Source organism: Vidua macroura, chromosome 3 (genome assembly GCF_024509145.1).
Source record: "Vidua macroura isolate BioBank_ID:100142 chromosome 3, ASM2450914v1, whole genome shotgun sequence".
Lineage (NCBI taxonomy): Eukaryota > Metazoa > Chordata > Aves > Passeriformes > Viduidae > Vidua > Vidua macroura.
The window spans coordinates 10,172,933-10,461,290 of NC_071573.1; the positions used below are offsets into that span (position 1 = coordinate 10,172,933).

Genomic DNA, 288,358 nt, shown 5'->3' on the forward strand with positions numbered 1-288,358 from the left:
CGCGGGCCGGGGACGCCCCGCCACCCGACGGCTGCCGCCGGGCGAGGGGAGGCGACGGCCGGGCACCGCAGCCCCCGCCCAGGTGAGCGCCGCCGCTTCGGGGTGAGGGCAGGGGCGCCAAGCAAGGGCTGCACCGGCTGCCCGGGTGATGAACGATGATGGCCGGTTCCCGGCGCTGACAGTGCCGGGGTCACGGCTGTCCCGGGAGGGGAGCTCGGCGGCGGGGTGTCCGCAGCCCTGGGGCCCCGCTCCTGCCGACGGGCGGTGCGGAGCATCGGCTCTACGACGGCCGCGGTCCCGCTCGGCCCGGTCCGACGGGAGCGCCCGGCAGGGTCCAGGGGAGCCCCCATAGCAAATTGGCGATGCTGGCCACCCTTTCCTGCTGCTGGAGATAAATCCCGGTGGGCTCGGACCCCTCCTCCCGCTTCTCGGCAACTGACGACCAGAGGAGAGAGAATTTAGGGCGAAAACGAAATACAAGCGGCGGGGGCTTTGAGCGCTGTCATCGGCCCCGCTCCAATCCGAGCCCGCCTTTGGGCTTCCCTTGGCCGGGCGTTCGGCCGGCGGCTGCCCCGCTGAGGGCCGCCGTAGCGCGGACCGCCGAGGCACCGGGACGGGCAGGCTGCGGCCAGGATGGCGGGGTGAGGCGGCGGGGAGGGGCCCCGAATGCCCAGGGACCGAACGCAGGGTCGAGGTGGCGGCTGGCCAGCGCGACAGGCTCCACTGGCGAGAGACGGTGCCTGTGCTTGCGGAGCAAGGCCAGTGGCAGCCCCGGGGCCACACTGCACCTGAGAGCAGGATCTGAGGCAGCCTCCGGGGAGCCGGAGGGCTGGGGTTGAGGGGTGGGTGGCCGTCAGTGTGCCAAGTGGTTGGAAAGACAGGCGAGAGCCAAAGCAAACACATGTGATGCTGAGCGTCGGGGAGGGTCTGCGCATCTCCGCGTGGAAATGGTGTTGGATGCCCCACAGAAATGGAGGGGCAGCTCTCTGGTGTCTCCAGCCCAGGAATAGCAGGACGTCTGCCTTTTGATCTCAGCAGCTGGAAATGTATGTTTAAAATAATGACACCGCATAGGGAGGATCTTTTCCTTGTGTTTCTCCCCCCTTTCCCTTTAGGTAACCGCTGTGCTGTAGCTCCCGTGTGCGCGCCTAGCAGTGAGAGGAAGGGAGGGAGGGAGCCTGGGAAGCGCTGGCTCCGCCAGTGGGCGTTTTCTGGCGGCCGGGGCTGGTGTGGAAGCGGCACTGCAGTGACTTGTATCTGCCTCTTTGCAGGCGAGCGCGCACATATACGGGGCAATATTTGCCTCGCTCGAAGAAAATACAGATTGTTGCCTTTTTCTTGCTGTGAATGCGAGGTGGGAGCATGGGGAAAAGCGGACTTTAAAGGGGATTGAAACCGCTTGGCGGACAGTAGCGCCCTGTCCCCTCTGGCCTAAAGGGGGAACGGAAATGTGAGGATTTTATGAGGGCGGGGAGCCGGGGTGCGGAGGAAATACTGCCCGGGAGTTGCCGGAGGAACCTGAGGACCGATCCGCGGTTGCCCCTTGTTTGGCTCCGTCCTTTTTCGGCGTCCCTTTTCGCTTTACTCCCGTATCTCTGCTAGACGTCCTGCCTTAAACTACCGCGAAAGGGAGGGAAGAGCGGAAGCATGTCCAACCCGGAGAAGCGGATCTTATCCCGCCCCTCGGCCCCCCTAGCTGCAGCACCCGGGGAAAAGCCCGGCTCCGGCAGCCGCCCGCTCCACTCCCATGGCCAGCGCGGTGGAGGTGGAGGCAGCGGCGGGTCTCCTCCTCCCCCCCCCGCTCCTGGAGGCGACTCGGCTGCCTGCAGCTCCCTCTCTCTCCTCCTAACAACCACCGCCAGCAGCAGAAGCCGCGCTACAGGCACAGCCTCCTCCGCCGTCTCCGCCAGCATCGTCTCTAGAGCGGCAGCGGCTCCTTTCCTCGTTCCAATCCCCTCCTTCTCTTACGCTTCTCCATCTTCTTTTTATTTCTTGCCGCCGCCTCCTCGTTTCCCCTCCTCATTTTCCTTTAACCTCACAAGTCTCCAAGGGAGGGAAGGAGGAGGAGAGGCAGCGAGAGCGGCAGGAGGAGGAGGTGGAGGAGGAGGAGGAAGAAGAGATGTTGGCGGAGCAGCAGCAGCAGCAGCTCACTTGATCGCCCATCCAGGCGGCAGCGGCAGGAGGAGACTCTTCTGTTCTTCCTCCATCCAGGGCTTGCTGCTCCGTTCCGCAGCCGGCGGCCCCCGGCAGCACCACTCCCGGCTCCTCCTCTCCCCAGCCGCCTCTCGCCCGTGGTCCTGTAATTCCCTCGGTGCTGCAGCAGCAGCAGCAGCCCGCGGCGACGGGATCCGAGGAGGCGACGGCCCCGGCGGGAGCAGGACTCCTAGGCGGCAGCAGCGGCAGAGAGGCGCCTTCTTCTCCTTCTCGTCTCCCCTGCTCCTAGGGCCAGACATGGAAGATGGATCTAATTCTGCAAGCTGCTTTAGGAGGTTTACGGACTGTTTCTTGAATACAAGTAGGTACCGGAGCGCTGTGCCCGGCGGCGGGTCGCGCGTGTCTCGGGGGAAGGCGAAGGGCTGTGTCCGAGGCTTGGGTGCATGCCTTGTGTAAAGGGCATTTCTTTGTGAGTGGAGGGGAGGCGAGGACACAAAGGGGCCGTATACGTGGGGCGTGCTTGGACGCATGGAGGAGCGGCCGGGTGTGTATTGAGGATGCACGGACAAAGGGGATGCTGGATGTAATTGAGTGCTCTTTGTGGGAGCTGGCTGTTAACGCCTCGAGGATTTCGGCATCATTCCGGTATCAGACAACTCTACGGGTATGTGTGTCAGCCTTTTGCTTGGTACATGCTTAATTCGCTCAGGAATGACACGTAGAGGAATGGAGACTGTCCCCCCTACTTACTTGAACAGGCAATAAGGAAGCATTATGGTATCGGCAATTGACAGAAAAGCGGCAGCGGAGGACCGAAAAGGGTGAAATGGATTGCTTCTTTCTGCATCCCCCGTCAGATCTGCCACGCGCGTTCACATTCCATATTTCTGATTCGGCTTCGGTACCGGGTGCCGCCTTCCCCTGGCCGTGGCTCGTTGTAAGGCGGGCCAGGAGCCCGAGAGGAAACATGTGCTCCTTGCTACGAGGGGCTGGCTCTGGAACGGGGATAGTGACCGGCTGGCGGGCGAGGAGGGCGGAATAAAGAGGGGATTGAGGCGCTCCACAAAGGGCTCCCCGCAGCCAGCCGCTCCCAAAGCCTTGCCGGCTCCCACCGAGCCCGAACGCGGGGGAAGGGCGCGGGGCCGTGATCGCCCCGTGCCGGCAGGCAGGAGAGGGGCCGGAGCTCGGCCTCCTCTCCCTGCTGGGCTCGGCTAGTGCCCTCCCCGTGCTGGCCGGGGGAGCCCGGCGGGAGCGGGCCGAGCCCTGCGGCGGGGTGTGGGAGCGGGGAGGAGGCTTCGCACGGCGCGAACTCCCCGTTCGCAGGGACGTGCGGCCCGGCTGTCCCTCGGGTGTCTCGCCCTCCCGCCTCCGAGGCGCTTCCCCGGCACGCCGCGCCCCGCCGAGTGCGCGCCCCGGGGCTGGGGTGGCCCCGGAACGGCCGGGGCTTCGGGCCGAAACCTCCGGGGTCTGCCTGCTCCTGTCCCCCCGCCAGCCCTCAGTTCCAGCACCCCGCTGGGCTTCGGTGTGGTCACGGGACTAAAGAATTTACAAACGGAGCGTATATCAGGGCTGAAATAATATATATACATGTCGATATATATATATGTATATATATATTTTTTTTTTTTTAATAGGGAACTTTTTTTTTTTTGCTTGTCTAGTATTTTGACGCTTAGGATGACTTCTATCAGCTGTGGCTATATTTTCTTCTTGTGACAGCTCCTTAGTTTGTGGATCTATGCCTTAAGGCATCCCTAGACTTGAATTTTAGTCTTTTAGTATACTTCGTTATAGGTGGCTTTTTGGATACAGGTGAACCATGTATGGTTCAATGGGGAGATGTGAGATAAACTACAGAGATGTCCACTGAAACCTCATTATCTGTTTTATTACTTACAGCTATCTTAAGAACAAGAGCCTGAAAGTGTGGTCGTACTTGTGTTCCAGAGTAGTGGTAAATAAAGATGATTATTGTATTTGCTGCCCTGTCTTTTTTCAACTTTATTCAATAGTTGATTATGGCACAGAGCCACATACTTGTTTAGTCTTGAGACCTGAAGGGAATCTGAAATTCTTCCAGTTTTAATTCTGTGTTTGAGAGGGGTAGAATGATGCCATGCGTGTGGTACAATGCTGATGTTTTAAAATAAGTGGTCTTGAGAGGAAGGAACTGAACGAGGGAATGTGTATCATGTAGGGCAATTCACTCCTATGCTAGACCAGGAAAAAGATGATGTGGAAAACATCAGGTTTGTTCAAAACAGCTTTGGAAGCAGTAGTGAATTCTACTTAAGCTACTTTATGAACTCTTGAACACAAGAAATTTGGTTGTCTTTCACTGATTGTGACCTCTGACTGAAGATTTTCCGGCAGGCAGGAAAGGAGCTGAACTATTCTTTCCCCTGTGAGTTTACTGACGTCTAAGAAGACATGCAGCCTCTCTCTGTGGAAACACTTTTCCATACTTCGCAGCCCGTGCTCATGAAACTTTCAAGAACTTAAAAGTCTGATATTCTCTGCTCCCCTTTTGAATGTGATTGAAACTGACCAATGGGCCCAAAAGGTATTAGTGAGGTTAGGTAGACTGACGGACGGACATTCGCATGCAGTGTGTATGTACGTATATGTACCCTTTCCTCCCTCCCCGAGTGATTGCAGAAATCTGATTTCCTTAGGAAACCAGGCTGAAAAAAGGAGTGGAGGGAAGTCAAACAAGATACCATTCAGTTCCAGTGCAGCTACTGCAAAGAGCACTTGTCCAACTGTTCGGAGTGCTGTGTGCAGTCCTGGTTATAGTGCAGCCGGAAGGCTATCATTGTTTTGAAGAGGATGAGATCATGTAAAATAATGAAGATAATGTGCTGTGTCTCATAGCTTTTGTTTCCTGAATTACATTTTAAATTCCAAATCATATCTGTGTGCATATATATGCTCTTTGACTTTAAAGACAAAAAAAAGAGCCTAAGTATTTTTGCAGGGACCCTGAGGAGTTCTGTAGGGAAGAGAACTGAGATGAGTCCTTCTGGAGAGAAGATTTAAAAGTGGCATAACAGAATCCTCAAGAGTGGAAAACAGTGAAATTGCTAGAGATGTAGTCCCTCTTTCATCTCAGCTCTTCTGACTTGCATGCTCTCCAGTCAGGATTTTGTTAAAAGGTTACTGTTATTAAAATGTTAGATTCTGCAATACTCATTTTTTTGCCATATTTGGCTATTTCTCTTATTAAAATTCCTAATGAAGCACTGGACTGAAGAAGCTTATATGAACTTTGTGTGGTGTATGTTGTTTTTCTTAACTGTTTAAAGTCTTGGTGCATAACACAGTGTTTTAAGAAACTTTTAGTATTGAACATCCTGGATCAACAGTCCAGTGGAGTTCTGTCATATTTAGAATACTGCAAGTTGCCAGGTATTTCAGTATTTCAGGTTTCCAGTAAATGTCTTGCCTTTAGGGGAGCATCCCATCTTCCTTCCACATTCCAGATCTTCTCTCATGGTGCAGGTGTAGCATATGTCATCTGTGTGCCTTGAGTCTACTGGCAGGTATGAGTTCTTTACACTATGTGGGCTTTCTGCTGGTCAGAGAATTATCAGCATATTTTTATTATACACAGTTACCTTTTTTTGGCTGTTTTAGTCCATACTTTCACATGCCACATGCTAAGACTTTCTGATTAAGCAGCACTCTAAGAAAGAATATGTAAGGTATGTTGTTCAGGAAGAAAATAGCAATTAAAATTTAAATAATGTCAGAAGTATTCCTGGTACTTGATCTAATGGAAAAGTTAATCTTGTCTTGACTCTTGTTTTTCCTGATCTGTGTTTTTTTGTTTTTTTTTTTTTTAGTCAGGGTGTTGTAAGTTAAATGCTGATCTTCAGCGATGAATCCCTTGTGTGAAGGTGGACAGAATTTGGTTTTCCAATTAAATCATGCTTAAAAGTTAGAATATGTAAGAAATTGTCTCTGGTTCTCACCCCATAGATTCTGACTCCAGGTTAATTGAAAGCAAAATTATCACTAAAGTAGGATATAGTTATGATAAGTGATGTCATTCAACAGCTCCCATCACAACTGGTGTTTCACATTTTGCATTAATGTATAGGAACACCACGTGTCCTGGTCTGCAGCACTGCCTTTCTATTTAGTGGGATAACAGAAAAATACATAGGGCAGACAGCAAGGAATGGCATGGAAAGGTGATGAAAACCATGCAAGCACAAGCAATTAAGAGTGGAGAAAGCCTTGCTTTTTCCAAGTCAGGTATTTTTACAAATGGTTGTCTGTAAAACATGCAGTTTACATTTGGAATATCTGATGTTCTGTCCCTTTGACTCCTCAGCTCTGCTGCCTGTGCCTGATGGTTTGGGAGTACCTAGCGCTCCTATGCCTTGAGAGAGGAGGTAATGTTAAGTCAGTAACCTTCTCCCCCCGTGAGATGAGCTGTGGAAGGTGTGATTATGCCCAGTGGGATAGTTTAGATGAGTTGGGAGATGGTTTCTTTTTGCCACATGTGTAAGGAGGATGGCAGCTTATTTAATATTCTAATACAAGGCTGGTAGCTTCATTCACCCCATTTGTGTCCTTTTCCTTTTTGCTCATGTTTAAGCCACCCTCATCAGCTGGACATGGTGAAAACCTGAAGTGTAAAGGTGTGTTTTTATTCAACATGTATGTGACTTAGTGACTTGATTTTGAAACAGTCATGTGAGTTCTTACTTGCACTAATGATCTAGGGCATATACCTGGCTGTCTTGCTCTTACATCATCCATTGTACAGATCAGTGCAACAGTAACTTCTGTTCAGTTTTAAGATTCTGTGCCATTTTCTAATACAAATAGATTATAACCAACATTCTCTCAATATTATGGAATAGTGGACTTAGTTTTAGATTCAGAAAGTTAAGAATGAGAGTCTGAGTGAGTGGATTTTAAACTTATGGCTTATGAAGCTTGTTGATGTTAACCTTGCTTGTGTTTAAAATTGTATTTCAGACTGAGTTTACTATCAACTCATTTTTGAATGCTACTTTAAAAAGTATTTGAGTTTCAAGTAATTCTGTTTAATATTTGAGCATTCGATTTTTGTTTGTTTTATAATATTACAATGTTTGAACTGTTGGCATTATTATTGTATTCTAAAAGAGAGCTAAATCATAAGTAAAAAATATATGTAAAGAAAAAAGGCTGTTTGAGGGTTTTAAAATTGTTTTTATACTCCCTCTGCTGGCTGTTTAAATTACAAGTACCTGTACTTGAACATTGTAACTAAATCTGCTTTTTCTTTTACTGTTTTATTAAATAAGTAGTAAAGGGTATTGATTTAAATCTGTGGGTTTTTTTCTTTCTTTTTTTTTTTTTTTTTTTTTTTTTTTAAGTATTGTTAAATGAAGAAACATGATTTGCAGGAATGGGAAGTCTGACACTTTTTTTTTTTTATGGAACAGTATTTCTATTTTGGTTATACCTTGTATTGATTTTAACTCCTGTCCTAAAAACAGTTGAATCTTTGGGTGTGTTGGTCCCATCTTCACTAGTAAATTTCACAGAAAGAACAATTCATATATTGTTCCAAACTATTTGTTTACCTGTTTCATTTGTTGTAACAAATTTATTGTCCAGCTTTGAAGAACAACTGTGATAAAACATAAATAGTTATGCTATGTTTTGTTAAATGAAAAAAAAGATAAAATTCAGTCATGAGTTTGACTTCCTTCTTCATAATTATCTACAATGCTGCACTCAAAGTGTTCTGCAGATATAAGGGATAATTTCTAAAGGTTCTGATTTTGTTAGTGTAGAATAGTGTTCATCCAAAATCTTTATAGCACCCAAAAATTGTAATTTCTAGAAACCTCAGAAATTATATACAAGGGTCACTTTATATATTATAGAAATGAAGCCATTGCATTTCCCATGGGCATCAGTTATGGCTAAACCAGTTCAGTATTTCTTGTTGGTATTTTTGCTAAAGTTCCAGGCTGCTCGGTAGTGTGTCCTCGCTTGTGCTGGTGGTTGGCTTCCCCCGGTCGGAGTTTGAAGAGTGCCACCTACTGATTGACAGCTCCGAGAGCGCTGCTGCCTTTGCTTTCTGGAGGCTCCCGCAGCTCAGCCTCGCTTGGCTTGGGGATGTGACAAGTCGATGCACTTGAGCTTGGCAACTGTGTGGAATCAAATCTCAGCTTTGAGCTCTGCTGTTAAATTATGCTTTTTTTTCTCCCTAATTTGTTTCAAGGTTAGGACACAGGATTTTCATCCTGGCAGGTGGGCTTCCCTTGCCATCTTTGTCCCCTTTTAAAAGCTTGTGAGGAAGTGTCAAATTTCTGTGGTTTCTTCATCACTTCTTGTCAAGCTGTCATAATTAGTGTGGGAGGAACCAGCCTGGCTGGTGTTTATTGAAGACTTTGGCTCCTGCTATGCCAGACAATGAAATGGCATGTTGCACACTCAAATGAGGCTGTTCAAAAGGCAGGTAACAGACTCGCCACAATGGCTTTGCTAACAGATGAACATTCCACAATGCTCATGATGTGTTTATTTTTGCAGAAGAGAAGGACAATTTGATTAACAAGTTCTAAATTTTTACAGGAAAGTCACGCATTAATCTTTAGTTTAGTGCATTTTAAGAATGCTTTATTTCAACATTCAAGTATGCTAATTATGTCTTAAAAAACAAACTTGGCAAGAATATGAATTAGTTTAAAAAATATACCGTTTACATACTTTAAAAAAATTAAAGAATTCCTTTGTTTCAAAATTCTTTTAATATACATTTTCACAGTGATTTGTTGCCACAGGAAGCTTTCTTAATTCCAGCTCCTAAGCATCTTGTCACAGGCGGCATTAAGAACAAAAAATATTGGTTTTACAAATTTAATATTCTTTTGGAAAACACACTGGTAGCAAGGTTTAGTCTGAGTGGGATTTTTAACAATAAAATGTCACATCATTAAGAGATGCCAAATCTTGTGGCTCAAAAGGAGTACAGCTGTGGTCAGTGTATCACTTGAAGACTTTCTTAAGTAGTTCTGGCTCAAGAATACTAAAATAGAAGGCTTTTGAATATTATTCACTGCCTTCAGGAAATCCATAGTAATGTTATTGATATCTAATGAAAAAAAAAAACAAAAACAAACTTCAATGTAGAAGCAGCAGTAGTAATCTCGCCTTCTTTGGTGCCGAGACCCAAAGAAGAGATTGTCAGCATCTGAGACCACTTAATCCAGCTTCTGTCTGAAAACTTTTAATGTTTTCATTAGCACTTATTGATCTGATTTCTTGTTTCTGCATTATCAGCCAACTCCCATGTACCAGAGCTGTATTTCTCTTAACAAAGTTTATTCAGCTGATAATAATTTCAGCATTCTTCCTTTCTCTCTCCTTCCACTTGCATCAAAAAGAAATCCCCTAATGTCAAGCCACAAACACTTCCTAAAGAAAAGAAAACTTTAGCATCTGAAATTCTAATAACTTTGTACAGAAACCTCACAACTTTAATTCTTCTGACCCATGCATACACAAAATAGCAGGTATTTGTAGCTGCTGACAAGCACTGAGTAATACTGCTTGCTTTGCTTCACTCTGTGGGGAAATTTCCACACTGGCAGGAAAGAAGCCACTTTCATTGTCATGTATATTTTAGTAGCATTTTTGCAACATTGTGGTTCAGAGAATAAGATGTTTAGCCTGAATTGTGGTGGCTAAAGGTGCATCCTTTTTATTCTTTTGTAGTCTTCCTCACTGCCTAGTTTCTATATCTCCACTGTATTCTTCTATAGTGTCTTATTTTATTTGCTTCCAAACTGGGTAAAGCTACTTCCCTTTCTTCTAAAGGTCTTTGACTTAGTCTTAAAAAAAAAAAAAGAAAGTGTCTCAGTATTTCACTAATGATTTTTTTCGCCAACACAGAGCAGTTGAGTTTATGATAACTCATTCTTTTACTTACACTGTTTTTTTTGTGTTTATATTTTGGTTTTCTTTCATGCATATACAGATACCTTGGCAGCTTCTCTAGAGCGAATTCTTTTTTGGAACATAGCTCTGTCAGCTGTCCTTTCTTTGCATGCCTGTCTTTTAGTTATATTGTAATTTCAGTTTTATATTACTTTCCCCTTGTCCACCCATAAACTTATTTTAGCTGATGTTTCCTTCTTGACTGCTGAGCTGTACTGATTTTGTTTCTTCCTGCAGTGGTCTGGTATTTTATACTGTCCTTTTTACAGTGTTTTTATTTTCCTCAACTACTTCTGTTGTGTGAAGGTGCTATGGTGCTATTCTTCTTCTGGTATAGTTCACTTAAACAGTATTGTCTGGATTTTTTTTTTTGGTGAGCAGAAATTTTGCATGGTAGTTTTAAAATGCTCACGATGTGTTCTGTGTTTGCGGTGACTCATTGTATTTCCTAATCCGCCACTGTCTGCCTAGCCCTAAATGTGATGTCAGTATTTTTACTTCTTGCCTTTTTTTGAGCACACGTAGGACTGATGAAAGTTACTGTTTGATGTAACAGGAAACTGAACTCATCTGTTCTTAAAACAGGCACTGCCTTAGCTAATATACTCAAGTTTCGTTGTGCCAGGCTTCCGTGTCTCGTTCTTGAGAGCAAATTGCTTTTGTGTGGATGTGTCCCAATGTTCCTGTTTCTTCAGACTTCAGTTTTCACCAGTACAGACTCCTGAGACAACTGCTGTTGTCAAGCTGCTTTTTTTCATGGATCTTAAGTGTTTAATGTAGTTTTGTGGCCTTCAGCTGATGATCAAGAATGCAAGAAGGTCTTGGGATTAGAGGTGTCATTTTGAGAAGTGCTTTGAGACATCAGAGGGAATGGCTGACCTGCAGTCTCCAATGTTTATAGAACAGTACAGTTTCTGGCTTAGCTCTTGTGATGGTAGAGAGAACAGAATCATTTGGCATGTTGCAAGAACTTTCATAGACTTTTTGTGGGTAGGAATGTGTTTGTAGATTGCATGTTTCTTTCAGACCTTTTTTGGACTTTTGTTGGAGCTATATGCAATACTCATGCTTTTTTGAACTAAGCACAGAGGATGTGGGCTCAAGGGTTAGTCCTGTCTATTCTGCTTAAGTTTTAGTGAGCTCCTTGATCCAGTTTAGACTGATGCCTAATTGCATGTGTGTTGGGAGTAAGCAAATGCAGACTGTTCCCAAAAAGTGCTGGGAATTATACTTCGATCTTAACCTTATGAAAGGATAAGATTTTAGCTTTGCAGACAGAAGGTGTATCATGCCCCTGTACTTTGTGGTTAAAGATCAGGCTCTGGGTTGTTTTAATTGCTTGTTTAGGGACGTAGTTCTACAGAGCAGTAGAGGAACCAAACAATCTAAACTATTTGTGGCAGTAGGCAGACCTTGTTTTTTCACACCAAGTTCTCCTAGGGAATGATCCGCAGGTTCTGCAAAGTCCTGAATGAAAGATGCATGCCATGAATAAGGGACCATATTGGAGTACATGGCTTGCTGCCTGAGTAAGCAGAATTATTTATATTTTCTGTCTTTGTTTCCTGGACTTGCTGCTTTGGAAGGATCTTTGGAAGTTGTGACTAAAATGTGTAAATGAGTGTTCATAGGAGAACAAGAGACACGAAATTGGTCAGTTGACAAGGATGAATGAAGTGTGTGTGGTGATATTATGTATCTGAAGTTAATGAAAGATGGTGGAGACTTGTCCATCTAGGACAGCAGTGTTGAAGGGACAAAAATCAGGAATAGAACAGGGAGAAGACTGGAATGGTAAGAGGAGTTTAACATTTTTATTGCTCAAAGGAATGCAATTACAGCAGAAGAAAATGTTCATCCTTATAGGGAAAGCTATTTATAAACTTTGAGAGGTTTCTTTTGGGGTAGATGAAAGGCTTGATATGTAAATATCTCCCAGCCAATTATCAAATTTCAAGGGAATCTCTTCAATGAAGTATAAGATTTGACTGAAGTAAAAGATTACTGTTTTTCAAGTGTGAGTGTTATTTTTCTTTTTAATGTCACAAATGCTTTCTTTCTGCTTAACTATTAGCTTTTTCCTCCTTAGTAACAACATAAGTGTGCATGGTGAATCTTATATTCTTTGTGAATGTGCTGACAGATAATATTTTAATTTATTTCTTTATTTTTTTCAGCTTAATATTATCTTCATGAATAGCCAGTTGCTATTTGACAATCTTTTGTTTATGCCAGCTGAGAATGTCCTTTACCATTGTTTTTTATGGTCGCTCTGAAAGTTTTACTGTTCTACCCCATGTGGTTTTTATTTCCTTTCTTTGTTTTTCTTTTTTTTTTTTTTTAATGCTTTAATTGTAGTTTAATAACTGATCCACCTTGTTCCTGGTTTTTATTTTTTTCCAACAGTTTATTGAAGTGTAATGCTGGCTACACGTAGAGCACATGCCCTTCTCTGTCTCTTAACAGGAATGGCCTTGGGTGGCTCTGGCTGTGGATATGCTGTGAGTATAGCTAACATCACTGTGGCTGGCTGCTTTGATGCTGGTGACCTCGTACTTGTCCATGACAAGCCTTGGTTTTTGTTTAAAAGATGATGTTGCAGGTGTTACCTTCTGATTTGACTGCAAGGCTAATTTTTTGTTTGTTTTTCTTCATTCAGCTGTCTGTACTTCTTTAAAAATTATGTTGAACTACTCTCTTAGCACTTTGCAACATCTTGTTTTAACAACTTGTGTTTGAATCAAAGCAACTAGCCATTCTGCTGTGCCAAGAAACACTTCTTCCCAAGCACTTCTAAAAAGGAGGTTTTTGTTTCTCTTGTTTCACAATTCTTTTGCTGTTTATGGAGCTGAAGGGAGGAATGGGCAAGGAAGTTGAAATTTGCTATATATATCAAAATTGAAAAGAGAACATGAAAACAATTGCACAGTTATATTAAGCAATACTGGAGTTTTTGAATTCTTTTGCCAGAACAGAAATTGTTTAAGTTTGTTTAAATATAGTTCTGTTCTGAACTTTGGAAATTAAACTTCAGTTGACAAACTGATTTTAAATCCTCTATAAAGACTTTAATATTGGCTTAAACCCATATGATTTTTGGTATGTTTTGATGTCAGAGATGAGCTCTGGCAGGTCTACTAGTGGCAACTGAGATACTTAAGCTGTGCTTCTTTGCTTGAAGTCACTAACAGCTCAGCAGAGGTAGCAGGAAGAAGGCTCAAGCACATTGTTTGGCTTCCTAACCTGTGATACATGCAGAGGTGAAGGTCTGCTGACTTACTGAGATGTAGGCTGCTGTGATGGATGAAGAACTGCAAAGGTGACCTTGAGTCCTACTCATGTGCTGGTAATCTCCAGAAGCAGATTGCAAAAGGCAACGAGGAGCAATGAGAGCATAAGCTGTTAGGAGCAATGAGGGCAAAAACTGTTACCCTGTCTGGCTTCATTCCCCTTTCTGTCTGTTAATTCTGGAACATGTCTGATCCCAAAGGAGGCTGTTTCAGAGGGCTGAGATATGTTAGGTGCTTGTTGACTCTCTCTGGTGTAAAATAAGTTTTCTAATAGTTCACTTCCTGAATAAGTTCAGGAAGTTTAATTTGTGAGTCAAAGGGTCACTGGTGCTGATGGGAAGCCTGGTGACACGTCAGCCTGTTGCTGGGAGCTGATGACAGGATAACCCCTTTCATCAGGAGCTCATCTTAGATCAGCTTGGCTGGGCTTGGTACACTTATGCTGTAGTTTCATGGTCACTTGAAGTTCACATAAACTAACCCCCCTGTTTAAAAAAATGGCCTAATTCTTCCTCCTTAAGGCTGCTCTTTCTATACATGAGAACTCCTCCCCTTGTGCAGGCACGTTTATGGGTTGGAAGTGTATGTTTAAAATACGTTATTTAACATGGAAGATGAGGATACAGCATGATCTATTTAATGTAAACTTTGCCATCTTGGAAGTTATCTCTATGAAGGCTTCTGCTTGTAAGCTCAGGTGGGTTTTTTTTGGTTTGGTGTTATTTTTTTTTTTTCCTCACAAGACTTTTGTTTCTTTGACAAAGTACTTTCCCCAGCACAGAATATGCATGATGTTGATAGGAAACGTTACTTGGTATCTTCTTTTTTTTTTTTTTTCTTAGCAACCCCCAAATCCTTCTAATTCTACTATGAAGACATTTTACAGAGATGGAATTGCTAGTTTTCTTTTGGGCATTTCTACTGGTGGTATTGTGGGCATGAAATATTTTTTTTTTTCATAAAATCATAGAATATCCTGAATTGCAAAGAACCTGCAAGACCATTGAGTCTGACTCCTGATCCTGCACAGAACAACCCCAAGAGTCACGTAACGAGCCTGAGAGCACTGTCTATGTGCCTGACAACATTGTCCAAACACTTCTTGAGCTCTGTCAGGTTGTGCTGAGACCGTTTCCCTGGGGAGCTGTTCCAGAGCCCAACCACCCTCTGGGTGAAAAACCTTTTCCTAACATCCAGCCTAAGCCTCCCCTGACACAACTTCAGGCCGTTACCTCAGGTCCTGTCACCGGCCACCACTGAGATCAGTGCCTGCCTCTCCTCTCCCCCTCATGGGGAAGTTGTAGCTGCAATGAGGTCTCCCCTCAGTCTCCTCTTCTTGAGGCTGAACAGACCAAGTGTCCTCAGCTGCTCATCATACAGCCTCCCTTCAAGGCCCTTCACCATCTTTGTTACTCTCCTTTGGATGCTCTCTAATAGCTTTATATCCTTTTTTGTGCTATGGGGCAGTAATAAACTCTTGTCACTTGCATATTACTGAAGAATGGAAAAGGATTAGGTAGAAGTACAAGAATATTCATTAGTTTTCTTACTCAGTTAATGGTTGGAGATAAACTGAAATAATTACATCCACCACCCTTACCCAGCCCCTGCCCCAAGCACTGAATGAACACAGACTGGTTCTCACAACAAACCTGGAAGTTTGCAAAACCAGGAAGTTGCAATGAGCAACATTGTCATCTTTCCAAGTAGCCGGGGAAACCTTACCAAAGTACATGAGTGGCTACAAAGTAGAAAAATGACAGAGCCACAATGGCTTCTAATCTGGGGATACTTCTGTCAGACCACATTGTTTTAATGATCCAAGCAGATTTTTGCTATAGCGTCCTGTGACTTAATTTATGTTTGTGTCTGTCTTTTTCTGTAAACAGCTCCCAGATGCTGGGGATCTGGGAGCTTTGGATGAAAAACATAATTCTCTTCATGGGCAACAGTGAAATCACTTTAAATGTGCTTGCATTAAAAACATGAAGTGTGAGGTAATTATTAGTTTTGATTAGATCTATTTCTGCTACTGCCACTTTTCTAAGTTACATTTTAATTGAGGAAAGAATTAGTGTTTTAGCAGATAGCATTATATATAATATATAGTGAGAAATTGTAAAAACAATAAAGATGACAAAATTACCTCACCATCACCAAAAAGACTGGGAGAGAAAAAAATGAAAGGGAAGACAAAACATGTTAAAGAGAAGAGAAACTAGAATATATTATTTAGTTGCTTCTTGACTGTATTTGCAATTCATAGTTTGCTGAGCACTTCCCATTTTTTGCCTCATTTATTGATCCTGAGCATTAGAACTTGAGGCAGTTCATCTTTTGTCATGAATTTGCTCTGAGTTTTAGAACATACTTTCTTCCTCCTATATATTTACTGGTATGGTCTGGCCACAACTGAGTGTGCTACAGTCAGTGCTGTTGCTTCAAAAGTGAAAGATTAAGCCTACTGAGGAAGAACTTCAGTTGGTAATGTAATGTTTTCTGTAATTGTTTTCATAACTCAAACCTGCATCCTTGCATCTGTAGGGAAATCTTTCTGAAGCTATTCCAGAGCTCTTGAACTTCAGGATAATTATTGGGTTTTGGGAGGAGTATCAGTAAAGGGTGTAAATAAGGAGAAATAGGTAAGTACATTTAAAATTGTACAGTGACTGTAAAGTAATATATCATCAGTCTAAATGATGGTTACTGATACTTTCCTATGCTGCTACTCAGTGTGCGCTTTGTCATTTACATGCAGAAGCAGTCACTTCCTGTCCTGTACTGCTGAGGTTAAATGCTTACTTTACTTACTGGTGTCTTTTATATTGTTTGGCTGTCAAAATCTGCCTGTGAATGTTTAGTCCTTCAGTTTTATCAACTGATCACCTGATGTGCAGTTCAGTGAAACTTTTGAAGTAAGGCTTGGGATTTATTTAGTTAGTTTTTAGCAGTCTATCTCAGACTTGTTTGGAAATAATCTTGTTCTGAGAAAAACCCCAAAACTTATTTATGAATTTTTTGGTAAAATGCTGTAATACAAATATTGTCATCTTACTGACATAATGCTTTCTTTTTTTAGAGCAGTGTATAACTTGGGTACCACCCAAACTGCTGCTCTCCTATTTTGTATGTCTTCATATTTTAGCAACTTTGCTTGCTTGGTTTTTCTGCTGAAACACCATGAATCTGCTCAACTTTGCACTTGTTCAATTCAAATTTAGTAAGACAAAGACCAGTAATCCCTAAACCCCAATCAATTCAGTAGTTATTACATCTGAAGTCTGGATATTCCTGATGCTTTTTCTTTTTTCCTTCCTTCTCCACCACTTCCTTGCTGCCTGGAATGTCTGCTATCTCATAAGATGGGTGGAGTTTCTGTGGACACTTGCTCATGCTGCTGGGGTCTTCCCAGCTGCTGATTTTCATGAACTCATCTGACACATGTATGGTACGGTCAAATTTGATAACAGTTAATCACTAGGTCAAAATCTATTTGTATGGGCAAATTTTGTAGCTGACAAGCCAGTAAGGCAATTGCATGTTTTGCTACTTTTGACTTTTTAAGGATCTGTTGGGTTTTTCTTGTTGAATCTTCTCTGGATAGCATTGAGGTTCTATTAATGATGGCTCTAATTTCTTTGTAGTCCTAAGGTTTTTAGTGCTTCATGCACAAGGCAGAGATACATAACTGCTGCAGGAGAGGTCAATGATGTTTTCAGTAGCTTTTTCCTTCTCAAGTGTCATTTACCAAGGGACTCTGCAATCAAGTCATCGTGATGGGAAGTGCATCTCGACTGATGTAATGCATTTGTGTTTCCTGGAAACAGAACAAAAATCAGAACTCTGCTTCGTTTAATGTGAGATTTGTCATTGATTTCTGTTGCCATGTGTCGTGGTTTTAAGCCCAGCTGGAGATGAACCACCACTATTTATTTATCATATTTACTCCTATAATTTGATATTTTTGTTGTAATGGATTGTTCGTGCTTTATGAATCCGATTTCCTGACATTAGACCCTCAAAGAAGTATTGAAAGTTTTTATTCATGAAGAGTATTTTTACAAAATATTTTGAAATATGATGTAACTAAATCGGATTTCAACAAAACTTCTGGTCTTTTTCTCTGCAGACTGTGCTAAAACAGGAGATCCAACATAATTAATCTGGCAAGAGGGGCTAGATGCATAAAGCTGGATGGCTTTGATAAATTCTTCAAATAGACTAAATATTTATCTAATGCATTTTACTCCTGTCAAGATCTATCTAGTGTGTATTTCTCCTGTCAGGAATATATTTTCTGATGAAGATGCATTCTTTCTTCTGAGTCTGTCCTGGAAACTAAAATGCATTAAGTTGAAACAGTATCACTTTGTTCCTGTTGGCTGCAACTGTATATGTTTAAGCCAAATCACTTTTCTGTCTGATATGTTATTTTGCTTAAAATCTGATTTAATCTGAAGTGGAAACACATTACATTTCATCGCTAGAGAGTATTCAGTGTCTCCTACTGAATACTGTGTTTTGACCTGTGGAACACAGTGACTTGTCTTGCTGTTTTTTTGACATGGATTCCTCTGCTTGACTTCAGAAAAAGTTATGGCAATGTATGGAAGAACACGAGCTCGGTGAAGTACAGGTGGTTGGTTGGAATGCTTGGGGTGCCCAATTGTTTTTATCTGATCACAGTTAGAAAACAGCATGCAGAGATTTACCTTAGTGGTAACTTGTAGAGTGAATAACTATGTGTATCAAATTTGTAACCAGAGAAATCTTCAAAACTGCTCCAAAGGAAAAAGCATTCCGTTATTTATTCTTATATAGCCTTGGTTTTGGTGGGGAGAGGATTAGAGAAGAGGTTTGATGTTTAGTAACTTTAGCTGTTTTTTGCTGTATTTCAGGCAATGGTCATATAGGAGTTCAGAAAGCATACAACCAATTAAAAAAAAATAAAGCAAAAAAGTCCCTCCTGTGTACAGACAAGATTTTTTTTAGACTTCAGCCAGACTGTGGAATATTGTGATGCTGTTGTAAAAAGTTCTGTAGAACTTTTTAGTCACTCTTAACCATTGCTTATGCATGCAGATGTGGAAGAAAAACTGACTACTTCCAAAAGTTCCCTTCTGTCTTGGTCATAATGGTACTCTGATGGCTCTATATTATTAAAAATAATAGTAATTGTGTTATGGGTAATTCCCAGTTCTAGCCCATGATCTCAAGGAAGCTTGAAAGGTATGGGCTGAACCTCATGTTTGGTTTGACAGGAAGGCAATGGCAGCTAGACAGACAGTTGTTCTTTCTGTATACTGTAGCACAGAAGACTCAGTGGTTGTTTATTTGCTTAATTGCATAAATCTCACTGAAGAAAACTTCTGCAAGTAGTTTAAAAACAGTTGGATAAAATGATTTTGTAAAGTAAAGCAAAGTATGTTTTTCTAACAGCTGGCAGATACTTACTCTGTTTATGGTTGTTCCTTTTGCCAGGCCAAAGATGAATTTGCAACTCAAACAGCAATAAAACTCTAAACAAGAGCTGGATCCACAGTTGAAAACTGCACTTAGATTTTTTTTTTTCAATTTTTTTTCCAAATAGACCTTTATTATTTTAAGTGGAGTGATGTGTCTCTAAACTCATTTGTGAATTAAATAAAAATTGGTTTAGCTTCAGGTTTCAGGAAAATTAACTTGGAAGGACACTCTCAGATGATCTGAACTAATGAGTAAGGTATATTCAACTCGTGAAAGTTTTCCTTTTTAAAATGTTAGTGCACTCAGTTCCTACTAAAGAGCAAACTCACTTGAAACAACTAACATCTTATTTTATTTCTTTCATCATTTACTTCATATTGAACCACTCAGTTATGCACATGGCCTTTCTGTAAAATCATATATTGGCAGAAGCTCAAGGGCATGACCTGCATTTTTTGTATAAAAAAAATAGAAATCAAGGGAAAGGAGGGAATTGCAAGCCATTATGTACTTTTCTAATGAAACTTCTTCGCAGCTTTGCTGCTGGTTTCTCCTTATTTGTATGGCTGACAGAAAATGAAAAGCAGCTTTCTTTAACTCCCTCATAATAAAAAATAGGGTTTTTTCTCTGCTGGTCTGAAAATGGGAGTGGAGATGGCTGCTTGTGTTTTACTTCTGAAAGGATTGTGATATTTTTGTGGAGCTTTTTAAGAAAACAGAACATTAAATAGCTATTGTACTAAGGGACACCAGCTGTGAAATACACTGAAGGTGTATTTCTGAATTGTAACTTGCATTTTGGACTTGAAACAGACTTTTCATTCCCACAGTGTTTGTGACAAGTATTAAAAGTGAATTGGTGAGGATAATGTTAGGCCTGTAGCAGCTGGAATTTTAGAGCAAGGAGATGGTTCTCCTGATCGGATGCTGCAGACAGGCAACTCCCTGCTTTGTCCTCCAGCCAGTTATGCAATATTCAGGGCTGAAAATCTGTCAACATAATTTTTTTTTTTTTTTTTTTTTTTTTTTTTTTTTTTTTTTTTTTTTGGGACACTTGTGGAAGCAGACCATCAAAGCTGTGTAACAAACACACTTAAAAGCTGCTGGAATAATGATTTGGATAAGAATAATTAATTCAATTAACTTAATTCCAGGTTTTGAAGAGTACAGTGGAACTGCCTGAACAAGAATATTTGACATCCAATTATGTTTTAGTTTGTTATATTTAACAAAGTTATTCTCCATTGAAAGTGGAGAACAAGAAGTTTCTGTTTCAGGAGATTATTATCTGGTTTACAGCATATTTAAATTCCCTTTACCCTTTTATCTGAGCTCACAGAAGTACTTCATTCACTTGCTACCTTTGGCTTGAATTCAGCTTAATCTTCTGGACTTGTTTTTTTAAGTTTTAAAGACATCCCTTTCTTTGACTCAACAGATGGGCTTGTGACATATTTGAAAAGCAGGAGGCTTTATGAAAATACATGGTAGTTGCTGTTTCTGAGGCTGTGGTGAGGAAACAGTGCTGTTGGTAATGGGGGAAAGGCTGGAGTCCAAACTATATATGTAAGCTAGTTTTCCATTCTACAGCTTTTCTTTTGGTATTCACATAATTACATGTAGACAGAAGTTGTTTTTCAGTGATGTAGCATTTTGAAGTGGACTACTGTGCTGGAGGGATGAAATAACGCTTCATCTCATGTAGTAGACAAAAGGAGGAAGGGAAATAATGCTTTTAGATGCTGTTGTTAAATGGCAAACCGTTAGAATTGTTGCAGTTTCACTTAGTAACCTGCTCCCTTCCCTTGATGATTTTAAGTTTTGCATGGTTTAAATTTAGATTTATGGTGAATATATTCTTCTTGACAAAGGTACAATTTACATCAGTAAAATTCCCATGTATTATACATGTAGAAGATGCGCAGCTAGGGAAGGAAATAGAGTACTACCAAGTGCTCGTAGCAGTATTTTTAACATAAACTAATCTGTTCATATCTTCCTAAAATACAGAGGTGGCACTCCTGGTGCCTCCCCTATTAGGGCTACCTGTTGAAAGGGTGATAGTGCTTTCAGTGGTCTTTCCTCCTTCCAAAACTTGTCATTGTTAATTGATTCCTACCACCTCCTGATGCAGTATCATCAGGAAGAGGTTTTTTTGTGGGGTTATTTATTATCCAATCACAACTTCATTTCAGAAGATACTTTCCTCAGAAAAACCAAACACCTGCCCCCATGCTGACAACTTTACCAAGGGAGAACAGCTGTCAAATGAATGAGACTAGTAGTTTTATAGATACCCATAATCTTCTTGAGAAGTATTAGGAATGGATACACAGCAGCTACAATTCTGTGACTGCTTTAAGTGGCCATCTTTTAGCTATTTGTTGCCTTGACTAATTCTGGCAGCATAAAGAGCTGCACGGTTCCATTGTGAAACATACTTCGAAAGATTAACGTGCGCAGGATGTCTTCGTAGGAGGAAAACGGAAAAGAACAAGAAAGCATATTAAAAAAAAAACCCCAAGATAGAATTTTGTAGTTTCCTTGCCAATCAGAAAATAAACATAGCTGAAAAGACAATTGGGACACCAAGAAGTGGAAGGGGCAATAAGGAATTTTCTGGCAGAAGATTTAAAAAATACCAACAAAACATAAATAGATTATGACACATCAGTTCATATTTTTCCATTGAGAAAATACAGTCCCACCTACTCAAGTTTCTGAAAGAAATATGCCAGCTTCTGAGGAGCTGAAATACCAGCTTTTGGTCATATTTCTTTTGATACATTCTTTATATCTTAAAGTCACCACATAGGGACTGTGGTGATTTGTTATCATTTAAATAAGGCACATTCTTCATTGCAAATAGTAGCTAGTTTTCTGGTAGATGCCTTTTATGGTGCACTTGGGTTTTAATATTTCCTCAATAATTTCCTTTCTTGCAGCTTAAAAAGGCAAAGAATGGCTTGCCTCTAAGTTTCTAGGTAGTGGACTTGACTCCGTGAGAGGGGTTTCTTTGCAGGGTTTCCATTGTTCAAGGAGGATGAAATTTCTTGGCCATTTAGAAAATCTTTAATTCTGTGGGCCTTGAACTTATTTTTCAGATCTGTTCAGAATATAGATTCCTCACAGGTATGGGTTTTTTCCTTACTAGTGACTTCAACTGCAAATTGTGCATGGAGAGGTGAATGAACTTTACAGGCCCCTGAGTATCAGAGAGTAAAGTGTTTCATATCCATAGTGTTCTTCAGGCTGTAGGTTTATGTAGAACTGCATTTAAACATAAAGAATGGCAAGAAGATAGCTGAGACTTTATTAAAAACACAGGGATTTTGCTTTTTTCCTGTTTCTGCTTTTTCAATGTCACAGAATTTATTGATGTGTGATATTTATTTTATTTTAAATTTTCCTATTACTTTTCTTCTTCCCTCTGCCAAGCCCTCGGGAACAGGGCTGTCTGCCCTGTAACTTTTGCTGTCATCGTTAGCGCTCTGTTATCTCCCGTGGCTGTGTGAGGACTTTAATCTTCCATGTAATTGATGGTGGCGATTGCTGCTAAAGCTGTAAAGGAAAAGCATCCGTTCACCTTCGTGTGAAAATGGATGATTAACGAACTCAAGAATGTTTCCTCTCGGCTCTGAACTGAGTAAGTAAGGCAGAGTACCTCAGGCAGTCTAATTTCCTGGCTTGATAATAGACTGGGAAAAGAGCCATTTGTTGTCTTCAGGGTTGTCCATATATGGACAAATCTTTGCTGGGCTGAGTGAAAACAGTCATCTTTCCTGAAAGAATAAAATGTTATAGGATTTTAGGAAGCAAAGGTTTTATAAGCAGAGATCTAGCTTACAATAACGGAAGATAGTTTGCTTCAACGCACTTGAGACCAGCACAGGCTCAGGTTTGTATCCTGGAAGTGTTTCAGAGCATGGCAGCTCTACATGTTAAGCTTACTGCAGTTGTTTGGCAGCCTTTGTGTTGAGAAGGACTGATGGTAATGTTGGTGCAGGTCACCTGCAGACTTTCACTGCCTTTTTATTTAGATATGGATTAGAGACTAAGACGACATTTAAGGTGAAGTTAAATACAAGAAAGATTGAGTCTTTCACCACCTGTGGCTCAGTTGTATGCTTGTTTATCATTGTATGAAGACCTTTAAGAGTTTCCCTTGATGATTTGGAGAGTCAAGCTGATCATTATCACTTAAGAGATCCAAGAATAGCTGAATAATTCTTGGGTTGACTGCAGAATTATGGTGTTTATTCCTACTCACTCAAAACAGGGATTTATGTGGGGTCCCCCATGTTTTTATTATGAAATACAGACTGTGTGTGTAAGCAGTGATTATCTCTGCATTTTGTCATATGACAGACTTGAAGACAGGAAGCAGGTGGGAGAGGAATACATCAAACTCATGGTTGAAGGATTCTGTTTTAGCTACTAATTTAGTTTCTACGGCTAACAAAATTTTACATGTAATATCTTTGTTCCAGGTGTAGTTGAAGTGACAATGATTTCTAAAGAATAGGGACTGTAGAAAGAGTCCTAGATTTCTAGTAAGGGACTTTGTTTAAGACTTGTCCCAGTGATTGTATTATCAAGACCACAGGCACTTTGTTTAGGACACTGGTTTACTTCTGACCAAAGGGACATTCCACATATTACAGGATAGCAAATTTTGTTACATTGATCTGGAGATTCTTTTAGAGTTGTCAGCCGTCTTGAAGACGATTACATTTTGGCTCATTGTAGTTCAGAGCAGCTTTAACTTTTTTCTTCCTACCTGTTGTACTTGTAAGGAGAAGTTATGTAAGAGAAAGAAGGCAAGATTTTTTTTTTAAAAAGAGTAGTGGGGAAAAAAAAACAGTTTATGTGCTTTAGGCGTTACTGAAAGTTTCAGCTGAACTTCTTACACAGAAATAGAATATTGTACAGTAGATTGCTTAGATTTGACAGATGCTTGAAATGGAATAATTCTCTCTTTGACAGTAGGGAAATGTCCTTAAATATTTTTTATTGTCTTAGGGATTAGGTCAAAAAAGGTTATGAAAATATCTTTGGCTACTGAAAGTATTAAGGTTACAAAAGGGGGAGGAAGGGATAGCAAGACAGCAACAATCATCCTGTCTTTGAGACTAGGGTGTGTTAAGTGTTATCAAGAAACAGTATCTGGATTGACTGTGTTACTGGGCAGGACATCAAATAATGTAATGCAGTTTCCATAATATTGCTGTAAATGTATGGGATTCTGTAACTTAATGCTCTTCAATCAACAGTAGGTTGATGTGGCTTCACCAGCCTAAATTTTTAACCTTACATTTTTTCCATGCTGTAGTGAAAGTACTCCACTTTTTTATATGCTTATTCTGAAAAAGGATTTTTAATTTGTATTGTGTGATTTTTTTTTTTTAATTGGAGAGGAAAAAAAAAAGTTTTGCTTCTCTTTGCCTTTTAAACTTAGCAGTGAATGCTTCAGTTTCACAATAATCTTACAGTGCTTTCCTTTTACAGAGCCGACTTAGAACCTTTGCACAGATCTTCAGCTATGAAAACTATTACTGCATTTTCTTGTCTTTCTTATTAAGCTGGGCTAGTTTAAGCCTTTTCCTGTTCTTACTATTACAGTTTTTGCTGAAAGTGAAAGACAGTGCTGCAAAGTAGTTTCTTATTACTACCGCCTGCTTTCAGAAATACCAATCGAAAGCAAGATCCCAGTCTGGATCTATAGCAAACACTGGACCATTTTTTCACTAGGTGGAAGGTTTGAGTTAGGTTAGGTTCAGCTAAGAGAAATGGACTGAGCCAGATAAAATGAAATTGTTTTCTTTACTCATTCTTTAAACAATTTTGTTAGATGTGAAGTTTACAATAATAACTTAATTTTTCAAGGACAACAAATATGAAAACATACATGAATAAAAGTAAAAAAATGTGTAAGTTGATTTTATTTTTTGCATTTCACTTATGTTTATGCTTTTCTTCAGAAACTGCACTAATACTTGGCTTGCATTAGTTAGGTCAATTAAATGGTGTATTTACCAATACTGAACAGTTGCTCGTCTTCATTCCACCCCTAGCTTGAGCTTTGCAATGAAAAGCATGCTTTGAAATAAAAGTATGCTTTTATTTAGCATGGAATATAAGATTTCATGGCATGTTAATGAGAACATGTCCAAGGGTAGCATAATAAGATTTAAATTTTTTTTTTCTGATAAAAAAGTAGCCATATTAATTATCTGCATCTGTCGTATATATAGTTTTTTTCACTTTTTCTTATATTTCTGCACTGTATGTAGTACTTTCTAAGATCCATTTTTATTCTGTTTCTGGTAAATTTACTCTCTGTAATCCCTCTCCCCTTTTATTTTATAAGATTGCTTTTTGACTGTCTTCTTTCTGATTATCTCCCCACTGAAGTGTATTTTATTCCCTGGCTGTTGAACTTGTAAGAGGTTTTTTTTTAATTCAGATAGCTTGAGAACTTTTTCCTTTCCACAGGATGACTCCTCCTCTTCTTCATCTGTTTTTTTTGGCATCATTGCTGCACTTCATGGCTCTGTGTGCAAGTCTGCTGGAGCCTCAATCTTGGTTTGAAAAAATGAGAGTTAGATGATGGTGCGGATTGCCTGCATGACAGATTACTCCAAATGTTTACTCACAGCTAGTTTAAGGAGAAAAGGATCAAAGTCATAGGGAGGTTGCTCAGAAAGAGTGTTTCAGATGGTGGGCTGAGTGAGAATTGGGTCATTGAGGAAGTGGTTTCAGTCTAGGTCTAATAGTATGATCAAGTGGAGAGAAAGGAAAGCATTTGGGGAAGATGTATTTGGTCAGGTTACAAAGAGCCACTGACAATTTTCTCCTATTAGAGGCTCTGTTCTATCTGATTTATGTTGATGGGGTACTAGATTGCCCATTGCTGAAATTTCTATCTGCTGGATTGTTCTTCCATGGCTGAGATAGAAATTTATCATAAAGTGAAGTACTGTGACTGGGACCATGTCCACATTAGTATGTTTAGGTCAGAAAGGTGATTTTAAGGTGACTGCCCTAGTTGTTCTCATTTGTTCTTGGATCACATCAGAGGATGGTCCAACAGAGCATCCATCCCTTAACTGGATTATTTCAGACTAAACAAAACTGGGATGTGTACTACAGAATGTGCTTTTAAGAAAGAGGTTTGGTGTATAGAACCAGATTAGATAGAGATTGAAATAAAATTAACCTAAACATTAAAAGTGTGAATGCTGTAATCACCTACTTTGGTGTGGAAATCCACTCCTAGACAAGCTGTGCTAATGTAGGCACACACCTGATTTGCAGCTCATGCTTTGAAAATTCGGCAGTACCATGGGAATCCTTTACAGTGGTTGTAGTGGTAGCAAAATGGGGAACCCAAGATGTATGTCAGGCATTGAGAGATGTTTTGCTTGCATCTAAGTGTCTGAAAAATTACTTTGAAAACTGGGGTCTGCTGAACAGCTTTGTCAAAACATCATGGAAGTACTGTGGAATATTGATGTACGAATATTTTGTGACCCATTGAAAGGAACTTGGATGAATGCAGATGGAGAATTCTTTTACAGTGGGGCTTTTCAATCTGTTAATGATTAATGTGTTTGTAAAACATAGTTAAGGCTTATATATTGCACTGTTTTGATATACTATCTTGGGTTTTGGTGATTTATTGAGGTTATGAATTTGATTCTGCTGAATTGGTCCATCTTGCAAAGAAAATCAGAATTTTTATTCTGCTGAGAAACAGCATTATGTACTGTGTCGGATTTAGTTATGGAAAGTGCGAGTAAGTGTGGTTATAAAAAAGTCCAATCTACTTACAAAACACAAATGACAAGAGAGGAAAATTGCATTCTTCCCCACACTTGAATGCTAGTGTGCCACCATCCTAGTTTATAACTCATTTTGTAGACTAATCCTTTGGTTTTGGTTCTTTTGGTATTTATGTCAACACTGAATCTGACAGAAGAGACCTAATTTAAACCATATAATATGATTTTTTTGACAAAATTTGCAAATGTTGGTTTTTTCTCCTTTGTTCTCCTGTATCTGGTCAAGTGCATATTTTCCTAGCCTCATAATAGCTAATGGACAGACCTATGTCTGTTTTCCTGCTTATCTAACCTTGTTAAAATAGCCTTAGTCAGAAAGAACTGAAGGACTGTACTTTGTGAACTGTGTGTTCCCAATCCTGTCCTCCTCACATAGAGTGCAATTCCAGTGGTATGTTTTAATTGTGACTAGATCTTTTCTGTTATCTTGGGACTGTCTTTCGTGGTTCACTTTGCTTTCTCTCTTGTTTTTTAGTGTTTCTGGCTAGGTAAGCTAATTGAGAATTATTCAATGTTTGTCTGGTTTTTAAACTGGCTACTCTAAGAGAGTGAATGTGGTGTAGAAAAGCAAGAGGCCAATTTGGAGCTTCAAACATCCTCTTAGCAGTGCACATTGTCACTCACAGGTCATAGGAACATCCATATTTGCAAAAATAAAGGAAACTGAACAATGCACCCTCTGTTGAGGTCTATGCTGATACCAGTTTAGTTAGGCTTCTATTTATTCTATCTGATTTGATATCTTATGCTTCTGATCCATGTAACATTTGTTAAGTCTATCAAGAAAGTGTGTGTTTCAGCAATGGAGCACAAAAAATGGTATTACGAAAAGCATGAGCTGAACCTTTCTCTCACTGAAGTTTGTAATGAAGGCTTCCCTGACTCTCAGGAGCTGGGATGAATACTTTGGTGGCTACTTCCAGGTCTGATGCAATGGGGTCCTTTTTACATGTCTGCCTGACATGGGGAGATAGATGTTCATAGGATGGTGCTTGCTTGGAATTTAATAATTTGTGTTTTGATGAGTAGCCTTTTTTTTATTTTTGTTGGAAAGTCAAATAAGACAAAATAACAAATAAATAAAATATGCATGTGTTGTAGTTGACTTATTCCTAAATACAGTTTTTCTTTTCCCCTTCTTAGTAAATTACTAGTTTTACCTTCAACAGGTGCAGCATGTTCTCCTAATGCTGTTTTATGTAGCCATGGTCTCAGTTATTTGCAAGTGTTTTATTGAATGATAACAAGTCACTTTTCTGTCTTGCAGTTTTGTATATTTCATTGCTAACACTATAATAATCTCAAGCACTAACACTGCACTGACAGAAACATATTAAAGTGTGGTGTTATCTCACTTTTTCTTGGTGTAATTCTGGGAGTATCATGAACACTGACATTTGTATTGTGTTTGGTAGCTTTATGAAGTAAGTGTGTGTTGTGGGTTTTGTTGTTTTGTTCTTTTAAGCCAAGCAATTCTGCTGTAGCAACATTAGTGGTTTGTTAGTTGGTTTTGGTATCCAGAGATTCTGATATGAAGTTGCTTTAAAAAGTAAACTGTGCAAACACTTATGTGATAAAAGCTGTACCTATCCTGGTGTCAGCAAAGTTATCCAAGGCTGCCTTTGACTCCAACAATATAAGCTAAGTAGCTAGGAATTTTTGAATTTTAGTGGTGCCATGTAGCTCATATAGAGGACACTGGCAACAATGTTTTTAACCACAGATAAGGTGATTTTATTAATTGATATTTTGCCCAATATTTCTTACAATGGTACTATGTTGGTACTTTTTAACTAGAGTGCTGTCTTGGCTGTTTGCATACATTGAAAGCATGTTGAAAATACAGATAAGGAATTGTCGTGGATGTGGTTTATTGTACAAGGTTCTGGGCCATTAGCTGGAAAAATGACAGAGTGGAATTCATGTGAAACAACTAATGTTATACAAGACTGTCCATGAACATACATGTGCACATAACAGACATAAACCACACCAACATGTAGGATTTGTGCTATTGATCTTGTTTAACATACATTTCTCTAGAGCTCATGTTTTATTCTTAAGCCATTCCTGAGGCAACACCATTCTTGCTGTCAACTGCAGAATATAGAGCTGCTAGGCTGCACTTGACCATTTTCATGAAAATACATGTAAGCACAAAATATATGTTGTTTTTTCTCCGTGAGCTATTATAGAAGCAATAGCAACTGAAATATTAGGTTGTTATTTAAGCCTCTACCCTATAAAACTGATTTTAACTGAGAGGCTGGGGTGTTGGGAAGGAGGCAGGAGGGAGGTTGAGTTACCTGAAGATGACAGATACTTATTTCAGGCTGACTTCAGGTCTTGTGTGCTTTGCACATGCTGATTTCCAAGCAGATTGATTATTGTAAGGAGTTTGCAGGAATGATGCCGGAATAAATGCATACATAAATCATTACAGGATAATGATGTTTAACTTGTAATGTAGTCTTGAGGCTTTATATATTTTGGTGATTTATATACTTTGTGTGCTTTCTAATTCTGGAAGCTGTTTTGCGCTAATTCTGGAAGCTCAGTTTTGTGCTCTTCTGACAAGATCTGAAAGCTCCACCTGGGACAGCATTTTATGATGGTGTTTCCAGTAGAAATTTGGAAGCATACAGCTATAAATTTATCATCTAGAAGGAAGACTGCTGTTTTTAATAGTGACCTATATAACATCAATTATACATTTAGAGAAAATAATTTAAAAAGACAGTAGAATACGTGGTTATAACACTTAACTGATTTGCATTTATGTGGAAATCTTAATTTTGTTTTCTTTAAATGTAGTTAAAAAGAAAGTATGACTTAATACATCTCTTGCATAGTTTAACTGTTGCATGGCAGGTTCACAGTTCCATAGAGATTAGTAGGTGTGCACTGCTGTTTCTTTCCACATGAAAAGTGTACTTTATGGGCTGGCTAAGACAGTCCTTAGGATTGTGTAGTACATGGTCACATTACCAGTAATGACACCATGTTGGCTCAGGAAAGGCTTGAATGATGAGACTGACTCAGTTTACTCCAACTTCTAAACTCTGGCATTTCTCAAATGAGAAATGGTGACATAAGATTGCAGCTTTTTTTTCTTAAATTTCCCTTAAAAAATAAAACTGAAAAAAAATGAACAGGCAAAATTTAATTATTTTCCCATTGTAAAAAATAATCAGCTATCCAGCTTGTAAAATGGGGCTTCTTAAATTAACAGCATGTGGCATTGTTTGTGAAGTGAAGCTTCAGCCCAAGCAAAAGTGAGGGGAAGCTGAGCAGAATGTTATAAAGTGAGGATTTTAAAAAGATCTTGTTCTACCACCCTTTGAGGCTAAATAACATGCTTATAAAATGGAGAGTTACCAATTTTACTGTTATTTCTGTGGAACTGAATGTTTTTCCTGAGACTAACCATACTTTGAGAACATATTTAATGCAGGTGGAACATGAAGGTTCTGGGACAAATGTTCTGAGCATAGTCAATTAAGAATGTCCATTGGTTACTGTTTAACCATATTTGGGGAAGCCTTCTTGCATAGCTGGGTATCACTCTCATTTATGTTGTGATCATTCTTTCTATTTTTAACTCCACGAGACACTAGAGCTAATTAGAGAAATGTGCAAATGAGTAGAATTTACTGAATGTGGGTCAATCTATACAATTTTTACTACTGCTTTCCTGAATGAATTCTTTGCTGGTTTTGTGTTCAATCTAAGTTCCACTCAATTAAAGTAAGTCACAGAAAACTTTTATTTAAACTTTGTGATTTATGAAGTGATGATTTTAAAGAATAGTGTTGTGCAGTCTTAAGACAGACACTGTTATCCAGTTATCCATTTTGCAAAAATTATTAACCGTAGATTTTATTTTACTTTGATAAATCACCTAATGATTTAGCAGTAATTATAGTAGTAATAATTACATGTGATGCTTGCTTGTTTTCATTAAGCTCTGTGAGGGCAAATATCAAAAAGAAAAGAAAAGAAAAAAGCTAGACAGCAGTTGGAGCACTGAGACCTTGTTGTTTTAAGGCATGCTGAGAAATACTCCAAGCTAGCATGTGCCAACATGGCTGCTGAAAGACTTGGTGCTGATGTTTCTGAGATCTTCTGCCTGCTAGCTCAAGGGAAGGCAAGGGAAAACATTTCCCAAAGGAGGGAATGTGTTGATGTGCCTAGGAACTACAGGGAAGACTTCGTGGGGAACGAAGGGAAGAGTAGAGAGAAGAGGAAGGGATGTGCCAGAGATGCCGATTTGTGTCAGATCACATTATCTATTGAGCTGGCCTCAGGCTGGGCAAAGTTAGGGTTGGTTGGATCCTGAATGAGACAACAAGTGATTAATTAGCCCCATGAGACTGAGTGGTGGGACTGATAAAGGTTTTTTACCACTCTGGTTTTGTCTGGTGGCTGGTCCCCCTCTATAGATGCCTTTATAGTTTAAAGGATTTAGCCAATGTTGCAGCCATTTTCTCGATGGAGGCACAGATATACCCTCTTTTTAACTAAGATGTTTTAGAGTGGTCTCAGATGTGTTAGCCCCCCTGAAAGAGATGAATATTTTTGTTGCAAATGGACAGAACTTTAAATATTTTTCACATTCATGTGCACATTTGCATCTATATTTTCCTTATCAAATTTGCTCATTTATTTTGGAAATCATGCAAAACCAGCGTTGTTTCACATGGATTACATGTTCTGAACTTAGTATCTCTAGAGGTACCTCTTCCCCACTGTAATGGTTTTGGCCTGTGTCCCCAAATGCTTTTTCTCCCATGGGCCTCAGCAGCCATGTGGAGAAGATGTGACGTGACTGATGGTGTGGGTTGAGTGGCTGCCAGTGTGCTGATTGATTAAATCCTGGGCACGCAAGAGAAAATCTGAAGCTCTTTTAACCATGGGCATGCCAGTTTACCCAGTTGCCAGTGGTCATAAAACTTTCAGAAATGCAATTATTTTTGGATAAGTCATGCCCAGTGTTGGTTTTAGTTGAAATTTGCTTGTAAGTCCAGAAATTGTTATGGGAAAAAAAGCAGAGAGGCTGTTGATCTGGCCAGTCAGGACTGAAGGTGTGAACACTGTGGAGCCTGGATGTTTTCTCCTTTAGTCTCCTGCAGTGGTTCTGACTTGTACAGGCTGTTTCCTGACTGGCCTAAGTCTAATGGGGTGAATTCAAAGTTCATTCTTTCTTCTTGTCTCTGTTTTGCACTCCCATGTTTTGGCATTCAAATCCCTGATCTCGAGTTAAAGGCACAATGTAGTTACTGCCTTCCTGCCTGGGAAGGTACCGTGGCAAACTGCAGGTCAGCAGACTGCCTGACTTCCCGTGGTGCTGTGTGGATGTGAGTGTGATGCAGCATAACTGGTCAAAAATGCACTTATCCTTTGTGGTGTGCAACCCAGTGTACTGAGAGGGGTGCCAGCACGTGACTTTCTGAGGACTTGTATAGCACGTGAGGAAATGAACTGGATTTTTGTTAGCTTGAGGGGTAAGTCTGCAATCCTGTTCTCATTCACACTGTTGTTTCAGTGCATTTTGTGTTAGTGAAAAAGTGCTCTTCCAGGCAAAACCTACTGGTGATGTGCAAGGTTTACTAATATATTGATGACAAAGGAGAATCACAGTGCACACAACTAATGGAACGAGGTGCCTGGGAGTCTAACCCCTAACCCTTTTCAGGATGCAATGCAATGATGACCACAGAAATGGGGCAGTGGAAGGGAAATGCGTTGCAGGGAAGGAGATGGGGAAAAAAAGATGAAAGCAAAGTGGATTTGTAGGGGAAAAGAGTTTTGTGCTAAGGATTCAACATTGATCCTATGCATTCTAGTGAGGTTTATTTCAGCGTGAATCTACTTCAATTCTGTGCATTATAATACCCTTGGACTCCTGGGAGTGCATCTTCTGATGTAGCTCAGCCTGCAGGGAAGCCTCCATGCATGTGCTCTGAGTCTGTTCAACCATAGGGACCAAGGTGCCATGACTGGGGTACATGGGGAGAGTCACTTTGGAAGCAAACTTCTGAACCATTTATGTATGAATAGCCAGCTAGTGTGATGCTACCATGGGTATACCCCCCATAGGGTGACTCTGGCAGTGCTGCTAAGATGCTTAAAGAGCACTTTGAATCCTTTTATAAAAGAAGTATAATTTTTTTTTTTTTTAATGTTCCAAATTTTGGTAGCTGTGAGGAAACCAAAGATGAGTGTCAGTGGTGGGTAGCCCTCAGCAGCAAAGTTGGTCCCAAACTATAAGCACGGCAACCAAATGACATGTCTTGGCAGACAGCTACAACTGGCAGAAGGGGAAAAAAAAAAAAAAAAAAGGCAGGACAAAGTGAGGTGTAAGGGGCAAAATGCTATTAAAAAGGAAAGGAAAAAACCACAGAGCCAGAAAGGTCTTTACTGGATGGAAAAGTCAGTCTTCTGTATGAGGAAAAAAGAGCTGTTGCTGAGTTGCTCCATTCATAGCCGTGGTCTCTCCTAGAGAGAGATTAGATAGCTCTGTGTGAAGAGCAAGGTGTTAGCTCCTTTTGGAAGGAAAAGGGTAGAGCTGGTCAGCTGAATGGTATGAATTATCTGCTTTTCTAGGATTAAAAATGTTGGCATTGCTTGTAGTGACTGTGGGATTTAAAGTGAGAAAACTTTGTTAATAAGAAAGCCTCACTGACTCATTTGTGACTGACAGGTTTTTTTTTTTTTTTTTTTTTTTTGCCTGAAGAGGGTTCAGTTCTTGAGTTCTTGCTGTTTGCAGGAGAAATTCAATGGCTTTGGAATTTATAAATTTTTCTCTTTCAGTTTTTACAAGGTCAGTGAAAGGTGTATTTCAAAATTTGCTGTTCAAGGTTTGCTTCTTGCATGTTTTTCTACTTCAAAAAAAAAAAAAAAAAAGAAAAAAAAAAAAGGAATGATAAAGTTAGCAAATGGCCTTGAAACTTTTTAACTCCAAAAGAGATTTCTGTCCTTGCACACTTTTCTTCCTCCTGCTTGTAAACAAAAGGAAGCTTTGCCTACTCACTTGACTGACCTGTCACTTCCATCACTGTCAGTTCTCTACTTTTATGTGGAGATTAATGAATAATTTGTTATTTCTTCTGTAAAACTTGAAAGCCTTGGAAGTGCAAAGAACACTCTAAGCTCATAGTCATGTAGCTTTTGAACATGGAAACCCTTGTAATGCTTATGAGAAGATCTCCAACTGAGGTGGTTGGATCTGGTTTGGCCATTGCATGGCTTGCTTTCTCTTGTGCCTCTAAGAGAGCAAAATAGCCTAGCATAATATCAGAGGCAAGTGTGCTGTTGAATATTGAAGTGGCTAGGATGAAAACTGAGGGCTCAGTCCATCAGTGTTACTTTGCTTGCACTCTTCTAGCCCTGTGCTCAGTAACCTTCGTCTGTGGGAACTCTCCCTCACTCCTCTGCAGGAAATTGGCTCCAGTTGTTGGGCGCTCTCTAGCCTGTACTATGTGCAATTCATGTATACTCAAGTACCTCAAGAGCCACGGAGAAAGTACCTGTTTGTGCTGTCTCTGGGGTTAAAACACTTCTGTGTTCAGTGAGTGTGGAAAAGCTACGTCAACTTCTCCAGTTGCTCATGAGTAAGTGGTTCTGCTTTGCCAGGAGAGTTTACTGTGCTGTACAATGCAGAAACAGTACAAAACTGCAAGGAGAGGGAGTGGTATTCTGGAAAGCCAGAATGACAGGAAAGAAATTCTGGAGGAGAAAGGAGAAGCAGTAGAAGGCTGCAAAGCTCAGGGAGCAGGACAGCTTGATTGTGTTTTTGGAGAGAAACTTGTTGAAAGGAGAGGAAGAAATCAGGATGTTTGATGTCGGCAATCTAAACAGAAGGAATTAATAAGAGTTGGAGAAATGGACAATTAGCGTTTTTTTGGCAAGGATTCCCATTGGAAATTAATATATGGGAGTAAAACCGATGGTAAATACCAATGAAATGTTAAACCTTAAATAGTCATTTCCCATATGTTCTGGGGCTCTGTTGAAGGTGCTTCATGTGACAATGTTTGCTAAACAAAAATAATTCCAGTTTGGGATGTTTAAATCAGGCAGCACTTCAGCTGTTTGCGCATCAAAATGCAGCATTTTCTAATGTTTATGGTTACACCTGTTACATGCAGCAGCTGGCAGATACATTGTGTAGAAACTGTTTCTCAATTGTTTAAAGAAAAGGTATTTGAAAAAAATAATACTTTATGGCTTCTGTTTTTTTTTTTTTTTTTTTTTTTTTTTTTTTTTTTTTTTTTTTTGCAGAGATAAGATGATAGACAGGAGCAGTAATTTAGTGAATGTCTTAAGTTATAATTCATAGTCTTATATTTCAAAGGCTAATTACTGCAGAGTGTCCAGGAAGAGTAGGCTTTGCCATGTTGGATCCATGTTTGGTGAGAATCATGAATAAAGTTTTAGAAATTGAATAAGAAATATTATTTTTCTGAAGATAGGGGGAAAAAAAAAGCCTTAAATTTGTATGTTTCAAATCTCAGGCAGGCCTGACCCTGCCTTTTGGCCAAAGAAGTCTGATCAGGGCAGGACCAGATGAGTAATGTTTGTGGTGGTGCAAATCCCTGGTGACCCATTCTGAGCAGCTGCAGTTCCTAGTTATTGGAAAACTCAGGTTTTGACCAAGACAACAGCTGGGGTCTGGCAGGTTAGTAATAATACAACAAATTAGCATCATCAGCTTGACAATGGCAACAGCTTTAAATGTTGACGAAGAAATTTTAAATTCTTTATTCCAGTTTTGCTTGTTGGCTAAAGGCAGAAAAAGTTTGCAGTAAAATAAATCCTCTGAATACAATTCACTGTTCAGTGTATGTTGCTCAGGAGTAGCACAGTAGAATTAATTGGTACTATTCGTATTTTAGTGATGAAGCAACTGTTTCTTTTTTCTCCCTAGATTTGTCCAGGCCAGGGAATTTTGTTCCTTTTGTAAGTTTTTCTCCCAGAGTAACATGATATGCTTTATAGAGATGCCTCCGTGGGGATTTTACTGCACTCCCGAGATAGATGATAAAATATAAGGCAAATCCAGCTGTGAAAATAAGCCCCCTAGCCTATTATTTTAAAACTGATCTACTCCAAAATGTTTAATAATTGAGGGGATTGTGCAACATTATTTTTTACCAATTTATTGATTTCAGATATTCTCCTGGTCAAATGTGAATGCTTCTGGTGTTTCAGTTTAAAATACTATATTTCATAAACTTACAGCAATGGTATCAAATAGAAAAAAAGTGATGGATATGAGAAAGTATGTAGACAAGATGGTATTTTTCAGGCCAGATGAAAAATAAATTTCCATACTTTGGATATTATGCCTGAGGTTTCATAATATTTTCATTTGGTCACCTTCTGTGTGTACAGATACAAAAGCAAGATAGAAATTTTATTTAAAAAATAAGTTTGGTTTTTTTTAAGGTCATATTTTATATTTCATGGTTTGTTTTTTTTTTTCTTTTCCCAACCATGGTCATATTTTCCTTTTTGTTGAGCTATCACAAGTGATCTGAGTGCTATGAGCAGTGTAATGACTCCACCACTACTTCTACAGCAACAGTTACACTAATGTTCTTGAAAGGATAACATGCATCACATAGCTGTGAGAGGAAAAGATGATCTACTGTGCATTGACAAACAGAACCAAGAAGAGTGTAGCCTGCACCACTTTAAAATAAGAGGTAGAGGATAGATGGGGGATGCAGAAGATAGATGCCTTTCATATATGTTTTTAGTTTTTCTGGTTATTCTGTGATAACTGAATAAATGCTTCTAGACGTTGCCACTAAGATGATACATCAAATTACATGCTCAGTGGCAGTTTGCCACTGCCAGGGGCACTACTGAATATCTAATCTGATGCAGGGTTAGAGGCAGTATTTTCTTTACTAACAGATGCATCTATAGAAGTTCTCTAAATTTTAGTATTATGCATTTTGCAGTTGGTAACAAAAAATAGTACTGCTACTACACAGAAACAATGTTGAACAATGTTTTGCTCGGCCTTACTAACAAGAGTATTAATACATGTTTTTTGTAATGTTATGTTTTACTTGGACTGCATCTTGTGCAATTGAATCTACAACTGGAGCAGGGGAACTATAAATATTTGTAATTGGTCTCCTTTGGCTACCCAGAGTTACTGTACTAGATGTACATATTAAATTCCTCTTTGTTTTCTTTTCCTTGTGTTAGTTCTATGCTAATCCATCCTTTTGTGATATTTTGGAGAGATTTTTAACCACTTTTCACAGATAACTACTTTAAAGCTTAAATGATATGTGCACCTGTGCAAACTAAATCATCATACTTCATTTAGAGCTAGTTCAAGAGGAGGACAAATCTACTAGTCAGTGCCTCAGCTTCTTCTCTGTTGCTAGAACTTGTCTACAATTTCTCAGGATTCCCAGCCTGATTTGTCAGTGTGCTCCAGAACTATCTTGAAACAAGCTTCAGAAATCCCATGACACTTTATGTGGGATATGTTTATGCTGATAATTGCACAGTAACAACTGTATGAATGTGTATGAAGTTATTTTTATTTTCCTTCAGATTTTCAGCCTCTCTTCAGTGATACTTCTGTGAAAACAGTTCAGTGATGCCACCATTCACTCCCACAGCATTGCATTGCATTGCATTGCATCATTAAATTAATTACAGTTGACCACGGACTAAATACTGCTCAGAACTGAACAGCCCTGCATAGGCAGGTCTTGAAATCCCAGAGAGCCAAAATTAACTCTGAATCTGTACTTGGATCATTCATAGGCAGCTCGTTGCAAGATCAGTCATAAATTGTGCCTGAGTGACACTTTCAGTAGTTACAGCATTTGAACAAAAGCAGGGAATGTTGTTTACATACTGAAACTGAGATATACTGCTGCTTTCACTCAAACCTGCTGAATATGTCAATATTTTATGTGTTGTGTGTAGCAGTGTGTACTGGTAAGATTAATAGTAAGGAAAACAGTAATCCTGGAATAGAGTAGTTTCTGTTCTTAAGGAGTATTAGTTAGGCCAAAGAAATTTAAGTAAAATATAAAACCTGTTGGTTACTCTTCGCAGTTAAACATTGATCTCAAGTACATAACAGATGTGTTGTATTTGAAAAATGTTACTTCTTTTAGTGTACAGACTAGCAGATTAGTGACAAGCTTTGATACTCATGTGCTGAAAAAGGAAAAACAAAGGCAAAACTTATAGCCAGACAATTACAGATTAAGTAGGTGCTTAAAATAAAATTTATACCAATTTATGAATTCTGTAAGCCATGTAAGTAGTGAAGAGAGAAAACACTTTCCATGTTTTAATGACATTTTTATGTTAAGTGCTTTTAAATAATTTTTTTTGGAATTTGGGTAGTTCTGATTCCTTGTCTTTTATTATTGCTAACTATATTTATTATTGCTAACTATATTTATTAAATGCTTGAGTCTAGTTAGCTTTTAATAACTATATGAGGAGATAATCTTGAGGTAATAATATGTATTTTAAAAGTTTTTATTTGGTATCTTAGAGGAGTCTGAATCAAGCATGCAGCTTTTTTGACAGAAATAATCTGTTCTGTAAGACAGTAGCAGTTGGTCATTGCCTACTTATAAAAATATTCTAATTTTAAAAGGCTAATTGTTAAAAAAAAAAAAAAAAAGCAGCGAAATCCTGGTAATAAAATAATTCACCTGGCTTTAGCCTTCTACATATGATAGAGGTTTTTGCATCCTGATACATTAATGACTTATTTGATCAATCTGACTGAAATAACTGAGAATGTCTGATTTGCTTTTATATTCTTCCTTTCTTCATTGAATTGTGGAATTTTTCACCATAGATTCATCACAATATTCAACAGCCACTTCATGTGACAGACTTCCAAGAAAAGAAAAACAAACAACAAACCCAAAAAAACATAAAAATAAGTGAATGGCAGTAAAGATAATAACTCTCTTCATTTGTTACACAAATTTTTCTGATCTACTACTATTGTCTTTTAACACAAAGGCCATTTTACAGGTGGAAAATGGAGGCATTTAAATCCACATTGTGAAATGTAGCCACAAATGTCACATTTCTCTGTGCTAGGATGTCTCTCCTCAGAATTCTATTTTTAATTTTTTTTAATTGCTTTCATAGCACAAAATGAACCTAAATGGAAAACAAACTGTCCCTCCTGACAGTGGGCCTGAAGAAGTCTCTGATGGGTACCAGAATGGGACATGTGGAATTGCTGGTTCCTACTGAGTGGTTTGGCCTTTAGAACTTCCTCAAGAGCTCATGGAAAAATGATGTCAGAAGGGGAAATGGAATTTTTTTTTTCTCCAGAACAAATCTATTTTTATTAACAAAAATGTAATTGAGGCTTCATCATGGTTTCCACTCAGAGTTTCTGGTTTAAATGTTCATTACCCCGTAAAGGCTTAGTGCTCTTTAGGTAAGCAATTCCCAGGCTTTTCTAATGCCTGAGAATGGCTATTTTGGTATTTGAATTAATGCAGTTTTCTGAGGGAGAGGGAACACAGGGAAGGAAGACAGTGACCTTTTAATATTTTTTTTTTTTTAATTTAAGCAAAACTTTATGTCAAATGTTGAAGCTTGAACTTAGTAAGGATATGCTGCTGAAGTGTTTCAGGTCTGACCATTACACAAACTTTGAAAAGTGCTTAATGTGCAGGATTCCCTTTGAAGAATTATTAGGTGTATCAAGTGAGTAGCTAGAGAGGGTCTGCTGCTTACATGTTTCAATAACCTTGTGTTTTCCTGTATCACATCTCATGATCAGTCATTAAAGAAGGATAACATTATGCTAGCACGGTCTACAATTGCATTACCTTTTTGATTAGTTATTTGAGGTCTTACAGAAAAAAAGTTGTGTACATGTAAATATTCTGGGGTTTTTTTTAAACCAATTTGACTAAATGCAGATGAGATTCTCTCTAGTGGAGCTCTGTCTGGAAATTAAAACTCTTGCTAATCATTCATTTGAATATTTGAGGTACTGTTAAGTTTGACAGTATTGGCAGTTGTTGTGATGGTTTGTTTTTTTGGGTGTCTGCTCCCTCCTCCCCTTCTTCCAAAGGCAAGTGTACTTGATTTTACCATTTCTGAAACAAATTGAGCTATTTATCTGTAAATCTGGTCTTTGGAGTTTGCAAATGTTTTGATAAACTTGTCTTGAACAGTGCAACTTGCAATTAACAGAAAAAGGCTTTTTCTGACCCAAGTAATCTTCTAAATTGTCAGTTGGGAATCTAATTTCAAGTTAATGAGTTGAAAATAATTTCATGTCTCCCAAAAGACTTGAAAATACTGGATCCTCCTGCTGACTGTAGAGTTTGTTTTTCATTCACTGTGTTTTAAGTGCTTCTGCCCTCTCTGTGCAAGGCCTCTGACTACTTCAAGGAGAGGATTTTTTACAAACTATAGCTGGAGTGGAGCCAAATAGCTACATTATTTTAATTAAATAATGTTGCAGCTTTTAATTTTAAATGCTAATTGAAAGGCTTTTTCCTTACTTGAGCAAAGCCTGAAAGGGTTATTGCTTTCCTCTAACAGCTGCTCACATCACTGCTACCTAGAAGATGGACAATTGCATTCCTTTTGCTGATTTAAATTTTTCCAATGCTGCCAGTTGCAGCAGAGTGACCCAACTGTGAATATTGACAGCATGTGACATCAGAAATTACTATGTTCATTTTAATTAATTTCTTTGTAATGTAGTTTTTCTTTTTCCTTAAATGAGGAAACTTCACTTGAGCTCTTGTTTTACATTTTGAATAATTATTTAAAAAGCATTCCTTCTCAGTTTCTTGTATTCTATTGGCAATATTTTCCAAGAAGTGTGGGCCAGTTGTGTTTCTGTATGGTACTGTGGATTAAAACATCATGATTTAAATCTGTGGATCAGAGCAGAAAATTTTTTGGTATTTAAAATGTATGATTTTGGGCTTTGGGGACTGAACATTGGGGTAAAGGTAAAAATATGATATGACTAAGTGGGGAACATGTGAGTTTGAGGCTGTAATTATCTATTACACAAAAATATGAGTAAAAGAAATTGTGGCCTCAAGAATGTGGCTTCTGTGGTTGTGTTGCTACACTGTGATTTATTTCAGACACTGGAACAGCACTGCTGTCAAAGTGGACTCCAACTTTGTATTTACCAAAGCTAAATTTGTTTAATTATCCTGTTAATGACAAAACATCCACAAATGCACATCCACAAAATAGTAATATATAGAAACTATTTTTTTTACTCTTTTATGCTGATAGTGATTTTAATTTCTATACCTTATTCGTTTTTGCAAGCATTATCAGTAATGGGCCATAGAATTGATTAATAGAAGACCTTAAGAATGCAAACTGAAGCATGACTGGTGGCAAATACAGACTAGGTAAAAGTATAACTTTATGCACATTTCTCTTAATTATTAAAATGCATAAAAACACCCACAATTTTATTTAGATATAATCTTTGTTTCTTAATATATGCTGCAGGTGATATTTTTTTGTATGCAAGTGGGAACATTTGTGTAGGAGAAGGTTGATTAAAAGGAGTCTAAAAAGACTCTAAGTGTAGCTAAGCACATATGTTAGTACTTAATAAACTTAGATATGTGTAACAAGCAGCTTTCCATTCCTTGCTGGGGGCTAGAGTCAGCCTTGACTCGGAATTGAAAGTTATTACTGATCCTCAGTTATTATTGATAAGCTCAAACTGAGCTATTTTGAATAAAGCACAGAGTTTGCAGTACCTGTGTTACATTAACTTTTTAGGCCTGGGAAGGACAGAGTTTACAGCTTGGCTGAAGGTAAAAGCTGTTTGTGCATTCTAAGGATCTGGCCTTTGCTCGTACTACATCAGTTAAATCTGCTTGCCTCTTAAAATTCTTCTATTGTCTGTTCTCTGTTGTATTGATAGAACTCTGAAGGCAGGATTCAGAGATGGTTTTTCTGTGGCTCCTTAAATCATTTCATGAGGATGATGAGCCCTTTCAAAGGAGTGAATTTTTAGAATTTGGCAGAAAATACGCTGTATGATATTTGAGCTGTATTTACAAACAGTTATCTTTGGTGTGTTTGATTTGATTCACCATTATATGTGTAAAAATGCCTGCACACAGTAGAAATACAGCTATCTCTCTTAGTTCCTCAGTGTTCCAGACATTGAAATCCATGCCAACCCATGGCTAAACCCACATGGAGCTACTAAGTTGTATGTTTGCTTTACCCCCTTTTACCAGCTTCTTCTGTTGTCAGTTTTCCCACTTTTTCCTGAGTACCCAAGCTCTGTTTGCCCCTTATAATAGGCAGAAAAAGATCTATCTGTAAAGGGCTGTGTCTTGATGGATGAATGAGTTGGCATGTGAAGACCAGCTTGAAGCACCATTAAATGTTTATAGAAACTTTTGGGGGCTCCTTGGGTCTTGCCACCTGCATGACTGTGGACCCTTAGAGGGAGAGGCCAAAGCAATTACTGGCATCTCTCTCCCATATTGACTCCATGCACGTTTGTCCTCACCAGACCTGCAATCTGAGTAGTTACATGCTACTTTCTCAGGGCTGGCAACACATTTGAAAGGATCATCTAGCCACTCTTCAAATGTTCCCAGCTACAGATGCTTGTGGCTTGCCTTGAAATCCTTTTGGATAAACCACAGACATTTGAGCCTGGGGTTACTACTTGGAACATGCATGACAAATCTGTTGATTTCTTCTACCTAATTGTCATTCAACTTAAACAAACAACCCACAAACCAAAGGCAAACCACCAGAATGTCATGTCTGAAAGGCTAGGGTTATTTAGTTTTATTGTGGCTGGAAGATTGACACCTCTCAAAGCAGGCAAAGCCCTACTTACTGTCTGTCTGGAGAAGCAGAGTGGCAGTGCTGCAGTGCAAGGGGACCCATACTGTTCAGAGAAAAATCCTTGCAGTCATCCTTTTGGATTACCTGTCCCTGCCTGATTCACGAGGAAGGGCCTGAATAAGAAACAAAAACAGAGGGAATCCGAGTGTTTACTCTAAAGGCCAGGCTGCTTTTGAAACAAAAAATCCCTGGTATTACTGCAGAACTACAGTGTTGCACTTTTGTGGCTAGCTTCACTAGGCACAGTTCTTAAATTTCCTATTTAAAAATACTTTTAAAAGCTTGCAAGATTTCTTATTTTAAAGCTTGTAGATGAAGACTCATCTTTGCACAACAATATTGATCCCTTTCACTATTTCAGTGCTGCTGTAGACATTTGTGTGTGGGAGTAACTTAAAATTTCTAAAGTATGCGAATATGCCTACTGAAGTCAGTAGTACTTAAAATTGGACATGTTTGCAGGTTTTGACTTCTAGGCTTCAGCACAGAAAATATTTTCTGAGCAAAAATTTTATTCTGTAAGCATAATCTCGTATGTTGCTCCACTCAAAAATTGGAGTCTACTGGAAAATTTGCTGACAGGTTTATGAACAAATCAAAGCCTTTTCTGGTGTACTAGGTCCGGGAATGTTCATGTACCTGTGTCAGTGAGACGCAGAGGTGAGTGTTCTAGTGTTCTGGGTAAATCTTAAACTCTCAGTCCAGAGAGCACTATGAGCAGTATAATCCCTGCGTGTTTTTCAGAAAAGTTAAATGAGTGAATTTTAACATTGCACTTTGCCTCTGAAGTGAGCAGCCCAGTCTTTTTAATTATGATGGTGTTATCACCTGTGTGCATCCAGTAAGGTATTGGGTGATGTGCTGTAGTTGTACTGGGGCTTCAGGACAAAGGCTTATAAATAAAACTGGCAAAAAAACCCCAAGCAAACAAACAAAAAAAAAACATGGAGAACTCCAAGGAATCAGGTAGAACAAATGTTCCTGCATAATTAAAATAATTGATAAAATTAGTAGAGGACCAATAATAGAGTTGCTTTACTAATGCTAAATAGTTTGTTATTCTCTCTCTGCATAGGGAATGTTTATGTCTAGAGACTTCTCTTTGAGAGTTCATTGTTTTCTCTGTCATTGTATTTTATATATCTAGGAAAGAAATGAGATGAAAAAGTAACAAGTTGAAACAGAACTTTGTGGCCTTTGACTGCAAATGGCTACAGTTCTCAGGGAGGATATAAGCATCTTTTTCAGTGTGCTGCATCAGCTTTGGTTGTCCTGGCAGTTTTCCCTGAAGGGGAATGTTGGCTGGCAGCATGTGAGACAAAGTGCCAACAAACAAGGCCAGATCTCATCAGCTGTGCTGAGCTGAGGTTGTGAACACTGCCCAGGCAAAGGAAGCAGGCTGGGAATGCTCTGGTTGAGCACTCTGGTTGCTAGCCAGAGTCTACTTGATTCTGCTCCTTGCACCCTCCCCCCACAGCATTTTAGTATGCACAAGGTCTAAATTTCCAGAAAAATTTAATTTTGACATGCATTATAAAATCAGATAATATAGCGTCTATATCTGGAATTGCTTCTGTTACTTGACAGTGGTGAAGTAATGCCAACATTGTTTGTTTTAGAAGAGATTTCATTTAGGTGAAAAAAAAGTTACCAGAAGGCTAAACAGCTAATGATTTTGGTATGAGTGCTCTTTGAGTCATTTGTCTTGAAGCAAGATATTTAGTTTGGATTTTTAACTTTATAAGCTGTATTTCTCTTGAGAAAATAAGAACGGGTGTTAAAATAATCTGCAATTTCATTTCAATTAGAACTAAAAATACTAGTCAAAATTATGAATGTGTCTATGATGTTTTCTTGAAGGTAACCTGTTCAGGTAATTATACTGAATTCAGTGAAGAAATGACCATTTTGTCTGAATAGTGATGAACAGATGATCACATAATCAAGATGTACATTATAGCATGCTTAATTCCCTATACTAATGTCCTGTGGGACAGTCTTACTAGTTTGATGAAGATCAAAACACATAATTATATAGATACTACTGAGTCTACATAAAAGACTTTCTTTTATTTAAAGATTTGAGATTTGGTTGTGTTCTTTTTTTTCCCGTGGGCATTCATGCTGTCAGAGTTGTTAACATACTAGCACAGTAGACTCTTTTCTGCTACTTCTGTAGTAGTGCCCATGATGGAATGAAAGAAGAGTAAAACACTCAGTAATTCTATATCTTAGATGTTCTTACATAACTGGTATTTAAAATCAACATAAATTTTTTTAAAGTACAACTTGGTCATAATAGACTCAAATGTCCTTCTATACACAAATAATTTTGTCGTTCTTTTTTGTTCACTCCTAAAGCTGTTTGATTTGCCAAAGCTAACCAAAATCTCTTCAGGTAAAAATGAAGACCTAGAAGACCCCAAATCTACATCAGTTTTAAAGAGAACATGTGCTTATATTTCATTATCTTTATAAATTTTAAACATATTCTATGGATTTTTGAGATTTTATTTGCCCAAGTGCATACCTTTTGTGCTATGATCTTTTGAGGGACTTCATGCCAAGGAGTATTTAGAGAAATTTCATATGGTTAAGGAAACAATTTCCTCCTTCAGTCTGTGCTGAATCATTTTTCTAGCTGTGGACATGTCTTATCTCTGGATAAGATAACAATTTGTGCTATATGGGATTGTTAACTCTCTTGTGGCACTTCATTAGCTGTGATGTTAATCCTTTGGTTTTGCAATTTTAGCTCTCTTAATTCTTTTACTTCTGACTTACATAGTATGTGCAATTTTGGTTTCCAAATGTTTTCCTACATAAAGTTGTTGAACAGAATCGCATCAGAATGTCGAAAGAAGCAGCGTTGCCTTAATGTCTGGTGGGGTTTCTCTATCAAGACAGGAGAGTTTGGGGATCGCTTTATCCATTTCACGTGGAATTTGGAAGTGTTAATTTCAAATTTCACCAGTTGTTTGCGCAGGAGATTGAAAACTGGAGAAAATGGTCAGGGAAAGTAAAGGAATGAATAGAAGTATGGCAAGGTAGATTTTTTAATTTGAGCATTTTTAGTGGACACAGTTGAGATCAAAGCGACACTTATAAACAGGATGTTCAACGTGCACAGGGTACCAACAAATGTCCTTCCTTTTGCTAATCACAAATGTGATTATCTTTAGGCATGTGAAAAGCTCCTATTGGCTTCATTGTACTAAATATTTTAGTAGAAATAGCATGTATAAAAAATTGAACAAGATTGTGCAAGGAGCACCAGGTGGTTCATTCTTAAAGGCCTGTGTTGGTTCCACAGGACGTGATCGGTGGGGGAGAGTCTTAAGGGAACATGAAAATGGTAATTGAATTAATTTGGTGTAGCTTTGTACTTTTGTTATAAGACAAACAAATCACGTTTGTTATTTGAAGAAAGACATACTGGAATAGTACACAGTGTATATACTCTCTGTGTAGGGCCTGTGACCTAATTTAATTATGCAAAAAAATTTACTTAATTGTTTAAAGAAACAGCTGACAAAGCATTGTCATGTAACTGAGATGTAAGCACCTAAATTGACTTGTATAAAATTACTAGGTATTGTATATTTGCACTGAGATTTTAACACTTGTCTGTTCCAAAAAAACGAAAAAAGAAACAAACAAAAAAAAAACAACAAAAAAAAAAAGGCGGAAGTAGAGAGGGAAAATGAAGAGGCAAATGAAGATACAAAAGAGGCAAAATGAAGATACAAAGTAGACCTTTTTTTGCACTCAAGCAAATGTAATGGGAATGATAGTGTCTTCAGAGATGATGCACATTATTTTTTCATCTGTGTGTGTCTGTTTTTCTTGGCTAATGAAGCATCACATCCAGTGTTTATGTTTTTGTGTCATAGATCTGAAGCTACACTTACAATTCATTTGTCAGTTGTGTTTTCAAATTAAAGTAGAAAGAGTCAAAAATCACACACTCTGAGAAACGTAACTTCTATAAGCCATGGGCCTCATGTGATCCCACATGGAGTGATCTTTGATAACTACCAATAGCTTCTATATTTATCATTTGACTCAAGGGGGACCAGTATACTCTTCAAGACACCAATTCAGTATCCCAGTCACTATGCACAGGCCTTTGAGATGAGTGCAATGGTGGCTTCCAACTGAGAAATTCATCCATAAAAGTTAGGATGCAGAACAGTGTCTGCAGATGATGCTTCTCTTCAGACTTCTCATTTATTTTTCTCTTTCTCTGTCTCCTAAGTCTGATAAAGCAACACTCTGTCTGACCAAAATAAAGTAACAGATAAGAAAATAAAAATATGAACAAAAAATTATATTGTGGCAATTTTGTAGATTTTCATAGCAAAGCAGTGGTTATGTGTTTAACTCTATAGACAATTTTTTAAATGATAGGACCCTTGGTCATAAATTTTTGTTGTGTTTTATATAGGAATACATTATTGGTATTTTCCTAAAAAGTAGATTGTATTTGGAGAAGAAAGGGTATTAGTACCAGAACTGTCCCTTCAGATAGTGATTGTCCCACTGACTACACAGTACTAAGGTTCACTAAGTTGACACAACATGAGAAATGAAACTTGAATTATGGCTGGATGCAGCAAAATGTTGCAATTTTTGATGATGCAGTTTATGAAAACAGTGTTTTGAAGTAATGAGATAGAACTTTCATTAGAGTGAGCAGACAGCCTGCCCAGTCCTGGTTCTCAGCCACTAGGTCTTCCCAGAGCTCTGCTGAATCCTTAGCAAGCAAGGTTTCTGTGCAAGCACTGAGCCTTTTTTTTTTTTCTCCTCTACTGATGTTAGTCTGGTCACTGCAGTATAAGACAAAATGTTTTTGTATGAAAATACCTGGAAATAATTATAAAGATTGCTCAAGGGTGCAAACCTACTAATTTCCACAGATACTTTAACAGCTTTTTGTGTTCTCCTGTAATTTATATCTTGTGATGCATCTTTAGAGGTAGAATAGGTTAAGGAAATTAATCTGAAGGAGGTGACTTTTTCTTTTGCTGTCTGATTCATACACATTGTGTAGGAAGCATAGGGTAAGACAAATAATATTTTTCTGAGTAATTATATTAATTTTTCAGTTGGAATCAACCTTGGAAAGCAGATGCTTTACTTGAGGATTATCTTCTGTAGTGAATGTTTTTCTAAATACTAAATACAAAGGATCATTTGTGCAATCAAGTTTTAAGCTTGGAGTTGTGCTGTGCCATAAGGCTCATTTGGTCCTGAGAATAATTTGCTATAATAAATAGCAAAAGCAGTTAAGTCCTGCTGAAGCTGTGCATTTGGGGAAATAATCTGGGCTCTTTAAATCTTGTTTGCAATAAGAAACTGCACCTGTTCATAGGTTTTCTGGAGGACATGCTTACCTTGATTAGCTTTTTCAGGAGTATATCGTATTCCTCATTTCTCTGGCAGCCCTTCTATCAGCTGTATGTGAAAGGGAGCATTGTCCCTCCAACACACACATTATTCTGCCTTTTCTGAACCTGGATCAGAAGAAGTTCCTTTCTTCTGCGAGTGTGTGGGGAAAGCAGGAGAAATTTCTGTTGGGATTTTCTGCAACCATACACAGCGCAGTAGGCCAGAGTATAATCAAGGCTCTGTCCTGCAGTCCAGCCTGGCTCACCAGTCTTGTTTGACATCCTCCCTCCCAGTTATACACACCTTCCTTCCTTCCTTCCCCTTTTTTTTTTTCTCTTTTCTTTTCATGCTGCAGAGGTTGAAGTGCCAGACCCTGCAAACTGATAAGATAAGAACCACATGGTGTGTGCCATAAGCCGAGGGTCCCTACTGGGCCCACTGACGCACGCAGTCCTCCCCTGATGTCAAACAGCTGATAAGTAGCACCTTGGCTCCAATCCCAAACCTCTGTGCCAAGAGAGGAAAAAAAAAGCCCTTTGTCTGGAAAAGGCAGCTCTGCTGAGATATTTTTTTAACATCTTGCTGCTTTTCTTGAATTCAGGCCAGAGTTCTGTCTGTTTAAACTATTCAGTTTTATTCCTGAATTGTTTGGCAAGAATAGATGTCCGCTCAAAAAAGTGTGTTTAATTCATCATGCACGATGCATATTTGACTGTACTTGCAGCGTCAGACGCACAATACAGCGTGCAGTTTTATAGAGTGTGATAACCAAGCCCATTCTACAGTACTGCTTAAAGCTATACAAAGCTTACTTTTCAAGAATCTAGTATCAGATCATGAAGCAGAGCAACAGCAGAAAATTACAAATGTAAGACTACATTAATGATTAAAAATAAAGGGGTTGGTTGTCAGTATGCTTCCATAATAAGCATAAAACAGTAGTCTTTGAAGTCCTTGAACTTCTATTGGTTTTGTTCATCTCTATAGTTCTTATTGCTTGATTTTCTGTGTTAAACTGTAGGTTTAGTACTTCAGATTTTGAAAAATATGCCCCTGCTTTAGAAGAATTTAATTTTCTCCTGTTAATTTTCTTAACAAAATAACTTCGTGCCGAATACTGCAGGATGTTAAAACCTTTAGAAATAATATGAGGTCATGAGCTTACATGACTTCAAAGCTTATGTGTAATATTTTTAAGATAGGAAATTGTGTTTCATAGTCATATGCTTAGTTATGTATATTTATTCAAGCCTGTTGTTTGTTCATCTATATAGATGTTTCAAAATTTGTGTTGCTATTTGGAATTTCTAGATGTGTGTCCAATTTTTCTACACTTCAGTGTTCTTGCAGATGTATTTATAGGAATATACAGTCATGGTTTTATTTCACACTGCGGTAAAGCTAAATCCAAAACAGACATGCCAAGATAACCCAATTAATCACAGGTCTGAAGGACCTGAGTAGCCACTGCAGCAGCTACTGTTGTTGGAGCCCCCCTGAGGCTGCTAGCCTTTGAAGTGTTGCAGCTGTCATGAAGCGGTGGCAGGATGGCACTAACATGGTTATCCTGGGCTAATAATTCCAATCCTTATCCAAAGCTTTTTTTGGAAAGCTACTTGGTTTTAGGAAATACCTCATAACTCTTTTGGAGGTCTACTTTTAATGTTACCTGAACCAAAGGAGATATATCTGTGTGTTATGAAGCACAAGGATGATGCTAAGTTTAATGCATCGTTTTTAGTGACGATAAAGTGAACATCAGTGTATGTGTTGTATTTGCCTTCTTACAAGTATTATTAAAATATTTAGACTTACTTTGGGCTACTTTGTGCATAAAGCCATATATCTTACTTGTCATCCATTTGCAGAATTTTATCTATTTATCATAGGAGCAAAAGTTAGTTTGTGTGTGTGTGTCTGTAAGTGTTTAAAATGCCAAACATGAAGGTCCACTGAAAAGCAGCTTTTCACAGTCACATAGGATTATGCTAATGCTCAGTGCTGCTCAAAGTACTGTTTTGAGTATCTGAAAGCGTAATTTTTCTTGGGACTGACACTCTGCTGGCTATATAGCCATTGCTTGCAAAATTCAGCTGGATTTCCAGTCAGGAAGAGCTTGCAGGATTTGTGCTGGAGTGGCTCTGAGTTGGATTGGATGCACAGCATCAAGTGTACAGGGCCAGGCTGGATGGGACTTTGAGCAAACTGCTCTGGTGGAAGGTATTCCCATGGCAGAGGAGTTGGAACTCAATGGTCTTTAATCTCCCTTCTAACCCAAACCATTCTATGATTGTAAAAGACTGTATTGCTTCTCAAGCATGTAGTTGTTTTAAGAGCTACCTAAATCATCCTGAAATTATCCATTATGTACTTTTTGACTGCATACGAAGTCAGAATGAATGGAGTGTGGTTTAAATGAAGTACAACTGACATTTCAGGGAATTATTACTAGAAACAAATGATGCGGTGAATTTCATTAATGCACCATACTTTTCTACCATATGATAGTGTTTTGTTTTCTGATTGTATGCAAGGGTTTCCCTTGGCTCTCTTCCATTTCTTAGTCTGGTTATTGCATACTTAATTCTCAAGATAAAATCTACAAAATGTGCTTTGTGAATCTTCATGGAAAAGAAAGGAGAGGTATTCCCATCATTCTCTACTGCTGGCTTCTAGAGACCATATTCACTCTCGAATGCTTTTAAATAGAATATATTATGTTCAGTAACCATTAACAACAAAAATACAATAAAAAGAGATCCAGATATTGTACACATACCTGTATGGTTTCAAAATCATTACATTTATAAAAAGCTTTTCTCTGAAAAATCTTTGCTTACACTTTGCAAGAGAAACTGCAGATAGATACTGTAATAATAAAGACCAAATTTCATCAGCTGACTTCAGCAGGATGATGTTTCACCCTAGGGATTCAAGAATAATTTTCCTGAGATAATTTTAGAAAGAATTGCAATTATTATTTTGAAGTCAAAAACATTTCACAAATCCTCAGTGGAAGCTATCATACATAGTATTAATTTCCTATGTAATGTGACTCTAAATAGTTTATATTCATGAAATGTTAATGTTTATAAAATACAAAATAGCTTAAATTATAATTTTATCAGTTAGCATCATTTTAATAATGGCATGAAAAGATAATTGTGTTTTAATGTAATTGTATAATTTTTGTCCTTTAGCAATTTGGAGGCTGAAATGGATTTCATTATTCTCAGCAGCATGATCTCACTGTCTTTAAGGAAAGCACCAGGCTATGTATGCTTCTTTGCTTTTGCTACAACGGTTTTTGAATTACTTATATTAGTTAAAATTAATGAAATAATTTTCTTCTGAGTAAAATTAAAAGAGATCCTGAATCTTAGTGATCAAATCCCCTTTACAATAACTCAGTTTTTTTTTTATTTTAAGACAGGTTTTTTTTTTGTGAAGAGTAGTCTAGCTATATATTTGTGCCATTCTAGATGTTTTAAAATCTGTATGCAGGACATACAACATGACATGAGAGGAGGAGGATGAAAGTTATGTAATGCAGAGTAACTGAAAAAAACGTACCACTTAATAAAATAATCAGAAATGGTGAGATGTAAAATGAGTTCTAGCTTGTGTAAAACAGCCCCCAAGATGTTCCTTAAAAAAAGCCTAGCTATTTGAGCCACAGGGAAGTTGTAAATGAAGTTGAAATGTGAGCTTAAGGCTGATCTAATGACTGTAAGATGGTAAGCTATGACTGAAGACTTAACACAGTTATATTTAAAGTTGTGAGTATGAAAATTTCTGGAAGTTAGTTACAGCCTAAGCAGCAGTATTTGATGAATTTTTTCTTGAATTCTTTGTTCAAGGCTTTAGTTCTCTGGGGCTGTCCTCTCCCTCCCAGCCAGTATGGTATTTGGGCTGCCTGCTGCTGCTTCTTTCTCCCAGACCCAGCAGGCATGCTTGCACCCATGCCTGGCTGTGCTGTATTGCTGTCCTGGGCAGAGAAGAGCTGCTTTCTGTGAGGCAATGAGTTTGCAGTGTGGTAACATTGCTTGGGAACAAGATGTGCATTTTCCCTCTGTGCCCTTCTGTGCTTCCTCTGTGTCTCTGAGAGCCTCTCCCAAGTTCTCATCTTTGATGATTCAGAAGGGATACCAATAATAGGAATCCATCATTACTGTGTCTTGTATGTAGTAGTGGTTTCTAATGATAAACTGAATATTTCTCATGCTTTTTTTATCTCCTCCTTCCTTCTCTTGTACTACTTCAGGCTTTTCTGCTTCTTGGTTAGGGAGCTGCTGTAGTGAGCTATAGAACTCTATCTCAACTTTAATGCTGTTCTGTGCATTAGCACAGATAAAACAGGGAGATCTCACTGAAATAATGCTGAGTTTACAAAGTGAACCATGTTACTCAAAGAATAATTTTCTCTTGAACTTAACGGCACATACAAACCTCCTCTTGGGCTGCATTTATCTCACATCTTTCATGGAAGATGGTGTCAAACATGACTGTCCATGTAAATGTCAAATCAGAAATAGGTAGATATAAATAATGCAGAATCAGATATGGGGATAGTAGTGGGTAGCAAAATGAGTAAGTCAAAATATGGCACAAGTCTTAATAACAGAAATACTACAGTTGAAATGCGGAAAAGCAATTTCCATCTCTTCAGCACTGGTGAGGCTGTAGCCAAAATAACACATATGTTGAAAGACAAATCTCTGTGGTAAGAATGAATTAGAATTCAGAGGAAAGCAACAGACTTGTAGGCGACTAAGGAAACACAGTAAATTTTGATCCATCTAAAATAGAGAAGATGGATTGAACAGAGCAATGTAGAACATAGGCATCAGTTTGAGAGAACTTAGTACATGAAGCAAGACAGTTGTTTTCTGTAGGACATCATGGTATCCCAAGAGAAAACCTCAGGGAGATATTAAGGAATAAGAAATACTTTGACAGTTACCCAATATAAGCTGGGAAGCTTTCTACCACAGACTTTTAAGAACAGCTTTCAAATAATATCTAAGAAGGGGTGCACTTAAAAAGACTTGATCTTGTTTCAAGATCAAAGAAAAGAAAGAAAGAAACTTAAAGATTCTCTCATATTCTGGGTTTCTGTGCTTTTTATTGTGTAATTGGGTCTTTTTTTTTTAATAACCTCTATCATGTAAATTTGAATGTATAAATATAAGGATTTAAATCCAGAAGCTTGTAACAGTGAAAATTACACTTTGTTTATGCTAATTAAAAAAAAAAAAAAGATAACAGACAATTAGTGAGTGACTTGCATTTAAGCCCTTTAGTCTTTCCCCTGAATCTTGGCAACAATTAGGAAAATGCAAGATTTATGAGATTTTAGAAATCTCCTTCTTTTTCTTTCACAAAGAACAATAGTTTAAAGCTGTCTTTCGCAGCTCTTTTATTCCTTCCAAAACATAATTTGGTATGAGAACACTAGCTGTTAAAGTCATATAATTAAGCAGTTTTGTTTGCTTTTACTTTCTGCTCTTTATAAAGTGTCTTCCAAAATCCATTAGAAGGCACCTATAATCTAGGAGAGGGCAAGAATTTGCGCAGTATTTGCTTAAATGTTACCTCAGATAGAGACCTATTGTTTAGAGAAGGGACAAAATATTCCTGATGTGTACATAGTCTAAAGGCAACTGAAAGGTCAGTATCTCTGTCCCCAGCTGTAGAAAAATGCAAGATGAAGACAGCAAGGAACCAGGACAGAAGAAGCAAAGTTTTGGACAAAGAGATTTGGTGAATATTTGAGTTTCTGAATATGAGAGAATTTGATTATGGCAAGCCTGGAAACCAACATGTAGTTTCCAAACTGTTACCCTGACAGTGGCTGTAGGAAGTCTGTGCTGGAGGTGACAGAGGAGGGGTGGGGGTGGAGGGAGAAGAGAGGTGATAAAAGCTTAAATAGTTTGGCAGCAAAATATAGCCACAGTGTTCAAGCTTTGTGAAAAATCTGTGCATTTAATGCAGCATATGGGGAATTACAGAAGTCTGGACAGGAAATAATTTAGGTGTGAGTAAAGGTGTACTGAGGAAGCCTGACATAAGGGATACTGTAATGTGCATTTGTGGTGCATTATTGTTTCTATTCTAATACAAAATGATGGCTGTAAATGTAAAAGACAAGCTTTAGAGAGAACAGGTATGTTTTGGATATGATCTTGGTGAAAATGGCAGATAGGCCACCACTGCTTATAATGCAACTGTTCAAGATAATATTCAACAATTTAGCAAAAGGGTTGATGTTTTCAGATGGTCAGTGTTTCATGGAGAGCTTAGGCTAAGTTGCAGCAGATGAATCACAAAGTCCCAGAATACGATGAGTTGGAAGGGACTCACAAGGATTATCAAGTCCTATTCCTGGCCCTTCACAGGACCATCCCCAGAAGTTACACTGTTTCCCAGAGTATTGTCCAAATGTTACTTGATCTCTCAGGCTTGGTGCTGTGACCACTTCAGTGGGGAGCCTGAACCAGTGCCCAACCTCCCTGTGGTTGAAGAATCTTTGCTCATTATCCAAACTAAACTTCTGCTGACACAACTTCAGGCCATTACCTCAGGTCCTGTCACTGGTCACCACAGAGCAGAGATCAGTGCCTGCCCCTCCTCTTCCCCTCATGAGGAAGTTGTAGCTATAATGAGGTCTCCCCTCAGTCTCCTCCAGGCTGAACAGACCAAGTGACATCACCCCCTCCTCATATGGATTCTTCTTGAGGCCCTTGATCATCCTTGTTGCCCTCCTTCGGACACTCTCTAACAGTTCAATGTCTTTTTTTACATCGTGTCACCCGACACTGCCCCCAGCACTCGAGGTGAGGCTGCCCCAGCTCAGAGCAGAGCAGGACAATCCCTTCCCTTGCCTGGCTGGTGATGCTGTGCCTGATGCCCCCCAGGACAGGGTTGGCCCTCCTGGCTGCCAGGACACTGCTGACTCTTGTTCAACTCGCCATCAACCAGGACCCCAGGTCCCTTTCTGTGGCACTGCTCTCCAGCATCTCATTCCCCAGCCTGTCCATACATCAGCGTTGTCCCATCCCAGATACAGAATCTGTCACTTTCCCTTTTTGAACTTCATACAGTTGGTGATTGCCCAACTCTCTGATTTGTTGAGGTCTCTCTGCAGGGTCTCCCTGCCCTCAAGTGACTCAACAGCTCCTCCCAGTTCTGTATCCTCTGTGAACTTGCTCTGTATCCCTTCCAGTTCTGTGTCCAAGTCATTTATAAAGATACTGAAGAGCACAGGGCTGAGAATGGAGCCCAGTGGAACCCCCCTAGTGACAGGTTCCCAGCCTGATGTCACCCCTTTCACTGTAACCCTTTGTGCCTGGCCTGTGAGCCAGTTTCACACACATCCCATGACATGTTTGTCCAGCTGTGGGCTTGAAATTTTGTCCAGGAGGATATTGAGAGACAATATCAAAACCTTTACTGAAATCCAAAAAGATTACATGAGCTGGCTTCCCCTGACCACCTATGTGGTCTATCTTGTCATAAAAGGAGATCAGGAGATAAGGAAGATTTTCTACTCATGAAGATGTGCTGAATGTGCAGTTCTATCCTGGCTGTTTTTGTTTTTTTTTTCCAGTGCCTGGCAAAATATGTTCTTTCTTCCTAAGTATTGGAGAAAATACCTTAAAAGAAAAAGGAGTAATAGGAGGTTTCAGTTCAAAAGATGGGCTCTTACAATTAAAAGCAGGCAGGCTAAAACTTCATGGACTGAAGGAATGCAGCATGTGGATTAGAAGAAAGCATTGATGGGACAGTTGTTGCCTAGAGCCTCTAGCTGTTGTTTTGCACTGCCTGCACATCAAACAAAAGTTTCAGACACCCTTGATTTATATTCATTTAAACTGACAATTTTCCTTGTATCACTTGAAAGCCACAATGTTATTACAACATTTTATTTTAACTTGGTTTGAATTATCCAAATATGCAAATTCTTTCTTTCCACTAAGTGGTAGGATTTACAAAAGAACTGAAGCATATTGGGTAACTGTCATAGAAATGAATGCTGCTATGGCTTCTACAGCAGCACTATATCTCATTTTAAAAGCTTAGTAATCCACCTGCCAGCTTTTTGTGAGGATATACTCTCTGCACATTTGACTTGTTGTCCTTTTGAATGTTTTCAAGTTCCAAATTAAATTCCTGTTATTGCTGTGCTACCTATGTTTGTGAAAAGCATTGGGATACTTTCTAGTGATTATGACATCTGTGAGAAGAACTCCTTTTTTGTAGAAGCAGTGACATTTCCCTCTAGTATAAGTTATTTGAATAATATTCCTTTATCTCATCAAAGAGGCTCTTTCACTAAGAATGTATACCTTCTGCAGGTATACAATTTAATAGGATTTCTGAATAAATTCCTGAATTTAGAAATAATTAGGATTTTTTCCGTGTCTATTTAATACAATACAGTTTTAGAAATATCCACAGAATCATTGCAGTATTTCAAATTGCATTGATTTGGCTAGCCTTATGTCTGCTTTTTAGGGTGAACTGGAAAGTATGAAAACTTGTTGCTGTTCTCAGAGTTTATAGTTGATCTGAAAAATCATTGGGGTCTCAGTATTTCAATTGCTCTGTTTTTTTGATAAGTATAACTGAAAAAGGTGGCTGTAGATTCAGGATATGGCAACATTACAATTAACTTCCACTGAATTCAACAGAAGTTAATGGCAAAGCTTTGCACTTCTGAAAATAAGATTAATTAGATGAAGGTCTTAAAATGTAAGGCCCTTCACAAACCATTTAAACCTATATTCCTTTAGTGAGAGATACTTATTTTCATGTAACTGTATTATTGAGATTTTTTTGTCCATACTGATAATTTGATCAGTATTGAGCCCTCAGGATAGATTGCTCTGTGTATAGTAATATGGTAAGGAGAAGAAAATGACCAACAGAAACTGTTCCTCTCTCTGTTGTCAGCAGCAGCATCTTTAAATGGATGGAGATAGGTGCTTACAAGCAGCCAACATTTTAACTATACAAATAGTTATACAAATAGTCTTCTGTGGAAGACAGACAGTACTTCAGATGATTAAAAGGACCTGACAAAAATCGCATTTGAAAATGTTTATGCAGGGTAGGTACTGCAAAGTCATTGTGCACACAAGTATTAACACTGTTAGATCTTTTCGTAGGAGTTGTAAATAACATACAAGGTTTTCAGTAAGAGACATCAATTATTTTTTATTTTGAAATATTTATTTTGTATGTGTTTATAGCTATAACATTAAGACTAAAATACTGACCTGAGTTAATCTTTAAGTGTCAGGAATACTATGAGATATTAAAGCTCTTTGAATTTATAACATATAATGAGGTAGTAATTTAGACTCCTCCAAACTTAGAGGAAAAAAAGTACAAAAAATCATATAACTTCTCTTTTTCTTTTAAATGATCATAAAATTGATATTCTTGAGTGTCTGTGGGTTTAATTAATTAATGTTTTTAGTACCTGGGGTGATATTTCAATAGAAAGCAATTTGCTATGTAAACATAACAAAAACTGTATTTATTTATGTTAAAGACAGGTCTTTGCTTTGTTTTCAAATAACAAGGGCTCTTTTCAAATAACTGTGGGCTCTAAAATACAAGTTTACCCAGTGTTATTTACAGCTTAATAGAGTTCAATTATAAGAAATTTGGGAGGACAAAATTTTAAGAACTAGTTATTTTTTATGGCAAGATCCATGTTGTTTAAGAACTAGTGACATTAAAGAGCATACCAACCTCTGCATCACTGTTTTTTCCTATCTTCAGAGGCAATCTGTTTTTTGCAAATAAAAGCTGAGGGTGTTTTGAAGATTCTATTTCTAATAATCCAGCCATTACACTGCTATTAATTTCAGTATCATTGTTCTGAACTAGAAGACAACTTCCAGCATCAAGGCACCATGACATTGGCTTGTTTTCTTGTGAGTGCATGTGGTGCATCTTTAATTTTTTCTTTTAATTAATCAGTGCATTTTTTCTAATTTCATGATGCTACTTTAAAGAAACCAAGACATATGAAAACAAGATAAAATCAGTGTTATATTGGGCATAAGAGTAGTGTGTATCTTTTGGTGCAGTTCCTTCACTGTTCTAGTTGGGTGGAAAGAAGAATTTCACTTTTTGTGACACAACAGAAGTGCTGCTATTTGGGTGAGGTTTCTCCTCTGAGCAAAACAGTCAGAGCCACGTTTTAGTACAATGAATTCAGCTGTTCATCTGCTTCCTGATGCTCCCCAAGGCAAGTTGTGTATGTGCCTACTATCTCATCTCAAACAGTTCTCTGAGTTGGGAACTCTTCCAATTGTTCATTCACTTGCCATTATTTAACCATCACACTGACTACAATATTTCCATTCCTTTGTTCATCTTCAACTGACCGTACAAGTATGTGCTGTGCTTATGTACTACATTATAACCGTAGCTGTAATATTTCAGCTAATATTTTTGCTTAATAATGCAGATGTAATAACCTTTATGCATTTTTATAGAATAAACACATAAATCTATAAAATTCTTAAATGCTATATTAGTTTGGCAAGTGTAATTATGTATCCTTAGTAGTAGGGAGAAGTTATGGTAGATTTCTATCAATTTAATTAAAGCTCCATCAAGGGAATAGTTGTTCTAGCATGTATATGGAATGATTGCACACTAGATCTTTGTACAGAAACTTTTTGAAGTAGTGCCCTTCTACAGTGGATTTCTCTTTTTGTGGGTGGTGAAGGGGATCCCTGGATCCTGATAACAAAGTAGTAATATTTTATCTCTGGCTTTGCAATCTTTACCAGTGTAACTGCGGAACATCTTTCCAGCATGGCCATTATATTTCTCTTAGGGAAGTGGAAGGCATAAGTCCTTAACTGATACAACAGTTTAGTAGCATTTGCTTCTACATGTTAAAAACAAAGCCCAATTAAAAAAATGTGCATGTGAATGGATGTGAGTTGTTCTAGGAGATGTACTTAAACCAAAGCAAACCACCCCCTTAATGTTATCACTCACTGTATAGTAAAATTTCACTGTGCTGGAACCAGAAGTAGTTTTTTGAGAACAAACTTGGATCAGGGTCTACCCCTGCTGCCAGCTGAGTGCTGTGGTCTCTGTGCTGGAATACTGTTGATCATTCTGCTTCTGGCTTCATCACTTCTCAGTATCTGTAACACCTGTGACCTGCTGCAGAAGCTTCCCTCCCTCCTTCGCCTGCCTCCATCCAGAGCTCCTTGCTGCCTGCTGGCTAAGGCACTCTGCAGGGATTAAAAAGTTGTTGGTTCAAAGAACTTTGGCCATGGAGGGTAAAGTAACACACATTTTCCCTTCTTTGCAGGTGTTCCTGCTGCTGGGCAGTTGTATAAAATATCGTGTTTGGTGGTTCCTTTTGGCCTGTGTTAGCAATATACTGATCACATCCAGAGTTACAGACTCTCTTGGGTGTTTAGGCACCCCTTTGCACCCCTCTGGTCACAGAAGCAATGACAGTGTACCTTGAGGTTTTTCGTGCTGTGTTTCTTTGATTTAGAGGAAATTAAGAAAGTTCAGAATATGTTGTAGATGAATGCTCTGAGCATGAAGGAAAATGAAGCCCATATATGTTTTTCCTGAATACTAGAGGAGAAAATGTTTTTCTCAGTTTGAATAGCAGGAGATATGCTCATCCCATCTATATACATTCCCAGATAAATCTAAAGAAGTCTCTTAGCAGTTGATCTGTCACCAAGGTGTGGTATTTTCTTTATCTGTTGTGTTTGGTTTTTTTTTTTTTTTTAATGAAGGTAATCATGCAGCAGAAGCTCATTGAGTTGCTATGTTGTATGTATGACAACTTGAAATAATGAACTATTGGCCATTATTGTTTTAAATTATTTTTTAAAGTCAAATACATCACACATCATGTCAGGAGGAAGCAGAATATCACTCTGATAGCTTAGGTTTATAGCTTTTGCTTAACTAAAACTTTTCTTATGGAGATACTTAAATTCCAGATGATTTTTTTGGATTTTGTCACTCTGTAAAAGGTGTGTGCTATATATATATATTATATATATATATTTTATGAACATTTAGAACATAGTTCCTCTGGGACAAAGAAAATGCTGATTAATACAATAGATTTTTAGGACAGCATTTTGAGCCCTTATTATCTTCTAAAAAAACCCCAAAAAGTCAAATTCCCCCTACCCCCCAAAACTCCACCAAGCTCCAGATATTTCATTCACCTTTTGTAGCAATTGTAAGTCTAGAAAGTATCCTCTACATGCTTCATAGTTGATATGAGGTTGATACTCATTGTCAGAGGCCTTTAATGTCAAAATGGATTTAATGTTAACTGGAGAGCTCCAACAAATAAAATGTACTAATTTCTTTAACTGTTTCAAAAGATATCCTGTGCTTTTCCACTTCTATGCTTAACAGCAAAATTAAATCAACTAAGAATTAATGTTACTTAGCAAGTATTGAACTGTATGGAAAATTATATTCTTCTTTAAATTCTTTATACAAGAAAATTATTTTTTACACCAGTAAACCCATAGATTTCTTATATGTTGCATGTGATATTTGGGATTTAGTCTTCCAAAAAAGTTCTTCTTATAGGCAGGTTTGGAGGGTTTTTTTGATGTTATACTGTTTTTTTTCTGAAGAAAAGCTGCAAATATGAATCCAGTTTTCTAATATTTTATTTTTAAATTATGTTTTTTACAAATGTATTGACTATAGCTTTAAAAGATCCTAATTAAACACATAAATGCTCAATGAGGGATGGTTATGCAAAAAAAAAAAAAAGGTTTTGAATAGCTGTTTTGACTCCACTTTGTCTGTCTCTCTTTGGTGGTATTTCAGATTGATTAGGTAGCCTTCTTGGGTTGAAAAGCACTGCTTGATTTCACTGTATTTTTTCTTTGCCTTACTCTAAGGAAGCTCATGTTACTTGTAAAGTATTTTGCTCAGTGGTTTTTCAAATAAATCAATTAGCAAGGTTTAGCTCATTCCCGTGCTCCTAGTAAGGAAAGTTAAAGAAAGAAGCACATGTCTGCATATTGCATAATAGAGGAATTTTGAGTGGCATGGAGATATGGGCTCTCATCACGCACTTGTACGTTCTGGAAAATGCAGCTTTGTTGAAATGAAAGTACAAACATGTTAATTCTAATAGAAAGATTATGAGAAAATCAGTTTACATTTTTCAGAATTCTAAAGAAAAAAAAAGTTCAAAGTAGTTAAATGAAAACCAAACAAAAATGTTCCCAATTTTCATACTCCTATAAAGTTATCTTTTTAATATTTGTTACAAATAAAACCAAATTTCAGAATATTAGAATACTTATGTTTCTTGGGAAATTCTACTTTTCAACTTCTTCCAATAAACTAATTGATTAGATTTGGATATTTTAAAAAAGTACTTGTTTATTGAATCTGAAAGGCGTGCTAGCTGATATTTTCTAGACATTATGCACTAGCAAAGTAGTGTAGCCACCTGGCCTCTCGAATGGCATGCATTCATTCTTCCACATTTTAGGCTGTAATCCCCAATCACTGTAGACCAGAGGAGATTATCAATTTTGCTGTGTGAAGAGATCTGCCTTCCCTCAGCCTGGACTGCCTAATCCTATCCTCATACTCGTCACTCTTTGCTACAACATGAAGGTTCATACAGGTAGACAGGGTAACTTGATTTTGGTAAAATATGTCAATTTGTGTTTTGGATTGGTTTATTTTTTGTTTCTTTGGTTGGTTTTGTTTTGTTTTATTTGTTTGTTTGTTTTTTCTAGTTAATTTTGTACTAGTTTGGTTAGTCGTTCCTTTACGTCTTGAATAGTCTCTGTACTCTCTGATCCATGTTCATCCTCATGCCATTAAAGTTTTCTTCTGTGTTTTCTTTGTGCTTCTTCAAGATTTCTCTGTCCATTTATCCATGGTGAAAATGTAGCCAGCTATGTAGCCCTGTGACTTTATCCTGCTGATAATATATCCAGTATTTTTTGAGCCTTTGTATCACATGAGAAGACGACTGTGCCTAAAGAATTTGTGTTGATGAATTTTTAATTACCTTTTGCTTCCCTCTTTGTCTCACCCCCCACCTCTCCCCCAATTTAAAATTCATACATAGTAAAATTTCCCCAAAAATTGAGTGTGCTCAACTTATGAAAATATTTGGTGTCTATTGACTTTGAAATGCTTGGATTTCTTGCAAGAAAGTTAGAGTATATGTGTCACAGTCACTTAAACAGAAACATTGTAGGATTGCTTGTTTGCTGGAAAGATGTGCCAGGGACTTGGATGAATTTCACTATCAGGTACATTTTTTAGCTTGTGTAGTAACATGAACAGCGCCAGCACTATTAAGTCCTCAGAAGTGCTATTCACAAAATTACTAAGCCATTAATCTGTAAAGTAATGTGACAGTGGTAGTAAAGGAGAAAGAGTAATGTACTGGTATTTATGACTGCTTTTTGTCATTGATACCATATCCTTGACAGACCTCCTGCTGCCATTTTTCTTGCAGTACAACATGGAGTAATTTTTTAGTTATCTTGGGTGCCCTGGATTTTCTCCAGATCTTTCATGTCACTGTCAGTTAAATTGAATAGCATTAACATTTATATTCTCCAGCCCACAGAAGTTGCAGTCTTGGAGGCTTTCCCAGAGTAAATCTGAAGGACTTTAATAGCTATATTGATAGCTACCTATTTGTTAAATCTCTTTATTTCATCTAATTTAAAATTTTTGAAGTCCTTGTGTGTTCTTCTATTGGATATTTTATGCTACATATTGGATATTTAGCTAACTGGCTAACTGGCTAGTAGCTGGTTAACTGGCTAGTTTTGGCAGTGGATCAGTCTATTCATGTGCTATCTACATGATTTTTTAGGCATGGCTTTGGTATTTTTTTTGGTCATTGTATGATATTGTAAGGAATCTGTCATGGGCTCATGAGAACTATTGGATTGGTCACTGAGCTGGACTGAAATCAGAATCTCAGCTGTCAGTACTGTAATTTTCACATGAAAGTGAAAATTTATGACCAGCCTTGTGGAAATGTGCCTCAATTTCATGTGTTACAATGTTTGTCTTATATGAATGTATTTATAGTTTTAAAGTGTTTTTCTGAATGAAGTCAATGGCCAAGTTCAAACAGGCTTTAGCAAACCAGGCTGTTACAAAGCAATTAGAAGTGATTCTACCAGAATTTTTCTCATTGAGTACTTTATCATCTTTGCCTGTGAAAAGTTTGTATAAATTGTTATAGTGAAGGCACAATGCAGGATATGCATCCTGTGAATGTGAGAGTTTTTTAAAACATTTCCTGAGTCCTGTACAAATACAAGCCCTCAGTTTTCATCTCTCCTGTTTTCCTTTCACATCTGCTCTTTCCAACTCTTCTTCCCTCTTCCCTGTTCCTTTCTCTTTTAGGGATGCTTTTTGGAGGTGAACACGTGTTTGTGAGCTACACTGTCTCCAAAACAAACAAAAGAGGGTGGGGAGATGATGAAGGGGAGGAGGACAGGGAAAAGATGCAGCTGCTCATTTTTAATTTCTGAAACTAGCCTTGAATTCTTGGCATTTGCTTAAGCTTTATAATAAAAACTAGGGGCATGACTGAAACACTGTGTCTTTGTTCTACTGTGGTTGCCAAAAAGAAATTCTTAAAATAGTAACAAATAGATTATTTGAATTCTTGTCTAAAATAGTATTGATGGAAGATGTTTTGCCAGATGAGATTGCATGCGTAGAGCATTGTCACAGCAGTGGAAGCTTTTGGAAAATCAGCCAACACCATATGTTGTTTTTTATTCTGTGCTGCCAACATCCAAGTCATTAGAAGATATTTTCATTTATTTCACCTGCCAGGAAGTAGAAATCCCTGTAGCATTTCTTCCTATAAATCTATTGAACCTGCTCAAGCTGTGTGCCCTCAAAGCAAAGAAGGCCAGCAGCCTCCCAGCAGGTCGAAGGGTGATCCTGCCCATCTACCCAGCCCTGGTGAGACACATCTTGAGTACTGAGCCCACTTTTGTACTCCCCAGTGCAAGAGACATGTGGACATAGTAGAGTGAGTCCAGCAAAGGGCCATAAAGATGACTGGGACTGCACTCTTTAGCCTGAAGAAAGACTTGAGGGGGGATCTTATCTGTTTGTATAAGTATATTATGCAGGGGGAAGTAAAACAGGTGGAGCCAGTTCAGGTTCCTCTTGGCTGTTCCCAGCAAGAGGACAAAATGCATTGGGTGCAAACTGAAACACAGGGGTTTCTACCTGAATGCAGAAAAAATAGGGGTTTGTACCTGAACAGTGGTACAGACTGCACAGGGAAGGTGTGGAGTCCCTTTCCATCCTTGGAGATACTCAAAGCTGGCAGACCAGGACCCTGAGAAACCCACTGCAGCTTGAGCAGAGGGTGGCTTTGGTGGCAGTGTCTAGAGGTGCCTGCCATCCTCAGTGAATCTGTAATTCTTGTGTGCCTCTGCTTTGGTGTCCAACTGAAAAACTGGAGTGTGTCAGATACCACTAAACAAGTTGTATGCTCTCACATATTTTTCTGAGTGGTAATATTAGTGAAATAATATTATTAATACTATTAGAGAAAAACTTGTGGTTGAGGAACAAAGCTTGAAACAATGTGTGGAATGAGACTTGTCTGGGGCTTTGTTGCACAACCTTTCACATGTTAGTGAGCTCTTGCCCACATAAGTAGTCTCGCTGACGTCAATAGGACTACTCCTGTAAGTGTTCACCAGTGCAAAAAAAGGGTTGCACAATGTAACACAGTATTTAATTATCACTTCAAACCTCCTTTACTTCAGTAGCATATTCTTTTAAATATCTCAAATTATACTGCTTTTCCTAGGCTTTACTTTTCTGACATAGAGATATCATTATATCCGTCACTATACAATTGAGCAGAGATAGCATCTCTGAAAATCATCTTTCCTTCTGTTCATTTATACAGCTGAAAAAAAAGAGCTGACAGAAAAAAAGAAAATAATTCTTTCCTTGATAGTGTTTTAAATAAATTGGAGTTTCTAACTTTTTTCTGACAGTTTGATGGAGTCAGTGCTTTACTTTCAGTGCTTAATTAGTCTGATGGTATGCTTTCTTTCCCCACAAAAGAATTAAATAGGTTGGGGTTTTTTTATTTTAAATGTCAGTCAAAGTTCAGTTTTGTATAAAGAGGCACCTTGTATCTATATTTTACAGTAATACAAAAAGTAGAGTAAAAAGTAGTTTCAAAGATCAATTATGTGATGCCATCTTTTTGTATTTCAACTGTATTGCTAAAATGTCTGCTGTGTATCTCTTTTGGTGGTGTTGAGGGAAGGCTATGATGTACCCTCTAACATTCAATTGATAAAGCTGGAGTCTCTGTCATGAAAACTTGATTTTTGGATGGTTTTTAGAAGCTTTTATATTTTAGAAATTCTTTTCTTGTTTTAGCTATTAAAATTTTTGTCAAGGTGCTTGAATTAGGTTAGAGAGTTTTCTGGAACTACTGTAGTAATAGTTGAATATTTGCATATGGATAGTTGGAGTTAAATCTCTTTGGAATTGTGAAATTTTGTAAGAATACAGTGTTATAATTTAGAAAAATGAGCCTGTTCCACTGTGTAAAGAAGATAGATGTTATTCATTCAGACTAGCAGTATCTTTACAAAGAGTTAATTTGTAATGCTGAAAACTCTTTCAAGATAATCGTTAAAGTAGAAAAGAAAAAAAATTAATTGGAAGGTAAAATAAGAAAAATTGATACTGCAATTAGAATGGGATTTTAATTAATTAATTAATTAATTAATTTAATAGGTACACCCATTTCATACCTATTAGTAACCTGAATATACTAATTGGAAACTGGACTAAACTCTTTTACAGCTTAGTCTTTTATTTAAAATCAGATGTCTTTTTTTTTTTAAAGAATATGTGCACCTGCTCAGCCTTCAATTTGTTAGGCTTCATGTACATCTAGCAGACGACACCCTTTGTGTTAATCAGTAGGTCAGGATCTTGGCAGCACTTTCTATCTGTCTTTAAACAAATGAACCTGTAAATATCATGGCCAATCTGTAGATCAAATAAGAATAGCACCTTGCAGCCTGCTTCTTGCATCAGTTCTGAAGTTTTCCATTCAACAACTCATCACGTTTGCGCATAGTTATCTTTTTAGACTTCAGCAAAGCTTTTGATTTTGTCTCTCACAGGTTCCTCCTGGACAAAATGTCCAGCACACAGTTGGATAACAGTGTTAGGTGAAGGATGAGCAACTGGCTCACAGATGAGGCACAAAGGATTAGAGAGAATGGGGTGACATCAGACTGGGGACCTGTCACTAATGGGGTTCCACAGGGTGTCATCCTTGGGTCTGTACTCTTCAACATCTTCATAAATGAACTGGATGCAGGACTAGAAGAAATATTATTCAAAGAATATGTGAAATTCAGCATTTAGACTAATTTGTATATTTTTCTAAATGTTTTATTTTATACATGATGTCTAGAAAAGTGCTGGGCTAGCATGGTTTGTTTTTGAAGAGCTTCCTTCCTATGAACCAGATCAAACCTTTCTGGGTGTGGTTGTGTTATATTTCTTCTATTAGTACTTTTTAGTGACCAGTTTCTCTGGGTTTTGTACCTTCTCATTTTGTGAATGATGTTAACTGTGTTTCTCTTTAAGCATCCTAAGACTTTAAGTTTGGAGGGGATTTAAAAAGAATGACAATCCTGGTCTGTGGTGCTGCAGATAGGGTCCTAGTATCACCAAAGCAGAGACTCTCAGGTGTCCAGTCTTGTTGCTAAGTAACATGTTATTTGAATGTGTGTAGGTGTTATTTCAGAAGAGTCCTGTGCTCTGAGAAACTGTCCTAACATGCCTACTAATCTAAGTGTTAAGATGAAGTGAGGTGCTCCTTTCAGAAGGAAGAACATTCTCTGTCTCCAGTTTAGTGAAATGACAGAATGAGACTTGGAACAGGCATATAGTATCCATCAAAGGTTTCATCATAGTGGATCTTGTTTGTGGAATAAGTTAAGGTGCAGTTTATAAATAGGAGTGCACATTTGTATTGCTAAGTATATTATAAAGCATTTACAGAACTTTATTCACAAAAGTTTATTTCAAGTAATAAATCAACAGTAAAACACTGGTAATAAAGGGAATGGGACTACTTTTAAGACAGAAGAGTTCTCTCAAAAAGGGAGCTACTCCAGGATTAGGTGTCAGGTGGGAGGGAGACATTACATCATCCAGAAGGTGTTACTAGAGAAGACATAAATCAAGAGCTTGGTCCCAACACCTTCTCTCAAGGGAAGAGTGAACTTCCCTTGAGAACTTCTAACCTTGCTTAATCATTAGATTTTAAGTAGTTTAATCTGAAGCGCTATACTCTCTTTTAAGAGATTAATTATGTGCAATTTCTGAGGGACTTTACATATTTCATAATGAGTTATTAATGTATCTTAGTATTTATTTAGTCTTTATTAAGATATGCATTACTCTTCAGGTATATTTTGGGCAGGAGCAAAGTACCCTGTCTCTGTGTGTTACACAAGAGAAAGAAAAAGGCAAATAATTATGCTAAGATGTTCTTTATGCATCTATGAATACATTTTAACCTACTTCAGTATAATGCTTTACTTATAATATGTTAATAATTATTTTTATCAGTAACCTTAAGATGATACATAACTCTCTCAAGCTAATGCTTGAAATTATTTGATTATAATTTGCAAGTCCTAGAGTTCGTCTGTAGTCCTTTTGTTAGCTTTTTGCAGAGTGTTAATTAAATTTCCAAATTTGGTTCCATCATGCACCTGGAAGCAGAATAAAGCTTTTTACAGACCCCTCGGAGTTACTCCAATGTGCTAATGAGAACTGGAGAAAAGCTACTCTCAAACCAGGAAAGTAAGACAGAGTTTTAAAAGAGCTTTTAAAAAGCCCCATGCATCAACTAATGGATAACATTACAGCATAACAGCATACATACAGGATTATGCCATTCAGACAACTTGAAGTGTGTTTTGAAACCCCATGAAAAATGAATATTCAAATTGAGAATATGTTAACTCCATTAGGCATACATATAATTCCTATGGAAGGATTATAGGCCTTTTAGCTCTAGCTAATGAAAACTGATTTCATCAGGAGTTTTATATATTTTTTTGCTTTTTAAGTTAATACTGAAGCAGGGCTCAGTGCTGCCAGTACTGTGCAGTTTTTGAGTGTTAGATTTGGGGAGATATAAGCAGCTGAATATCTACAGATGTCTAGGACTCAGACTTGCAAGATGCTGATAATATCAGAAAAACCACCATGAAAGCTGGTGGAAACTTAAGGCCTTTTGTCCATGCATTGCTTAGCATCTGCCATGTTCAAGTGCATCCATGGCTTTTCATCAGGAATATGTGATTTGAATAACAGGATGGGATGTGGTGGTTGTGGATATTTCTGTATGAGCACATTCCAGTTCTGTTTAGCTGAGCTGGTCTTTATTTTCTCTCTCTAAAACTTCAGCAGTGCTGCTGGCATCCTGGCTGAGATGTCACATGGCTACTGCTGTCATTTACCTGTATACAGATCCTGCAGGTTTACACAGTTACTGGAGGCTCATGTAATTAAGCATTCACCTTTGAATGAAGATTTGAAACGGTTAATAGTAAAATGTATTATCTGTGAAACAAACATAAACCCTTTTAAATATAAAAACGTAAACCCTTTTAAAGTACCTTTAAAAAGACCTAAATCTGTGAAACAAACATAAACCCTTTTAAAATACCTAAATCAGCAGTGAGGTGTTTTCAGGTACTATATTATTGGTTTTCACTGATGATATGCCGGGGCCATGTATTGGGCTTTTTTTAGCAATGCAGGAGGAGGGCAAAAAAGATGACTTTAGCTGCTCACAGACAAGCTTGTGAATTGATTTTTCAAGAAAAGAGCAATCAAAAAGGTTTGACCATTCTGATTGCTTCTTGTTAGTGATTATACTTTTTGCCAGACCAGTAATGTCAGGTTTCAGAGGGTTTGGGCACTTGGTCACATTACATTCCTGTGTACTTAAATGGATTAAGATAAAAAGTCTGACTTGAAAAGGATATTTCAAAACTGACTGTGCCTGTGGTTTTGAATCCTGATGCTTTGAACAAAGAAGGGATTGATTTAATGGGATTAATGCTTAATCCAAATGAAGCAATGTACACACATGCCTTGAATGCTTTTGAGAATAACTACAAATATCACTCATAAAGTTCTGTAGAAAAATACAGAGATCAGACCTTTGTGTAAGTAAGAGATGGGACAAGACTGCTTTAGATAAAGGAGTACACAGGCAAAGCTGTGTTCACATTAGGTCTTCTGGATGACTTTTGCATATTTCAAGTCTTTTTTCGTACAAGTACGATATTTATTTTCAAATGCTGAAGTGTGAGGAAGTGTGACACTTCACTTTTCATAATTTTCTTATTTCAGATAAGAAAAAATATTTTCAAATTAGGCATTTTTAGCTACTCGGAGAAATTAAGACTGCCTGTATTTGCTGTGACTCTGCAGCCCCTCTAATTTCAGGGAAGAATTGCTTATTAAACCAAACAAGTTAATTAGTGTATTTTTTTTTTGTTTGAATTACTTTGCTGTTGTTGTTGGTAATATATGCAATATTGACAGCATTTATAGTTATTTCCTTTCATGTTTATTAGTAAAAGCCTTCTTGATATGCAAAATCCACCTGACTTCTTACAATGACCAGTGTACATCCTCACAATGTGTTTTCAAATAATCAGATCCTGTCTAAATGGGAAAAAGGATTTGGAGGGAAGCAATGACTGCAGTTTTTCAGAGATTAGCTGCTCGAGGATAAAATGCTGACCTTTGGTAAGTATTAGGCTAGCTCATCAGTTTTTACCCATTCTTTCCTCACTCCCCATGTGCCCCCCAAACTGGGAACCAGACTGGTTCACTGGTTTCACTTTAGGTAAAAATTAAAATTCTTGCCTAATCATGAGGTTTGATTAAGTTAGTGGTTTTAGAAAAAAGACCAAATATCACAACGCTAATGAAAAAATTGCAAGAATTGCTAATGACGTGTGTGACTCATGTTGCTAAATGGAGCAGATTTTTAAACATAGCTCTAGGCTTCAATTCTTTCAGCTCATTCACAGTCAGTTCTGCTTTATACTGAGCTCAGTGAAGCTATTCTCAGAGGACAGTGCAGTGTGACATGGATTAAAAGTCAGAGAGCAGAGCCATTAATCAATTCAGTACTACACAGGTTATCTAATATCTAAGAAATTTTTAAAATATTTTAGGCAGCATAAAAAGCTGAAAGCAAAAATACGACTGTATAGTGATTTTTTACTTTAAATTTTTTTTTTTTCTCTAAAGGGAGGCTGTTGAAGACTGGCTGAAAGGCAAGGAATAATTACTGATAATTGAAGGTTTTAGTTTTTTGTTTTATTTTTAAACCCAACTCTGCTATATCTGAGTTAGTAAACAGTGTGAAGGAGCATTATGTATTAGAATTGGATTTCTGTCTAGAGTGGTTCTTGGCATTGCATTTTCCAAGCCTGCTAGTGATGTCCTGGGCAGGTCTCGAATGTTGCTCTGGAGTAGGGTCAGGTCAGGGATGCTTCCCAGCAGGCAATCAACCTCAGCTGTGGCAATTTCCCCTCAGCTTCATTGTTGGAGATCATCAAGGATGAAGGAGTTATAAACCAGATGGTATGGCCAAAGAGAACATTTTAAACTGAGATCTACACAACATAGCTGGGTATGCTGGTCAGGAAGTGAGTGCTGGGCTGCCCCAAGTGGTGGGCAGCTGGAGCTGTCTCTTTGCCTATGGCTTGTTCAGAGGGGAATGAAAAGAGGAAGAGCTTATCTGATATGTGTGTGTCCTTCATTTTTTAATCACAAATTCCAAACAAATAGTTAATGTGTGCATACAACATGACAACATCAAGTTGTGTCAGATAGCAGCACTGAAATGCGAGTTGATTATTTTAAAATACGAATACAAGAGAGAAAGCTGTTTTGGTGTATGTATTTTTAATTAAACAGGATATAGGTATGGAGAGTAAGCTCCACTGCATAAATGGAATGAATGGACATCCAAATCAAATGCCAGATTCCTCCTTTAATTCCCAGAGCAATTATTCCAGTCTTTCTGGCCTGCTGAGTGGCCAGAGTTCAGCCCTCCTGAATGATGGTCCCTTTTGGTAACTGTCACAGCTCTGTCAGATGACAAATGTGTTCCAAATACAAGATGTGATGCTTTCTGGGGGTGCATGAAATGAAGTGAGGGGAGCTTTTGTTTGGGCTGCTTGGGAGGAAGTGTATAGACCAACACAGTTAAGAATGTGTGTACTGCTGCCTTTTCCTTTGCTAGGTGCTGTTGATGTATATACTTGATGCTCCACACAAGAAATTATGAACAAGAATGGGAGAAGTCCTTGCATTACTGGAAGTCATGGGAAGTAGTAGTGAGGGGAGAAGTAGTAGAGGAGAAATATTTCTAATGTGAATGAATGTAGAAAAGTTTGCTGCCCCTAATATTTAGGACCAATATGTTAACAAAAAAAAATAATAACCAGCATTGGCTTGTGTTATGTTTGTTGATAATTCTGTAAATGGCACCTGATTGGCATGATAAACTTTAGTTTCCTGAGTGTGGGTGTATTATTGTCCTGTTTATTTAAATGTTAGTAATCATTGCCTCTAAATATTCAAATAGGGTTTTTTGCATTTTTCAGAATTAAGGGATTACAATGCTTCAATCAAGAGGTCAAATAGAGAGGTCAATAATATTTAACATTACTAGAACTAATACATTACTAGAAAAATACATTACTAGAAGTTTTCAGGAGCATGTGAATGTTCAAGAGGGCGAGTGTGTGCATGTTGTTATGCAATAACTTTATTCTAACATGCATCTGACAATCAAGAAGGCTTTCCATATACCATAAAATAATTGCTTCTGTACAGCTGTAAAATGCTCTTACATTCAGGCATCTTTGCAACACTTTTTAGGCTTAATGTACATAAAACACAAACCATTAAAATTTCTTTGAAAAGGCGTGTATTTCTACATTTTGTGAAGTTACAATGTGTTATTGTTAGTCTTGGTTGTGGAGTTTGTGTCTATGTTTGCAGGGTGTGTTTTTTGATGCAGCAGGCTAACAATTGGGAGCTGATCAATAAGTTGGCCTTAATCTATGTAGAAAATAGGTTTAAATCACTCCTTTTTAACTCTGCAAACGTAGTTGTAAATCTTGTTCTTCTTGCTCCCATCTACAAATCCCACATTGAGAAAGAACATCTGCGCAGATACCTTTAGTGAAATAAAAATGGGTAATTTAAATACTGTTTAGGAATTCTTATATCAACTCTATTAATTACTTTTCTGTATAAGGTTAAAGCAGAGTTTTTAGCTTTAGGTTACTGAAGTTGCATAATATCTGGATATTAAACTTAAGACCTGTAGACTGAAGTCTTATTTCAAATTGACATTTTATTGAATTCTGATGTGTGTTTTACAAAACCCATAACATATAAAGGTTTGGATCAAGAAAGAAAGGTTATTTTCACTGAAGAAACAAATCAAACCTTTCAGAATTCCAGTTGCTAATTTTACAATCTTTTCAGGTCATAGTTTTTTACTAGAAGCAAAAAAGTGTTTCTTTGCAGTCTAGAGACAACTTGAAAATAGCAGACATTTTATCACAAGTCTGTTTTGATCATTTTTCATGTAGAACTTAAAGGGCAGATAAATTTTGATGACATTTTGATGGCTAAATCTTTAAAATGGGGTACTCTTTTGAATGATTCTTAAAACATGTTTCCTTTTCAAATTTTCTCACTGTGCAATTAGAAATACTTTTTCAAGGGTTTACATTTTTCTCATTTGAACAAATTACAGAATTATATTAATGAGTTTGATTTTTTTAGAACATGAAGCAATCCCTGAACTGGCTTTAAAATTATCTTGTTCATTTCGCACTTGTATTTCTTTATAGCTACATTATGATCTAACTCTACAAGCTTTCACCTAAGGTTAAACAATCAACATAGGGGAGATTTGCTTGTTTCCACCCCACCTGCTGATTATCTACTTGTCTTACTGTTTTATGATATACCTTTTCTTCCTCACTAATGAAAATCAGGATGCTCAATAAGCTCTTATTCAAGTGATTCATATATGGGGAATTGCCTTAAGTAGTAATGTTGTTCTTTGAGGTTATGATATCCAGCAGGAACTGCCACCTCTGGATTAAAAGGAGGGGTAGTTTAAACCAGTTTTGAGCTGTTGGGGGCTGATGTGGGTGAGTGATGTGGTGCAGGTGGTTGATGTTCTGCAGAGAGCTGTTGGTTTTTCTTCTGGTATTGCTTCCTGAAGACTTTCACAGTAAACATTTGTAAGAGATCTTAAATATTACCAACATTGACTAGCATTCAAATTGCACTGTGCCTCTGTTCATCACGTTCTGATACTGTGCAAACCATAAAATAGGAGAATTGATCTCATTTTGTACCACAAATACTTTCTGAAAGAGGTCACTGTGTTCAGAGGGGAGTTTCTTTTCTGCTAAACCTGGCTGCTTTCTGTGGAGAATTTACTATTACATTTAAATATGCAAAACAGAAGAGAATATGGCATATTTAGAGTCATTACAGTAGTTGCTGCCCTTCTTCCCCTCATATCTTATTAGTCATTACAGTTGTTGTTACTTCTCTTCCCCTCATATGCCATTAAGGCTTTTGCACTGGGGTGCCTGTTCCCTCTATGAGCAAGTCCCTCAGGACAGGCTCTTTTTATTGCTTCCCCTTTTGGACAGCCTCAGCACTGCTGGGTTCACCAGCCTGTGGCCAGTCATTTTGTTTGGGGGATTTGCAAAGTGTATAATCAGATTATAATTTTGTGAATTTGAAAATTTATTTATGAATGTCAACGATCTGAGATTCTGAATATTTCTTCTTTTTCTAAAATGTTACTGAATCTTTCTGTTGCAGATATTGTAAATACTTTTTATCTGCAATTATTTTGATTTTGATAACTAAGTTATTAAAGCAATGGAAGCATGCCTGTGAAAACAGTTTATACATCCAATGTAACTTAAATAATTCCAGTATTTGAAAATTGTGTGTGATTTTGGTGTTCCACAATAGTTTGTGTTGATTTTGCTGCCATTTGCATTGAGAACACTGAATTTGGTGCTCTGTGAGACATCCCAGTTCGCCTTCTTCTATCTCCTTCTAACCATTTTCTTTATCAATATATCATCCTGCATAGCTTAGAAATAATTTTATAGTCACAATCATAGTCATGAATTCCTACCTCGCTATTTCTCCTGGGTAATGTTTATATGTATGCCTTCAGGGGACTTTTTGTATCTTGTAACTTCTACTATTTTCTACATTACAGCTCATTTTTTTTGTCAGGATATTGCTCTTTCTGTTCTATTTAAATAGTCATGTATTCAATAAATGTATTAAACAAAGGGATATTGATTCTTGCTGGTCTCCAAGTATTTTCTTCATGTGAGGGAGTTCATACCAATAATGTAATCAATTAATTTTCTCTCTTTCAGGCTTAACAGATGAAAAAGTGAAGGCGTATCTTTCTCTTCACCCCCAGGTACTGGATGAGTTTGTGTCAGAAAGTGTAAGTGCAGAAACTGTGGAAAAATGGCTAAAAAGGAAAAATAACAGACAAGAAGGTAAGTGCTTTTTATTTGTGATTAATATTTAGCTTTAAGCAGCTCAGTTATTTTCAGATTTAAAAAGGAAATATGGTTTTGGTATAACTTGAATATTACAATTTTTGTATTTAGGTTCTATCATTTTTTCAAAAGCACAATAGGCTAACAGTTTTTTCAATATTTTGAGCCTTTTGGTATTTTTATTTTGAAATATACTGGTATTAATATTGGAAGTTTAGTTTACCCATTTTGAATTGAAAATACTATCCATCAACCTGTAGTGTCTTTTTTGAGAACATAACTTGGTTTTCTTGGATCAAAAATTGGTAAGTTTTGAATGAAAATTATTCATATGCCTCAATAAATTACTGAATATACCATCTCAAAAGTTCCTACTTGAAACATGTAATAAGTCAATTTTAGATAAGAATGTTGACATAGATATTATAACTGAGTGTGTTAAATTCTGGAGATATATCTGTTGTGTTTCTTTAGGTGAAATACCTTGCTAAATAGACCCAGAAAACTTTGTTTTGAGCCGGTTTGGGTTGACAGTGATCATAAATTTTGTAATGATCTTAAATTTTGTGAGATTGTCTGCAAACATAAGATTCAGGCAATTCTAACAATGATTTGTAATGTACCAGATAAAATGCAAAGGCAGAAATTACCAAGAAGGTTAGGGAAGAAACACTGGTTTTGCTTTGTGGCTGATTTCTAAGGTGTTTAGGGTTTTAAGTTCTAATGATAATTCTTATTTTAAAAGAGGGGCTATTGTTACTTCCTAGAAGATAGTGTTTTCTGGAGAATTATTAAAAAAAAAATGGTGGACAAGGAATGGAAAAGGCTATGTTGAGCCAGATTTTTGGTGGTAATGACTACATATCATCCTGAGGTGGCAATAAATTTTTGTTGGCTTAAATAGATTACCTAGCAGCAGAATAGAAGTATATAGCAACAGACTGTTTATTACTTTCCTTGTAGTTTGCAAACTACAGCCCAGCAGGAGGCCTATTGTTATAATCCACAACAACGATCAGAAAAGCAGTGTTATGAATCAGGGGAAAAGGTTGTGACAATGCTTTTTGTAAACAGATGAAGAAAAATACTTTCATGTTACCAGAAATGAATACTTGCTTTTTTGAGCTGTGTGCATTTAAAAAGAATAACTTTATCTAAGGCGCTTGAAATCATTGTAAGAAATCACTATGTGTTTGAAGCACACTTTATCGTATGGGTTAAGGATCTTTATGCTAAAACCAAATAAATGCTCTGGAAAATTTTTAGCTTCAAGAATCATATTTTACTAAGTGGAATTATTTATTTATTTATAAAGTGTTTCCAATTTTTGGGGAGAAGGCTATAAATGAAAGATAAATTTTTGCGGAAGTCCTCATAAAACTTTTTGTAGCAACTGCTAAAGTAAAATGACTACTGACCATTATCCTAATGAAGTTTTAATGTGAACAGGTACTACAGTGGGATTTTTCTGGTTTGTTCGTACACTTTAAAAATTCTATATTATGGCTAATTTTCCCCAAACTTGTATTAAAAGTGCCAAGCAATAGTTATGCTACCATTAGCATTTAGCTTCATTCTGTTATCATCCTACATGTCTTTCTGCCTTCTCTGCTACTTCCCTTTTGCTGACAGTGATCTTTAAGGTGGCCGTAGTTATTACACTAAAGGCAGTCATGCAGATGGGCTTCTTTAGTGCTGGATTTTAGATAAAAATAAGCAGAACCAGATTTAAAACTGCACTTGCCAAGAAAAATAGATTAATTTGAATGAATTTTGTTTATAGAATGAAATGGATACTGATGAGTGTTGTCTGTGATTTTCTTGTAGAAAGATAAAGTCTATAGTCATATAAAATATTTCTGATAACAACATATCCCAATCTTTCAGAAAGCAATATTTTCAGGAAAGAAATTTGCTAGATTATATACTCATTTCATGCTATGTATGTACAAATTGTACTGCCTGAGTTATGGTGGCGTTGAGAAACAAGGGGGAGAGGATGGAACTGATGCTTTTGGTGTCAGCACGGATCTGTGGTGACTTGAAGTGACTGTGTAGCCTAAGTCACTTTACATCAGTAGGGGTATAATTTTCCCTCTATCCCTTTCGCTTCAGTCTAGTCTACTTTACAAATGCTCACATCATGTAATGTGATACAGCCGGAAAAGTAAGCGTTGTTTTTATGAGGAAGTTGCCAGGCAGGAAAAAGGCTGTTCTGAGGTCTCTGGCTTAGTCTCTGTACTCTTACACGTTGGTGACGCAGAACAGTCATTAACCTATATGCAGAAATTGTGTCCTGCCTGATTTACAGACATCCAGCTGTGCGTACTCTTCAGCCAGAAGTCAATGGGCCTGCAGCCAGGGTAGTTTATCTGAATTTCATTAGCATGAACTGAAATGTCTGATTTGGACTTAAATGAACCAAATTTTATCTGTGACTGAGATTCACTGGATTAATTACTGTAAATGGTTTGGGTTTTTAAAACCTAAATTAATATAAAGGGAGGAAATCACTAAATATTGCAGTGTTTAAAGTATAATATATCCCAAAATCTAATGAGTTGAGTCCTCAGTGTGTTAGATCTTGTATCTATCATAGTAAAATGATAGATTGAAATTTGCTCCTGACAGGTTGATGGGGATGGTGATCTATCTGGGATTATAAGACATTTTTTTCTTTAAATTGTTTTTTTTCCTTTTCCTGGTATATTGGAGAAAACCTACAAAGGTAGCATTGGAAAGGAATGCTGCCTATGCTGATATTTGGGTATTCACTGCCACTTTTTGAACTGTGACTATTTTCTACCAATAAATTACATGTTCAGAACAAACCTGGGTCTTGCATTGCTGCACACAGAATTTCCAAACAACTCTATTTTTTGTATATTTGTAATACACAAACATTTGAGTTTTAAATTTTTGCTATCCAGATCATGGCAGAGTTAATCAGCCAGGAGGAGATCTTTTCTTTTCCAGATGCCTGGATATAGTACTCACAGAACTCATGAAACTTCTTCCATTGTCCTCTTTCATATCATTCAAGCAAAAGTGGCAGATGATTGTAGCCAGAACTATAATATTTGGAAAGGTTTAGACTCTGCTGCTGGATAGATCCTCATCTCCTAGCAAATTTCTCAGAAAAATATTTATAAATTCCAAACTTAATTATATTATTTGAAACTTCACTGCCATAGCAATAAGAGGATAAGCACATTGATTACAAGCCAGATGTGCATCTTTTACACTGTTGATACTGAATTTTGTAGATGTCTTTCCTAATCTTTTTAATTACCCCTTATATAATAATAAGAAAGGACAAACTGTACTGACACAGAATTTCTACATGGAAAGCTGCCTATATCACTTAAGAAACTCATCACTTCCCATGGCCCTCACATTCATCACAGTGCATGACTCTGTGCTTAATTACTGCTGAATTTGGAAACGTTAACAGCTTTGTAAATAATTTTTTTTCCAGCCAAATTTGCCAAAAACATGTAAAGCTATGTATAGTGGGAACTTAAGGTGCTTTGTCATTGTTAATACAAATGTTGTTAAGTAATTAATAAAGACAATTAAAAAAAATTAAATGGAAAGTAGTACATTCAGTACACAATATGACACTGATTATACCCAGAACTTATAATCTTTTAAGTGCAATTGACTTACTGCATTTCCAGGAACCTGATATTTCATAACTTAGCTGCTAAAAAAATGCAGTAATTAGAAATTAGTTGCTTAATATAAGTATGGCATTGCTGTAATATTTGAACTGTACTAGGCTGCATCATTGACACATAAATAATAAAGTTTCACATAAAGAATAAAAGTACAAAAAGTGATTTCTGTTGCTGAATTTTCAGGTTTTTAGATATCAGCATGGTAGGCTTTAAAGTTGGCTACCATCATGTAAGAGACAAAGTAGTGAGTTTTTGAGAGGTGTTGATGTGTGACTATTTAGGGAGCAAGTCTGTACTTAGATTTTTATTGTTAAGGAATACCCAAGTACATATTTCTGCATTAGCTCATAGTTATTCCATTATTTGCTCTATCAATTATGTTATTTATTTCTGCTTTTAAAAGGTGGTGTATAGAGGCCTGTTATTTGCACTTTGCCTAAGGTTATTAAATAGGTGAAAGGATGGCTAACATGCATTTCCATAAGCAGGAATAGTGTATATAAAAAGATACATGTAAGGAGGATATGTGCCAGTATGTATATGCTAAAGAGATGTCAGCTTGCTGCCAGAATTATAAAGAAACAAATGGAGCCTATTCTTGATTTGTTAATTTTTGAGGACTGTGCCTTTTTGCACCGACTGAGCAGAGATACCTGTTCTGAAGCACAGGATAGTAGCTGTAGAACTGTAGGTGAAGGATACTCAGAATCTGGAGAGTGTCACTGCTGTGATGCTCCACAGCTTGTTGCAATTCTGACTTCTCCCCAACCTAGGCAAGAGGACTGATATGGGAACATGTTAACAACCTCCTTGATTTATAATTAGGGTGGCTTAATATTTCATTGATGCTGCAGACATGCTGTTTTATTCTGATGCACCCCTGCTGTGCTTATGTGTGTGACATCCAAGCAGGGCTTCTTATTACCAGACTATACTATTTACATATTTTGATGCCTTTCTTGGATTTTTTTTCCATTTTTCTCAAAATAAGACAGAAAGGTTGTATCTTCCAATGCCAACTGGAATAATTGCTTGCTATGCTCTTGCTCTTCATTCAGTGCTTGCCAATGGCCAGTTAGATACAAGATGTTGGTCTAAGTGGTCTTGTTCATCTGAACCAAGGTAACTTATGATACTGACAAGTGTGACTTTCCTGGGATAATATCCAGACTGACAAAACTTGTCTCTATTGGGAATGTTTTTATCAGAAAAGTTGCAATAATATCTGGGGGCTTGGCTGTGTAGAACCTGTTTCTCTGTGTATTTGGCACAGTCCTCACTTCCATGGAGATAAAACTCATTGGTAGACTTTTGTATGGCATAGTTTGCAGGTTGCCATTTTTCATGTGTCTAGAAAGTCTATGTTAATATCAGTATTTCAGAGGCAGACAGGTGAAGGCACTTCCCAGTTCTGTGGTGGAGCTCTACATAGGAATGCCGTTTAAGTCCAGATAATGAAAATGGAATACATGTGTCAGAGGTACAGAAGAATTTTGGAGTAGCTATCTGGGGAGACTGTTGTATTGCACCATTGCTTTTAAAAATGTTTTTTATTGCTGCATGATTTCCTGAAAGAGTCAGTATAATTGTCAGAGGTGAAATGGTTTCTTTCCTGTGTGATCAGTTCAATTTTTTTTTAATTTATTGTTTTCTCTTAATTAATCAGAAGAGAATTATAAGTGGGCTCACTTTGGCTGTGAAAATATAGAGAAGGAGTTAATGAAGAAGTTCTCCCTGTTGTGTTCTCAGTCTGTTTTTTTTTTTTTTTTTTGGACAAAAAGGGTTAATGGAAAGGATATTTAGGTTAGATAGAATAGGATTTTTTTAAAGGATTGATAGTACAGAAATACTGAGCAGTGGCCTCTTGGTAGATAATACTGTGTAGATAACACATCAGATAATACTGATGATGAAGTCTTTTGTTCAGTGTGTGGGTCAATGTTGTAGCAGTTCCTTATTTTATTCTTTGTTATTTGAATGGCTATCACTAGTGAACTCCAAACAATCCAAAAAATGGCATGGTACTTTTTTTTTTTTTTTTAATTTGCTGAACAGTGTGAGAGTTTATTGTCTGATTGTTTTTGGGGTTTTTTTGAGTGAGTCAGGTGAAGGACGTGATTTTTCTGTTTTTCTGGAGTTCTGCATATTTAGAATTGTTTAGATGGTTAGAGATTTGCAGAATGTAATCCTTTAATGACGATATGTTTGGTCTTAGGAAGTAGACGTCACTGCTTGGTCTGAGTTCCCTCTTGAACTAATTATGTTAATCACATTATATCTAGAGTAATTATTCTCAACATGTACTTATACTAATGTTTGTTGTGTCTTTGTTAAGCTTGAATTAGGAGTGTTTATGTTTTTTCTGTCTACTCAAAACCACTGTTCCTCCTTACTTCTAAACCTGGCTTCACAGAATCATTTTCTGTGCAGTACTGCTTGTTAGAGTAGAAAATAAACAGACGCTAATTTTTGTCATTTCTCAATCTTTCAGTGAATTAGGACATGGAGCTTCTTTTTCTATCATACTGAGAAACAGGTTTTTCACTTTTCTTACTATTTCTCTTCAGTTTACATTTTGAACATTTCCAGATGATCAATATCTTTCTAAGGAGTGGGCAGTATAAGAGAGATAGTATTTAAATAATGGGTTAATTAACATTATATGCAATACAAAACCATTTCTCTCCTGTGCGAGACAGTTCTCCTGAATCTTGTCTGGCCCTGCTGTTTTTTGTTTTCAGATTGTTTCTCTTCTGTACACTGATCTTTATTTTTAGAGTAAAAATCAAGTAAACAAAAGAAAAAAATCTCAATAATTGGTGGAGAAGATCCATTCTGCTGATGTATGTGGAGACTGTATACCCATGTAGCAAACACTTTTTAATGATGATTATTTATGTCAGTGTCAGCTAACCTGTTTTACCTGGATTGAAATGGAGTAGGAATGTTCTCATGGTCTGTAAGCTGAGAAAGAAAGAAAGAAATAACAAGAGAATAGTCATTAACTTTTATGGGACTTTCAAATCCAAGTTTAGAAGTATTAATATGATTAATGTTGGCTAGACAAAGCCTGTAATCAAAGATTGACCAATAAGGATAAAAAGCAGAATGTAAAATAATTACAGATGTTAGCATTGCTTGTTCTGTCCATTAAATGAGACCTGCATCTTTGAGGAAAGAGAAGTATGCAGTCACACAGTGTGATAGTCTGTTACACCATGTGCACAAATAAAGGATATTTATTCATGGACGTTCTGTATGCGAGTAGTGAAAACTCAGTTCAGCAAAGTTCTCAATGTCTTATCCGTATATTATATATGTATAGAAATTCTGCAGCTCTTTTGTATCACAGGAAGTACAGGAAGCCCTGAGGAGGAATGAAAATTCATCTTTTACAGGAGATGTCTAGTTGGATATAAATGCTAATTCCATGCTCTAAATGGATGATTTTATATTTCTGTGGGCAGAAGCAAGTAATGATATTTGACTTAACCTCATATTGGCTATTAGTGAAGATTTTCAGCAGAAATTTTACTTTTGAAACTCCTCTGATATCTTAAGACTTTGAAATGAGATTTTATACACAGAACAGTAAATCACAGACATAGTATTGGCTTATTGAAGACCAAAAAAGTGTGTGATTCTGCAGTGATTTAGCTAATTGTGGTGATTCAGTTACTTTATCCTTTAAAATATCTGTGATTAGATGGAATTTTAAGTTAGTTGTCCTGTGTTTGTTTATCAGATCAGATTTAGTGTTGCTAATTTAAAGTGTGTACTTTTCATGGTGAGTCATAGATACTCCCTTTATTAGTCCTAGTGGCTAGTGGTAGATCAAGTTCTTTGTCAAAAAATTACTTCTTCATACTCTTCATCCTGGCATGAAATAAATCCTGTCAAATATCTTTTAACTGGACTATCATAAACTGCTTTTGTTTTGTTTTGGTATTTTTTTTGCATGTTTTATGAATGAAAGTTAAATTATATTCCCATGTCATTCAGCAAGAGAAAGGCCTAAGCATGACTTCATTCCCATTGATTTACTTCTATATATTCCCTAATTACTCCTTCAGGAGATTATACCCATTTAAATATGTTGTAGGAGGAATACTTGTATTGCACAGAAATGAGCACTGTTGCCTCTGCTTAGCTGACATAGAGTTTTGTTTGTGTCACAAATATTATTCAAATACTTTGAAGATGTTATTAGGTGTGTAGATAGAAATTATTTGTTTCAAAACATGTACTCATATTTCAGACAATAAAAAATCCAACAACAAACCCACAAAATTTTGAGATGAACCCTTTTCAATGACCTTCAAAGATACAAATATTGAACAGAAAATCCAGGTATTGGAGAAAAAGTCCTCTTGAAGATTATTGAGGTTCTAAGTACTTGTAAGTAAACTGTGGAATTCCTGGACAATTTTCACTACAGAGGTTAAAGACAATTTTCAGTATTCTGAGAGAAATTTTTATTTTCATAAGCTCTCTGAAAAAATGGATGCATACTAGGATAATAAGACTTCATTTGTATTGAAAACTAAATCCAGATACATAGAAACCTAAAGAATCTCATAAAGTGTCTGATAAAAATAAGGTTTGGTTGATCTTTGCCTCTGAGGCCTAGTTGCATGGCATGTGACATCTCGAGGCTAAACTGCTTTTCCTTCACACCCAAATATGATTTTGCATCCAAACTACCATCTGGACTAGTCCTGGGCAGGGTTACTCCTCTCATCTGATCCCAAATATTGTTTTGGGGAAGTGCAGATTGGCAAGATCCAAGCCATGCTTTGGGTGCAAAGTTAATCAAGTCCTGGTGATATTCAAGCCCAGTCTACAACCCTAATTCCTCCATTACTTTAGGCCTAGATTGAATTAGCTGTTGCAGCTCAAGGAGGGATGCTAGGAATACAGTGGAAAAATCAGCCATTAGAGCTTGGGAACGGATAGAGAGCTTAGCCAAATGCAAGCAAACAGGAAGCATCATTAAGTCACTGTGGAAATTCGAGGTTAATTTGAAGTTCAGATGTTCTGTACAGGTAATACCATCTCCTCATGATACATAGAAGAACAAAATTAACCAGATGTCTAGATGTCTCTAATCTGTATTTCTGGAAGTCCAAAACACAAGCAAGAAAGGAAGTAATTTTTTTTTTACATGGATCTCTTTGTTGATACAATATATGTGACAAGCTACATTTCCATCAGCACAGCAGAGGGGGACAATGAACTATTTGACTAGCAGCATGTGAGGCTTGGAGGAACTACTTCACCTGACTTTATCAATGGCAAATAAAATGGATAACAGTCCACTGAGTTTAATTATGTTTAATTTTTTTTTAATTCTTTAGACAGTTTGAGCAAAATGTCTGACTGTCAATTGTGGAAGTGGAGGAGATTGTGTATAGTCATTTTCTCTAGGTCTGAGGGGAATGGATCTTTTTTCTCCCTGTGGAAGTCTTAAAGCTCAGGTGTAAGGAGGTTTGGCAGGAAATTATAATGGACTATAAAACCAGTGTCAGTTGATGTTGAGCCAATGATAAGTATGAATTTTACTTAAAGGATTTGTCTTGTTTAAGCATAAGGACAAAAAAGCTAAAAAAGAATTAATTGCCTAATTAGGTTAAGGAATAATTTCTTCTCAAAATAATTATTGTTTCTGTTTTTTATAAATTCTGTGAAGACATTTTCATCTACTTATCTAATTATATGGCATTTGAGGATGCTCAGTTACTATCCATACATCTTGTGTTCTTTTGTGGGTTTGTTGATTTTGTGGAGGGAAGTTAGCAAGGTCTGAATTTCTTGCACCAGTTCAATTCAGCCAGTAAAAGACCTCCAATTCTTATAGTGTTACTAACTCATTGTAAAGCCTTTCTTCCTTATTATCTTTACACTATTATGACTACCAAACAGAAAGGGATTCTTTATTCTGCAAAAGACCTGAACTGTAGCAGAAGTTTTATGATTGTCACGAAGCAGACAGTTGACAGATTTACCTTTTCCATAACAGAAGAATGGAGGGCACCCTGCAAAACAAATTGACTACAGATTTGAAACAACAGGATGTCCTTCTTCACACAACCCATGCCTAAATTATGAACCCATTAGCATAATATATTTGAGATGTTAAAAATGTAAATGGGTTCAAAAAGTGATTAGACACATTCCAAAGAAGAAATACTTCATCAAGAGCTGTTACATACTATGATCCTGATGCAGCCTCCAGCTGAGAAAATTCATAAGCATCTGATTGCTCTGAGGACATACTGGAGTAAGTATACTCTGTACATCTGTAGTCTGTGTTTTCTCTCCTTTTCATACAGTGTAAATTCTTCATACTCTTTTCCTATTTCATTTCTAAATGAGCTGTTACTAGCCTTTGTCATAGGCTACAAACTCGAGTAGATGGACTTTTAGTTCAGCAGAATAGGGTCGCTATTCTCTGTCGTTATGCTTCTCTGGCCTTTCTGGGATTTATGTACCACCCGTTGTTAGAATTGTGAGTCAGATTGTCTTAACTCATTTGAATATGCTGGAAAAGAAACTGGATTTTTATACTATAACACATTGTTTATGGATCTTCTTAGATAAGCTGCAAGAGATCTCTTCAGTTATAACAATAAGGCATCTTTGAAACTCTTTGGAGACAGCACCTTATTCAGACTTATGTTAGCTGCCGTACTGAGCTAAATTGTTTTATTCTTTCTTTCAACCTGCAGTATGCAGAGATACCCATAAGTGATGATCTTTGGCTACAGAAAAAAAAGGTTTTCTAGTTGAAATTCCTGAGTAACAGTGATTAAGATACTTTCTCATATTTATTTTTTAATGTAAAGGTAGAATGTTTTGTGTGTTTTATTGTTTGTTCAGGTAGCAGAAGGGAGCTCTTTTACAGGGTGCTTGGTCCTCATCCTAACATGCTGGTTTCATTTCATCTGTCATTAAGTATGGGGAGTGAAATGGAAAGAGAAAACGGATGATGGTGTTGATGAGCAACAAAGATTAGAAAATTAATAAAACATGATTCAATAATGGATGTGGGAGGAGGAATGCTTGTGAGTTTTTTGAAGGGTTTATAGCAATTGGGTGTAACTGACATCAGGTTTTGGTGACTGGAGCAGGGAAATGGCAACAAACTTGTTACATTTATACTAATTCAGTCCAAGAGGGTTCATTGTAAACACTTGGAAATGTCTTGAGAAGTGCATAAGGTATTTGTATAGCAATAAAGAGATGTTTATTCTAGGGGACTTGCTGGGCAGTGATTTTGGATTTACAGTAAACACTTGGGGAGACTTGTCAAAACAACTTTTTAATCTAGTAACTACACAGTGACCCTTCTTTTTAAATCAGAGTTGTCATGATCCACACAGTGAATGCCCTTCTGGAAGAGGAGGTTATTTCAAATGAAGTTTTAAATTACCAGAATGTGCTCTTTTTGCATTGTAATACCTAGGAAACCATGTCATTGTGACACCTGCTGGTTTGTCATCATATATTTCGTGGTCAATCATGAATGTGCTTAAAGAATAATCTGAGTTCTCCCTATTGTCTGTTACTTTTCTTAAACAAAATTTTAGTTTTACAGATAATTGTTTTTACAAATGTGTACTATTACCAGGTTATGTTTTACAACTGTTCTCTGGCCAAAACAATTTTTGGAGAAAATAACTGTCATCTCCCCATCTACCAATATGATTGTATTCAAAACATTTTTTTTTTTCTGAGGAGTAAACAATGGCCATAAATCTCTGATACATTTCAGTGTTTGAGGTACCTATTGTAGCAGCCAACTGTATACACCAAGTGCAGTGAATATATAGATATATATCCAAGTACAGAGAAAATGGTACCATATAATAGAGAAAAATGGTATTTGCAAGTATTTTTTCATGTTCTGAGAGGGTTTTTTTCTTCATCGTAAACTCTTTGTTGCACTGATCAATAACAGTTACCAAGTTTTGAATAAGCGCAGTTTGAACAGGTATAGAAACAATTTTGTCTCTTCAAAATTCAGGGTAGGTGTCACAGAACAATATTGTAGAGTGACAGAGGAAATCTCAGAAATACTGTTGTTTGCCATGGTCCAGTCCAGCATTTTTAGTGACCCTTTTTAGATCTAAACACTGATGAATGAACTACTTGTCCATGTTGACAGTTTTGTATTTCACAAATTAGTCTTTATGATTGGAGAATGCACAGGCTCAAATTCTGGAATAAATACTACAACTGTATGTTTCTACACTTGTTTATTTAATCACGGCTGAGATTGGCCCTTTTACACAGGGACATAAACAAGATTCTTTTAAACACACTTTAAAGAAACTCACCAAAACTAAGCTGATTTTCGGGATGGTATAGGTGATTTGAATGTTTTCTTTGCAGTGTGACAATGGCAATGCAGTTTCTGTTCACAAATGTGGATGACTTGTTATTATTTGGAATTCAGCATTTTTTAGTTTATGTAGCTGTCCATCAGCTACATTTGGAGATGCTTCTGGAGCACTTCTATGAAAAAAGTACTGAGAGAATCTAGCAATATTTCTGGGGGCAGCTTAAAAAATTAATTGTGTGGGTTTCTGATTGTTAACAGTGCCAAAATAATTATTTTAATAGAAACAATGAAAGGAGAAAAGCTATATACACAGAATCCTCAGGAATAAATGTCAAGTTGAAGTTCAGCTTGTTTCTTTTCTTTTTTCTTCTTGTAAATCTAGTTAAAGGGAGAGCATATTTGATTTAGATTTTCTTCATTCTTAATAAATGTGCATAAAATCTTGGATAGTACTGGAGTTACAATAATTGTTTTTCTTTACTTTTATGACACATCTTAAAGTAAAAGCTTATTTCAAATAATACTATATTTTCTCTGGAAGTTTTCTCAGCTCCACAATTAATTAGTTGAGTTTTTGAAGAGCTCTCTCTTCTACAGGCCTAAGAAATTATTGACATTTTCTAAGTGATTGTCTTTATGTGGATCTTCAGGCATTGAAATCAACACCAGCTTAGCTCAGTGTCATCTAATTAATATGTGTAGTTTATTTTCCTTTAATAAATAGGCAGAACAAAACCTGGTGCTACTAAATTTTCTCTACCTCTCTAGGCTTATCATTTTTAAAATACATATTAATATATTTCTTTTTATACTTCTTCAATTCTAGGATTGTTAGGAATGACACAATTTTTCCTAGTTTTCATTCCAAGATCTGCCATTTCTTTTTACGTTACAGTAATGGAATGATTTTCCTTGGTCTCAAGGTTCTCTCTGTCTCATATGTCTCAATCCCTCAGATATGGTTATTTTTCACTACTCTTTCTGAAGACGGATTTTCTTAAAGAGTGCAGAAACAGAAGCATTTTTTGTATAGTAATTAGAGGAGATTTGTGTCAGAGACAGGCAGTCAGGAGCTTTCTGACTTCATAAAACTTTGGTGAATTCTGATTCCACCTTTACCTCTTAGAAAAAATTATTTAATAAGAGCTCATGCCCTGACTGTTTTCATATCCTTGAGGCTTCATTTCTGCATCTCAAAAGGTTAATGAAAACCTTTGCTGTGGTAAGTGACAAGCTCACACATTTTAATAAGGAGAATAAAGTAAAAGAAGGACAGGTATTTTTTTCATTCTTATCAGAACCTCTTTTTGGACATTTGCATCAGATATCACCTTTGGTTTTGAAAAGGTTTTTAAAACATGTCCAAGATACAAGCCTAGGGGAGGAATCAGAGGAAACTGGCTTGGTATCTCTTGTGTTTCCTCGAGGAAACATATTAGAAATCCAGAGAAAGTATTGAATTTCTGTTCTGACTTCTCAGTAATCCTGATATCTCAGTTTGACCTTTGCTTTGAAAGTACCTCAGATTAGTTGCAAGAGATTGTATTTTGTTAAATGTTTTTCATTTGGCGTATTTAATCTTTGCAAATTTTCCTTTTAGTGGTTGCACAAAGTTTATGTTGAGTTCCAGATGCCAGCATCTATATACACAGGAAAAAAAACCACAAAGCTCCAGTTCATTTTGTTAATTTTAATAGAAAGGCTTGGGTTAATGCAAAAGCAGAATGTATTTTTTCCATAGAAAAGGTATGTGGAATTCCTTATGAATTCCTTATGACCAGTTGAAAGCTGCAGAAAAATACATGTGAAACTGTTTGGTGACTTAATCTCACTCCTGCAGTTAGTTTTCAAAACAAGTGGCCTGATGTCTAGAGATGGTCAGGTCCCCTAGTAGTGAAACAGTGGTGCCTTTCTTTGAGTTGATGATACAACGTGCTTGTTTTGCTGCTAAAACACATCTGAAGATGAAGTCTCAGTGACTGTCTAAAAAGTTACTCTATTGTAACAAAAAAAATTGTCAGTACCTGAGTATTTGCTCCTGCCTTTCATACTGAACTCATATCAGAAGAACCCTCTGAACTTGCTTACAAATCCTCATCTTATTGAGTACTTGAACAAATTCAGAACCTTACAGATTTTCTTACTACTAGTTTCAGCATTTACTAGAAAATTACTGCTCTGAACATTAGTATTTCAAAGATACTGTGGCATAATACATGAAAAACTGAGCTGCTCTGTCAGTAGAGAAGCTTAGAAAACAGCTTACCTGTTTATCCCATTACATCTTACTCATGCTTTTTGTAAACATCCTTAACTACATTCCCAGTAAAGATAGGGATATGACGAGGCTTTACCAAGTGGTTTCCTTCTTTCCCTTATGTACTGAAATAAGAATTCTTTGGGGAAGCATAGGACAGACGAGAAAAGGACAAAAGCAGGACTAGATGCATGTAGTCTATGAAAAGGAGTGAATTGTGTAATCTATTTGTGATGGCAGGCTGAGACACTCACCCTTTTCAACTAATTAGCATTCCATAGATGCAAACAAATATATAGTATTTTTTCTATTTCTTTTTCTTGCTGGTTTTCGTTCCGATGATGCTGCAGAGCCTGGGTTTCTTTGGGCTTAAAGAAAACCTAATTTCCAGGATATAACAAGTTGCATTTTAAGTAATAAGTCCTGTTTAGATTAATATTAACTGTCAACTTAAACCAACATGCTAGAGTGGGTTTCTAAAAAAATGCATGCAGTTATATACTTGTTTTATGTCTGTGGGAAATCCTTTTATACATCAAATTAAAGGACACTTGCTAAATTATGTATGGAAAAAGAAGTAAGTTTAGTGACTGGTAATATTTTAAATGAGAACTTTTAAAATACTTAACAAGGATTTTTTTCTTGTTTTCATAATTACGAAGTGATGTTAAGTAGGAGAACCAGGATTCTATCACTAATATTTCTGATATTTATTTCTGAATATTTATTTTGCTGTGCTTTCTGTGGATCAAATTATGTACAATATGATTATAACTAGCATTGATCAACTGATAGACTAAACTGAAAGACTGTTTTCCTTATTTTTTGCACTCTAAACTACCTCCCAATATGTTGCCAAAGAAAATGTGTCTTTGGGGACAGAACCCAGTCTGCACCACACAGCTGACTTCCAAGCCTTTCCACTGGAAAGCCAGCCATTATTTTCTACTCTCTACTGCATAGTAGGGTGCATCCACCCATTTACAGCACTGAGCCATACCTTTTTATTTTATGGTAATCTTTTGTATTTGGTATTCATAGGAATAAATTTTCTCTAGCCTTGTAGGTCATATTTCTCCCAAGACAAAACTGAAATATAATAGGTGCTTTTTTTTTTAAAGTGTTTTTGAAAAAGTTGTAGTCTCTAGCAATGGGTTTTTCTTGGAACCAAACACATTTTTACCCTGTCATTGATATTGTAGGCACACCTTATCCAATTTCATTGCCATACTACAGTCGGCATGCAAAAAAACCAAAAAGTAAATTAGGGAGTAGGTTCGGATTCTTCCAGTATATCTGAAATTATAATGGAAAGAGAAAGTATTAAAGGCACTAATACAGTGTAAATCAGTTACTGGAATCACAGGCATCTTTTAGAACAAGATTAGGAAATCTGTCACTGTGCTGTCAAAGCACGTTTCTCTCCATGCTTGTTTTCTACTTGAGATTTGGCTAAATAATTCAAAACTAGGAGGCTGAAGATAATTTTCGATCTTAATGCCCCTCCTCTTTAACTATTCCTAAACTATTATCATCTAAATAATCAATCCTAAATAATTTAGATGCAGAATAGACCAAAAGAAAGAGTATACTCAGAGGTATGATTTAGCAATGTTTGTCTTGATTGTTAAGAAGTATTTCAAGATTTGAAGGGAATAGTGTGAATTCTTACATAAACTTTTCTCTGTCTGGTCTACAGGTACCTAAAATATATTAAAGCTTCTTATTCATTCCAGTCCTATGCTAAAGGAAACTAATAAATAGAAATGAATGTTGATGTGATCATCATGTTCTTTGAATGGAAGAACCCATTAAATCTGGACATCTCTGCAACTGCTACATATTACTAAAAAGAATGTGTCCGTGTCTCCAGCCAGAAGGAAGCCATATTTGCATTTTGTTTTATTAAATATTAGGCTACTACATATGAATGAACTTGTCATGTTAAAAAAAATAAGTAGCAATCATCTTAGCAGAGAATTTTCAATACCTCCTTGAAAGTCTTTGGAATCTCAGGCTCCTTTAGTTGGCCTTGAATAGCCCAGTCATTAGGAAACTGAGATGCCAATGAATCCTGTCAGCTCAAATGTTGTTCGCTTGGGCTAGAACCTTCTTGTTCCCAGGAAATAACTCTGTGGTTGATTTAAGCCTGCACTACCCGCCCTCAGCTTCCATCCCTGGGTGTGTATATCCAGCCTTTCCCATGCACTGGTCGTTTTGCCAATGTAATTGTAGATTATATCTATGGCTCCCTGCTGCAGCTGTAAACTGCCCCAAGGCAGTGGGGAGAGCAGAGAGGTGGCAGTTCAGGCTCAAATTGGTTTCTGCTGGTGCGGACCTACACCTTGACATTCCTTTCTAGATAGTTTAATCTCTTCAGGAAAAGAGAGTTTCAAATATTCTGATCTGAGACGGCATCAGTTGGATCTGATTAAGTAATAGACAAACATTAACAAAACGCTGGATACGGTTTAGGTAATAGAATCACAGAATGGTTTGGTTTGGAAAGAACCTTAAAGATCATGTTCCAAGCCCCCTGCTGTGGGTAGGGACACCTTTCACTAGAGCAGGTTGCTCAGACCTCCATCTAGCCTGGTCTTGAATACTTCCAATGATGGCACACCCTGAACTTATTTTATGCCTCCTCACCCTCTTAGTAAAGAATTTCTTTATAATGTCAGATTTAAACCAACTCTCATTTCAAATCCATTCCCCCTTGTCCTGTCACCATGTGCTCTTGTAAATAGTCTCTTTCCATCTTTCTTGTAGGCTCTCTTCAGGTACTGGAAGGCTGCAATTACATAACCCCAAAGTCTTTTTTCCAGGTGGAAAAAATTGCCAATTCTCTAAACCTTTCCTTATACACAAGGTGCTCCATCCCTCCACTCAACTTGGTGGTCCTCCTCTGGACTCACTCCAACAGATCAATGTTCTCCATGGTAATGGATCCCTCAAAAGAAAAAGTGCCATGCAATTCTTTAAAAAGATTCATGCTTTGAAATTGTACATATCCCTCTTTGAGTCATTTCTCATGTAGGTATCAAAGCAAGGACTCTCCAAGAATGATGTGTTAGACTGAGTAAAATATGCACAGAGAGGACAGGGTGCTTAAAGGAGTTAAACATTAACACAGATTGTACTAATAAAAGTTGCAGAGAGAAGTGGTGTGCATTTGAATAAATCTGCACATATGGCAACTGGTATATATTAATTTGGAGTGAAAGCTGAATTTTCAGTTTGTTAGCTATCTCTTTTTATAGTAAATCCATTTTGGCACATTTTGAAGGTGACAGGAATTTGCATCTTATTCAAGTTAATTAGAATCCTAACAGACACCACTTTACCAAGTCAAGACATTGCTATGGCTGGAGGAAAGACAATAGAAAATAAGGCAATCTTTGGAATCACAAATCAGTGATTCCAAAGTGAATTCAGTGTAGGCTAGTAATTCAAAATGGTGAAGAGAAGAGCAGATAAAGCTCCTCAGGTATCAAATAAGCCAGTGTGGCACAGCATTTAAAAGCACTGACCCATGTGCCAGATGAATTTGGCTGGCCTTTTGTTTATTTCCTAAGAATATCACCTCAGAGAATAAGACTTACATTTATGTGTGTATTATTTCTGGAGCAATTTCATTCTTACTTATTGTATATCATAGTATAAATTTTATATATACATTTAAAGAAAAGAAAATGTAATAGGCTTTTTCCCTTTCAATTGTCTTAGAGACTGTCAAACTTGAAGTCCTTTTATAGAATTCAGGCTCAGAATGCATGGAGTAACTTGGAAGAAACCCTGGAAAATAAATTACTGTTTTATAGAGCTTTTTCTACATTTATTTTGTGCTTTTGTTTTATTTGGCATATTTGTTTTTGTATACTAACTCATAAATGTGATTTTATAACCCTTATTTGTACTTTTATGCTATTTTGAATCCAGCAGCTTTATTTGCAATATTGCTGTCTTTTTTTTTGTATAGTTAGTGCTGTCTAATGAACTTATAAATACTTCATTCTACTAGAATTTTAATAATGCCATCTGTTCACTTGATGGAAAATGGCAAAGCACACTGAAGAAACTATTTTTTTTTTCTTCTTGACAGCTGTATTTTTAAAGCTTATGATTTAAGTTTCCAGCATTCTTTTTTTTTGTTAACAGTAGCAATGATTAATATTGGAAACAAAAGGATTTTTTTTTTTGTACAAATCTTACCTTGTTTCTTTAGATGCAGTTTGAGTTTTTTTGATCTGTGTAAACAGTATTTTTTTTTTTACTGGATCTTGTTTTCCACCATGGCAGAAAGTAAAATAATCCTAGAGAGGTCAGTAAAGTACATCACTGTTGGTAGCATCTGACGTCTTTGTCCAAGCTGCTTCCTCATCCTGGCATCTTTGTCCCTCTCTCCCTGCACGTCCTCCTTTTGAAACTGTTTTGAAAGTCTTTTGCTCTTCTTTGTGCTTTCAGTCTTTCTTTATTTAATTATGTTAATGTTTGTGCTTTGAACCACCAGTGTATTATGTAGTTATTAGGCTGTTCTCTTTGGTGTACTGTTTGGTGACTTAATCTCACTCCTGCAGTTAGTTTTCAAAACAAGTGGCCTGATGTCTAGAAATGGTCAGGTCCCCTAGTAGCTCCTGAGGGAATTAGTGCTGCATGTGAAAATTGGATAGCCTGAGTAGATGTCAGACCCAAATGGGTTACTTAACACAGGTGTTTCTGAACTAGGTAGATGTAGTATATGAAGAAGTGTCTAAGTAGCAGTTGTGTCACGGGGTTGTTTTTTCAAATTCCTTATCCAAGTAGTTGTGTGATGCTTGCTTACGTAAGAAACTCGTGTTGGTGTTGACAGAACTCAGTGGCAGGCCTGATGAAGGAAGTTGGGAAGAATGATGCTGTGACTGACAAATTATGAGATTCCTCAATCATGACTTTCAAAACTATTTTGAAGGCATGGTGAGAAGGGACTTAGATTATGAATTACCCTTTTCATACTTGCAGGAATAGATTTCTCGCTTGGTTGCTGGCTCTCAGTGTGTGATCATTAGTAGTTCTCTTAGATTGACAGTTTGGGAGATAGACACAGCTCCTTATCCCAGCAGGTGGCAACTACAGCCGTGCTGAAGAGGTGCAGTTTGCTCTGGTTCCCTTTATTCCATCGACAGTAGTGGTACTTCCACTTTCTCTTACTGCTGTTTTAGATATAGTTTATTAGCTATCCAGCTGATTTCTTTATGTATTTCCTGATTTCTTATTAAGTATTTCAATTAATTTACCATCTCCATTGGATTTTGTTAGTTAAATAAAAAATGCACATGAAAGTAACTTTGTCTTGCATGAACACATGCAGTTCTTGATTTACTCTAAGCTTGTAGATCTGAATTTGCAGTTTTCCTTTGATGTTTCCTTTCTTTTTTTCTTTTTTTTTTTTCCCTTCTGAATTCTGTCTGAAATTTCTGGTTTAATCTCTTCTCTGTGTGAGTGTGTGTCTGAGGGACATTTGCCTTGCAACCCCTAAGGATGGGATGATTTCTGTAAACAAGTCTTTCTCATGTTCCTAATTGCAGAGATACTGTGATTTACCTCCCTTTCTTGTGGTTTAATGATTCAAGGAACTAGATTCTTATGATGGGGACCGTCATCAGTGCCTGGTAGTACAGCCAGCCCTCAGTTTGAAACCTGTGTCAAAGTTTCTGTACTGAAAGCTGGTATGCAGTAGATTTGTTGGCATAGTGGAGCATGCAGGTGTGCTGGTGGGCATACTCAGAAATCATTAGTCCACTGAGGACTGGATTCTACCTGTAAACTTTTGTGGAACCTCTTGGAGAACCAGTCTGGGTCAAAGGATAATCTGGATGCTGATGTGCCAAAGCATTTAATGACCATATCTCCTGACACATGTGGACCACTGGGTGCCAGGACTTTGTGATGTGTTCTGATGTTGGAGTGTCTGATGTTGGCTGTTACAGCATGTCCTCGAGGTTACACAAGACCAGTCAGAGCTATATAAACAGGGCTTCATTGGGAGCATTCTTGTTTTCAGCCAGGGACAACTGGTATTCATCACATTTTTATCTTGTCTTTTAGTAAGCTCACTGTTCAATAGCCTTCCTCAATTACTTCACATAACCTTAATATCTTAGGGTTTCACAAGTGGCTGAGTCTCTACAACTTAGTGAATGATCATTGTCACGTGAGCAGTGAGAATCAGCAGAGTAAATCGACACACCTACTCATCATTGGGGTATTTAACTTTCTTTCATTTCAAGGAATTGGGTACCAGACTGCTTTGGAGATTTTTTTCTTGAAATCATAGTGCATGTATCCCTGCCTAAATCTGGCCTAGCATGTAATACTGCATGTAATACTGCACCTGGTATTAGAGAGAGTTAAAATTTTGCATTTGTTCAAATGTCAGTAGAAGAATACTGAAATCCACAATATCTTGGATTTTTTTGTTGTTGTTGTAGAGCAGCCAAAAAGATAATTTAAATTTTTTTTTCTTGTATCATTCCTGTGAATTATAATTATCTGTCATTATCTTTTTAGAATAAAACTGACTACTTCAGGAATTCATAAGGTGCAGTCATTATCTTTCACAGAGACCTGTCTATAATTTTGTAGTTATATATTCTGTTCCTTTCCACACACTGAAGTTATAATTTTATATATTTTTTATCAGTCTTCTCATTGCAAACAAAATGTTTTACTCACAATGGTGGTACTGATAACTAGTAAATAGTTCAATCTTCTCTTGGGTTCAATCTGTTCATTATGTTAGTGTAACATGCCATTTTTCAAAGACTCCAAAGTCATGAATTATCTGCACATCATTATTCTGTAATATTCAACTCAGTCACTGAGAGCTTGATTATGATTACTAACAAATCAGCTGAAATATCCTGAAAGCAAAAAGGTTTAATTTGTAAATTTTAATCTGTCTTTTTCATCTTCAGGTTTTTTTCCTGATTAATTTAAACATTTTTTCAGTTTCTTGGTTTTCAGTCTCCAGAGTAAAGTAAATAAAATACATCACTAATACAAACGTACCTATGTTGTAGTTACAGTATGGTTTCTTCAGAGGGATTGAAATGATTCCCCTGACATAAATATGTTTCACACTGGATCACTGCACCCTCTCACGTGGTAACCTATCATCTCAAGCTCTAATGATCCCTTACCCTTGTTGACGTTAGCAAACTTTTCCTCTGGGGCATTTTCTTTTGTTTCTTTTGTCAGCTTTCTAAAGAGAAGAAAACTACTCAGTCTTGATTTTTCTGCAAATTCTGAGGATTTTACTGGAAAGTTCAGTAACGTGACAGTTGTTTTCAACGTAGTCAGAGGTGCAGAAAGACAAAAATCAGGCAGGCTGCAGAGCTTCTTGTTCCACTTTTGATTCTCTATAGCGATAAACACTGGAATCTGAAAATTTTAAACAACTTCTTAAGAGTTCAATAGCTTACAGTTTTATTACATGGACACGATTTTCCCTAAAAACCAATCTTTTATGTTCCTAAACTGATGGAGATGAGAATACAGTGATCAAAAAGGTAGGGATGAGAACAAAATAGAAATAATTAAAGGCAAAGTGTTTACTAAAAATGTTAGTATCATATTCTCTGTTTCCCCAGGGTAAGTGAAAGATTACATTCTTCCTAACATATGTAAGATTATTATGTTCTCTTGCTGTCACTGAGCCATATGCAGTATTTCCTGCTCCAGAAGCTGACAATTTACTGAAATTTCTTGGTCTTCTTGGGCCAAAAATATTGAAAGCCTCACTCCATTCCAGGGATGGGAACCTCATGGCACTGAACCGTGTGCCATGAGGCAATCCCTTGCCTCTTTGGGCTCAGAGTGGAGTGTGGGCTGTATATAGATGTTGGGAAAGGAGGAGGAAGTGCCTTTCCTTAAAGTTCTCCAGGCATCTTATCAGTTGGGAAGAGATATTAATGATCTAGGAATAAACAAGCCAAAATCCAGAGGCCCAGCAGGGTCCAAAAGGTATGCATGTTTTTAAAATATCCAAATTTCTTGCATTGGACAAGATCCAGTGAGGTTTTCTCAGGTTGCTGGATCTATGTAGGACCTGCTTCAAGCAGTGTTCTCTTTTAATCATCTCTTTCAGCCCTGAATCACTATACATTACAGAAATGCCATGACATTTAATACAAAAAAGCATTTCTGTTTTTCAATGCATGCTGAAGTAGTTCTATTGATTTTAATGCAATTGCTTAAGGTATATATCTGAGTAGTATTTGAGTCAACAGCAATGTAATATTTTCCTTCTCTTTTATTGCTGAACACAATAAAACTTTCATTTAGAAGTTTGAATTTGGTATTTGAAAAATGTTCAAGAGTGAAGGGACAGCTCTTTTCAGAAGTGAGAGGAGAGATTAGTAGTGATGATGCTGTTTCTTAGATACATTGATCGTGGTAACCTCTAAGGATACCTTATACTTGGCAACCAGGGCTTCTGGAACAAAAACAACAACAACAAAAAAAAAGGCAAAAACCAAATTTGATTTAAAAAGAGTCATTCTGAAATTGTGTTGCTACTGGATGAGAGTCTTCCTTCACCAAACATGCTAACATGACATATAATCAGTTTCAACAGTGCAGCTAGTGGAGTGAAAGCCAGGCAGAATTGTGTGTCTGACAAGAAAAGCAGTAGATATGGGCATAAAGATATAGCTGTGAACTGGTAGGTAAGAAACAATGATAAACTGTTTTACACGCTCTTCAGCCATTGTCTTGTGTCTGCATTCCGGTCATAAACAATGGTGATTGCACCTCGCTGACTGATAATATAGATGAGCTAACCAGTTTAACGCTCTTGTCATTCAACAGCCCTGTTGAATAGGATATGAAGTCATTGGCTAATTACCATAAAACACAATCGTACACTTTCTTGGTAAAGCATATTTGCTGCTGGAAACTATTAAGTTTCTTCCTGATGTTCAGAGCCCAGGTTCCAACATGATTTTTGCTGAGGTATATTAAACTTGAGAGACTTCTATAGCATTTTATGGAGCTTTTAGCAGATGTGGAAATGCCCTCCTTAGATTAGTTTAAATTGCCACATACATTTTACAGTTGAGGATTTTTATGATCATGGATGTGTATGTGTGGAGCATCCATCAGTATGTTTTGTAGTACTAAGCAATTTTGGAAACAGAAGAAAACCCTGGATCTTCCTCATGCTTTTCTGTTCTCACAAGGACTGGTGATACTTTCAGAAGGTGCCTTTTAGAAGTTTTCTGGACAGAATAAGCCATCCTGCAAAATTTACCAGATTTAGGTATGTCTAATGGAGTCAAATGCACAGTCTCCTGTATTCTATTGTGTAGTGCCCTGTTTGCTTATATGCGAAGGAGTGACTTAAAATTTTAGGACACCTGGCAGACAATATGTTTTTCTGCTTACCATCTGCAGTAAAGTCTTGGTTCAGGCCTTATTTATTGTCTGATGCATCATACTTAAGAAGAGGAAAAACTGAACATCCTTTTTCAGGAACTTAAAAATAACAGTGTTGATCTTATTGTTCACGTAAAATAGCTAGAATTCATGTTTTGTCCTGCTTCAGGGAAAGAAACACGGTGTGCCACCAGTGATCAATCTTATGAATATTCCCTTTCAATATCTAGGTCTGTGTTTAAACAAACTAAATTAGTTTTCTGTGAAGTGCTTCTGAATTGTGAGGTGAATCCAGACTGTTGAAAATCAGGAGGGGTGTTCAGGTACCCCTAATGAGATTGTGCATTAAGAAGCAAGAATGTTTTTGTGTGATGACTTGAAATTTCTGTTATGTATGTGTGATAGTTACTGCTTTAGAAAACCCACTCTCAGCTGAGGTATCTTTGAAAGATCCTACAAATGCAGTGGAGACAGAATCTGCCAGATTCAAGATGTCTAAAATAAAGATGCAAATTGCAATTAAAATAGACTGACCAGTTTCATCTGACTGATGCCATTCTACCACAGAGATTAAGTAAACCTGGTAAACTTTATTTCAAGGTGGTGAGATCAGTCTTTAAACAATGTACAGAAATTGATGTGGAATTTCTACTGATCTATAGATGTATGACACTTTTCAAGGTAAAAAAAATCAGCAAATATATCTCTGCTGGTCTAATTGCATTACAAACAACTTGTGTCTTATTATCTGAAGCCTAAAGCAAATTTTGAAAAGAAAAATTATTAGGTCAATCTGACATCTGCTGTGTGGGAAAACATTCCTTAGGAAACTGTGACTGTAGAGCTATCTGGGATCTCAAACAGAATTAATCCTAAGCATTTGTTTGCTGTCATCAACAACATTAGTGTACCAGCAGCAGTATTTAACTACACAGAAAAAAAAAAAAAAAAGAGTGTATGACCAGGGAGAAAGTCGATGTTTTTGCAGAAGAGTTCCTGTGATAAAACTAACTGGGCATTAGAATCATTGCTTCCATGTCTCAAAATGTCATGTCTGAAATGGTGAAAACTTTCTTTGTATTAAAGTTTTCTTTGTGACTGCTCTGGCTTAGCATTTTGCGATTGTCAAAAACTTACTGGTCTTTGTTTTGTTTTTTAAAATGCATGCATAGAAATCCAAATATGAAATGGGATTTTATCTTTTTTTTCATGTGCAAAATGAAATCTGAATTTTTCATATTAAATGAACAGTTACTCAATTTAACACCTCTTCACACACACCCCAACAGAAAGAACCCCAAGCCAAACTAAACCTAGTCTCATTTATCCTGTGCCAAACAAAAAAACTTCGGTGGATTTTTGTTTTCTATCAGTTCTTTTCTTATTTTTTGCTTCTTCCTATCTTTTGTCACTTTTATCACTAGTATGATTTACCCATTTTTCAGTATATATATCATGACTTGGGTAAGAGGATGCAGGGTTGAAGTTAATTTGGAAGATAAGATTGTTAAATTTTTTTTAGGGTACAGTTACCCAGGCAGAGTGAGAGCTAAAACAGGCGGAAAAGTTAAAAGTTAATAGTTAAACAGTGGAAAAGTCAGATAAATGCTGACTACTTTACATGGGGGAAGTAATTTTACACATACAGTGGTGGGGGGGGGGGGAGGAGGTTGTTTTAGTTATAATTTTGAGAGAGATATCAGTATTACAGAATATCAATATTTGAAAATGTTAGTCCAGGGTTCAGTAACTATCAAGAAACATGTAAAATGTTAGCAATTATTCTTTTCAAATAGAGAGAAACTCCCTAAATCATCCCTGTGTCATTCTGTAGGTCCTAGCTGTGTTTTTCTGAGCAGCAGTATTGTCTGTAATTCTGGACTTCCCACCCCAGAAAGATGCAGTGGGACAGTAGAAGTAGGAGTGGTGAGAGTTACCAGCAGCAAATCAGACCAGACATCTCAAACCAGGAAAGACCTAGATGGAGCAGAGAAGGACTTTCTTCAGAGATCTGTAGAATCACAGGCTCCAGGAATAAGGTGAATAGAGAGAATCAGATGAAATACATAGTGCGCAGATTCAAAATAAAATCGTTTTTCTGGTATTATGAACTGTGGAGCTCATAGCATTTTGAGAATGCTAAAGAGTGGTGACTCAGGTTTAATAACCAGCCAAACAAAATCTAACACCCCTCCTACCCCACAAAAGTGTGAGGAAGAAAACCCCATCCTTTAAACAGAAAAGTGTCATTACTGATTGAAGAAATGTTTGATCCGTTGGTTACTGAAAACTGAGAGTACACTCCAAGGAAAGTGTCATGTCATCACTCTGTTTTGTGTTGCTCACATTTCCTGTTGCTCAGTGTCAGAAACCAGGTAATAGGAGAGAGGGATTTTGAGTGTAGCTCTGGCTGTTCTGGTAACTGGTATATAGATTTGTCTAGTTCAGGAAGATAACGTCACTGAAAGTGGCAGAGCATGTGTTGCACGTTGCACTGCAAACAACAGAACTGCCTTAAATAGTCAAATTAATTTTGTCTGCGTTCTGCATGTGTTAATTAGTGGCATATAATTTGACTGGGATTAAGAGGAGACTAAGATTTGCTCATGGTTGTGAAAAATATTATTTTCCTTAGCATCACTCAATTTTGAGGGGAGATCTGTATTGCTATAGAGAATTCTTTCATCAGAAATTGTGTATTAAATGTGTTTGCTAGAAAATCTGAGTTTCTACCTTTATTGTTTAAAAGTTCATTTTAAATGGCAAGATATGAAGAGCCTTTGACAAATACAGTCATATGTATTTTCTGTGAGATTAAATCTATTTCCTGACTTAATTTTAATTTCTGAAGTATAGTAATTTGACTCCTAGGAGCAAATAAAAGGTTACAAATAGTTCTCTTCATGTTTCGAGAAACAACTAACCAACTGGAGGTTTGTAAAGGTGTGTTTAAGATACTTTTGGTGTGGTTAAACTGAAAGTTGGAAACCCCTCCTGTGGAAGATGTGTTCTTGCTGTATAGCTGCACTCTCTGCATTTTCAGAAATATTACTTAATGTTTTAGTTCTGATATTTTACCTGTATTTATTTATATGTATTAAGCTTACTAAAAATGCATAAAAATCTGTTTTCATTTGAAAGGACAAAACATTATAGTTTGTGTGCATATATATATAATCTTGTAATCTATTTTCTTTTAACATGTTATGCCAGATCTCATTAGTGATATTCTTCTTTTCTTATGACTACAAGATTTTTTTTCCACATCCAAAGAAGTCAACAGGACTGGCATCTTTGATATTAGAACAGAGGGTCTAAGTCTGCTCACTAGCTTCCTTGTAGGATGTTGGTGACATATATTTGGTAGCAAGGGCCTTTAATTTGCAGACTATGCAGTACTAACAATACCCTTACTGAATTAGAATATAAATTTCTTGTTTAGCTGGCCGGTGCCAGCTTCCCTCAGGAATTCTGAAATGAATGAAATTTTGTATTCTTATTAAGTTAGGATAGAATTCCTAAATTCTTTATCCTGCTTTAATTGATTTTTAGCTTTAGAAGTTTTTAAAAGATTGTAAATGCAAACCAGTCTCAGGATATTTCAATCACTTGATCAAACCATATAGGAAAGTTTTGTACAAATGTGCAGAAATTGTTTGAAGTTTGTTATCTTGTTCTTCATTCAGTCTGGAAACTTCCTAGAGTGCCTAATTGTTTGGTTTGTTTCCTTTTAGATGAAACGGCTCCTAAAGAAGTCAGCAGGGTAAGTGCTGCTCTGTATCCCCTCTAAAAACAAGTGTTCCACTGTTCTCTTGATATGATTTTTCCATAGACTCTGATCAAGATTTATGTCTATTCCCTGGTTATAGTGGATCTCCAGAGGAAAAAATGCTGTACAGACTGTCTAGAGAACAGTTAATAAGGAAAATAAATATTAAGAACACTTGATTGGCTGTAAATAAATTGAAGGGTATTTTGCATTTAGAGTTCTCCCAGGGCTATTTTCATGATCCAGTTTTAAAAAGGTACTTCATGGAAACCAGGAAATTCATGGGACTTTGAGCATAACATCAGACTATTTAATCAGTGTAACTGCCTCAATAGATGGCAAGCATAGGAAGGGAAGGAAAATGTCCTATTTAATATCTCCCTTTTGAGATGTGGTATGATACAATGATTAAATTTTCTAATTCAAAATATTTTGCCGTGGTCTGCAATGTAAAATCCTAAGAAACCCTATTCAGTAATAGATTCCCAACCCTAGCCCTACATCTGATTGACACTGTGTCCTGCAGAGTATATGAGGACTAATTACAGGGATCTCTTAGGAATGAGTGCCTTTGCTGTGAATGAGAAAAGATCAGTACTGGAGAATCTGTTGGCCCCAGACGGGTGCAGAATCCTGAGGGACCTCATAAAATGGGGGAGTTCTTACAACTTTCCAAAGTGGAATCATAGTCCTGTTTAGCTCTCCTTCTTGCATAAACTTGCATAAATGATTTCATGTTCCCAGGAGAAGCACAATAGTGTCAGGCATATATTAAAAATAGGGCAGGTTGAAAGACTGCAGAAACTGGCTGGATGCTCTTGAGCTCAGTAGAGGTCCTTTGGAAAATGCTGGAATGTGGAAGGAGTGAAGAACTAAGGCTGGTAGTGGAAATCTCAGGTTTTGTAACTCTGCGAGCAGAGGGCTGGGATGAGGGGTTCACCCCACATGTGTCTACAAGAAAGAGATTAAACGTTGTCTAAAAATGAGTTCATTCAAGCAGATGTTTTCCATATGCATGACATGCCATGGACTTGTAAGGGTGTTGAGAATTTAGGTGAAAATTAGTATGTTTTAGTAATTCATCAGTTTTCAACATGGTTTTTGTTCATCCCTCAGTTTGCTATTGTTATGACAGTGAATACCTTTTGTTGTAACCTGGTATTTTTGTTATTAGTATATCTATATATATTGTTTTGATCTCAAAATAACTAAAGATCTGCCTGATAATCTCAGAAGCTCTAATTATGTATGTGGGAAAGTTCCTTTTAATTGTCATTAATTTAGTTGATTAACATTTACCTAAACCTCTGTAAAAGAGAATTACAGAATATATCTTGATTACCACATCTGAGCTATTTAAGGCAAAGAAAACAAGTTCTGAACCCCCAAGTCTGCCTTGCCAGTCACTCCCTGTGTCTCAGACTAGTGTTAGCCATCTCAGCCCCTCAAAGTCATATCTTGTGGCTTAGGATTTCCTAAAGATGGATGGGCTGTCACTTGAAGCCCTGGAATCAGTGGGGTGCAGATGATACTTCAGATGTTCTGAAGTAAACATTTTCTCCCTTGTTTTTTTAGCCATCAATCATTGTGCAGTTGGTATATGTACTGTGCTGCACTACTATTTGGTTTAGCTTTCTTTTTTAAGTACTTGAAGGTGCTCAGGAATACACTATGCTACAAAATAACAGGTTGGTTTGTTTGCTGTAATTTTGAATAATGCCATATATAATAATGCGGACCATTGTAATACATCCTCATTCTTCAGCAGCAGCTCAAACAGATACCAGTTTAAAATATGAACATAAATTAGAATTTAAATTAGGAAAGTTCTGTATGTGAGTAATGTTTTTCAGACAAAAAGACATGTTCACAGTGACTGAAGAGTTATGAGTTTTGAAGTCATTAAGTGTTTCATTTTTAATTCCTGAAAACATCTGCAAGAAGCAGCTTGTATCATAGGGAAGGAAAAATTAAGGTTAGTGAAAGGAAATTTATTGCAGAGTTAAATCACCGATTGCTTTAACAATACCATGTTATCTAGAAAATGAGGTAGGAAAATGCTGAAAAAATCTTTGATTGTTGGAAGGAAATTTTAGTATTTTCAAGGGTTTTATGTTGTAGTTTCACACTTTGAAAATTTAAGAAATTTTGAAATGTAAGTTTTGAAATCCTGTTTATCAGGAACTGCACTTTGAATATATTATCATTTTTAGCTTCTTAGTAGAAAATTTAAATAAATCAGCAAAGTTGATTGTTGGCACTTCATTTCAAGTTTTTGAAAGAAGGGGAGAGGAGAAAGTAGGAGAAAACTTCCACATAATTTAAATTTTGAGAATTGTATAATAGAAAAGAAGAAAAAAAATTCAAAATTTATTATTTTTAATTCTAGTTTACTAATGGCAATTTTCTCAATATTTTGGTGTTCAGAAATTATTTGGAAAGATTTCCTTGTTTGGCCTGATATAGCATCTGAATAGTGGTGGAGGGGAAAGATTTCTTGATTCCTGTAGACAGCTTTTGGCATAAGAGCAGCTGTGGTTACAAAATACCTCATGAGCATCTGTGACCAATGAACCTGTGAACTTTTTTCTCAATACTAGTTTCCAGTGTTTATGAACTATATGTAACTGGGGACAGAATCTCCTTTTTGCATGATGTAGTATTGGGAACATCCTTGGGATTGCTGAGTCTCTTCTGCTCACTTATTGTGCAGATGTGTGTTGGCTGGTCGCATCCATCCTAGCTACACAAGTGGTTTTCTGGGCAGAGGGATTTGAAAAAGAAAACCAACTTTTGAGCTACTTGGATGAAGAAAACTTAAGCTGACTACTTTGCTTTTTTCCTGCTTAATCTGCAAAAGTAACGAAAAGAGAGGAGTGTGAGTTTGAGCACTAAGTGCACAAGTATTCATGCACATCTAGACTAAGGATGTAGTTCTCTGACAACATTAGTGAAAACAGTGTGCTTTGGAGACATGTTATTCTTTTCAGTTGGCAAAAATAACCCCATTCCTTCATGAACTATAGCCAGGATTCTGTTCTACGTGCTGCTGAGTTTCCCGTGATCACTGTGTGCTCTTTTGTACCTCAGGTTCTGAAGTTTAAGTGAAAATACTCAATGTTCCTGATATGATCACGGCAAAATTAGCTGTTCATTTTGCTTAATAACTTTCCATTCCATGTTTACTTGAACAATACTTCCACTGAAGCTGCCTTTTGGCAAGTACCTTTGCTTTGTAAACTCTGGCAATGCCAACAGCAATTCACTTTACAGAAGTTTACCATATAAACACCAGAAAATTATTACCTAGCAAGTGACTCGCTCATTTAGAGTACTTTATTCTTGGAAACAGGAATGATAGTTTAATCCTCTCCTTTCCCCTTTTTGGACTTGCAGTTTTTTGGCAGTTGCCTTGGCACCAGCCAGTGCCCAGCACAATATGTCACTGCCAGTCACAGAATTAGCAAGTGTGTTTTCAGTAAATAGTTGCAGTATTTACATGTATCTTCACTGTGTGACTGATAATAAAGGTTTGGGCTCTTCATGGCCCATTGGCAAAGCAAGCTCATTCCTTGTAGTATCTTCTTATTAAAGATAGGATTAAAATATTTTCACATCATCCCAGAATTGAGAAAAGATTAATAAAAATGTTAGGGGGACTAGAACAAATATAAAAATATATATTTAACCTTTAGAAGTGTTGCAAACGACATTGCACCTATTGTCACGAGAAGATGCTTGTATAAGCTGATGTCTTTAAAAAGAAAACCTTGTGAATACTGTGGTAGTGATAAGCAACAGTGGTAGGAAAATGAAGAAGTTTATTTTTAATGTTGTACACGGTGTCTTTAGAGTGCTTGCAAGTCAAGTATTAGGAGGGAATGTCATTTTATAAAAAGCTTTTTAAAAAGAGGAGCAGTAGTCAGCCTTGTCAAGTTAAACTGAAGCTCATTATGCTGTTTTATTATATAATCTGGAAAGGTGATATAATTGAGATATTCATGAAGTTTTATGAGCCTTACAGTTAATAACAGATTATATGGTTACTTCTATGTAATCATAATGTTCTTTTCTCATAAGTGAAGCCTTTGCTTTTTATAATGTATTTTTTCTATTGTGAAGCAATTTATTTCAGTGTTGCCATTTGGTAACAGGGAAGGAGCTGATGGGAAGGTTGGAATGGACATTAGTGAGTGGGGGCTATGGGGCAAGAAGCTTCTTCTAGGAAAGGTGTTCACCATCTCTCGGAGGCTTGGAAATCAGCTAGATGAAAAGTCTGGGAAATGTGTGCCTTCAAAACTAGTGAGCTCTTTCTGTGCAGAGTAAGGAAGCTGGTTTGCATCATAATAGGGCCTGTGCTGCCAAATGTCATCTCGTATTTTCCCTTTGCTTTTGTCATGAAGGTGTTTGATGAGTGAAGAAAAAATTCATAAATACTTGTGTATGGTGCTGCAATGCTAAACTTTATTTACCATGCAAGTTCTAACCCATGTCCTCTCCAGTCAAAACAAGAAGAATAGACGTCAGACAAATGCGTGTAGGAGCAGTTTTCTCTGAGGCTATGTACAACCATTAAAATTAATCACCTCAGCTAAGTCTGCTCTTTATAGTTGCTTGCTTTCCAGTGTCCAAGTTTAAAGAAAACTGGTTACACCAGCCAAACCCAGTTACCTCTTCTGATTTCTTTTTGAGTTTCCTCTCCAAGCTCATTGCTCCTCTGAAAGCCATCTCTGCACTATAAGTTTGCTCACCACTTTCTTCAGTCCAAGGATTTGACATCCTTTGGGTCAGCATTTCCACTTTGAAACAAGTAGTTTGATTAGCCTTCTGCAAGGTTCGGGGGGGTTTGTGGTTTTTAATTATTTTTTTTTAAATGAAGTCCAGATCCATATTTTTATTTCTTCACATGTGCAGTTTATATGTGTTTTCAGTGTTATTAGAATGTAGTTATCTCGTGGTTTTCTATGCCCCAAAATAACAAACATCAGTTTCCATGCAAGATGGGAACTAGCCATCAATGCAGATAAACAATGCAAAATATTGCAGCCAGTGAAAAATAAGGTCTAGAAAAGGTAGAAGTACACATAAACATCCATGGCAAACATGTATACAACCTATCTCGCTACACATAAAAATGACCTGAATAAATTTTAGTATTGGTTTAATTAAATAGGTTGACTTTTTAAAAAATTGTTATCTTATTTCCCCCCTGCAGCCATTTCTTTCTTTATACCCACTGGTCATCAGAAGTGCCATAACATTATTATAACTAAACGAAAATAATTTCTTGCATTTAAAGAAGTAGGTGATTATTGTGATACTTACAAGTCTGGCCTTCTTTTTTTCTACACTAGATGTCTGAATACTCTTTGTGATAAAGTGTAGTGACACATGGAATGAATATTTTAGGTACTTTTAAACCAAATGTCTCCTACAGGGCTGCCTTTGTCTTCAAGGGACTGGATTTAGTCACCAGTATGTTCCTTTCTAGTTATGCATTCCTTTGTGAGGAAGAAAAAAAAAGGGACACATTAAAGAATATTCTTCAGTTCAAAAAAACCACTTAGTATGTGGGTAAATAAAGTAATAGTGCCAAAATTCTTAAAGGACATATAGTATTTCTTTAAAAAAGATACAAGTAATTGAGTACTGATTATCTTTTCAGAAGATAAGTTATGGATGCAACTGGAAAATTATGTAGAGCAAGTCTCTTAAATCAGGATGGTAACTATGCATTTGGGATTTTTCATAACGCTACCCAAGAGATGGGAAAGCTGATCTATTTCAGGAAAAGGCATCAAATATTTTAGTTTATTTACTTCTTTTTTGTGACTTTTTTTTTTTTTTTTTGAGAAGTATAGAAGTGTTGCTTTTATAATGCAAGCATCAATGGCATTGAGAACTTAGGTATGTACAACCTGTCTTTTTATACTTCTGGTCAAGTATGAAAATACTTAGCATGAAATATTTTGGACTGACATCTCAATCAACTGTTAAGTTAATTCAGATCATTAAGACTTCAAACAAGTGTTCTTCTTTGTTTATTTGGAGGCTTTTTTAGTTCATCTTTAAATTCTTTCCCTGATGACTCCTGTTGCCAAAACTATAGTTTTATAGGAAAGAAAACTTGTGTTGTCTGGAAGTTTATGAGGACATTTTGGTTGTTTTCAGTTCAGCAGCTGGCTTATGTTCTGTAGTGTGCTAATAGAGAAGAGAGGAGCTGTCATTTTAAAGATGACTGAAGAACCTTGGGTGAAATCCAGTCCCTGCCTAAGGACATTCTTTTGTGTAAAATGTTGCACAGAATTACTTGAATTTGTTATCTGCAAGTTTTGATGCTGCCATTGACAGTTTAATTTAGGCAGTTTGAAGAAGCTAGTTATCTAAAATACTAACTGTTGTAACCAGATAGAGAATGTGTGTTTTGAACTCCTGGGTCTGTGCAATGTCCTTGGCCTCTGTGCATCCTTTATTCTTAGTGATTTCACACTGTTTAGGAACTGAAGTTTCTTACAAGAAGCTCTGTTTGCCCCAAAAGATCCTATTCCTGGTCCAGGAATTCCCTCTTACCTGGACAGCTGAGTTCATTTTTTCTTTCCTAAGAATGTCATTTTGATCTCACAAAGCGTGTTTGTTGTTAGGTTTTTTTTTTTTTTTGAGGCTGTTTTTATTGTTGTTTTGTGGTTTATTTTTGTTTCTTGTGGTTTTGGTGGGGTTTTTTTTTTTTGGTTTTTGTTTTGTTTGTTTGACATGTTTCTCTTTGGTTGGTTGGGTTGTTTTTTACTGTTTTTTTCTTTTTACATGTCTTTGATTCAATATATGTCCTCAGTTTCAAGTGCCCCTCCATCTGTCCACAGTGTGGTCCCCTGTGACACCTCTAGGGTGCCTTGCAATTGGATATAATTGCTGTATTAATGAAGGCTTTTTGTTACTGCAAAGGGACTTTTTCTTTCCTGCAAAAGCATAAAATGCCTGTGGCACAGATGCCCTATGAGTGTCAAAGCATGGAAATAATCTTCATTTCAGGGTGGTTTTTTTTTGGTTTTTTTTGGTTTTTTTTTTTAAACTTTAGATATTATATCGTGTACTTGAATATTAGTTTCTCCATGTGTCTGAATTGTTTAGAACGAATACTTAAAATTCATCTCACTCTACAGTATTTCAGTATCTCCTTTAATGTTTATGTTTCTAGCCTCCTTGTTTAGATCTAAGTCACAAAACTATTCTTAAATCACTTGTCATGGGTTGTTGTCTTCTATTGCACTGAAATATTCTAAAGACTAAGAACCATATAACTATTTTTACATAAATCCTGTAAAAACAACCCTATTTTATATTTATGAATTTTATTATGAATATTTATAACACAATTTCCCTTCTTAATTGTTAGTCCATTTTCATAACTTTAAAATATACACAACTACTAGAAATATGATGCTGGTATGATAGTGCTAAACTAGTTTTTAGTCTAGTGGAATTATTTTATGTAATTTCATTGAAATTCAGAATTTTACAGTAAGTATACCAAAGTACTTGTAGACACTGAATCTTAAATAGAAGGAAATCAGCAATGGGAAAAATGAATTAAGAAAAAAATGGATGAGTATTAATAATGTTTAAATTGCAAATTAAGAAACTCTACTTACTCCATATAATAGTGAATATATATATAATAAATACTCCTTTTCCACCAAGTATGTTGAATTTTTTTGAGGAGTTGCTTTCTCAAACTAAGTTTTACACCAAATATGCACAAGTCTGCGTTAGCAACCACATTGGGTAGTGCTTGTACCAGAGTTTCCTGATGACTTACTCAGTGTTTAAATACATGGTTTCATAAAGACTATTGTGGCTTTTCAACCAAACATAATTATGGTTATCCAATATAAAACACCTAGAACCTAATAAAAAAACTCTTTCACTGTACTGTAATAAAAGGAAAACCATTTCACAGCATAGCAGAGTGAATCTTTGTTGATGATTGATCTAAGAATTACTTAATTGTGCATCTGGACAAGCTGTATTCATCTGTCCAGTTGTGGGTGTGCAGATGGTCAGTGCCAGACGCGTGCCACGTAACAATGGCCGGCATTACGCAGCTGCCGTCTCTTCAGTGACACGGGCAATGGTTTGCCCTGCTTACCAAACATTTGCAACATGTGTGGCAGAGGTGAGGATAAAGGGCACATAGCTATTCTATAATTAGTATGCATGTTGAACTGCTGCTTGATTAGAGGGAAAGCAGTTATTCTGCCATGGCTCATTCTGATGATGCGTTCTCTTAACGTATTAGCTTTAACCTTTGAGGATTTGATTTAAATCCTGACTGTGCGTCACAGACGAAAAGATGTGTATTCATTTCCAAGTTCTGAGAAGGCATTTTTCCACATGATAAAGTGCATGTGTGCTTGATTAGCTGTTGTTGCTTTAGGGTATGTGGCTACACATACTTTTGCAGACTGGGGTTAGCACATCTGAATAGTGTAGACTCTTGTTCACCATTTTCCTGCTTTACGGCTACTTATGGCTACAGATTCTAAGTATAAAACCTCCACTTGCATGAAACTATGCAATTGTTTTCTCCCTTTGAATAACACAAGAGTAAATGTGGGACACAACAGAGGGCAGGCAGTGGAAGCTTGCCAGCTGCCATATGGTACTAATATTGGCAGTGGCATGCTGTATTGTAAACTCAAGACCTGCAGTAGTTTATGCATTTATGCAGTGTGACCTTACATCGTTGTCAAAATGTATAACCATCGCATCATTTTACAGAAAGAATTATGAAGTGTCAGGTTTGTTACACATTAAGAATATTTGGACAGCCTAGGACTTAAATGTTCTAATACATCCATGTGGAGCAATAGATTAGTAGATTAAGAAGAGGTCATGGCAGAGATTGTATATTCTCAGGAACCATTTTAAAGTCAAGATTAAGGTTAGCTGAATTTAAAGAAACTGGGAATTGATATTATCCAGCAAACACTTTTAATTTTTTAAATTTTTTTTAAATTTTTTTAATTAAAAGTGTTTCTGTGGTTTCTGGAGATTTTTGGTTTTTTTTGAGATGAAGCATCAAAATGTATCCTAAACATATATCTTTACATGCTCTCTATTCCTGACATAGTGTGTTGTATGCATGAAAATAAGAGGGGGAATAAAAATCATATAATGAAATACATTGTGTAAGTTACATGCTTAATCCATCAGTAAGTGTCACATCTAGAGGTTTACCCACATTTACAGACAGAGAAGATCTAGAAAGATATTGAGCAGTTACATATATGCCCATAAACATTGGACTGGTAGTGGGCTAAACTGTGATACTCTGAACATTTATGGTATTTTCCATTGTTGTTTATATTAGTCTGATCTATATTAAACTTGGCTCTGACGTATGAATGAGCAGAAGAGTAAGCCTTAGTCTTTCAAGCAACATTAATTTGTCTAAATATCACCAGATTAATTTTTAGTTTAAGCAATGTAATTTACTGCATCATGGAGTTCAGTAAGTAATTGACCATATTACTTTATTCAGTTTCCACATTACCAGTTTTGGGCAGGGTAATGAATCTTTACTTAGTGCCAAGTATTGCTTCCTGTGAAATTATTGTTCATGATGCTGTCATGCTACACATACACATTTAGTGCTGTTTTTAACAGCCCTTCAGAACTTGGGAAATGGATAAACAAATGCAGCTGGGGCCCTGAAGGGAGGCTGCATCTCCTTTCCTGTGAGATTTTAACCATATCATGCTGTTCCATCATACCAGCAATCAGCACCCCATGGCTTCCATCTAAATATCCTAACTGATTTGTAATCTGCCAACAGATTTGATTTGTGTCTGCCATCATCAGTTGAAACAAATGCCTATGATGCCACAGTGGCTGGCATGATTTTGCTTTGTGATTTTTGTCCTTCACTTGGTTGATGTTAATTGCTTCTGTATTTGAAAGGCTGAGCTTCCTGAGTTACCACCACCTGAAAGCTCTGGTGCTTGGCACAGTTCTGTCATTTGGCACATGAATCTGAGGTGGAAGATGCTAGCTAAGGCAGTTGCTTGCTTCCTTTCCTGATGGACTAGAAGCTTAAAAGGAAGGAGTTGAAGCCTACTGTGGATGTAACAGTCTGGTCAGAGAGAGAGAAAGCTAGATAAGCTTTCCCATGAATTGGTCTGAGGGAGTGGGAGAGAAAGAATTGTAAACAATCCACAGGTGTTTTGTGATAAGCTGTTTTACCCATAAGGTTGTTTACAGATGGGTGGTTTCTTAATTAACCAATGGTGACAGTGTTTTGATTAAAGGACCAATCAGGTCCACTTGTATAGGCTATAAAAAGGAATGGGTTTCCTAAGAAAGTGAATTAGCCTTCTGATTGCTTTTGGAATCTGTGTCATCTCTGACTCAATGGTGACAGTCTACTTACTTGATAATTGTCATCTCTCTCATTTTCTTTAGACGTTGTCCATGACCCTGGCTCAATTTAGATGATTATTAATTGTTCAGTGATGTTCTCAATGTGCTTTGAACAAATGTCTAATGAACAGAGGGTGGAGTGTTGTGCCTCTTGCTTAGCAGTGACCTTGCTCTTCAGGCAGCTGGATTAGGACAGCTCTACTTGGCTCAGTACTGAAATCTTAACATATTACTTTTAATGAATTTGTATGTTTCAAACCTGCAAAATGCATCTCAGTTATTTTAAAATGTTCTCATCTTTGCTTCCATAGTACCAGGATACGAATATGCAAGGCGTAGTGTACGAATTAAACAGCTACATAGAGCAGCGCCTGGATACAGGAGGAGATAACCAACTGCTTCTGTATGAACTGAGCAGCATCATTAAAATAGGTAAGAAGGAGAATCAGATGTGTCTGAGCTGTTACTCAGCATCAGTGCACAGCACAATTTTTCTTACGTGGTTTAATTAATAAAGCCAGGTACTTAGGGATAACAGTGTTCCCATTGGATGTTCTCTCAGTGTGAACTTACTTCACCTTCTGTCCCTCAGTGAATCCCTATCTGCACTTGAGTGAATTTCATCTTTGGAGCGAGTTGCGTATCCAATTGCAATATTAAAGTTTCACGTTAAATGAACTAAAGAGTCAACTATTCTGGTTATGATGGTGTTGCAATTTTAATAGTAAAAGTAAGAAAAAAAAAAAACTATCAGTAATATCACTGCGTACTTAAACTCCTTTTGAAACAATTGAAATGTCACTGGAAGAAGGCATATCTTTTGCGTGATCACAAACTCAGTTGTTTAACTATTTTTTTCTATCTGATCTAAGTACCTTTTATTGGTAAGAAAATACTGCATATGATCAAAAGTTAAAAATGTAAAACAAACACAACACTCTCAATAACAATATAAGTGTAATTTGGCTTCTTTTTAGCCAGAGTGGATGTACTCAGACTTCAGTAGGAAGTGTCACAGTAGATTTCAGTCAGCTCTTTAGAAAGGGTTTACTGTCCCAGCTACTTCATAATTTTGTAATGATGAGTAATAGTTCTGGTTTGTATATATGGCGTTTTAAAAGAACTTTTTCTGTGCTGATTTTGCTTAGGCTGTTATTTGGATATTGATGTCCAACTCACTGCAAATCAAATTTTTTAATAAACAGCAAGTGAGACTTGACTATACAGAGTGCTTATGTATTACATTTTTTTTTCTTTTGTATAGCAGACAGGAGGGTTTTTTATGTATTATTTCCTTTACAGTACTCATTTGCCTTGTAGGTCAATATACTTAGGTACTACAGCTGAAGGATTTAAAATCTGATTGCAAATTACTGTGCCCTTAACTCTTAATAGTTCTGCAGAGTTGTCAACAAGAAAGTAACTACACAGTGGAACTTTTTTCCTTTTCTTAAAGAAATTAAGAAAGCCATTTGATTTGATTGCACATAAGTAAATTTTTTTTCCCCTGAAATGTACTAAAATTATTTTTGAATTGATTCATAAAACAATAGGTACTAGATATGCCTTTTTACTCTCTTTTTAGAATGTTTATTAACCTTAGGAAAGACACATGATTCAAGCCTGCTGCTTAAAGCAGGGTAGAAAACATTTTCTGCTTCTGTTCTGATTTTGAGGATAAGTTATGATAGTTCATTGACTCTAAGCTTTTGAGAGTTTAAGGAACTTGACTTTACCCTCTTTCATACCACACTCTGAATCTGGCAGAAATCTATAAACTTTCTGGTGAGTGTCACTATTTTTAATATGGGCTAGGTGCAGAAAATAGAAGCCGTTTGTTTGGAAACACATTTTTATAGCACTATTTGTAACTCCTCATTTTCCCATGATTTTCTCTCTTAAGGCAAGGACAAATATAGCTTAACATTTACAACTGGCATTTATATTACTCATAGAAATTGTAGTGGTATCTGACATTATATTGTAAATACACTTTTTAATGTTACTTTTATTGTATGAATTAATTTGCTTTTACAGACATTAGGCCTTGGAGTATAGATGTATAAAGAAGTTGTTTCTCATTATCTTTTAAAATGCTGCAAATGGCAATGAAGAAAGCAAGAACTCTGTGGTACCTCTAACTTTATAGCCTCTTGGAAGTTTTAGGGAACACAGCAGAAGACCTTAACTTTTCAAATGGCAGACGTTTTTCCTAAGTGGAATTGAGTCTGTGGTTTCACCTCCATGATATTGTATAAGTTTGATTTATCCCTGTAAGTACAATTATTTCTTTTGTTATTGCTTTGACAGCTACAAAAGCTGATGGATTTGCACTATATTTCCTGGGAGAATGCAATAATGTAAGTATACTGGATTAAAATGCTGCTTTTCTGTACGTTCAAAAGTATGTTTTCTAATATAATAATGGTGGTAATGAAAAAAAATATTCTCTGCATTTAGATCCTTGGTATTTTTTGGGTTTTTTTTTATGATTTGGCGGTAATGCTATTGTTTCTCTGACTCTGGAAGCTTAACTTGTGATTTAACCCTATTGCTAATTGTCTTTAAGAAACAGAAAACTTAACTTAGATTTAATGTCTGCATAGCCTTTTCTTTGCATCTAGTTATCTCCCTGATTTTTTTAAATGTTAATTGTCAGCTGCAACTTGATAGTGAGGTAATGTAGGTTTCAGATGTAGATTCTAGTTGGCATAAAATAAATTGTACATTTAGAATTTATTAATTCAATTAGTTTCTTGCATCTTTTTCTAACCAGTTTAATTTGTACAGTTAGCATGATACAAGACTTTGTAGTTATTTTGAATGGCTATCAGAAGGAAATGCAGTTTATTACTTCAGTCAGTTCCCTCAAACTGAATTTGAATTTGTCAGAAATTGTCTTTCATTAGTTCAAGAAACAAGCAGTGACTAGAGGAAAATACTTTTTCTCAATGTTTTTTTCCTTATTTTACAGAACAGTTTTAATAGCTTATTCTTGTATAGTCCATTAGTCAATTTCCTTTGTTCTTTGTGCAATATTTGAATTCAGAAAAAGCAGTAAATATTACATTTTTGAAGTACTGGAAACAGAATTGAAGATGTACAAACCTGCAAGTAATTTGATGTGGAAGAAGGCCCATACAGAAATTTCCTATAAAAAATGGAAATGAGGTTTTGCATTTTTTGTGATATGACTGTTTCATATAAAAAGGATAACTCACTTTATTATTCAAAAATTCTTTTTTCTCTCAATGACTTTTGTTAAGCATATAAATAGCATGTATTTTTAAATAACTCTTTCACCAAGAGGTATAATTTAAGAAACATGTTGTTCGTCATTTGTGAATGCCATCTTTGGTTCTCATTAGTAGGTGACTGCATTCATGGGTAGGGGGTGATGCAAACAGTCACTGAAAATCTCCCTCCTGCTGCCAGAGGCAGGAACCTGCAGGAAAATAGCCTCTATCCCAAATGCACAGTGCTGGCCAGCTTTGGTGGCAGTGACTGCCTGCCAGTGACCATGCTCATCTCTAAATGCTTTGTAAAAGATTACAGTAAAATTAACTTTACTGCATGAGACAAAAAGAATTCTTGCTATGGTGAGATTTTTCTTATTAGATTAGTGCGGCATAATATGGGATTACTGACAGCCTTCTGATACGCTGAGGGCCTGGGTACTATATGACCTTCTGCTTTTTTTTTTTTTTTTTTTTTTTTAATATCATAGTAGGCAGATGAATCTATTTGCTTCCCAGTATTCCAGTACAACTCTTTCCTGAAAAAAACAATCTCCAACCACTAAAAACACACATTGACTTTATTAACCACTGCTATGTAGCTGCATCGCCCAAAATGGAATGTTCTTCACGTAGTTATTATAGGGACTGATCCCAAGTCCTTTGAAGTTAGTGTGAGATTTTCCATTCACTTTAGTGGGCTTTAAGCCAAACTCGTGTTTGTAGTCTTGTAACTAAATGGTAATGCATTAGCCTACTTCTTATAATAAATTGTCATTGTAAATTAATTTGGATAGCCCTTGTCTCTTGAATATTTTAATTAAAGGATGTATCCAAGTGAGATTAGCCGTTGCCCAGCAAGCACTGGCAATGAGGTTTTATTTATTTTTATTAAATGTCTTTTTAGAATGGGAACAAAAATATTCTGCATAGCAAAAGCAGGAATGAGCTAATTCTTTAAGCTGAAATTAAAAAAACAAAAAAATTAAACCCTTTGATTAGCCTGGACAAAGTATTTGCTGAATATCTATGGCCATGTGTTGAAGAATAGTCTCTGCTTTTTGGTGGCTTAATATTTTGGTGCTAGATACGCGGCTTGAATTTTGCAAATTTAGCAAAATCTTTCCCCTCCTCTCACTGCCACTCCTTGACCCTACCCCTCCAATTTAGTATGGGGCTTTTTGTTCATTAGCTTAGAAAATATCTGCTTGTTATCCATCTACAAGTGTGTGTGTGCATGCATCTTTTTGAGAATCAAGTTTTGGGACAGGAGTGTGTAAGAATGGAGGAATCATATTAACGAGTAGATAGCTACTTTCAAATGGTTTTCTAATATTTAGTGATGTGTGTTCTGACTATGTTCTCTAAGAGAACTTATGACCAAACCTGAAGCACAAGCACTAACTCTACCTCATTTCAGTTCCTGCTTTAAATGTGTATAGGTATACTTTTGCTTGTTTAAATTAATCCAGATTTGAGAATTTTGGTTTGTGTTAATCTCATCAGAGGAATTTTTCTGCAATATGAGATCCTTAACTACCTTTAGCCTGGATTAAATAGTGACTTTCTAATTAGGATATAAGATAATTTTCATTTTACTAAAATGCTTAACTTTTGCAAAATGAAAACCAGTAAATGATTACTACATACTTTGTGCTATTATTTCTTAATATTGAGAAAATTGACATATCATTGCAAATTACTTTTTTCGTGGATTATTACGAGTGCATAGTAAATCATTCTTTGGTGCTGTATTTAGTATAGACAGAATTTTCTTTACATGAAAATTACATTAGAACTGAAAGAAAATTCATCTAATTTGAGGAAAAGCTCTAGATTAGCCAGTCCCTTTCTTTTTGCAAAACATTGATGATGCACTTGCCTTTAAAGGAGGACAATGCTTTAGAAAAAAAATCCTTTTGAGTTTAATGGCACAAAAATTTGTAAAAATATATGTCCATGTAAAAAGTTTCTTCACAACTTTATTTTCTTTCTCTCTATTGAAGTTTACATACTATATTAGAGTTGGAAAACAGCATAAGGACTAAGTAACTTGTGGCTGACAGTTCAGGTTGAATGCCTTCAGGATATTTACTTGAGTAAATTTGCTTGAAATAGAAGACGCATCAATTGCAGATTCCAGTGCATTTCTTTGTGCAAGTATTACTCAGCTTTGGTGCCACAATGGTTCCAGTGTGGGTAGTTCAGTTATTTTAGCATCTTTCTGGGTGTTCAAATTGTTTGAAGCACTACCACTCAGTGCAGTCCTGAGAGTGCTCTGATGGTGATTCTGCTTTTCAAATGATTTCCCTCTAGCAGGTAAGCACCCCTTGCATGCCCAGCTCCTTCCTTCCCTGTGAAGTTGCCCAGTGTATCAGAATCTGCTTCTGCCTGTTCTACGTATATGCTAGAATGAATTGCAAAGTATTTGTGCAAAAAACAGTAGAGCTTCCTCATCAGGGTCATAATCTGAACAGACCTGTGCCCATACTGCCTCTGGTTTTTGAACTTTCTTGATCTCTAAGGGATTATCTTTGTCCATGGGTTAGTGTAGTTATGCAAATAAAGTTAGTTTTTCTTAAGGTACGTAGCAGCCGTTTTAAAAGTACTATATACTAGAGAACAGAAACACTTCCAAATCAAACAGGAAAGTTTCACAACTCTCCAGCAAAGGACTTAACTTTATTTCAATTTTCTTTTTCATTTCTTATGGGGATGAATGTACAGTTAATAATTCTCCTGTTATGATCTTAATTAAGTATCATCTTCAAGCATGGCTTAAAGGATTTACTGAAATTCTCATATTGGATACTGTGTGTGTAAATCTAGTGCCTAACTATCATGCTAGCTAGGCATTTAAGTCCATAAGCTGACATCTTTACAAGGCACTATTTCTAAAATACTTATCACAGTTACAGAGTTCCTAATGTATTACTATATTAATCAATTCTTCCGATAGTTCTTGTTTATAGTCCTTACTTATATGAGTAACTTGCCTCATGATTACACTGTGATTCCTATGTAAAGATGTATGACTTTGTATTTAAGTCATATGCTTAAAGCAGCTTTTACTTGGTCTTGTGTTACTTAGTTCCTGAAACTGCAAATTGTGTTGACAAACAGATTATCCTTGCTTCAGACAGAAGTTTCCAATAGCTTTATTGTAAGAAATAATTATGCGAGGCCACAAATATGCGCACATACTCTGTGCTTCAGGGTGTATTTTATTAAGCCGTTCTTGATTTTCTAGTAATGCAAAACTTGTTGCCGCTTGATGTGTATGCAGTGCCACCTAGTGACTTTATGAGGTGGGTGATTTGAATTATTAAGAACCCAGTAAAAAACATGTACTGCTTGCTGTCTCTGGTTTTTGAATGCATAGACATCTTCTCTGAAATTTGAGTATTTTAAACATGTTTCCAGGTGAAATCCTTCTAGTTGCAAGTCAATTCAGGAAACTTTGGTCTTTTATCCTTAAATCAGTTCTAAGACCGTGGGGTTCTTTTATAAGTAAAGTGGAAGAATTCTGTTGCTTTCTTATTTACCAGTGAATAGTGATACTCAATGGAGAGTGAAAGCTCTTGTTTAGTTACAGTATTTGAGTTTAAATTTCAGTCAATAAATTATCAAGCGGAAAGAAATAAATAACTGTCAAAATATATTTTAGGGAAATTTTGGTCTTGTTTAATTTAATATTCAGGTAAATTGACTTGTGGAATGTGTTCATGATTAATATAGTATCATAGAATATCCTGAGTTGGAAGGAACCCATCAGGATCATTGAAATCCAGTTCCTGACCTACACAGGACACCCCAAGAATTATCCTGTGCGTGAGAGCATTGTCCAAACACTTCTTGAACTGTCAGGCTGGTGCTGTGACCACTGCCCCGGGGAGCTGTTCCAGTGCCCAACGATCCTCTGGATAAATAATATTTTCCTAATATCCAACCTAAACCTCCCCTGACACAACCTCAGGCCATTACCTCAGGTCCTGTCACTGGGCACCACAGAGCAGAGATCAGTGCCTGCCCCTCCTCTTCCCCTCACGAGGAAGTTGGAGCTGCAGTGAGGTCTCCCCTCAGTCTCCTCCAGGCTGAACAGACCAAGTGACCTCAGCCACTCCTCATATGGCTGCTCCTCAAGCCATACGGCCTTTCACCATCCTTGTGCCTTTCCTTTGGCTCCCCACTTGCAGTTTTAGATCTCTGTTGCACTGTGTCACCAAAAAGTGCCCCCAGCACTCGAGGTGAGGCTGCCCCAGCTCAGAGCAGAGCAGGACAATCCCCTCCCTTGCCTGGCTGGTGATGCTGTGCCTGATGCCCCCCAGGACAGGGTTGGCCCTCCTGGCTGCCAGGGCACTGCTGACTCTTGTTCAACTCGCCATCAACCAGGACTCTCAGGTTCTTTTCTTCAGCACTGCTCTCCAGCATCTCATTCCCCAACCTGTGCATGCATCAATATATACTATAGGTAGAATGCAGAAATTACTAGAAAACTAGACAGAGTACAGTTGTTTGTTTTTTACTATCAGAATGGGAGGTTGTTTTGCATAAATCTGCAAAGACTTTTCCAGGTATCTGGTTTTGCTTAATATATTCACTAATGCACGGGTAAAGAAAGAATATAGGACTGCAGATATGTTTGTAGGACCAGATTAGATTTCAAAATGGCCTTTGGAACATGATCAGAAGAAAGCAGATAATGATTCAGCTAAGAAAAGTTACACAAACAGAACTCTAGCTGTAGTGTAAAGTACTTTTCCTTTTTCTAAAGCCCCAGATGGAATAAAACCAGAACTTTAAGAAAAAAATAGAATTGGAGGAGCTGAAGTGAGTTTGGGACAGAGCAGAGAGAATGGTTAGGAAACAAAAAAAGTGGTTTTGCTTAGTCTAAAGAAAAGAAATTTGAGGGGTGAAGGTATGCCTAGATAAGGCAGCGAGGAAGGGAATCATCTCCAGTGGTGTGTAGGGCAAGAAGCAGTGTGCTTGACTTGGCATTGGGAAACTTCCTCAGCTGTGGCTGTAATGAAGCATGACAGTCTGTTGCTTGTGCAAGTTCAGGGATCCTCATCCCTGGAGGAGTGTTTGGGACCTGCTCAGCTAAATGTCTTTCAGAAAAATGCTTAGCTGACCATGCCTTAAAATGGAAAGGATGGTCGGGAGGCATATCAACTTGATTTTCTGTGTCAATGAACTGCTATAACTCTTGTGGTGGTTTTCTTTTGTAAATCAACTGGAAAGTTTCCAGGAGTTAAGTGCAGTTGAAAATCGATACTATGCAGAGGGGTGAACACATAACCCCCCTGCCAAAAACAAAAAAAAAAAAAACAAAACAAAACAAAAAAAAAAAAAAAAAACCAACAAAACAAACCCAACTGCTAGTAGTTCTACAGTAAGTTTACATGCACCATCTTCATTTCACAAGCATCCAACATGCATATACATGTGGCTTAAAATTGCAAGTTTCCTCTAGTGCACTGTGATGTAGTGCTAAGGAAACAAGTTTTTTGTAAACAATGGTGGTAGTTGCTGGTGTTTTTTTTTTCTTCTTATATCTCTGTGTGCCTCATACAATTAGACTGCTGCACTTCTCTTTAAACCCAGGACATAATTGCCTGGAGCTTTTTAAGATTTTAGCATGGTAGTGTCGGGCTACTACTTTAACTAAGCCACATAACAAATGCAAAGGGTTTGGCAAAAGGGTTTTAATTAATAATTAATTAACATTAATTATGTTAATTTGTTTTTCTTGGTCATCTTTGCCTATTATGATGAGTTTTATTCTTGCACAGCCTTTGTAAATATCTGCAGATAATTTTATCATTCGGTTGTGTGGTCTTACATTTAAGTTGTCCTTTACCAAGAGTAAAAATCTATTGCTGTTACTGAATAGAAACAGTTGTGAGCACCAGAGGCCATTAAACTCACTTAATATCAGCTTGATCAATTTCCATTTTCTCTTTAATTTTTTCTTTCCCCCAAACATCAAATCACATAGCAATGCTTTAGTATGAAGGCTTTAATTTAATGTCAGTTGAATATTATATGATTTTCTGTGAAGCATTTTTAGGACCAGTTTTATCAGCAGATTGTGCTGTGGAAGAAACTAGATCAAGATCAGTCACCTGTACCACCAAAATAGTTTGTTAGCAGAATGCTTGTCACATGTGTACTTATCCTTCATTTTAATCTTTAAACCTGGTTCTTATCCAGACTGCTTTTTGGCAAGGAAATTTTAGGAATATTGGTTTATGATTGTCATTTGCTTAGTTATAAGTAATTATATGAAAAGAAGAAATGACAGTTTGTAAAATTACGATGATCATTAAGATGATGATCATTAAGATGATGATGATGAATACATGTTTGCAGTTTATTTCCAATCCTGACAAACTTTATGTAGTTGGTTGAACGGTTTCTAGTTCTTGTGAGATAGGATTTGGTGTTGTACTCGATTCCAACAAACTGCGTACCAACAGTGACTAGAAAAATAGCATCAATTTTACCTGTGGTTGTCAGCTTCATCAGAAGAACCAAAGATTGAGATCACTGAAAACTATAGGTACTTTCTTAGTGCTGTAACAATATCTGTCAAGAGTTGCGGATGCTATTGTGTTATGAGACTTCATGCCACTACTTGTGTTTTCTTTTACTGGGATTTTAATCTGCTGTCTCTGTCAAGTATTAGATTTTCACTAGAAAAACCAACAACGGAGCCAAGTTACACTAGCATGACAAGATGAACATGAATAATTCATGTGCGTGCTCTTAGCTGTTAGAAATGAGGAGCAAAGAAGGTTTTTTTCAGCCACAGTAAGAGATTCAATATAAATTACTTAATAATTTTACCAGACTGAGTGCATAGTACCAAGGAAAGAGCACCAAAACCCATGGTATTATGGTTTATTGAGTATAACCTCATCTCATTATGTGTCTGAAAGCCAAGTTGGTGGGTTTATCTGTGAATTGGAGATGTTGTCATCTTTATATCTCTCAAGAAACAGTTACAGTACATAATTCTTCATTCCTGTAGACTGGCAGGCTTATTAATACATTAGTATTTTTAAAATATATTAGTCACAACAATATGTGGCCTATACCTAGAGTGCCTAAGAAACATAGGTCATAGAATAGAATCATAGAGTCTTTTAAGTTGGGAAAAACTCTTGAGATCATTGTGTTCAACTAACACCACCAAGATGAAATGGTGAATTTTGCAACATTTGTCTGTGTTCACCAGTGTTTAAACATTTGTTAAGGTCATAATTTCCTTTGGACTTTCTGTTTTGCTTCAGTTTGTTTTTTTAAGAACCTCTTGATCTCCGTATTCATGGTAGGTCATTAGTGGATTCTAAACCACGCTGTTACATCCATCAAAATTAATAGGAGTTTTTTTGGCTATGGACTTTATAAAAGTAAATTAAGTAATTAAACTAGGAGAAATTTTGAAGATTTTAGGCCCAACCAGTGCAATCTGTCCTGTCACAGATGGAAGGAAAGAAAGCACCTCATGTACTCTAGGGTTTCAGCAAGTTACAGGAAGTTCTTGATGTCAAACTTTAGTGTTCCCCTGCCTACTACATTTAAAGAAAGAAGTCCATCACCATATGGAACTTATTGGAAGAATATTGTTAATAGGGTAGTTGAGACTGGTGAAGGAAAGGAGATTCTGTCTTTGTCTGGAAGGAGGGTCAACAGATAAAAATTGGGAGTTACAGAGTCCTGTGGACTGCCACGTGCCAGAATGCTTGAACCTGGAAGCTTCCAAAGGATTCTCTCTCAAAGCCAATGTTTGTTCTTTTGGTAGTTTTTCAGATCCAGACTGACTCTCCCATTTTGGTTGCCTTCTCTCTCATCAGCAGAAGAGATACCTAATGCTCTTTCTACACTAGTTATCTTTTATTACTTTTGCATGGAGAGAGACAGTGACATTGCATTATCAGTAAAGAGCTATTTGTATTTATCCCTTTCTGATACTGACTTAGAGGCTCACTGCAAGTGATAATATCAGCAAAAGAATGTGTGAGCAGTGCACAAGCACCCTACTGTCTCCTTTTACTGCGTGGTGAGCTATCAGTTTAGTATTTGGGAAATCAGGGGTCCTAATATTCTCATATTTCCTTTTTTATTGGCTATATATTGGTTAACTTGTGGATGAAGATTCATTGGTTTCTTATTTTGATTATTAATCATTGTTTATTATCATTACCAGAAATACAGTCTTTTTTGAAGTAAAATATTCAGACAAACTGAGAAAATGCAAGTTAATTTGAAAGAGCCAAATCTATCAATTTCTTCACTTACTTGTGAAGCTGTATGCAATATATCTGAATGTCTATATGGACACACTTCTAGTTACCTTTTGAGCTAGTGAAAGATTATTGGAATGTACATTTGCAAATTAAAAGAATGCTGGAGTCATTCTCAGAAGAAAGAAGGTGAGCCCCAAATTTTATCATTACTACAGTACATTTAATTTCATAAGTATTTTCTTAAGCAAACATAAAAAGTGAGCTGGATAGGTGATGTGAAAACCTGCTGGTTTTTGACAGTGTTAATTTTAGAGATTCCCATAAAGCTGTGTCTGTGGGGTGCCTCAGAGATGACTTCAGTAACATATCATAGTAGAGCAGAGCACAGTTTACTTTGTTTTGTTTGGCTGATCTTGCCATTGATGGCTTCAACTCAAGATATTTCTACATAATTAATTGGCAATAAACATTTAAACTCATTCAGATTTAAATTAATCAAATATGGAATGTACGAACACTCATAGCAATTTATTAGGGGTATGTATAAAGTCCATGTGGAATGGTAGAAGCTTATGGATTAATTTCAGCTTATATATGGTTATGAGAAAAATTGCCTTTCTTTTTAATAGTGCTGCATGGTTAGGATAAGATTATCAGTTGTTCTGCACAGTCAGTTCTACCTCTGTAGTCAGGAGGAATAATGGCAAATTTAAAACCTATTGGATAGTTGAAGAGTTTTTTGATCACTGACCCTTAGCCACGGGTTTGCAACTTTCCACAGAATGGAATTGCATCTGCAAAACTCTTTTTTGCAGAAGCTGGAAGTAAAATAGTGTTCGCAAACCTTTTCCAGCATAGGGAAACTTGTTCACAGCAGTACTTCATTGTGTTAGCAGCTGAGGGGTTTACCAGACAAAATGATACACAAGGACACAGGAAAGACTGTGCTGGTGAAAGCAGCCTTTGCAGGCTGCTTCATGATGTCAACACAGGTTTTTGGCCACTGAAGATTTAGTGAAGGTGTTTTCTGAAGAAAAATATGTATGTGTGGGAGAAGTGAGTTCTTTGTTTTCTGGTGCAAGTGGCTGTTTGGTTTTCTTCCCTTTTTTCCTTGTTTTGAGAAGCTCTTTCTGTGAAGAGAAATATTTGTGCATTGTATTATGTTTAGTGCTGGGCATGACTCAGGAGACGAGTGTGGAAAAGCACATTTTATGCACGTAAATTAAATGGCATGGTTACTTTGCTAATTGTAATGCATTGCTACCTTGGCAAAAAAAAAAAAAAATCAAATGTATCATGTAAGAAGAATGGTGTGAATAAAAGAGTTATTCTTTGGCTTCTTCAGCAAAATTGACTTTGCTCTCTGATATCCTGTTGATTTTGACTAATTTCACTATTTGGACTATATCAATCAGACTTTTAACACTGTGTTGCATCTCTACATTTTGCAGAACTCTGCAACAGAAACCAGTTTTTTCACTGTTACTGTTCCTATTATAAGAGTATTTTTTAAATAGTAAATCTTAAGCATATAGTATAGCAGATCAGACTTCTGTAAATATATGTATTTCACTATTTCTATGCTCTTTATACTTTACTACCTTTTTGATTTTTTGAAAAACATTTTATACCAGAATGCAAATTTAAATAAAAATCTGTGATTTCTTCAGTTTTATTAGAATAATGTACTTTTTTTTTTTTAGATCATGGTGTGCTTTTCTTGGCTATGTTATATAAAATGTTCTTTTTCATTCTATTTAAGTGCATGTAAAAACATGAACTGAAGCTTATGAAGGCAAGCAGCTGTGAAACTAAGTTTTCATTTAAAAATTATATGTGTCTTTATTAGATTATAAGCATATAAGAATAAATTGAGCTTTTTATTCTGGTAGATTGAGTAGGCTTGTTCTGACAGATCCAATGTATTGATTTGATGGTTTTTAATTGTTTGGATGTTGCTTTTTTTTTTTTTTTAGTTACATTCTTGTAATTCATATGGAAAATAAACATTCTGACTTTTCAAGTGTATCTTGCTTCTAGAGGCCACACTTCAAAGAGGCTGTGAGCATAGATGGGTTTGAAGAATAAGGTTCAGCTTTAGGATAAGAATAAACAGAAAAATTCATGATTTCTTGTGCTTGTACTGTAAAGTACTGTACAGTAAAATGCAAGACATTAAAATATAGTAAATAGTCTGAATATTCAGCAGGGCTAGTCTATGGAAGAAACAACTTTCCTTCCAACTGAAAAAATCATTTGTCAGTGCTAAATTAGTTTGGCGCAGCTCTATTTTCTTATTATTTTTAAGATAGTTTATTTTTAATCTGTACCACACATTAGCAAATGAATTTCTGGATGGAAAACTTACTTTCTTGTCTTGCTGGATTTTTGGGACTGACTTTCTGCTTAAGAACAAAGTACTCACTTACTGATTTTGTCAGAATCTTGAGTGTTTTACTTTTGAGCTTACTAAATACCCTAATTGTTGGACTTCTGATTCTTCTTGGATAGACTTCAGTTTTGTTTTGGCTATGAATTTCATACTTATAATTGACGACTTTTTTCCCCCTCAGCATAAAGTCGCAACTCTCTCCTTCCAAAATGCTGGTAATCCATTACAGCTATCTTCACCACTTCAGGAGTACCTTCATATGGTGCATTATATTGCATCTCTTTAGTTTCTGAACATTTCAGTGTGGGTTTTTTTTTGGAATTATTTAGTCTTAATACTTTATAACAGACCATGCATATTTGTAAAGAAGGGAGAATTATGAGAGGATGCACCTCGTATCATCACTTCATTTTCTACAGCTGATATTAGATGCTGATTTTTTGTATTCAAATTTTACCTGTAATAATCCATGCTAGAAAACAGCTCCTTTCTGATTGCAGCCTTAATGAAAGCAAATTCTGAGAGTAAAATTAATCAGCAGCACAACCTGTGGCCATTCTTAAGAAGAACGTTAGTAATACATTGTGCTGTGGCATTGTCATCTATCTCTGGTACCATATAACAAGAAATTTAAATATTATCTCTACTTTTTGGATATTTTCTATTGAAATAAATGAATGCATAGTAGATAAAAAAATTAAGATAATGTTTTTTTACAAGGCAATGTTTTCTTTTGTGAGTCTTGTATCCTGTGTATTATGTGTTCAAAATAAATGCAATCCTGCCCTGATATAAAGAATAACTGATTTAAGTCATCCACTGTGCTCCACAGTTGTCCAGGAGTTACCCGGATGACTTTAAAGTGGGATTTTTTAAGATTTCAGAAGAATTAAGCGGAGTTTATTCAACTACTTTTCATTGTCGAAAGCCACGTTTCTATACATTATCTACTTTATTTTACATAGGTTGTGCAGGAACTGTAAAAGTAATCATGCTTTCTAATTGCTTTTCTTTTTCTTTCTTTCTTTTTTTTTTTTTCCTTCTAACTAGAGTCTGTGTGTATTTACACCACCAGGAGCTAAAGAAGGACACCCACGACTCATTCCTGCAGGGCCCATTGCACATGGCACTACGGTATCTGCTTATGTAGCCAGATCCAGAAAAACGTTGTTAGTAGAAGATATTCTGGGGGTAAAAAGCTTTCTTTTTTTTTTAATGAGATATTGCAGCATGTTCTTAGAATCAATGTTTTGATGCTGAAATGTTTGAGATTAACATTTAAGGGTAGAATTTGCATCTGTCATGATACCAGGAAAATGAATCTGAGTTTGGATTAGCTGATGGAATAATTTTAAAGGTTTGGACTTTTTTTCATTTTGGGTTTGGGTTATTTTACTTTTTTTTGGTTGTCAGGTAAAGGACACGATGGAACCACAGTCATGTGGAAAAAATAACCAATCAAAACTCCTGTCTTCTTGGTCTTGAAATATTAACCCCAAATAAGACTTTCATATAGTCAAATTTGAAAATTTGATTTATTTTTAATACAGGGCTCACACTGGCAAGAATGTCAGTCAGAATTCTGGTTACTAGGCAGGATTTTTTTATCTCTGCGTACTCTAATGTAAAACTAGAATACTGATAGTATCAATAGATTTACATGAAAAGTGCACTAATGTAACTGATATCAAAATTCAAGCCTTTTTCTGTAACAGGAGTTGGAAGTTCCTAAGGTGATATTCTGGTAATTCTTGGCACTCTGTATGTCTGTTCTTTTTAATTTTTTTAAAACCCTTCATCCTCTAGTTGCATCTATGCAATTTTATGAAGCACATTATGATTAGTTGGTTATGAGAACACCAAGGAAGTTTACATTCTCTTCTCTCTTCAGTGTTTCCTACCTTTTCAAGTTCTGTCCAGAATAACAATTTTTGGATACTATGACCAAAAAAAAAAAAAAAAAAAAAAAATTGGACATTGCTGCCTCTAGTTTTGAAATTATTTGTTAAAAATATAGATGACATTAGCTGGGCAAACCTGGGCTATAAACAAATACCAGATGTCTAATGTGAGTGCACTTAAACAGAGCCACAAAACCAAAAGGCAGAAACTGCTTTCCCTGTACTAATAGTCAGTGCTTTCTACACACTCTGGACTATGAAGATTTTATGTGCTGATATATTTTTCAGTTAGATTAAGGGTTTAAATTGTTACTGTTAATTTCCAATTAATATCATGATATCCTTACATACAAGAGTTCTGTGTTTTGATTTTACTATGTTTTTGATTCTTATTAAAATCGTGGGGTTAGTGAAGGAGGAGTTTTTAACTTTTTTGATGGTTTGATATTTGTCATTCATTGACTAAACAGCAAGATTCATTTTGGTGAGATGGTTTGCCTTCATGTGATTTTAGGAGCTTCTCAACAGCGAAAGGGAAGCGCTTGCAGGTAGACTTTCCAGCCCTTTTTTTGTGGGAGGACAGAACTAAAAAGAGAAAGCAGAAAGCTCGTGTTTCAAAGTGCTTCCCACTTTCTTTTGTCTGTCATTTGTTCAAATTGATTGTCATCTTAATAATTAAGGTAGAGATTACTTGCTGTTTTCTTTGAGAAGTGAGGGGTTTTGATCAGCCTTGGAGGGGTGTCTGTGTTGCCTAAGCAGAGCCTGCAGGGAACATCTGGTGTGAATCAGGTGCTGAAGGACTGATGTGCATCGAAGTGGGTCTTGCACACCTCGCACTGGGCAGTGACTGCCTTACTAACTGTAACATCCAGGTGCTTTCTTAGGTCTGCCTCAGTTTTTCTACATGGGGAAGTGAAGCTTTAAAGCCTTGAACATTCTCTATTGAGGGTTGAAGGTTATGTATTTGGGTCTTATCTAGCAGCATTTGTTTCTGTGTCTTTTGCATCAATTTATTCAGGATGTCTAAGAAGATTGCTTACTCTCGTGTAATTTTCTGGGAATGAATTTTCCTCCTCAAGAGTTGGTTGAGGATTGTAACTATATAATTTAAAGCCTTAGCCTCAAGTTTCAGTTTTTGTTTTTTTACAAGTACTGTTGTCTACTCTTTAATACTGTGATCTGAGAAGTCCACTTTGTGATTACAATTTCTTTAGGTTTTTTTGGAGGAAAGGATAGTGGGGTAGTAGTGTTGCTTGTTTGGATTTTTATTTAATCTGGACTGGCATTAGCAATAAAGTGCTGTTTTTTCTGCCTGTGAGATTAGAGAAAAAAGCATTATGTAAACAAACCTTAAGCTGTGTGTATTATCACCCATCAATAAGGTTATCTGCATATGTAAATTAATGCTGAGACTTTAAAATTACATTTTTTAGTAGATGTCTTACTACTGTGTAGAAGTTATGCTGAGAGATGAGTTTTAGTGACTTTTGTGATTTTCCTGCAGATTTGGTCAGATGGGAGGGGAAGGAAAACATCAGTATGTCATTGCTGTTAATGTTTTATCAGATTTTACATTTTATCAGATTATGTTTGCATTTTCTAGGATGAGCGATTTCCCAAAGGTACTGGACTGGAGTCGGGGACCCGTATCCAATCTGTTCTGTGTTTGCCAATTGTCACAGCAATTGGTGACCTGATTGGTATCCTGGAGCTTTACCGTCACTGGGGCAAAGAAGCCTTCCACCACAGTCACCAAGAGGTGAGCTCGTGTGCAACCTTTGCCCCCCTCCTCGCCATGGTCAGGACTTCACTCCCATCCCTCCCCCCACTCCAAACTTCCTTCTGTCACTCTTCTCATGAGTTTATCTTTTTCATGCTTGATTTTTGTTCTTACTTAAAAAAAAAAAAGAAAATAGGTAGTGATTTGTATTTTCAGTCAGAGGAGGTAAAATATACAAGTACAGGGACATGTCAAGAATTTTACCTTGTGTTCTTTTGTGGATAAACAGATTCAAAGTTTCTTTATTGATTATAAACTCAGTGCAGAGTTGTTAGAGAAGTTAAAGTACGGCAGCTAAATGAAATGTGAGTGTAAATCAAACATCAAAACCCAAAATCACTTTATATAAAAAAAGGCAATGCTTGGTTAGCCTGAGTCTCACTCTTAACTTTCCAGTACATCTTTATTTTACATTATGGTAAGATTTTAAAATTTATTTTAGTTTGCTCTCTGGTGTGGCTTCTCAAGTAATGAGCCCTATTGCAAAACAGAGTGTTGCAATATTACGGCAACAGTTTATCAAGTCTCAATGCTGGGTCTCACAGGAGGGGAAAGCGATTTTACTTTAAATCAAGTGTGAAGCAAAAGAGGTTTCTGATATTTGCATCCATGTTTTTACTGCCACACTCTCTCCAGCACCATGATGTGTCTGTCTAGGTGGCATTTCCAGTTCCAGGTATCCAGGTATTCCCTCCAGAATTCCTTGGAACAGAAGGACAAGGGATGCTGTCTGCCGAGTCTTTATGATATCCTGGTTTCTTTCTAAGTTGACAACCATGTGCTGGTTTTGGGTCAGGCTTTTCTTTAGCTTTTCCGAGCTGATAGCTTTTGTCTCTCTCTAGCCTGTCCCATCTCTGTGAGTTGTCAGGATCACTGTCCTTTGTCTCCTGACTTAGATGTCCTTAGAAACTGTGTATAGAAGTGCTGGTACCTGGATGACCTGCTAGTCTAGGTGACACTCATAAAGCTTTCCTCTGCTTTAATTAACTTCTGATGCTTCCCTATTTAGATATTCTCAGAATCACAGAATAATGAGGTTGGAAGACACCTCCAAGATCATCAAGTCCAACCTATGCCCTAACACCTCAACTGAACTATAGCACCAAGTGCCATGTAGAGTCTTTTTAAACACATCCAGGGATGGTGATTCTACCACCTCTCTGGGAAGACAATTCTCATTTATACTCATCTTCCCCTTTCTATGACTGTTCTGCATGCATTACTCTGTTCATGTAAGTTCTGTGTAGCTGTGTTGTCCATACATGTCCATTTGTCAGTCTGAAGTTAGAAGCTGTTAGCCAAATACAAATGGATTTGAAAATAGAGCAGGTGTTGCAAAGGTTGTTGCTATACTAAAGGTGTTCAAAGTGCATCTGTGCTCTCATGTCAGGGTGAGGATCTCTGTTATGTCCTATTAAGATGTCTCTGATGTAAAGATGAATTTCTTTCTGTGCTGTCCCTCAGAGAAGGGAACCTGAACACACAGGAAAAAATGGAGGGAGTTCTAGCCAGGTTTGTTGTCTCAACAGTGATATGAGATCCACTATGGCGCAGTTTAGCTCTACTGAACAGGAATTATTTGTGTGAAAAGAAGAGATTCAGGCAAGAGATACTAAAACTAGTCCTCCCAAAGAAGGAAAACAGCAGCAGCATTTGTCTAGTGTATATTTGTTTATCAGTAAGCTGAGTACACTAGCATTCATCTGATGTTTACATGCGTGTATTAGTTGGGTAGTCAATGCCACTTTAGCTTGTTGTCACATCTTGTATTTTTTCACCAGTAGACACAGGTCAGGGTAGGGATTTTGTGTGGTGGGGCCTATGTCCTTGCTCAGAGAACAAAGAACAGGCATTCATACAAAGCCAGGCTTCATTTATTCTGCAACCTACACAATGTATTTAATTTTTAAAATTGTCCTATTACATTAATCAATCTACAATTCAGATAAGTTTCAGACATGCATTGTTTTATGAAAATATGAATGTTATATGAAATAGCTGCTGTAGCTAAAGTTCATGAATGTTCTACTTGGAAAAGGCTGGCTGCTAAATGAAAGTATTTTATTAGTAAATAAAAAATATTTTAAGGTCACTTTCTCAGCATTCTTTTCATTTTCAGGTTTCAGAAAGCCTTTGGATGCCATTAGCAATTTTTATGAAATGTGTGCAAAGTGTTCTGTTTAAAAATAAAAAATAAAAACATACCTTAGGAGGGCATGCAAAAGCTGACCTCTTGTGCTTCTGTTCCTTGTGTTTCTATAAAGCTCCTGTGCTTCAAGGACAGGAGATTATGCATGGTAGCACATCACAGTTAGCTGCAGTTTACATGACATTTGTTTGAAATGTTGCCTGGAAACTGTCATACTTCAAACACTTGAGCTGAGGGATCAGGTCTGGTTCTTCTGCCACCAAAAAGTAATGAGAGAAACAGTGCCTGTTTACAGCTGGAAGTAGCTATTGCTGAACAGATACAGCCCCAGAAAGCTGTTAAGGCATATTTTATTTCTATGGCAGATGCCTTTCAACAGTGTAATTTTTAAAGCCCTTGGCTTATGAGATGTTTGTTTTGATGCTGTATTTTTGAGCTGATGGGTGCCCAATTCTGCTTCTGAAAACCATTAGTAAGCTCTAAAATTGAAACACTCGCAAGTACACTGAGACTTTTGCAAAATAACTGTCTTCCCTTAAATTGTTACTGCCTGCCTGTCTAAAACAGCTCAGTCAATTTTCTTAGCATGTAGATAGAGAAAAGAAGCATGTCACTGATATGCAGTTTTCAAGGTTTCTTCAGAGAGAATTTCTTCTCTTTTGTTGCAGGTTGCAACAGCAAATCTTGCATGGGCTTCAGTAGCAATACATCAAGTACAAGTAAGTGTGAGTGGTTTTTCTTTTTTTTTTTTTTTGTGGTGTTACTTGTCTTCCAGAACATGTTTAGTAGGGGCATGGACTATGATCAGATTTAACTGGAGGTCATTGCTAAAGCATTGATTAAAGCCCCTTCCTTGAACCTGGAAAAATATGCTAACATTTTTGGTGTTCATTGAGCTAGTTTTCCTCACTTGCAATCATGGATGAAATAACAAACAGTATTTGTACTAAAGGAAAGAAATTTGAACAAAGTAGATAAATAATAATTAAAGCAGATTTATCATAACAACTTTGCATAGTTGTTTAGTTTTCTCTTTCTTGTGGAAAGGCAACTGCTAGGCTAACTGGTTGCTTTCCTCCTGGTTGCTTTCCTCCTGCTTTGGTATTTCATTTGAAATTATGAAGTGTTGCTAGCAAAGCCATCCTTGCTAGCTGCTTCATGGTCCTGTAACTACTGCCACTAAGGGTGCTTCATGCTGTCCCTAGCTGGGTGCCTAATGGAGCTTCAGTGTCAAGCTGCTCTAGCAAACCCCAGCAGCTTTGCTAATAGGTTTTCTTACTTCAGCTAGCAGAAGATGGTAGCACTGAAATGAAACATATTCTGCCAACTCAGAGAAGATGCTAAAATAGATTCTTCTGTCATCTCCCAGGAGGAAATTCATGACATTCTTTTTTTCAAGCTGTCTTTCATGCACTTATCAGAAGACATGCAGGAAACTTCCTGCTTTTCTCTTGTAGTCTCTAATCTTTTCTGCTTCTGTGCTGGAAGTCACTGACTTTGGGGTGGTCATTCCCATCTTGGCAGAGTTAGCTGGCAGAACTAGTACATTAGTAAAATTGCTAGCTATTGTACACTAGTAGAATTGCAATTGCATGCAGTTGTAGCTTCACCTATGTAAGAATTACTCTCTCCTTGATTGGGAAGTCTTTCACATCTAACAAAACACAATAGGGAAAGTTAAGTTCAAGCTTGTCCATTTTTATTTCTCTTCCTTCTTCTAAGCAGAAGGCTTGCTCTTCCCAAGTTTTTTTGCATGAGAAGAATGCAAGAGTTTTGATCTGGCATTTTGTATCTACATTGCACAGATGAAAGATATTACTAGTTTGAAGTGATATTTTTGTGAGTGTAAAATGTGCAAGAAGTAGAGGTTTATTTTACTTTTGGCCTCAGTGCTTGCTCTAGTAATGTACAGACGTACAATTGTGCTTCAGATACCGAGTATGCAAATACGTGAAGTAAAAATACAGTTGAAAGCTTTGCTTCATCTAACATTTTGCTTCTAAAAAGAAGGATGCATACTATTTTCTGTACTCATATTCATGCTGATTTCTCCCTAAGTTGAGCATATATCATCTGCTGCTTAGCTTAGTTAAACTTGTCTGATGTCAGACTACAGTTGTGTCTATATGCTACTTTGCAGCCTGGAGAAAAGTGGCAAAAATGTGGCAAGGGAGAAGGGAAACAAAATATTTGACATTCTCAGAAGAGCTGAGGGTCTGGATAAGAAATGTTCATTCCATAATCACAGTCAGTGACAGCCTTTGAGACAGCATGAACAAGTGTAAAAACCAACAGCTTTAAGTGTGTCTTAGGAAAGATTTTACTTGTGTTTCACAGTTTTAACTCAGCAGCTAGATAGCTAAGATTGAAACCCAGCACACAAATTCAGCCTTAATTTTATACAGTGCTGTAGCAGATACGTATATATATATGTATTTATGTATGTACACACACACACACAAGTCCTGGTGTTTTTCTAATACAAATTAAAGGGATGGGACTTCAGTTTCCCTCTGACATCAGTGTTCTGGAGCAAATGGTTCTATGATCTGTGCTTCCAGGTGTGCCGGGGCCTTGCCAAGCAGACTGAACTGAATGACTTCTTGCTTGATGTATCGAAGTAAGTGTGATTTGCAAGATAATCTCCTGACTTCTTGATGAGCTTTTCTAGCATGGCTCTTCCAATCTACCTGTGTTCACTCAATAGCAGTAGTGGAAGCTACTCACTGTAGCTCACAAGGAGGTGCAAAGGTATACTTCAGAGGGTGGGCCAACTTCAGCACAGGGGCAAGAACAAGTGGTGTGTGTTGCAGTGGTGTTTACCTTTCATAATTTTTTGTGGTGGTGCAGATGAGAATGTGACATTCATTTATACCTTACAGAATTTGTTTATTCTTGTGGCCTTTTGCATGGGTTTTTTTCCTCTTTTTTCCCACCTCTTGTGTCAGAGTTAAATGTGGCCATCTTTTTAGAAGTGGAAAATAGGCTTGGTGTCTCAGGGCAATTTTAGAAAGCTTGAGAGGACTTTACAGAAAGTTGTTTAGTGTGCTTCAGCTTCCCCTATTTTCCCAACAATTTTTTGGACATGAATGCATGCATTCATAAATATATGGATTTCAGAGTTAAATCCTTGAAGAATCAGGGCTGCCACATGCTTCATCTTCCTGTACATTTTCTGAAGGATCTGTTTTAATTTTCAAAGACTTCTATTGCATGTAATATGTTTGCTTTGAATTTCTTGTCACTATAAGGCAAGATTAATTTAAAAGCACAGAAAAAGTGTGAAAGCTTGAGTTTACACTTGCAAAATCAGTTTAGGTGATCTGCTCTTCCTTCATCTCTTTTTGTTTGTCACTGCTATAAGAATCTTTAAATAGTAAAGATAACCAATAAATTAAAAGATAAACCAGAGCTGCGCTTTTTGGTAAATCAGTCTGGAGTGCTTAAAAGTGTTTTATGAAACTAGTTGGTAGAAAAATTTCAAAGTTCTTCACAAAGTAGTGATGATACTGTGGAAAGATGAGATGTCTTGTATTTTTGCTGCAAACATTTCTGTGGATCTTGATGAAGAATTCTCAATGCCATTGCTCAGGAATGTAGGCAGCTGAGCTGACCCAGCTGGAAGGGAGCATAATAAACTACAGGGAAGAGTCTGCCCCATGCAAGGAGGGCAAGCTGGTTGTATCCAGATGTTTTTCCAAATTTTTTCCTCAGGATGACCTTTTTCTAATTTCAACATAATTCAGAGCACGCCTTCCAAAGGGCACTCTTACTTCCTTTCCAGAGTGCTTGTATGTTGCTACCATCCATACTGAAGTCGTTTACCAAAAAAACTATATTAATCTATCCAGATTTATGGACTGGCAATTTTTTCTTGGACTGGCATAGTACTGAGATTGTTTTAAAGAATTTTGTAATTGTTTTCTGTTTTTAAGATAATAAGTAATAAGTACTGCAAATATTTATTATGCCTTATATAGCATTATAATTTGCTAGAGTTTTTTAGTTTCAACGAAAGAAGAAAGTTTGTGTTTTTAGGCACAAAACTGGGATATCATTTAATAATATCTTTATGAACTTCATGTAGGCACAGACTTGTATCAGCAAGAAAATAATTAGTTTCTTCTTGGAAGTGGTCTGTATCTTTTCTAACATGGAAGGAGAATTTCCTTTTCAGTGAGGAAATTGTTAGTGTGCAATGTCACCGGGACATGTTCTGTAACATTTTAGAAAGGGCAGACTATTCAGTGCTCCACCTCTTCATGTCCCTGACGATGTCAGACCAGTATATTTTGTATCTCCTTTCCACTAGACCCAAACAGAACTGAGCTGTGTATATTCAAGGCCACAGGACAATGCCTTTTGTCTGCTGGGAACATTGTAATCTGAGGGTTATTAATACTCAGCATGTGGAAAATTTAGACTTCTTTTACTAATACGTTTGACCTTTATCTTTCAATGTTCTCGACTGTCCTTGAACAGTTACCACTTTGCTGTGAAACTGAGATTTTTTTTAAATTCTTTTTTATTTTTAAGTTACAAGATCATTCCCTTTTTTCAACTTCAACTGGTCTTGATAGAGAAAACCCATTAAGAGTTTCTTAAATAGTTGCCTTTTAACTAGTTTTAAGGATTAGATAATATGACATGGATTTAGCTATTTCTTGATATTTTGAAAGAAATTTTTTTGTTGCTTTCTACTTCTTTTCTTTTCCTTTTTACTTCTGCTTTTAAAATTTTCAGTGTGTTAGAGGTGCCAAAGCATTTTGATGCAATCTTGGTGTTGCTCAGCAGGAGTCTATTCAGTTCACAGCAGGCAATATTTGGTAGTCTTTTCCTTTTTCTACAGAGAAAATTCTATGTATAATAAAGAATATTTTCAATTCTGTAGAATAATGGCTTAAGGGAACAGAGCTAGGACCATTTCTTAAGTCCCTTGTGCTGTAGCAAGCCAGTCAGTGATTTTCAAGGTGCAGTGGTTTGTCCACACCTTTTCTGGCTCCATGTTAAGCCATAGTGAAACAAGAGCCCCTGACACTAATTTGAGAAGTGTTTGACTAAATGCCAATGTTTACCGACTTCTCTTTCTCTGCAGAACATATTTTGATAATATAGTTGCAATAGATTCTCTACTTGAACATATAATGGTAAGTTGTCTTTTTCACCTCTAAGTTTATTAGTTGTAGGTATTAAAGCCCTTCTTTCTCCTTCCCTGGAAGACATTGTCATTGAAATATATGAGCTGTTTGCAGTGAACACATAATACAAACAGTATAAACATGTCTATACAGAAAAGGTGGTAACGGACAGCATGATTTGTCATTTTTGCAACAACTTCTGTTCACAGCTTTCATAAGGAATGAAACAGAACTGAATAGTTACTATTGTGTCCTGAGAAAGTTTGAAAATTGCAACAGAAAGACTTCTGGTTTTTTTTTTTTTTTTATTTCAGCATGTTATATTGATTCCTTCTTCCTAAATTCAATTTGCTACATGCTGCAAAACACTGCTGAAGAAGTTAGTATCTGTAGCAAGGGATGGAGTTTAAAAATTACTCCTAGGATATTTTTTCCAGTTGTTGAATGAAATGTGTAAGGCCTTGGAAAACTACTCTCATAACTAGAGTGACAGTCAATGTTTTATAGAAACCATTAAAGCCAAGTGGTTAGTTCTTCCCATTGAATTAACTAATTAATGAATTAAAGTACTGTTCAGAAGCAGTTTATGAATTTCTAAATCAATTTTGAATTCAGAATTATTTCGTGAATGGTGTTAACAAATGTGTGTGAACTGATTGTTTATAACATGTTTTGAATGTTTGATATGTGAATTATACTTTTTAGCTTTTGCACATTCATTACATTCTGCAGTTCTTTTTCCTAAGTTTAAATCGGAATCAGGTCTGTGATACCACTGTTTAAAATTTGCACATTCAAAAAATTACTTTCCAATAGTACTCTGATACATGCTTCAGTCTTCAAAGTGATATTCTTAGCTAGATTATTCAAAGACATCAATGTTAGAATGCAAACAACAATGAAATGGTTTTATTTAGAAACATGAATTAGTAATGGAAAATATTCTGCAGTGTTTGTGTTATTCTAGTTAGTACACAGTGAAGAATTCTGCACATAGGACACATTTCTGAACATTGACTTTTCCAATTTAAATGAACCTCTTAAAAATAGGTTAGCATTTAAAAGAACTGGTACTACATAACATATGGCATTGAGAACAAATATTGATATTCTTCCCTGTTCTTCCCTGTGAATAGAGATCTGGTGGAAAACACAATTGGCAGTAAAATATGCTTACTCTTTCATCATCTTTTCCAACACTTGGCTGCATCATGAGTCTGTATTTTAACCTGTGTGATGTTTCATACTCAGCTTCCTTTTAAGCTGTAGCTGTTGTTGCTTTCTTGAGCCAGTTAGCTGAATTATGTGTTTGTACATTCTTTGCTGTTTTATGGGAGCATGATTTGATCATTATGTGTCTTATTCTGTGTCTCTCTGTGAGAAAAGACCAGAACTCGGTTTCTTCTGAGAAACTGAGGAAGTTCTTCTCACTGCTTCACCCTTTGGTGATTGCACTTATTGTTTGATTTGTTCCTGCAATGCTAAAGAAAAAATATGCGTGTTTCTTTCCAGTCTTTTCATTTTTATTTTCATCAAAATCTCTCAGCAAAGCTAGTGATATAAGGGTGTTTTTGAATGTAAATGTAAGGAAGGGAAGTAAAAGTTCAAGTTGCCTTACAAATTTTCTTGCCCATATGATTGAGCACAAGCAGCTTATGTGAAAGGTGGTCCCTGGCTTCCCTGTTGACAGTGCAGAATATACTTTTTGCACTGATATTCTCTTTCCACCACTGCTCAGGATTAGAGCAAGGGATTTAGAGAAGTAAAACTCTTGCATCCCATTAACTGTTTCTCAATTAGTACTGTTTAAATAATCATTTTTGAAAAGCATGAGTCATGACCAAGGTAAGTTCTTGAGTCATATGCATTAAACCACAAAAGATTAATAGTATAAAATCAACACTGTGCTGTAGATTTTACAAAGAAATCTGATACAGTATCTGAATAGAAGCATTTACTGGACCCCTTGTCCTTTTGGCAGTTTCTGTTCGCTCTCTTTTGAGTAAATAAATAAGCAGTCCAAGTGGTTAAGGTCTTTAAATTTCTTAATGCTCTAAGGGGGAAAAATTGCACAAGTCTTACCTCTTAGATTGCAGTCTCCCTGAGTTTTCTGTTCTGATGGAGTGAATGGAGTCTAAGACAACAGAATCTTCCTCAACACAGATTTGGTCTGTATGGGAGGGCCCTCCAAGTTTTGGACTTGGGCTAGATGATATCTGAGCAGTTACCCTCATATGGCATTGAACTAGGATGTCTCAGCTAATGATTTTTCATCTCATATGGGTTTTTTTTCTGCTGAGATGTAATATTTGTCCATCTGCATTACTGTGAAATTAAATACTTTGTTTTATTTTTATTTTTGGAAGACAAAAGAGAAGGGATGGGGGAGATCATTCATATGTAAGTCTTATGAATCCTTAAAGCATACCAACTGCATGCATTGCACACCAAGATTTTGTTAGCCTTTCTCTGTACTGAATGACTAGATATTATATAAAAAGTGGAAAGAGATCCACCTCAGATCATACTCTACCATGCAGTTACTGTACTTTCTGAGCAAATAAGAAACACAGGAGACCTGGATAGAGGTCTGAATTGGAGAGAGCAGGTTCTTGTGCCTGTATATGGGCATCTTAGCACAGTGATCCTTGCTTGATTTTTTTTTTTTTTTTTTTTTTTTGTCTCACTTTTTCCTCTTTTTCTCAGAAAGGCTGTTGTATGTCTGAGAAATACTTCAGTGAAGACCTTCTGTGTTGTCAAGACAAGATTCTGTTCTGACAGTCAGTGCTTCTGGGAGTTATTTTTGCTGAGATAAAACTAGTTGGTTCAAAGTAAGATAGAGACCATGCAAGTCTGTTGTTGTACTGTGGTACTTCCTTGGCTGTGGCTGGTACCTTTGGGCTTTGGTTAGTTCATGCACAATCTCTAAGTCTCAGCTCCTGTGCAAGAACTGTCCCTGACATCGGGAGGATACAGCCAGTTCCTATCCCTCTGCATAGTGCAATCCATAATATACCTCTAACGACAGCACCCCAGTGTCGCAAAGTATTTCTGACTTGTAAGGGACCCACAAGGATCGTTTGGTCGTTGTTTTTTACAGGCACACTTAGATTTTTTAGAAGCAAGCACTACACTCTCTGTTATGTCTGTCTTTGCTGGATATTAACTACCAATACATTTGCATTGCCGAAGGCAAAAAGCCAAAATTGTTCTGAGGTCTTGCTCTAACTTATCTATTTAGGATCAGGTTAAGGTGAATAGTAACTGAACATAGAGGGAAGAAAGGTACTATTTTGGAAAGCCTTGAAAAACAATTAAACAGGAAAGCTTATTTTTTTGGAGGAAACTTTCAAGTTTCTGAAGATATTCCTGCATTTCTTGAGGAGAATACTCAAATTTACAGAGAAAATATTGAATTCAAGATTTTACTTCTGAATTTTATCCTAAAAGATTGCTTCTTCAGACAGATTTCCATCCTGGATAGCTTCTCAAAACTTTTATTGTATAGGGATGTATATTTTTATCAGGTAAACGACTGGAGATAATCCAACTCATGACCGTTAACTCTAGTTTTGTTTTTTGTCTGTAGATATATGCAAAAAACCTGGTGAATGCAGATAGGTGTGCACTCTTCCAGGTTGACCACAAAAATAAGGAGCTGTATTCAGACCTTTTTGATATTGGAGAAGAAAATGATGGAAAACCTGTCTTCAAGAAGACCAAAGAAATAAGGTAAGAATAGCTAGCAGAAGAGTGCAGTTTCATTATAACTATGGATGTGCAGGCATTTTATTACCCAGTTTCTGTGCCTATCTGCAGGTACACTGACAATACTTGTCATACTGTGATATCATTCCCACCAGGACCCGCCTCCAGAAGGTAGTACTTCTGGGAATGACATTGCAGTGCCATCGAAACAGCGTCTCTGAAGCTATAACGTCACTCCTGGAAATGCCGTCTTCCGGAGGCGGTCCTTTTGGAAATCATGTTGGGAAAAAAACAGAGGTGTTCTGAGGTAGGTAAAGGTGCAGGTAATAGTGCACCTAATCCATAGTCTGCCAGTTAGGGACTTTTTTTCCCAAGAGGGTTCCCAAGAGGAATTAAAATTTGTGCGATTCCAGCACATCCAAAGCAAGAAAATCACAATTTGTACTTCTTGTGGATGAATTAGGCAAATGTAGAATTGAGTATGGATTGGTCATTCACTTTGAAGATTTCAAGCTCAGTAATTTAATTTTACTTTTCTCATGTGAATTTAGATTTTCATACTTTCAATTAATTGTGGTACTGAAAAATGCTTGAAGTGGTGAAATTGAAAATGTATATTGTCTGGTAATGACTAGAAAGGATTCTCTGACTAAAAGTTATGCACATTTCTGCTTCATGTCACAGGTACCTAATTTTTACGGTTGTGCACTTTTTAATGAAAGAGGCAAAGCAACAAAATAAATATAGTGTTTTTCACTTTTCAAAAATTATAAGTCCCTAACAGATCCAGACTAAGATTTTCAAAGGATTACAGGTTTCAGATTTTCAGCTTCTTAAAAGTAAAGAATTTTATGACTCAGTATCTCATACTAAAATTTTCCTAAAATATTCAGCGTTGATTTTTATCAGAACTTTTTTCATTTCCTCCTTATTCTTTTAAAGTTCTGGGCCAGTATGAGATGTGATTCATGTCTTCACTAAGACTCCTTTAGACAAACTTACTCCCACTTACCATTGTGTGAGTGAGAATGGAAGGAATAAAAATTGGAGCAATTTGCGTACTGACAAGCAAGGAGGTGGTGTAAATTAAAGAAGATGGCCTGCTTTAACATGCACTTTCATACTCCTTCGTGATAATTGTTTTTCTTGCTTATATCCTTCTGCTTATATCTATCTGTCTTCTCGGTATGTTATTGAAATGTTGATTCTAAGTGCAAGGGTGTGAGCCATTTCACGGGTACTGTATACTGAAAGTGAAGTGCAACTTAAATATCTGTAAGAAAGTAACACTGAGTGAATCATCAGGAAGGAGTCTTAAGTTGGTGTGATGTACCTATCATAAGAAGCAACAGAAAAATCTAACTTAAAGTCAGGTGTGCAGGGTGAAATCCTGACAGCTTTATCACTGACTTCAGTACCAGGCACCAGGGTACTGCAGGGTACATTTAGACTTCAAAGCATTCCATGTATGATTCTTTTTACGTGTTTTTCTCCATAAATTATCTTCTGCTTTTATATCATAACTGCTTTATGTCGAAATATTGAAAATTATTTACTCACAAGACAGACATGGATTTTTGTGATATAACTTAGGAATGTATTTGTTGTGTTTAACTTCCTTGTGGTGATTAAGTGACACAGTTAGTACCATGGCATTGTTTGACTGTCATGAAACAGGCTAGTCATTCCAATTACCATGGACAATCCATATAATGTTCAGCTATGAAATTTCCACTGGTCTTTTTCCAAAATTTTGTTACCAAATCCGCACACATATGCCACGCAAAGAAACAAGTTCCATGTTGCCTTTGTTGTGTCTAAAGAAGCAATGAATATGTAAAAGTCATAATAAAATCAATACCTTTTAAATGTAAACACAAGTCTGAGTTCTGTACCAATATTATGTTTGTTAGAGATAACCTCCTGGGTTATTGAAGATTTTGAATTTTTGTCACTAAAATGTTAATGCTATGGCATGTTTTGTAATAAACTATATAGCTATATAAAATGTCTTCAGAAAGTATGTTAGGATGTGCTTTTTGTTTTATGTGGTACTAGTTGTTGTAAGATTTTTCTCCTCAAAGCAAGAAAATGGCGCTGGTTGGGAACACCCATTACTGTGCCCAAGACAGACTCCACTAGAAAAATGTGTTTTCTGTATTTTGGCTAATAAACATTTTTATTTTCTCCAGATTTTCTATAGAAAAAGGAATAGCTGGTCAAGTGGCAAGAACAGGAGAAGTCCTTAACATCCCTGATGCCTATGCAGACCCACGCTTTAACAGGTAGGATGCTCTTCATTGGAGAGGAAGATAGCTCATCAACCATTTTACATAAAATTGCTACTTAAATTTCATATTGAGATTCATTCATGGAGCTGTCATCCTTTGGCAAGGAGGTAATTATAGATGTTTATTAAATGCTTTAGCCATCAGAGATACTTTTAAGATACAAATAAAAGTATTTTTATCAGATATATTAATATAATGGAGAAAAATTTAGTTAGATTGTTGCCAGTTTTCATTATCAGTCTCCCTGCAATCTCATTAGTTTCATGGGAGATAAACAGTTCACTAACAAATAGCATGCCTAAGAATACCCAAATGTTCTTTAACTCTGTGTTTGAGGCAGTATTAATCCTTTGTCTTGCAAATGAGGAATAAAGGATTAAAAGTTCTTTCTACATATGAACACAGTAGATAATAATATTTGAGGGTTTTGAGGGTGAAATTCTTGCAGGTACTAATTAGGTCTACTTTAAAATGATTAAGTATATTGTACATCAACATTTCTGAGAATCAGTTAATAGATACCCATTGATATTAACTCTTTCTCTTTTTTCTTTCTCCTTTATGGATCTTCAGAGAAGTAGACCTCTACACAGGCTACACAACCAGAAACATCCTGTGCATGCCTATAGTGAGCCGAGGAAGTGTAATAGGTGTTGTGCAGATGGTTAACAAAATAAGTGGAAGTGCCTTCTCTAAAACTGATGAGAACAACTTTAAAATGTTTGCAGTCTTTTGTGCTTTAGCCTTACACTGTGCTAATGTAAGTTTTATTTACAGTTTTGTAAGTTATAATGAGAATACTTAGGTATTTTGATGTTACTGTTTTTTAAAATTATTTGTAAGTCTATTTCATTGAATTAACACTGTATTCTTTGGTGAATAATTCTATTTAAAGAGGATGATAGGGATTTCATTTGAAACAACCATACTCTGATTTTATCAATTTTGTGTAGCTAAAATGAGAGAGCTCTGGAATGTGTATGATATTAGTCTTCCCTTTTCCACTAAAAAATATGATTCTTATTTACTTTTATAAATTCGAATTGCATTTTATAAATTTAATTGGGGAATGGAAATATGCTATATATTCTCTCAATTCCATATTCTTAATACTCAAAGATCAATTTTTACACTTATATGCTGTGGTATATACTTATAATTATCCATGCTTCTGTATAAGAGTGGGTAGCTATTTTTGTCCTCAAACCCTTTATCATCTCAAAATTTACTATGCCTGTAGGAAACATAAGCAATATAATGATCATTACTATATAAGTATAAAAATTCAGTAAAAATGCAATGCAAAAGAACTGAGTTATAATCATGGGAGGTAAGATAAAATGCAATGCCAGTTAAGCCTGGTGATTTACATTAATTAATTTTACCAATAGCATCCCAGTTGTACACTGGGGCAGTAAATTTTATTATCAGGTGCCTCAAGTTGTTTCACTTGGATCAAGGCAGGTAGAATGGCCTGCATATAAATTACACTTGGGACTATGCACACTCAGTTGTGTGTGAATTCACTACTTTTAGATGGTGAATGTTACCATTCAGGCTGTGCTGCTCCAGAGTATTTTTTAGCTAGTACATTGTTATGTCCTCACTTGTTTGTAAACCATGCCATGTCTGCACCTCTCAGTAATTAAGTGTACTTATTTTTCATACTGGATATTAATGTAGGTATGATAAACATCCCACATACTTTTTACTATGCAAAAATTACTAGCAGTATTTTTTACCAATTAATAGAGTACATACAGTGGCAGAAAATATGACTTGTGTCATGTTATAAGTTTTCTGTCAGAATTTTGCAAGGGACTTAGCTCCATTTTTGACTCCTGGACTTGGATTGTTTTTCTTGGGAGAGCTCATATGCAGTTAAAAGTCAGCTAAGCCTTAGATATTTACTCAAGTGAGTAGATGAAGAGTGATGCAATAGAAGGCCTGGTTTCCTAGAAGTACTGAATTCAATGTAATCTTTCGCTTTTCTAATGTGTGAAGTTGTGCAGCCAAAAGCACTGTCATTTCTGCAGATGTGTATTGTAATAATCACTGCTTGAATACAGGAAGTAATTTTCTTCCTTTATTAAAATTCCACATTCATGCCTGACTTTACTTTTTCAGATGTACCACAGAATTCGTCATTCAGAGTGTATTTACCGTGTAACGATGGAGAAGCTATCCTACCATAGTGTTTGTACAGCAGAAGAGTGGCAAAACCTCATGCACTGTACACTGCCTCCACATATTTATAAAGAAATTGAGCTGTAAGTATTTTTTTTAATGTAGCAGCAGTTGTATATAGCCTGTTAATTTTTTTTTTCCTCACTTGTAGTGGAGGTTTTTTAGGAAGTACTTTTATTATTGAACTATAGCCATACCATGGTGGTTTTATCTCTGGCTTTCTTATACTTAGCTATACTTAAGGACCTGTGAACAAAATTTATCCATCAAAGATATAAAATTATACGTACTCAGAATTTTTCCACAGTCCTGGGTAGGTAGATACAGTAGTTGCTTTAAGCATTAGTTTTTATCTGGGATTTGTAGAGATGAGCTTTCATTCTTGTAGTCCCAAATCACCATCAGCTCAGAGCCAGAGAGAAAGCTGAGCTTGGAACATCAGTACTTAAGACCAAATGAATGATCTCATCCCTTTGGTTATGTTTTAGAATTCAACATATTTCTCCCAGCTCATTCCTGGGGTTTTCTGGGCTGTGTGTGTTTTTTAGGTTTGGTTTTGGGGTGTGTGCATATGTGTGTGTGTAGGGGGTGTTTAGGTTTTTTAGTGAGTTTTCAGTATGGATGTATGTGTGTGTTGTGCATTTGCTTGTGCTTATTGAAGAAGAGGAAAATAATCCAGGGTTACAAATCCCAGGTGTAAGAGGGTAGAGTTGCAGCCTAACTTTGGAGGAGGACTTCCCATCCAGGCTTTTAGGCTTTCTCTGACATAATTCAGTTATTTTCAGCAGCTGTATGCTGAAGATGAACCTCTATCTGCATTCTATTGGCCAGTTCCCACTCAACGTTAACAATGGGAGCCATCATATTTTTAAGTCACTCTTTTTGGGCCAGGACAATAAATTCTACTCTTGTAACCAGGTGCCTAAATTCAGCTATTGAGTCACAAAACCTAAATTGTCTTTTTAAACCTCATCCCCAGAGCTTGCTCACTTCTGTTCAGCATTGACCATTGTAGCTGGGACCGAGATGAAAGCTTGTGTTTAACAGGGACTGTTTATAGTTAAAGTTCATTACGTGCTAAAGTGATTTGCTTGAATGCCAGAGCATTAACAGCTTGCAGAATTACACCCTAATAGAAACTTATTCTTTGTAATACAATTTCTTGTGCTTTGTTAGGTGATATTATATAACCCACCTCCTCAGCAAAAATGAATTTTACTTGCAAAGATGACAGGTTTCATTCTAAATTATATTAGCATCCTTTAGTTCAAACAGAATACATGTCACCATTTTACAAGCAATTCAGCTACCTTCTTTCCTCTCACAAGCTGCTGTGCTCTTCAGTGTGCCAAGCAGTTAAGGTTCCATGGAGAAAAAATATAGGACTTGCAGCACAGAAAGTGCAGGGAAAGGGTTAATTAATAATTGAAGGAAAAACAGTTCTTCTGTCCTGGGTCCCTAAAATTAGGCCTCAGTATTGTTAACAGGGGAGGGGACAAGTCTTCAGGTAATGAAACTTTAAAGATATGGTGTTAAATTTTTGAAGTTTTGGTTTGATTTCTATTAGCCAGTAAAAACTGATTTTTTTCCTCTATCAAAATTAGAGCAAGTCTCATGCAACTTATGATAGAAATTATTGGAAAAAAGGCCTGTAAATATATTATTAGAGACATCATCTTTACTATTCCTGGGAGAAATCTTGAATATTTTAGGAATGCCTGTAAATCTCTCATTGTTCCTGAGATATGTTTTTTTTGTCTATTACTTAATCAATGGATCCTTAGATAAAGATATATGTTTCTGTTATGTAAGCAAAGCCAAAAGCTAGCTGTTGGACTTGTTCATAAGGGTCTTTTCCAACATAAATTACTAAATTATTGTATGAAACTGTGAGCATAGTTCCATTGACCTTAGCAGAAATACGTAACTTGACATTACTGGAAAATATAACCTGTAAATTCAATTTTCTGTGTGTATTCAGAAAGAAGTGACTCTTGCTGGGTATACATTTCCTAGTCATTTTCACTTGTTTTTAGTGACAATGAAAAGGTATTTGTCTTCTCTAAACTGAAACTTTCTTCTTAGATACCATTTTGATATCAGTCCATACGAAGATGTTTGGCCGGCTATTTTTGTCTATATGGTTCACCAGTCCTGTGGGACAGCCTGGTATGAAGTATATTATTTCTTTATTTAATTGTTAAGTCTCTGTTTATTTATTTATATTTTTTTGGGATAATTCCTAATTCAAGGTCTATTTTTTTTAATGTTTATTTACTATGTTTGGTCTGTACATGACTGTAATAAACAGTCTGGATTTCTTATCCCACCTTCTTGGTCCTTAGTTAATAAAATCTGGGAACAGTGAGGTTAAAGAACTCATGATGTCATCCTAACAGTTGTCCTTCTAATATACAGAAAAATTGTTTGGTTCTGAGATGATTTTGCTTTTCAGACAGAAGATGGTAAAGGCAACAAAAAAAAGTACTCTTCCCAAAAAGGAGGGAATGTGCATGAAAACTGATTTTTTTGGATATACAGTTGCCAAAATTAATAATGTGTATGGCAAAAGTAAATCAAAATCAGATCTTATCTTGCTAAGTGAATCAGTTATTTACATAGTTGTGCATTAATTATAGAAGTGAATTCTTTTCAAATTAAATGCTTCATTCACTGTCATTTCTCTCAGTGTTCCTTATCATTACTAAGATCAGTAGTTGGGAAAGTATGGCCCATTGCTAAAAGAAAGGAGCTGCTCCAAATTACGGAAAACATACAGATGGTCAATTGAAAGGGGAAGTACGTCCCTACAAAAGGGAGCAACATTCAGGAATGTTTGCTGGCATTTAATTTTATTTTACTAACTGAATGGGTGCCCCCAAAGTGTGCAGTCAAACCAGAGGGTCTTTCTCAGTCTTCCTCAATGCTGCAAAGTGGGTGCCTCTTCTGAACACAGTTCTCTACTGCTCAATGTAGTTAGCATGTCTCCATTCCAGACTGAATGGTTGTGGATGCAGGGTTGGGGTTTGTATTTTCAGTCAGGTTCTGTTCTCTTCTGTCTCTGACTCCCAGTCTCTTCCTTTCAAATGTATAGAGAGAAAGAATGAGAAATAATTTATATCTGCTTGATGTTTTTCAAATGAGCCTCAGCTTTCACTAATAAAATTAGGGAAACAAAAGTGAGGAAAATATTTGAAAAGGAGACTGTTGGAACAGGACTTGTATTTAATTTCTGAAAGAACAAAACTTCTCAAACCTTTGAAACAAACCCAAAAATTTTAGGACTAAAATTAGATTTTAATATATTGAGGAATAAGGTTGTGCCTTAAAGTATTTACCAATGTAATGTATAATTGTCCTGTCCAGGGAGGATTTCAGAGAAAAGTCTATCATACTCACTACATTTTCTCTTCTGAAGAAGTAATATTTTAATGCTGTAATAAAGTATACAAAGTACAGCAGTGGATGAAGTAGTAGTATTCTATATTCAGGCATCACAGATAATGATTTTTTCTTTGGCAATTATTATACTATCCTGTAATAACCATTGAGTTGAGATTGGATGTAGATGAAAGTTACTATTGTGCTATTCTGAGTTGTGATGTACTACTTTAAACAATAGTTCTATCACTGTCTGACTTTCTAGAATTAAAAAAGAAAGCTTAAAGTTTTTTGAAAGACAATATGCCTCTGTTTTTCCTAATGTCAGATTAAGGCTGAGAATAATAATTACGTTACTCAGCACACAACTGTAGAAATACACATTTCTGCCTGTTTCCGTGTAGTAGATGTGTCTATGTTTTTACACATAGGTCAGAGACATGGAGGTTTTTTTCTCACCATACCACTTTCCTGATTACCCAAGAAATTATTAAAACATGGAACTTAGAAAGAAAGTCTAATCGGAGCAACAGGGGGGAAAATGGAATAAAGGAAAACTGCCTTTTTATGAGTGAAAAAGTCATTAATTTAGGACTTAACAAAATATTATTTGGTGAGAAGTGAAGAAACTGTGAGATATGAATTTCTGTTCTGTGAGTCTAAACTGGAAGAAAAAATTTACAAGTATTGGAAAAATAAAATCTTCTGCTTCTCACAATGTCAATATGGAGCACCTCTATTTAATCAGGTTTATGTCTTCTGGGTCCTTTGCTTAAAAATCTCTGAATTTTCTCTTTTGATCACAAATCTTGTTTTTAAATTGTCCATTAGATATAGAGTTGAACTAGATTTCAAGTTGAATAAGCAATTGAAAGAAATCACTTCAAGTTTCTGGGAGCGGGGAAGGTCATGGAATTCTATTGACTGAGCAGAGTAGCATGATTTATGTTCCCGAATTTAACAGATTAAACTAAGAGCATTGTCAGGCATCCACGCTCCTCTGTCCTTGCCAAACTTGAGTGACTCTTCATGTCATTCAATGAGTCATCCACAGTGAGAGTCAATTCTAGAGAGAAGGGTAAATCAAAGACCATAATTTCTTCTCTGCTGGTTGTTATTCCTGTTCCTATTTCTTTTCTCTGACCAAATTATTTTCTTCCTAGCTTTGAACTTGAAAAGCTGTGCCGGTTTACTATGTCTGTAAAGAAGAACTATCGCCGCGTGCCCTACCACAACTGGAAGCATGCAGTTACCGTTGCCCATTGCATGTATGCCATACTGCAGAACAACCAGGGGCTTTTCACTGACCTAGAGGTAGGTGACATGATGGTATCAGTTACCACACCTCATCAGAGCTGTCAGCTGATGAGTGCTCTCATCATCAAAATGTACTCTAATACATTTTCTGTGCTGGAGTTTTTTTTGTCAGCTCGGGCAGAGTGTATGTAAAGGTCTGCATGGAGGAACGGATGTGAGTAAAGAGTTTGAGGGAGGAAGATTACTCAGATTCCTAATCCTAGCCATGTTTTTCAGGACTGCCCCTTAAAAAGCAGTAGTTGATTTGCTATAAATCTGTGTCTAAGTTTTGGGGTTCTCCCTGTACCCCTACAACCACAGACTTTAATTATTTCACTAACTGTCAGATCTATCCCTCTGTGAGGGAGGGAGGGAAACACCCTGGATCTTGAATCCTGTGAGGTCTGGGAGATCCTGAATAGGAGGACAAGGGTTGCAGAGCTGGTTGACATATGTGAGTAAAGGAGAAGAGCCAAACTCTAAACTGATCACTAAGTGGAAATAAATAACTAGTAAAATCAAAGGCTTAGAATGTTAATACACAGTATGGAAAACTGTCACTTGTTTTTCTTCTGAATTATGGTACAATAGGGAGTGCTGCCTCTAATTAATGTTACATGAAACTTCTGACTCGGAGATCTAGTTTTCAGTTGTGCATAACTGCCAAATATTATCCATTTGGGCTGTAATTTTCCAGGCTCTGTTAACTTCCTCAAGGTGATTCATTTGGGGAAATTCCAGGCACAATTGTTTGGCTCTTTAAAAGAGACATGCTAGTAGAAATCAAAGTTTTGTTCAGTGTATAAGAGTAAAATGAAACTTGATGAGCTTTCATTTGAAAAGGTCTAGTTTATCCTGCTGTAAAGCAGAGACTTGAAAATTGACACTGAAATGCAGAAGTGGCATATGCCAGGCATATGCTGAAATTTGGCCAAACTATACAAGAATGCAAGTCTGAAAAAAAAATCAGTATTACTTTAAAAAAAAAAAAAAAAAAAAAAAAAAAAAAAAAAAAAAAAATCATCTGTGGAGTACAGCCTCAGAGAATTTTTAAAGCTCTGATAACATTCAGTAGTAACCAAGTAGTAAGCCCCATCTCTTTGGAGAGGGAGAATAAGAAAGAAAGGGAGAGGAAAAGAGACAGCTGTTAAGAGAGATGGAAACAGTCTTTTTTCCCTGCAAACTCCAGCCAGCCTTCATCTGTTTGAGTGTCTTTGTTCCAGCTCTGTTCCAGTCTATGTTCCAGCTCTTTTCAGCAGTCTCCTTTTTTGATACTGGAGGTGAATCCAACAAGAATACAGGAAACTGCTGAAAGAAAGTTTGGGGATCTAGGGATGGGCTGACCTCAGGTGAGGGATGCTGACACGAACCTCAGTAGATTTAGAGATGGGAATATAAAACACTGTAAAGGGGACACTGATTTGGAGAAAAATAGAGAAAAATGCAGTGATTTAAAGATTTGGGATCCAAGCAGATACCAAAATAGGTACAAGGACAAGAGCACTGTTATTATGCATTGTATAATACTGAAGGACTGAGACAAGAATGACTTCCAGAGACATGGAGACTGGGACAAGCTGTTACTGCATAACTTCAAGTGATAGAGGTGTGTGTTATGTTCCTAAGGGTTCCTCCTCTGTTGAGGCTCTGTGTGGACATGTGCTGCTGCATCACACAGGGATATATTTTTATATGCTTTTTAAAAATACACTTCACAAGATGCAGTATTGAAAAGATATCATTCAAAACAGAAGTGAATGTCTCAAAATCAGAAATACAGTTAGCATTGCTACAGCCTTATTTCTGCACATGGTGTATTTATGATAGTATTTCTAATTGCATCACTGCTATTTTTCCACAGACTCATGGGTCTCTTAGTATAGTATCCAGATTGGATGTTGTGCACTTAATAGATGGGTAATCAATATTCTTTTTCTGCTTAATTTTATAGCCTTATCCTTGTTTACTGAACACTCATCAGAACCAATTATAAGACAAAGATATTGGGTCTCTGAAGAAATTTTCATGAATACTTCATGCAAACAGTGGCAGTCATAAACATTAATGAATTTTTTTTTGAAAACGCATAAGCTATGTGAAAACCTTTTGAAAAAGAGATTTCAGGGACTCCACTTCTTCACAATATTAAGGATTAATTATATAAAAACCCCACTTACTGTCTTTATTTGTTTACAATTGCATTGTCCAGCATTGTCCATGTCTCATGTTAGTGACTTCCTAGGAAAAAACTCCACTAGGAGATTTGGTTAACATCTCTAGGAGTGTTGCAGAGGCAGATCTGGTATTGAATTTCAGTGTCTTGACCAGCAGATCATACATTTTGTATGTTTCTTCTCCCTCAATAACTGTGCTTTTTATTATTTTAATAAACATTAAAGGTAAGGATTCAGTGGATAACCAGACTGTTTAAAATGCAGATTTCTTCTGAAGCACAGTCCATCCAATAGTATGTTACTGTCCAACAACGATTTTTAAATGCATAATATAATTACATTTGGACCAAGATTTTTAATTCAGCATGTCCTTACTGTCATGTTTATCTCATTTTTAAGGATATTTCCTTATAAAATATGTGCTTCAAACATGTGCTGTTTGAAGTCAGTGTTAGCATTCTGCAACTTCTACAGTATTTTGGGTAGAGAGTGACATCTAGGGGCAGGAAATACATCTTGCTTTTCATGCTTGTGTCAATTTTTTTGTAGCGAAAGGGTCTTTTAGTTGCATGCCTGTGTCATGACCTGGATCACAGAGGTTACAGCAACAGCTATCTTCAGAAATTTGATCACCCCTTAGCTGCTCTCTATTCCACATCAACGATGGAACAGCACCACTTCTCGCAGACTGTGTCCATCCTGCAGGTAGGATTATTGAAATTGTATGTTCTGTGCATTAGTGTCCAGTGGTGGAAACAGGAGTCACATCATTACTGAGTAGATTTTCTGAAGCATGCTTAGCTTAATTTCTCTATTATAGTACTCATTTAGAAGAGTAGAAGGTTTATTACAGCAAGCCAGGTTTCACAATTACCAAACCCAAGGATTCAACAATAGTGCAAAACACGGCTTTCTTAAAATCTTGAACTTATAAAAAATATTGTGTATTTGAACATCTTTACTTATGGCCTGCCTTTGAAGCTTTTTGCTTCTGCTTCTCTGGAGGCTTTTCCCTTGACCATGTGGAATAGGAACTTTGAAAATGAAAAATAATTTTCTCAGATACATATATATGTATATATTTGTCATAATGTATTTCAACAAAGTCTTCAACCATCCTGAAATTTTGAATAAAAACTGAAGTACTGGCAAAACTTTGTATGAGAAACTTGAAAACCCGCTGTAATAAATTCTGTGAACATTGATTGTGTGGCATGAAAGGGGATATGGTAATTTTTCATGCATGAAAATTGTAAACCTATTTCATTATGTTATTCTGTGCTTATTTGTTACTTGGCAATTTGAAATAAAAAAGACCTGAGTAAGGTAATATTCTGTGGAAGAAAGTATGAGGTCATGTGTCTTTATGTTTAATGAAGAAAAAACTACAAGAAAACATGCAGACACTTTTTGAGAAAATACAGGTGTGCTACTGACACACACATATTTTCTCATGAGTGATTTTTTTTATAATTCTCAATTAGAAGAGTCAGAACTCTTACCTGTGAAACCACTGCCAGTCCATAACTGTGCTCACTAGTTTTAATTTTCTGTGCACACTCAAATTACAGCCTAACCTTGCTACTGTGCCGCTGATTCATTGTTAATCTTTCTTTCTGGTTTTTCAGGGGAAGATATTTATTTTCTTAAATATGTAATCACCTTTTAGGAAAAATACATATTCTGTCTTGTATTCAGAATCACATCTTGTGATTATGGTTTTAGGTATCATATGCATTTAATCACAGAATGGAAGCTTTATCTCTGAATGCTCCTTCATGTAGGAGGGTGTAATTGAATCCTTCAGTGGTGGTATGGCATTAGATGTTTAGTGTTCATTCTTCATGTAAATTTGTGCACAGTGAGCATGTTCCTTGGTCATTAACACTTCACTGTCCCAACCATTTTGCATTTCTTCTGGCAGAAATGTTGCAATCGATGAAAATCCCATTTGCCATGAAGGCAGGGAACCCTTTTGCTTCCCTGGCACCTCCTGCATGTGCTGTCAATGTGAGTGAGGAAAGGGGGAAAGTGGCCAGGGCTGTAGAGTGGATTCAAGACACCAGCTGCTGAAGCATCCATGGGTGGTAATTAGCAGCAAAAGCAGACTAGAGCAGCCTTTTGGACTTTCTGGATTTTGTTTGAATCCAAAAGTCTTATTGAATTAATGGACTGATGGAAAAAAAGTCAAACCAAGCCACTAAGCTTTTTAGGGTTTATCTAAGTTTTAATTTTACATTAGTAACCTGCAGTACTTTTAACTGCTTGAGACTTTAGAGCTGCTTTGCTCATCCATCTGCAGTTCAAGTGTACACCATACTTGGGACACAGGATTCAATTCACTAGCTTTAGCTCAGCAGGCAAAGAACAAAATCTTCAGAGTGGTACTTCGTATGTACTACTCAAAAGCCTAAGTGACGCAAACTCATAACTGTCAGCTTCTGTCAGCACTTTACAGAATCAGTTATTTTCGAGTAGTCTGAACAGAAGCTGTCACAGTGGTCTTTCTGAGAGTGCAGCTTCTAAAGCCCAAGAGTAGAATCTAGAATAATTTAAATATTAGGACATATAGCCTGGTCACAGGAATTAGACAGCAAGGCTGGGGAGTAAAGGGTCCCCAAAACCCTAAATTGTGGGAACTAGCAGTAGTAATTTTTTGCTCCCAAAGTCCTGATGATGGATTAAAATGTTCTGATTTTTTTTTTTAAACATAATGTTCTATGACATAGAAATCTGTCAAAGGAGCCTTGAGACATAGATGGATTGTATTTTCTATTCATTATTCACAACAAATCTACTTGTCTAAGTAAAAGTCCTGGAAAATGATGTTTATGTTCCGGATGGTGAGAGAAACCAAGCCTATTTGTACTGCAGAGGATTTATTTTGGGCAAATTATGTAAATGCTTGATGAAAGTCAGGGAAACTTTTTGAGCTTCAGCCCAAATGCCAATTAAATGTCAAAACACCTCTGCATTTGATATATTTTAATGATTTTTTTTTTTTTTTTCTGAATGTGCACACTTTGACATGGCTAGCTCATTCTTTTCTTCTTGTCTTCTTCCTCTCAACAGCAGGAAGACTTTTGACAAGTTGTTTTCCAAATCTTAGAGACAGCAGATAGTCTTGATTTTTCAAAATGTGATCTAGCTTCTTGAGTGATCACAGTGCGTGCGTATTGTCAGTTGAAGGCGCAGTAATACCTTGTGGAAATTGAAAAGTGATGGCAGTGGTGGGTTACCAGAGCCTCCATAGCGGAAATCGTTATCTTTAGTTTATGAGTCATTCAACTTAAGATTGAACAAAGCAGCTTTTCCCCGCTAAATGTTCACCTACATTAAAATAATTAACTTCTTTCATATATAGAAAATTATGTCAGTAAATGCAGCGATTTCAGGCACATTTCATTTGGAACATTAGGAAAACAAAATTATTTTGTATTTTTAACTCCAGTGTTTCTTTATCCATACTCTATATTACAGAGTATCAAAACTATGCTTAAGTGAATTAAGTACTCAGTTTACCAACTTGACTGTGCAGACTCTGTATCAGAACTGAATCACAAGTTTCCAAGTTAACACTGTCTGGAAGTGTTGTGTCTATAGTGATTTTAAATCAAAGAAAAAGATTTCAGTATTTTTTCTCTAGTAATACCTTGAGGCTTCAGAAGGAGCAGTCTCCAAAACAAATTGGTGGCTTAGTCATAGTTTTTTTCATGACAATGTTTACAAAGGAAGAATAAAAATGGGAATTTCAGGCCATTAACATTTGAATTTGCAACAAAACTTGTCATTGGGCTTGTAAAACCGTCGTAACCTGTCTGGTGAAGTAAAGACTGAAATCATCTCTGAATTAGAGCTTGTGCTTTTTATTGGTTTTTTACTTTTTCATAGCTGGAAGGGCACAATGTCTTCTCCAATCTGAGCTCCAGCGAATATGAGCAAGTACTTGAGATCATCCGGAAAGCCATCATTGCCACAGACCTTGCCCTGTATTTTGGAAACAGAAAACAACTTGAAGAGCTGCATCAGACAGGAGCATTAAACCTTAAGAACCAAACACACAGGTAAAGCAGCAAAACAGTAGTAGATCTCTATGGTATTAGTCTAGAAAGAGAAATCTTCTTTTTTTAAAAAAAATTACCTCTGAATGGTAATTTTCTTACATATGTGATTTCTAAGACCTACAGTATGTAAAATTACACATATGTAACAGTAATTGCCATTGCTTTATATTTGCATTGACCCTTACATGGCTGATGACTTCTTTATCTTATAAATGCACTTTGCATTTATTGATTGATTATACTGTGTGTTTGTGTATTTCATCTGGTATATTTGTCTGTTGGTACAGTTTTAATGACTGCCATCACACTGGCATGCAGGTTAGCAAGCTCTGTGCTTTTTCACATGGAATAGGCATTATTAACAAAGATGCAGGTGTCCTTACGTGTCATCTCAATTTCTCCATTTGGTGAAAACAAGTGAATTTAAATTAAATTACCAGTTTTCTTTATAAAACTTAGATTCACAAAACACAGATTTGTGCTAAAAAAATCATTAAATAGGATTTTTTTTGGTGTGTGTATGCATCTCATTCTAATAATGATGTTGTTCAGTTACACTGTGAACAGGTTTGTCAGCATATAGGACAGAGTTATGCATTGTATTCTTGGTCTTTCAGAGTTTGAATTCATTGCAACAAAGCAATGACAGTGTCTTGAGACATACTCAGAAGTAGTCTTTCCTCTTTTTAGGAGCTTTTTTCCCCTCTCTCTTTAAAGAACAAAGAAATGCAGCAATAAGATATACCATCTTTCTTTTTATAGACTTGTACTGTATATTCAGAGAATTATAGAGGGGCATGTGAGTGTTTTAACAGGCAGGCATTCTATGCCCTTGTCTATGTATTTGATTGTGTAGAGAATGGTCAATGAACTCTGGTTGTCAATGAACTCTGGTTGCAAACAATGTAGGGAATACAACAAGGGGTACAGTACACAGTCTGTGCCATTCTTTATCAAAGAATCAAACAAATGAGGAAGAAACAATAGGTGGGGGAAAATTCATAGCGTTTATATGTTGCTGCTGATTCACCTGAGGAAGGGCAAATGAAAGCTTTGCAGAGCAATCATTAATTCTTTACAAAACCTATAATTTAATGTTGTTTTATTCTATTTTAGAGATAGAGTGATTGGCCTGATGATGACAGCTTGTGATCTGTGTTCCGTAACAAAGTTGTGGCCTGTTACCAGACTGACAGCCAATGACATATATGCAGAGTTCTGGGCTGAGGTATGTGTGATTCATTTGTTTACTCTCCTTATAAACAGAAGCATCCAGGAAGGAAAAACCCACCTATAAGTATTTTTCAATCAACATCTTGGTGTGCTTGTTTTAAAGAGAGTTCACTGGTGCATGTGTGTGTTTGTGGCTTACTCTGAAATTATTTAAAGAGCTGAGTTAGCTATCTAATTTTCAGGCAGTGTTTTTTCTCTCTGTTCAAGGTAATGCAGAAAGTATGTCCTAACATAAAGTGACCAAGCAACAGAACATAGAAGAAGTCACTAACTGTAGTTTTTTGTAGAAATGCAAAATATGAAACCAGATTCCAGGTCAGCTGCCTTGAAACATATTTATAAAGCTCTAGTGTTAGTACAGAAAATGCTAAAGTAAATATGAAAAACATTAAATTTTTTTGAGTCTTCTTTGTGAGCCAGCTCAACAACAGTATCTCAGAGAGAGCTGGGTCTTTAATACATAGAAAGTTACTCTACAATTAATGTGTACTGAGAACTGAAACAAGGAATTAAGCTGTAGTAATGTAATCATGTTCACAAATAAATATGCTGTCTCTCACATGTTGTATGCTGAGGTATAAATATCCCAATTGTTTAATTTTTAAGTGGAAGTGACTGCACTGGGGATAAGGAATAAATTGTATAGAACAGAGTTATACAACTTTAGGAGATATGGTTGTATTTTCAGGACTACTATTGCATGTCTTTTTTCTTTTCTGTTATGTGCCCTGTGGATACTGCCTTGCAGTATTCAGTGGGCTTATTTCTGTTTTACATAGGCATAAAAAAGAAATCAGGCCCGTGGAGTTGATGTAGCATGCATTTACTGTGGAGATTGCTACCTTGCCTGTTGCATGCTCATTATGAAATTCCAGATGTGTGCTTCTTGTTGGGTGTATTTCGTATTCACATGTTCTTGTTCTCTTAATTGTAAACAGCTCAGACTACAACAAAATACTTGAAAAATGCTGAGTGTGTAAGCTCAAAGATCTAGTTCAGCACTCACTTTCTGAAATGCCTGCACTGGAAAGTGAGTGTTCTTATGAGTGGTAGAATGGAGGTATAATGTTGACGCATCTCACTGATTACATACTCAACTTTTTTTACTTATAAATTAGCTTTTGAATGCAATTCTTGTGAGCTCAGTGGAGAATGAAGGATAAAACTGATTTTCCATATTCAAAAATAGTAAAGATGGAATTATGGACATAATTGTACCTGTCCAGATGTTAATTTTCCGTAATCCAAGGATGAATTAATAAAGGTAGATGTTATTGATATATTGATATATATGGGAAAGACAAAATTTTTGACAAAGAGGATACTGTAAATTCATCTGGTTTACTCAGCTTTTCCTTGGATGGGTGATTTGCATTCTACTGGTCATTGTATTATGGTGCTTTAAACAGGTATTTTGAAAGATGAGACTAACTGAGCAGATAGTACAGAACAGAATGATTTCTTTGGGTTTGGTCTTCCAGTTGCTTTTTATTATGGAGACAAACTTGGAAATAAGGAAAATGTGTGTACATTGACTTACAGCATCTGCTGTTTACATTATCACTTAGGTGAATGTACAAAATGAGCCTCTCCTTGTGTATTTTTCTGAGATTGCCTCAGAGTGATACCACACATTATTTTAAATTCTGGATTTTTAGATTGACATAGAATAGAAGATGGAAATTAATTCAGGTCTCAATAGTCTTGTTTTTGTTTTCTTAATATCTCTCTCTCTACTTTTCTCCAGGGCGATGAAATGAAGAAAACAGGTATTCAACCTATTCCTATGATGGACAGAGATAAGAAAGATGAAGTCCCTCAGGGTCAGGTATGAACTCTCTCAGTAAAATGGTACTTGTTTATACATAAAACATGTATGGAAAAAAACATTTCATATATTAGTGAATATAACTTTTGAAATTGGGTTATTCAGACTGCTGAATATGATGTTATTTTTTAACGTAGCAGTGGAAAACTTGTTTTCAAATTTTGGTTCAATGACAATGTGTTCTTTGCTGCTATCTCTATTTCCTTTCTTTGTACTTGTAGCTCTAGCTAAGACCACAATCACCTTGAATTTTTACAAGTGTCAAAAATGTTTTTTATCTTAGTAAGTGGTTCTTTCAGGCCTTAGCTAGTGTCCAAAGGAGGGTAAGAAAGATGGTGAAGGGCCTTGAGGGGAAACCTGATGAGAGGCAGCTGAGGTCACTTGGTCTGTTCAGCCTGGAGAAGAGGAGGCTGAAGGGAGACCTCACTGCAGTTACAACTTCCTCATGAGGGGAAGGGGGAGAGGACAGTCCAGCACTGATCTTTTCTCTGCAGTGACCAGTGGCAGTACACGAGGGAGTGGCCTGAATTTGTGTCAGGAAGGTTTAGGTTGGATATTAGGAAAAGGTTCTATACCCAGAGGGTGGTTGGGCGCTGGAACAGGCTTCCCAGGAAAGTGGTCAACACCAACCTGACAGAGTTCAAGAAGTATTTGGACAATGCTCATGCATGGTATGATTCTTGGGCATGGGCCTATGCAGAGCTGGACTTGATGGTCCTTGAGGGTCCCTTCCAACTCATCATATTCTTTGATTCTGTGATTTTCTTTGAGCCAGAAGGTCTACAGGGTGACTGTATCTAATGTCCTATTTTAGTTTTTGACAATTACAGAGTAATCTTTTTCCACTGAAATAAAGTAGTTCCCCTTAAAAACTAGCAAACAAGAAGAAAAAATCCAAAACAAATGGGAAGAAAATGAGGCAGTATATGAAATAGTGTGGATGAGAAGACATCCCATCTGTATGTAGCCCTGCCTTCTAACCAACTGCAGTTTCTTTCTGTTGGTTGCACTGTAAGTACTTCAGCCCTGTAGGTACTTCATCTGGGTTCACAGATCAGAAGATGTATCTTATTTTTATTTAAAGTGCACAGAAGACTTGGTTACGTAGCAGTATGGGATGAATCTTTATGTTGATGAAAACAAGAGTTGCTCTTCAATTTCTGAATAAGGATCAAAGTTTGGATTATTAAAAAAAGAGATAGTATCAAATGCTTTGGTCATGCTACAATACATAGTATTTCGCTAAAAGGCATTTAAAAATTCTGCCCGAAGGAAGGGATCACAGTACACTATTGTAACTATCATAAGAGTCTGGGATAAGTGAGGGATGTTATAATGAATCTGAATGCAATCTGCCATCCTTGATATATAAGTAGTATTTTCTAAAAATTTCATCATGTCATGACAATTCAGCTGTGACATTGTAGCCATCGCAGGCCCCTAAGCCTCTATGAGTCAGATATCATTAAAAACGCACTCATTTGGTTTTCCCTAAATATGATAATGGTAAAAATGTATTATTGAACGGCGTTCATGAGAAGCAACTGCAAACCAATCATTGATCACACTGTATATCATTCACAAATGTACAGAGCCCCCAGCATTTTAAGTACATTGAACTATGCAGTGCATACCCTGGAGAACATCAGAACCATACATAATCTGACTATATTTTGTGAATGATGCACAACCTTCCTTTTCTAAAAAATAAAATCATCACATGAATCGTGTTTGCAGAAATGTCTCTAACATCTCCACCTCCTTCTTGCTGCTACTGACACCAAACAGGTAGACATATCCTGAACAAAAGAAATGAATCAATTGAATAATAAAAGGTTCTGTAGAAAACCTTACCTGAAGCAGCCGTATCAGTCATAAAAGAAAGGCATGTAAGCAGCTTGTAATTACCAAAGATTTCACTGTTGCTGCTTATTTTAAAGCATTTGGATGTTAAAGGAAGATGCAGAAGTGTGAATAGCAAACACAGGTAGTAATTAAGTAAAGAGCTTTGAGCTGTTAGCTTCCAGTATTGTAGTTTGGCAACAATTAAACTATTTTTTTCATTCTTGTTTTTCATAGATTGGGTTCTACAATGCTGTAGCCATCCCATGTTACACCACCCTTGCACAGATCTTTCCTCCAACTGGGCCACTACTCCGAGCATGCAGGTGAGTAAATGTGCATAGCTGATACCTTGGTCAAGGAAAAAGCAAGAGTGCTTTGCAAGTTTGTCTGAAAATACAGATTTTTATTTTTAGAATTTGCATGAATATTAACAGGGAGACACATCTCACATTAATCTATTCAGAAACCCAGAGGTGACAACTACTGTCAGGAACTATCCACTGTAGATCTACAGACACAGCTGATTAAAATGTGTGAGATGCCAAAAGCATTTAGAGAGAAACAGTTCAGTGTTTGTGCATCCCTGTCTGCGCTGGCTCCATTTCCCTCTGTTTTTCCTTCAATGTGGTTCCCACAAGAAAAATTGGCCAGTATTCTCTTTACTTAAAAAATGTGTGTTTAGCATGTGATTTTATTTCATATCAGATAATTTATATTAAAAACCAGAAAAAGAGATATCCAGAAAATATTCAGTAATTGAGAGCATAGGAGTAGTAACACTGTGGTATGGGAGAAGCAGATGTAACTTTCTCCTATAACACAGTGGGTATGGAGCTTGGGTTGTTCTGGAAAAGAGGCAAGAGTCCTTTACCTGTTAGCTGCTTCTCCACTTTGAATGATGGTGGATTGCTTTGTAGGTAGTTCTGTCCAGTAATTATATCCTGGGCCTTAGCAATCCTTCCTGACAAAAATTTTGCTGAAACCAGTGAATGCTTCGTGAAAATGTTCTGGTTTCAGGTTAATCCATATTTTCTAGAAAACCCCAGTTGTTTCATAAAATGCCAGTGGTTAAAGGTCTGTTTTTCTATGCTCTTACTAGTACTCGCTCATATTTTTTGTTTTGTTGTGATCCCTAAATTCTATCTTATATTGAACTTTTTCTTTGTCCTGTATTACCTCCTCTTGTGGATCCTGTGGACTAAATTTTTTCTGTTAAGTAACAGACAAATGCCTTGAAATTAATGTAGTAGTTAGCAAAACTATTTCATTCACACACAAACATGCTTTCATATAGCTGTGAGAAGAATATGTAGGTTTGTTTCAGTGGTACAGAGGACTACCTTATGAAAACAGTGAGTATCTAGGAGCCAACATCAATAGTCAGCTGCCTCTAAGGTACCTCTGCTGGGTATGGCTGTGCAACCCTTAGATGGATATGGAAGGACTATTCAGGAGAGTTAGAGACTATACCTCTGTAGTTCTTACATTAATGGGACTACAGCTGGAATTTTGTTTAGTGTCTGTGCTTTAAGGAGAGTAGATAAAGACATGAACAAATGAGAAAATATAAAGAGCTGAAGGAATGTTTTGAGATCTTAGTAGAGAGAGACTAAATATTGTATTTGTTTTATCCAAGAAAATTATAGAATTTCAAAATAATTTAGGTTGGAAGATCCCTTGGAAGAGATCATCTAGTTCAGTCTTCCCTCTGTGGGAATGGACATCATCTGCTAGAACAGGGCCCAGAGCTTCATCCAACCTGGCCTTGAACACTTCCAGGGATATGGTGTCCACAGCTTCTCTGGGCAAGTTGTTCCAGTGCCTCACCACCCTCACAGTAAAGACTTGATCAAAATCAAGTTTTTATAACACTTAATGGAAACTGGTCCTTAGAGAGACTGGGTGGAGGGCTTAAGATGGCAGAGTATCTTTTACAGGAGCAACCATCCAGGAAGACACATATCTTTTGATTTCTGGCCATGTGGATATCCCAGTGAGGCTTATTTGCAAAAGTGGTCTGTTTTACTTGGTGGCTCATCTTTTAGAACTTAGATGAGGATATTTAAAGTTGAACTGTGTATATCAAACACCCACATAATCATGTGCTCTAGATAAAGGTTCTCCCTAATTCTGAAGAAGCATGAACATCTTTTCCAGAGTTGGTTTCTCTGTAAAAGGTGCGATGTCTGAAGTAAAAGCAATCAGACTCCTGGCAGAAATTATATGATTTTTTTTTCTATTCCAGAAATTATGCTTGTTGTTTGTAATTCAAATTGTTATAATGATACTTTTGAATGCTACACTGGCACAGTATCCACACTGGATAGAGCCCTGGACAGACAGTTCCCTGTCTTGCTGTTGTGTATTCTTTAATTTAGATTGTGCTAAAGCAGAACTGAAAGGTAGCTGAGTAGATAAAGCCTCTGCAGGACTGAGGAGCTTCTTGAAAATCCACATCCTGAAATAAAGTCTTCTGAGGAGCAGTTTATCTTAGCCTTGAAATTATCCTCTGCTTTTTCTTTGAAGGGTATGAAGAGGAAGTTTGAGGGTTAAGACTTGGAGATGGAGAACAGGAAATCAGAACACAGATATAACTTCAGGTGCCCAGTTAGAAAAAAATGATCTTATTGCAGGGTCTAGAATATTCCAGAGTGCTTCAAATGGCCGATTTTGCACTACACTTTTGTTTTTCCTTTATTTTTGATGGGTAACTCTTATGTGGTGTGATCAGAGGCATACAGCCTCATTTTTGTTTGGTGTTTCCTTAGTTGCTGACTGAACCAATTTTGATACCACCTCTTCACCAGCAGGGCTCATTCTTGAACACAATATTTAAGCTGCTGTGTCCTTGAGTTCTTTGAAACTCAGACACCAGCTGCAAATAATAGCAGCAAAAGCAGCCAAGGCAGCATGTCAGCATCAAGGCTTTTATTTTTAGAACCTCTGGGCATTTATTCCAGACATTAGGAGCCAGGGCTTCATTGGGAGCTCAAAGGCAAATGAATCATATTATCTATACCTTACAAAAAAAAAAAAAAAAAAAAAATCCAACACTGGTTTTCCATAAAGTAAGGTAGCAGCCAACAGTCTAGAAGGTTTTTTTTTGTCTCGTAATTTATTCCACATTTTTAGATGCTTTCTTGTCATCCTGTGTAGATCAAAACTATTAGCCCACCTGTGTTACATGTGTTAGCCCACGTACTCAGTAGGTCTACCAAATTATAAATATATGGTAGTGTATTTATTTGGAGGATGAAGTGATTTTTTTTTTTCCTTTATTTCAGACCAAATAATTTAAAACTATTTTCCTTGTGCTTTTGGGTCTCTCAATTCTTAATGAAATTTTTATGATTTAAAAATATTTTGGCTGCAATTCTCATTGCTTTCCCAGGTCCAGGAAGGAGACAGAAATAGTGATGCTTCACTTTTTCTGATTCTTAATGCCTGATTGTATTAGCTGAGGCTCAATGCCTTATTAATGCTGGCTTCATAACTTCCAGCTGGCCTGAAGCACTGGCAGAGCATTTTCCTGCAGAAAATGGTGTGGGTGTTACCCTAGAGGGCACCAGCCTTCTTTGGTAGACTTCATCAGATCCTGCCTTCCACCACCCTCAGAAATGCAAGATTTTCTCTTCTTACCTGTATGCTGTGCTTTCAGATCAATATTTGCTGGTTTAGCAAATGTTTTGACAAGGCTGTGACATAAGAATCAGAAGACCTCTGCTATGTAAATTCTGATGTAATATCATGGTATACCATGGGAGACCTTTTAGTACTGTTGCCATCCTGTTTGTTTACCAAAGGCATCTAAGAACTGTTGCTTTAGTAACTAGGGATCTGACAGTATGAAGATGAAACATTTGGGTTTGCTCTCTTTCTCTTTGTTTGAAGACAGAATGCTGAGATTTGGCCATTGGTTGCAAGGCCTATCATCAACACAGACTTCCCAATTACTAGAGTAGTACTGGTGTACAGCAAGTAAGGCTATGGGTTTGTACCCCCTTCAGATCATTAGAACATTACCAGCTTGATTTCTCATCATTTTATGGCTTATGAACGGAATTTTGAACTTAAGGTTTGGCCAGGCTGTGAGGCACTAAAAGGCATTTATGTCTCAAGGAAGGAGTATCCTTTAAATGCAGTAGACTGATAATATGATTACCACAATAGTAGTTGAAAATTGATACTGTGATCCTGGCATGCAACATTTTATATACTGTCAGGCAGCCCTTTTGCAGGAGCTTCAGAAAGCTTAATCTGCTCCTGTGCTCCAGAGTGCTGTTTCAGAGTCTCTGCAGTCTTGTCTCTCTTGGGTTACAGCTGGGCTTTCCTGCAGCTGTGAGGGCTATAAATTTGTTGTGGAAGCAGGTGGTAGCCTCTAGCTTCAGGGTTTGCCTTGGGGAAGGAAGGTGTACTGTAGGCTAGGATAGAGTTGATATGGATATGAGTCATACAGAATTACAAAATGGGATAACTGAAGCTGAAGGCTGAAATAATGTGTAGATGATAAAAGCTTGATGACATATAGGTACTAATATAAATATACTTACCTAAATATAAATCTCAAAGTATAGTACAGCAGACATTATTATGAGGAAGGAATATATCTCAGTCAATTTATGATCAGTGTCTTATGTCTTACCTTCAATTTTTTCATCTCCAGGGACAATCTTAACCAATGGGAGAAAGTAACGAGAGGTGAGGAAGCCTCTATATGGATTTCTTCTCAATCCCTTGCTCCTGGGACCTCAGATTCTCTTCCTGTGAAGATTGATGACTGAACAGCAGCAACAGATTGCTTTAACCTGAAAAGCACCCCTTCTTGTTTTGGGGATTGTTTTTTGTTTTGTTTCATTTTTATTTGAAAAAGGAAAAAGGAAAGCTGCAAAACGCTAAGAAGTAGACCTGCCTAGGAAGGTAACACCTATGGAGTTACCTCAGCTAAATGACACTGGCAGCCAATCTCCTGACCTACACCAGTGACACAACGTAAACAGAGGGAAAATGACAACCCAGATGTTTTGGAGTCAGCTATCAAAAGAGAACTTACAACTTGTGAATATAAAAGACTGGCCTTATCTCATGGGCTACATTGCTGAGGCCTTAATTTAAAACTGATGGGGGTGGGGGGAATCTTATGGGGGTACTTCTAAATTGTATCTTTCTAGTAAGGGTTTCAATGGTACTTTTATTATACCGTACTGTGGCTGGCTTTAACACCAGTGTCACTTGGGAGTTCTTGGCTATAAATAGAACAATATACCCATTGCTATTGTGAATGTTTATGTGTGATCTACTTGTAATCAGTTTGAACTCCAGCAGAATCCTTGGAGATTATAAGTTATGCTTAGGTTACAGTGAATTCTCTTGCTGCAAACTAAAGGAAAACCAACATTCAGGTTAAAGTTTTAAAGTACTTCATTAAGCATCATGATGCCAATTGTCTGTCACTCACAAGGGAAATGTTGATAGAACTAGTGATGGTGCTTTGTTCTTTAGGATGTTTTTTAAAACTAGACAATTCCTCCCCTAAAACACTGGAAGTACTGGTTAATTATCTCCGATATGAGAGGGAATTTCAGGTTGGAGTTTTTGTATCCATAATGGCAGAAATATCGGATAAAATTTAAATGTGACAGCAAAGATTTCCTTGCCTAGCTCACAGTTAAGTAAAGTCATAATTTTTATTTCTACCTGCTGAGCTGTATTTTAAATGGTATTGGAGACATACCTGAAGTATGCTATCTGCTGGGAACAAAAGCCTTGTCAGAAAAGTCAGGTCTGATAAGAGGGATTGTGGTACCATCACAATAAATCAAAAATGTTTTTTGTATTGACTAGCTTTTGTGTTGCACAGTAACACTGCATGTCTTCTCCCCCCATCCCATGATGAGTGAAATTAGGAAACTTGTCCATTTGTCTGTTTTTTTTCCCTAGTTAGAGAAATTTCCAGGTTTAGAAATGCTTTTCTTAGTGAAAGAATAGCTGACTGAAGAAAAGTACACTAAATGGTGTGTTTACAGTTCTGTGCTGACTTAGGCCTTGGCCTTACAAACTTATGCACAGACTTACATGTAATGCCACTCTTATAAATTTAGTGCAATTGTACAGAATATGTTTCACAACACTTAATTTGCCTTTGTCTTTCTCTTGAAAATGAAAAAAAAAAAATCTTCATAGTGATCCACACAGTAGATGAAAACACAGTCTTTGCATACCTTTCACATACAGCCTATACTGCATTATGTGCTTTTTCACAGATAATGCACTCTTGTGGAGGTTCCGTGATAACATGGCCATTGTGTAATTGCAACGAGTAACAGTAGTGACCTAAAGACAGAACACAGGTTCTATTTTTCCATCTCCTGTCTTTCGGGCTCTATTGCTCTAATAGGCATGCCAGCTTTTGGGTTTCATGTGAACAACTTGGCCTCTTGAGTTTTGCCTTCTGTTATGGTCGAGCACATGCCAGTATCTGTTTATGTGTACAGTGTGTGATCGTAGTTGCATAATGTATAAATGCACCTAAGCCTTTGCTGTACATAGAGATCCCACAGGCTGAGAATTCAATATGAAGTTATCTTATTTGTATGATGCATGTTACCTACCAACAGCCCCATATTTTATTTTTTTTTTTTTAGTTTGCCTTTTCAATTCTAAGTGCAGAAATTCTTTGGTAATCACAGCAAACTGGTTGGAATTGAAAAAGAGCGAAAACAAAAAAAAGAAAAACATGGCAGGAAACAATTACAGCAAAGTAGAAGGAATGATATCTCATGCTGTGTCATCTACTTTCCTCCTTAGCCATTCTGTTTCATAATGCAGATGCAACCTTTCGTCCACTAAGTACTTGAGACAGAATCCGTGGTTCCTAATTTACATGGAAATTATCTAAATCTATGGTGACTACAAAAATGCTGTTTGGAATTCAGGTACCCCTACAACTGGATGGAATGTTTTTCTTTGCAGGTTAAGTATATTTGCTTAAGTATATTTGCATTAAATATATTTGCTGTTATTTCCCTTTTTTTTTCCTTTCCATTTAAAAATGCTGATCTTAAAAGCATTGTGAAAGTATTCCTTATCACACTCTGTGTGTATGGAAAGCTTTTCACTCGTCTTTTACTCACTGACAGTAAAGATAACTTCATTAGTTCTGTTTCCTACCATTCAAAATGCTTGGCAGTATCACACACTATGTTGTGTTTTGAAGTTTGTAAGTACTGATGGAGGGCATGTTTCCCTAGCAAATTTGTCAAATTGGCAATAAGTTGTTCTATTAATGTCTCAAGTGAGTCAGCTACAGTTTCTATTATAGAGCTATCCAAACCATTTAAAATATATATTTGCTATAGTATAATGTCTATTAGAATTTAAAAAAAATTGACTCCAGTGGCTGTGATTTGGTTTGATTTTCTGGTGTCAAAGGAGGAAGGTAATGACAAAATATTACTCCTTGTTAGGACCTAGACAAAAAAAAAAAAATAGTCACGATGAGCTGTTTTATTTAAGCAAATGTAGTCTGTCTTAGCATTTACAGAGTACAGATTCATATGTGTAAATATTTTGAAAAAAAAAAAAAAACCTGTACCTGCACTTCCAAAGTCAAACCCACCAAAAGTAAGAACTTTGGAGCTGCATTTCAATTTCATGGATCAAAGACATGTTGAGATTTAATTGTTCAAAGTTCTGGACTCAAACTCTCAATTGATTAAGACATCTAGGTTTGTAAGACATCTGACTCATTAAGTTAAATTGTCAAAAGTCATTCCTCCTTGCATTTTTATCCTACTAAAACTCATCTTGCCCAAAAGAATGTATAAAAATCTGAACAAATCTTTCCTTTCCTAGAAGTGTTAGATTCTTATAATTGCATTTTTCTTGATAATAATTCCAGCTCCTTTTCCCTCCTACATCTAGTGAAGGTAAAAACACTGTTTGAAGCTGTAGCTGAGCGTTTCTAGTGTACTATGAAAAGGTGCCTGAAAGGTATGCACTAAGTGAGAAAAATAGTTGACATAGCACGTTACTCATCTGAGATGTTGCATATTTTACTACAGCATGACAAATTCCATTGTTACAATTAATTTATGAATTTTGTATGGTTTTGCAGTATTCTACTGTGATGGCTCAAGTCATGGCAGTAATTTTTTTCCTTAAGTAACCATTAGAGAAATTAAACAGGTTTTTTTTTAGCGGAGTATATGATCAAGCATATCAAATTGGAGGGGACATGCAGAGCAGAATTCATCTTTTTCTGTGGCACAGATTTCTTTCCGGTGTGTAAACTTGAAACAGTGTGATCAGTTTGCTGTGACTGCACTTAGAGCATATAGTGTTAAAATTGTAGGAGTAGCAAAAAGCACTATTCATGTTAAAAAATAGAGATTATTAGATGCTCAAATCAATCACGACCCTCTTGAAATAATGCATTTGCCTCAAACACTGTGATATTGGACCAGTTCTGTGAAGTGGAACAATTAATTTATTCATTCTAAACACAGAAAAGGCTTTCTGCACACTACTACAAAGAAGTTAATATGAAAACTTTAGGTTCTATATCCCAATCTAGCAAAGGCACATCATAACTTTTATTTGCTTTCTGACCAAAAACTGTGCTCGATTGTAATACGGGTGTATACTCTGTCAAATAAACCTAAAATAACGGACTGCTTTCTAGGGTAGATCAAACTGATTTGTAGAGTAGTTTCATAAATATTCCAAATTCAGGTTGGGCTGTTATGTGGAGAAGAAAGAACTTCAAGGTAACAACATTCAACTTTACTACATTTAGTGAGCTAAAAAATTTGTTTTATATATATATGTATTTACACACACATATATATATGATACATATAAACTATCTTTGTAAAAAATATGCAAGTGCAATAATTTAAAGAGGTCTTAACTTTGCATTTATAAATTATAAATACTGTACATGGTGTGTAATTTTTTTCATGTATTCATTTGCAGTCTTTGTATTTAAAAAACAAACCTAAACCTTTACTATTACGTTTGTACAATAGAACAGTAAGCATTTATTATGATATAGTTAAGTTGTAAATAAATTCACAAACCAAACAGCCAGTACATATGCATATATGGGTGTCCTATTGTGAAACCTGTTTTTGCTTTTACTGCTGGCTTTAGCACAGCAAGACGACTTCTGTGGATATGTAATTATACATATAAATATATGTATGATACATAAAATATATTTAGAAATGTTCATAATTTTAATGGAAATATCTATACATATACTTTGGTGTGAATATTACTGAATACAGAGTTTTTTAATATTATTTTTCATGTTTATTTTTGCTATTATTGGGAGTACAAGTGAGGGATGGGAATGTGTGTGCATATATGTGTTTATACCACAAGTAAACCACAGCACAAAATGATTCAAAACATGATGGAATCTTTTGAATAGGGAGTGCTTATTGTTCCCTGTATTTGCAGTTTCCTGCTTAAGGTATGTTTTCCCAACATATGACTTTCTCTCAATATAGTTTTATCACCTATTGCAGGTTCACGTTGTCACAAACTGCAAAGGGATCTCCTTTTCTGTTTGCCCTCCTGCTGCCAGGAACTTACCTTGCTGCTGATGGACAACTTCCACATAGATCCTTGCTTTGATACTGTCTAATGTCACTGCAGCTGATACAGAATCATTTGCTACCTTTGGGAATTATTGAGATACTCAGATGCTGAATTGTAAAAAAAAAAAATAATTATTCTGCACCCAAATTTGTAAGGTCTAGTCCAAAGCAATATAGGGCTTTAACAGCTGCCAGTATCCTGAAAATACAAGGTAGGTTCAGAGAACTGTAAAGCAAAATTCTGAGCAACACATTAAAAATTAAATTAAAAAATAGCTGAAAAAAATGGAGAAAATTAAATCTGTGTATTTCTCCACTTACTGTATACTCTTGTGGCCGGTCCTTCTGGAAAGCTCTGTTTGATGCAAGGGTCAGCTTTTGTGATGAGAGAGAAACTGCATTGACATTTAATGATTTTTTAGGGTTTGTTCATTAAATTTAAAACTTTCTGAATTATTTTGAGGGAAAGGCAATAGAAGAGGAATGTTTCTCTAAATACGATTAATTAGTACTTTACACCTGTTAATGACTTTCTGGACAATATTTTAAAATTGGTGGCAGTCAATCACATGCCTTTTCAAATTTTTCTGCATGTTGTGCAGACTTAGCCCTTGTAGCGCAGCATGGTGCTTTGCTGTTGATGGTCACTGTCCATTTGGTGTGCTTTCCTTAGCATTTTTAGCCCTTTGACGTTGAAGAACGTCATCAGAAATGTACAAAAATCAGGCCTGGGTATATTCCCTTGCAGATAATGGAAAATATAAATGTAAAAGCACCTTAACTTTAGCTTATTGATATTTGTTGAGGAAATGAGTATTGCTGTTGGTCTTGAGGAAGTTTGAATTTGTTTTATTTGGAAGTATCCAAGAGCTCTAGGACAGAAACATCAATGACTTTCACCTGCTCAACAAGTGTTGGAGATTACTTTGTTGTACTTATTTTGCTGAAGACAATTACTAAGAGTGAAATTCCCTTTCCTCAATCCATAGTCTGTCTTCCTGAGGTTAGGGAGAAAAGTTTTTTTGCAGTGTATTTCAGTAGCGCTCTGGAAGAGCTACCTGTACCACAGAAGCTGCTTACAAAGATGAAGATCTGTGTCTCTGGGTCAAGAATGAGTTACAGAGAAGGTAGCAGGTACATCAGAAGGTAGCTCATGTTTGTATTATACCTGTTGTTTAAAATCTAAAAGAAAGGAGAAATCTGAGACTCAAGAAATATGAAAAAAAATGAATTATGGCAGGTAAAGTTTTTCTTTTTTTTCCTTTTTCTTTTTTTTTCTAACATTGCTGGCAGAGCTAAATGATTTTCACCATATCATCTGTTAACATGCAGCTGGCATTAATAGTTTTTCTTTTTTTACAGCATTGCAGGCCCTGTGAATACAGGTGAGAATGTTTGTAGTGTTACTTCTGTTTCTTTAGCTGTATTTCTATTTCTGCTGCTTTTAGAAACAGCATCAGTTGTTAATAAGTACTACTTAATTAGCCCATTGGAAATGAAAAATAAGGTTTGTAAAATTTAAAAAAAAATTAAAAAACCCAAAAGCAAATAAAGTAAAAGAAAGAAGGAAAAAAAGACTGAAAACCTTTTGGAAACACGTAAGAGAATCAGTAGCTGTCAGAAGCCTCTGAAAATTTTACCGTCAATGTAAGTAGCATTGTAAGTAGTAGATGTGGTACAGTGACAAATATGGATAGTTTTGATGAACAAGTTCATCATAAAGAATAGAAGTGGTATGATAGCTAATGTTAATTTCCAGCTAGTGAAGTCCAAGTTGTTTTCTGCTACTGTCTTGTGAAAAGAAAAGCATATTCAACATCAGTAGGTAAAATAATGTATTTTACATCTTGAGACAAAAAGAAAGCCACCTTGATGAAAAAAAAGTAGTTTCTCATGTGAGTAGTGTGGGAAAAAGACCAGCAAATGTGCTTTTCTTCTGAACGTGAAAATGTACTGATGGCTGAGGAGAAGGATATTTTCAGTTCATTTGGAAAGACAATGGACATCTGTTGCAACTCTACTTACGGACTTGAAGGAACAAAATTGTTCTGTGACAGATTTCCATTACAGCCTTGTGCAAGCTGCCAGACACTGGATAGTCTGGGGTTTCTTTTCAATTTATTTGAGCCTCTAAACACTTTCCTCTTTTGTGTGTTATGCATATTGGGAAATACTCTTGGCTACATGCAGTTTAGAATTCAAAATATACGTAGAGAAAGATATTTACTTTCCTGTCAGGTGAGGACAAATATCACAGGGCTGTGATGCCCTCAGGTATGCTGCTGATGAGTACCTCCATTTCCATTTTCTCTGGATGTGAGGGGAAGGTTAAGAAATCACACTGAAAGCATTCAAGCTTGCGTCTATGGCTGCACCTTTAACGTTTGAGCTGCTGCAGTGACATATAATCTTAAAAAAATTCAAAGTCCTATAAATAAACACTAGCAAATTTTGCTTTAAATTTTTACTGACTTGTATTTGAGTACCAATGGCAAATTGGTTTGGGTACCACACCTGTGTAGTTCCTGTTCTGCAGCCATTTTACAGGTCTATCTAAATCAGCAGAACTATCTAAATTAGCTCCAGTCATCAGACAACTTCCTATTTTCGTCCTTTTTACTTTCTGCTCTTTTTGTGCTATGAATTTTATGGTAGAGCAATTTCTTTCTTTTTTTTCCCCCCTTTGATGACTGCGTGAGTAGAACAGACTGCCATCTCTACAGCCTCTTCTATCCTTTCAACTTCTGTGAGCTGAATTTATTCCCAGTGATTGGAAATTAAAAGTGTAAAGTTATTCTGCAGAGCTGCGTTTCCAAAGTTTATGTAAAGTACAGAGAACAGTGTCTACTGAAGACTGAGTTAATAGGCTGGAATTTGCAAAGGAGATCTTAGTTTCTTCCTGCCCTGAAACAAAGAATTTGCATCCAGTATTATATACCTGAAAGGCTTGGAATGAAGTGAGTTCTGTGCCATATGAAAGGAAGTTGAGGGCTGATGGGAAATGAGAGATGGGCTACGCATACAGGGAAGCCGCTGGTCAGCCTAAACTAAGGAGGCTGATTACAAATTTTGGCTCCCCAGTCTTCCTGCACAGTAAATTTTCCTGTGAATTGCATAAGGCCCTCATGCAAAATCACTATCTGCCTCAAAGAAGCATCATGTAATGCTTATCAAGAGCTTTCGGAAATGCTTCAGATGGTGTCTTCATGTTGGCATAGATTAAGTGAATGTATTTGGGAATCCTGGTACTTTCTATTGACGCTGAAGCTGTATTATGAATCTGCTTAGGAAGTGACAAGAAAGGACTACAGGGTGAATTCAAGATGATTTTTCATTTACAAGACCTTGACACAAGCCTGTATCATAGATGAAGCCTTTTGTGTATCTTGTTCCTTTTGCTGCTAGCTTTCAGTCACAGTAAAACAGAGTTTGCAGGATTTGCTTGAGCTTCCATTTTGTTTGATATCTAACCTCCATCTGACAAAACACTTCTGACACAAATATTTCCTCTCCCCAGGAATAATGATGCTATGGGAAATGCTGTAGCAGACATTCACATGGTAAACAGGAAAGATTTTTTTTCACATTCTTTCAATTGGAACGTGTACCAAGAGAGGATCTTTGTCATCATTTCCAGTCAAGTCAGTCAATATACAATGTACCATGGGAAAACTGGAGCAGAACAGTATTCCTTTTGCAGATGTGGGAAGGCTTTTTGTCAGGGACTCATCACTAACTCTTTTTCTGTGTTTTATTAGCAACTCTGTATTTTAAACAAGAGAATCCTGTGACTGAGAATGCTATAATTTAATGCTTATGCTGTTGCAGTCAAGGCTAATGTGGTTGACACAGCCTGGAATTGTCTTTTCTATGAATTTTGCAGGGTAGGCTGACAGCTGTAACCCATTTTGTTTCCTTCCATAAGAGAAATTACTGCCATTTTTGTCCTGAATTGAGGGGAATACAGAAAACTTCAACAGTGAGAGAGGATGGGCTGGAACAGGGGGAATTCTTTTCCTTGCTAGAGCTTGTCTCTTCAAGTTTTCCTGGAGATAAACTGGTTGGGAACATCAGTTTCACTACTGCTACTTTCACCTTGAAAAAAAAGTAAAATAAATAGAGTATGTTATGTTCTCTAATAATTTTAGAAATAATTGGAAACCAAATATGAACTGTGTAATTCTCCACAGTACAGTACAGGGTTAGTCCAAATTTTTCACATGCTTTTTTCTGTGCATGTCCATAAAAGCAACTATTTTTAAAATGCATGGTTTTCCCACAGCCTATGTTGTTCTTCAGCACTATATCCATATTGCAATCACTATCTGTTTAAAACAGAAGTAACCTAGGAGAAAAATGTAACATGCTCTAATTTCTACATGCCAAGAAATGATGAGAGGGAAATGCTTGTGAAAATTCCTCTAGAGAATGATATAAAAAAAAAAAAATAAAAAAAAGGAACCAAACACTTTTTTTACTCTGAGAACTGTTGCACTTAGCTTGATAATAAACTGCCTGGATATTTCTGCTGGTTATATAGACTCCAAATAGCTACTGTGATCATTGGAAATAATAGAATCTCAACATTTATGGCAGCAACAGGCTGAGAATATGCAGAAACATGCTTCCTAAATAAAGATGAAAAATAACTTACAAAGGCAAAACAGTGATGTTTTAAAATGCTGAGAAATAATTTTTTCAAGGATTTTTATCATGTGGCCAATCCCCAGCTTGCTGAAAATTGTGTGTTTGAAGAGCAGGGAGAGCTTTAAAATGCTGCAGTCACTTTTCTCTCTTGTAGTCACATACAGCTTTGATTGTGAGGGCTTTCACCCAGAAATTGTTCTGCACATCACTGTCACTGCACCAATAGGATCATTAGACAAAGGTAAGTACCAATGATAAGGTCATCTCTGCCTCTCACCAAAGCCACAAGCATGTAGACACAACCAAACCAACTGTACCCCTGTTCAGAAAAGTCTTTGAGACAGGAGACCATGGTCATCATCGCTGCTCCCAGCATTATTAACTGGTGTAATCCACAGGAGCAGAGTTGATGTGAAATCCTGCTCAAAGGGCCTGAGGTTGCACTGTATTTCCAAACAGTTACTCCTCTAATCACAGGGGTGATGAAGCCCAACTTACTATTGTTTTGTGTTTTTTTCCTTAGAATTGAAAAATGTAAGTTAGGTTTTCTGCTATCTTTACATGTCCTTTTTGAGTTCTCCTCTGTTCTCTATTACAAATCATCCCTTACTGTGCTTTGGCTGTGATACACAGAGTCACATATTCTGCAGAAGCTGGCTGAAAGAATGAAAATTATGGGGTGGACCCCAGTCCTTTCCCTAAACAACTACCTCTTTTATCAAATATAGAACTTTGTTATTTATGAGGCTCTTCACTGAAGTTTGAGTGTAATCAGCCAATGTATTCAAAAGATTTATGGTGGGAGAATGAAGGTGCCAGGGAATGGGAGGTCTAGTGTGACATTGCTGAAAAGCCACCTAAGATATCACACTGTGCCTTACAGTCCAAACTTTAACTTTAGAACTATGGTAAAATAATAGGATCTTATTGAAACCCCACTGGTTTCAATAAGAATGCTGCCAAACTTTTGCTTTTGCCATTCCTGATACACAAACTAAATACTGCAGCTTGCCAGCAGTTTCTCAGAACAAGTGTTGGCACCTTGTTTTTATCTGTTTAGGATGCATCGTGTAGACACACTTTACTGCTATCTGCAGTGGGGAGCAATGCTTCCTATCAGACAGGCCTGGATTACATACAGGTTGTGTTTCTGGTAGAAAAGTGTGAGTAGGAAACTGGGATGGAGATAAACAGCTATGCAGCAGATATTTAAAAACTATCTTAGGTTTTGGCTTGTTAAGGAATTCTGATTTTGTTTAAGGATTTAAGATTAGAAATTCTCTTAAATCTAATCCTGAAACTTGGAGCTGGTGGTGGCATGAGCCTTCCCTGTGATACTGATGAGACTGGATGCTGTAACTGTTGAATATCTGGACTGTGGTGCTGTTCCCAGATTCTGTAAATACTTTTTGATAGCTGAGTTTTATTTAAGGTCTTGTTTTTTTCCTTTGTATAAAGCCTGCCCTGCACAGCAATCAGGTTTGAATTATCCCAGTTTGATGGTGAACCTCCCTCACTCATCTTCCTGCTGTTTTCCTTCTGCAGCCTAGAGCTTTCAGCTCTGTCATGGTGACGTGAAAAAATTTGGGCTGGATTCTGGCTCTATTCATGTGGGTTTCCACAGAAGGGTCCTGCTGACTCCCTTCATAAAGATCAGCCTTAAAGTGGGATTGGGACAGGTATAAATGCTTTAATGATGGTTCATGGCTTCAGCTTCTGAAGTTAATGCCTATTTAGACTCCAAAGATAGCAGTGTAATTAGTGCTCGTCTGTAGCAGGCAGAGGCCCTGCAAGGCCTCCCTGGCGGTCATTCGCTTAAGATAAGAAATGCAGAGTCATAATGAGTGGACCAGAGCTGCCCCTCTTCTGCCCTCAGACCCTTGTTATCTCTCTGTAGGGCTATAGGTCATATTCTCCTCAACCCTGGCCATTGGACAATTTCCAACACCCCAGTATCCTATATAAACCCCATCTCTGCCCAGTTCGGCAGAAGAGCTGTCACTGGAAACCTTCGTAGGAGCTGCCAATAAAAGACACCGCTGCGGAACTCCACACAGACTTCTCCTCTCTCTATCCCCGTGTCTGCCGAGGCACTCGTGAGCACAGAGCGAAATCACTTATGAGCTGAACTCACAGAGCTGAAATCACTCCAGAGTTGCTCGCTAGGTTGCCTGCGGCTGGCAGCTAGCCTGGGGGACCCAGACAGGCTGAGCTGATTAGCACAGCACTATCTGGGACACCCACGCAGCGGCTGCCCGGGGGGCCGGACGGACCCCTGGGACCCCAGGCCACCATACTCGTTGGCAGTGACCTCAGAAGATCTACCCTAATAATGCAAATGCTGATTGCTCCCATTCCCCAGCTTTGGATCTTGCCTTTGGCACAAGTGCTGGTGCAGCTCGATTACAGAGCACAGATTACACATCTGACTCAATACAGCATCCAGCCTGCTTCTGTGCCAGAGATAACTGAGAAAGAGTCTACCCTCATTCTGCTTCTTCCATAACCATAGTATGCCTCTGATTAATGCCATGAGTCTGAGTCTGTGCAGCCTCTGATCTGTTCCATAGATCTGAGCACAAGGCCACTCCAGCTGAATTAGTCTGGTTCAGGCTCCTCACTGAGGCTTATAGCAAATCTAACCAACCCTTCAAATGGATCCCCTGCACTCTGCTTGATGGTGTTTTTTATATAATAACAATATGAAATTAAAGCAAATTGAACTCATGACTGTGACAAAGTACATAACAACCGTAAGATATTTGCATTTCAAGGTATTTGGGGGAAAGATAATATCCATAAAACTTACGCTTATCTGATTTCTTGGCAGCCTTTTTTGTTGCTCTTTGCAAACAAAAGCCCCACTGAAGAAATAACAGTAATGGAAGGGATGCTGTCACTTCTTTTCCCTTTACACAAACACAGTTTGAGACTAGCAATAGCTCAGAGGTAAGAGAGGCTTTGTTTTTTGGTGCCTGCATGTTTCAAGAGTAACAAAGCTGTATTGGTGTACATATATTTGTGGTCATCATATACAGAAGAGCTGGCTGGGAATGATAATTGCTGGGCACAGATGGGAGCTTTCATTTTTATTCTGAACTATAACTGGGTCCAGCTGTTTTGTGACTCCTGAGCATAAACCAGAGATTCTTTGAAAGGAGGAGCTCAAGCTGCCCCATGCCAATCTGCAGAATGGATTCCAGCTTCAGAACAGACTTTTGAGTCAGGCAGATATGACGACCAGTGCTGTGCTCAAAATGTGCTAAAGTGGTTGTCATCTAGTTTTTCAGGAATCGGGCATGCAGTGCAATGCTGCGCAAACTTCTAAGAAATGGATTTAATAAGGTATGCATTTAAGATTAATATACAACATCAGTATAGTGGTTTGGGTTTGTTTGTTCCTTTATTTATTTGATTGCAGGATTTTTTTCTTGATTTTGTTTGTGGGTTTATTTTTGTTTCATTTTTCCATTTGTTTAGGTTTAGATTTCCTTCTATCTGCCCTGGAAAAAAAATTATGGGATTGTAAAGCTAATGCATATGTGATAGGATAAATGTGCTAAGGAGATAATGGCCTTGATTGTGGCCCTAAAGCCAGTCAAACATGTATCTGTTGCTATCTGCCAGGGAAAAGGCTATCTTCCACTTTATTTCTCATGCACTCTCACTGTGTCATCAGCTTGTCTATATTTTGATTCAACAGCTTGATGGAAGTCCAGAACTCTGGTCTGACAGTCATGGAAGCTCAGTTTCTCTGTAGCTTTGTTAGATATCATGCTCTTAACACTTCCTATCCTTTTTTGTCTTTCACCTCTTCCACAGGCCATTTATTGTGTGGTTTTGCCCCCTCTTTGGTTTTAAGTGTACGGACTTGCTCTTATATTGTTTCTCATGTGACAGATCCTCTGGTACATAGTCAGCTCATGTCACCTGAAATTCCTCTGGAGAGGCCAGTGTCTTGTCTTGATTCTGCCTTTTAGTCTCTCACTAGATACTGGTGTGACTCTGCGAGGATATGGGAATTCAGTTGTGCTGGATTTGGCCTTTTGGTGGTACAACATTCTGCATCTACTCAATGCTTGGTCTAAGGTTCGAAATCTTCATCCACTGACTGCTGTCAGCAATACAAATACCCCTTTCCTTGAAGATTAAAATATTTTTGATAGAAAAGCCTTGGTGCTCTGTTGATGAAAGAGGTTTCCTTAGCACTATATTTTTGGCAGTTAGCCAGTGTGGAGGAAAAACCCAAACCTTACTGGAGGACTAGGTGTAAGGTCTTGGTCCTTTAGAATCTTATTGTTTGAAATATCTGAATCACATGATCTCTTTAGAACCAGAAGAAGCCTCAACCTTCATGGAGAGTAGGGTGATGGTCAAGGCCCTCTGCAATCCTGTGTTGACAGGAAGGCTGGTACAAGACTTGGAAGGGAAATTGTACCAGTGAAAGAAGCAGCAGTAGTTAGCATAAGTCACTGGGAAGGTGAAGAGGCTGTCCCAAAACCCAGGCTGAGGGCATTGTGACTCTTAGCACCTACCTTCCAGGATGATTTGTAACTGGAGTCTAGCTCTTGTGCAGGACCAAGGAGTGCCTGTGCTAAATTTGGGGGCTCTGGAAGTGGGCAGTGGGATGCAGACCAGTGCCTGACAGGGGCAGTCTGAAATGAAGCCTGGGTCTGGCCTTAAGTCCCAGGCAGAAGCATGACAGAGGAAACATCAAGCCCAGGAGCTCGTCCCAGCGCCAGGTGGGAGCCCTGGGGACAATGGGGCATCCAGACAGTGTCTGTGGTGATGGACAGGACTTGTGGTGAGCATGTCCCCAAGTATCTGCCTGGCTGTGTTGGGGACAGGAGAATCAGGTGAGCACCTCAGTGCTGATATACTGGTTCCTGTCAGCTAGATGTGGCTGAAGAGCCACAGGAGGGATGTTTAGGAGGGGAAGCCACATGGGATGAAGCAGGTGAGGCCTTTGTGCCAGTCTGAGGGTAATGCATGAAATTTTGCTGCAGCAGGAAAAGCTGAGCATAACCCTCAGTGACTGACATGACCCATGCTGCAGGACTGCCCCTGCTCAGTGTCCTTATACAGAACCTGACACTGAGCTTGGCACATGTGTGTGTCTTTTGCTATGTGCATCCCAAGCTTCCCTGACTCTTGGGAAGCTATGCTCAGCAGTACAGAGCTGCTTTGTCACACTTTTAAACCTCTCTTCCACCCTCATGTTCTGCAGGCAAAAATATCCCTCTGCCTCCTTCAGAAGGTATATTAAGAGGAGAGATGAAAATTTAGTTAAACAAATCTTTCACTCCACAAGTGCCAGTTATGTGGGGTTTTTTCTCAGATGGTCTAAATGATAAATATAGCTAGCTAAATTCAGAGTAACCATTTTGAACCTGTGTTTAGCACTGAAGTGGGCTGCTTCTATTTTCAGGCCAAAGAAGAATTTGTGTGCCTGAAATCCCATCCAAGTTCTTGTAAGTATATCAGTCAGTCTAATAAAAGAGATTACCTCTTCCTACAGACTTTGCCTCACTTACATTCTTCAGGCACTGTGACTACAACGGTGCTTGCTCATCTTTGCTGCTGCTTCTCTGCCACCTGCAGTGTGCAGCTTGAATGTACATGACAGAAGACAAGGGGAAGTGCATTAAAGTATTTCCTGACTTTACAGTGTTTCAATTGCAAGCTTGAAGACCTTCCTGGAAATTTAGTAAAAGTTAAGTTGGAAAGGAGCTCTAGAGCTCACCCAGTCCAGCCCTATTCCATGTTGGATTAATAAATTTTGTTTGGATGCTCAGCACCATACCCAGTGAAGTTGCCAACACTTCCAGGCATGGAGCTTTCACAACCTCACTGTGCATGTTACTTCAGTGCCGAACCACTCTTTCTGTGCAGATTTTTTCCTTACACCCAACCTACTACTCTTGTCTCTCATTAGTGGTCTAATCTCTAGGTGATACAGAAGAGCTCTTCCTGGGATGGCCTGTGCTTCAGCCTCTCAGCAGTTTTACTGTTCCTTTGCTGGACTTTGTCATTGTCTTGCTTGCTCTCCAGACTGGACACCGTGTTCTAGGCATGGCCTAGCCATGTAAAATATAGGGGAATAAGAGTTTTCCTCTGTCTGCTGGCTATGCACTTGCTTGTGTGGCCTAGTATGTGTTTAGCTGCCTGCACTGCAAGGCTGGCTCTTATGCAATTTGCCAAAAAGAATCTCCCAAGTACCCTTCTGCAAAGCTGTTACACACTCAGCTCATCCCTAGCATGTATGGCTGTGTGGGGTTAGAGCACCCCAGCTGGATGCTTCTTCTTTTTGGTCCTCAAGAGGTTTCTATTGGCCAATTCCTCCAGCCTGTCAAGGTCTCCCAAACTATTTTTTTCTATCTCCCTACTTTTTGTTAAGCATTTAATTTCCTGTCCTCCTGTGCTTGTCCCTATGCGATGCAGGCATGTTCAAAGACATAGTTCCCTTTCAGAGCAGTGTTTTCTTGTATTATAGACTACAGAGGCACAGTGGGATTGGTTTCTAGAAGCAGACTAGTCTTAACTGCACTGGAGATGGTCTTGGAAGGGGAAGGGCCTCTGCTGCCCAGAGCCTTTGGAAGCTTTTGCTTGACAGAATGCAGACATATGCCCTAATAGAAGCTACAGGCCCTCAGTGCACCTTACATTGTACTTTACCTCATCTCCTTTCTACTTAGATCTTAAAGCTTCAGCTTAAACAAGGACTGAATTAAAGGCTGACTTTGTGTAGAAGTTTTTAGACTACTGTGTTCTGCTCAGAGAGGAAACAAAGTGACAGCATCTGGGTATGAACTTATCCCAACACAGCTTGAGATTTCCCTTCAACTCAGGCTGTATTCTGAATGGGAAAACATAATTAGTCCCCTTCTCTGCTACATACCTAGCCAGCCTAGTGCTACATCTCTAGAATAATAACAGTAGTCTCCACAAGAGGGTTTTATGTCAGTTTAAAGATAAAAAAGAGGAGCAAATATGATCGGTTAGGCAGATACTCCTCAGCTGCAGCAGTCACTGCTTATCCTTTATTCAACAGGAGGTAATATGCTTTTTCTCTTGCATGTTTTTATGAGAAAAATCACGACCTTCTTAGAATGCTCATTTCCATCCCTCCAGGACAAGTCAATCATAGCAACAATTAAATAGTTCTGGAATTAAAAGTGGCATTTTAGAAAGAAACTGGTAAAAATTGGGTGCCAAGGAGGAAAAATTAAATTTCTTTCCCCCTCCTCTTTGTGTCATATTTTTGATGAAAGAGTAATATAGTTCTGCTCTATTAGACAACAGTTTATAAAATTTACTGTGTCTTTCAGTTTCACAGTTTGTTTTCCTGTGTGCAAGGGCAGTTAGGGTCTGCTCTTGGTCACCGCAGGCTGCTCACCTGGAAACTGGGAAAAGCAAGACATGGTCTGTAGCACTGGAGATAGTTTTGTTTTTTTTTCTTTTAATTCTTGAACTCCTAAAATCTTTCCAGCCATGCTACAAGTATGTTTTCTACTGTATTCCCTCTTGTAGTCTCTTCTCCAGGCTAAATTGAATTCTTGCACCCATGTACATTTTCTCAGTTATGGTTTCAACTTACTCCCTTCTGGAATCCTCCAGTTGTATTAAATGTTTCCTGAAGCTTGGAGACTGAAACTGAACATAACATTTGGCCAAATCCCCTTCTGTGTTGGGAACACTGACAAAAGTACTCCCACTTGCTATGTGTTGAACACTGATTTTCCTGTATATCCCAAAATGGCATTTGTCTTGCTCACCACACTGGCACTCTTGATTTGTGCTGACCAACTCATCCACCATGTTCCCGGATTTCTACTGAGCCAGCTGCTGCTGGCCACTGCTTATTTCTGCAGATAATGAACTTCATATACAGCTGTTCTGAGAATTTTCCAGTTTATCAAGAGCATTTTCAGTTCCAATCCTGTCTCTAAGAATATCTGTATCCCCTCTCCATTTCATGTCATCTGCAAGTTTAACAAGCATACTCTGTATTCCATCATCCATATTGTAAACAAAAATGCTGGGAAAATTAGATACTGATTCAGGATAAATCTCCATATAGAATTACTTGTTACTTTTTCCATTTAGACAGGGAGTCTTTATAAGTACTCTTTGAATGTAGTTGTATGGAGTTATTGATGTTTTTATTTTGCAGTCATGCTAGCCTGTTCATCCAGATAATTTTCTTTTCTTTTTGTTTTGCTTACTTAAAACAGTAGTACAAAAGACAGTGCCAAAAACCTAAGTAAATTCAAAATATGCAACAGCAACTGCTTCTCCTGCACCAATGCTCTTGAACCATCATACTGGCTGTTATTCAGGTCCTTGTTAGCTCCTTAGCTCCTTATTTGTCATGTGGAGCCTTAGAGCAAGTTTACCTTTTCCCAGCTCTTTTTTTTTTTTTTTTTTGGGGGGGGGGTGGGGTTTTTTTGGGTGTTTTTTTGTTTTTTTGGAAGTTGAAGGTAATGTTCATGAGCTTTTGTACTCATTTCCTTTCTCCCTTCCTTTTAAACACAGGCCCTAAACTTACAGTGTTCTCAAAGTTGGTAACTCAACAGTCCACAGCTATTCTCAAAAGTAGCTGCTGACCTGTTTGAGACTGTTTCAGGCAGTTTTTCACATATGGTAGACAGATGTTCATCAGGTTTAGCCAAATTAGCAATGCTTTGCTTTGAGTGCTACCTAATCTGGTCATTCAGATTAGGTCTTCTAATATTTATTTGGCCTTCTCTCATTGATGTTGCCTGTCACCTTTCCAGTGCTAAGTGAGGAAAAAGGAATTATTTGGCATGCCATAGAGAGGGATCAGCCTTAGGCCCAATGTAAATGAACTGGCAGGGAAAGCTGCACTCACTCACAAGCAGCAAAATTCATGGGGAGACCTTGGGGAAAAAAAGCCAGAGACTGTGTTACCAAGGAATGTGGGCAGAAGTTAAGCTTCACAGGAACACAGGTGCCTCCAGGCTTTTCTGACTATTTGTATACTGCTGTGGGTAAGAATCACAGAGTCCTTACGATTGGAAAGGAACTTTAGGACCGTGAAGTCAAACCATTAACCTAGCACCACTCTGCTCACCACTAAAACCATATTTCCAAGTGCCATATCCACACACTTTCAGGGATGGTGATTCAGCCACTTCTCCAGGCGTCCTATTCCAATGTCTGACCACCCTTTCAGTGAAGAAATTTTTCATAATATCCAAGCTAATCCTTCTCTGGTACAAGGGCCATTTCCTCTCACCCTTTCACTTGTTACGTGGAAGAAGAACTTGACCTTCCCCTTTGTACAACTTCCTTTCAGGCAGCTGTAGAGAGCAATAGGGTGCCCTTTGAATCTCCTTTTCTCCAGGCAGAACAACCCCAGTTCCCTCAGCTCCTCCTTGTCAGACTAGTGCTCCAGACCCTTCACAAGGTTCCACTGCCCTCTCTGGACACACTCCAACACCTCAGTGTGTTACTTGTAGAGAGGGGACTGGAACAAACACAGAACTTGAGGTGCAGCCTCACCAGTACAGCAGTCCTGCTGACCACACTGTTCTTGGAACAGGCCAAGATGCCATTGGTCTTCTTGGTCACCTGGGTACACATCAGCTCGTGTCCAGCTGTCAACCAGAGAAGGTAGGAGAAGGCAGTATATCTGTGTAAAATACTGTGTTCCAAAAGTAGAATAGCTTTGTTGTGTGTTGAAGGATTTTGTCATCTAAACTTTTCCCTTTTTAAAGTATATTTTATCTTTTCTCCTTCTTTTAAGTGTGCGTTACAACAATTCATTTCACCATGGAAAGAAACTGTCATGCAAGGAGCCTAACTCATCTCTTAGTGTGGAAATGGCTTACAGAACAAACCTTAAACTTTACACCTCTGGACACTTAAATCAAAAGAAGTTTTGTAAGCCTTCAGAGAAAATAAAACAAGGATGATTGTACTCTGCCAGAAAACAAACTTGTTCCATTATAGAAAGAAATGAATTTGCAGCTGAAAATGAGAGAGCAAGGAAGATTAGAAGATTTTCAGGTAACTTTTCATCCAGCATTCCTCTGCTTCCAGCAAAGTCTGCCTTTTTCTGCCCTAACAACAGACATCCACAGTCACCTGTGACTTGTGTTAGTGCCTCAACAGATTTTTCTATTCCACTGGAAATACTAAAGTTGAAAGCACTGAAAAGGAAAGAGGAGGGAACTGACAGATTCCATGAGAGTCATCAAAAGAGATGAGTTAGAGTGTAAGAGGTTATGGTTGTAGAACTTGTCAAAGGGGAATACCAGTTCATACCTTCACACTTGGCTGGTGTAGCTAAAACTGAACAGTTTAACAAGTTCTTGCATTTCCAGGAGGAGTTCATGGCAAACCATGAACTTTTACCAAATGATTTAACAGCAAAATATTAGAGTAGCATGAAAGCAAGCAGGCTAAAGTAAAAAAAAGAGTCTCCAAGTGGATGGAAAGGTAAATTTTGCATTATCTTTCTGGGTGTATTGGTTGTGTGTTCCAGAAAAATGAAAGAGGTTTAAGCAAAATCACGTCTGTCTTCTTTTCAATGACCCAATCCCCTGTGTTTGCTTAGATGAGCAGTTGTAAGACACATCTACTACTATAGCATGGACAAAACCTGAAATTTCATGTAGATGAGAGAAATGTTTGAAAGAATTTGGCACTTTGTCCCTCGCTATAGTACTTATAGTCAGGTTTTCATCCTCTGTGAGATGCCAGCTTATTTATGAAGGGGGAATTTTATAGAGAAATTAACAGTGGTGTTTGCTGGACTGTGGCTGCTAACACAGAAAATAGAGATCAGGCTTGACTGAAACAGCTATTCCAAGAGAAGCCCAAGTACATCAGAAACTGGAAATGATCAAGCAAACAAGCAGAGGTTGTTAGTCTTGTATACCTCCAACATACCCCCATTGGATTATAGAAAGTATCACCTGCCACACAATTAATGACCTTGCCACAAAAGTTGGCTACTTCCCATCTGAGTCAATATTGTCAAGCAACCTTTCTCCTCTGCCTCTGAGCTGAGAGGCCAGAGTAAAAGGAAGAAGGGATAGGGGGGAATAGAAGAGACAAAGTGCATTATTATATCACTATAGCAACTTGATCTTGTAATTTTTGAAGCATTTTTTACCAGGAAACCTTTTTCCCCAGAAAGAAATTTAATCAGTACAACTTTTGTGAGATAGAGCAACTCTGGTACAAAGCTTAACAGAAAGCTGTACTAACTAGCAGTGATGTCAGTCTTTGTCCTTTGATTAAATGGTTGAACTTTCTATCTGCCTTGGTTTTAAACAAGCATATTCACAAAGGAAAAAACTGCCATAGTATATTATCTACCTAAAAGGCTTGTTGTGAAAAATTTAATGTTAGGCACAGAGCACTTTGAAGTGAGGCCAGCAGCACTCTTGAGAAAAAGTTCCCACGGCAGAGGAGCCGAGCACAGGTTGCCTAAGAGACCCCCTTCTTTCTCTTGCCCAGATTTATTACTCAGACTTGGCAATGTGTAACTATGAGATTCTAAGGGTATTATTTTAACTGTTGTATTCCTTAGCTAGGGGTTCTTGGGTTATGTCTATATTAATTATGTCTTTCTGAGCTAATAGTCACTTTTAAGGAATGCAATGTGTTCCGAGGTCAGCTTCTCATCTTGCCCATTGCTCCCACTTAAAAATCAAATGTATTTAATAAATTTCATGGACTTAATAATTTTTTAAAATTTAATCATTTGTGGTCTCAAAGGGGATAGCCAATTTATTCCTCATTTTTGCTTCTTCTCTTTGCTTATACCGGTAAGCAAACAAGAACAGAGAATACAAGTGTTAAGAGAGATGCCTGTATAGAAAGTTGATTTCCAGTCTGCTCAGTGATTTGAACTGACATAATTTCATTCTGTAAGCTCCAGTATGTTAATGGAGAAAGGAGAAATCAAGGAGAAAAAAGGAATTGCACACCTCTGCAAACCATCTGCACATGCACAGGCCACAAGACTGGAAGAAGTATCACTGGGGAAAAAGGTGAATTGCCAATACTTATATTAATTGATTCAGGAGCAGAGTATGCTTTCAGTCACAGCTTTCATTTATTCATTTAAATTAGGGTCATGAGTGCATGTCTCTGTGTGTGTGTGGTTTCCTCCAATTTTTCTTGACTGACCAGCAAATTAAGCTGCATGGCTACAAAAGTGGTGTGATTTTTGTCTTTAGTGCATTCCCAGTTCTGTTTCTACCCTACTGGTGAGACAAACCTTTGCATGTGTCCCCATGTTCCTACTGTGACTTTATGCCTTTTAATTAACTGCATAGCAGCAAAACATCACTCTTTCTTCCTGCAGTGTCCCCCAGGTTACAAGAGAGTAGCATCACGTGCCATACTCACATTTTCACTTGCTGAAATATCTCTGTATGGTCAGGAGAGAAGAGCAGACAGTGTTTAGGAAAGATGGACGAATTCTTTCCCAGCTTTTCTCTAATTACGAGTAACACAAACTGACGCTGAATCATCTGGCTATCACTGAAGCACTTTGTTAAAAACATTATATAAGAAAAAACAAAAACCAAAACCACACACACCACCTCCCCTTCCCCAAACAAAACCAACCCCTCCAAAACCCTTCTAAATTTTGAGCCCTAATGTTAAAATCCTTAAAATGTTTAGTGAAAAAAAAAAAATCAGTCTGTAACCTACTGGTGAATTATTTCTCCACCTTTCACTTTGATGGTTACCTATGTGTGATATTTCTTATCTTAATTACCAGGCAGTTTTCTATTTTTTTCTTTTGATTTTTTCACTCTGTTGAATTATAATACTTGAATATCTTTATTTGGATAAAATCTGTTTGTTTTTATTCTTGGGCACTTAGGACCGTGATTTGCACATGGAACACAACTAAATTATTGCAGCTGAAAATTATACTCTGATTTTGTACTCTATAATGTGATGGTAGCCATGATAGAATTTTGACATTGGTTCTCCTAGTGATAACTGAAGGGGCAAAAAACTCATTCCTCTAAATTTTTTGGTGAAGCAATTGCACATTAATATCCAACATTTATGGGCATGAGACGGGGAAGAGGAGGACAGAGAAATCACTAAATCCTTGAGTAAGAGCAGCTACTTGGCTAAGTGAATTATGCCGAGAATGACATTGCTACAGTTGAAATCCAATTGATCATCTCTAGGTTTTGAAAAATCCAAATGTGGCAGAATAAGCAAATCTGCTGTCACAGCACAAAAGGTATGATTTTCCTGGAGCCAAACTGAAACAGGAGTCTGTAATCTGGACTGTTAAGCATTTCTTAATAGTCTTCTTTCCTCTCAATTTATTTAGAGCATGAGCTCTTCTGGGGTCTCTGCTTATAACACTTTACAAGGTGATATTTATTTGTCAATATCAGCTCATTTCTTTGGTGATACTATGGAGAAATTAAGTATTTAAAGTCAGATATGGGCACTCCCTGACCTTATGTTTGACACCAGAGATGCAGTGCTCGCCCTTTGCTTTATTGTTGACAAAAGTTTCCGTTGGAGCAACCCACAGCAGAGAAATCGGAGACAGCAGCTGCTTACTGAATAAGCAGAACATTGTCTGAATAGACTGTGCTGGATTTCTGAAGTGTCAAACCTATTGTTCTTATGTCTTCTCTTTGGTAGAGCCACATCAGGTTTGGCCAGGTTTACTGGACAAATGCTGCTGAGCAGAGGGTGGTGTTTGCCTCAGGCTTCCAGGAGCAGGGCTGCACTTCCCTTTCCCCCGCCTCTCCCTCCTGTGACATCTCAGTTCTGGTGAAAGGAAAACACATAAGGAAAGGAGTCTTCCACTATGGGTGTAGAAGGGATGCACAGAGGAGATGTCAAGATCTGAGGGCAGAGGGGCAGAGCTATACCTAAGTGGCCCTGCCCAGCCCCCTTGGAGCCTCTTCCCATCATGCTCATGGCACAGGACCCCATCTCAGTTCATCCTGGACCTGTCAGTCCCTGCCATTTCCCTATCTCATCCTTTTGTATCCTTTATTTTTTTTTTTTTTTTTTTTTTTTTTTTTTTTTTTTTTTTTTTTACTTTCCTTACTCCCAAACTAGACTGCTCTGTTTCTGACAGCTTCTTAGGCTCGTTTTCTCCATCGACCCAGAGACAATCCTGTGGATTTGCTCTGAGGATTTCACCCTCGTTATCCACTCTCTTCAGTGATGAGCCGGGAGTACCTGTGTGATATTGACAATCTGTTGAAATGAAATGAAAGGTGATGATGAATATGACATAGTTGACAGCGTAAGAGCTTTGTCTAGGTTGAGTATCACACTGCTAAGCAGCATAACACCAGAAAGGATTGTCCAAAAGCAAGGGGTTTGCACGAGTCTGAGTCTTCATATTTACTGGCAGAAAACTGTCCATATTTTGTCCATATTTTTCGTTGTCTTTTTTTTTTTTTTTTTTAATCTGTAACAACCCCTGATCTATTTAAAAATGGAAAAAGCTTTGAATGGCTGAAACCTACCATAGAAATTTTTTGTTTGAAACCTGCCATAGAGGTGTTGTTTTGTTTTTTTTTTTCCTTTATGTTAGTCTTTAGTCTTATCAATAGCTCATTTAGAAGTTTTCATAAGAACTGGATTTTACTGAAAATTTAATTTTAAAATTGGTTTTGGAACTTGCAGCAACCCCCCCGCCCCCACCCACCGGACCCTCCCCCCAAAAACCAAACCAAAACAAAATTCAATTACACAACTTTTTACTCTTGCTTTATATTTTACGCTTTTCGTCCGTTATCATAGGCTCTGAAGGCTCAGGTCAAAGGGATGAAACACTCAGGAAAGGTGTGCAGGTTCCTATGCAGAAAGCCAGTACTGCTCTGGAAAGAAACAAATAATGTTTCAAATGCTATCAACCCTTGTAGCAACAACGACGTAGATGGGATAGAGCAGAAACTATTAAATAGTGTTCTTGAAATTTTTGCAATGTCAGGTCTTGAAGAATTAGACCTTGTGGATGGACAGTTCTGGGAAAAATCTTTCTTTTGTACCTCTCATTGTGAGAGACGTGGTTAAACTCTGAGCAGGACCAAGGCTTTCTTTTGCCATTCCCAGCTGACCACCACCAAAGGGCTGAATGCTGTCACAGTGACAGTTTTCACACAGACTGCAGCGTGCGCTGTTAAATTTCAGACTGTGTCACTTTTGCTGAGGTGTTGATTTTGTTCCCTATTGTAGAGGCAGCAAAGCCTAATTAGCCTCTTCTACTACTGCCTGTGCTCTTTGGACAGTCCCAGTGCTTCCATGCTACCGGTGTTTGCCCCTGATGTTTTATATCAACTTCCAAATCTCCTTACCACTGCCCCAAGCTCTGATCTGACTTCTTACTCTCAGTAAGAAGTAACTCTCAGTAACTCTTATGTTTGTTTAATGCTAGAACTCTAACCTTTAGGCTTGGAAGCTGTCCTGATAGCCTACCTGCTTTCTTGCTCTTGCCCACTCCATTGTCTGAACCTGAAGAATTACCAAGTCACTCTCTTTCTCTAAGCTGCTGATTCCTTTTTTTACCCATCCCTTTGTCTTGTAAATGTAACTCTAACAAGACTCTAACTCAAGAGGTCTTTTATATCTTTGCAATTGTTGTTTCCAGTTTATTTAGTGTGTACACTATACAATATTTACATGGTGCTCTTAAAAGGTATTTTGGATGATTCTGCAGTTAAGATATTGGAATGTGAAAGAGACTCGGGGTCATTAGCTTTCATTAAGGTAAGCAGAATGGTGACTAACAGTGACCCAGTAATCCATGTCTCTATACTTGTATACAGAGAGAGAATTCATGCCATGTTATTGTGGGATAGTCAAACTGGCATGAATTTAAGATGGAACAGGGCATAGTGTGGAATATTTATAGCTCATGCACATGCACATTTTATCTAGGCTATTCAGAGATTGATTTTTGTGCAAGCTTTTATAAATATTTTAGAGATAAAGGGGAAGAATGCGACATTTTGTCTTCTGCCAAAGTGGTGAAAGGGAATCATGATAAACATCCCAGAATTATCTGAAGGAGTTCTTGAGAGATTTGTCAGCTGTTGGTATAAAAAGCCAATGCCCCATAAGACTGTTCAGTTCTGAAGAGCAGTCTGTTTCCAGAGAAGTCTGGGCACATGCGCTATCCTAATGTCAACTTGGTAGATTTACATGAAAAGCAACAACTGAAATTTGAGTCATTTCCATGCTTTACTTACTACTGACAGCCTAAGACTGAATTTTTCCTCTAGCCATGGATCACGGGTAGTCTTTTCTATGTATAGGAAAACTATCCTTGGAGGGTGGGCAGAGGAAAAGGTTTTTTATACAAGACTGTTTTTTGGTTTTTTTTTTGTTTTTTTTTTTTAATAACATTAGTTAGTAGAAGTTAAAATGTCTGGTAGGATTTTTGAAATCTAATGATGGAGAGAAAATAAGAATATAGATATGTAGACAGAGAACTAAGCTGTCCTCATATGTTATTGTGATATCTAATAATGTGTAGTTGCTTCTCTCATTCAGTGAAAAAGAGGTCTCCTCTTAGGAAAAGATGCTGCAGTTTTAATAAAGAGAGTGATTGAATCCTGTTAGCTCCTCACAGAGTGTCAATTCTTCTCTCCTTTGCATCACTGAGCATTCAAACCTGGAGTCACTGTGCTGTAATTCACTGAACCTCAGTTTCTCTCTGCCCTATTAGAGCAACATTTGACCTCTGGGCATGTGAAATAATCTTCATTATATGTAACAACTATTTGCTTACATCTACCTTTGTATATGATCTCAAAAAGATATTTGTGCAGCTCTTCTTCTCTTTTGTTCTAGTCTAAACTGAAGAAATAATTAGAAACAGTGTAACGGATGAATCAGACTCCAGAAAATAAAAAGATGACTGACAGGACACTTCTGAGTTGAGCAGAAAAGAGATGTGGTACAAATTATGCCATTAAGGTTCTAAAGGGCCAGAAAGAAAACCAATAAAAAATGCCTCAGCTTTTGAGACTTTTCATGTTAGTGTGATCAAAATGTGCTGATATTTACTGAAATCAGATGTGTAATATTTCTTATATTTCTTTTACTTCCGGCCTTATCTGAAACCAGTAGGTGTCAGTGGAAGACTTTCTAAAGTGTTAGAGATGTCTCAGGGCAGGAAACTCTTCAGCTGGCAGAAACACAGTAACTGGATTTCATGCTTATGATGAGGAGGTTAAACCCTGAATCACGTGCTTTCAAGTACCCTTGCTAAGCTTCTTTTCAGCCTTCACTGTATCAGTTCTGAATGCTGTAGTTATCCATATAATAGTCCAGTCCCTCTGGGAGGTTTGCTCAGTGCTTTGATTCAGTAACAGCACTGAGGTTAACAGTCTATTGATGTTTTGCTCAAGAAAGTAGTGTCACTTGATAAGTAAGTATTTGCTCTGTAAGGAATCTGTATTAGGATCTTCAAGTAGGATAAAAAACATAAATCTAGAAAGTTGTGGAAGAGTAAAAAAAAAAAATAAAAAAAAGCTGATTGCTGATAAACTAGGAAATCTTGTGAAATGTCACCAGGATAAAGTATAACTAATCTGACCATAGCACATCTGCATTTTATGACTTTAGTGAAAACCTGTTCTGAAAGCCATTTTCTTCCAGAGTGTGAGAACATACTGGTTAGTAAATTATAAAGTAGTAAATAAGGAAATAGCTGTTCATGGGGTGATGTAAAGTTCCTCTTTGAGAGAAGAGAAAGATTCAAATCTTCTTAATCTTCTTTCTGTGTAGTGTTAGGAACAGTGCTTGAACAGTCAAACCAGCTGTGGTTGTGGGGTTTTATTTCTTCAGCAGCTAAACTGGCCCAAATTTCTCCCTAGTGTAACTGTCTTCCCATCAATGAACGTATGCCTGAATGCAGCTGCTCTGATTATGTTTGCTTCTACAGCATGGTACAGAATTTGAGTTCCATTGCTTTGCAGTCAACCACTTAAAAAACACATTGCTTCTGGATCTCCCACAGGACTAATGAATAAAACCAACAGAACTCTCCAGGCCAGGGCATAGTTTTGCATAAAATGAGCTAAAAGGAATTTAAACAATGGGTAAAGGTATCTCTCTTTCTCCTCCTTGTCAGGTACTAATTTTGGAAGTACTAACTCAGTTAACCTCCAACTTCCCCTCCCTGTCTTCCTCAATTACACATTGAGGAATTAAAACTAGCCAAGTCAGAAAGTTGTGAATGTTGCTGTTCTTCTTTTTGTCTTACTGCTGTATTTAGCAGCCCAAGCCAAGAAATTTGGGCCACATGTGCTGGCACTATAGGGAACAAAGCTTTACAAACATTGTTCAAATATTGTTTGAGGTTTTTTTTTTTTTTGGTTTTTTTTTTGTTTGTTTGTTTGTTTAGGTTTTTGGTCTGTTTTATTGAGTGGTGGTTTTGTTTTTTTTTTTTTTTTTTTTTTTTTTTTTTTTTGTTTTTTTTTTTTTTTTGTTTTTTTTTTTTTTTTTTTGTTTTTTTTTGTTTTTGTTTTTAATGTGGGGTGTGTTAATGTAAGCAACTAAAAAAGTGTTCAATCAATATTAACCTGAAATGAGAATTTAACAATTTTGTCAGAGGAGAAATTGAATAAAATTTTCTTAATACTTTCTAAAACAGAAGGCATCATTTTCTTCTCTCTAGATAACATTTCTTTGAGGCCCTTCCAGGACCAGTCACTTATTCTGATCTACTGAGTGAGACTATGCTCTTCTATCATTTACTGTGCTTCACACAAGAAACGGGATCCTTGAGAAGCTAGTGGCTATTGGACCCCAGGGCAGGGAGCAGCAGGAAGCATGGTCAGGTCCTTTCCCCACATGAGGCAGTGCAGCCCTCAAATTTGGCTCATGCTCTCTTCCTCCAGCCTGCCTCACTTTTCATCACAGCTGTTGGCTCCCCCTGGACCTATTAACTGAGTGCTGATACTGCATCACAGACCAGAGGGATGAAGAGGAGGGCTGGCTGCCACTGACAAGCTGCTTGGAGAGTAGGAAATTTAGGTGATCTGTGATCTTTAATGCTGAAACATCATCATTACTCAATATAGTGCCTAGTCCTGAATCTGACACCCTGGCACAAAGCTGTTACATGTGGCTAATGAATCACTGCAGAGTCTGAAAGCCCTCCCAGCTCCAGGGCAGCCCCTCAGTGAACAGGATTTTCCTGACCTGCTCATTGCAGGAGTGAGACAAGCCAGAGAGCAAGGCTAGAAGCTCTCACACAGCAGAGAAAGGCCAGTTCCTCCTTTCCATGTTCTCACTCACTTCACCTGTGCCTTTCCTTCCTCCTTCCTTCCCTTCTGCAGTTGCAAGCCTCGGAGGTGTAACCCTGCCCCCATCTTTCCTGGCCATTCTGTTCTCCGTAGCTTCCCTTGCATATGGACACAGTGTGCGAGACAGATAAAACAGGACAATCCTCAGCTGCACTGCCACCAGGGAAGGAAGTTTATTTATATTAGTACAGACCGCTGGAGTGAAGGGCACTATTTGTGCATGCAGTTCCTCTCCTTCCCTAGATGAGGAGCTGGCAAGGGCCTGTAATACAGCTCTGGCTGCAGCAGCACGGACACTGACAGCCTGCAGACGAGCTTGCTGACAAGCTGTGAAAAGCCAAAAAGGTCTTTGCCTCAAATAAGACCCTGGCTGGACAGAAGCATGAGCAGGCCATGTAGGATCTTGTAACATAACATTATTGACTTGTAGTGAGGTGAATGGGTGGAGTGACAGTGAAGTTCGCCTGTAAAATTCTGAAGTGCATTTTTTTCCTGGACTCTCCTAAGGAAGTACTACATGTTTATTCTGCTCCTTCTGTGCTGTTATCTGTTCTTTGTGCTGAGACCCAGTAATTTCTTCCTTGGCTCTGTTCCCTTTGTGTTCAGAGCCTGATTATTTTTACATGAAGTGCTAAAGGATGTTGGTTGAGCATGACTGTGAAAGGTGAGTGGCACAGCTCATGTGCCAGCATTAGTTTCCTGGTGGAAATAAAGTGTGGGTACAATGTGTGTGTGTACCCAACAGAACTGGGGACAATGTTGTGGGTGCTTGGCATGGTTAACTCAAGCTTATATGTGGGTATACCTATCAAGAGCCCTATGGACACAGCCTTAGATGACAATTAGCTTTGCACTGCCAGCTCTGCCCTCTAAATTGTGCATGTATTTTTTTTACTTCTGGAAACCTGAAGCAGAATGAGACGAAGAGAATAGTGAAAAACTGCTCTCTGTTTCAGAACAACTAGAGTCTATGAGGTGTAAAGTTCTTGATAAATGGGAAGAAATGAACACACTAGAAACTGCGAAGAAAGAAATAATGGTTTATGCCATGACGGTGCATATAATGGCAAACACTCTTAAAAAAATACAGGCAAAAAACATCATGAATTCTAAACACGTTCTAGTAAGATTTCTGAAGAAGTACTGGTGTCCGTGTAGGTACTACAGTGATGGACCTTTTAGCACTGAGATATTGCCCTTCAGTGGTCTTTATTTTATTCTCACACACAATATGTGCCCAGTTTGGGTGCTTCTATGCTCACCACAGCATCTTAGCCTCTGCCCCTGCAGTGAGAAGCTTCTAGGCTGACCCTCACTATGTCAGGTGGTGATCTACAGACATAGGGGTTATTTCTGTATTCATGCTGCAAGTTTGGGGATTTACAAGTAAATATATATTAAACAATAGCACCATTATTTTTAACTTTTTTGTTTCTTAGCTTGGAGAAACAAATTGATTCTGAATGGGATTTTTAAGTATTCCAAGTTGGCATCATCTATCCTTGAAATGAATGCTGAAATGCATAGTGACTTCAAGGAAGGAAAGATAGGACTGTCTCCTGATTTCCTTTGAAATCTCATTTTTGGATGCTGAAATAACCAAACATTTCTGGAGATTATTCACTAGTATGTAGGAATGACCACAGCTGTGAACACATTTCAGATGCAGCCAGGAATGTCAAGTTTAAGTCTAGATTTATTCAGAAGTCTTTGATGGATTCTTGATATCAGGTGATTAATTTTTAATAAAATGACAAATACTAACATGAATACTTGTTTACAGAATAAAGTTGTTTCTTGTTTGTTTTTTTTTTTTTTTGTGATTCACAAGGTTCCATCATTATTGGTTCAGCTCTCATAGTCATTGGTGCTGTACAAAGCAAGCAGATAGGCTTGTATTGAATACTGCATAATCCAAGGAACAGAACTTGCAGAAATTTGTTCATGTGCTAAAATTTGCATACTGAAAGTGGCCTGTGTGAGGACCACTTCAACTATAAAATACAGATGCTTGCAAATTTCTGCAGGGTTAGTGCATTCAGCATTTACAAACAGCATTCCATTTCTACTGGCTGTTGTGCAGTTAGAAATAGCACAAGCTTTCAATAAAGGCACTTTAACATGTCCTTGTCACTGGTTACACTGATAAGTGTTCCAGCTGTGTGAAGTGAGGAGGTAATTTCATGCAGCTAAAAGTACAGTCAGCATGAGTAGGGGATAATGTGTCACTCCTAATGGTGGGCAAACAGCAGTTGTTCATGTAAGGCTTTATGTTTGACTAAGCATCTAAAAGGTCAAACATATCTCCAAATTTACTGTCTCCTGAAGCGGTTATATCTGTTGACAGAAGATTAAATTAATTAATTATGTATAGTCTGAATAAAACAGGTGCCAAAAAGTTACAGAAAAGCTGAAAAAAACTGTGAAAAACACATAACATGAAAATTGCAGGTATAGGTACAACCAGTGTTCTTTTTATAAGTTTGACCATCTTTAAATTCAATGACATATTTAAAATAATTGTTTTTCCTGCCTCATTTTTCTACCAACCCTGTGCACTGCTACCTAAGAGTACAAAAAAAAGTCTGTCCCTTGTTTCTAAAGCAATTAGCAGGCCTTCAGCATTGGAGAGCTTTGGGGAATGAAGAGAACTCTTGGTTTGTTTAGAAGATTTACTTGGTATCAAGATATTAAAACAATGAACAGCAGCAGTAAGTTATGAACTCTTCCTTTTTTTCCCCTAGCAAACAGGACAACTTAGGATCCATGTGCCTTATGTAAGGTTCCTGTGTAAGCTCTCTAAGCTATGCTCCCCCATGGCATGATAACAAATGAAATATGGTCCCTGAAAAAATATCCACTGTAGGAAATTCTTCCTTTTGCTTTATTAAAAAATAGATATAAATATTTAGAAGGTCTTTAAATATAAATTGCTAGTCTATAGAGTGGATTTTTTGGGGCGGGGGGGTGGGGGGGCTGAGCTTGTCTGCACTGTAATGAAAAGAGAGAGTCAGCAGATGGCAATGTTGTATAGTTGTCCCGACAGGAGACAGCCACATCAGCAAGGGAGGGAAACCTTTTATACTCCTTAAGTAGCCATAAGGGAAAATGGAATGGCCCCTGCAGGCCTTTGGAGACTTGGCCCTTCAAGCATACTTGGGCTGAATCCTTGTGCAGGTTTTCTGAGTTTGTAGTACCATTTGTAACAGCAATTCAACATTTTAAACCCCTCGTTTGAAAGGGAAAACCCACTGTAATTTAAGAACATTCTAATTAAACCAAAGCATTGCCATATTCTTTTAAAAACATTTCATAATGCTACGTAAGTATGTACAGTATGGTTTTTTTGCCACAGAGGTTTTATTTTTAAAAGATAAGTGTGTCTGATGCATTTTCTTTTGCTGGAATGTTAACAGACCCATTTAACTGATCTGTTACTGCCTTTTAATGCTCAAAGTATGAAAGTCAACTCATCAAATACATTTTTCCAATGCCAAATGAAAGTTATTTCCTTAGAACCCAGCGTGGTTCAGGTGTACAGCAAACTGGTTTATACATGAGTTACCTTCACTAGCTCTAATCCCAAATGACTGGAAATTTTCTCTTTGGTTCTAGCAAGTTCCAGGTTAGGCCTGCTGTGCTTTGCCTACTAGAAAGTGGAAAGGTATGGGATATAACTACTTTCTTTTTTTTTTCCTTTTCCTTTTTTCCTTTTCCTAAACTACTGTGGAGAGCTATTGGAGTACTTTGATCTAAATATGTAAATCAAAGCTGCAAAATCTTCCTCCTTCCAACTGCACTGAAAGGAGGTAAAAGCCTGTGGTAGATAACCCTGACATATAAAATTCATGGAACAGTGCAGCAACAGGAACTTGGAAAGACTTCTGTAAAATATAGGAACTAACAGATGTCTTGAGAGAAGTGAGTAATAGTTTGAATAAAACAACTTTAGGTTCTGCTGCAGACTCTGAAGTCTGAAGCTCTATGTTAGTAGCCAAAAAAGTAGGCATCATTTCAGATATAGATGAAATGTGAAGTACAAAGCTCATTGCATTCAGAGCTTTGTCTAGCAGCTCAATCTAAAAACCAAAAATGGTCATGGATGCTGAAAGACAAAATCAAGTCATTTGTAGCATAGTACTGGCTGTAGCAAAAAATGATGCTGTGAACACCCTTCCTTGTTGACATGGTAAGACCTGGTTTTACAGTCTGTTCAGTTTCCCTCAAGGTAAAAAACTGGCCAGAAGAAATGCTCTATGTCAGACTCAAAGACATATGTAACTTGAGAGGTAGTGCTAAATTAAAACTCCTGTCACACAGAGACTACTTACTATAATTTATGTCAAGGTTAATGGAGTAAAAAACATTGGAGTATTTTAAATGCTGATCAGACACGTTGCCAATTAGTATTGCTGCAGATTTTTTGTTATATATCGAAAAGTATTTCAATGTTTCTCACAATTTATGTCTTTTTTTACAGGAAGTTGAAGGAAATAGCACAGAAATTTTAAATTAACTGAAAATCACTCAGGAAAACCAAAGGTAAGTATGAAATGTTCAAATATCTATGTCAGTGCAGTTGCACAGAAAGTATAAGACTGATGGAAATTCCAGTCATAACAGCTTTGGGCCAAAGAAAGACAAATTAGTTACTGATAGGAGATGCATTCAAGTGTTCATTGCAGAACATACACAGTAGCAGCTGGGAGTCATAATCAGATATTATAGATTTGACTTCAATGTGGCTCAGAGTATTAAATAACAAAAATTATGCACAGTTTAATTAAAAATTCTGATTGCTTCAGTTTCTTATTTACAGAATCAGAATATTCAAAGTTGGAAGGGACCCAGAAGGATCATCAAAGTCTAACTCTTGGCCCTGCATAGGACAGCCCCAAGAATAGATACCATGTGCCCGAGAGCATTGTTCAAACTTCTCCAACTCTAGCAGGCTTGGTGGTAAGACCATACAGGTACAGAACAGACACATGTGGTACTTAAAGACTTTCCAAAAGCATTCTGGTGATGTTTTTTTTTACACCTGAAATGGAGAAGTTCAAGCCCTTGTCTGTTCTGACATTGCTCAATAGTGCCAGTTTTAGTAACTTCTTTGTGTAGTGCAATTTTCTTTATAATGGTAGCTAGCTTGACATAAACATTTCTTTATTTGAAAGGGGTATATTATGGGCTCATCTCAAGTATTTGAAGTAACATACTTTAAGAAGTTAAATCATGCATGTTTGATTATTGACACTGCCTGTCAGAAGAAAGTATTGAATAGATTTGTTTCTGTGGTGCTTTCAGTATTTTGTTTTAGCACAAAACTGTTTCTTTCTGCCATGTTTTTAGTCTCCCAAAGCTCTGTACATTCCAAACTTTTGGATGAGGAGCCATGCAACCTAAAGCATGGTGGAAGATAGGCTATCCCTACTTATTTATCTACTGTCAAGATCATGAAATGCGCATACTTATACAGGTGTTTGTTTCAGCATATTTAACATTATTTCAGAGTGGTGGTTGTGAGTTTGTAGTGCTGCTTAGAGGTTTGTTTTTCTTACCTGAAGTACAATTTTACAGAAACTGAGCCAATGTCAGCCAGAACTAAGGCTTTGTGTGAGTTGAAAAATAGATCCATAAAATATTTGCAAATATCTAGTTTATTGTCCATGAGTGTTTTTGTACCTACAATTTTTCAGTATAAGAAATCACTGCATCCAGGCAAATCAGGCAGTGGCAGGCTGCAGTAAATTTAATTCCTTAGTTTGCAGCATGCCTAATTTGTTAGTTTATATGTGCATGAGTAACACAAATGATTTAATCTATCAGTTAGAGGTGGACCTCATAAGTTAATAAAAAACCTAAACACAGAAAGGCTCACTGACCTGCGTGCATTTTGGGTCAGCCTTTCAGGGTTTCAAACATTAGGCAGCCATTATGCAGTTGTCTCCTTTGGTTACAACACAACACTAAAAAAAGGTTTCTCAGATTTAGCTGGAAGGTGGTGTTTTGTGCCATAGAGACCCCAAATGGTTGCTGCAGGTTCCTGTTGTGTCTGTGACTTATACGCTTCCATGTACAATTATGACATTGTTGGTAATAATACAAAATTATAGTTACAGACTCCAAAGAATTAGATCCATTAATATAGAAAAGAATAACTCTATTTTCATCTTATTGCCAACATTTGGTCTCAATGGGGACATTGTAACTGCTGACACTTGCAGAAATTTTTACTTTTAAATTTTCTTAGGGAAGTAAGATAAGAATTTCTTTTCAAAGAAGATATGAATCTTAGCAAAAAAGAATCCTGAACTCAGATGCTATGAAATATAAAATTTTTCAATTAAATTATTTTTTCAAGCTTAAAATAGAAAATCAATAATTCTATTAGTCTATGAAATCTTAAAATTAAGGCTAAGCTTCTGTTAATTTTCTATTTCTGGCTCTTGATTGAGAATTGTGTTAGGTTTCATAAGTGGTATGTACAGTTATGGTGCACTTGTGTTGTTGGAGGGTGTCAATGCAAACGGCTCTCAATTCAGGAGCTGTTATCTAATAATCTAAGACCAGTAACACACAATAATTTCATGAACATGCAGAGTAACCACGTTATGGTATCAAGTTATTGTATATCATGTTGTTACGATTTCCTGGATGGATGCATCCATTAGGCTTAATGAGGGGGAGGGGAGGAATTGAAGAAGAAAAACAGTAAAGCAAAGCATGAAATCTAAATGAAAAGTCTCCCCACAAACAGCAGGGAGAGCATGTACTAGACAATAATTTGCATTTCACTTCCTGTTTAAATTTGCAAGGATTTCTTTGCCAGAGCAGATCACTAGTAGATCTAGAAAGCTAAAGATGATTATAAAATTATGTGCAAAATTAGTAAGTGTTTTGGTTTCTGATAGTTACATTCCCTTCAGGAACTGAACATCAATCAGTGTAGCTGAGGTGTTAGAGATTATATAAAGGACCTGTATGAAGAGTTCTTTGCTCTTTCCCTTCAAAAAAATATTGATGAATTATGTCCTAAGAACATGAACAACAGAAAAGGTACAAACAAGGTTATAAGGCATGATCACACTTGCATCTGCTTCTAAATTGCAGAACTGTTCATGAATCTACTTTCTGTATTTCTTTGATTTTGAATTGAGAGTTGCATGATCTGCAGGTCAGGTATGGGACTTAGTGGATAAATGTGAATGTCATTTGACAGACAAAACTTGGACAAAAATAAAACTCAATTCTTTCTGAGAGGATAATAGGATATATTTTGTTAAAAATTAAAATTTGAGAACATTATAAATGTGAAATAATTGGTCAGCCAAAAGGCTATTAGAAATAAAACATAAAAGTAATTAGTAGTAGGTATAGTGGAATAAAAAGTTAATTAGTCTCATTTGTATGATGTTAATAATTGAATGTAATCAGCCCTGGGATACTTACAGAAGCACTCTCACTAAATGTTTTAAAAAATGTAACAGAAGAATTTTTACATTTTGCTTGAAGCAGAGCTTATGTATAAACCTTTTAAAGTAGCACACTGTCTTGGGATATTTGCATAATAACTTGCTTTGTAAAATGAATGTCCAAAATTCTGCTCTCTCCCACAATGTTAGGAATCACATTTCTAGAACTGACATTATTCTCTTTGTCCAGGACAGATCAAGAAGACTGAAACAGTAATGGTAGCATGAGATTTCTGAATCAAAGTCTGTCTTGAGGTATAATTAACAGAAGGTGTCTAATTATCTGAAGTCAAAAACGTATCATCCTTTGCCCTTAATGCCCATAAGATACCATAGATGACATTTAATTAGAGGCAAGACATGGATTAATACTTATTTAATAGCTTTGGTAGGAGGTTTCCTCAGGTACAAAGAGATTGTCTGGTAAATTGGGCAAATATTTAGCCTGTGCCTGTAGCCAGATAAACAATTTGCAGCAAACAATTTACTTAGCCAGTTTCTACTGTTTCTGCAGTAAGAATATGACTTCTTCAGGCTTAACAGCTATCTTTGAAAATTGTTTTTAATTTTAGTTCTCATTTGAGAAATTAAAACTGAAATACAAAATTTTGAACAGTATTTTTTTATCTCTAAATGGATGAAGTCATAATATGTTTTTATTTGTTTTCCTGGTTAGAGGGTTATATCCACAGGTCTAGTGGAAATAGTAAAATCTGTTTTGGACTTAGCTTTCCATTCTAATTTGGATTAGTCAGCTAGCTCACTATTTTGTAGAATATCTGTTGTCAGTTCTTAACAGCTCTATTTGATCCATGCCTAAGCCATTGTAGGAAAAGAAGCCAGCAGGAACAAGTTATGCTGTGGAAATGATGGTGTCCACACTCTGCATTATAAAACTTTATGGGGCAGTGCCATGGATGTAAACCATTTTTACTTTCAGTACATAATACCATATCTAGAAAAGGTCTCTCTTATTTAGAAAAGTGTAGGGGGGGATGCTTTCTAGAGCTTCTGCATCGAGGCAGGTAGCTTTTTGCCCAGATCCATTCCAAGAAATTTCAGTTATATAGCAAGATGTTAGGGAATATGAACCATCCTCTGGAAATTAATCTTTCTCCCTTTACAAGCAACTTTGAGTGCCTGAAATTAGATGAATTTGTCTTTGTTCCTTTTTTATGGCTCATAGTGGGAAGACCCCTGGGTGCTGCCTGTGTTTACATTGGAATGTTGACTGTCACAGGCTTAGATCTCAGTTTCTGGTCAGTTTTTGTGTTAGTTGTATGCTATATTTCTTTTTAGAAAGATGTGGGAGCTAGTAGGGGGAAAGGAAAAATTAATTTCTGAAGAAATAGAAAGTCTAGAAGAAATTAAGTAAAGAGAGATACTCACCACTTCAAACATACTCCTAATTTCTTGAGGGTGAGCCAATGGAATCCAGGCTTGAAAAAACTGCTATTAAACCCTAGAATCACATATTACAATGAAATGTCAAAATCAGAAATGTGTTTTCATTTTTGCATATGCTATTGCAGCTAGCTATACTGTCTGCATAAAGAGATACTATAATATAACATTTTCAGAAAATGTCTAATAATAATGTCTAATAATCATTGTATTAAACAGCTGTATTATTCTGTACAGGTTTCAGTCGACACTGCCATCTTTCCATCATGGCTCCTTTCCATATGGGAGCTAGTAATTATACTCTCAGGACAGAACTCCCAGGTGGAAGTTATTTAAGTACATCAAAGCTGCATCTGCTAAATCAGATCTGGATACTAGACTTGGATCATGCCTTGAACTGTGGTGGTACATACTGGCAAATGAATGTTGATTGTGTGAATCTTTTCAGGGCCCCCAAATTTTGACTTTCATGTTATGAAATCTTACTGTGGCTGCAATTTTATTTTTAAAGATTAAGATGGGTTCAGATCAAGTGGAAGCATCTGCTTGATTTTGTAGAAAGACTGAAAAACCAGGTCAAAGAAAAGAAGTAGCCTTTTCAGCTGGAAGGGATGTTGTTTAATACCTGTAATTAAGCCTCTGCTATGAAGAGTGGTTGTTTATGAAGGAATGTGAAGGAAAAGTAGGAAGAAAACAGATCATACCAACTACATAGCGTTATCCATGCTAAAGGAAAATCTTTTTTCCCATACACAATCAACTTGTGGAAAATATATATTTTTTTTTAATTAATAAGCAAACAAATGGAAGGGGAACATGGAAATAGTCATACTTTGTAGCAAACAAGACAAACCCAGAGATATCAATGTGTCAAATGGATATATTTGCATTCACTGGAGGAATATTCATTCCAAGAGACTCATAGACTGTACATCCCAGTTTGAGCAAAATGCATAGTCTATTGCTGGCAACCTGGGATAAGTCTTATTAAAAACAAAAAAACCACAACCAAACAAAAAGCCATAAGACAAAAAAGAAATATCAAACCCACTATTTCCAAACAGATAAAATGCCTACCCCAAAACAACAACTCAGAGGTCTTCAAATTGCTTGAAGTTGTTTCTTATTTGCTTAGTGGTTTTTGTTTGGCTTGGGTTTTTTGTTTGGTTTTGTTTTATTGTTTGTTTGCTTTTATTTTTGTGGGATCCTCTGTATTATTTTTTGGTTTGTTGTTTTGGTTTTTCTTTGTTTTTGGTTTTGTGGGTTTCTTTGTTTTATTTTTTGTTTGCTTTGTTTTTATTTTGTTGTTTGATCAAATTTCATGAAAATGTTGTCACTGTAGTAAGTGACATTGTAAGACATCAAGTTAAAGAAGTTACATCATGGGTAAATTAAAGAAGTTACATCATGAGTTCTTAAGGTTTTGCCTTGTTTTAGATTCAGGTCCATCAAAATTTGTATCTGCTAAAAGTAAAATATCCTTAGTTGTCTTCCTCTACCTTCTTTTTGGCTCAAGCCACTGTCTGAGATGCAGCCTAAATTCTGCAGTGGTACCTATGGTGTCTCAGCACTGATGTGTGTCACTTGCACAGGACTCTCTTGGGATCTACCACTGAGCCACTGCTGTCCCTACCTTATGCACAGACATCTCAGATCATGAATCCAGCTGGTCCTAAAAGATGTCTCTTAAAATATTTTTAAAATTTTATTTTAGACCTATGGGCCTTTCATCCTGTCTTCTGAGGAAAAGAACGGGGATTATTAGGAGAATTAGCAGTGTCTCCTAAATTCTAGTGAACGACTTTTTCTTTGGATCTGCCATCTTCTGCCATCCATGCTACTATAGATTTAGACAAGTCATTATGAAAAAGGAAGAGAGAAAGACAGTAGTATTATCTCCATGAGTTGCTGTCCAAGATGGCATTTGTCTGTGGAAATCTGCTATAGAATGACATTTTTAGAAAGAAGTGAGAAGGATAGGATTTTTTATGGGTAACAAGGGCAGTCAGAGTTATAACAGTTGCGGCTGAAAACAGGAAAAGGCTTGAAAGTAAGCCAGAATTCTTCAGTAATATCTAATATGTGAAGTAGGAAGGGAATATCCTATAGCAACATATGGTGCTGCTCGCTGCTGGAGATAGCACTCTGTGGAAAATGCTTTCTGAATTTGGGCCCCTGGTGTCAGTTCCCATGTCTGGTTTAGAGATGGAAAATAGAGAGCTACTGCAACTTGTGACTGCCCTGGAATGTATTCTGGGAAAGTAATTTAATATATATACATACATAAATACATATATATATATATATATATTAATGTTTAAAAGCATTTTGGGTAATTTCAGTAATGTCAGGGCAGAAGAAAGAAAGTGACTTGAACTTTTCAAGGGCAATATATGCATTCACTTCATAATATAAAACAGTCACTACCCGAGTCTGATCTATACTTCTGTACAAGTACTGATTAGTATTCTGTGAACACAAATGTGTGTTTTGAATACACTAATTATTACAGCATATTTTTAATAATTCTCTTCTTGTAACCCTCAATTTATCTTTATTGCATTTATGAAATAAATGTAGGCGCTCCCAGAGGTGAATGTAATATTATTTTGTGCTTACCTCTCATCAGAGACTCTGCCAGAAGTTTACAAACATCAATTAAGTTTCACCATGCTGCCATCTGGGAAATAACTCTTCTTACACCCATGTTACAGATGGGTAAACAAATAGGAGCTAAATAACTTGGCCACGATCATGTTGCCAGTTGGGAACAGAGATTTCACACTGTCTCCCAGTCCCTCACTCAGGTCTAACCAGTAAGCATGCTGCCACACAGTTTAGTTACATTTTGGACTGTTTTTAATGAACTAAGTTGCTGGTTTTTTCCTTCTGAATCATCCAAAACTTACCAACATTTTATTTTAATAAATAATACTCAGGCTAATATTTATGGTTAAATAAAATGTTTATCCTCACCTTTGGTTGGTTCTAAGATTTGTGCATGCTGCTAACACAGGATGATAGCAAACAAAGCACAAATAATTTTTTGTGATTTCCTTTAAAAAGAGTTTCCACTGACAACTGTGGATGTGGGTTGTGGAAATAAGATATAAGATGAAACACACAGGACCAAAGGAGCAGGATCTGTCAGCAGATGACCAGTGTGGAGTTAAGCAAACAGTAATTCACGCAAAGGAAAGGTAGAGCTATCCATACATGGTGAACTCTGATATTATTGGTTAAGCAAGAAGAACAGTGTGTTACCCTATAAGGCAATCTTTAAGGTCATTGGATGATTGTAGTTTTAAGGGGTCCTATAAATCAGCTTCTGATCATCAATCAGTTGTCCCTACCTCCTGAATCCCAACAGTCAACAATGGCTTTTGGGTCAGTTTCTCATGCTCATATTTTAAATTGATCTCTTCAATTCCTCAGTTAGTTTATTTTTTCCTTGCACAGAATCCTTTCCCTTTTCTAATGGTTCTAGAAATGTTTCTAATGTTTGGTTGATAAGGCATGCACAAGGGATGAGGAGATGGGTTTTTTCTGTTGTATATTCTCCCTGTTGTTAGTACCAACAACAACCCTTTGAACCCAACAGACATGTATCTCATTGTGGGCAGAAACATAAAGCTTCTAGTTATTAAAATTGTTCTCTTCCCATTTCAGCTCTAGATAATTAAAATTTTTGGGTGGGGGTGGGATTTAAAGGTCATTTCAGTTCTCCCTTATGTGTACTATTAATTATAAAGGCATAAGGACCACTACTACAGTATTTGCTCTACAACATTGGAAGATATTCTTCCATGTGAAAAATGGGTCATTACTGTTAGACTGCTGGATTCACTTTTCCTGGAAAGAAAGTGATGCCAGAGAAAACTTGTATGTTGCTGTAGTGATAACTTCCAAATTTTAGGGACATTCTCACAGAAAGAAGCCATCCTTTCTAACCTATGAGATTTAGGAATACCAACTGGTTCTTTCTGATTTTGGCACTGAGATGGATGATCATTTAAACAGATGGGTAGATACACTATGATAATTCTCTTTGTAGTAAACATAATTATTATTTAAAAATCTGTCAGATTACACCTTAAGTGTCAGTTTAGGGAGCAGTCAGGGAAGGGCTGGTATTACCCTGAAGTGAGTAGTTACTGTTATATCTGTTCCCAAGTGAAATCCAATCATATGGTGCATACATTAATCCCAACAGGGTGACTCTAGAAAGCATGATTAATGAGGTTACCTGTGTTGAAAGAATACAGGTTAATAACATAAAGAAGATCTGCATAAGGATTTGATTCTGCCCAGACAGGCCTTTTGCTTCACAAGGGGCTACGAGTCTGCCAAGCACCACGGCATTCATAGCTGACTGCTTGCCATTTGCACAAGTGGTAATAATCACTTTTAATCATGCCCAGGGAATAGCAGATGTGAGCAGCCAGAGGGTGGGAAATCATAGGACATCTTTGAAGGAAGAAGTGATGGAAAGAAGATTTGCTTGAGAAGATCTGAAGTGTTGAGGAGAAGCAAAAAGTGGAGAATCCCAAATCAAATACTCTTCAGTTCAAAAGTTTTACATCCTCTGATTGTGCCAAGCAACTAGATGCTGGGACCTGAGCTATGGACATCTAACAGTGGTTTCCATGTGAACCTTTGGAGCTGAGAGAAGTAGGAAGCTTTCTTTGCATATTTTATTTATGTATTTCTTTAGTAAAATATTTATCTTTCATCTATTTAGCTTCTGTCAGTAAATTTTTCATTTTACATTTACCTTAATTTTGATTGAGTTCAGGTTGATTTCAGAGTGCTGGCAAATGTCAAGATCACTTACTTCTTTTGGGGAGGGAATTTCAAACTTGACAGTAGGAATTTGTTTTTTTGTACTGTCCAGTAAATTTACTGGTTTTCATTTCCAAAAGGAATCTCAGCATCTGCCCAGTTGCATAGGTCAGTTTGCAAGATAATGATAGAGACGTGTGTGAAAGAAGCCTCTTTTAGCTAATGGCATAAATTAAGAGCAGAATAGTCTGATCCTGAAAAAAGTAGTTGGGATCCAACATTTCATTTACAAAAAATTTTACAAGACTGAGGAAGCAACAGTTGTTCGCTTTTCTTAAAAAAACCCCACCACCTCCCCTCCGACCCCCCCCCCCCAAAAAAAAAATACAAAAGACAACCCAGAAAAGCTTTTATTCTTATACTTTGAAAGCATAAAAGTATTCATGACATCAGCTACAGAGGATAAGCTAAAAAAGGGCCTTTTGATTAAGGTAAGAATGGAAGTGCAAACAATCTGAAGTATATTAAATGAAGTATTAAAAGACAAAAGACACTGCTCTGATGCATTCAAGAAACCAGAAATCTGTCCCAGACTAAGAAGCAGATTAGTAGAAGAGATTTTCTACCCCTGAACGTGCAAGGTTTTGGTAGAAATTCCCCCAGGACCCTTAAAATAGAGCATTTCTCTCATTAAGTCACAAGAGAATAGGCTTTCTAATTGGGTTTTAAGATATTCTGTTGCAACTTTTACAAACAGAGATATTTCTTTTTGGTGGTAGAATTGTTATTTTCTTCTCATGTGTATTTTTCTCCTGAAAACTCTGAAAAAAAATGCAATGTAAATATTATTTTATTCCAGTTTTATTAATGAAATGAGAAATTATATTAAAAATTATCATTAAAGCCAGAATTATTCCCATAGTGATAAAGATGACACAGGTTTAGACACAGGTTTATTTTCTTCTTCACCCTGCTCTATTCTGATATGTCAACCTACCCTTAATCCAGCAAGCTGAAACTTGCAAAGTTTTTTAATATAAATGATGAGGTGGGTGCTCACATCACAGAAACATAGAGCTGGAAGAGTGGTTTTGAAAATTACCCAAGTCTCAACACCAGTTTAGCCTGTTCTTAAAATCTTTAAAATATAGAGGGTAAAGCAGATTCTCACCCTCTGTAACTTGTTGTGCTTCAGTTTCCTGACTGTTAGCTAAAACAGTTTTCTCTTTTAGAAAGTCTTCGTAGAAGCACATCTGGCTGACTTTTCCTTGCAGTCTTTGAAAGGGGAATTACCATTTAATGAGATTTCAGCCATGCAGTTTGATGGAGGGAAGAAATCTGTGTCCTTCACTAGGTGAAACATCTTTTAAATAAAGGAAAGAACCAAGGCTTCTGAATACTCATGTGAACACTTTTTCTTAAATAAAAGCAGAGCTTGTTCAGTGGCCAAGCTTTCACCACTGTGCAAGCAGTACTGGGATTTCATTTACCAGTTTTGAATTATGGGCCAAATAATGCAGAGGTAAATCTGTTTATTGCCAGATTGTACATTTTAACAGGTAAACATAGAGAAATATAAAAAAACACCTGCTTCCAAAGGGTGAACCCCATGGGGAGGGTTTTGGCATGAGGAAGATTTTGTCAGCAGAATTCATTTGAAACTGGAGGAAGTCTCCTTCAGTGGCTCATTCTGTAGAATTATCAACTTGTACTCTTTTTGTAACTATCCAGAAAGGGGTTTTCTTTTCACTTTAATTTTAGATGCTACTTACCCTTAGACATGCCTATACAGTGTCGTGGATGGTTTTTCAGGTCTGCAGTTCACATGGTTTCCTTGGTTCATATCTCAGTTAACATTCAGGATTGCAAATTCAGGAATGTTAACTCAGTTAACATTCAGAATTGCTCGGAAAAAAAAAAAAAGCTCACTATTCTTTACTACCTTAAAGCAAACTATCTCAACTACATAGATTTTTACAGTGTCTGTCTTGTGCTAGGGACCTACTTTATTGTAGACTTCAGCACTATATTTCTTCAAATGAGCAAGTAATTTCCCCTTATTAACTGTCAGGAATGGGATACTTACCTCAATACAGTACAAAACCTGGACATAACATACAATCATAGTGTGGCATGCATTTTTTCTGCATTGTTTATCTCGTTAATTAAGACATTATCCAAAGCAATTAAATTATTTAACCTAGAGCAATTGGTTTATTTAATCTCTTTTACTTTTTTCCAATAAATGAAGTGCAAGAAGCAGGTAGTAGTAGCAGTAAGATATTGTAATTAACATTTAGTTCTGTTAATGAAAAAAAAAACCCAAACATTATTAAATTAGCCAGTAACCAAAGTGAATTTAGAACAGAACATTTAAAAATGCTTGTTTATGCAGTGAGAAAACTGGTTGCTAAGTTACCACAGTTTGATGATGTGAACAAAGTGATGCAATTGTTAATGCCGTCATGTAATCAGGAGCAGATTCTAGTATTTAAAATCTCCATCATCCTTATCTTTTTGCTTGTTTTCATAAAGCACTGTATTTTGGACCAAGGTCTTCAGTAGGAAATGCTAAGTAGCCCTGTGAATTACTCCTATGTGTTCTTTAGGAATTTGCAGAATAGAATTTGTCCAATTCAGGACATCCTGACATCAAGATAACAGCTGAGAGCAGTCTGGACATTTCAGGACCTGTAGGTGGATATAGACAGGATTGGTGTGGTGCCTGAGAGCTGGGTGGGGGAGCAGCTAGTGGTATTTTGTGAAAGGTTAAGTGTATTAAAATAGGTAACACAGCTTTTGTGAAGCTATGGCAAAAATCACAGTGTAATGGGACTTTTGGGGTCTGCAAGTTGTCTCCTCCCAGTTTGTCCTGCCACTCTTTGAGGTTTAAACATCCACAGCCCATCCTGATACCTGCAAACAAGCCTTTCTCCTTTCAGACCTGTTCTGCTCCTGCTCTGCTCCTCCTCCCTGTTTCAGAGTTCATACACAGATGTTCTACTATGCTGCCTGGCTGCTGGGGCTGCCCGTGCCTCTTAAATGGCCTTTTGCCTGGTTCTCTCACACAAGTTCCCTTCAGAGAAGGTGCAGCTGTGTAAGATAAAAGGGCACCAGCACATGGGGAAGTTGGTAATGCAGAGGAAGCGCTGCATGTTTACTGTCAGTGTTTTTCTAATATTAGGCCTGCATAGCTTTTATTTAAGGTTATAATAATGTGGCAGATCAGGTTACCAGACAGGACCAAGCTGGAGAAGAGCTTTGTTCAGCAGGTGTTCTAATCCCACAAAAAGAAACTTAGGCAAATGTGCAGTTGCCAAGAGCAAGGTGCACTAATGAGAACATCCATAGCTTGCTGATGCAATGTAAGTTCATAGTAGAAAGCTGTTTTTTGGAAGAGGTAGACTTTTTTATAGAACAGACACACTTGCATGCTCTATAGCTGTAAAAAGAATATTCATGCATGAATCTGTGTTTCTTATTTTTCTTAAATGAAGATAGAAGTGGGGAAACAAATTAATATTTAAGGATCCAAAATCGTTATAAAGTCTACTTATTTCTCCCATGTAACAAATGATAGGACATGTCACTGTATGAGTCAGATCCAGGTTATAAGTGACACAGACTCCCAAGGCATTCACAGAAGGCTAATCCCTTTATTAAGAAACCCATTGCTTTTTATATTCTAGTCCGCTACAGGTGGACCTGATTGGTCCTTTAATTAAAACACCATCACCATTGGCTAATTAAGAAACCACCTTTTTGGTAAACAGAACTCCATAACACATTCTACAGGTTCACAACACCAGGTGCAGCACATTAATATAAGAATTGTTTATAATTCTTCTCTCTGAGCTTCTCACAGCCTTTCCCAGAACAATGCCTGGGAAAGTTGTCTGTTTCTCTCTGTGGCCAGAGAGCTGCCACCACAGGCACAAGAGGAAATGGGCTCAAGGTGTACCAAGATTTAGACTGGATATTAGGAAAAATTTCTTCACCAAAAGGGTTATCAAGCATTGGGATGGGCTGCCCAAGAAAGTGGTTGAATCAGCATCCCTGGAGGGACTCAAAAGACATATAAATATAGTGCTTAGGTACACAGTTTAGTGTTGGATTTGACATTGTTAAGTTAGGGGTTGGACTCAATGATCTTAAAGGTCTTTTCCAACCTGAGTGATTCTGTGATTATTCAGGTGTCAAAGTATCACTAAGATTTTAAATAAAGATGCTATAAAGGTAATGTGGGTGGAAAGAAATATGTTAGGAAAGGAAAATGTGCAGATAAGGTATGGTAATGCTTCAGTCTGCATTACAGGACAAAAGGAGGTAGAAAATAAGGTAAGCAGAACAATAAACTAGAAAACTTTATGTTACAGGTATGTCAGAAGCTGCTTGCAAAAAGCAGGCAAATCTAGTTTTTCTCTTTAGGGTTTTATAAGTACTGTGGATCTTTTCAAGATGGTATGGGGAGGTGGGGCTGTGTATCTTATAGTTACCTGTGTTGTACTTGTAATGGGCAGGGGTTCCAACCCACTTGGGCTGCCTTGTAGCTCTGTACTGGAGTTCTGCAAGGGTATAGGTTTCAAGAAGAGATCTTTCCAGTGTATCCTCTTGTTATTTTGTTTTAAAAAACAGCAACTTCTGTCTTCCTTCAGCTATGGGGCAGGGGTGTGCCTGTGAAGGGAAGTCTTTACTGCCCACAGTGTATTGCTCATGGCTTGTTTGTAGCATTCCTGGAGGGTAGGCCTTTGTAGGATTTCTGCCTGTGCCTGCCATGTCTGATCTATCTTATTGAGTTCCTTGGTGTTTCCTTGTCTGCCATGAGCTGTCTGAATCTTCTGACTTTCAGCAGCAGCTGAACTGTCCCAGTTCCCTCAGGGCAGCTGAGTGATGTCCTGTGAGATGCCAAACTGTCCAGAGCCTCCCAAGGCAGTCTCACAGTTCTACTCAGAGCTGTTTACCTTGGAGCAGGTAATACATTTTTAATAAGTGTTTCAAGGTAAAGTTATGAATAATGTTGAGTAGAATTGGACCTTTAGGAAGAATAATTTCTTTTAAAACATTCTAGTATGGTCTGGGTAATTGTCTAGGACCTGTAAATATGTGATTTGTGTCTCTCATCTGCAGAAATACTCAAAAGATCTCTTCTGTGAGAAAGGTGGCTGCTGATGAATTTTTTTCTGCCTGTATGTGTGAAATTAAGGAATTCCTGGCTACTTCTGTGAAAAGTGGACAGCTATTTTGGCTGTGTCAAAAAGTTGACTATGTCATGTTTACCTAAGATTTTGAAATTGAAGCTCAATTTGAAGTGATAGAACAATACCTTTCTGTATATACTACTGCTAACACTGCAACTGGATTGGGAACTGCAGATGTTATTTTATTCATGCTTTTTATAAGTTTTAAGCTGAGACTGGATTTCTGCAGCATGCAAATGTGCAGAAGGATAATTCTGCCATCTATATCTATGCCTACATATTATAAACTCAAGTATATCAGTATAAAACCAAGCTATTTAGTAGACTGCATTCATTCCTGTCACAACTTTACATGTCTTCTCAGTCTTGTTAAGTGTTGTCTCTTGTTATTATTGTTCAGTTGAGGAGAGGAAACACAGGCATTCTAACCACTAGTATGTTTTTTTTTTGACTTCCAGATCCCTTCTAAGATGAAGTAATAAAGACGTCTGTCTGAACTCTTTTTTTCTCCTGCAAGTTGATGCTCTGGATTATAGGGTATTCTGGCTCAGTTGCTTTTCATTGTTTGTTTTTTTTATGTTGGCTTGTTGGTTTGTTTGGTTGGGAGATTTGTTGCGGTTTTTTGTTGTTGCTTCGTTGGGGTTTTTGAGATGTGTTTTTTTTTGTTTTGTTTTGTTTTTTAAGTGTTCTACTTTAGGTATAAAATATTGGAATATTTTTGCACGTGAACACCAGACCCCAAGTGTCCCAAATCTCAGATGAGCATCCCAGTGATCAGTTATCTACTTGCCTCTCCAGCACTTGGCAAACATTTCAGTATCTCATCAGAGAGGATCAGCATGCACAGGAAAGACTGCTGCCATGGCTAGGATGTCCTCCTGTGCATGGTGCAGCTCTGTCCAGGCAGAGAAGGGAACTTAATCTGGCCTCTAAATTTCTCACCTTGGCCAGTAATTAACTTTTCCTCATGTTCAGGTGATTTTCTTCTGATCTGTTCATTTGGAGGCTTAAACATTGCTATTTTATACTCTTTCAGCTTGAAAAGAAAAGCTCCCAAACTGAAGAATACGTTAAGTGGCAAACATTGGTATTACTACTGTGCTTTGACTGAGTTAGTAAGGGCATGACTCTCTTTGTGCTCTAAGAAAAAGGATTTTCCGTGAGAATTATATTCAGATTTTTTTTAGCTGTGAATATTTGATATTGTGCATGCAAATTAGGTCGATTAGCACTTCCAGGAGTTTCTCTATATTTGTCTGAAGTGTGTACATGCACAGCGGTAAATGGCTATTATACAATATATTATTGTTAAATATATAATAATTAATTTCTCAGTGTGTGTGTGTTGTGATTCACCATAATTTTGTGCGAACTTGAAAGGCCCCTTATGCATTCTGAAATACATCCTAACTGTTATCTTAACAAATGTTGCTCTTTGCTGCAAAGTCAAAGTACATTTGAATGTAAAGGCACTTACAGCATATTTATATCATCCTGGAGCAGCCATGGGGAGAACTTGTAAGGCTGTAAAGCCTAAGCAACCAGTCACCATCCATAATTGTGGACTTTTGTTATTAACCCCTGTGACCAGAGTACTGCTGCATGTGAAATAAAACACATAAAGTATTTATCAAGAAATAATAAAAATGCATTCCCCAAACAGAATTTTTACCTGCAGTCTCACAGACTGACATTGTGAAACAAAGGAATTGAAAGAACAGCCTGCTAGAAACTATTGGCTACAGGGGATGAAAGAAAAAACACAATAACTCTGCAGCTGAAAAATATCAGACAAATGGAATTAGTATTTGTATAAAAAACTTCAGAGCACATTAATTGCTCTCTTGAACTTCTAACTTCCCCCAGAACTGAAGCCTATGACTAGGATGAAATTTTGTTTTGTTCTGGTGACATTTATGTGTTCCAACTAATTGTCATTTTTTTATTGCATGGATGGCTGAAAAAAAACCTGCTGTTACATCTAGAGTCAGATGAAGTATTTTTAGTGGCATATGAAACTAGGCAAAATTCTGTTTCTGCTGCCTTTGAAAATAGGCCTCCAATGTATTTATTGTAACAAACATCTCTACTACTTGATACTAAATTGTACAATGAGGCCACAGAGTGATGGGGGAAAGACAAGTGATAATGCTATAATCCTCAGAGATAATACAGGTTCAGATAGTTTGCTTGATATTATTATCTCACTTGAGAGTAATCTGCACCCAGCTGAAGAGGAGCACTATACACTCAAAACCAATGCTGATATTTCAGGACTTCAGTGGTGTCCAAGCATGTCTACAGACTGCACCAGTCTAACCTTTTTTATTCTTTTCTTCCCCAAGACCTGAAAACCAGCTAAATGATTTCCTTCTACTACTGTCCCCAGCCCACAAAACCCAGGGATGATCTCTAAGAGAGACAAATTTTATTTTGTGTGGGTTAGACCTAAGTAAATTAATGTTCTTGAAAAAATGGTTTTGACTCACATGTTGGTCTATGAAAAGTGCCTACTCTCAGGAGATAACTTCAGACTTTCTCCTCAAAATTCATGCTGTCAGCTGTTATTTTGTAAACAAGCAATGGTGTATCTGTTTCCTATTCACTTTTTCTTCAGTATGAACATTTCCAACAGGAGTGGAACTCCACAGCTGATGAAGGTTGAATACTTTTTAAGCGTGGAAATGACAGGGAGTACTGGGAACTGAGTCTGGCCAAGGGTTTTCTGCTGAAGATAACCCTAAGGCACTTAATTCAAATTCCCAGCAGGCAACATCTGTATAAAAACAGTTTTGGTTTTGGGGTAGACTAGAAATATCAGATTCCTGATGAATTTTATACTCTCCTCTCCCCATCATCACCCCCCCTCCCCCAGTAAAAACATATTCTCTGGTGTATATGAAAACAGACAACATGGATTCCATTGAAAAACTTGGAAATTGTCATATAATATTCTCACCATGTCTAGCATAAAGAGGGATGTCAGGACTGTAGTGGCAATCACATGCAATCAATGCATTCAGGCTTTAGCTCCTTAAGGGCAAATAGCTTCTGTCTTTTCATGTCCTTGAAATTAGCATGTAGGAGAATTGGCCCAGCTTCTGACTGGCAATACTGTGTGATGTTTATTTGGTTCCTAGTTTAAAGTATTACATATAAAATACAACATATAAAAGTAAAATAAAACATACAAAGTAAAACATATAAAATAAATTAAGCTCCACAGGCAGTGTTAGAAATTGCTAAATAGTATTTTGACTTTTATACTCCAGACTGTGGGGGGAAGGCACCATTCAACAGCCACGGCCATTTTTCCTGTTCTCTCCTTCTATCCCTGCCCTAGAAGTTCCTATTATTGACCTGGGACTGAGCACAATTAAAATATTATTTTCAGTTCTTTCCTGCCCTCATCTTTAAACTTGATTTTTTATTTTTTTTTTAGTATCAAACATTCAAGTAAGATAAATTAATGTTCTAGAACCTGGAGTGGATGATTAGATTTGCTGAAAATGAAAGGAAAGACTAATCCAAGTAACAGTAATGTTTTCAAACACTTTGTCACAGGTGGTATAGTCTGCTATTAGAGATCCTAAAGCGCAGTTTTCATACTTATTGCAATAAATCCCATTTATATGATGACAAGGGAAGAAGAGAGATATGAGAGATAAGTGAGGTCACTTGAGGAGAAGAACAGAAAATTCTCAGAGGAAAAGTACTGTGGTTGGCACTGGCTTCCCTTGGAAAGGGACAAGATACAGGAAGTTTATCTGCCTATTACTACTGTGTGTACATACTTCACCAGAAATGCATATAGTTGAAAGTATTTTTAAATACCAGTAAGCCAAAATAACAACAATGGCTGGAGACCCTGACAGAAAGTATGAAAACAACCTACAATTGGTTTGTAAGGACCAAAGAAGATGAATTAAAGGGAAGGATTGTGATGTTTGCCATATAAAATCAGAGAAAATACTTAGTACTCACTAGGGATCTGCATGCAGGGTGCTGGGAATAGTCAGGGTATTTGAAAAATATGTTGGACTCAATGTAAAATAATACTGAACCTGTTTGAGGATATGGATTAGGTTTGGGCTACTCTGAGAAGTCCTATGAGGTTAATGATTCTACCCTCAGACATTTGGCTGGTTGGTGCTATTTCAGTAATTTTAAATTTGGGGTATAATCATATTCTAAGACTTTATTTAAAGCTAAAATTCAGGAGGTGTTATTCAGATGTTAAAATACTAGCTTGAATAATCAAGGAGAGGCTACTGCATATAAAATAATAGAATATTTTCCTTTTCATGTTTTCACCTCTTTGTAATGAAAAAAAAAAAATTGTTCTGTCAAAATATTTCACAACAATGGAAGCAGGTGTTGACTGAGAAGAAAAAAATGTTTCAACCCTTATAAACTGGTGAGAAAAGTATTTTAGCTTTTGTTCTAAATCAACGAGTCACCGATAGCTATAGTAAAGTCTGTATTATCTGTATTATTTTACTTTGAGTTGTGGTGAAACATCTTCATTTCTACAAAACAAGAATTCTGAGTTTGTTACCTGAACTATCCACATTGAGAAGATGTCTACATACCAATTTGCACTGTTGTCAACAAGTCATGAAGACCAACTTTCTGAAGACAAAGCTCAGGATGAAATTGTGTATTTGAGCAACTTTTTTATGGAGTACCATTTGTTATGAATTGTATGAATGCTCTGAGTGTACACACATTGATCTGAGGCATGAAACCTTTATTTCATTCTCAACAAGTCTGAAATCTTGCTCTTGCAATGGAACATTCACGTCTATGATTTCATTTGTCTTCTCGTTTATACTTCTGACTTGACAATAGCTAGCTGTCCTAGCTTGTGATGTCTTTCAGAAAGAAAGAAGCACTTCAGCTCATCACAGCCGAACTCTGCATTTCTTAAGGTAACAGTTGAATTTTTAAATGCTGAGTTTATTCTTTTGTAAGTAGAATCTGAGTTTCATTCACTGGTGAGTGCTCATGAAGAATAAATGCAAAAACCTCAATCAGACCCCTACAGGTTTACTTCAGATTTCTTCTGTTTTCTTTCTTTTGTGGGCTTAACTAAAGAATTTAAAAAGATCTCTGGTGAATAACCTTATCAGATTCTGGCTTTATGCATGGAAATTCTACTGTAAATACCTTTGAATCAGTATTTTATTTCCCCCCTCCCTGTTTAATTGTTTATCTCATTTTTCCCCTCTTTCACTACATAGCAGTGTCCTCCTCTGTTTTTGTGTTTTACTTGCTGACTACTTTCTCCTGCATCTAAAGAGTATGGGTACTGGGTAGAAACTTGAACACTTTTTTTTTTTTTTTTTTTTTTTTTTTTTTTTTTTTTTTTTTGTTTGTTTGTTTTGGGTTTTTGTTGGGTTTTGGAGGGTTTGTTGGTTTTGTTTATTTGTATTTTCAATTCTCTTCCTGTCTGTGTAACCTTCTGTAGTGGTAGGGGGATTTTGTCCTTGAGTCACACAATCCAGAGAGTAATCTTCAAGACTTCCTGACACTTTTATAGAAACTTTGGGTGGATATGGTCAGCCCAGGTTCTGTCAGTGAGAAACCTGAGCAGAAGGGCATCAAAGCTATCATCTGCTAACACCACACTGCCAGGTAGGATATAACAGGGTGGCAAGAAAACAGTTTTGGCACAGAAAAAGAAGTAATTCCTATTATGAGTTGTCATCAGTGGTGTTTTTCAGGAAAGCAAAGGCAGTGGGAATTTTACTCATTAAGAACAGACACTGCTTTTAGTGGAACAGGTTGCATGCATTTAGTTAATGGGGTGCTTAATTTTGGTTTTGGATGGGAGTTAAATTTTCTGGGCTATCAATTTCATATTTACTCAAAAAATTGTTTAACAAGGTCTATATGCTTCAACCAGCATCTATTAACGTTTTTGAACTCCATACCTATTATGATATATCCCCTGAAGAACAGCATTGAACTGTATATTCACTGAGTACTATATGTTTAAAATATTCATTAACAGAGGAAATCCCAGTCTGCTTCTGTAGAATAATTTTTTTTCTAAAGTAAGTTACCCCATAGTCTGTATTTTCTGCCTATTTAGTAAACTTCAAGGCAATGAATTGCTGTTGATTACATTATTCAGCTATCAGCTTGTTTTATTCTCTTAGAGGGTGTGGGAGGAATGCTCCAGAAAAGCCTATTGGAAAGCAGCAGTGCTCCTAATGCATTTATTCAAGCTTGGGCTGGTTCTAACTGGACTCCTGTGAAATGGTGGTACTGTGATACTTTGAAAAGGAAGGAAAAAGAGGAACCAGCTTTTAGCCTGTGATAAGAAAGCTGCTGCAAAGTTGCATTTTGTTTCTCTGGCTCTTTTCATACTAAAATTTGTACTCCTGTGTTTAAAGTAATTTAACTCGAGTCTTCTTCCCACGGGAAAAAAACCTTATATTTTCCCCTGAATTTCCCTCCCTTTTTGCACATCAAACTATTTCCAAGAACCCAGTGTTTTCCCTTTCCATTTGGGATACAACTATGTACTCCTCCTGCTATCATCATTTGTATTGCACATCATTTGCACCACTTTTCTCTCTGTGACATCAAACATAAGCCACAGCTTTACTCTTAGGACCTAACTGACCTTTCTCCATGCACCCAGAGCTCAACTCCCATCTCCAGTGACCATCTGGAAACCAGCAGTGCCAGACACTTTCATCCTAATTTTTTTAATGTTCTTGGGCGAGTACTTTTGTGCTGTCTCCTGTTAGCACAGGTGCTTGTGAACAGTTCCAGTACTCTCTTCCAACACCTCAAAGTGACCTCATTGCTCTTTTCCAAATGCCTGATTGTGATTTTCCTTGAAATTTTCATAATACCTACCAGAGACTTGACAGGAGCTGGGCTGCTGTGCATTGGGCCACCAACAGGCTGGCTGGCATCAGCTGTGGTTCTGAGTGCTCATTTCTCCTTGTTTTGGGACCCTTGCCTTTGTGCCTGTGTGCTTGCATTCAAACCCTAAAGCTTGCAGGCTGTTGCTCTGAATGTCTGCCTACTTTTATGGGCTTTTATCTGCAACCAGCAGGCTTGCCTTGCGAAGGCAAGATTGGAAATTTGTGCCATGGTTATTGGGGAACATCCATGCACTCCCTTGTTGTTATGTATCTAGCAATTCGGTTTTGCTTGATTTTTACGGTATATAGGAACCAGAAAAGGCAACGATGCACGAGCGATGTTATAAAATTCATTATAGAGGTACATAGGTGTTTGGAATAGGTGCATGCCAAGCTTCAATTATCATGGAGGGCATTTGTTTGCTGTATGATGTAAGCTGTAGTGTCACCCAGATGTGTGTTCAATAACAGCCCTACAGGGATTTCCTTCCATAACTCCTGTCAAAATTGGCAGTGCTGTTTTGGATTCTCTTTCTGGCAATGTGAGTTCGTATGAACTTTTTCTGTTTTCTTAATAAACTTTTGTGTGATTAATTTTAATGGGATATATTTAGCAAATACACAAATACAGGATATAGGTTTGTAAGCTGAAACCTGTAGTTAAAAGTTTTACTGTTATTAAGTCTCACTTTTGGCTGGTATATAAAAAGACAGCCTAAAAATAAAAATTCCAGTTATTTTGTAAGTTAGTTTCTCAAACTTAACTAGCTCTTCCTTGCACCTACTTTGTCAGTGCAAGAAAATACTTGAGCTATATATTCAAAAGAAACTAGAGAATAGAAATTTAAGTCCTCTCCTTACCCTAGATTTCAGAAGGACCTAAAAAGATCAATATGTACTATTTTGAAATAAGTTATTATTAAAAAAATCTCTAATAAAAATTATTTATTTCAGTCCTGTTCTTCCCAAAAAAATTTTCAAAAGATTTTTATGCTCTTACCATCTAAATGTTAGTCAAAGTTTTTAACAATTAAACATGGATGGCTAGAAAAAATATATTAATTATACATCTCCTAGGCCACAGAAAGCTGTTTTAACAGGCTACAAAATTATTTAGTATGAATAAAATTTAACATTTAATAATACCACAAGAACATTTATTTTAAATGCTTCCATGTTCCAGTCCTGTCTGATTAATAGTTAAATGTTAGTGTACTGATTATGCTCTTTTTTTCTCTTGCTTAGTGCAATTGAACTTTTTTACTTAAAAAAGTGAAAATGGCTGAAGCTTCAGTAAACCACACAGCAGAATAAACCTGGCTACTTGAGGCTACAGCCTTGAGGACCCCAAGGTACCTCAGAAGAAAGGTTAATGAAAAATAGTCTTTAGGAATACTTTCTTTACAAATATAAGCTATTGTGTATCACCAACAAATTATACAGAAGAGGGCTTGGAAGGTATTATTTGATTTAAAAAAGGATGCATCCATCAGATCTGCATTTTCATGCGTCACTGCAGAAGCAGTGAAAATTGTTTTGGCTTGACTGGCATTTACAACTGTGCACTGGAGCAAGTGTTCTAATGCCCTCTTGAATTTTAGTTCCTAAAAGACGTGATGCACTTGACAGCCTGTTAGACTCTTCAGGAGCAAAGCCAAAGGAGAAGCCTTTAAGCTGAACAATTATTTTCTGTTAAAGTGCAGAAATGTTGGTTGTAAGGTACGCAATGCTAAGAGGAAGTACAGATTGATCTAGATGACACATTCTCATAGTCTCTTTTGTGAGTCTTGTCCTTACCAAAATAAGACCTGATGTTTTTAATTTTTTTTTTTTTTCTAAACAGCTATACAAATCAGAATATTTTCAGAGGAGGGAAACCACTACCATACTGATTAAGAGAATATGTCATTAACTTTTTTTTTTTTTTTGTTTCCCCTCATTGCTGATTAGCTGGTATCATTACAAGGTTTTTGGCACTACAAGGAGGTGGTGTGGAGTCTGGGCCAAGAGCTGGGAAGGAGATGACAGGGGGTGCTTGGAAAAAGATGCAAAGTGCCCTTGCTAAGGAGTGTCTGAACAGGCTGGCTGCTTTGTAGATCCAACTGCAGCTCAGAGTTGCCAGCCTGTGAGTCAGTTTCGGACATGCTTGGGATTAGTGATTTTGCAGTTTGCATTAGGCATGGCTGTGCCATTGAGGCAGATAGCAATTCTGAGCTTGATTTCACTTTTTTTTCTGCTAGTTTCTAAGACATCTGTGACAAGAAATGCTGTGCTTCTTTATGCACTTGTGGGGAAAGAAAGAATTATAAGAAGACAGCACTTCTGATTAAAATCTCTGCTCTTTTATTTCATCTCTAAATCAAATATTATTTAAATGTTTTTTAGTGCTCTGCAAGAAAAGTAAAGTTAAACTATTGATAAGGCTTTATCTACAGGTATTTACTTTCTTCACAAGAAAAACAGGTTTTAGGGGCCTGTAGGAAATTACTTCCTATTCCTCTCCATAGATTTGATGAGTTTTTCAGTTAGAAAGTGGTGGTGAACAGATAGTTGAGGGAGAGAGAATGAAGAGACAGCATCTACCCATCTGCAAATATGAAATGTATTTAGATTTAATAAAGGCAGTGAGCAAAGGGATGGTACTTGAGCAAGTGGAAAGCCTTGATGGCTTTGACAAGTCTTTTCTTTATTCTCTTGAGCTAATTGAGTCACTTGACAGGTTAGCATCAGGGTACAGTCAAATTCTGACAGGCTAATTTGAGCTTGTGGTTCCAATGAAACATACATATGCACTCACTATATTTAGTGACAATCAGTGTCATTTTCTGCTTAAATGCAGACAGCTCAACACATTTATTCAGCTGCTTATCTGGAAATGAAGCAAGCAACCCAGTGATGAAGGTGAAGCCAAAGGGTTAGGTCAGGGGGTCTATTTGCACTCCTCACAAGGCTTGGTATCCAGAAGGAGGATGGGAAGTTGACCATTAAGCTGGTCTGAGTGAAACTTGTAGAGGGGGACAAAGAATGGGAACTGCCATAACCTGCCATTTGATGTGGTAAACAGAGGGATTTTTCTTTGCCATAATTGAGCTAGGGATTCAAAAGACTGGTGACAAAACTATCCCTGCTTAGCAGCGGCTGCCTCCCTAACACCGAGTAAGCACAAAACTACTCAACATTGCATAATCTTAACTACCTTTTGGAAGAGTATTGAGGAAATTAGCCAGCTGGACTGTGCTGAAAGACAGTAATCCTCAACCATGTGCTGTACTTCAAAACTGAGGAAGTTAGACTGTGTGCATGCTGACACAAATATCCATTAGTACTACAATTCTACAATCAGAACTCTAAGTGACAAATAACTTTACAAAACTCCTTAGCGTTCCTTTTGTGCAAATAGTTTGCACTTGCTTAATTTCACCCTTGTATGCATGCTTTGGCAAATTTGATTTGGGCCCAAAAATTACTAGATGAATGTTTCATGAGGGCATAGGGAAGAAGGAATATGATTTTTCAGCATTAGCTCATGTTTGTTAAAGTTCCCATAACTCAGAGTCAGGACCTGTTTTGTTACATCATCTTTGGCTAATGTTAAAATCTTAACACTGTTGTGCTATAAATCTAGTGAAATGAAGGAAACTAAGACTCCATGACATTCTTCTCTCTCCTTTCCAACTTTTAAATTCTCTGTTGGTAGAAATTATATTTTTCTGTTGGAGCAGATGTAGCTATTCAGTGTGACTGTAAAATACCTGAAGTATGCAGTGTCAAATCCTTATTGTAGCAAACAAAAAAGCATGTATGCTTGTAATGCTGTATCATAGGACTTATTTATTTAATTTTTTTCTGCTTATGATGGTTGAGTTCTGTGTGCAAGCAGAGACAACTTATACAGAGATTATCCTTGTCCATTGCTTAGTTTGTTAGCAATGATACTCTAATGTAGTTGTAAAACCTACAAGAGTTGGAAATGTCTAAGACCTGTTTGTCTCAGGTTCTCAGGAGTCACTTTTGTTTACATGGTGTAGCTGTGTTTTGTATCTTCAGGAGGCCTCTACTTTTTTCTGATCAACAGAGGCCAACACATGGCTAACTAAGATGGAAGAATTCTGCACTGAGCTATAACTGGTTAATTTATTTAACATGGCAGCCTTTGGCTTTAACTTTTAGCCTATTTTCAATCTTTGTTTGACAATTAACAAAATTCAATTGTCACTTTGGGAACAGAGGAAGAAAAACTTGCAATGAAAACTTGCAGCTGAATTTCTAGAATTTGGCTTTGAACTGCTCTTACTACCCATGCCAGGACTTCTATTTTAACTTTTTATTTGTTTTTCAAATGCCAGTCTCCTCAAGAGTGACCATTTTATAGAAGCTGAGGAAAATGTATCCGGAAAATTTGATAATTTTCTGTAGGTTTTATTCCATTTTAAAGTATTAACCTGTTTCTTCAAGATGTATCCCTGTCTTCCATCAAAACAATCTTTCATTTCTCTACAAGGTTATGTTGATTATATGCTAATGTGATGATGCTGTCATTCAAAATGAAGATCAATCTTTTAATGCTAATGCACTGATTTCAATTTTGGAGAGAAACCTGTAGTTAGCTCCGTCATGACAACTTTGTATGATATTAGTCACAGTTTGGAATTGATCCAACTAAGTGTTATAGTGTAAACACTGTGTTTCCTTTCCAGTGTTCAGAGGTGAGGTGTAATTTATTCCAATCAGGATGTACTTTGACAAGCCAGCTGAATGGGATGCAGCTGCTGTTGTTAAATATTTCCACCTCTCCCTGCTTTTCAGGTTTTCCCAGATGTCATAATCTTCAGAGCTCTCCATGCTGGCATTACAAGCAGCTCTGTCAAGGGTTAGGAGGAAGTGAGAGTGGGATGTGCTGGAAGGAAAAGTAGCCCATTATGCTCATTATAGGAGGAGATGGACAAAGAGTTTTGATTGGAAAAGCCTTCTGCACTGATGAATAACTAATTCACTTGGATTCTAAATCTGACAGTTATTGTGCACTTGATGAATGCTTTGGAAATTCTATACGTGGAATGACATCTCATAATGTCATAAACATGACTCAGAAACAGTGAAGCAATAAGCCTTTTTAAAACCAGAGATCCTACCTGAGCTGAAATTATGCTGGTTTTGCTTTGGAATACAAAAACTTTGAAAGCTAATGTATTTCCGTCTACTCCACAAGTCTAGCAGGTAAAAACCATTTCAGTAGTATGTCATATACCAATAGAAATGCCTGTCTCCTAAACTATTTCTCCCTAGCTCGTGAACCTTTAGCTGGATAACTCTTTAGGGAAGCTTTGTACAACTTGTCATTGTCCTTTTTGCAACAGAATGAGCAGTGGAGTTATCCCATGAGATCTTTTGAAAGTGTATCAGAGGGAAAGAGTGTATGCAGCTGTCTGCATCTTTTGAAATTTTTGACTGGCAAGGAAACAGTAAAGCTTATCTGTATTTTGTTTAGCCAGAAGCATCACACAAACTTATTACCCCATCCTTGGCTAAACACATTTCTTGGGGTTTTCTCTGCTATGGATTCTCTGCTATGGATTATCTGACTGGCTAGTTGACTTCAGCAGAACTCTGACTTTCTTAGTCATTTTAAATGACATCAAAATACTTTCTCAACAATTTAATTTATCTTACAATGGCTTCTTTTGCTTGTAGTCTCTATAACTTCTTCCTGTGGTCAATATTTTTTACTTTAACAGTGAAGTAAATTGTGAGACACCTTTGTTAGAGCAGAGCAATAACACCCAAGCTGGGTCTTGGGTGTTATTGACTCTTGCAGCCTTTGTTGCTCTGTTTTCTAGAGCTAGGAAATAAATTTTAGTTTACTACATTCTAAAGATACATCACTAAAGATGTATCCAAACATCTTTACAGGGAAAATAATGCTTTGGCTGTTACTTTCATGGTCTTTAATTGAAGGTAAAATTAAAGACCACCAACAATGAAAGAATACTTTTCTTCTTTGAGATCAAACTGCAAGGAGAAAACAATCGGGAAGGTCTGCTGGGGTTATATGATGTCCCTGAGCAGACTTGGGGATAGATTTGACTAAATTTAAAACAATTTCTCTACAAATGCTCAGTCTATGCAGAAAGCCTTCCCAACTACAACACATATTGTATACTGCTGTGGGAATTGCTCTGAAAAAATCTTCCATTGGTGGCTTTTAGGTATTTCTGGTTCCTCCAGTATAGGACAGTAAAAGGGAGAATAGTCTAGTTTTCTGTTAATAAAGATATCCGATTTTAGAAGTTTGGCTATGAATTCTCTGTGTAGACACAGCATAATGCACTGGATTGGAAAGTTCTTCAGGCTTCCTTACATAGACCTCTGCAACTACCTGAAAGGAAGCTGTGAACAGCTGAGTGCCAGCCTCTGCTCCCTGGCGATCCATGACAGAAGAGGACATACTTTTAAGCTGCACCAGGGGAGGTTTAAGTTGGACACTAAGAAGAATTCTCCACAGACATGGTGATTAGACACCGGAATGGACTGCCAAGGAGAGTGGTACAGTCACTGTACTGGTGGTGTTTAAGGGAAGACTGGAGGTGGCACTTAGTGCTATTGACTAGCTGACATGGTGTTAGGTCAGAGGTTGGACCTGATCATCTCAGAGGTGTTTTCCGACATAATTGATTCTGTCATTTGGTGATATTTTACCCAGAGAATCCCCTAGTAAGATTTAAAAGGGTATGTAACTATGTCCGTTTGGGTAAGGGCCAACTGTATTGCAAAAATGCCAATTCATGTGGCTTGTAATATTTCAGTTATTCATATTCTAGTTTGCTACAGGTTTGGCTTGTACTATTGTTTCATTTCACACAAATGGAAAACAGGTGAGAAATAGTGATTTGACAGTAACTTCCTAACTTTACATAACGTTAAGGCACTATTTGTACAAAGCAGAAGACCTGTAATCCACACCCAGATCCTTGGGCCCACTATTCCCCCACCAAAAGGTGTCAGCAAAATGACCTGATGGAAACCACATCATCTTTCAAGTCTGCTACTGTTTATTTCTTGAGAAGCAACCTACTTGCTTCTAGTTTGTGTGGTAGTTTTTATTTTCCTTTGTTTCTTCATTCTGTCTTTGTTTTCTTTTCATATAAGGCGATTGGAAATTCATGTAAAAGTAAGTTCATGTTTACTTTTGTCATCATCCACTGATTCTGCTCTGCAAAATAGAATGACTTATGACAGTAACAACTTAGGGCAAAGTTTATAGGTAAAAAAACACTGTCAAAATCTGATTGCCCACAGCACAAAATGAATATTTTTTCTGAATGCTGTTTACTCCTTACAATTACAATCCACAGTATTGCCTCCAGAGTTTCCAATGTTTAGATTCAAGAAGGCATGTGTATAATATGTCTTTATTTTCTGCATAGTGTCTTTACTGAGAAAAAGTCAAGGTTAACACTTGATTACAGATGGGATTTCTTCAGATCTTTCATCAGGATAATCAGCTTCAGTTTTATTACAATCTGTCTTGATTTCTTCTTTCATAATTGCCCAGTCCTGAAAAATGAAGTGACTACTTGAGTTAAATGTGCAGGGTGGTGAAAACTGAGCTGAAATCTCCATCATATGGCTTATTTCAAGACATTTCTACTTTGAACCTGGTGAGCAAAAGAAGAATATATTTTGGAGTTTTGGGTTTTTTTAAATGATTGGTTTAGTTTTGGTTTTACAGTTACAGTAATTTAAACTATCTAAGGGAAACTTTCAGGATTCTTTATAGTCACTAAAGAAATAGACAGGCAGTGGGCATTCTTGTCCAGAAAATCAAGTCTGATTTTTTTTTTCCGTCTGAAGTTTAATATATAATTTTAAAAAAACCCTTATATTTATCATATGATTCAGCTCAGTCGTATTATTTGACAATCAGATGCTTTAGCAAAATGCTATCAAATAGGCTCAATTCTGCAAGGATAAATGCAAGGATAAATGACATCTATGTTGTAAACTCACTCATTCCTGAATTTAAAGACAGGTGCTCTGCTACATGGCATGTAGTTACTTTTTAGTTACTTTTTTTTTTTTTTTTTTTTTTAGTTCTTTCTGCTGGATTCATTGTTTCTTACTGGATTTTTTCCAGACCCCTCATGTAGGGAGGACACTAGGTAGAAGTGCTCTTTGCTGTGCTTTATCTCTATTAAATTTCCTTCAGACCTTTTTGGGCATAGAGTAATTTTCATTGACTGTCAATGTAGATTTAATTTCTGGGTATAATGTGTAAACTTTTGGTGCCATCATTCACTCTTTGTAAGGGTCGAATTGACAATGGCAAATACTGAATACCCTTTGGTATAATAAAAAGTAATATACAGAGCTAATGGTACTTTCACTTCTTGCATGGCAACATCACAAATTGTACAATTCAAACCTTAAAAAAACCCTCCAAAGTTTTGGACAACAATGACTCCTGTTGAAAATTGACTGCTTTTAAGTTGCTAAGCAGAAAGAGGTCAAGTTTCCTTTAATAGTTTAGCAATCAGAGCATTGATTTTAAAACACTATCTGAATGACCAATATTATTTTTCAGTCTTCTCCTTTATATAATGGCTGGCTTTGTGCTTAATCTTTTCTGCAATATGATAATCAGAAGATGAGATATAGAGATTTTTTTTCATGAAAACTAAATTTATTTGTGGTCAGTAGTTAGTGTCTCCTAAGTATTTATAAATTTTTATTTAGTGTGTCTTGAAACAATCTCACTTTGTTGAAATTAGTCTGGATTTACTAGATCAACTTGTAAAACCCATTCAGAACAATGGGTACAGCTGGCAAAAAACAGCTACATGCAAATGCATTGATCTGCTCCTTCCCTTCTGCATTCCACACTGCACTGGCCAACCTGCCATCATTCATCAAAGGAAACATGGCAATGATACAATCACTCTTGAAGTGGGTGCAAGACTATGGAGAGCTACAGCTGTTTAACAGCTTTCATTGTTGGCATCAGAAATGTCTTACCTAGGTAGATAAAAAATTGTGTACTGTTATGTGCACAGATGCGTTTTCAACCCTGTGCAAGTTCAAAATGAAAAAGCATTTTCTTCTCTCTTCTAGGAACTCCTGTCTCTGGCATTTATGCCCAGATAAAATAGACAAACGTTTTTTCCAGAGCTAATTATAGGGAGATAAATTGTTATATCTTAGAGTAATTCCACTTCGTGCCTTAGAATTACAATGTTTAAAACTTACTAGTACTTTATCTGCTTTATTTCTCATACCCACTACTGTTTCTTGTTTGTTTTCTTCTGCTTCTTCGCACATACAGTCTCATTCTTACACCCTATGTAATGGAATGAATAATATTTATTCTGCATGAGAATGCTCTTCAAGAAGGAGAACTGAGGGGATGCTATTTTTCATTATTCATTACTCCATGTTACCTCAGACTGCTAATGTTTTTATCTTTGTTTTTTTGTCTGTTTTTGTAATTCCTTTTGCAGTGTGGCAATAGTGTTTTTTGTATACTTTTGGTGCTAGAGCTACCACGGGCAGAGCTTCTATTGATGGCTTGTCATAGCAGAGTGGAAAAAGATCTTAGGTAAAAATATTAACATGGCAAGTTCCAGCTGGTGCAGACCAATCTGAACAATAGGTTTACAAGTGGACTGGTACATCATATTGTGAAGCTGTTGTCAGAAAATTATTATCCAAGACTTTACATGTGGAGGATTATAAATGCATTCAGGGTTTTCTTCAAAGCACAGTTTGGTGAAAGAAAAAGAAGGAAACAGAAATGGGAACAAATAACCTGTTCTTAGGATATAAAACTTTAGGAGTGAAGAGTGCTGCTTGGTATTCAGAGACAAATGCAACTATCAAGTATGATTTTTTTTAAAAGATAGGCCAGTTTTTCTACTGCATTTGTCAGAAGTGTTATCTGACGTAACACTCATATCCAAAATAGAAGCTAAATATATACTGAAACAGTTCATAATGAAAAATTTCACTGATGTTGCTGTGGAGTTGGGGTTATTCAAAGATTATGTGGTGACATTTATCCCTACAAAATTTAACCTAAGAGTACTGGATAGAGCAGGACTAGCAAGTTGGGCCAATATCTTTGGTAAATGACATGTAAATCACCATTTCACTACTGGTTCACAGACCTCTGCCAGTGTGGCTTCCCTCCTCCTGCCTTCATTGCTCTTTATTACTTCTTGACACACAGGCTCATGAAGCTGCAAAACAATGTACAAACAGATGCCTGAGACCTCATAGGGAATTTTGCCCCAATAAGTAATGACAATCAGTTGTGTGGAGATGCTACTAAAGTGGTTCTAAAAAGCAAAGTATGGTGTTGAGTCACAAGTTGCAGATTTGCATGAATTGAAGGTTTTAATGTGATCATTCAGACTGGCTCCACTGAACCGATGTTATGGCTTTGTGTTAATTTTTCTGGGAGACATTTATGGTATTAATAATGTTGCAGGTTGGCCCAACATTATGTTGAGTGTTGCAGTGGACTCACACAATAAAGGGATGCTTGGGCTCTATGAAAACATGACAGTCCTTCTATTTCCAAAATATACAGTAATATTCACTGCTTCCTAAAAGTCTATTATGAGCTATGAGGGAGTTTTTATCAAAGCAGGCATAGTACAACTTCATGTTATAGATTCTTTGTTTGTTCCCTTATTGCCTCTTTCTGGTACTTCATTGCTATCAAGCTGCTTGTGATTAACACAGTACACCTGTTTCTGTATGCTTTCTGTTAGTCTACATTTTTTGCTATTAGGTTAATCCTCTAGAAAGTGTTTTTTTTCTTTTACAGTTTTGTAGAAGCTGCTCAGGAATTTACACCTTTATGCTGAGTAATAAGTGCCTAGAACAAAGGCTGTACAGATGGAGCAGTTCTGACAGGACTCTCCTATCCTATCAAGTGACTCACCTTATGACTGTGGAGCAACTGAAGGATAGTTGTGCTTGCTGCTTTGCCTTCCTCTGTCATGGTTCTCTGCATATCCTCATTCTGGCCACAAACAGAAGTAGAAATGACACAGTGTGATGAGGTATAAACTTCAAGTGACTGGACTGGCGAAGCTTTGGTTAGCACAGGGCAGATTCCAAAGTTACACAGCTGGAGGCACTTGAATATGTCCTGTTTCAAGATTTCTTTCTTTCAGGAAGAGACCCTGGTAATAAGTTTATTAATCAAAACAGACCTGTCCAAACTTCCCCAGGCCCATTTTCTATTTGTTGGATACTTCTTGTGCCTACATTCTCATGTTCTTGTATTGCTGTAGTGTTGGTGTGGGGCTAGATTTGCTGCTGATTCTCAGCGTCACAGCCTAGCTTCTGCCTGAACTTGTCTGAGCATTCAAGGAGACTCATGTCTTCTGTTATTCTAGCAGTGCCAGGTAGTTGAGGGTCTTCCACTGCTTTGTACTGTGGTGGGTACTTGGCCTTGGCCCGGCCTCTTGGCTCATTTAATGGGGGCAGAAAGGAACTTTTCTCTGAGGATCCAACTCATTTCGATGTGCACATAGCTCAGCTTCATGGAGGTCATTTTCCACACTGCTCTCTGCATTGCTACTCTCTTCAGGATTGTAATCTTGCTTCAGCCAACCAGCTCTTGCACCCTGTAAAGCCTTCCTTTTTTCCCCAGAAGAGACCATCTCAGGGAATTCTTGCTGCTTCTAGGCTTAATTTCTGTTTCCCTGTTCCCTCATCAGAGTTTCAGATTATAAGCTGTCAGGGCACACACTTTACCATCTCCATGGTATTTAATGCCCTCCCTCCCCAAACTATCATTCAGAATAGCTTTAGTATTCTTCTTCATCTAGTGCTATACTGTTTGGTATTGGTAATGAGAAGGGAAAATTCAGGAGATCTGTTGACTGAGAGAAAGTTTTTTCAGTTTTGCTATCGCTGTTTAAGGGTCAACACGGAAGTAGAGATCTGTGTATGTTAGGAACCACCTAATTCAGCATTAGATTTTTAAGTCCTTAAGAATTCTGGGGAAGATCAGTCGCCCTGATATATAACACAGAGCTACAAAGATGTATGGAATTATTACTAGTAGAAGAATTTCTCAAGGATGTAGCCAAAGGCATGCTTTTGACAAATATAATGCTGAATGTTGCCAGCTGATGGCTTTAAGTTGACATTGCTGGTCAGGGCCTGCAGATTTGCCACATTAGAGAATTTTTGTCTTTAAAATCTAGACTATATTTTCAGCCAAGGTGAGCTGACACCTCCTCCAAACTGCATGGTACCCTCTGAAAAATCTAGCCCTTGATCTGCTCTCTATTTCTACTTATTTGGTGGTGGCATGTTTTATGATACTGCCTTGGAAATGGAAAGCTTGACTGTTTTATTGAACTCTTGCTAACAACTGGCTCTGTATTAAAAATCACCCCTGCCAAGCCTCGGAAATATTTTACTGCTGCAGGAAACCTTATGAGCATTAAGCTGAATGTGGACATTTTGTAAACAATTCTAGGAAGTTTAGGGGATTTTTTTATTTTACTTTATATATATATATATATAAAAATATATATATATATATATATATATATAAAAATATATATTATATATATATATAATATATATATAATATATATATTATTATAAATATAAATATAAATATAAATATAATATATATATATATATAATATAAATATATATTATATAATATAAATATATATATATATATATAAAATCTAGAGAATGGTGCTGTCTGTGGCTTGCAAGGGACATGTATAACAAAAGCCATGCAAGTAAAGCAGCACACTATGAAGATAACTGTGTCAGCAAGGATGTGGAGGTGAAAGAAATCTAGGTGAAAAATCTTTTCACCTAGAGGTGAAAGAAATCTGTGAATTAATTTCACTTGACAATTACAACTATGCACAAAACATACTAAGAATGAGGTAATGTAATTAGTGAAACTAAATAGTGAAATCACCAATTCGGTATACACACTTACATTTTTATTTCCTTTTCTTTACAGCAATATACACTATTGGAGGCCATAGTATTAACTCAGACTCTATGCCAGAATTCTAATTTTCTAAATAATAATTTAATATATTTTTTTTCCCTTATCAAAGGATCTCCCAAACCTTTCATCTTGAACAGTGCCTTTTGCTATAGAAAAGTAGCAGCAGTCCTTAGGCAGACTGTTAGATGGGCAATCTTTGGACTGAGTGGTTTCTGGAGGTCAAAAAGCTGGATGAGGACGGTGGGACTACAAGGTAAGCTCTGTGAAAGCTGTTTCTGGACAGAAAGAGTTATGTATCTTTCAGGTGCCCATTACAGAGAGGGACCAATAGCTGTAGCTCAGTTTCAGGTGTAAGATTGTTAAAATTAATGTCACTTTGTACATAATGTTAAACCTTAGTTCAGCATTATGTACGAAATAATGAGCTCAGTTATCTTTAATTGTTCTACTATACAACCTCAGGGAAGCCAGATTTGCACCTAGTATGTCCTTATGGAAATTCACTATTCTATATTTCCAACTTGATTTTCTTTTTAAAGTACCATCCCTCTTCATTTTTGTACAATTCTTTTTTCCCTCCATCATTCCCCCTTCCCTGCACCTTTTATAGCTATAAACCTATGGTTTAACCAACCAGATCTCTTCTTATCTCTTGAGTTACCAATCTATTGCATTATTTTCTTTTCCTATCTTTTTTTTCTTTCTTTTTCCTTTCCTTCCTTTTCCCCTGCTCTTTGTACCATTAGTAAATTCTTCAGTAAGTCTGGGAAAATGTTACTCCTTGTGATGGGAAAGGAATCTGGGATTAAGTGTTTATATCCAATCTGCCATGGTTTGTGAATCCACTGACACTTAGACTTGCAGGAAAGGTCAGGTAAAGTAACCTTTCTCAGCTTTACCACTCCTTAATCTCATTGTCTCACAAAGTTGTGCTTTCTCTTGTGGTGGGGGTAGCTGTATTAAAATATCTGTCTATAAACGGGTCCTAAATCAGCTGCAGGTGGATAAAGCATTACCCCTGAGGACCCAACGGCTTCATACAATTTCTGAAACATGCGGAGCAGTTTATCAGAATTTGGAGTAGTGAGCAGAGGGACACTAATGAGGGTCAGCTTACCAGCTGGTGATCCAAGTCACTAGTTTCTGACACCTTTGCAAATTATTCTCTCAGACACCATCTTTGTGTGGTGTCATCTTTTTTGAACAATGGGCAAAATTTCACAATATGAGGCATCTTTCCTGAGAAGTTGAAAAGTAGCCCTCTAAGTGAGGGCTACTTGGGTGATGCTACTTATGTTAAAGTGTTGTTATTTGCTTGTTTATAGAACAGACTTTTAATCTGCCCTCAGAACATTTACTTTTTAACACCTTTCACACACAGATTTTTATTTTTGCTTTTTTCTGTTAAAGGAATCTTTGCAGAATTATAATCTAATCAAAATAAAAGGATTTAATATGGAACTTGAGTGTATTTTAGTGTGATATGATATTAAGCTTACCTTCATGTAATCAGAATTTGAGGTCACATTTAAGGTAAGGCTCAACCTACAAAAAGCCTCTTTAGTGACTGTACTTTGGGAAACTGTATCACTGGTCAGATTTGAGGGATTTTGTTAGATGTTGTCATTGTGTGTCTGATTCTTTTTTTTCTTGTTCTTTTTGTTTTTCCAAGAGCTCATGGTAGCAGAAGTTTCAGTGTAAAAGAGTGCCCTAGCAGAAAGTGCTGACTTTTATCTTGGACAAAACAGGATAAAATATTTCATGTCGGGTTTCTAGCTTACAGAATAAAATGTTCTCCATCATGCATGCATCACAAACAATACTGTAATCAATACAAATTGAAAGCTGGCGTGTCACACTGGTGGCAAATAACATGCTTGTAGTTCAAAATACAATCTTCTATTTTTCTCTGGATGTCTCCCCTGCTTGTGATTTGGCTCTGATTTAGATAGGCTCTTGGACAACTGTATTACTCAGATTATATGAGATTCTGTCAGAGGAGTTGAATTTTTTGTTTGCATTTTTAATCTCATCTTTCCCAGTAAGACAATTGTTTGTGGAGAGGACTGCCTTTGAAGGCTCTATTTTAACTGTTTTATTTGTAGCAGTTCTGTAGCTATGTATTCTAGTCTTTCATGTGTCTGGACAATCTGCACCTCTTTTAGTTGCTGGATGTTTAGTCCTAGATATCATCCTTTATTCAAAACCTTATTGGCCTGAACCTACCTCGCAGAGCTGTTTTATGAGCATTTTACTTGTTTTTTTTGTAAAACAGTGAATTACTACAGCTTTTACATGAGGTGTAATGTAGTTTTCAATGCAGGTTTAGTAGCATAATCCAATTTAATATAACATGAGGAGAAATACCTTGGTAATTCTGTCTTCCCACTCGCTTGCAACTCTGCCCTAGTACTTGGAAGGGCTGGTCTCATCTAAAAGTAACCTTCCACTAAATTTAGTGAATTTGCACATGCTTCTTGTTAACTAGGTTCTGCAGAGGGATCTGTTGATATTTAAATTCTGGGGTATATTTGTAGCTGGGGCTGGTCATATTTCTGTTTGCCCTGAAGTTTCTGATGAGATCAAGGCCTAAAACAGAAGGAGTGGAAAGAGAGAGATGCTTGTGTGACTACAAGAGAAAAATATCCCTCTGAATGAACTTCACACCAGTATTTGTGAAAATGTATTTCTATATGGATTGATTGAGTAATAAAGTATAACAAGGACCACTAGCTTCTGTCTTCATCACTGCAATGCATTTTAAAGAATTTTGAGTAAAAACGGTGTTGTACAGTGAGACTTCTGGAACTCTTTTACAGAAACTGTCAATCTATTTCCTTCTGCTACTTGATGTGTGGGGCCATGCATAACAAGATTTTGGATTCACATCTTAGTCATGTGAAAGACTTTAAATATATGGGTTTAATATTCAAAGAAGAGTGGTAATGAGTTTGGGATGCGTTTATATCCTTAGCTTGACTTCTTGAAGCTTCAATTACTTTTAAAGAAATCAAATAGATGGGCTATTTTAATCTATCAATTTAGATTTCTTATGGGAAAAATAAGAAGCATATATATGAAAGCAGGGAAGATAGAGAAGTATTGGGTTGGGAAAAGCTGAGCGAAGACAGCAAGAGCTCATTTTGATTTGTTCTGACTTTATGAAATGTAGATTTTAAAAATGTTTGGGGTTTATTTTGCCATATTAAAAGTCAATTATATCCAACCTCTATATTTCAAGACTTCTGGTGTTGTTAGGAAAATGAAGACAATTTTCTCTTGCTGTTAATTTTATACATCTTTCTGATGTTGATATCTTTTTAATTTGAGATACCAAATACTAAAAAAAAATTATTTTATGTCAAGTTCTCTTCTACCCTTCATTACCTTTGCCTTTTGTATGCCAGCAATGAAAATTAACAATTCCTTTACATTATTTTGTACCTGCTCTGCCATACTCTGCTTCACAGATACACATGACGTGACTCTTACTCAAATTGTGTTTAGTAAAGCTTGTGAGAAAATATTCTCCTACAAAGTCAGAAAACAGTTTTCAAAAGTAAACTTGCTTTTTTTCTATCTTTTATGTTCTTTCATACAAGGCTAAAGGAATTTTCACAGATGCCCAAGGCTTCTGACATTAAACGCTGTCTGAGCTTTGAGAAACCTACCAAGTGATCTCTGCAAAGAGGCAATATATGGCAATATTATGGAGAGATTGTAACTGCAGCAACAGCAGACATACATGATCCTGTTGACACGTTTCTTCATTACTCTATGCTCACAGCACAGTGGATGTAAGCTTTGTTCTTTTTATGCCTTCAGCCATGACAAACAATCAAAGTTCTGTCTGTTTCACTAAGAATTTGTGTAACTCACAATTTGGATGATAGACCCTTCCCCCAAAGTCCCCATATCAGGGAAGAATCACTGATTGTAAACTCACTGCAGCTTTGCTTGTGTGGTGCTCACCCAGTGTTGTAGGACTCTTGCTTAGGACTTTCTGTTCAGGGAGTAGCAGGAGTCAGGTCTTGGTTACCTGTCTTCATAGTTGCTTTGCAATGTGCAAATGAGGAGGCATGGCTCTGACTCTGCCCAAGTCAGAACTTGCAGTTTCAAGTTGCAGGCCACTGCTATTGAAGAACGAGCAGTCTTCTCATGTTGTGTTAGTAAAGGAACACACCCTGTTTTGCAGGCTGTCTCAATAGGTTTGGCATAATAAGCCCACGATCACAGCTGACAATACAGCCATTTGAGGACAGGGGTGTACACAGGACCTAGTTATATCTAGACATTCCATTACCAATTAGAGCCAGCTCCTGAGGGTGCACCCTAGTTCCTGAGCTAGGCAGGGGAGGGAAGGAGGAAAATTCCCCCTCCTTCCCCATAAAGTTCTCCCCTTTAGCCACTAAAGTGCCACTAAAGCTGCCAGATGATGATGAACAGTCTGCTGCCAAGGAGCATTATAGAGGGCTGTGTTGCAACAGGCAGGCACAAATCACCCACTAAGGTCAGTGATGACAGTGCTGCCTTCTTAGTGGGTGCATCAACTTTCACTCACTCTTTTCATAATCACAGAAGAATCAGATTAGAGCTTGGTTTTTAATAGCTGAGAATTTTTTCCCCTGCCTTTTTTCTCATCTCCCAGTCTACTCCAACAGTGACACAAGACTCCATCTGGGTCTGTCTCTTATTAGCAGAAATGTTGCTGTTTCCAGAGGAGAGATTCAGATCAGCAAAATATCCCATGCCAGGAAAATCATGTCTTCAGCTCTGGGATGTGATGCATAAGTGTCTTTATTGCTCAGCTACAGGAAAAGTATTTTACTTTGACATTTCTATTCAGCACCATGGCCAGCTGGAAAATGTTAGGGTCACATGTAGGTTCTTCTGTCTTCCTTGTTGGAAGATTAAATGCCGTTCTTGTAGGGTAAAGAATAGGCAATGAAATTGCTGCCTTCTCCTCACAGCAGCCTGCTCCAGCTGTGCTGTGAAAGTGATGGGTTACTGCTTCTAGTGCTGTATCTCACGTTTGCACTCTGTCATGGGCTGTAAGCATCTAAACCCTTCAAATTCCCTGGCAGACCCAAAAGTCAAACAGCATGTGCAATTCAGGGATTATGCTCTTGTTCTTCAAAAGATAAGGGTGATGCAACTGCTGCAGAATCTGGTGTGGAAATAGAGACATTGAGATCTTCTAATGTTTCCAGTAACAGTGAGTGTTTTCTTTCATTACACTTCCAAACAGAAAATATCACGTAGTAAGAAGGAAATGGGTTTCCTGACTTGCTTTTTAAATTTTCTGAGTGAGAAATAATGAAGGTTTTGAAGATGAGTTTTATTTTGGTGATGACTTTCAATGGCATAAGTCTAGACAGCATAACTAACCCACTCCTTGGGTTCATGTTGAATTACTATGTTTTTACCAGGATCTTTGGTACTCTTTGCCTCTGATAGTTAGTCAGGGACTATGTTTAGAAGCCCCAGCCTTTCCTTCTTTGCTTGCTGAGTCAGAGAGGTAAGGATCAGAGAAAGCTTTTTCCCTAATTTCCAGACATCTCCTTGCATATGAAGCTACTGCTGGGTGAAGAGATGGAGAAGAATGGGGGAGAAATAGATGCATTTAGGGACAGACCTGAAATACGAAATTATTCCAAAGTTTGATTCTGGCCCATAGGAAGAAGCAGGTTAGGAGACTGATTCTGAAGGAGGATTAATATTGGCACAGAAACCTAGAGGTCTCTGCAAAAGTTCTCTATTTCTTGGGAACTGCTCAGAACAGCTATTAAACGAAGAGGATTAAAAGTGACTTTAATTTACTTGCAGGAAGAGGATAGGGAGTGATGAAAGTCTATATTAAGTAGAAATGAAAATGTAGATCAAAATTTATTAAAGAAGACAGGCAGACACAGTAACCACACTATTTATACTTGGATGTCATGTTTTTGCACAACTTGATAACTGAAAAAGTTTATCTCCATAAAGGGTATTCCTTCTTTCTTCCCTCTTTCCTAATTGCTGGGATCTGGGGACATGCTTTAGGGAACATGTAACTGTGCTTTCTCTGATTTTGCCTTCTTTCCTAGCTGTGTGGACCAGACAAATGTCTACTCTGTGTTGGTAGGACCATTACTGCAGTAGAATATAAATATCAGAAACTTCCACAGTTTGGACCTTTTTCTTCATAAGGACAGACCAACAAAAGCAAAAATTCATGAAAACATAACTGAACTAAAGCATCATGAGTAGTCTTAGTGTTATTCAAGCACAACTTTTTGAAAATACAGAAAAATCCAGTGTGTCCTTTATTGTTGGCTTTCCCAGAGTACTTCAGCATTGAAGAACTTAAAATAGATTTTTTTTATCTCGAAAAAGAATAATCATGTTTACTGTAAATGAAGGAGAAAAAAGTTTTTTGTCAGGAATGTTTAATCCTATTCTCCTGAGAATGCATAAGTGGGTAAGTTGAACAATCTCTTTCTGGAACTTGATGGTGGACATTTCATAGCATATTATGCAGCATAAGTGATGCATAATTTCTCTAGCTTAGAAGAATACTTGACTGTAGTTCTGCCTAAATTCATCTCCCTGGATTTTGAAACAAAAGGGAGAGAAGAAATGTCAGAACAGTTTGCAGGAAGACACTCTAGGATGTAATGAGCCATTTTCAGTCATTTACCAGCAGCCCTTATTAATCAAGGGAGTCCCAGTTGACTGGAAATTAGCAAATGTGATGTCCATCTACAAGGAGGGCCAGAAGGAGGATCTGGGGAACTATAGGCCAGTCAGCCTGACCTTGGTGCCAAGGAAGGTCATGGAGCAGACCTCTTGAGGGTCATCATGTGGCATGTTCAGGATAACCAGAGGATCAGACCCAGTTTCATCACCAAAAGAGTTGTCCAACATTACGCTATTACAGGCTACCCAGGGAAGTGTTGGAGTCACCAACTCTGGAGAGATTTAAGTGTGTAGGTGTGGCTTTTAGGAGCAGGGGTTAGTAGTGGACTTGGCAGTTTACAGTTGGACTCAATAACTTTAGAGATATTTTCCAACCTAAACAATTCTATGATTCTATAAAGGTGTGGGATTTCTGTGTTAGCTAAAAGCAAGGAGTTTCTTTCTTAAAAAAATTAATCTGTGTCTATCACAGAGGATGAATTGTGAGGGCTGTCTGATCCTGAAGCACAGTCAACTTTAACCAGAGTTACTGTACTGCTTCTGATGAATGGATTTAACAGTTCCTTGGAGCACATTTTCAATACTCTAGTTGCAGACCTTACAGATTTCAAGGGAAGAGCAATCTTAGCTTCAAGGAAAGAGAATGAACTTTTCAATGGGCACTGAGCATGAGAATATTTATATATTTCCTAGAAGATATTTGCATCATATTTTTTGCTGAGTTGGAGTTGAAACATTCACACAGAGAAAGCATATGCGAAAGGGCTGAGCTCAGGTCTTTGTTCAGAGTTGTGCTGGATTCATTAGGGTGCTCTGTGCTATATATAAATCAAAAATGGATTAGGATAGTCTAAAACAGAAGACATGACTGGCAGTTGTGTTTCTCAACCTTGAACTACTCCATCATTTATTGGGACAAGATGATATTCAATAGCTTACAGATTGTTTGCTCACTTGACTGCTTAAATACAATGTTGAGGCTGCTGTTGCAAGCGCCAAATTTAGGTATGATGGTTTGAGCACCTGCTGGATTAGACAAAACCCTTTTCCTTAAGGGAGTAAGATGTGTGACTTTCTTACTCATCCTCCTGGGGACTGCTAAGTTGGCTTTGTCAGGCAGAAATCTCTATGCCTCAGCATTCTTATGCAGCTGCCTGCAGCCTTTACTTTCTTATCAACAGTTTTTTTGTTTAAGTATCACTCCTCTTGTGTATTGTGCACCAAGGTCTCTTTTAAATGGGCAGCAGCAGTGGCAGATGAGTTCCTCCTATGCCTGTTGCCAAACGTAGAACTTTGCTGTGCATAAAAATCCTTGAAGTGTGACGTCTCATAGCATCTGGGCAGTGCCACATAACTGGGTCCCTGGCGCTGCCTGCTGGGGCCCTCAGGAGTGTGGTGACAACCTGCCAGCTGGAAGACCAGATAGGAACATTAAGCAGGTACTACAAACTCCTACCTTCATTTGAGTAGATACTGTTATCACTGGGAGCAGGAGGTATTGCCCTTTCCTGTGCTGCCAGAGCCATAACTAGATCTTCAGGCTGTCATTGACTTGCTTGTTTGCCTCTGAGCCTGACAGCAAATACTACATAGGTTGTGTTGGAGCAGGCAGCTATAGGTTGAATCCACAGATGTATGATTTCCAAGCACCTGTTATGTGGCAGTTCTTATAATTCCTTTTTCCTCTTTCCCTTTGCCTGCTGCCTTTTGCAGAGCTGGCAGATGAAGTTTCCGCAGCAGAAAGTCCCTGTGTACAGCCCTGTTTGGGCAATACAGAGGCTGCACCAGTGTTGCCTTTGGGGTTTTGGCTCTCAGGGCTCTTGACAAGACCAGTAAACCTCTCTGCTCAGTGAGGGGCTGTATCACAGGACTGGACCCTGCCCCAAGAGACCCTGTTGGGGACTTCCAGCCACCAGGGAACCACTGCACCCTGTGACACCCTGTACAATGGACCCTGCAGAACACTGCAGCTTTCAAATATTTGTTGATGTGGACTCGGTTCAGGTGCTATGACATGGTTGTAATGTACTGTTCTGGGTTTGGCTAGGGTAGAGATAATTTTCTCCACAGTGCTGGTATGATGGTTTGGTTTGAATTTGTGCTGGAAACAGTGCTGGTAACACAGGGATGTTTTTGTTATTGCTGAGCAGGGCTTACACAAAGACAAAGCCTTTTCTTCTTCTCATCCCACCCAACCAGTGAGTGGGTTGGAGGTGCACAAGGAGTTGACAACCATGTCATGGCACCCATACTATAAGGAGTTATGCTCTGCAGATAAAGCTAGGAAAGAAGTAGGAAAATGTTACATGTTGGAATCACAGCATTTGTCTTCCCGAGTCACTGCTACATGTGATGAAGCCCTGCTCTTATGGGGGTGGATAAATACCTGCCTGCCCATGGAAAGTGGTGAATGAATTTCTTGTTTTGCCTTGCTTGCATGCATGCAGCTTTTGCTTTACCTACTAAACTGTATTTATCTTGGTCCACTAATTTTCCCACTTCACTCTTCTGATTCTCTCACCAGCAGGATGGAGCAGTGAGTGAGTGGCTGTGTGGTGCTTAATTGACAGCTGGGGTTAAAACATGACATGCACAAAGCTTAAAAATATACCTGCTGAGCGGCTATGTAAATGTGTAAGTACTCATGCTATGTGCTTCCTTGTGGGAGTATGTGGTTTTCTCCTTAATGAGCTTGGCAAGGATTTCTGGAGTTGAAGGAAGGCAGAGGAGAGGATGAGTTTTCCCTCCTTTGTACCATGTGGCACTCTTCCTCTTAAGCTAATTTATCTAGCAAATTATTTGTAATTGTGGGGACCTGTGACACTTGTTAACAGAAACAGAGTTATGTCTTCTTGTGGCACATTGCAGTAGACATTTAAAAGCCACAATATAATGAGCCTTGTATTTGTCAGGAGGTGGTGGGTAGTGCAGTGTGGGCTATGGTAACATGTAGGGAAGATGTTTTTATGGCAGTTCTGGAAAAAAATTATTATACTTTGCTTTCCTCTGTGGGTAACTGGACTTGGTGACTCAGGTGATATTTTCAAGCACTAACCTGTTTTTGAAGCACTAACCTGCTTTTGACAGAAGATGGTAGGTTAGATCCTGCAGACTTCAAAATTCATTTCATTTCCAATAACTCCTTCCAACTAGCCTGGGGTTTTCATATTGCCCCCTTGATAAAACCTGGAAATGTTTTAGGTTAGGTGACATACAGCTAGGGAATTTTGCAGGTTTCTGCTTTCAAATAAAACACCCCTAATAAATGAGAGTACTTCCAGCATACAGTGTGGCTTTTCAAAGGTCCCTAAAAGATTAAGGAATATGTCAGGGGGTGAGTGCAGTGCCATTTTTCTTCCTTTCTGTGTGTTACAGCAAGTGGTGGGTTTATCAGCTGTTTCATGTGTTTTCATAGAGACAATGCAAACAAGTGTTTCTAAATCTGTGCTCTCGGTAGCTCTCCTGCTCTTCCTTCACTTGCAAACAATCTTTTCTTTTCTTACTGGTTGTTGTTTCACATTGTTTCACTCTGTGCTATTATGCCCTGTTTGTTTCTCCTTTTTTTTTTTTTTTTTTTTTTTTTTTTTTTTTTTTTTTTTTGTTACTTTATCTGTCCCAAGAAATCGTACCTTTCTGTTTTAACACATAAAAAACAGGACTATTTCCAGGATATGTACAGCTATACTCTTGAACTTGTGACATTTAAAGGGCAATAGAATGCTAATGTGACTAATAAAACAGGAAAAATGGCTTTATATAAGTCAATGTGAAAATGGCTCAACCTACCTTTTAAATGGACTGATTTAAACAACATTCATTCATAGGGGCATTGGAGGCTGCAGAGCTTGGGTAATACAGATAGAACTATAAAAAACAAAGCAAGCCCTTGTCATTCTCTTTTGAAACCTTTAAAAAAAGATCCAGCCAACTTTTCCTATGATGGGCACTCCTTACCATTTATTTTCTGCAGATGGTAATTCAGAAGAGTAATTGACTGCATGTTTTTGTTTTGTTTCCATTCTGCTGTGAAAAATGTTATAACCTAAAAGCAATTTTATTGGATTTTTTACATTGATTTTTTGAATTTTCTTTGAACATGTACAGCAAAATTCCACATTTTATAGTTCAGTATTTCTAGCTAATGCTGTGAGGCCTATGCAACCATCAATTACACTTGCAGGTCAAATCCTTTCTGAACAATGCTGAGGCTATACTGATTTTAAATATATGACATGCAGTTGTTAAGTCATGAAATTATATATATGGATTGAAACTGAAGGAAAGCACCCATAAGTTTTACCATTTTGACTTATCCTTTCCACCCTGATCTAGATTTCTCAGTCAACGTGGAAAAACATTGAGATTTTCAGATTATTACAATAGTTAAAAGGCCTCAAATAACAAGAGCAATCTGTGATTATGACCCACAGTAATTCTAAGGTATGTTATTATTCTGAATACAATTGGTTTATTTGATTAAAGGTATACATATGAAGGAAGTTTATGGGTTGAAGTTTGGGAGTGTCCCATGTATGTGTGCTAAAGCTTTCTACTTGCAATAAGAGAATTATAGGTATTTTTTCTGTTTCTTTAACAACAACAACACTGAACAACAAACTTCAGTTACTCAGAGAGTAAAAAGATACAGATCTTATATGACAGCTTAAAAGTACTCTTGACTAATTAACATTAAAATCTTATTATAATATTGTTTCCTTTAATGCTAGTTATTCTTTCATCTTTTCCAGTAATGCATCACCTGTTAAATTTTTGATGTGGAAAATTAGTGCTTTAGGTCTTAAGAGAATGACAAGCATAGTGTTGAGAGAGTGACAAGAATAATGTTTGAGCTATAATTTTAGGATTAATAATGCAGATTCACCCTTCCTAGTGGAACAGAAATGTGGACACCTCATGAAAACTCCATGCTGTAAGTTAAGTTTTATCTTAACTCCAAACAATCAGTGATAATGATGCTTTCTTACACTTTGATTTTACAATATATAGAAAGCTTTATTATGCCTCTTTTTTTATCCCAGTACCTCAAGATGCTTTCTCTTCTATCTGTGTGCCCGGCTGTTGTTATTCTAGCTTAAGTGCTTCCTGCCACTGAGAGAGATTGTTTTGTTGGTCTCTTAGTTCTGGCCAGGATGGAGTCTTTTTTTTTTTTTTATAGTAGCTGGGTGTGGTGGTGCCCACCTCTAGTCCCAGCTGACAGGGAGGCTGAGCCCACTGGATCACTTGAGCCCAGGGATCCTAATTTCCTTTTACAATTTTTCCTAGGCTGCAGTATGCTGTGACATGTGGGCACATCCAAGACTGTAATGTAATTCTATACCATCCTATGCCATTGCCAGTGGTGGGGAAAAGGGACTCTGGCTTCTTGGAGGAAAGGCATTCCTTTTCTAATCAGGAGAAAACATGGTATGATGGGATGTTTGTCGTGGGTTTTATGTGTAAAATCTGTGACTTACATGTTTTGTTATTAATATTGTAGTTACTGTTCATTTTCTTATCTCATGGCTGTTTCCAGTAAATTAAATAGAGGCACTAAACTGGGGAGTGTCATTCCTAAATCATCAAAATGTGAGTTGGCCTTTTCAGTTTTGCTGGGTTTTGTGAGTAGCAAATCCATGAGGACTGGATGAGTTAGCATAACATGCCTGCAGTGACCATCCTTTGTGAGCTGACTCCCACACTGTGGCCTGTAGCTCAGTATCTTTGAGCCCTATATGGACTTATTTGGGAACTCTGTGTGTGTGTGCAAATAAATCCACTTTATCAGGAGTGGTCTTCCTTCTTAAAAGACTAGTATTTCTAAAATGAATTTGATCTCTCTGGTGATGGTGGGCAGCTGTTCACTAAATTGTCACGTACAATGTAGGCATTTTCTTGAATAATTTCCTTCAAGTTGGAAACTGAATTTTTTTTTTATAAAGCTTAATACCTTTTTTCCCCCTTTCAGTCATTTTGCCCAGTATCAGTTATGTAGGAATCCTGTCTTTTACTGGACAAATGCCTCTTCTTGATTTCTCCCTTCTCCTTTTGATAGCTACATGCGGGTTTTTTCCCCTCCTTACTGCAGTTCTTTTTTTCCTATTTCCCCTTGTCTCCAGCCTTTTCTCTGGGAATAGAGAGGATAGGGGAGAATGATTACCTTCTGCTCACTTTCAAGATTCAGAGCACTGTAGAAGACTTTATGGCAATCTGTTCTCCAGCTGAAAACAGCTGGTATAAACTCACTCTAGAAGTAGTGGTAGTTTAAAGATTACTCATACTTAGTGCTAAAGATGTTAAAAAGCACTAGAATTTTGCAGGAAGTCTTTATTGAACAAAATAAAACTAACAAAACTTGAATATTGTTCAATAATGTTTATCTAGAAAGACTGAATATCATTCTCAAGATGGTGCAACTGTAAGACTGTAAAAGAAAGGAAGTTTTGTCACTGTTGTAGCAAAAACTTTTTCTGAATTCATGTGGGGCCTTGCAACTTAAATCCTACTTTTTTATGTCAAAACCAGTTATCTTAATCTCCCCTGACAAAGCTTTTCCATGAAATGTGTTTTCTATTTGTATGCTTTCCATCTTAGTATGCCACACACTTCTCACACCCACAGCTTCATGACGACAGTACATCGTGCTGTAATCCCTTGAAAGAGATTTTGATTTGGCTGAAATATTTCTGGTCATGTTGGACACTTGATTGCAATAAAATCAAGTCTGGGCCATTCTGTGATTTTGCCTTGCTGAAAATTTGCACAAGAACTTTTATTCTTCCTTTCCTATGTTAAAAGCTATAAATACCATGTCTCTAAAGGGAATTACAAAGAATAATATTAAGGAGTTAGCAGGGTGATAGTTACCTGCTTGTCATTGGCTGTGACCATCTATGTTTTTTTGTGTCGTGGAAGGGCAACTTTCCTGTACCTGTTACTCCCATATATGACAAAAGCAAATTGCCAACTCCAGAAACTTTGTGGGAAGGCAGATTGGGCCTTTTAGCCTTTGTTTATATGGCTGTAGATACAACGGGGATAGGATGAATTCAGTCATAATTAATGTGTGACTTAGTGTTTTTTCTGTGGATTTAAGCCACCCAATCATAATACCGTCTTGAGCCTTACAGTGTCATAATGAAAGTACAGCTGGTTATTAATTACTCAGTAGACATTTTTTTATTCAGTGTAGCCAATATTAATTGCTTCAAAATCATAATATATATGGATGATTATTCATTGTGGCAACACCTTTGCTTGAAACCTTGCTTTTGAAATCTTTCAAAATACCTCAGAAATTTAGGAACTGTGGATGATATTGATCTTCCAAAGAGTAGGCTAAATTCTTATGTGTCACTAAATCTTTCGAAGCTAGATGGTTTTAACAGAGGTGTAATAGTTCAACTTTAAAATTTGGGCACTAAAGCCACAGGACTTAAACTAAAACAAACTAGTGATATACTTAAGCCCTATTTTTTGTCTGACTGTGGTAAGAATCTGTAAGCCCAAGAACCCCTATAAAGAATGTGTATGACAATGATGCAATGATTTAGAAAAAAAGATAGTGGTTGGCAAGGACTTCTGGGCTGAAGGAGTAACAAGTGCATTTCTATGAAAGCAGTTCCTGGCTCCCAGCCCAGCAAAGTTCAACAGGATCCAGGCTTAGCTTTGGACTGATAACTGTGCTGTGCATTTGCTTATTTCCCTTACTGGTCAAGGTGCATATTCAATTTACTGCAATCACACAGGGAGGAAGACAGCAATAAAGGGTGTGAGTTTAGGAACCTTCTCAACTATATACTGTTTCTCCTAGGAAATAAGATTATGGAATTTTGCTGCTTTTTTGACCCTGTAAAGAGGTGGACCCTTTCAGTCAGTTTTGCAAACCTTTGTTAAAACAGGGATGGGAGTCTCTAGCTTCCTACCTACAGTGTAAATTTTGTAGCAGATTGGAGGTGTAGTTTGGTATTGAGGATAGGAAGTGATGGCCTGGGTAGAAAATATACAACTTGTAGGAAGACAGACTTTGCTGGGTCTAGTGTTCATGAAATAACATGCTGATTTCTATTAAATGTGACAGTTTATAAATATTCATAGCTGCTTAAATTACCTCAAAGAAGAAAAAATATTTTAAGAGATAAGTATTACTTTTGCATTTCAATACTACCTTCTTAAAATTACTGATATTTATTTTACTCAACATTGCCTATGAGTTGTGCTCTAAACCTTAATTAAAGTTATTCAACTTGGCTCATATTCAGTCATACTCCAAAGGTAGCCTATGGTACAGATTACAGTTCATCTTGCTTTTTTAATTTGTTTTATTTTTTTCTATTGTTCTGCTAGAAAATAAGCATCTCATAGATATTTTACTTTTTAGCAGTAAAATTCATGAAATAGTAACTCTCTTCCACTGTCTCACTTGTCACTATACGTTTCTCTTAATCAATCAAAGTTCTTGTGTCTCTCTGTTATTTTCTAGTTGGTAGTAAACCTTGACAGGGTAAAGGATATATTTTTGTTATACATCACCTAATATAGAGGGGAAGTAAGGGAAGACTTACTATTTTGAAGTCCTCATGACTGCTCTGAATGATTGAAATTAATTGCTGTCAGGCTTCAGGAGTGATAAGCAATACTTCTGTCTCTTTACTCTTTTCTTCCTGACCATGTCAACTTCTCAGATGAACTAACTTTCTGCAGGCACAGTTATCAGAAACTGGGGTTTTTACTAAAACAAATAAAATACATGAAGATTAACTTTTTTTTCCTACCATTCCCCAGAAGAATATGGCAGATAAATGAGAAAGAGTGTTATGTGTGTAGAAATTAGTCTTTAGCTTATAGTAGGGGAAGTGTTCACTTTAACAAAGTTCAATAAAACTGGAACTGGAGAATGTCTCAGTGCCACTCTTGTAGAGTTTGGGATTCCAGTCCCAAAAGATCACATAAGTGCACACACTTTATGAGCAAACTTCGTCTGTGCCACACTGTAGATATCTGCAGAAGTAGAAATACAAATTTTTATGTAAAGTCATATGAAGTAACTGTGATAAAAGACCTATCAAAGCTTGCAAGCTTGGAAAGAAAAGAAAGATTTTCTTACTTAAGAAGCTTATGTTGCAAAGAATAAGAATTTTTTATATGAATGTTATGCAAGTGCACTCTAAGATAGGAAACCAGCTCTCTGAATAAACAAGAAAGCATAAAGTTTTGTAAAGTTTTGAGTAGTACCAGATGTAAAAGAAAGAATAATACAGCAACATTCTACAACCCCCAAAATGCTAAATGGTGGATAAACTGTTGATTATTAATGAGTAATCTAGGTTAGACAAGATAAGGCAAAAGACAACTCGGTCAAAGCCAAATTAAAGTTTTGTTAACAAGAAAACAATGCCATTGGATGCTGTGAACTGCAATGAAATTCTAAGGAAAAAATGAACTGAAAATTCACATTGTAGAAACACCATACTACAACTTTCACCGCCAGTGTTTCATTGGCTCTCTTTAATGACCTTAAGACCCCAAAATGTTTCATAAGGCAGTGTTGTTGCTTAGACTTTATTTAGAAAAGGGGTTTATCTGAGGCATCAATCAAACTTAAGATATTTTCTGTCTTTGAATAGAAAGGACTTTGAGACATCATCTGTTTCTTCTCTCTGACCTGACACAGAGCCAGCAATATTTATTCATCCTTGGTTGAAAGGCTAGTGATGTAGAATCCATGGCCTTGCTTTGCCTAATTTGCTATTTGATTATTACTGTAGTTAGAGGTTTTTTAATACTCTTTTTAATACTTATAATATTTTTGGCTGCAAATATTTCTATTTGACATGGTCACAGTGAGCAGAGGGGATCTTGGCTCTCTTTTCCTTAGTATGGGAAGAAAGACTTTTACCTACTGACTGGAATACTGTTTCCATGCCCTTTTTGCAGTTCTCTTTCTCTTTCACCCCTTTCTCTTTCTCTCCCCAGAGAGAAAATGTCTTTGTCTTTCCTAACAATGCATATCACCAAATTTGCAAATCCAAAGTTATTTCCACTATAGTCTTCTGCATGTCTCTTATTTTTTGTTTCCTCAGGACTGGACTCTGGGGTGGATTCAACCAAAGCTTCACAAGTGCCTAGCACAGCAAATGAATGTGTTACATGCACCACATATATTAAGATAGTGCAAGAGCCTGTTAATATTTGAAGCACTACTGCTTCACTAATTGCTTCCCATTTTGTATTTGTGCATTTAACTGTTTGTTCCCAGATTGAAACATCTATCTTTTTTTATTACATTTTTTCTCATTAGGATAGTGTGGGAGCATTGAGAGGAAGGAGAGCTACATTTAAATGGGAGAATTACTGTGGAAACCTGGCAGATCCCCCTCGACACCAATGAGGAAGCCATCAAGAAGAGTCAGACTCTTAACAGAGGTGGGAGGATGACAGACTATGGATGTGAGTGGAAATAAAACCAATTGAGCCTGAATAGAAGAGAAAACTTTTTCAAAGTGAGGACAGTGAAACAGATTGCCTTTGGCAGGTTGTAACTGCAGTTTCTGCTGTCTCCATACTTGTTTTTGGCCAATCAGGTCTTGAAAACATTTCTGAGAAACTTCGTCTGATCCTTTGTGCAGAAAATTAGATTAAAGGTGTCTTGAGGTCCCTTTCAATGTAAGTTTTCCTGTAATTATTTCTGTGATTCTCAAAAGTTCTGACTTGATATCTGAGGTGCTAACAATCCTTTTCAGCAAGGGACTGGATTAAATACTTTAAATATAATTTTATTTAATGTTAAATCATTATTGAAAATATTGACTAGAACTGGATTCACTGCAGATTCCTCCAAATCCCATCTTGAGACTGAAAATTCTGACTTAAGACGTGAGTGAGTTTTAAAATCAGGTATTCATGCACTGACATTTCCTGTGAATTGTATTTTCCTGATGTGAGAATATCATGCAGGTATGTGAAAAAGTTTAGGTAGATAACATAAATGCCATATCTGTGTCTTTCTCCTTATCATCTAGGCCAGTAATCCTACTAAATATACCAAACTAAACTGGCATAATATAATTTATCACTGTTTTATTATTGCTTTCTATTAGCCTATTGTCTTCTCAGTCATAGTAACTAATAATTTATGTATTTCTTGCTGGCATTTTCCTAAGCACTGGCAAAAACTCAATTAATATATATTAGAATGTTATTTTAGGCATATACTGCTGGTGCTGCTTTGGTTTTCTCTGTTTCTGAGAAACACTTTTGTCCTCTGAATTGTTAGGGATGGCTTTCACCAGTTCCTGAAATTCTTTAGGGTGAGCTTTTTCTGTCCAGCTATATTGAAAATATCTATCTTGCCTTTGTAATTTAAAAATGTCCTTTCCTTATTTTGGTCCATGTTCGTCTCTCCTTTATTATCCATTGTGTCATTCTTAAAAAAAAAAGGATGGAAATGTCAGTATTTCAGTCTTGTCTGTGTCATATGTTATTTGTTGTTCTTCCAAAGACACAGTGCACGTATTTTTTCTGGTTTTTCTCTTATATTCAGTAAAAGTATAGAATGTTTCTGATGCAATCACTGAACTTCTTGAAACCTTTTATGTTCCTTGCCAGCTGTAACTCATTTTGTATGTTCCTCTTTTGCTTTTATTTTTCTGGGCTGTGTTACTCCCTCATTCATTCTTGGTCATAGGTTCTTGTTTCCACTTTTGGTGTGGTTCCCCTCTAATTTTCATGCTATTTAAGAGTTATGAGTGAGACACAAGACAGGTACTGAAAACAATTGGAAAAAATCTCAAAAATAAAGATTTAGAAGTACTCATGTGCATCATCCTCCCTGAATGGTCTGGCAACTAGGATAAACCCCATCTGTCTTTCAAGGTTGCTGGAAATATCAAGAGGATTTGAGTATATACAGTGGCACATATAGAGGTGGTTGGGTCATAAGGCCTAGATCACCAAGATCACTAGATCATCACCCCAAAGGATATGCATGACCAATCTGGAATCAAAGTCTGCCTCTGGAAACCCAGAGGGGCCATATACCAGTCAAACTTGACTAAGTCTTTCAGAGATCATAGAATTAATTGCAGTAACAGCTAAATTAATTTACAGTTGCCATTTGATTTAATTGCAGTTAAATTAAATGCAGTCCAAATAGAAAAAGGAAACAATGAAAATACAAGCCATTCCCAACAGACCTCAGGGAAAAAAAAAAAAAAAGGAAATAACCTTTCCACTGCAAATTTTAAAAACAACCTCATTATTACAGAGCTCTCTGTAGACTTCTGGGAACTGACTGACTTCTTGAAACAGTTATGGATAAAGAAATAAAATATTTGGGCAGAAATAGAGTGCCAAAAGTACCATTTGAGAGAATGAAATTCAGTGTATTCATAGCTGGTCTGTACAATTTACTGTAAAATAGAAATTGAGCCATGCCTTACTGCCATAAAACAACAACCACTCACCACTGTTAAACTGAGTTAAAACTGTTAAGGATTTGTAAAAGAAAATTATCAAAAATCAAACCATTATATATATATATATATATATATATATATATATATATGGCAAATCATTTTGGAAATGAGAAGAAATGCTACGGAAGGAGTGTTTCATCTGCAACTTAGCAGAGTGCAGGGTGCCATGTTTTTCTGGTGTGCCAGGGTTGGAAAGGATGGTGGAAAGAGTTACAGGCAAAAAAGTACTAAAGAAGCAGCTTGCTGCTTCTAAAAGACTTGCATGAACTACAGCTGGTCAGGTTCAAAATTGTTCTTTGGGACAAGTCAGATATTAATTGGGAGTTGGTATCTATTTAATATATAAGTAACCATTCATATTAACATCCCAATAAGTGAAAATACGTGTTTACTTAAAGGCCAGCTATATTGGACCATCAGGAATGCAGTAGGAATGTAGTTTTGAAGACAGTGCAACCTATACTCCACTGTGACTTAACAAGCAGGAAGCAGAAGGAATAGGTCAACAAGTTATCATTAGACATCCATACAGATTTGCAAAATGCCATAGAACTAGAATAACATGGGAGATAGAAAAAGGAGTATCCTGCCCTCACATGAAAATCATTTGCTCCAACACAAAACCGTTTAAACTATTCAACAAATTGCAAAGTCAGTTGGCTTTATCTTGTGTTAGTCAGACACTTGAGGAGTGATAGGGATGTAGACTACTGAAGAAGGAAAATTATTACAGTGCATTTAATTTTATTTCTTCAGAGTAATCTATATCACTATACCATCTTATGGATCTATACATCTAAAAAGGCTTGAAAAGCATCATTTTAAAGACTCTGTAGTCCTATCTAACATGTGAAGGACCAGTAACTTCAAATTACAGAGAAAAAAAATAAAGCATTCCTTCTGTACCCTGGCAGCCTGAGATTGTAAAACAATCTTTCACTCTTCACATGAATGATATAAATTTTAAATCTGCGTAACAAAAGGACAAATATATAAGTAGGACATGGTATTCCTGTTTAATTATACTGTCTTGAATAATTGTGACAAAAGTCACGCTCTGGTGGATAGCCCCTCAGTAGGGGCATTGTAGTGTAGTCACATCTTTATATACAGGATGATGTCTAGAAAGTGCTTAGTAAGAGGGCACAGTCAGTGGAGGAAGGAATAAATCCTGAGCTTTGCAGTGGATTGCCTGTCACTCTTGGTTATGTGTGAATGCTGAACACTGCCTGTGCCATGCTTTGGATGTTTGGCTCCTTTGCCAGTTTTGAAGCATGAGCAGAGACTGAGGTGCATCCACACGCAATAGGAAGCTTTTCTCCATGTCTCAGGCTTAACATCACTGCTGCTTTATTCCAGTGGGGCTCACACTTGTGATCCACACGCAGGCCTGGTTATTATTACGCTCCCTGGACTCCACCATTGTGCCCATGCTGGTGCGTACAAGCTCAGTTTTCAGTCTGGCTGTGTGCAGCTGGGTATTAGTATTATATGTGCCAGCATTGTGTAAACCCCATCCATTTGCTGAAGTCATCCAAGATAATTATACTTTTAAATCCACAGAGCTGTTGCCAAACCATGCACTCACGAAAGGCAGATGCTGTGAATTTTCCATGGAGTTCTGCAGCAAATCCACCATGTGAAGGGGAGTGAGGTGCATTGTAAAACTTCCCCCTTGTCTTTTATAATGCAGGAAGGGTTTAATTAGACATAAATGAGTTTGATCAATGAATCATTAACTTCCATTAAACTTTAAGTAGATTGCCTGACCCGGCTACTTCATTCTGAATTTAATCTGGTATACACTTGATAATTAGAGTTAAAGGGACAAGGGCTGGAGGCAATCCTTCTCAATCCTTCACATAAAATGGAGTTGAGTCAGCTAATAAGTTAATTTTATAGTCAGTGTGTAAGGACAGAATTGGCCGTAAAATGTAATTTTCCTAGAAAAACGGATCAGGAAGCAGACTGTCACTTTGTTTTGCTTTCAGAATTACCTCAGGAATTACCTGGCCGGGGTCTTCAAAGCCTTCACAAATCCCATCCTCCTCAGCACAGCAGCTTGGAGGATTAGATTTCATGAATACAGTCAGAAACTAGGTGGCAAGGCAGGAAATCTCACGTCTTTGTGACAACGCTGGTGTAGCTCTCCCTGTGGCTGAAAAAATTTGATCTGCCTTGTCTAGATCCATGGGCTGGGGAAGGAGTGATAGAATGGAGCTTTCTGGCAGCTTCCAACCTTAGGAAAGGTAAAGCCTTTGATCTGCTGGCTTTGCCAGCACCTGGATCCCGAACAGCAACTGGCATTTCTTCTGTGTGCCTGCTGTTTGTTTTGCTGTTTGGAAATGGCAGGCTTGCTGGCTGGGGTGGCTCTGCATGGCCCTATGCTGTGCAGTAGGGATGGATTCTTGGGAGGTATCAGGTTCATATATAAAATATTTCAGTTATCAAAGAAAGAACCAGATGTTTACTACTTGTCTTTCTTCTACAGAAGTGTGTACTTCTGTCCTTCCTCTGAGCAATGATACTCTGCTTTCTGGGTTCAGACTAGGTTATCCTGAGGGATTCTGGATGATTCAAAGTGGACTGCTTTTGCCTGGTTTAGTATTTGCTTTATTCCCTCTGAAATATGCATACTTGAAGGCAGAACATATGAGTCTGTTTTGAGTCGGATGCTGTGGAAACAAAAGTTAATTGTGCTGACACTGTGGTATCAAAGGCTGTTGTAGTGGGCAGTCCAGGTGGTGGCATGTGTAGCTACTCACAGAAATGCTTATTTAATGGAATGAGAATATTGCCCAAAGACGTACGCAAACCCACTTGAGGAAAGAATACTTTGAAACCCAGAGCTATTCAGCCTGATGTGAACACCATGACCAGTTCTAAAGAGTGATAAAGGAGAGGGCTGGCACACCACCTCTCCCTCTGGCCTTTGTACTTATTGGTAAGAATATTACCACAGTGGACTACTGAGGTCAGAAAATACTTAAGTATGGGATTTCTTTTGGAGTGTAGTTATGAGATTGCTCATGAGAAATGTAGCATTGCTAGGACACAAGCTCCTTTGTGTACAACTAGAAGCAGGTGTTTTCTTACCTGTAAAGGACTGCAGGCACAACTAAAAGTTGTGATGCAGAGCTTCTAAGTTTTTGAGTTAGACTCTTAAAATAGCAGACAGGTTTGAAAAGGACTCTAAATATCTGACCTATGCTTTTCCCATTCCTTCAGTCTCGGCCTTGATATAGTGTATCTGAATGCCCTGTGAGTGCCACAGCCTGGGGTCGCTGAGAGCCTTGCTCTGAGACTCTAATGACCTGTAAAATGACAGGCAGTCCTAGAGCTGGGTTTTTGTGGCAAGCCTTCGCTGCTGCTCTGAGATACAAGGGCAAAAGTAGCAGCTGATTAGCTACCTATTTAAGGAGGCTTGTCCATTCTCTGCAGGCATGCTGAGGGAGCCTGAATTAAGCGTTGCCTGAATTAAGGTCATGCAGACAACCTCAGTGATGCCATTTTAAGAATTTTGAATGCTGGATTATTTGACCTTAGTAGCATTATTTTTAAAGTATTTTATGTGGATGTGATTTTGTATATTTAGGTCAGACAATTGTTAGCAATGTTCTCTTGCTCTAAAATCCACTGATCTATTCTTTTTAACAGCACTGCCAGCATGCAGGGACGAATTCTCCTAGAGCTGATGAAGACTTCTAAAAAATGTCCCTTCCCAGTGTTTTAATGATGTTGTTGTTGATTAATGCTTGCTGGTATGCCATTATTTATCTTCCAAATTCTCTACAGCCAGGCTCCCATTATAAATGACAATAGCTGCTGGGTTTTAGTAGCAGAGAGCTGAGAGTGCCCTGTTCCCACAGTGCCTGGCTCACCTTCAGCCCAAGTCAACACTGACCAGCATTAATTGCTGCTGACTCTTTTATGTTGCTTTTATAGTGTGTAGTGTTTGGTTCCAGGCTTCTGTAAAATAAAATTGCCAGTGCAGTCTTTTATCAATATATGGTTTTCCATCAAAAGGGCACCTAACTTTTTCTGCAGTAAATGGTGACTTCTGTTGATTTGGTTTTTTAGGATTTCCTTGAGAGGTGTTTCCAGAAGGATATTTGATGCTCACTTTGAAGAATGTCATAGGGAACATCCACTGCTGGTGACCATTTTGTGCTATACTGAGCTAGAAAAATGGAAGCTTAATTCCCATCAGTGAAGAATTGCTCTTACCAGCGCTCACAGCATTATTCATGTGAGTTCCTGTTTGCCACTGGCAGTAAGGGATTTACAGCCTGGCTTTCTGGGAATTGAGAAACTTATTCTCTCTAGGGTGCTCCATCCTGAACCTTTTTACAAGCATTTAAAAGTCAATTCAAGTGATAAAATCTGTTATTTATTTTGAAGAAAACATGTTTTAAGGCATCAAAACTGCTTCATTATTTGAAAATACATTTAGAATACATGCTTGCTTTCCACAGAGCTTAAAAGACAAATTTCAAGTAACAAAAGCCTTCCTAGCAGGTGGTGGATAAACATTTTATGTTTCCAGTAGAAGATGGGCTTGTCTCTTGCTGCTGTAAGCAGTCTGAACAGATAGTTGTTTACAAAAAAAGATGCAGAAGCCTTTGCTACCAGCCAAGCCTGACAATCAGCTACATCTGTCAGAATACGACTAAGGAATTTCATAGGTCTGTCAATAAAAATAAACTTTTCTTAACTACATTTAACTGTACTATTTTTCATCCTATCATCTCTAAATACAAGCTTTGTCTTGTATAATTCCTCCTGTTGAGTTCATGGCTTTTTTTTTCTGAGCCTGCATAGAGAGGTTTTCCCAAGTGATTTTCTCAAAATAGTCTCTGCCAGAATAATGCAAACCCACCCTCACCTGAAGCCACTGCTACATGGATCTCCATGGCAGGTGTATCCATCTGGTCTAGAGCTGTGTGGCTCAGGGAGTGCTAAACTTTGCAAGAAAATGAGGTGTGTCCACTTTAGACAGAACATTCAGAGATTTTGCTTGCTGGATTTTATCTGAGTGTGTATGAACTGCGACATTTTGATGTATTTTAAGCCACCAGACTTTGGCAGTCTTTTATAAGGATAGGATTTTTTTTTTTTTTTTTGACCCACAGCAGAACCTGTCAAAATTTTTCAGATTGGTTGGAATAATGTGTTCTTACTTGTCAGTTCAGAAATTGCTGTATCATTTTTAATTAATTTTTCCACAAAGGTTTAGCCTCAGAATGGTATTAGTAGGGGAAACTGGAATAAGTACTACCAAAGAGGAACCAACTGAAAAAAAAAAAAAACAAACCAAAAAATCAAAACCAACCGACCCTCCTTAAACAGCAAAAATATTTTAAAAAAATTAAAGACTTAAAAAAATACACCAAAACCCCAAACAAACAAAAAACTGAACCAGAAAAAAACCCCAAAACTCAAGACCACAAAAAAAAAAAAAAAAAAAAAAAAAAAACCAAGCCAACAAAAACCAAACAAACTACCCAAGAAAGAGAAGAAATATATATAATGGCAGAAAAGGAGGTAGCTAGATACTGGCAAGTTTTGAAACACCATTTAAGACTTGTGAGCTGAAAGTAAAGACAGATAATGTCTTTTAAGGCACAGCTAGAAAGTCAAAGGAAATTATTTTCTCCCCTATTTTGCACTCATCAAGCTGCATCTGGAATACCATGATCAGTGCTAGGCCCTCTTTTATTGGAAGGAGTCTGTAAGCCACAGAGATATTTAGGTAATGGAAAATGGCAGGTTCATGGAGCAAGCTGGGCTTGGCCGGGTCAGGTTGTGCTGGCTGAACAGATCTGTGCTGTGAAGAAACACCACACTTTGGCTTGTTGGCAAGTGCCTTTTCTTGACAAAGACAGAACAAGGTGTGGTGGCTTTTTTTGTTGTGGTGATACCTACATAGTATCTCCTAATAACTATGACCTGAGAGAAAATTCTACATGGTAAATTCTTCAGTATAAAAAGTCAGCTTTTGAGCTAGGTCCACTTTTTTTTTTTTTTTTTTTGGTTAGAAAGTACATATCCTTTGCTGTCCACTTTCCAGTTCAGCCTTTATATCTGGCTTTCTGTTAGTTGTAAATAACAAACCCTTTGCATGTGCAGTGGCTGCTAGCTGAGAGGCCCACAAAATGGCAGAAAAGCTCTTGTGTGTACACTGTGTGCATAGTGCATAGACAACTTGAGCTCAGGTGACAGAAAACAACTATGGAAAAGGGACTGGGCCTTTCTTGGGACTGTCTTATCTTTTAGGTTGTTTTCTGTGGCACACAGTGGATATGAGAGCTCAGCATGCATCTAATGGAGTGGCTGGATGCTGCTGGTTAGATGAAAGTTTCAAACAGCAAGAAAATGAACCCTGGAGTTAACCCCAGAACTTGTGGTAGGTCTGAAGTTTATCACTTGAGAGGCACAGCTGTGCTGTCCCACAGCTGGCCTAGAGAACATGCCTGCACACGAGGGCTTGTGGCAAACAGTGAACATGTCCTGCAGGTTCCTGACAGTAATGGCACAGCCACTGCCACCAGGCAGTCGCCCCTCACAGTTTCAGAGCTAGTTCTTCTGCTGAAGGTCTCCATTAAGAGAGCAGCACCAAGAAGTGAACGGTCTGCTGCAGCCACAGAACCGAAAACAGGGAGATGGATGTCTCTAGTCAGATCAGATAGGAAAATCTGTCAGAGATGAAAGCTGAACCCACATATCTTGGTTCTTTGTTCCATGCCTTAGGTCTAAGAGCATCCTTCCTGATGTGAACATGCCACTGTGCTAGCTACAGAACAATATTTTTCAGACTTCTCTTTCTACTGTTTAGCAGCCTTTCTCTATTTCACTTGATTTTGCTTAGAACCATTTGTTCCTTTTTTTCTTACCACTTTCTAATGGCATCCTCTTCTGCCTTTTGTTGTATCTGTTCCCCTTAGTCTAACTTCTCCTCCACATCGTGGCTCTGGAATGCGTTTTGGCAGCTATGATGAAGCTGTCAGAGTAGCTCTAGCAGAGCCTTCTTTTGGAAAAGACACTAAAGCAGATACAGCTTTTGACATGAATGGTAAGATGAAAGCACACAAGACACCAGAAATAAGAGATCTCTGTTTTCTTTTCCTCCTTCCTCCTCCCAGTCTGCTCTGTCATATACGCCTCAGTGGACAGGACCACTGGTAAACTCTCTCCTCTTGCATTGTTTGCTGCTGTTGGGGCAGTAGATGTTCTGCAGCTGCTGGTGTGCACCTGTGCACTTGCCCAAGGATGAGAGCAAGAGCACCACAGAGCACCACCACAGCTTCTCGCTCCACATGTAAAACATCTCTCTCTGACCTCACCTTATCTAATATTGACATATACTATGCAGACTTTCCTAAAGGAAACTATCAGTCTCCCTTGCCCTTGGCAGAGAATGTCCTTTTTCTTTATATAATGTGAGGACAGCCTCCACTATGTCACAATGCAGCTTCAAAGCTATAACAAGGGCGAAGTGGCTTGTAGGACTGCGAGTCAAGAGAAAAATGGTCACAAGGAAACAAGAGGCTGTGAGGAAGCCCAGACCACGGTTTGGCTGATTCTGGAGGTGGCTGAGATTACAGGTTAGGACAGCTGTTTTTTCCTTTCTGTCTCATATTAGTGGTGCTGGAGGCAGAAACAAAGAGAATTGAATTGTGCACATGGTGCTGTCAGATTGCTCTCTTCTCTCTCACCAGACTTTTCCCCATCACACACCAGAAATGCAGCTGGCTAGCTTCTGTTCTGTCCTCTCTAGATGCCTACAACTTCAGTGGAAATGCTAGAGTAGGTATATCTGCTTATTTGCTTGTTCTAAAGGTGTCTCAGGGGATTCAGTGGTTTGGTGTGGAAGGGTTTTGCTGTTCCATTCCAGTCACTGTGGGATTTGACAGTGCAGAAGATGCTGCTGCTCTTGGAGTTCTGCACAGTTTGAAGCTTGTTGGATCCTTGCCCATTTAGCAGTTTTGATGGCTGCCTTGTTCACTGATACAGGAAAGGCCTGCAGGCCACACTGTTGCTGCAAATTATGTGATCAGCTGATTGTCTGTATCATGTAAACCAAAGCTCCCACTGAATTCCTTTGGAGCTAGGCAAGGCATTTGGCCTGCAGCACTTGAGTGAATAAATGCACTGCACTATGGGGAATTTGGAAACAAAGCTTTAAGCTGTCTCTTTTAAAAGGTATTTTCTTCAGTAAAAAATTCAGCCCAGCACAGTTAGTGTAGAACAAGAGGCAATGTTTTACCATACCATAAAATTATTTCAAACAAATTCTATTTTTAATTTCCTCTGTCATCTTAAATATGACTGACTTCTGAATGACTTCTTGAATACGTGTATTTTTCACAGGCATATGAGTGGGTAAATGCAGGCTGCATTTCTTGTGTGTTCTATATTGCTTGCATGGCTGATGTATTTTATATTATTTGCTTACACGGCTGAGGACAAACATAAGGAAATCTTTCTGAAACCAGGAGCATGCTGCTGTATTACTCTGAAGAGTGTTTCCTGTTTGGTGCAAGCTCTACACAATTTAGTAATATGAAATTGTATAACTTAAAGGAAAGAGTAGTATTGAATATATGGTACAGTGTGTGTTGCCAGAAAACCCTTTGAGTTTTACAATAAAAGAAAAAGAGGAAGATTGTAGGAGGAGAGAGCTTTAAATATTAACTTTCATTTTATGGGAATCAGTCAAATCTAGAGAGAACTCAAAGCTTTAGATAGTGTACTGGCATTGGGAAGCACTTTTTTAGATGATTCTGTCATAGGAGTGAAACATCACCTCTGAAAACAGTTTCAGACTGTTTTCTTCTGTAAATTCAGTTATTGTCTGGCTTCTGTTGCTCATGAGATCTAATGGAAGACTGTAGAAATCAGGATAAAATCTTCCAGGTGATTGAAAGTTCCAAGTGGCTTTGATTAGTGGTGACTTTAATGTTTCTTCATAAAGGTTGGAATTTTGTAGCCTGAGGAGTGTTGACAAAACAGTAATACCTCTTTTACAACAGTTTTGGAGCAAGTAATTTTCACCTTTTATTCATGGCAGTAAATGGTATTATCTTGCTTTAGGAAGACTCTTGCTGCCACAGTTTCCCACCTGCAAAATTCCTGTATAGGACTGTCTGAAAGGGATTTTGTGGAACTAAGTGAGCATTACTTAAAGGTAGGAGTGTCAGCAGTCTGCACTTTTTCCTTTTAATGTGTTGACACTGATTTCCTGAGTAAATGAATCTAATGTAGATATATTTTGCTTGCTACACTTGTCTTGATTCTGTTGTAAAGATTTGAAGACAGATGTATTTGTAGGGGGCTGAAGTAGAAACCCAACAGAGAGGTATGTGCATAGAGAAGAGACCCAATAGAGAAGTTGTGGTCTTGACCCTAATATGCAGAAGCCGCACATAGTCAGCATTTAAAAATCTCCAGCCATGGAGAAAGCATTGACTGGGGCTTTTGCTTTTTACACATAAGGAAATTCAGGGATAAAGCACACATCCCTAGGAACCTTGGCTTTGTTAGTACCAGTACTGACTGCTGCCCGGTGTATGACTTTGGGAGATGTGTTTTGATGTTCCTTCTGTTGCCACTTGTGATGGTAGTACCATCAAGAACTTCAGGAAATGGAACTGGGACCGCAGTTGTTCTTGATCTTATTCTTTCTTCTCTCCTGCTTAATGTTTCTTTATGCTATAGTTAGGGCTAGTGCTGTTCACCTAAACCCCACATTTACAGCTTCTTTCTGACTGCTTTTACCTGCAGGAAATGCCAAGGAAACAGTTTCTCTTTTTCTAGGACTATAGTTGATGGATTAAAAATTGTCATTGCATAGGAAAGAGACTGCAAGAGAAAGGGCAACTGCAAGCAGAGATGAGGAATTCCTAAACCCAGCAGTTTGCTTTAAAATGCAGAGAAGTAATGCAAGAGTCTGTGAGTCAGCTGCCTAGAGAAAACAAAAGGCTTGGCTTTTCTGAATGTTGTCTCAGAGCTATGGGCAATTTCCATGGTTTCTTCTTCTTTAAAAATATTACTTTAAAAATCAGCATCCAGATTATATGCAGGAAACTGACATTGCAGTGTCACACTTCATTTTGTCACATGCTGCAGAAGGAGAAATGGAACTGAAAAGCAAGATCCCTCTTCCAACCCTCTGTTTTCCCCCAGCAGTTAGAGCAGTGCCATGGCATTGGTGCAGGAGGCCATGACCCCATCGCCCTGCCTGAGGAAAGAGAGCAGCAAATACACCCTGTTGGAATCTTCTGCTTCGGGTGCTGGCACCAGAACTGACAGTGGTGCACCTGCTTCTGCTTCTTGTCTGCTCAGGGGGATAAAATGCACAGAAAGCAAGAGGATGTGAGGAACTAAGGCAACAGCTGCTGGGCAGTATTAAGTGATGCTCCTGGAAATGTCTGAGCTCCATGCATAGCAGCAGTAGGTCTGGAATTACTACAGAATTTTCCTTTTTTTTGAATCCATCACTGCTGCAAAGACACAGCTGCACCAACTGCAGAAAAGTTGTCATCCTCCTTTCAGGTATAGATTGGCGTCAGTACGTGTGTTGTTTATTGATAGTGCATTGCTTGCCATAAGTGTTCCACTCAGGGCTGTCCTATCACAGCCAAGGTTACTAACGAATGTGCACAAGTAAATCAGAAACTGCTTTTATCTTCTCATTCAGGGTGGACTTGAACACACATCCATCCTTACCCTGTACTGCTGTGTCTCCCAGTCATTTATGTTCAAACACTACAGATGTTTTGATGTGGATGGGCAAATGCCTGCAGACCAACTGTTTGGTTCACCTGACCCTCACAGATACGCAGTTTGGAGTGAGATTTCCCACAGAGATATATACTGCAAACTCTGCAGTCAGAGGAGGACATGCAGTGATCCTGAAGATCTCTGAAAGGCTGTTGAGGCACTTCTAGAGCATCTGTACTGATAAACCATGCACATTAGTGCTGGATGAGGATCCAGGTAGGAATTTTATTTTATTATCCTCTTACACAAAACCTATGCTGATCCTAATGGCATTTTCTAACCCTTATCCTAGGGTAAGAGAAGGTTGACAAATTATCCTGAACTGAAAAGGAGAAAATGTCTTTTTCCATGGCATGCTGCTACAACTTTTCTTTCTCTTTTCTCCCTGGAGGTATCTCTTAGTCAAAGGATAGTTTTCTCCAACAAACCTTTGAGACACCGCTTGGTGAAATAGTGCTGCTGGGTTTTGCCCTTTCCTCTACTACCTAGAAACATAGTACAGATTTGAGCTGTGGAATGGGTCTTGAAAGAATTCAGGAGAACAGAATGAGATATGGAAGACTCCATATTTGCAAGAAAGAAGTGGAGATCTTAACATTATTTGTTTGGGCAAAGAGTGGATCAGAAGATAATTAGGCATCTGAGAAGTTGTTAATTTATCACCTTGGTGAGATCGGAGGGAAACATAGATAAATTAATTCATTACTGCTTAATGAATTAATGAGAACAGATAAATTTCTGTAGACGCTTGGAGAGGGGGTTTCAGGGTTAATTGTGGCTAACTCAGTATGTGGCATTAGCAATAAAATGTGAAATAGTGATTTAAGAAATGTCCCTGAGAAAATGGTTTTGTATCTAGACCTTATCCCCTGACATATGTTTCTGGCACTGTCACAGGACTTACGGAAACTGACTATGGAAGCCATGGAAGCAAGCCCAGCTTTAAATGATTAAATTGCATAGTAGAATCACCTTGATCAGGGTACTTGGTACGCTTGTAATCAGGCTGCTAGACAATTTAAAACTGGGCATGGATCCATGGGTGAAGAGAAGTATCTGTGACAAACATGCCAATATTCTATGCCATCATGCACTCATTGCCAATGGTAAGTAATGTAGAACATCTTTCAAGGTGGATTGATCAAGGGGAAAAAAATCAGCTATATTTGGGAATATTCCATTTCTGTCACGTGCCAGAAAGGCAAATTTCTGTCATGCTAGTTTTCATTTAGAAAAAATATCAAATTTCTACACTGAAACAAATAATCCTGTTTAGGAAAAGCTGGGTTTCTTTGGTTTTTTAATAGAAAATACTGAAGTTATTGACAGTGGATTTTAACACCTTATGACATGAGCAGTCACCTCCTGGAGACTTCTCCCTCTGTGCTTGGAGTAGGAGGAACAGAATTTTAAAAAGCACTGAAGGACTGAACACACAGAAAAGTGAGCCATACCACAGGTAGCACATAATGGCTGAAGGGCTGTTGAGGTGATTAGAGGGATGAAACACCTCTCCTATGAGGAAGGCTAAGAAAATGTTCAGTCTGGAGAATGGAAGGCTTCAAAGTGACCTAATTACAGCCTCCCAGTACTACAAGGGGAACCTACAAGAAGGCTGGAGAGGAACAATTTACAAGAGCATGTAGTGATAGGACAAGAAGGAATGGCCAAGGTTGGATGAGGCTTTGAGCAACCTGGCCTAGTAGAAGGTGGTCCTGCCCCTTATAGGGCAAATGGAACTTTATCTTTGAGGTCCCTTCCAAACCAAGCCATTCTGTGACTCTTTGAAGATATTCAGGGTGTTGACACATGACATATGAATGAGTCTGAAGGAACTGTAGCCTGGAGAAGAGAGGACTAAGGGAGGTCTTTTTGCTGTCTACAACTGTCTGCTTGCAGGACACTGATAAGAGGAAATGAGACTCATCTTGGAGGTAGCTAGTGGAAGGACAAGAGTCAGTGTGCATCAGCTGGAACATGGGAATTTCTGGGTGCTATGCAAAACTTTTTCATGGCGGAATTGGTCAAACGCCAGTTGCCAGAAGATGTGAGGAAATCTCTGTTGCTGGAGGTGTTCATGACCCTGGGCAAGGTGCTGAGCAGTCTGATCTTTGAACAGCATTTTAGCTTTGAACTAGGTATTAGACTAGGTAGCCCCTGAAGGTCCCTTTCAGTCTAAATTATTTTTGAGACTCTCTTTTAGAGCTATCTGGGATTTAGCACAATATTTACATAATGAGTTTGCTGTAAGTCATACAAAACTTTAAATATGTGCCAATCTAGAATGGGGCTTTCTGCCAGTTGTTACTTTGTGATGAAGACTATTGTACTCACTACTGGCCAGAAATGTCAATGGACTGCCCCTGATGATGAGGGTAATTCAGGTTCTTGTTAATATATCCCTTGGGGCAGATTAGAGTGAAACAACACTAGATGATCAGTGTTTATTAATATATAGATATGTAGGATTTATTTTAGAACAATTTGGTAGCAATGGAAAGCCAATGTGTAGCTGTTTTGGTTAAGATTATCCACAGAAATATAGCAATATAAAAGCACAAAAATAACATTTAAGAAAATGTGCAAGGGAAAAGAAAGACAGACAAAGAAAGGATAAGAGTAGGAAGATACCACCAACAAGGAGATTTGATTGTTGCCTTTTAGTTGTCTGCTGGTCAAAGTGATGGTCATAGTCTTGATGCATTGGGAGTAGAGGAAAGCCAATAAAATATAAAGTTCAGTGGGTCAGGATAGTTTAGGTTTACATGGGAACCCCCTCTGTCTTGTGAGGATCAGAGGTTTCACCACCACTCATCCAAAAACTTTCCTCCTCCTTTTCAGTTGTGCGGAGTGGTGCAAGCCTGGCCCAGTAAATGGACAACTGTTTTGAGTCATTAACTATTAACATTCCAGTCTCTCCCAGGAGGCAATGATTTAACAGAAAACTGGGACAACTCAGCAGACATCCCACCCAGCTGGCTTTAGGCTATATCCTATTCAGAGCAAGGTATGACTAAATGTGACAAGTGAGTATAAGGGACAGATGAGAGGCTGGGGTATGTCAAGAGGAATGCTCCACAATAGGTACTTCAGGCTAACTCTGATCTGTGTTTGCATGACGCTAAGCCTGGACTAATATACCTTTTCCTTCAGTCAAGGTATTTTTTCTTGGAGTTCTTCTTGCATATGTTAAAGTTGCATTGTCTTGGTTGCTTCAGATCACAACACACTTGCAAATATCTTAAGTGACCTTGTGTGGCTGTTTTAGATGCTGTAGTCTTGTAATAAGTAGCATTCCCTAGACTTTAAGAAAGATAGTAGTTTTAGAAACATTGTGAAACTTCCTGTTGCAATGATGATCAGTTTTTATGAAATGAGGTGATCTATAAACAATGATAAATGACAAGAGGAAAGAATAATGACTCTGATATATTAAAAAAACCTAGAAGGATAAATCAATCTGCACAATGTCACACAAGAAGTTGACAGAAGTTCAGAACACTGCATCTAGCCTTGAGTCCATGCCCTGGACTCTAACTGTTCTGTGGAAGACAATAAAGTCCAAAATTTGGAGTTACAATAGCATCACAAATATTAATATTGCAGTTCCCACTAACATACTAGTGCAGCAAAAGACTGAATATTAAGTTTCATTACTGGATGTTGCTGATTATTTCATCAGTATTTTAATATACAGAGAGCAGGTGCTGGGGTTTTTTTGGCTTTTTTTTCCTGTATGATGCATGAACATAAACTTCAAAAACTTTCTGACACTTTATTTCAATGTTGCTGTTAAATAATTTCTTTCTTTATTTTGCATCTGGTGGGGTAAGTTTACTGATGCATGATTTTTGCTTATAGGAATAACAAAGCTGCCATCACAAAAACCCAGCAACAGAGCCTGAAATTCTGTCCCAACTTCAGTTTAGAGTAATTATATAAAATGGATATAACTTTTTTTGGCTATGTATGATATCTGAGGAACACTGTGCTGGCTAGGGGCTGCCAAGTTGCTGTGGTATTGAGCCCTTCATACACCTTTCTGGACTTTTTGTGACTCTATAGATGTGCTTCTCCATCAAAATATGAACTGTCTCTCTATAGTAGCTGCTGTAGCATAGGGATTATGAAAAGAAACCTTGCAATTCCTTGAGGAGCGGAAGATTCTCAGCAGGACAGCCTTTGTTATGCAGATTTTAAAATGACATTCAGATAGGAAGATGAAACACGATTGTTTCCATCTTGGGAACAAACATCTTTATTCTTTTCATTTTTCTCTTTTATCTTCTTCCTATTTTTCAATCCTAACTGCAAGTTTGGCTAAAGACTAGCCAAGCATATGGAACCTAAACTCCTGCTCTGTAAGTATGGGTTCAATGTAGAAACATGAGTGATACTCAGCTGGCCTCTGGTTCTCAAATCAAAAAATAAATATTATAGAATTATTTTTCCCCAGTTATCTTATAATTTCAGGGCCCTTCTAATTAATGGAAAAGATCAGGGAAAAAAAAAAGTGCCAAACCACAACCCCAAATAAACAGAGCAACATTGTTCTTTTCACCACCCTGGGCTGCTTTTTACATATGACTTGTTAAAAATTACATGATTTTCAGGGCATGGAAGCAGAGACCTTGTTGGTTGCTAACTGCATTCAGTTCCTGGAGATTAGCAAAATTATCAGGACTTCAGGTAAGCAAAGAGGGAAGTCATACAAGACATTTAATGGGGGCATGTGCTCCAAAAAGGATTCAGGCTGCAAATAGCAATTTCCTTTGTTACAGTGCATTGTGCTCGTCTGCCTGTGAGTTCCAGATCATAAGATTCCTTTTGTAAGCTGGTAGAGTATAAATTGTATAAAGCTTTTGTTGTGTAGCCTTACTTGGGTCTTTTGCACTTCTATTCTAACCTTGAGTGGTCTGTCTCTTTTTCTGGTGAAGAGCTAAATGAAAATCAAGCTCTTGCTTGTGGCTGCTGCCAGGGGTGTCAACTTGTTGGATCTGGCAGCATGATTTTATAAACCATGAAAAGAGAGAGGGAAAAAAAGCAATAATCTGTGAAGAATAATTTTAATGGAACTGGGTTTGAGAAAGATTTAAATGATTTTTACCTAAAGGAATGTTTGTGAAAATCAAATGGTAATACTACCTAAGAAATGGCGTGTTTACATTTTTTAATTGGCTTTGTTTTTGTTTGGATGAGAAACTACAGTGTCAATTTTTTTGATCATTCAGGAAGAAAATTATATTTACAAGAAAATTAATTTAAGAGATCAATTAAAGGTTACTTTGCTGCTGGCAATCAGAAAGTCAAATATCTTGACACTCCTGCTTAGTTGCAAACATTTTATCTGCCATAATGTCTGTGACTATCAGATTTTTAAAACGTTTTCTATTATTTTTGTTTGCTTGGGCAGAAGGTGGGATAGACACTGACTTCTAAGGGCACAGCTGCAACAGAACATGTTAATATTTTATCACTTCCTCCTCTCTTAGGGAGAGGGTTGCCTAATTGTGAATGTCACTGAGTTAAAAACCTCTGTGTGTGCTACTCTGAGATTCTGTTTTGTTTTAAAGTGAAGACAGAAGCTTGTCACCAGTAAAATCATCAGTGAGGGGATCTATCCTGAAACAACATTGGATTGGAATCTTTTGGTCATGATACTACATCACAACACAATCCAGAAGCTGAGGAATAAAGGGCTGCAATTCTTGGAAATTACCCAGCAGAAGTAATATTTCCCGTGGCTTTCAGGGGCCATAAAAGGAATTTTCTTCAGGGTTCTAGGAGAATTGTAATCTATGTGCATTGGTTATCCAGACCAAGCTCCTTTATGGGCCATCAGTGTAGGAGTATATTAACACATGACTCAGCTATCAGTTTTGTTCTTTTAGAAAAAGGCATGGAAAGGCTAGTGAAATTATTTTCCTGGTCCCCAGATTCTTTTTGTAGCACTGCTTTTTGTAGCTGCTGAAGCCCACTCAGTACTGGCCTGAAGGTAATTCAGGTATGAATTTTTTAGTTTTTAAAACAGGTATGTGATTGTTTCTTCTGAATAAAAAAAAAACAAACCATCACAGAGCAACAAAATTCCCACATAAAAATCATGTCCAGCTTCTGTGTCCACACAACCTTCAGTCTGCTGTCCACCTAAGCAGGTTGGCAGGTGTTACTGTCAAGAAATGGCCATTTATGTGTTGCACAGAAGGAAATCAGTGTTGCTTCTGTCTGACTTTTAATTTGACAATTTATATGTTGATAACATTCTCACTCATTTTTTAGGTTGTCTGGATCCCCACTAGTGGTGTCGAGTCTCTGTTTCCTAGTTTTGTTTCCATTGTGTTCACAGAAACTTGCTCTAGATTTAATTTCTCCTCCCACACATCCCACACTTCTTATCAGAATAAGATCAGTGAATAACAAACAATTAATTTTTCATATATTCTAAATCTAATTTTTAAACAGACATGGTAGATAACTCACATTTTGTGATGATAAACCAAACAGAATATTATCATTTTTGGTCATTAGATTTTTTCCCTAGTTTTTGGTTGTTAATTTCTTGGATTAAGGGCTAATGTTAATACATACAACTAAAGCAGAGACAGTAATTACCACTGAATACTTTATATTTAACTCTTTTTGGGAATTATTTTAATGAGTTTTATTATAAGGAAGATTTGGCAGCTTGGGATACTTAGGTGTGACAATATATATTATAAGACTACTCTAACATAAGAATTAAAATTTGGATACCATTCCCACCTTGTAATAGCCTGTTCTTTCGTTTGTCTAGACACAGAACTACTGAAGCTATTTAACATCTTAATTTGTTCCAGCCAGACAACTATGACTTCGGATTTCACAGTGAAAGCATAACTCATGAACAACGAATCAATATTTCTATGCTCACGGTTAAGTAAAAATGGGTTTCATATCAGTGAGCAGATCAAATTAATGCTTACATCTGTAGTTTTGTAGCTACCAGCACTGCAATTTTAATTGGTGTTGGGATCCACAGTGAATGGCTCTTGGTCCTTCATGTACACTTGCATGCATGAAGTTAACAGGTGTATTTCTTGTTCACAGAAGGTAACTAATTCAGAAATATCTCTGGTTTAGAGATAAATTTATTCAAAAATGATACAAATTTTTGAATAAATGATCACGTTTGGGAATTTTTTGTTTGGTTGAGTTGGGGGTATTTTTGGGGTGTGGGTGTGAGGGCATTCTGGTTTGGCTTTTTTATTCCCCAACTATTGCATAAAATATGTGAGAGTAGCAGGCCAGCACCATCACAGAAATTATCTGAAGGTGATTGTTGGATAATTTTTCACTGTGCAGAAAAAACACTTTTGAAGATGTTACTTCTTGTTATTTTTTTAAAACTGTGTTGCCAGTGAATATGACTAACTCCATCTTTCATCTTTCTTCAGCAGAATCTGGCATAGTGCAGTTGCCATTGTGTGTTTTATATTAATTTCTTCTAATTTTTTCTAAAAATTATGAAAACGAAGATTTACATTCCCCTCTTCCCTAGATTTGTTCTTTGGATTTCCTAATTGTTTCATATTCTGAAATTAAATGGGGACTCATGTGTTCTGTGCTTTTTTTGGGAATTAAATTCTCTAACACAAGGCTTTATTTTTCATTTGTTGAGTAACTGCCTATTCATTTAGGCAAAACATAACAATACAATAATAACACAAAGCTGTTAGAAGACAGTCCATATATGCTGTATTTGGGCACTCATTATATTGCATATACTAAAGTAGAATTGTTTTCATTTTAGTTTGCCCTGTGTTTATACTGCACATATAGGGAGGGAAGAGCCCACATTTCTGCATCTGTAGCAAAGGCATCTCTGGAAGTCCAGGTGAACACTGGATGGTCAGCCAGGCACTTTGCTCTTCTACTTTTATATTATGTGGCCTGGTAAAAGTAATCTAGGACAACTGCCAAATCTGAAAAAAAAAAAAAAAAAAAATCTGTCTTTGAAAAAACTTAGTGAATTAAGACTACCAAACTGCATGACCATTAAAAAAAAAAAAAAAAAAATCAGGGGAGAGGGAAATTGTTTGTCATCTGAGGAGAACTGTATTAAAAGCTCTCAAGGTTTCTTCAGTGATTACAGTGGCAAGACTTCCTTTATATTCTTCTAGGGCATGTAAATAAACTTTTGCTTAATCTCTTGGTTCCAACAAGTGCTTCCTCAAGAGGAACATAAAATATTTCTGGAGTAATGGTAGGTAGAAAACAGCCTGTGGTGGGATACAAAAAAAACAAGAAGTAAATCTACTTTGGGTAAGCTAAATCTTAAGTTTTTTTTTTTTTCCATAAAAGTGCCTGTTGAATGCTACTTATTATCTAAATAGGCTATCTGAGTACTAGCAACTTAGGTACAGTGCTGTTGTGGCAAATTCTGATATTCAATGAAAGATAAGATTGTGAGCCCTCTAGGGGACCTCAAAATGTACCTTATCTGAGCTGTCAGCATCCTTTGAGGTGAAAATAATTTCAGACAGCCTTATGTATGTGAGGACTGTTACAGTTTAGCCCAAGAGAAAATAATATTGTTAACTAAAAGGGGTTTTTCTGTGTATTTGCTGCTTAATGTTGCTATAGGGCTCAACACTGTCAGTCTTTAAACATGTTTATTTTCTGGTTTTTTTCTCTCTTATTTCTCTTTCCTCCTTTGACCTAGTTTTCATAACTACCCTTCCCACCAAGAGAATCCTTCTACCTGCTTCAGCACAGTGATGAAAGTTATGTTAAGGTACTCCTGACATCTGTCCCTAGTGGCAAAGCACCAAACACAATTGTGCACGCACTTGATCATATGTGATAAAATGCTGTGCCTTTTCTTCAACTCCAGCCTCAGGTTTGATTAAGGTCAAAGTTAAATTTAGCAGAATACTGTGAAGAGGGAAATATATTTACAAAGATTCTGTCTTGCTGTAAAATATGTTAAACATGATTTGTACTTCTGTGCAAATGTGTGAGGCATATAAGAAATGGGTTGTAGTGGAAATGCTAAAAGATTCCTAATGTCCTCCAGGCACTTGAAGAAACCAGAGCAGAAATGTACTTGTTAGACTCTGAAGAAGCAATAGGAAGACGCCAGCAATATAATTTCTGAATAAAGAAAAATATTCTATGCAATTCTGTTTTGATGTTCGATGAAATCAACTGACAAAGACTAAATACAAATGAGCTGACTTGCGTTAGGGCCTACAAGACTTCCTGAGCTGTATGGTTTTGTGGAATTGGTAAACAACTGTGAACAATTCATTTTATGCTTATCTACTGTAGCAAAATCATTGATTGAATAGCCACAAAAAGGTAAAAACTGAGTCACAGGAATTCCAACACGAGTGCAGCTACACAAAGGTTTGTGTATTCTGATATTGTTTTATCTGTGACCTTGTCTTGTGGTTCCTTCCTCATGGGAGCAGGAGCTGTGATCTCACACTGATTGCCAGATGGCAGCAGGAAGCCCAGAGCACATGTAATGACAAACAGTGGGGAAAAGCCAGCTGCACAGAGTGATTACACACTGCCAGCAAAGAGACACTGAGCTGGAGCCCAGAGAGAGCATTGAGATACCTGCCAAGTCTAAAAATCCAGGTGGGAGCAAGGGTCTGCAGTTCTTTTCCAAATGACACTAGAAAAAATGGAGAAGTTTTGACATGTGCACATAACCAGGACAAGTAGCTGTGAACTTGCTGTGCTTCTTATTATTCTCTGTAATAGAAAATTTCCAAATTGGCTAAATATGGAAATTATATGATTTTGTATGCACATGTGTAAGGCTATATTTTCTGATAGTTAAACAAGCCCCAGAGAGTAGCAGGGCTCATTTGTGAAGTACTGTATAAAACCCTAACAATCTCCTGTCTGTGAAGTGAAAATCACTTTCTTAACAGTCTTTGGTCAGACAGTAACTTTGTCCTATCAACTGACACTTCTGACAGGTGACAATTCGTTTATTATATGAGGGATTCCAGGAAGATAATATTTGTAAAGGTCAAAACAGGCCTGGCAAAAATAGAAAAATATCTTTATTTCTCCTAATAGGGCAGCTCACACTCATCAATTCATACTGATGTAGCTTTTCCTTTTTTGTGGGCCTTGTCTTGATTCTCCACAAATATACAGAGGAATTGAAGAGAACCAGAGAGGTCAAAGGGAAAGCTTTCAGCCATTGTACACCCTTTTCTGTGTTTCCATTTGGTTATCCACACCTTATGCTGATGTCTTGAATCCTCATTGGTCTTGTATGTGTTATTCCCCTGTTGCTCCTGCATCCAGGAACATTCAGTTGATGTGCTGTCATGTGCAAGACTATTTCTCTTATTGCATGTTTTGGTAGTCTGTTATATTTTTGCAGACAGCAGTTCCCAGAGTTTGTAATTGGCTTCTACTAACATAAAGGATGTGTCTTTCCTTGAGCTGCTCAGGTATTTCTACTTGGTTCTGTAAATGTCACCAGATTTGATCAAGCAGAAAGAAGCATGTGACACTGGAGTGGTATTGCTGTCATCTGGAGGGAAGACTTCGTTCCCTGGAAGATGTGGTGCATGAAGATATTACAAGTTTTTTTAAATCTGCTGGTGCTTGACACCTGCAGTCTGCCTGGAAACAAATCTTTAATGCTATTACAGAAAAGAGACTTCTTTTTGCTTTATTACTTTTTTTAAATGTGAGTTTTATACTGTTGGAAAAACATCACACTGATTCAATTATAGCTAGAGAAGAAGCCCGGGATAGGGCAGAGGAGGGAAAATGCATCCATCCCAGAGCTTCCAGAAAAAGTGATTTAGGAATGCTTTGGGGAGGTAATTTGCCTCTGGAAAAATTCTCCAGTTTCATTCAGCTGCTTTACCTACTCTATAGTGATCAATTTCCTCTTGTCTTTTTAGCTTTGGGGCTGACCTACAGGTTGCAAAGAATCAACCCCAGAAGTTTATGTTCTTGGTCAGATACAAACCCCTGCCGCATGTGCTGCCGTGAGAGGTGTACGATCAGCACTGCACAGCTGCGAGAGCACACCTGTAATCGCCCATCTACAGCCAAGGAGGCAGCAGTCAGGAAAACTGTTGACTGCCTGAAGCTTTCTCTTTGTCCTTGAGTCAGATCCTGGCTTTCATTTTTCTGATGAGAGAAGAAGCAGAGAAAGAGCTCCCACTGCTTTTGTGCCCATCTGACTCAATATCAACCTAAAGTTTTATGCTATTCTAAGTGCTGATTCAGGCTGGATTTCAACCTATTGCCTAAAGGAAAAGTTTCTTTCTAGTACAAATTTTTGGGGCCTTTTCTTTTGTTTTCCTTTTCTTCTCACTTAGGCAGCCAATACAGCTTGAGATAAGAAATTAAGAATTGATTTTGCCAAGAATTTGCACATTTCTTTAAAACTGAAGACTAAGCCAACCTAGATATGTGAAGAGAACCAGACTGTCCTTATGCTTGTAAAATTTGTAGGCACAGTCTTCATTGGCTAAAAACTAGGTGCATAGAAACTTTTTGACCACCAGCAGTCTAAACTCAGTCCTGACACTGAATATCAGGATGGATTATTTTAATCATGAGTAATACAATCATACTCTACCTGGCACATGTGTAACCCCCACAGACTTAGCTATATTTCTTCAAGTGTGACCAACGGAAATTTTCACAGCAATGCTGTTATTCCAAAGGACAGACCATGCCTAACTTTTCTATTATCTTATCTGATTCTGCAGGATTAGCCAGATAGGGCTTTGCCCCTAGGGCAGGCTTACATAACTGGATGTACATCTGGCAGGGGTTTGATGAGAAAAGCAATTTTGTTTTGTGTTGGTCATTTACTTGAGTTCTTAATAGTAGTTTAAATTGTTCAAATTTTTTCAGGTTTGAGGCTCAGTTGTTTGGAAGTTGTTTTCCAGTACTGCAAAACTGTACCAATACAGTATGATCTTGTCAAAGAAGAGATAACAAGACTCTTTGCTAGCTGATTGAAACAGAGGGAGGCTGCAGGAGTTGCTTCAAAACTTCTCACTATTCTTTTCAATGCTGCTTTGCCCAGAAAATCAGCAAAAATAGCTTTTGTTGAAATAGTATAATTGCAGCTTTCAAACTTCTCATGTCTTTTAATAAGACTTCTCATGTTCTTCCCTTATAAGCTGGAAGGAAGAAACTGGTGGTGCTGAGGGAAGCAGGGTCAAAGTGGGAGCCGTTGTTATCCCCTATTGCCCATTATCCTCTGAGGATGTTGAAGGAGGAGACAAGATAGGAGACATGATGTTTCAAAAGTGAGCAACTAATGAAAAACTCATGGCTCCCAGGAGTGGGAGTCCAGTGTTGGAATGAAGAGTATCTTTTACAAGGACTGCAGTACTTGCAGAGCACCCAGGGTTAATTTAAGTGTTCATTTTAAAAGACTGCTGGTTATAATATTTTTTTTTTCTTTTAAATGGTGGTGGAAAAGCTAATGTAAACAAAAATAATTAATCCTCTACAAAACCCACTTCAGCAGTGCTTTAGCATGATTGCTCATTTGTTAGTAAATTATCGTTAAAATTGACATAACTGAATTCCATTACAGAGCCTGGGCTTCTATTTTGCATTTATTTTTCTTGGTTGTTTTTGTGTCTGTTTGTTTGTCTAATTATATCTAGTTGGATTTGTTGGTACGTTTTTTTTGGGTTTTGTTTTGCTATTTTGTTGATTTTTTTGAGCAAGAGAAAATCCTTCTTTCAGACTGTATTTTTTTATTATTTTCATCTCCCTCCAAATCCTCCCCCTTCATTTAAAAGTCTTGTGCCGCAAGAAGCTAAACAACTTATCTCCAGCTTTCTAATACAGACATTTTCTTTAGCTAAATTAGCAGAAGCATTTTTACAGTAATCAGCAACAAACTGGATAGCAAAATTCCCTCTGTTATTGAATTGCATACCCCAAATGCCTAAAGACATCTGGTACAATTAATACCCTCCTTCGAAGAAGAAGAAAGTGCTACTTCCTGCTCAGTGTCTTTATTGCTCCTAGCTACAAGGACATGTGTGACAACCTCTCATATCCCCTCATGAAGATGAAATGCTTTACCATAAAAGCCAGCAGAAACCCAGCAAGCTGTACGGTGTTATACCCAAAGTTATCTGGGTTGCATAATGAACCACTAATCTCAAACTGCCCTTTCTTGTTTTTCAGTGTGTTTCCAGTGCAGAATGCCCAATTTTTCTCACCAACTCAAGTGTTCTTTTGACTGTATCAACTGTAAAAAATGCACTTCTCATACTAAAAGGGGAAATACAAATACCAGTTTTGTCCCAGAGTTTAATTTCCTTCTTTAGGGCAGACTTCTGGCATACACGTGAAACTTGATTAAGAAGGAACAGGGGCTGTTGACACCTTTTTGCCAAGATATGCTCCCCCATTCTTCTCTTCATCCTGAAAGCACTGAATACAAATGAATTTCTAGCAAATTAATATTTATTCCTCACTGCAACAGCTTTGTACAATCCTGACTGAAAATGTGCACACAGGGAATGTTCCTTGGTTTAGTTGCCATAACTTTGTATCATGCCCATCAGGAATATGGTTTTGGAAGGGGACGAAAGGCAATTATCTCTGTCATAGGAAGAGTGGAGAGGACAAGACTGAGTGAATTTCAGAGCACCACCTTTCCCCACTCACTGCTGTATCTAGTCAAGTGTCACCATGGCACAAAGACAAGGTTGACGTTGGTGGGTGATTTGTTAGATTACACTCAGATCTCTGCTGCCTTCAGCATCATTGGAGGTGAGTCTCAGGGAGAGAGAAAAGCAATAGTCTTGCTATGTAGCTATGTTAATTGAACTATTGGGGGTTTTGGTTGATTTTTTTTTTAATTTTTTGTTTGTTTGTTTTGGTTTTTTGGTTTTTTTTTTTTTTTTTTTTTTTTTTTTTTTTTTTTTTGAGGGGGGAAGAGTGTTCTTTAGTTGTTGTGTTTTTTTTTTTTTTGTTTTTTTTTTTTGTTTTTTTTTTTTTTCCCCAGGTTTTAAAGATATGTAGGAACTACTTCTAGTAAGCAAAGGGCAGGACCTCCAGACATCCACTTTAGGGCAAGGAGCGCGTTTTTCTCCAGACCTGTTTTGAGAAGCTAAAGGAAGTGAAGGGAAAGCTGTGACTCATTAAGTTAATACAGCTTAGGAGTTATCAGAAAATTAACTTTTCATTGGGCTTTCTGAAAGTAAAATGTCCCTTGCTGAAAAATTCATCAGTAGCTCTGTGTTAGTACAAATGAAAGCCTGTTGAAAAATCCTTCCAGATATTTATAGAGTTTGTATTCCATCTTCTTCCCAGTTTAAAGCAATTAAAGGAATTTAGATCTGTACAAAGTTAATGCATACTGAGAAGCTTGGGTTTCTTATAATCTTAATATTATTTATTAATTATTGATTTTGAAAAATCTTATGGGACATAAATGGTAATGATATTTCATCTAAGAAGAGTTTGGATATTATGACACTGCAGAAGGTCTAAATACATGAGCAAGAGTTCAACTGTTAACAGATTCTACTAGTGTCTGAGAAAATGAAATTGATCGGCAAAAATCTGTATCTGTAAGTCAAATGCAAAGACTAAACAGAATAAAAAAGAATTTGGCATTTTCTTCTATCTTACTTGTGAATATATGAAGAGCTGGGTAAGTTATCATTTAATCTTTTATAAGTGTATTTTGAAAGATATTTTAATAAGCTGCCATTAGGGGTGCCATAGGGATGGCTACTTCTTGATGGTTATTGATGGGCCCAGGAGACCTACAAGTGATTGTGAGCAAGATTTAAACAGGCTCTAAGTTTAGAGGTATAACAGAGTAAACTGAAAATGGTATCTCATACTTAATGGCTTCATAGGCAAGAGTAAATACAATGCTGACAAAGTGAACCTTGGTATTCTTCTGTTATTGATGAAAATTCCTTGGATCAGATTTATATCTGATTGATGCCGTACCCCAAGATACAGGTGTTCTGAGGCATGGAGAGGGATGCTTGCTTTCCCCTTTAGTGGAGCTGGCTGCAGCAGTCACGCTCCATGTTTTGTTGTACAGCTGATTAAACGTGTCACTGCCTTACTCAGTATGAGGCTGTAACCTGCCTTCTGCTCCATTTCTTCCAGGAATCCAAGATTAATAAAATGTACTGAAAGGAGATAAAACCTGAAATTATCAACGGGAAGATCAGAGGTATTACCACATAGGTAGTGGAAGATTTTATGCCCAGAGGACCACTCTGATTTTGTCACCAGACTGCACAGCACAGACAATGCAACCCTTGTCTCTTTAGATAGTACAGTTTCTTGTGGAGTTATTGTAGGTAAAATTCCTCCCGTATTCTTCAGCTACTCTGAGTGTTTTATTGACATTTTTCTGTAGACAAGTAGCTTTATTATTCATTTTTGGGGGGAATCTGAGACTAGGGGGGAATGTTATGAAGACAGCTGCAGACTGTCTTCATAATAAAATTAATCACGAGAAATTAAATTCTCTGTAAGTTGTAGTGCATTAGTGTATGTCTTGCATTCAAGCTGAGTTTCAACGTTCAGTCTAAAGGAGAGTTCATTTTTCTCTTTTCCAAATGTATCCCCAGAATTCCTGAAAGAAAAGTCTTGTTTTCACATCCTGAATGCAAGTGACTGCTTTTGTAATCAGTTTTCCTGCCACTGGGCTATGACTGGCCCAGTCCACTAACTTTTATTGATATAAATTTTATTGATTTCAATATGACTGTCTACATGGGCCAGGGCTGTAGATCAAAGCATAAGATTGCTGTGTGACAGGTGCATGCAGCCTCTTCAATGGCCTCCTGTTTGTTGCCTCACACTGCTTGGCAGTGTACAGACAATTCTTGATCTGGTCACAGATATTAAGTAGCTGCAGCTTTGTGTTGTGCTGGAGTTGTGCTTTAAGGCTTGATGATAATCAGTATTGAGCAGATTGGAATACTGTTTAGGAATGGCATTGTAGTTACTCCTTTCTCCCTTCCCTGCACTTCCAGTGAGTTAATGTGTCTTCAGATGCTTCAGCATAGGGTGTACAATTTTGAGCATATGTAGGAAACTGATGTTTCATATGTATTGGAGTCGTGATTTTTCCCTCTGCACTGTATTTGTACATTCATTATTACCTGATGTGTGCTTTATTGATGTAAGTGATAATTTTGCTATGGAGAGATACAGCAAGATGCAGAGAAAAAAATTTCTATCATCTTTATGCCCCTGTGTCTCCTTCATTCATCTCTTATCCTAGGATTTTCATGAGGATTGAGAATAATAATGACATCTAAGAACTGAACATAAACAAGACTGCAATAGTGCTTTGTTCCCTCTTTGTTTTACAAAGAGAGGGTATGTAATGGCTGAGCTGAAAGATTCTGAGAATGGGGGAGAAATGGTTTGTTCTTGGCTCCTTAGATTATTTCAGCAGCTGAATTTCTTATGAGTGCAATAAAAACTGTAATTAAACATAAAATGGGAGGAACAATTCAAGCTGTTGCAATCTTGTAAAAACCAGTCCTAATTATCTTACTGTTCCTGGCCTCTGTTTGGCTGCAAATTTCTTTTTCTTGTTTTTTCTACTCCTCCAACCCCCATTTCCTTCTCTCCTTCCCAAGCATGCTCTATATTACACTCTAATATTGTTTTGCATTTCTACAATGACAGAAGCACACAGAACTTCAGAACTCAGAGGTGCTTTGGAAGGTTTAATATTAATTGCAGAGATCATTGTTACTCAGAGCACAGAGCAGCATGACTGACAAATCTGGCTCAAGAGCGATTTGAACAATTTCTTGTTGCAATGGTGATTATGGCATGGAACATTATGTAGCTCATTTAGGATGCTTATATTTGGGATAATTTTATTATTGTTTCAAGCAGTTTTTAAAGTTTTATAGAAGGAAAAAATAGTTCTCATTTCTGGATTTCAATTAGACTAACAAATGTTAATGGTCTACTTTTCTCCTCTTCTAGCCACCACTTAAAACTGGTGCCCCATTTATCACAGGAGAACTGGATGGTTTTGTTAGATATCTTCCCTTTTTTAGGTGTCAGAATAAGGCGTTTCCTTAATTTAATGACCAGCTTAGGGATAAATTATCTTACTAAGCCCAGTCCAAAGAGTTCCCAGTTCTTAACTCTGAATGCTGAAACCTTGGTTTGGATCTTAATTCTATTTTGGCTTGAAATTGAGGAACACAAAGTTGCAAAAATTAAATATCTTTGCATGCTGAGGATGCTAAGACTTGGTTTGTGGATAAGAAATGAAGGTCTGAAAATCAAATGAAGGTCTGTGTTGCATGCTGCAGGTCTGGAGATAATTTCCCTTGTTTTAGTAATGTCTGATGATCACAGCATGCAAATACCACCTTTCAGGTAGGAGGGGTATGCTTCCAGCCCTTCCACTTTTGCCAGAATACAAATCAGCCCAGCTTTTAGGCTGTCCTGGTTGTCCTAAATGGGTGTTTCTTGGGGCTTTTTGTGTTTTATTTTCTTTTTCTGGTGGTAGCCTTATCCTGGTAGCTGTGACTGATAGACCAGCTCTGGCTCCTTGAAAACTATCCTGTACACTGAGTTTAAAGATTTACTGAAACAGGTGTTAAAGAATATTGAGACTGTATTAAAAACCTGGATAGATGGTACAGTAAATTTGCAGAGTCTTGAAATATCTCCTTCCAGGCAGTAGATTCTGTGTTCAGCAGTTCTGTCTTTGCAGCTTGTCTGTCTGAGGGGCCATTCACATGGGGATGTCTGACAGGGGAAGTATGAACATCAATACATTTTGAAGGGGCCAGCATATTGAAACCAATGAAAATAAAATCTCACTGAAGACCACAAAAAACCCATTTAGTTAAAAGCACATCAGCCAGAGAGGAAAAAAAAAGATTATGTGACAAGATTCTGTAGAAGGAAATATAGAGAACAAGTAATGCCAATTGAAATTGCAACCAGCAGTGTTGATACAGGCCTGGACCTTATGCACAGGTAGACTGTCTGAAAGGGCTACAGTTAATATTCTAATGAATTTGTGGGACACCTTATTGAATTTGCAGTGGATTTTTAAACTGAATGTTCTTTTTCAGCCTCATGAATAGAGTGATAACACTGCTTCTGCAGTGCTGAGGGTTATCTTTGATATCTTAAGCTTTCTGGGTGGTATTTTCAGGCACTTGAAATTATCTCTTTTGGAAATATCTTTAGACAATGCAATTGACTAAACATTCTTGTTTACAAAGTTATAAAAGTTAATACACTTATCTACTTATTTAATCTCTACAGTATAGAATAAGTGTTTACAGCCTAACTTAATGGGTGTTTAGAACATGAAACCAATGATAAACACTGTGTGTCAGAGGATCTATATCTTTTCAAAAAGGTCGGGATGACTCAGCTATAAATTATCTTGCTCCTGAGAATCAAAGTTTTAGTAGATTTGCATGATCTCTCTGTAGTGGATGTTAGACAAAGCACTTTTCATTTAAAAACATTATTCCTGGTCCTTCTTGAAAGAAATCACAAAATCAGAGAGTATTCTGGTTGGAAGAGACTCACAAAGATCACCAAGTCCAGCTCTGAAGTGAATGGCCCATATGGAGATCAAACCCAGAAGCTTGGCTTTATTAGCACCATGCTCTGACCAGCTGATCTGTGAGCACAGTACAGGGATTTCTGAGCACATCAGCCCAGTGAACTGCCTGTGGAACACTTGCACTCTGAACACTAATACATCTTGTACAATGAAGCTACTTTACATGTTCCATTCCAGTTGCTTTATGTGCTGTTCTGCTTCCTTTACCTTTCCTGAGTGTTGGAAGCATCTGGTTCTATGCAGCTCAAATATTGATAATGAATTTTGGGTTAATATTTGAAAATTTTCACTGAAGTATAGAATTTTAACTTCAAATATCATGTGCTGAATGAAACACTAAAGTCAGGAAACTCTTGATTGTTTTTTGCATATTTATATCTCAATTGAGAAAGAGTTTCACATCTAGGGTTGTGGGTTTTGTTGTCTTCTTTTTTGATAACTTCAATTAAAAGAAATTAAAATGCACACACATGCATACACACACACCTCCTCCCCATCCCCATTAGCTGTAGGAAGCTAAAGAAAATGAAATTAAATTTCTAATTCTCATTAAGAAACTCTAGATGGGTTACTTCTTCTCCTCTCTTTTTCTATCTTCTGTGCTTAGAACACTTTCCTTCCTTCCTTCCTTCCTTCCAATGGTCTTTTACTTCCTCTAGTACTAGATAATGATAATGTATTTTGGGGGGTTTTGTTTGTTTGTTTGGGGATTTTTTCAGGTTTTTTTTTGCCATTTTTTGTTTTTCTAAAAAGAAATATTCATGTAGTCCATTAAAATAAATGATATTTTTAAATTTAATTAGAATACTGGGCTGATGACTAAATTTTGTATGTGAAGGGTCAAAGTAGGTATGACTCTCTGTGGGAATGGCTTCTCCCCTTAGAAATAATGGTGATGGGATATTCAAGGGGCATTGCTGTCTTGTCTTACTCATGGATCAGAATGAGCCACAGAGCAATGACAACATCACAATAAGTTGACTTTCTCTGCTTTTGAGGCTTCTGGAGAGCAAGTCTTCTTGTGGTAACTTCTTGATAACCCTCACATTTAAAATTATTTTTCTCTTTTAGAATACAATGGAGTATGTATTTTCTTTTCTTTAAAGTTGTATTTTTATTGTCACTGAAAAACTCTCTTCAGCTGACATAAATTCCACCACAGCTTTTTTTTTTCCCTTTCAGAAGTGTTATATTCGCAATTTCTCCCTTTTCTTTTGACTCAGAACTAAAACTATCAAAAATATCTCAAACTCCTGACAAAAAGGTTGGACTTAGATTTTGGAATGAGGTCTATATGTGGAGGTCTTACTGTGTTGCCATAAATGCAAGGGAAAGGAAGCCAAAATAGGACCCTTATGCCAAGCTGCATCTAGGTCAGCTTTAAGGTTTATTTTTGGTTCTCTGAAAGGGCTGACAGAAAGCAGTGTTGTCCTAGGATTAGGAGGTCTGCGTAAAGATTGCAGCTTGGAAGGATCTTTGTCCTTTCTGTCCCATAGAAAGAGTGATGCTGACAATAGGCAAAGGTATTGGTTATTCTCTTCTGCACTATTCCATGAATTTTGGTTGTTTCTTTACAAGAGGAAGTTCTTTCACTGTTGTCTTCAGGAAGCTGAGTGAAAATGTGTGAACCAAAACTTGCAGGGAAACTCAAGATCCCCTTCTGTGCTGCAGGTATTTGTAGAAGCATGTGACATGACCACTGTATTTCTGGTTCCATATCTTAGACTGTTTCCTGCTGGTTGTCTCATGTCATTTTTCAATCCTGAAATGCTACTTAATACATCTCATAAGAGATCCCTCTCTTGAGCCTTTATTTTATTTTTAACCTTCCCTTTCGGTTCTTATGAAACTTCATCTCTGCACTACAAGAAGGCCATGACACCTCTCAAAGGATTTTGCTCTCTTACATTCTGTTCTGTACTTTTCCCCCACCCTTGGCTCTGTATGTAATTATACTAATGGGCCTGATAATGGTGAGACTACAATTTTAAGAGATCACAGTGATACAATTGCATTGCTGAAGATAGGTGTGTTGTTTCTGCCTCCCACACCTCTGGGATCTTTAGGGACCCTTAGGAGGCTTTAAATTGTGAGGCATGAATAGCAGCACAATTTTGAAGGCAAATGGCAGTCATTTAAGTGTGACATCTGAAAGGCTCATTTGCTGGACTTAGAAGTAATGAGTGGGAAAGAGGGTTACTGGTGAAGCCAGCCTGAAGGGACTTATTTAAATTGACTGGTTATTTTTATGCACCTGATTGTAATGGGTTTGGTTTAGTTTCATTACTGGACATATGTTATTGGATTCTAGGGGATTTTCAGCATTGCTACATTGTTTTCCCCTTGAGATTTCCAAGGGTAGAATATGAAGGAAGAGTCTTTTAGGGCCCTATAAAAAGAGAGCTGAATCCCTACAGAATGCAAACATTGGGTAATGGTTCCTTAATGTATAAAGTTTTCTTTGCTTGTGAGTCTTTGAGTTGCATTTCTAAATGAGACTATTCAGGCTTTGTGCTTGTCTACTTGCCATGGACCACAGCAGTCTGGTGTCCACACCTCTATTGAAAGAAATTACTTTGAAACTGTAGTAATCAATCCTTCAAATGTTTTGATAGATCAATAAAACTACTTTCAGTCTCTAATACGTTCCATAATCAAAATGTCACTTTATTTACTCAAACAGTCAGATGTGATGTGAAATATTAAGTGCATGAACGCACAAATAGTGCCTGTGGGGATAAATTCAGCTCTTTTTTTCAGCTATGCATCAGTTACTGATGATTTCAGGTTTTCTCTGAGGATTGCTGGATATATATGTTTTGTACTAATTTTTTTAATGAGCCAGCTCTATGACCACAGAAGTCACAGTGGTGGGGTAAATAAACCCTTCCTTGCACTGGCAAGAAAGGATTGAATTTTCTCCTGTTTGAGTGAGGGATTTGCTGCCTATTAGTGTTGCCTTACCTTGTGCATTGTATGATATATATCTCAATGCATGCAAGGCTTTGGAGTTGACAAGTCAGATAAAACAAAATGGAAAGGAAGAGATATGAAGCTGAGAGTGAGGTAGGACCTGGAGAGAGAGAGTGCTTTCTGGTTACCATCATTAACTTTTTAGCTGTTGTAACCGTGTACATTACACAGAGTTATGAGGATTTTTCATATTCACTTAGCCAAGATGCAAATCTTACACCATAAAAGATGTCAAAGCCATCATTGCTGAGGTGTTTATAATCCAGCCAGCTTCTTGAAATTTCTGTCTGCAAGAAAGGGTCTTTACAGTGATTCCCAAATTATCCATTACTAATTTTCTTACATTTCCTTCTGCAGTGTCAGGAGTAATTTGGAAGCAGTAGATTATCCTTTTGCTGCAAAAGGTACTTTTATGAACAACAAACTGTTATGAACAACAGTGCATTGATGAGAAAAGCTATAATTCTGATCTATTGATGGCAGTCAATAGATACATATTTTGCTGCAGTTATACTTGGAAGTCCTATCTGAAGCCCACATGGAGCATCAGCTCTTGTTTCCTTATAAGATTAATTATTCAATTCACATATATGTGAGGATTAAAAATATATATATAAATAGAGTTGTATTTTTTTTAGTTTTACTTTTATATTTTGTATTTTTATTCTATAAACTTGATGTAATAATTTAAAACAGTTCAAATTTTTAAATAATACAGATTTTTCATTAAGCTGTATGAATAATCTTTTAACTCCCATATCAATTCTACCAGATTTATACCACATAAGACCAAAAATAACCTGGAAATATGGATTTTGCTGGTTTTTTTTTTTTTTCTTTTTTTTTTTTTTTTTTCTTTTTTTTTTTTTTGTAGCTTGAGAAAAATGTTCAGTAAAAGGTATTAGCTGCAAGGATCAGATTTTTGTTATTACTTTTTTTCCCCCTCATAATCACCATCTGATGATCCCAGCAGTATATCTAAGATATGGCTGCATTGTGGAGAAACAAACAATCACACCTTTATTGAATGCTTTGCCTACACCTAACAGAAAGACTTTCTTGTGGCCCAGCTCTTCAAAGAGCATTAAATAAGTCAAGTCTGACTGACATCTTCTATTATACGATCTGCAAAGTATTTTAGCATGCTTCCTTTCTTACAGGTAGTAAGAATCAAACATGTCTGAAAAAACCTTTGGGCAAATCAGTAGCAATTTTGTAGATTGCACCCATTAAAGTTGTGCTAATTGCTTAATTGACGTTTTAAAGGGAAAGCTGCATTTATTCACAAATACCTTTAGTTTAAAATTATCTATCTTGCAGAACCAGCACTTTGTACTATGGGTAGGGAGCTTCTTTATGCTTGTTTAACAGTAAAACCACTCAGTGCATTATTGACCAGATGATTTTGAAGCAGAATACCTCTGGGTGTTCTTCAAACTGTGCTTGTTTATTTTGTCATGTCTTCATGACTCTCTTGTACTAATTTATTATTACTTTTTTGTTGTTATTTTGGTAGAGATTTATTTTTCATTGAGTTAGAATAATCATACCATTTAGTTCTCTTTTATGAATTAACATCCTGCAATGCCACAGACTGACATCTGAGAAGTGGATAGATGCCTCTCCCCCTCAAGCAGACATTCTTCATAGTTATTTAACCAATAAAATTATGAAAGACTAAGGTTTTAAGAGCTGTGACACCAGCCTACATCAGTGCATTTTTTTTAACTATATAGGGCTGTTGTGGTGATTTGTTTCTTTTTTCTTCTCTTCCTTCACACAAGGGCCCAGTCCTTGTTTCTGTACAGGAGAACGTAGGCTCTAAAACAAGATATACATATTGTAGCTGTATGTAATCAGGATTCTGTCAGCATTATTTTGGATTATTTATTAGACAACAATCTTCTCTAGTTCCACAGGGTTTGGGATGCTAGGGGGAAGACTAGAGTTCTGGAGCAATCTCCTGGAATAAGCTCTCAGAACAGATTTTAAGGTAATAACTTGTTAAGTTGCAGAGATGTATCCCTGTTTTACATGTATGCATGTAACTGTTCTAAGAACGAATTCTAAAACTTCTCAGTGTCAAGGGCTGTAATGACTTTCTCTTGATGCTTTGTCCTTGGTTGCCAATGCAAGGGTACAGTCCACCTTCTTGGGCTCCCCTCCAGCAGCTGGCATCCAACTTCTGCAGAGAAGGGAGACTTATTTCCAATGTCAGTCATATTTTACACTGGTGTTGTCTCATTTAACATGTGCTAAACTGGTGTTAACTCCTAGAAGTGACCAGATTATAGTGTCCTGAAAACTTATCTTTACAGAATCACAGAATATTCTGAGTTGGAAGGGACCCACATGACTACATGGCCCTGTTTTGTTGTGTTGTGTCAAAATACTTGCAAAACATCCTGCATCATATGAAGAGATGAGGGTGGGAAATTTACAGATATTGAATGTGTGAAATTGTCTGCAAATGTTGAGGGGGCAAAACAGTCACATTCAGACATGTATCTATAGTTCTTTCAACAAGATGTCAGGGGTGAAAGTTAAGTTAATGGGTTGTAGCAGAAATTTCATTTTCTTCTTTCAGAAATTATCATGTATCATTAAGCTCCTTTTGAGTTTTAAAAGCTCCAAAATTTTTGATTGAGTCATTAAATCAAAATTTAGGGATGCTACTGGAATGTTGCTTCTTCAAAGACTTTCCCTTTGAAACACTTCCTGCTGGGGCCAAAGGATCCAATATTCACCATCTGATGATGATTATTACAGAATGACATTTGAGATACTGCAAAATTAACTCTTCTTGTAGTAGTTCATCTTGTCTGTACAGAATTAATTATTCTGAGTTTGTTTTGGTTTTTTTTTGTTTAAAATTTTGTGACCTGTTTTCAGTCAAGCAAATCTAGAGGTAGTGACACTTTAAACTCATGGCTATTTTAAAAGTGAGGTTTTTTTCTTCACCAATAACAAGCAAGCTAGCAAGTGACTCTCCCCCTAAAGAAGATCTCAAAGTCGTTATCAAGACACTCTTTTCCTGAGTGCAGAATCTCCATTTTCCAGGTGTAAAATTAGTTAGCAGATTTTTCCTCTGCATTCCAAATAAATTCTAAAAAAAAGAAGTGTCTGGTGAAT

General features: G+C 37.4%; 1 protein-coding gene across 2 annotated transcripts; it reads left to right on the forward strand.

The window, feature by feature from the left end:
* The first annotated feature begins 1,647 nt into the window (after positions 1–1,647).
* On the forward strand, positions 1,648–166,551 carry PDE10A (phosphodiesterase 10A). Of its 2 annotated transcripts, XM_053974343.1 has the most exons (26): positions 1,648–2,095; positions 2,141–2,515; positions 50,621–50,629; positions 62,277–62,301; positions 68,795–68,808; positions 74,572–74,700; positions 102,133–102,161; positions 112,895–113,015; positions 114,894–114,943; positions 127,514–127,654; positions 129,968–130,123; positions 132,962–133,012; positions 134,855–134,913; positions 137,389–137,440; positions 141,021–141,163; positions 143,332–143,424; positions 144,004–144,190; positions 145,558–145,700; positions 147,703–147,786; positions 150,162–150,312; positions 153,018–153,173; positions 156,360–156,532; positions 157,649–157,760; positions 159,513–159,593; positions 161,673–161,761; positions 166,102–166,551. In XM_053974343.1, the coding sequence occupies exons 1-26, from the start codon at positions 1,648–1,650 to the stop codon at positions 166,217–166,219; spliced, it is 3,189 nt and encodes a 1,062-aa protein (XP_053830318.1). In that variant the 3' UTR covers positions 166,220–166,551. The 2 variants fall into 2 exon arrangements, with proteins under 2 accessions (XP_053830318.1, XP_053830316.1); XM_053974341.1 differs by lacking the exons at positions 50,621–50,629; positions 62,277–62,301; positions 68,795–68,808 and having other exon boundaries at positions 1,648–2,515.
* The last annotated feature ends 121,807 nt before the right edge of the window (positions 166,552–288,358 follow it).

Bases quoted from the DNA above. Each gene is read 5' to 3' on its own strand.
- PDE10A (XM_053974343.1), top strand. From the start codon at position 1,648: ATGTCCAACCCGGAGAAGCGGATCTTATCCCGCCCCTCGGCCCCCCTA. The intron at 102,162-112,894 runs GTAAGTGCTGCT...TTGCTTCCATAG, and splicing joins CTCCTAAAGAAGTCAGCAGG to TACCAGGATACGAATATGCA. The intron at 145,701-147,702 runs GTAAGTATTTTT...CTTTCTTCTTAG, and splicing joins ATTTATAAAGAAATTGAGCT to ATACCATTTTGATATCAGTC.